General features: G+C 44.7%; 8 protein-coding genes and 1 non-coding gene across 11 annotated transcripts in view; 5 read left to right on the top strand and 4 right to left on the bottom strand.

The window, feature by feature from the left end:
* The window catches only part of LOC139584270 (calcium/calmodulin-dependent protein kinase type 1D-like), a 58,914-nt gene extending 33,074 nt beyond the window's left edge, over window positions 1-25,840 (top strand). The window contains exons 3-11 of the mRNA XM_071415908.1: window positions 4,595-4,669; window positions 8,445-8,583; window positions 8,842-8,968; window positions 11,172-11,247; window positions 13,332-13,444; window positions 15,972-16,050; window positions 20,100-20,187; window positions 20,347-20,512; window positions 20,685-25,840. Coding sequence (XP_071272009.1) covers window positions 4,595-4,669; window positions 8,445-8,583; window positions 8,842-8,968; window positions 11,172-11,247; window positions 13,332-13,444; window positions 15,972-16,050; window positions 20,100-20,187; window positions 20,347-20,512; window positions 20,685-20,866 — 1,045 coding nt within the window. The 3' untranslated portion in view covers window positions 20,867-25,840. The remainder of the gene's footprint in view (window positions 1-4,594; window positions 4,670-8,444; window positions 8,584-8,841; window positions 8,969-11,171; window positions 11,248-13,331; window positions 13,445-15,971; window positions 16,051-20,099; window positions 20,188-20,346; window positions 20,513-20,684) is intronic.
* Window positions 25,841-46,892: 21,052 nt separating this feature from the next.
* On the top strand, window positions 46,893-99,872 carry LOC139584268 (cyclin-dependent kinase 17-like). Of its 3 annotated transcripts, none has more exons than XM_071415904.1 (16): window positions 46,893-47,373; window positions 72,465-72,619; window positions 74,761-74,934; window positions 75,732-75,865; window positions 88,760-88,885; window positions 89,297-89,353; window positions 90,051-90,260; window positions 90,977-91,039; window positions 92,096-92,219; window positions 92,485-92,605; window positions 93,297-93,394; window positions 93,725-93,830; window positions 94,550-94,592; window positions 95,202-95,292; window positions 95,429-95,506; window positions 95,785-99,872. In XM_071415904.1, the coding sequence occupies exons 2-16, from the start codon at window positions 72,487-72,489 to the stop codon at window positions 95,820-95,822; spliced, it is 1,596 nt and encodes a 531-aa protein (XP_071272005.1). In that variant the 5' UTR covers window positions 46,893-47,373; window positions 72,465-72,486; the 3' UTR covers window positions 95,823-99,872. The 3 variants fall into 3 exon arrangements, with proteins under 3 accessions (XP_071272005.1, XP_071272007.1, XP_071272006.1); XM_071415905.1 differs by having other exon boundaries at window positions 46,895-47,373; window positions 72,465-72,613; XM_071415906.1 differs by lacking the exon at window positions 95,785-99,872 and having other exon boundaries at window positions 95,429-95,511.
* Window positions 99,873-99,995: 123 nt separating this feature from the next.
* Window positions 99,996-113,264, bottom strand: LOC139584269 (ETS domain-containing protein Elk-3-like). The gene is made up of 5 exons (XM_071415907.1): window positions 113,050-113,264; window positions 105,882-106,090; window positions 104,432-105,319; window positions 102,446-102,568; window positions 99,996-100,690 (listed from the first exon to the last, which is right to left on the bottom strand). Exons 2-5 carry the CDS (start codon window positions 106,086-106,088, stop codon window positions 100,628-100,630), a joined length of 1,281 nt encoding a protein of 426 aa, XP_071272008.1. The 5' UTR covers window positions 106,089-106,090; window positions 113,050-113,264; the 3' UTR covers window positions 99,996-100,627.
* Window positions 113,265-117,107: 3,843 nt separating this feature from the next.
* Window positions 117,108-144,206, top strand: hal (histidine ammonia-lyase). The gene is made up of 20 exons (XM_071415900.1): window positions 117,108-117,407; window positions 117,611-117,671; window positions 117,976-118,003; window positions 118,094-118,168; window positions 118,448-118,520; window positions 119,002-119,068; window positions 119,160-119,197; window positions 119,446-119,571; window positions 124,079-124,218; window positions 124,511-124,558; window positions 124,923-125,070; window positions 125,641-125,736; window positions 125,872-125,930; window positions 126,038-126,118; window positions 126,234-126,299; window positions 131,009-131,174; window positions 139,339-139,473; window positions 142,945-143,053; window positions 143,632-143,701; window positions 143,808-144,206. The coding sequence occupies exons 1-20, from the start codon at window positions 117,161-117,163 to the stop codon at window positions 143,937-143,939; spliced, it is 1,965 nt and encodes a 654-aa protein (XP_071272001.1). The 5' UTR covers window positions 117,108-117,160; the 3' UTR covers window positions 143,940-144,206.
* Window positions 144,207-146,578: 2,372 nt separating this feature from the next.
* Window positions 146,579-179,988, top strand: LOC139584266 (cilia- and flagella-associated protein 100-like). Its single transcript, XM_071415901.1, has 15 exons — window positions 146,579-147,124; window positions 147,381-147,446; window positions 147,778-147,869; window positions 172,827-172,989; window positions 173,263-173,330; window positions 173,542-173,705; window positions 174,210-174,290; window positions 174,758-174,936; window positions 175,144-175,225; window positions 175,350-175,443; window positions 175,780-175,931; window positions 176,206-176,341; window positions 177,128-177,330; window positions 177,773-177,866; window positions 178,126-179,988. Exons 1-15 carry the CDS (start codon window positions 146,995-146,997, stop codon window positions 178,234-178,236), a joined length of 1,815 nt encoding a protein of 604 aa, XP_071272002.1. The 5' UTR covers window positions 146,579-146,994; the 3' UTR covers window positions 178,237-179,988.
* On the bottom strand, window positions 174,340-174,429 carry trnay-gua (transfer RNA tyrosine (anticodon GUA)). The gene is given in 2 exon segments: window positions 174,340-174,375; window positions 174,393-174,429. It is a non-coding gene; the product is annotated as a tRNA-Tyr (tRNA).
* Window positions 179,989-180,071: 83 nt separating the features above from the next.
* Window positions 180,072-184,690, bottom strand: LOC139584267 (small nuclear ribonucleoprotein F-like). Its single transcript, XM_071415903.1, has 4 exons — window positions 184,573-184,690; window positions 182,564-182,689; window positions 182,187-182,251; window positions 180,072-180,342 (listed from the first exon to the last, which is right to left on the bottom strand). Exons 1-4 carry the CDS (start codon window positions 184,573-184,575, stop codon window positions 180,273-180,275), a joined length of 264 nt encoding a protein of 87 aa, XP_071272004.1. The 5' UTR covers window positions 184,576-184,690; the 3' UTR covers window positions 180,072-180,272.
* A 30,497-nt stretch (window positions 184,691-215,187) lies between these two features.
* On the top strand, window positions 215,188-255,540 carry LOC139584264 (netrin-4-like). The gene is made up of 11 exons (XM_071415899.1): window positions 215,188-215,773; window positions 216,145-216,604; window positions 216,706-216,832; window positions 229,134-229,406; window positions 231,591-231,717; window positions 232,646-232,834; window positions 235,205-235,421; window positions 241,846-241,964; window positions 242,268-242,336; window positions 251,423-251,596; window positions 251,952-255,540. The coding sequence occupies exons 1-11, from the start codon at window positions 215,704-215,706 to the stop codon at window positions 252,170-252,172; spliced, it is 2,046 nt and encodes a 681-aa protein (XP_071272000.1). The 5' UTR covers window positions 215,188-215,703; the 3' UTR covers window positions 252,173-255,540.
* A 250-nt stretch (window positions 255,541-255,790) lies between these two features.
* LOC139584262 (methionine aminopeptidase 2-like) overlaps window positions 255,791-262,500 on the bottom strand; it is a 22,609-nt gene continuing 15,899 nt past the window's right edge. The window contains exons 9-11 of the mRNA XM_071415898.1: window positions 260,710-260,813; window positions 257,158-257,273; window positions 255,791-256,753 (exon numbers count right to left, since the gene is read on the bottom strand). Of these exons, the coding sequence (XP_071271999.1) occupies window positions 256,501-256,753; window positions 257,158-257,273; window positions 260,710-260,813 (473 nt within the window). The 3' untranslated portion in view covers window positions 255,791-256,500. The remainder of the gene's footprint in view (window positions 256,754-257,157; window positions 257,274-260,709; window positions 260,814-262,500) is intronic.

Here is a 262,500-nt window from a genome sequence, read left to right as displayed (position 1 = left end):
TCACTGCTTTATCCCACCACCCTGAAGCAGCAACATTGTGTGCAGGTTTCACACACACACACACACACACACACACACACACACACACACACACACACACACACACACACACACACACACACACACACACACACACACACACCCCTCCTCCTCCTCCCCCTCCTTCACCCACCTGTCTCTCTAAACAAGGCCCGTCATTAGTTACGTCCTCGTTTCCATGGCGTTTTAGTGTTCACCCACACCCTGTTGCTTGGACACCAGCTCTCTCCCACCTCACTCTTTGTTTCAAGCGTTTGCTTCAGGGTCATGTTCATGAAAGCATACTGTAGCAAAATGATTTGCAACGGAAAACCCACTGATATCCATTGTTTCTTATTGGACAAGTTCAAATAGTACCTCCCTGTTTCATTCCATTCCATGGACCGTTTTCTTCTGTTTACGTGCCTACTGAACAGGACCCTGGTGCTTGTTGTGCTGGTTAACCACGACAGGGCTACCATTACACTGCATGAGTCACTCACTGATGATTAGTATGAACGTTGAGTGGGTTTCTTTGGCCGCCTATGGCCCATAGGGAAAAGGGTGCCAACTAACAATGACTCAGTAATTCCTTCCTTCTGGGAGTGCTATAAAGTCCAAAAGTTATGGGAAAAGTTAGAAAGCTGGCTGTCAGAAGTTTTACAAGGGATGTTTACTTTTAATCCATCTGTCTGCATATTTCAAGACATGGTATATGAGGGTGCAGGGAGATACCCGACGGGTCGGACAATATTATTTTTCGTCACTTATATTGAAGAAGTTATTACTTAAATAGTGGAAGTCAAATAATACTCCAACGTTAAGAGAATGGAAGAATCAAATGCTTTATTATTTAAATATTGAAAAAAGACAGACAAACAACATAATACAATCTGAAGTCATATGGGTCAGAGTCCTACAAGCATTAGCAACAACTGTCATGATGTGACCTTCGGGGGGGGGGGGGGGGCACGTCTCTCTCCACAGTGTTATGAGGGGGGGCACGCCTCTCCACAGTGTTATGAGGGGGGCACGTCTCCACAGTGTTATGAGGGGGGGCACGTCTCTCTCCACAGTGTTATGAGGGGGGGCACGTCTCTCCACAGTGTTATGAGGGGGGCACGTCTCTCCACAGTGTTATGAGGGGGGCACGTCTCTCCACAGTGTTATGAGGGGGGGCACGTCTCTCCACAGTGTTATGAGGGGGGGCACGTCTCTCCACAGTGTTATGAGGGGGGGCACGTCTCTCCACAGTGTTATGAGGGGGGGGCACGTCTCTCCACAGTGTTATGGGGGGGGGCACGTCTCTCCACAGTGTTATGAGGGGGGGCACGTCTCTCTCCACAGTGTTATGAGGGGGGGCACGTCTCTCTCCACAGTGTTATGAGGGGGGGCACGTCTCTCCACAGTGTTATGAGGGGGGGCACGTCTCCACAGTGTTATGAGGGGGGGGCATGTCTCCACAGTGTTATGAGGGGGGGCACGTCTCTCCACAGTGTTATGAGGGGGGCCACGTCTCTCCACAGTGTTATGAGGGGGGGCACGTCTCCACAGTGTTATGAGGGGGGGGCACGTCTCTCCACAGTGTTATGAGGGGGGGCACGTCTCTCCACAGTGTTATGAGGGGGGGGGGCACGTCTCTCCACAGTGTTATGAGGGGGGGCACGTCTCTCTCCACAGTGTTATGAGGGGGGGCACGTCTCTCCACAGTGTTATGAGGGGGGGCACGTCTCTCTCCACAGTGTTATGAGGGGGGGCACGTCTCTCCACAGTGTTATGAGGGGGGGCACGTCTCTCTCCACAGTGTTATGAGGGGGGGCACGTCTCTCCACAGTGTTATGAGGGGGGGCACGTCTCTCCACAGTGTTATGAGGGGGGGGGCACGTCTCTCTCCACAGTGTTATGAGGGGGGGCACGTCTCTCCACAGTGTTATGAGGGGGGGCACGTCTCTCCACAGTGTTATGAGGGGGGCAACAGTCTCTCTCCACAGTGTTATGAGGGGGGGCACGTCTCTCTCCACAGTGTTATGAGGGGGGGCACGTCTCCACAGTGTTATGAGGGGGGGCACGTCTCCACAGTGTTATGAGGGGGGGCACGTCTCCACAGTGTTATGAGGGGGGGCACGTCTCTCTCCACAGTGTTATGAGGGGGGGCAAGTCTCTCTCCACAGTGTTATGAGGGGGGGCACGTCTCTCCACAGTGTTATGAGGGGGGGTACGTCTCTCTCCACAGTGTTATGAGGGGGGGCACGTCTCTCCACAGTGTTATGAGGGGGGGCACGTCTCTCTCCACAGTGTTATGAGGGGGGGCACGTCTCTCCACAGTGTTATGAGGGGGGGCACGTCTCTCTCCACAGTGTTATGAGGGGGGGCACGTCTCTCTCCACAGTGTTATGAGGGGGGGCACGTCTCCACAGTGTTATGAGGGGGGGCACGTCTCTCCACAGTGTTATGAGGGGGGGCACGTCTCTCTCCACAGTGTTATGAGGGGGGGCACGTCTCTCTCCACAGTGTTATGAGGGGGGGCACGTCTCCACAGTGTTATGAGGGGGGGCACGTCTCTCCACAGTGTTATGAGGGGGGGGCAAATACTCAGCTTCTGGGTCTGTAGTATTGGGATGTGTGACTGTAGGAGACAGAGAGAGACTTGGCCACAACTTTAACACATCAAAAGGTTGAATGATGAAACAGTATTTCTGTAAATCCGGACAGTTGGGAAATCAAAGAACAACCCTGTGTAATTTGTTAATAATTTGTGATGTAACTAAAGACGGTAGGACAACATAACTGTATCTCTTAATGTATATATCTCCCAGTTGTCAGGGTCACATCCAAATGTGGGGGAACATATATGATTAAATATTAAACTATTTGTGAGAAGATGTAATGTGATGTTAGCCTTCTAAATTAGATCATTGTTTTTCATATGAAGTCTTGGCCACGACCTCGTGAGCACAGACATTTACTTCGGCTTCATGGAACGCCCCTTCGTTACTCCACTCACGACGAATTATACATTTAGACCAAAACATGCCGGGTTGCTGCCGGTGTGTGAAGTGGTTCTAGCTGTGACGTGAATAATCAACCATTGAAACCGAGAGCATGGAACGGTAGCTACATGTTGAAATGGTTGGCAATTTAAATAAAGACCAGTTACGAGCAGCGCCAGCTGAATACGTTACAAACTGTTGAGATATCTACCACTCTATAGACCAAGCAGACTTAAGGCGTGAACCGGATGTTGCAAAATGGTTTAAAACCACAACTCTACCGAAGGACAAGACCAGAGAACGTGGGGATCATCCCCACGCTGAAATGGTTAAGAAATCTACAAACTAAAGACCAATTATTCAGTCTGCAGCTGTTTAAGTACTTCAGTCTGGTAAACGCAACCGAACGAACGACCGAATGGTACTCTGAAAGATCCATTCTGGAGAACATTTCCCTGTCAAACGACCATTGGTACGTCTGACGTAGCCATTATAACAGACACTATCCAGAGCCCGCTGAACAAGTTAAATAACCACAAAAGACCTTCTGACTTCTGGGAAACGCAACCAGAGACTTTCTGTCGACTCCAGCAGATGGATCGGAGTTCACAGAGAGAGACAACAAAGGCATACACTCGTAAATATGTAAATTACTGTTTATTTTTGAATGACTGGCTGTTCATGTTCAAAGTATTAGCATTTCCATGAGTGTAATAATCAACTGTATGTACGTGGGTCCACTCTGAGTTTCCCGCTCTTGAGCTGTCCCCACCCCTTTCCTTTGTCTACCAAGCTGTCATATCGGTTCCATCCACAAGGGACTTTTCTTTGTATCATGTTAGTAACCAATGTATAACCTATCGTGTGTGTGTTTATGTAATTCTGTGGGATTATTTAGTTAGTTAGTCAATAAATAAGTAATCCAATTTGTGTATCACTGATTCATAATTTATGCTAGGGTTCGTGCAGATATCCAAGGGTTTGCGACATTCAGAATATGACTGATGAGGTAATAATACATTAATAAGCGACTGTAATCGATAAGATATGAAAATATCTGAAGAGAGTTAAATTTTGGGAAATAGCAACTCTTTAAACAACATTTTCCTGTGGTGCCCCGACTTCCTAGTTAATGAATGTTTACATGATTAGTTTAATCACGTAATGATAATTACACAGAGAATTTAGGAATAGGGGCCATTTGACCCTCAGCCTCTGTCTCTCCTCAAGGCTGGAGAAACATTGAAGTAGAGGTTCCAAAAGGTTCACTGTCTGCCTTGTCTTCACACACATCTACTCACAATCACTTTGTAACACACACACACACACACACACACACACACACACACACACACACACACACACACACACACACACACACACACACACACACACACACACACACAACCACTAATGAACTCACACACAAACACTCACTCACTCACTTTGTATCACACACACACACACACTTAATTCATTGTAATGAACAAAGTCATCTTGTGAAGAAATTGTGCTTTATTGTGCTGGGGATTAAAATGATGAGGTTAATAGTGAGTGAATTAAATCCACTGTTTTTCTCTCTTCAGGATAAAACATGAGAACATTGTGGCTTTGGAGGACATCTATGAGAGCCCCAACCACCTATACCTCATCATGCAGTTGTGAGTAGTACCGTCTGTCTGTCTGTCTGTCTGTCTGTCTGTCTGTCTGTCTGTCTGTCTGTCTGTCTGTCTGTCTGTCTGTCTGTCTGTCTCTGTATGTGTCTGTCTGTCTGTCTCTGTATGTGTCTGTCTGTCTGTCTCTGTATGTGTCTGTCTGTCTGTCTGTCTGTCTGTCTCTGTATGTCTGTCTGTCTGTCTGTCTGTCTGTCTGTCTGTCTGTCTGTCTGTCTGTCTGTCTGTCTGTCTGTCTGTCTGTCTGTCTGTCTGTCTGTCTCTGTGTCATATTTCTAGAAGAGGTGCCAGTTCTCAAGCTGTAGTAAATAAGATGTGCCGGTACTCTGTATCAGTTTGTGCACTGGAGCAATGTATGGTCATATCCGACATCTGCAGTGGCCGTTCAGCATTTACAGCGACGGATGTGGCCTCCGCAGAAGTCCGAACATTCATACTTGTTGCGCATCGGGGAGCTGTCATTCACATCCAACATATTGTTGTGCACTGCACAACACGTAGTGATTCAGGGCTAATCTCTACAGCCATCCAGCTAATTACGAGAAACTGGCTAAACTAAAACACCTCACCTCTTCTAAGATGTTGGAGTCCGTTTCCCGGTGCTTGACACAGTAGCTCGAGCCAAGATGGCACGAAGTAAAAAGGCTGCACCGTTTTTTCCAAGCTGCATCTCCGTCCCGAATCTCCTCATTGCCCTCCAGCCAAATGATCCTACATTTAGGCTGTTGTTTACATGTGTATTCCACACTATGTTGAGGTAAAAATCTGAGTATGATGCTTGTATAGATGTCAACCCCCATACATGTTGATGTCATCGTCATCAATCAACTGCATTACAAGTTAAAAAACAACTTTGACTACCACCACTGTAGTGGTATGCTAGCTGTATGCTAGCTGTATGCTAGCTGTATGCTAGCTGTGTGCTAGCTATGCTACCAGCTTACACAAACAGGAGTTAGCATTTAGCAGTCACTTCTTCTAAACCTGAAAAGGGACAACTTCTACATGTTATGAGGTGAAAACAGCCAAATATATCCACATCAGATTTGAGTAACCACATTGTGGGCCCGTTACAATACATCATGACGGATTTGACAAATATCCATTTTGTTCGATCATATTTGTTGAATGTCCACCAGTCCAGCTTCCTTCAATCCCCCACGGTCTGCGTTCTATTGACGTCTTTACCGCCTCGATCCCCATTAGATCCCCGATCTCTTTCCAGGAGTTCAAACTAATTTTAGTGTCTTTGAAATCCCTACATCAGGTATCATAAAGATGTATTTTATTTGTGAACTTGTTCTGATAGCCTCTCGTCAAAGTTCTCCATGTTTGTTGTCAAGGAAGTTAGTTGTCAAGGAAGTGAGTTTGTGTTTATACAGGATGTACCGCCTCCACCTACCGTCAACCAATCATGTCAATGCGGATCTATGCAGAGCCTTCCGCATTGTTAAAACATTTGGGAGGCGCACATCATCGCCGTACAGAGCTCGTTTTGGCCTCTGAGGCTCCTGGCTCCTGAGGCTACGCAAGTTGTTCTCCCCTGGTTGGACTGCATCATAAATAAGGGTTAGGGTTGAACTGGGATGTGGACATGAAGCTAGGGTTAGGGTTGAACTGGGATGTGGACATGAAGCTAGGGTTAGGGTTGAGGCTAGGGTTAGGCTTGATGCTAGGGTTAGGGTTGAACTGGGATGTGGACATGAAGCTAGGGTTAGGGTTGAACTGGGATGTGGACATGAAGCTAGGGTTAGGCTTGAGGCTAGGGTTAGGCTTGATGCTAGGGTTAGGGTTGAACTGGGATGTGGACATGAAGCTAGGATTAGGGTTGAGGTTGAGTCTAGGATTAGGGTTGAGGTTGAGACTATGGTTAGGGTTGAGGTTGAGACTAGGGTTAGGGTTGAGACTAGGGTTAGGGTTGAGGCTAGGGTTGGGGTTGAACTGGGATGTGGACATGAAGCTAGTATTAGGGTTGAGGTTGAGGCTAGGATTAGGTTGGAGGTTGAGGCTAGGGTTAGGGTTGAACTGGGATGTGGACATGAAGCTAGTATTAGGGTTGAGGTTGAGGCTAGGATTAGGTTGGAGGTTGAGACTAGGGTTAGGGTTAAGGCTAGGAATGGGGTTGAACTGGGATGTGGACATGAAGCTAGTATTAGGGTTGAGGTTGAGGCTAGGATTAGGTTGGAGGTTGAGACTAGGGTTAGGGTTGAGACTAGGGTTAGGGTTGAACTGGGATGTAGACATGAAGCTAGGGTTAGGGTTGAGGCTAGGGTTAGGGTTGAACTGGGATGTGGACATGAAGCTAGGGTTAGGCTTGAACTGGGATGTGGACATGAAGCTAGGGTTAGGGTTGAACTGGGATGTGGACATGAAGCTAGGGTTAGGGTTGAACTGGGATGTGGACATGAAGCTAGGGTTAGGGTTGAACTGGGATGTGGACATGAAGCTAGGGTTAGGGTTGAGGCTAGGGTTAGGGTTGAACTGGGATGTGGACATGAAGCTAGTATTAGGGTTGAGGTTGAGGCTAGGATTAGGTTGGAGGTTGAGACTAGGGTTAGGGTTGAGACTAGGGTTAGGGTTGAACTGGGATGTGGACATGAAGCTAGGGTTAGGGTTGAGGCTAGGGTTAGGGTTGAACTGGGATGTGGACATGAAGCTAGGGTTAGGGTTGAACTGGGATGTGGACATGAAGCTAGGGTTAGGGTTGAACTGGGATGTGGACATGAAGCTAGGGTTAGGGTTGAACTGGGATGTGGACATGAAGCTAGGGTTAGGGTTGAACTGGGATGTGGACATGAAGCTAGGGTTAGGGTTGAACTGGGATGTGGACATGAAGCTAGGGTTAGGGTTGAACTGGGATGTGGACATGAAGCTAGGGTTAGGGTTGAACTGGGATGTGGACATGAAGCTAGGGTTAGGGTTGAACTGGGATGTGGACATGAAGCTAGAGTTAAGGTTGAGGTTGAGGATAGGATTAGGTTGGAGGTTGAGGCTAGGATTAGGTTGGAGGTTGAGGCTAGGGTTAGGGTTGAGGTTGAGGCTAGGATTAGGTTGTGGTTGAGGGTTAGGGTTGAGGCTAGGGCAGGGTTAGGGTTGAGGCTAGGGTTAGGGTTAGGGTTGAGGTTGAGGCTAGGATTAGGTTGTGGTTGAGGGTTAGGGTTGAGGCTAGGGCAAGGGTTGCGGTTGAGGCTAGAGTTGTGGTTGAGGCTAGGGTTAGGTTTGAGGTTGAGGCTAGGGTTAGGATTTGAGATTGAGGCTAGGGTTAGGGTTGTGTTTGAGGCTAGGGTTAGGGTTGTGATTGAGGTTAGGGTTGAGGTTGAGGCTAGGGTTGTGGTTGAGGCTAGGGTTAGGGTTGTGTTTGAGGCTAGGGTTAGGGTTGTGGTTGAGGTTAGGGTTGAGGTTGAGGTTAGGGTTGTGGTTGAGGCTAGGGTTGTGGTTGAGGCTAGGGTTGTGATTGAGGTTAGGGTTGAGGTTGAGGCTAGGGTTGTGATTGAGGCTAGGGTTGTGGTTGAGGCTAGGGTTGTGATTGAGGCTAGGTTTGTGGTTGAGGTTAGGGTTGTGGTTGAGGTTAGGGTTGTGGTTGAGGTTAGGGTTGTGGTTGAGGTTAGGGTTGTGGTTGAGGTTAGGGTTGTGGTTGAGGTTAGGGTTGTGGTTGAGGCTAGGGTTGTGGTTGAGGCTAGGGTTGTGGTTGAGGCTAGGGTTGTGATTGAGGCTAGGGTTACAGTTGGTTAGGGTTGATTCAGTTCTTGTGTCTCTGTCTCAGGGTGTCTGGGGGTGAGTTGTTTGACCGCATCGTAGAGAAGGGCTTCTACACAGAGATGGACGCCAGCAGACTCATTACACAGGTGCTGAATGCTGTCAACTACCTCCACGACATGGGCATCGTACACAGAGACCTCAAGGTACGGATACACACGTACACACACACACACACGCGCACGCACACACAATCTCTCTCTCTCTCTCTCTCTCTCTCTCTCTCTCTCTCTCTCTCTCTCTCTCTCTCTCTCTCTCTCTCTCTCTCTCTCTCTCTCTCTCTCTCTCTCTCTCTCTCTCTCTCTCTCTCTCTCTCTCTCTCTCTCTCACAAACAGGAATACTTATGAAGTGTTTAATATTTTTTTCCCATACATGTGTTGTTGATGTGTCCTTCCACTGTCAGCCAGAGAACCTTCTCTACTACAACCCCCATGATGAGGCTAAGATCATGATCAGTGACTTTGGTCTGTCTAAGATGGAGGGGACAGGAGACGTGATGGCTACAGCCTGTGGGACGCCAGGATATGTGGGTGAGGAGGCTCTCTGGTTGCAAGGGTGTAACTTTGTGTTGTAAATTGTGGGGTGCCCCCCCCCCCCCCCGGGATATTTTATTTTGAAGAAATAGCTGTGAAATTGTTGTTTCTGGTGAATTTTGGACCACAACTGAATAATGACTGTATTACTTTAAACTGTGAGTTTATCCCTAACAGTTCAGATAGTAGCCATGCTTGGCAATTATTTTGTAGAACGTCTATGAGAATGTCAGTTCTGGGGTGCGTTCAGTTCGATCAAACTTTTGCTACGTTGTGTACCGAATGACACGTTTCCCCAAAATGTTCTTCAACGTTCTTGAACAGACTTTGAAGTAGCCTACGTTTGCCTTGAAGCAATGAGTGACATATTTAAATGAAAGCGTTTTATTTTGCGCCCCTCATCGATCTTCAACTAGTCATTCAGAACAGCACCGTTTAATTGAACGATGCATTACGTTTTTTTCTACTCCAAAAATGTATGAAAATAAAATGATGGTTACGCCATTAAAATATAATTTTTCCCCCGTCCAAAAAATGTGCATAACAACAAATTGTTTCCTATTATCAGGCTGGTATGTTTTATTAACGAATAAGCATGAACTGTCGTCTAACTGATGCAGCATAGTGGCTATAAATAAATAGGCTGAAGCATACCCATCTGTATTTGAGCTAATCATTATCTAAATCAGTGCTTCCCCAACCGGTTTCAGTCATGGCCCCCTTTCATCATGGGAGAACATCCTCCCCCCCTCCCTTCACCTTCCCCAATTGAATTAACTGCTGTTGTTACACAAAAAATATGGTGTACCTTGAGGTCTCTGGTTTTCCTTCCATATTGAAATCAAAATGAATAAATGAGATATAAACCTGCTTACTTCTGTGCAATGGCACATTTTTTTATTTCACCTTTATTTTCCTAGGCAAGTCAGTTAAGAACAAATTCTTATTTACAATGACGGCCTACCCCGGCCAAACCTGGATGGCGCTGGGCCAGTTGTGCACCGCCCTATGGGACTCCCAATTATGGCCGGTTGTGATACAGCCTGGAATCAAACCAGGGTCTGTAGTGACGCCTCTAGCACTGAGATGCAGTGCCTGCGCCGCTCAGGAGCCTTGTATTTGGGACAAATCATTCACTAAACCCTAAACCGCAACTACATCTTGTAATAAATCATTTGGAAATTGAGGAAGTTGAGGTGACTAAACTGCTTGGAGTAACCCTGGATTGTAAACTGTCATGGTCAAAACATATTGATGCAGTAGTAGCTAAGATGGGGAGAAGTCTGTCCATAATAAAGCGATGCTCTACCTTCTTAACAACACCATCAACAAGGCAGGTCCTACAGGCCCTAGTTTTGTCGCACCTGGACTACTGTTCAGTCGTGTGGTCAGTTGCCACAAAGAGGGATTTAAGAAAATTGCAATTGGCTCAGTTGTGAAATACTTATTTATTTATTACAAGTTAGCTCACAGAATGAAGGGTTTGAGAGAGAGAGACAGAGAGAGAGAGAGAGAGAGAGAGAGGGAGTATTGCTCCGTTCTCCTTACAAGCCTTGCAAAACTTTTTTCCCTTCACAAACCAAGACCTCTGAAGACCGGACCAAACCAAAAGCATAATTGGCAGCGGGGGGGTCCAATCATAAAATAAGGAATTGAGTAGTACTGCTTAGTCTAAAGCCACAGAAAGTCGGTAGCTATGGTGGGAAAATAATTTACTATCCATCAAATTCATCCTGGTATATTATAGGGAGGGTTATGACCCCCCTGTCCACCCTGCAAGTTACGTGCCTGTCTGGTTGTGTCCCAATTCCCCCCAGTGTACTCCTTTTGAACTCCTCCCCACGCATTTAGAAGTTTTGGATTGGTGTAAGACATTCCACAGGCTAGAGAGAGTTTCCACCATATTTCTTACAACTGCCCTTCCCTCTTAAATCAATGAATAGAAGTGAACAAGTGCACACTACTTAGAGCAGAAGGGTACAACATGTGGACACAAACTTCTTCGTCGTTAGACAGACAGGAAGACGAACAGCTATGACGTTAGGAAGTCTGCAGTAGTAGTAGTAACCCAACATTGACCTCATCTAGTCGTATCTCTTTAACTCTGGCTAACCTAAACTTATTTGACCTAATTTAACCTCAGGAAACATCACCCACACAATGTTCTATATCAATCTCTACCTTATGATGTTCTCCACAGCCCCAGAGGTTCTGGCTCAGAAGCCCTACAGCAAAGCAGTGGACTGCTGGTCTATCGGAGTCATCGCTTACATTCTGTAAGTATCTTATACTGTAATCTGTAGGGTGTTCAATAAAAAAAACGCATATTTTTGTGTCATGCAAAGTTAGCTTTTTGCAACCCGCGGAAACAACTTTGAAGATGACAAGCACAACATGTAAAACCCTCAAAGTTGATGCAAGAAAGCTGCGTTGCTCTGTCAATCAATCAAATGTATTTATAAAGCCCTTTTTACATCAGCCGATGTCACAAAGTGCTGTACAGAAACCCAGCCTAAAACCCCAAACAGCAAGCAATGCAGGTGTAGAAGCACGGTGGCTAGGAAAAACTCCCTAGAAAGGCAGGAACCTAGGAAGAAACCTAGAGAGGAACCAGGCTCTGAGGGGTGGCCAGTCCTCTTCTGGCTGTGCTGGGTGGAGATTATAACAGTACAAGGCCAAAATGTTCAAATGTTCATAGATGACCAGCAGGGTCAGATAATAATAATCACAGTGGTTGTAGAGGGTGCAACAGGTCAGTACCTCAGGAGTAAATGTCAGTTGGCTTTTCATAGCCGATCATTCAGAGTTAGAGACAGCAGGTGCGGGAGAGAGAGAGAGTCGAAAACAGCAGGTCCCTGACAACAGAGCTCAATGCTTATTATGGGATGTATTAGGTTACGAAATCCAACCTTTTTGGGTATACTGTTAATGAAATGTTAGCGAAACACCCCAATGAAAGATTCAGAACATGAATAATCATATTTGTCTTGGTAAAATGTATTTTATAACACAAGGAAGTGAAAGCTCGTTTTCACCCACTCTGACAGAGTGGATGGACACCCTATAATGTAGAATTTAAGTAGGCTTTACATAGGGCTTATGAAGGCTTCATTTAGCCTCTAAGATATAATTTGTTTAAAATGTGGCGATGTAACAGGATTAGATCATCTTATATGCTGTATGTTGAGAATTCCCCTTGTGGAGGACGGCAACAGGAAGTTGTTTTGTGTTGTTTATGTTTGGCTCAGCTGAGCTTGGCTCTCCACGTGAGGAGATATCAATCAGTCTACAGCTCCTGGTCACAGCCAATCAGCTGGTGCCCACTTGCCCCACACTCTGATCATGCACCTTCTGATGGCTAAGGACATCTAGCTGATCCTGCGCTGGCTAGCCAGGCCCTATGCATTCTCTTCCATCCCTATTTAACCTTTATTTAACTAGGCAAGTCAGTTAAGAGCAAATTATTCTTTACAATGACGGCCTACCCCCGGCCAAACCCGGAAGATGCTGGGCCAATTGTGCACCGCCCTATGGGACTCCCAATCACGGCCGGATGTGATGCAGCCTGGATTCGAACTAGGGACTGCAGCCTCTTGCACTGAGATGCAGCGCCTTATACCGCTGTGTCACTCAGGAGCAAATGTCCTATAAATAGGACATATTGCCAATGGCCGTTGCCTTCCAGTGCAGATCAGAGGTAGATATGTTAGTATGTTCATGGAGTGTTTGGGTAAAAACCATATGTCAATACCACTGTTTGTCAATAAAGTTTACTGTGTATGTTAACTGTCTGTGAGCTCCTCTGACTGGGAAATGTTTTTGTTGTTGTTGTGAGTCACAGACCAGTCAAATAAGAGGGTATTTCCTCACACTGTACACATTCTCTGTATGATATTCTCTTCTGAAAGCTTTTAGTTAAAACTGACAGGATAAATGCACCTGGATTAAGCCGCCCAATCAATTCAATTTAGTGGAAACGCTTGTTAGTTTGAATAGAACCCTCTAGCCTCATTAACCACTCCTGGTTAGGTGTGAAGGCTGTTAAGGTAATTAGGTGGAATAGTTTCCTAGTCTCACCAATTAGAAAGTTGTTGCAGTAGTTAATTAGAAAACATGGCACCACTAATGTGATACTATAGCTCCGATCATTTGTTTGATTTGGATCATCTCCATGTAACAAGCGTTGTGATCAGAAGATGTGCCAAAGACACAACAAAGGCAAGATAAGGCAATATCAAATAGATTCAGTTTTCTGTCCAAATAAGGAGTAGGGTTTCCCTTGGCATTCTACTTTTAAGTTAGATGATGGCACTAACATAAAGCATCCGTATCGTTGTGTAATTAATGATCTGTCCCCTAGGTTGTGTGGCTACCCTCCGTTCTATGATGAAAATGACTCCAAGCTCTTTGAGCAGATACTCAAGGCCGACTATGAGTTTGATGCACCGTATTGGGATGATATATCTGACTCAGGTGAGTTGTGTGTGTGTGTGTGTGTGTGTGTGTGTGTGTGTGTGTGTGTGTGTGTGTGTGTGTGTGTGTGTGTGTGTGTGTGTGTGTGTGTGTGTGTGTGTGTGTGTGTGTGTGTGTGTGTGTGTGTGTGTGTGTGTGTGTGTGTGTGTGTGTGTGTGTGCCTGGTCGTATATATGGGTCTTTCTATAAACTAGGGAACCAGTGAGTATTTCCTACACAGGACAACTTGTTACAGCTGCTGACAAGTCATTGATAATAATCTGCCATGTCATTACGTTAAGATATAAGGGGGATCATAGCTATATTTAATATAATTCACGAGTTGATTTAAAACCTGTTTAACCCTTTATCATGGTTGGTGTCTTGAATGATTTGTCCAAAATCGTGTGACATAAAACATACCTTTTCTGTCCTTGCATTAATGGCAGTGTAATATAATATTTTAAGCATTAATCAGTTAAATTAAACATTGAACTTGAATCCTGTAAGAATCCTGGATCTAGCTGTTGGACTGTTTTTTTTTTTATAGCAGCCTGGACTTAGAGACAGCCGCAACATAGTAAAAGTAAATCCGGGACAATTAAATTAGTATGATATGTTACGTTTCATATGGTATTTATTCATTTGTGGATGTCCATCATCCATTTCTTATGATATGTTATGAATTTCAATTTGAATGATATGTTACAAATTCTAGGTGGTTCTATCTATGTGGTTAGGTGGTTAACGCTAATGTTAGCTAGGTGGCTAACGCTAATGTTAGCTAGGTGGCTAACATTAGCTAGGCTAGGGGTTAAGGTTAGGGCTAAGGTTAGGGTTAGTAGTTGAGTTAAAGGGTTAGGGGAATGGTTAGCTAACATGCTAAGTAGTTGAAAAGTAGCTAAAAAGTAGTAAGTAGTTGCTAATTAGCAAAATTTGTCCATCATGAGATTCGAACACGCAACCTTTGGGTTGCGAGACGTTCGCATTGTAGTCCCACCTATCCACTACGACCAACCACCCTACTTTTGTTTTTGCCTTAAGTAAGGCATTCGGGCTCCCGAGTGGCACAGCGGTCTAAGACACTGTATCTCTGAGCAAGAGGTGTCACTGCAGTCCCTGGTTCAAATCCAGGCTGCATCACATCCGGCTGTAATTGGGAGTCCCATAGGGCGGCGCACAATTCATCCAGGTTTGGCCGGGGTAGTCCGTCATTGTAAAATAAGAATTTGTTCTTAACTGACTTGCCAAGTTAAAACCTTCTGTCTTATGTAACCATACGTAACATATCATACTAACATCAGTGTACTGGATTAATATTCACTATTTTTTATTTATTGTGATATTTCAGTTATTTTTTTTTCATACATTTTTTTTTTTTTTTTTAAACCTGTTTTTCACTTTGTCATTATGGGGTTTGGCGTGTAGATTGCTGCGGGGGGAAAAACTGTTTAATCCATTTCAGAATAAGGCTGTAACATAACAAAATGTGGAAAAAGTCAAGGGGTCTGAATACTTTCTGAAGTCACTGTATCTATACTTTACTACACTAGACAATGTGTACTTTTTACTCCCATACACTACCAGTCAAAAGTTTAGAACACTTACTTATTCAAGGGTTTTTCTTTATTTTTACTATTTTCTACATTGTAGAATAATAGTGAAGACATCAAAATATATTTTGATTTGTTAAACACTTTTTTTGGTTACTACATGATTCCATATGTGTTATTTCATAGTTTTGATGTCTTGTAAAAAATGTTAAAAAATTTAAAAATAAAGAAAAACCCTTGAATAAGTAGGTGTTCTAAAACGTTTGACTGGTAGTGTACATTTTCCCTGACATTCAAAAGTACTGTTTACATTTCAAAAGTTCAGGCAGGACAGCAATATAGTCCATTTCACGCACCTATCAATATAACACGTTGTCATCCCTACTGCCTCTTATCTGGCGGACTCACTAAACACAAATGCTGTGTTTGTAAATTATGTCTGAGTATTGGAGTGTGCTCCTGTCTGTCCGTTTGCTTAATATAAGGAATTTGATGTATAGTATTTACTTTTACATTGTACTTTTACTCAAGTATGGCAATTGAGTACTTTTTCCACCACTGTACTTAAGGACATTTACTGTAAAACCAAATACTTTTAGATTTTTACTCAAGTAGTATTTTCCTGGGTGACTTTCACTTTTACAATGAAAGTCCTTGAATTTGACTTGCCAATGTCCGTATTAACCCTGATTTAATGGATGTATAGTCCTATGGTGTTGTATAGGTGGAGTTATGGCGATTTGCATATATTCACTTTTGTTCCTCATGTGGAACTGCATAAACTTTTTTATTTTTGTTTCAAATGTTTTGTTGTTTCAAACCATTTTTTTTTATCCCAATGCCACATTATTTATAGAAAGACCCAGATGTACAGTATGTGTGTGTGTTTGTGTGTGTGTGTGTTTGTGTGCGTGTGCCCAATTGTTTGCATGTAATGCTATCTTGAATGGATGGAACATGGTGATATTGTGTGTCTTCCTCTGTTCCACATACAGCCAAACAGTTCATCAGCTCTCTGATGGAGAAGGATCCAGAGAAGAGATTCACCTGTGACCAGGCTCTAGCTCACCCCTGGTGAATGTCTATCTACCACCACACCATACCCCACCACACCATACCGCACCATACCACACCATACCCCACCACACCATACTATACTATACCACACCATACTATACCATACTATACCACACCATACTATACCATACTATACCACACCATACCCCACCACACCATGCTATACTATACTATACCACACCATACTATACCATACTATACCACACCATACCCCACCACACCATACTATACTATACCACACCATACTATACCATACTATATCACACCATACTATACCATACTATACCACACCATACCCCACCACACCATGCTATACTATACTATATCACACCATACTATACCATACTATACCACACCATACCCCACCACACCATGCTATACTATACTATACCACACCATACTATACCATACTATACCACACCATACCCCACCACACCATGCTATACTATACTATACCAAACCATACTATACCATACTATACCACACCATACCCCACCACACCATGCTATACCATACTATATCACACCATGCTATACTATACTATACCACACCATACTATACCACACCATGCTATACCATACTATACCACACCATACCCCACCACACCATACCACACAATACAATACCATACCCCACCACATCACACCACACCATACCATACCCCACCACACCATACCACACAATACCATACCCCACCACACCATGTCATAACACACAACACCATACCCCACCACATCACACCACACCATACCACACTATACCATACCCCACCACACCATGCCACACCCACCACACCATACCACACCATACCATACCCCACCACACCATGCCACACCCACCATACCACACCATACCCCACCACACCATGCCACACCCAATACACAATACCACACCATACCACACAATACCATACCATACCACACCATACCCCACCACACAATACCACACAATACCATACCATACCACACCATACCCCACCACACAATACCACACAATACCACACAATACCATACCACACAACACCATACCACACAATACCATACCACACAATACCATACCACACAATACCATACCACACAATACCATATCACACAATACCCCACCACACAATACCATACCACACAATACCATACCACACAATACCATACCACACAATACCATACCACACAATACCATACCACACAATACCATACCACACAATACCATACCACACAATACCATACCACACAATACCATACCATACCACACAATACCATACCACACAATACCATAACACACAACACCATACCACACAATACCATACCACACAATACCCCACCACACAATACCATACCACACAATACCATACCACACCATGTCATAACACACAATACCATACCACACAATACCATACCACACTATACCATACCCCACCACACCATGCCACACCCACCATACCACACCATACCATACCCTATCACACCATGCCACACCATACCATACCACACCATACCCCACCACACAATACCACACAATACCATACCACACAATACCATACCACACAATACCACACCATACCACACAATACCACACCCCACCACACCATACCACACCACACCATACCACACAATACCACACCCCACCACACCATACCATACCACACCATACCCCACCACATCAATCAGGCTCTAGCCCACCCCTGGTGAGTGAAGGTAGAGTCCGTTTAGTGATGAGGCCTCCACCGTGTCTCTTCCACCTTACAGATCTGAAGAATCTGGGTAGGTAGAGTCTGTTTAGTGATGAAGCCTCCACCGTATCTCTTCCACCTGCAAACATCAGAGGGTTAGGAACAATGGGAAGGGCTAGGGAATGGATTGGGACCACACAATCAGAGAACCACTCGCCGTGCCCGAAAGCTGACATGAATATGACACAGATAGTGGATGTCTGAATGATGCAGTGCACCATGTCTTCCTTCCTGCCCGCCTCCTAAAATATCTGCTCCACTGGTCTGAGAAGGGGAGATAGAGAGAGGGGAGATGGGAGATGGAGAGAGACAGAAAGAGAAAAAGAGGGAGGGAGAGAGAGAGAGCGAGAGAGAGAGCAAGAGAGAGAGATCAAATCTGCTGAATGAATGGGTGCCAATTAGCAGGCTGCGTCCTGAAGGATGCTTGGAGAATGCAGAGGCAGTGGCTACGTTCCAAAAGGCACCCTATTACCTGTAAAGGCCCTATGTGCCCTGGTCAAAGTAGTACACTATATAAGGAATAGGGTGCCATTTGGGACGCAGACTAATGAACCGTTATCATGTCTCTCCCTGGCCCGGGCCAGACCTAATACTACTGTCTGCGGTTTGGGAATCTATTCAATGTTCATCAAGTGGTGGGGCTGCCATTTAGCTGCACAACGAATCCCTGATTCTAGCTTTAATGACAGAGACAATATGTGGGTGGTTGGCAAATGGAGAATAGGAATAGGTCTGTTAGGCATCTAATCATTGGCCTGTTACGTCTTGGCCCTGTTATGTCTTGGCCCTGTTGTGTCTTGGCCCTGTTATGTCTTGGCCCTGTTACGTCTTGCTGTTGTGTCTTGGCCCTGTTACGTCTTGTTGTTGTGTCTTGGCCCTGTTATGTCTTGGCCCTGTTATGTCTTGGCCCTGTTGTGTCTTGCTGTTGTGTCTTGGCCCTGTTACGTCTTGTTGTTGTGTCTTGGCCCTGTTATGTCTTGGCCCTGTTGCGTCTTGGCCCTGTTATGTCTTGGCCCTGTTACGTCTTGCTGTTGTGTCTTGGCCCTGTTACGTCTTGCTGTTATGGCTTGGCCCTGTTATGTCTTGGCCCTGTTACGTCTTGCTGTTACGTCTTGTTGTTATGTCTTGGCCCTGTTACGTCTTGCTGTTGTGTCTTGGCCCTGTTACGTCTTGCTGTTATGTCTTGGCCCTGTTATGTCTTGGCCCTGTTATGTCTTGGCCCTGTTGCGTCTTGGCCCTGTTATGTCTTGGCCCTGTTATGTCTTGGCCCTGTTGCGTCTTGGCCCTGTTACGTCTTGGCCCTGTTACGTCTTGCTGTTGTGTCTTGGCCCTGTTATGTCTTGGCCCTGTTACGTCTTGCTGTTGTGTCTTGGCCCTGTTACGTCTTGTTGTTATGTCTTGGCCCTGTTATGTCTTGGCCCTGTTGTGTCTTGGCCCTGTTATGTCTTGGCCCTGTTACGTCTTGTTGTTATGTCTTGGCCCTGTTACGTCTTGTTGTTATGTCTTGGCCCTGTTACGTCTTGTTGTTATGTCTTGGCCCTGTTATGTCTTGTTGTTATGTCTTGTTGTTATGTCTTGGCCCTGTTATGTCTTGGCCCTGTTACGTCTTGGCCCTGTTATGTCTTGGCCCTGTTATGTCTTGGCCCTGTTATGTCTTGGCCCTGTTACGTCTTGTTGTTATGTCTTGGCCCTGTTACGTCTTGCTGTTGTGTCTTGGCCCTGTTACGTCTTGCTGTTATGTCTTGGCCCTGTTATGTCTTGGCCCTGTTATGTCTTGGCCCTGTTACGTCTTGTTGTTATGTCTTGGCCCTGTTACGTCTTGCTGTTGTGTCTTGGCCCTGTTACGTCTTGCTGTTGTGTCTTGGCCCTGTTACGTCTTGCTGTTATGTCTTGGCCCTGTTATGTCTTGGCCCTGTTATGTCTTGGCCCTGTTATGTCTTGGCCCTGTTGTGTCTTGGCCCTGTTGTGTCTTGGCCCTGTTACGTCTTTGGCAGGTGGTTTGATAGCGTTTAAATAGACTCACAATGGTTTGGTTGTGACAGGTGTGTTGCGACAGGTGTGTTGTGACAGGTGTGTTGTGACAGGTGTGTTGCGACAGGTGTGTTGTGACAGGTGTGTTGTGACAGGTGTGTTGCGACAGGTGTGTTGTGACAGGTGTGTTGTAACAGGTGTGTTGTAACAGATGTGTATTATAGAATATGAGACATCCAGTAGCTCAGAGCCGGTGCTTGATAGATATCCAGGCCAGGAACTGACCACTAACTGTGTCAAAAGAAAACAATCATCTACTTGTGCTTTATGGTGTGTGTTTGTATCTCAGGATTGCTGGGGACACGGCTCTCTGCAAGAACATCCATGAATCAGTCAGTCGGCAGATGAGGAAAAATTTTGCCAAAAGCAAATGGAGGGTAGGTTCTCTCCGTACAATGATCGGTTTTTGTGTATGATTATTGTATTTGTCAACCTCCTCTATTTGCATATGCCAACCCTCTCTCTCTCTCCCTGCCTCCTCTCCCTCTCTGCCTCCTCTCCCTCACTCCTTCTGTCTCTCGCCGTCTCCTCCACAGCAAGCGTTTAACGCCACAGCAGTGATCCGTCATATGAGGCGTCTCCAGTTGGGCAGTAGTCTGGGCAGCAGCTTTGGAAGCAGTATGAGTATGGACCAACCAGGACAGAATTCTATGCCAGCCAAGAGCATGTCTGTAGACTGTGCCTCTCTCTCACGCAAAGACCGTGAGTGAATGACTCCTTTTACTTTAAGATGTTGGGGGAGCAGGCCGTGTCACGTTGGCTCTGTTGGGGTCTATTAAAGGATTTTTGTTCCGTCATTGATTGGTTTCCACTAAGACTTTAGTGATTGTGCTCGTCTAGTCATTGAGGTTATCGTCTCTGGTTCTCCCCTTAGGTCCTCTACAACCTCTGTCCACTCTCCCTCCTCTGCCATCCTCCCCTGCAGCCTGCAACGCCCCCGTTAGCATTGGAGTGGAACCACATGTAGAACCACAGGCGGTGGCTCCAGCGGCAGTGGTGGAGGCGCCCCGGCCACGCCCCTCCACGGTCACCACCATCCACACGGGGACTAAATGACATCAGGTTCCACGGGAGGTCAGCTGGGAGACCACAGAGCTTTGAGTCGGGATTCCATGATTACAATTCCGCCCCTCAGAATTCCACAATTGGTCTCTCTTAGTCTGCCCACCACGCCCATTCTCAGCTGCTGGGACTGAGAACCTGAGGAGCTGTTCAAGGCTCCATTTACCATGGATCAGCACTGACTGCAGTCTCAGTGCAGCACTCTGATGTCCGTATAAACCACAGGAGGTGTATTCAGTGATGTGAAATAGAATGACGAGAACTGACAGGATTTCCTATTCTATCTAACTTATCTGTTCTACACCATACTTATTCCTATTTGAACATTCTGCCTGCTAACGGGCCACAGGTCTGGTGGAGAAGAGATGAGGACCACTGACTGTCTCGTTCTGTCCTCCTGACCAGAGGGTGGCCAGTGGGGTCAGTCTCCCAGTCCTTGAATTGGGTCGGTACGGAGGAATTGCAACCTTAAATGTTCACCTCTTTTTGAATATTCACTCTAAACATTGTATAATTTTAGCCAGTAGTTGTGAAAGTAGTGCTCACCCCCCCCACACCCCCCACCCCAGGCGCATTTATTGTTGTTTTTGTTTTGAGGAAATGAGCATCCGGCAACGTAGTAAAAACTGTTGGTTGTTTTGAAGTAACGTCTTTGTTGTGTTAATATCGCTGTTTCACCGCTATGGATTGCAGCTTTAAGATCCTATTCCATCTCTTTAAAATATGGTACTGTAAAATTAAAATGACCACCTGAAATCTTTGTCATAGCACTGCCGTGTTGTAAGACTGTCCACCGAGAGACAAAAAGAAGACCTGTTTGTATGGTGGTGTTAGGAGGCTACACTATGGGAACTCACCAGGTTTTTATTATTAGTCTTAATTATTGAGACTGCTGTAACTCTGTGACTGTGAGACTGCTGTAACTCTGTGACTGTGAGACTGCTGTAACTCTGTGACTGTGAGACTGCTGTAACTCTGAGACTGTCAGACTGCTGTAACTATGTGACTGTGAGACTGCTGTAACTATGTGACTGTGAGACTGCTGTAACTCTGTGACTGTGAGACTGCTGTGACTGTGAGACTGCTGTGACTGTGAGACTGCTGTAAGTCTGTGACTGTGAGACTGCTGTAACTCTGTGACTGTGAGACTGCTGTAACTCTGTGACTGTGAGACTGCTGTAACTCTGAGACTGTGAGACTGTGAGACTGCTGTAACTCTGTGACTGTGAGACTGCTGTAACTATGTGACTGTGAGACTGTGAGACTGCTGTAACTCTGACTGTGAGACTGCTGTGACTGTGAGACTGCTGTAACTCTGTGACTGTGAGACTGCTGTAACTCTGTGACTGTGAGACTGCTGTAACTCTGTGACTGTGAGACTGCTGTAACTCTGAGACTGTGAGACTGCTGTAACTCTGTGACTGTGAGACTGCTGTAACTCTGTGACTGTGAGACTGCTGTAACTCTGTGACTGTGAGACTGCTGTGACTGTGAGACTGCTGTAACTCTGACTGTGAGACTGCTGTAACTCTGTGACTGTGAGACTGCTGTAACTCTGACTGTGAGACTGCTGTAACTCTGAGACTGTGAGACTGCTGTAACTCTGTGACTGTGAGACTGCTGTAACTCTGACTGTGAGACTGCTGTAACTCTGTGACTGTGAGACTGCTGTAACTCTGTGACTGTGAGACTGCTGTGACTGAGACTGCTGTAACTCTGTGACTGTGAGACTGCTGTAACTCTGTGACTGTGAGACTGCTGTAACTCTGTGACTGTGAGACTGCTGTAACTCTGTGACTGTAAGACTGCTGTAACACTGAGACTGTGAGACTGCTGTAACTCTGTGACTGTGAGACTGCTGTAACTCTGTGACTGTGAGACTGCTGTAACTCTGAGACTGTGAGACTGCTGTAACTCTGTGACAGTGAGACTGCTGTAACTCTGTGACAGTGAGACTGCTGTAACTCTGTGACAGTGAGACTGCTGTGACTGTGAGACTGCTGTAACTCTGTGACTGTGAGACTGCTGTAACTCTGTGACTGTGAGACTGCTGTAACTCTGTGACTGTGAGACTGCTGTAACTCTGTGACTGTGAGACTGCTGTAACTCTGAGACTGTGAGACTGCTGTAACTCTGTGACTGTGAGACTGCTGTAACTCTGTGACAGTGAGACTGCTGTAACTCTGTGACTGTGAGACTGCTGTAACTCTGTGACTGTGAGACTGCTGTGACTGAGACTGCTGTAACTCTGTGACTGTGAGACTGCTGTAACTCTGTGACTGTGAGACTGCTGTAACTATGTGACTGTGAGACTGCTGTAACTCTGAGACTGTGAGACTTCTGTGACTGTGAGACTGCTGTAACTCTGTGACTGTGAGACTGCTGTAACTCTGTGACTGTGAGACTGCTGTGACTGTGAGACTGCTGTAACTCTGTGACTGTGAGACTGCTGTAACTCTGTGACTGTGAGACTGCTGTAACTCTGTGACTGTGAGACTGCTGTAACTCTGAGACTGTGAGACTGCTGTAACTCTGTGACTGTGAGACTGCTGTAACTCTGACTGTGAGACTGCTGTAACTCTGTGACTGTGAGACTGCTGTAACTCTGTGACTGTGAGACTGCTGTGACTGTGAGACTGCTGTAACTGTGAGACTGCTGTAACTCTGTGACTGTGAGACTGCTGTAACTCTGTGACTGTGAGACTGTTGTAACTCTGTGACTGTGAGACTGCTGTAACTCTGTGACTGTGAGACTGCTGTGACTGTAAGACTGCTGTAACTCTGAGACTGTGAGACTGCTGTAACTCTGTGACTGTGAGACTGCTGTAACTCTGTGACTGTGAGACTGCTGTAACTCTGAGACTGTGAGACTGCTGTAACTCTGTGACAGTGAGACAGCTGTAACTCTGTGACAGTGAGACTGCTGTAACTCTGTGACAGTGAGACTGCTGTGACTGTGAGACTGCTGTAACTCTGTGACTGTGAGACTGCTGTAACTCTGTGACTGTGAGACTGCTGTAACTCTGTGACTGTGAGACTGCTGTAACTCTGTGACTGTGAGACTGCTGTAACTCAGTGACAGTGAGACTGCTGTAACTCTGTGACTGTGAGACTGCTGTAACTCTGTGACTGTGAGACTGCTGTGACTGAGACTGCTGTAACTGTGACTGTGAGACTGCTGTAACTCTGAGACTGTGAGACTGCTGTAACTCTGTGACTGTGAGACTGCTGTAACTCTGACTGTGAGACTGCTGTAACTCTGTGACTGTGAGACTGCTGTAACTCTGTGACTGTGAGACTGCTGTGACTGTGAGACTGCTGTAACTGTGAGACTGCTGTAAATCTGTGACTGTGAGACTGCTGTAACTCTGTGACTGTGAGACTGCTGTAACTCTGTGACTGTGAGACTGCTGTAACTCTGTGACTGTGAGACTGCTGTGACTGTAAGACTGCTGTAACTCTGAGACTGTGAGACTGCTGTAACTCTGTGACTGTGAGACTGCTGTAACTCTGTGACTGTGAGACTGCTGTAACTCTGAGACTGTGAGACTGCTGTAACTCTGTGACAGTGAGACTGCTGTAACTCTGTGACAGTGAGACTGCTGTAACTCTGTGACAGTGAGACTGCTGTGACTGTGAGACTGCTGTAACTCTGTGACTGTGAGACTGCTGTAACTCTGTGACTGTGAGACTGCTGTAACTCTGTGACTGTGAGACTGCTGTAACTCTGTGACTGTGAGACTGCTGTAACTCTGAGACTGTGAGACTGCTGTAACTCTGTGACTGTGAGACTGCTGTAACTCTGTGACAGTGAGACTGCTGTAACTCTGTGACTGTGAGACTGCTGTAACTCTGTGACTGTGAGACTGCTGTGACTGAGACTGCTGTAACTCTGTGACTGTGAGACTGCTGTAACTCTGTGACTGTGAGACTGCTGTGACTGAGACTGCTGTAACTCTGAGACTGTGAGTGTTGGGCACAGAACACCCTCTATGCCTTGTGTTTAACATCGCACATGGAAACCATGGGAAACCGTTGAGTGGAGTTAGCGTTTCATGCAACTGAAACAGAGCATTCAAGGCTAAAATAGTAATTCCATATTATTCTCAATCATAGTTTCTAATTGTTTTAAAAGCTTGAATGTTTTGCTGCAGTTGTTGTTACGGTTGAGGACGTCACTGTTTCATTGTTCCCAACTGTAGGAAAGAGCTGTTGTATATTTTCTTTTGCGTTTTCTGGATATAGAATGTCAGTGAAATAAATATCTACCTATCTGCAGAGTCATGCACCCACACACACATCTGTGAATGAAGTGCTTTACTAGTGTGAGATGATCAAATCAGTTTTGATATTACTGTAGTGACAGTTCTGATTTGATTGTACGCTTTTCCTAATGGAAAGGTAATGTATTATGTATTGTCTTATATTTAATGACGTCTGTAAGAACAGTACTTACATGTACGTGGGTCACTAGACTTTTATGTTGAAATATATAAATGTTATGTTAATAAGATAAAGGTATAGTTATTGCTTTTGTCGTTTAGTATTTTATTTGACGGACGTTTTTGGATTCATTGCGATGCAACTGTGAAGCCATGCTTAGCATAAGGATGCAGCGTTTGAACACGTTCTCAGGGAAATTCTTTGAGGAACATTTGAGGACATGAAACCCCAGTTATGGTGATGGAGCTAATGTTGAAGTTGATGACGATGATGATGAAGATGATACATGTATTGACTGAAGCACACGTTGCATATTATTACGTGCCATCAGGACAGTTGGGCTCATACTTCATAGCCTTGTGAGGGCAGTTTGATATATCCCATAGTTGGGGGTTTGTTTTAGATTTGTATAATACAAGGCTAAGAATGAAAGAAGGCTTATGATATCTATTACCACTGTACTGTAGTTTTATTTAAACACTGAAAATGACAAACTACGAAATAAAGATTGAAGTAATTTGATAATCATTGTTCCGTTGCAGAAAGTCTGTAGCATGTAGTGTACTTTAGTTAGCTGTTCTCCCCCTCCGCAGGCTCTGGCTGTTCCCAGAACTGTGCTGCTGTGCTCCCCCTGCTCAGGCTCTGGCTGTTCCCAGAACTGTGCTGCTGTGCTCCCCCTCCGCAGGCTCTGGCTGTTCCCAGAACTGTGCTGCTGTGCTCCCCCTGCTCAGGCTCTGGCTGTTCCCAGAACTGTGCTGCTGTGCTCCCCCTGCTCAGGCTCTGGCTGTTCCCAGAACTGTGCTGCTGTGCTCCCCCTCCGCAGGCTCTGGCTGTTCCCAGAACTGTGCTGCTGTGCTCCCCCTGCTCAGGCTCTGGCTGTTCCCAGAACTGTGCTGCTGTGGTCCCCCTGCTCAGGCTCTGGCTGTTCCTAGAACTGTGCTGCTGTACTCCCCCTGCTCAGGCTTTGGCTGTTCCCAGAACTGTGCTGCTGTGCTCCCCCTGCTCAGGCTCTGGCTGTTCCCAGAACTGTGCTGCTGTGCTCCCCCTGCTCAGGCTCTGTTTGGTTACTGTGCTTTGAATTTAACAGCCAGTTGATGTCTCCCTCTCTTCTCCTCCTCTCTCTCTCTGTCTTCTATCTCTTCTCGCCTTGCTACTCTCTCCCAAAGTTGATGGTTTTAAGTTCACACACAACAGGGAGAAGGAGAATATATTGTGCAAAAGTTTTAACTGTCACTAAAGAACAATGAGTATAGATATATATGTTCGTAAGAAAGTAGGTCCTCTCCTTCCTGTGTAAATATAAATCTCATGAACCAGATTTGCTTGGGTAGGAATGTTTATTATTGATTTTCTACGTTTATTTATTTGGATCTCCATTAGCTTTTGCAGAAGCAGCAGATACTCTTCCTGGGGGTCCACAAAAATAACATGACAAGTAACAAAACACTGATACACTGACAGACAAGGACAGTCACACAAATGTAAATATACAACGATATACAAACAATACAACAACAAAAATGATGTGTGTGTTAGTGTGTCTGCGTGTGTTTGTGTCCCCTCACAGTCACCACCGTTCCATGAGATGTCGGTTTTGGACTTGGGAACTGTGAAGAGACCCCTGGTGGTGTCTCTTGTGGGGTATGTATGGGTGTCTGAGCTGAATGGTACTATATTATTTGATGAAAACTAGAAGAGAAGCAGTTAATCTCTTGTCAACCCTCAACCAGGAAGGACTGGCATGTTGTTGATGTTAGTTCTGTGTGTGCAGTAAAGGGCAAGGCCTGCTGCACTGTTTTGAGCCAGCTGCAGCTTTGCTAGGTCTTTCTTTGCTGCACTTGACCGTATTACCGGACAGTAATCAAGATGAGACAAGAGTACAGTCGATTACTGTGTAAAGAAAATGCAGAACATCTTTTTAAAACAGACATGCTCCTCCTCATCTTCACATCAACTTTGTCAGTATGACTTGACCATGATAATTGACCATCCAATGTTACACTTAGGAGTTCATCTTCCTCAACAACTCAACCTCAATGGTCACACCATTTATACACAACTCCTGTTGAGGTTTACGTCTTAGAGAATGTTCTGAACCCAACACAATGCTTTTAGTTGAAGATGTATTTAAGACCAGTTTATTATGAATCACCCATTAGGATACTGACTGTAACTCCTTATTTAGATTTTTTGTGAGCTCACTGGCTTTGGGTGCTGACATGTACAGTGTGGGAATCATCATTAAAATATCTTCTCTTCAAAAACAGCATAATACAAAACATGATACAAAGCTTTACAAAGCAGACATGAAAATCACTTTGAGATGTACTACTGTTTATAAGTTGTAGACTACAAAATGACTGCCTTGAAAAATACCTCAAACTTCAGGAAACTTGCTGTGGAGTACTATTGCAAAGGAGTGAATATAAAACAGAAATATTACACCTGCATACAGTTGAAGTCGGAAGTTTACATACACTTAGGTTGGAGTCATTAAAACTAGTTTTTCAACCACTCCACAAATGTCTTGTTAACCAACTATAGTTTTGGGAAGTTGGTTAGGACATCTTCTTGTGCATGTGTCACGGGCGTCATCTAGGTGGAAATTACCGGACCCAGGTGCAGTGTGGTAAGCGTACATTTTCCCTTTTATTTCAAATGTCGCCAACAAAAATGACCGTGAAGCTTACTAGGGCTATACAGGCCACTAACAAAGTCAACTACCCACAAACACCAAAGGAAAAAAGGCTGCCTAAGTATGATTCCCAATCAGAGACAACGATAGACAGCTGTCCCTGATTGAGAACCATACCCGGCCAAAACATAGAAATAAAGAAACTAGAATGCCCACCCTAGTCACAGCATAACAAGTAATTTTTCCAACAATTGTTTATAGACAGATAATTTCACTGTATCACAATTCCAGTGGGTCAGAAGTTGACATACACTAATTTGACTGTGCCTTTAGACTGTGCCTTTAAACAGCTTGGACAATTCCAGAAAAATATGTCATGGCTTTAAAAGCTTCTGATAGGCTAATTGACATAATTTGAGTCAATTGGAGGTGTACCTGTGGATGTATTTCAAGGTCTACCTTCAAACTCAGTGCCTCTTTGCTTGACATCATGGGAAAATCTAAAGAAATCAGCCAAGACCTCAGAAAAAAAATTGTAGACCTCCACAAGTCTGGTTCATCCTTTGGAGCAATTTCCAAACGCCTGAAGGTACCGCGTTCATCTGGACAAACAATAATATGCAAGTATAAACACCATGGGACCACGCAGCCATCATACCTGTTACGTCGGTCGTTGAATGAATGGCACCAAAGCGCAGCGTGGAAAGTGGTCATCTTATTTTATTTTATTCAGAATGAACATCAAAAACAACAACGTTAAAACAAACGTAAAGTTCTGCAGGGCTAAACAGCTACTGTGCAAAAACAACATCCCACAAACTAGGGTGGAAAACAGGCTGCCTAAGTATGATTCCCAATCAGAGATAACGATAGACAGCTGCCTCTGATTGGGAACCATACCTGGCCAACAAAGAAATAGAAAACTAGAATGCCCACCCAAATCACACCCTGACCTAACCAAATAGAGAAATAAAAAGGCTCTCTAAGGTCAGGGCGTGACAATACCACTCAGGAAGGAGACGCGTTCTGTCTCCTAGAGATGAACGTACTTTGGTGTGAAAAGTGCAAATCAACCCCAGAACAACAGCAAAGGACCTTGTGAAGATGCTGGAGGAAACAGGTACAAAAGTGTCTATATCCACAGTAAAACAAGTCCTATATTGACATAACCTGAAAGGCCGCTCAGCAAGGAAAAAGCCACTGCTCCAAAACCGCCATAAAAAAGCCAGACTACGGTTTACAACTGCACATGGGGACAAAGATCGTTATTTTTGGAGAAATGTCCTCTGGTCTGATGAAACAAAAATGGAACTGTTTGGCCATAATGACCATCGTTATGTTTGGAGGAAAAAGGGGGACGCTTGCAAGCCGAAGAACACCATCCCAACCGTGAAGCATGGGGGTGACAGAATCATGATGTTGGGGTCCTTTGCTGCAGGAGGGACTGGTGCACTTCACAAAATAGTTGGCATCATGAGGCAGGAAAATTATGTGGATATATTGAAGCAACATCTCAAGACATCAGTCAGTATATTTATTTAACTAGACAAGTCAGTTAAGAAAAAAAATATTTTACAATGACCGCCTACCAAAAGGCAAAAGGCCTCCTGCGGGGACGGATGCTGGGATTAAAAAGAAATTAAATAAAAATATAGGACAAAACAAACATTACGACAAAAGAGACAACACAACACTACATGAAGAGAGACCTATGACAACAACACTCGTACTCGTAGTGGAACTCTAGCCACTGCTTGGTGCTCTCGGGTCCTCTCGTCTTGCTTTGAGTGGTCAGAGGTTAGAGGTCGGGGGTCAGGGATGGGATGAATGAGGATAGACTGGTCGATCAAGTTACTGGATCCTCAATTGACTGATTACACACAGGCTACCATCCACATTGTGCTGTGATTATACCCCCAATCTATAGAGACTGTTACAGGAGTAAAATAAAAAATAACCTGGAATCATTGCATATACTGTATATTATCATATTATTATATATCATATACAGTATATTATTATATACTGCATATTATTATATACTGTATATTATCATATATCATATTATTATATACTGTATATTATTATATAATTATACTGTTTCTCATGGTATCCTTTCTTTCTCTGTTCTGCCTCCAGCACCTGCCTCTGTTCATCTATAAGAGAGGATAAAAAGAAAAAGGAAGAAGATGAAATTGTCTCACTTGCAGTCAAACTGCACCAACAACATTAGGGATTTGTATTTATTAAGGATCTCCATTAGTTGTTGCCAAGGCAGCAGCTACTCTTCCTGGTAAAACAGTACATCATATAACATTATCACACCACTACATATCTACAATACAAAATGTATAATACCACCATACAACAATATTACAATGTACGTGTGTGTAGAGTGTGTGTGCTAGCGCTTGTGTCTGTATCAGGGTGTCAAATCAGATCAAACTTTATTTGCCACATGCGCCGAATACAACAAGTGTAGACTTTACCGTGAAATGCTTACTTACAAGCCCTTAACCAACAGTGCAGTTCAAGAAGAATAAAATATTTACCAAGTAGACTAAAATAAAAAGTAATAATAAGAAGTAATACAATAAGAATAACGAGGCTATGTACAGGGGGCACCGGTACGCAGGGGTACAGGCTAATTGAAGTAATCTGTACATGTAGGTGGGGGTGAAGTGACTATGCATAGGTAACAAACAAACAGGGTACTTAGACAAAGTTGTCCTACGGGTAATGTATGTTCTCTTTCTTTTTCTGCCTCAAGTTTACACATTTCCAACTGGAGATTTTCTCGCATAATTTGGGCTCTCTCTTCCGCCTCCATTGGAGCCGTGTCGCACGGACATCCCTCATGGCATCACCGTTTGGCAGTGGGGAGAGTGGATCAAAACGGAGCAATGTGGCTGGAGCTTTAGCCTCGCCCTCGTTCTCAGACACCAACGGGTTTACAGGAGCAGCAACTTCCCCTACATGGGTAGTAGGCTCAGGCAGCGGTAACACAAGCACTTGCTCTTCCAACAAAACATTTAACACCAGGTGTTTAACCTCTGCTTTAACTAAACTCTGCGGAATAGATACAGAACAATGGTCAGCCAAGGTCAGTAAATCAACTCTACGACATTTGTCAAAAACCTCTCACGTAGGGTTATCCAAAAAGGATTTCAAATCAAAAGTAGCCATTTTGAACTACCACTAAAACACAAGAGCCAACAAATAGCAAACACTAATGCTACATCAGCTATTCCCAGCTGTGACGCTCAACACTGAACTAGACCACCACCATAATTTGCACGAGCGGCATGGGTGTCAGTAAAGACATATCCCGGATGAGCCCCCACTTATGTTACGAATCCCTTTGGCCCTGCAGTCTAGGGGGGATGGAAACGAGACCCGTAACATATCTCAGGCAAATCATAACAGTGAAAAGGAACAGTAGGAACTAAAAACAACAGACAACCTAAATCTACCGTCAAACACACGGTAATGGGGGAGGGGCTGAGCTGGACCCAAGGAAAGAAATAATACATCTTTTTTTTTAAACCTAAGCTAGTCTAGCCTGCTTCATGAACAGCTAGCTAACTAACCAATAAAATACAGTGGGTGGTCCGCCCAGCTCTAACTAGGGTACTTAGACAAAGTTTTCCTACGGGTAATGTATGCCCAAGGGCAACTTGGCTTTGTATCCCCTTTTCCCACCAACAAACAAACAGTCATATGTAAGAAATTGTATAAGATACTGGTAACTTGTTTTAACCACTTCTCAACATAAGCTATAACTTGGCACAACATCCACCCATCCCCCACTATACCCCCACATTTTGTACCTTGTTAAGTAACCACAGACCCACATACTCAACCCTCCCCCATGAATAGGACTCTGTTAAAACAGATGCACATGCATTCTGCTCAAGGATGAGACTTTAAGACAATGAACTGTGGGAAGGGCCAATGGAAACGTCGACATCAGGCCGAACAGGATTACCCACGACCCAGATCGACCAATCGGAAGGCCAGACGACAAGATCAACCTACTTTGCTTGTTGCCTATATAATCTGTATGTACTGTGTAGAGGGCCTCTTTCCCAGACGATTCCATACGAATCAGACAGAAAGGAGCCGTGCTGCACGCTTTGCCTAATATTTTTACACTTGAATAAACCTGCCTTATTATACAATTATCCACCTCGTCCTATGTCTCCACTTGTTCTCTTGTCTCCAGTAAACGTTTTATCAACACATACACCACAACAATACATACATAATAACGGACAAATGTGACATGTAGGCGCAAAAACAAAAGAGAGATAGCTCCAGAGACAACTGATTGGGTTTCATTTAAACCAAGGGAAAGGGGATGTGATTGGGTAAGGGAAAAGGAGCAGGCGTGTCTTCAGATTGGCAACTGATTGGCGACTGATTGGCGACTGATGACTGCCACCTGTGACTAGGGCAGAAAGAGAGAAAACAAATACACACAGGATACATGTAACCGTAACAGGGGTAGATGCTGTTGAGGAGCCTTTTGGTCCTAGACTTGGCGCTCTGGTACCGCTTGCCGTGCGGTAGCAGAGAAAACAGTTTATAACTTGGGTGACTGGAGTCTCTGACAATTTTCTGGGCTTTCCTCTGACACTGCCTATTATGTAGGTCCTGGATGGCAGGAAGCTTGGCCCCAGTGATGTATTGGGCCGTTCGTACTACAATCTGTAGTGCCTTACGGTCAGATGCCGAGCAGTTGCCATACCAGGCGGTGATGCAACTGGTCAGGATGCTCTCGATGGTGCAGCTGTAGAACCTTTTGAGTGGGTCTAGGGTGTCCGGGAGGATGCTGTTGATTTGAGCCATGACCAGCCTTTCAAAGCACTTCATGGCTACCGACGTGAGTGCCACGGGGCGGTAATCGTTTAGGCAGGTTACCTTTGTTCCTTGGGCACAGGGACTATGGTGGTCTGCTTGAAACATGTAGGTATTACAGACTCGGTCAGGGAGAGGTTGAAAATGTCAGTGAAGACACTTGACAGTTAGTCAGGACATGCTTTGAGTACACGTCCAGGTAATCCGTCTGGCCCAGTGGCTTTGTGAATGTTGACCTGTTTAAAGGTTTTGTTCACATTGGCTACCGAGAGCGTTATCACACAGTCATCCAGAACAGCTGGTGCTTTCGTGCATGCATCAATGCTGCTTGCCTCGAAGCGAGCATAAAAAGGCATTTAGCTCGTCTGGTAGGCTCGCGTCACTGGGCAGCTGGCGTCTGGGTTTCCCTTTGTAGTCCGTAATAGTTTTCAAGCCCTGCCACATCCGACGAGCATCAGAGCCGGTGTGGTAGGATTCAATCTTAATCCTGTATTGACGCTTTGCTTGTTTGATATTTCGTCTGAGGGCATAGTGGGATTTCTTATAAGCGTCCGGATTAGTCTCCTGCTCCTTGAAAGCGGCAGCTCTAGCCTTTAGCTCGATGCGGATGTTTCCTGTAATCCATGGCTTCTGGTTGGGATATGTACGTATAGTCACTGTGGGTACGACGTCATCGATGCACTTATTGATGAAGCCGATGACTGAGGTGGTGTATTCCTCAATGGCATTGGATGTATCCCGGAACATATTCCAGTCTGTGCTAGCAAAACAGTTCTGTAGTGTAGCATCCGCGTCATCTGACCACTTCCGTATTGAGCGAGTCACTGGTACTTCCTGCTTTAGTTATTGCTTGTTAGGAGGATAGAATTATGGTCAGATTTGCCAAATGGAGGGTGGGGGAGAGCTTTGTATGCATCTCTGTGTGTGGAGTAAAGGTGGTCTAGGATTTTATTTTCCTGGTTGCACATGCTGGTAAAAATATTGTAAAACTGATTTAAGTTTGCCTGCATTAAAGTCCCCGGCCACTAGGTGCACCGCTTCTGGGTGAGCATTTTCTTCTTTGCTCATGGCCTTATAGAGTTGGTTGAGAGCAGACTTAGTGCCAGCTTCGCTTTGTGATGGTAAATAGACGGCTATGAATAATACAGATGAGAACTCTCTTGGTAGATAGTGCGGTCGACTAAGATACTCTACCTCAGGAGAGCAATACCTCTAGACTTCTTTAATGTTAGACATCGCGCACCAGCTGTTATTGACAAAAAGACACACACACCCCCACCCCTCGTCTTACCAGAGGTAGCGTCTCTGTTCTGCCGGTGCATGGAAAATCCCGCCAGCTCTATATTGTCCGTTTCTTCGTTCAGCCACGTCTCGGTGAAACATAAGATTGTTGCAGTTTTTAATGTCCCGTTGTTAGGATAATCTTAATATTAGGTCATACATTTTATTTTCTAATGATTGCACGTTTAGCAAGAAGAATGGAAGGCATTTGGAGTTTACTCGCTCGCCTCCGGCTTCTCAGAAGGATCCCCGATCTGCGTCCCCTTTTCCGGCGTCTTTTCTTCACGCAAAAGGCGTGGATCTGGGCCTGTTCCAGTGAAAGCAGGATATCCTTCTCGTCGGATTCATTAAAGAAAAAAGTTTCTTCCAGTCCGCGGTGAGTAATCGCTTTTCTGATGTCCAGAAGTTATTTTCGGTCATAAGAGACAGTAGCAGCAACATTAAATAAACAATAAGTTACACAAAACGCTAAAAGAATTGCACAATTGGTTGGGAGAATGTAAAACGTCAGCCATGGTCTTCGGCGCCATCTTTTTTTCATCTGTACCTTTTGTGTGTCTCTTCACAGTCCCCACTGTTCCATAAGGTGTATTTTTCCCCGTTTTATTTATTTATCTGATTCTGTCACACACTGATCTGTTTCACCTGTCTAGTGATTGTCTCCAACCGCCAGCAGGTGTCTCCAATTACCTCATGTGTATTTATACCTGCGTTTTCTATTTGTCTGTTGCCAATTCGTCTTGTCCTGTTAAGTCCTACCAGCGTGTTCACTGTGCTACCAGCGTGTTCACTTATTTTAGTTTTTTTGTCTTCCCAGTTCTGACCTTTTTGCCTGTCCTGATCCTGCCTGCCGTCCTGTACCTGCCTGTTACGGATACAGGTATCCTGGGGGTATTTGTATTTCTCCTCTGTCCTAGTAACAGGTGGCAGTCATCAGTCATCAGTCGCATTAATCTGAAGACACACCTCCTCCTGTTTCCCTTACCCAATCACATCCCCTTTCCCTTGGTTTAAAAACCCAGTCAGTTGTTTTCCGAAAGAGTCTCTCTCTCTCTCTCTCTCTCTCTCTCTCTCTCTCTCTCTCTCTCTCTCCCTCTCCCTCTCCCTCTCTCTCTCTCTCTCTCTCTCTCTTTGGATTTGCTGAAGACCACATATTCTTTCATACCCCACAGTTAGGTTTGTTTGTGCGGATACATCTCACGTTGTCTGTTATCATGTGAGTATGTACTGCTGTGGTGTATTATTGTTGGTTTGTTGGTGGGAAAAGGGGATAACCAGCCAAGTTGCCCTTGGGCATACGTTACCCGTAGGAAAACTTTGTCTAGATACCCTAGTTAGAACTGGGCGGACCACCCACTGTATGTTATTGGTTAGTTAGCTAGCTGTTCTTTAACCAGTAAGACTAGCTTAGGGTTTTTTGAATATTTATTATTTCTTTCCTTGGGTCCAGCTCAGACCCTTTTTCCCACACCCCATTACCGTATGTTTGACAATACACCTAAAGTGTTTGACGGTAGGTTTAGGTTGTCTGTGGATTTCTTTAAGTTCTCACTGTTCCTTTTCACTGTTATTATTTGCATGAGATATGTTACGGGTCTCGTTTCCCTGCCCCCTAGACTTCTGGGAAAAGGGGGTTCGTAACACTGCCTGGTTTGGATTATGACTCTTTGCCTGGCTACTATCCGCCTCCCGTGTCTGCATCTGGGTCTTAGCCTGAGCCGTGATAGATTCTACTGCTTGCATCAGTTACCTGATGTGGAATAGAGTTCCATGTTATCATGGCTCTATGTAGTACAATGTGCCTCCCATAGTCTGTTCTGGACTTGGGGATTGTGAAGAGACCTCTGGTGGCATGTCTTGTGGGGTATGCATGGCTGTCCGAGCTGTGTGCTAGTCGTTTTAAACAGACAGCTCGGTACATTCAGCTTGTCACACTTCTTACACAAACAAGTAGTGATGAAGTCGATCTCTCTTCCACTTTGAGCCATGAGAGATTGACATGCATATTATTAATGTTAGCTCCCTGTGTACTTTTAAGGGCCAGCTGTGCTGCCCTGTTCTGAGCCAACTGCAAAGTCCCTCTTTGTGGCACCTGACCACACTAATGAACAGTAGTTCAGGTGCGACAAAATTAGGGCCTGTAGGACCTGCCTTGTTGATAATGTTGTTAAGAAGGCAGAGCAACGCTTTATTATGGATAGACTTCTCATCTTAGCTACTGTTGCGTCAACATGTTTTGGCCATGACAGTTTACAACCCAGGGTTACTCCAAGCAGTTTAGTCACCTCAACTTGCTCTATTTCCACATTATTCATTACAAGATTTAGTTGAGGTTTTGGGTTTAGTGAGTGTTTTGTTCCAAATACAATCTTTTAGTTTTTGAAATATTTAGGACTAACTTATTCCTTGCTATCCATTCTGAAACTAACTGCAGCTCTTTGTTAAGTGTTGCAGTCATTTCAGTCGCTATAGTAGCTGACGTGTTGAGTCATCCGCATACATAGACACAGTAGCTTTACCCAAAGCTAGAGGCATGTCGCTAATAAAGATTGAAAAAAGTAAGGGACCAAAACAGCTGCCCTGGGGAATTCCTGAATTTACCTGGATTATGTTAGAGAGTCTTCCATTAAAGAACACCCTCTGTGTTCTGTTAGACAGGTAACTCTTTATCCCAAATATAGCAGGGGGTGTAAATCCATAACACATACGTTTTTCCAGCAGTAGGCTATGATCGATAATGTCAAAAGCCGCAATGAAGTCTAACACAATTAGGGCTGCAGGTAGCCTAGTGGCTTAGATCGTTGGGCCAGTAACTGAAAGGTTGCTGGATCGAATCACCGAGCTGACAAGGTAAAAATCTGTCGTTCTGCCCCTGAACAAGGAAGTTAACCCACTGTTCCCCAGTAGGCCGTCATTGTAAATAAGAATTTGTTCTTAACTGACTTGCCTAGTTAAATAAGATCAAATAAAAAAAACAGGTAGGATTGGATCTCTGCAGAGGGTTAGGGCCATGCAATCCTCTCATAGTCCTGACCCTGACCTTCTCTTCATTGTAGTTCCTGACCTTCCCTTTGTTGTAGTTACTAACCTCTGACCTTCTATTCGTTGTAGTTCCTAACCTCTGACCTCTTAGTTGTAGTTCCTAACCTCTGACCTTCTCTTTGTTGTAGTTCCTAACCTCTGACCTTCTCTTTGTTGTAGTTCCATGGGACAGATATTTGCCTGCATAACAAACGACTCCAACTCCCTCTGGAATTCACTTTTGGAATTCATGTCAGTCAGTTAGTTGTGAATAACAACTAAATGGAAAATGTAGAAGATGTACAGTTAAAATTGTGAATTCTGCAGTGTTTGCAGATGAGTGGCCAGGGAGTTGTGAATGCAGGATATTAAAGTAATGACCCTGTGTGACTAAAATTCAAAAAGGTGACCGCTAACAACATCAATAAATGGTTATGTCGATCATCAGGATAATGCACTGTATGCACGTAACATCTTTTCACATTGAGAGGATAATGTGACACACAGACGAAGACATTCCTCTGTTTGTTTGCTCGTTTTTCTTCTCACAGCAGGAGACACGAGTGAAATTCTCCTTAATCCTATTTGACCCCATGTAAAGTAATTCTATTTATACGCTTGACCCACCCACTTCTGTCTGGCATAACCTTGACACCTAAAAGCCCAAAGTCAAACAGGTTCATCCATTTGAATTCAGGTGAAAGTCACATTGATGTTGATTCTCTACTGTCCAGAGGCTTAGCCCTACCTGCAACAGAGCCCAACCTCACTGTTACCACTGGCCATTCAGAAACACACACACAATTTTCTCCATGTCTCATATGACTTACAGTGAGACTGTGGTTTAGTAGTGTCAACATGAGGCTGCCAAAGTGGCTTTAAAAAAAAGTAAACATCAATTTTTCTCTCTCGGTCCATCCATTTTCTCTCTGACACCCTCCCTCTCTCTCACATTTCCACACTCCTAACCGCTCTCTCTCTCTCCATATCTAGGCTGAATACTCAGACACCCCATCTCCCTTTCTCTTCTCTATTTCTCGCTAACACCTCAATTTACATGTACTGTATCTGTGGTTTCGCGTAACTCACTTCCCAAGTCATTACATTTCTCCAGCTAAACTCTCACTTGGCTGTCGACTGAGTGGTTAAATAGAACAATCAAACATCTCACTTATGGGAATTTTCACGAGGTCTCCTCTCATGTCCTGAATACATAACACGTGTATTTTACACACAAGTGAAACACAAGTGGAGAGAAAAAACTTCAGAGTTTTAGCTTACTGAGTAGGGCTATGAGGAACAAAAGGGTTAGGGTTAGGGTTAGGCTCCATCCTACCCTGTGATTCCTGCAACAGCCTCTATGCTCTCCTGTCGTTCCTGCAACAGCCTCCATACTACCCCGTGGTCCCTGCAACAGTCTCCATGCTACCCCGTGGACCCTGCAACAGCCTCCATGCTCTCCTGTGGTCCCTGCAACAGCCTCAATGCTCTCCTGTGGTTCCTGCAACAGCCTCCATGCTCTCCTGTGGTTCCTGCAACAGCCTCAATGCTCTCCTGTGGTCCCTGCAACAGCCTCCATGCTCTCCTGTGGTTCCTGCAACAGCCTCAATGCTCTCCTGTGGTTCCTGCAACAGCCTCAATGCTACCCCGTGGTTCCTGCAACAGCCTCAATGCTACCCCGTGGACCCTGCAACAGCCTCCATGCTCTCCTGTGGTCCCTGCAACAGCCTCCATGCTCTCCTGTGGTTCCTGCAACAGCCTCAATGCTACCCCGTGGTCCCTGCAACAGCCTCCATGCTACCCCGTGGTTCCTGCAACAGCCTCCAATAGGCTACTGTAAGTAGAACGCTGTTCAGCCGGTGTGAGGTGGTCTGGCCGTCTAGAACCCCTGAGGCCTTCCTGCCCGTTGCCAGAAGGTCCTTCCCACAGTCAAAACAGTATGCTCCGTCCAGCCATAACAGTATCCAGTCTGTATCCACTCACTGTCATAACATGACCTATTTAGCTGAATTATTACATATATAGGTCCAACACTGGGATGTTAGCCAGAGCAGCAATATAAACTCTGGCCCGGTGCAATAGTACCTCTGCATTGCATTCAGCTGACTTTAAAAGCATTGATCTACTCTTGTGGACGAAACCACCGATTTACACATCTACCAGCAAGCCCATCTATAAACACACGCATTGATTCATCCAGGCATTACCACAGACCCACATCACACCATCCCGGTTCACCACAGACCATCTGTCAACTACAACCACAAAAATACACGAGCAACAAGAGATTAAAAACAAACAAAGAAACAAACACCGTCGATCTCGTCCTGAGACTTTGTAGCTTTTCTGCTGCGGCGTCTGAAGAAGTTTGCAGAGTCGACTTCTGGCAAGAAGAGCCTCCTGAGAAGACCTGAGCGGAGAAGATTACTTTAAGTTGTGTTGAGGTGGTGTGCTGCAGAAGGCTGTGAGTTTGTGTTGAGGTGGTGTGCTGCAGAAGGCTGTGAGTTTGTGTTGAGGTGGTGTGCTGCAGAAGGCTGTGAGTTTGTGTTGAGGTGGTGTGCTGCAGAAGGCTCTGAGTTTGTGTTGAGGTGGTGTGCTGCAGAAGGCTGTGAGTTGTGTTGAGGTGGTGTGCTGCAGAAGGCTCTGAGTTTGTGTTGAGGTGGTGTGCTGCAGAAGGCTGTGAGTTTGTGTTGAGGTGGTGTGCTGCAGAAGGCTGTGAGTTGTGTTGAGGTGGTGTGCTGCAGAAGGCTGTGAGTTTGTGTTGAGGTGGTGTGCTGCAGAAGGCTGTGAGTTTGTGTTGAGGTGTTGTGCTGCAGAAGGCTGTGAGTTTGGTCGGGGACTCGGGGTAAGACAAAGGACAACATTTCCATTCTGTTGCAATCGCATGAGAGGAGGAAATATATGATATATTGTAGCTAGCAGAAGATGAAGAGTTCAGTAAGGTCTGGAGGTGAGTGAGAGAGAGAGGGAGAGAGGGGGGGCAGAGAGAGGGAAGAGGAGGAGAGAGGGGGGGCAGAGAGAAGGAAGAGGAGGAGAGAGAGAGGGCAGAGAGAGGGGGGGCACTGAGAAGGAAGAGGAGGAGAGAGAGGGGGGGGGCAGAGAGAGGGAAGAGGAGGAGAGAGAGAGAGGGGGGGGGGGCAGAGAGGGAAGAGGAGGAGAGAGAGAGAGGGGTGGGGCAGAGAGAGGGAAGAGGAGGAGGAGAGAGAGAGAGAGAGAGAGAGAGAGAGAGAGAGAGGGGGGGGGCAGAGAGAGGGAAGAGGAGGAGAGAGGGGGAAGAGGAGGAGGAGAGGGGGGGGGCAGAGAGAGGGAAGAGGAGGAGGAGAGAGGGGGGCAGAGAGAGGGAAGAGGAGGAGAGAGAGAGAGAGGGGGGGGGGGCAGAGAGAGGGAAGAGGAGGAGAGAGGGGGGGCAGAGAGAGGGAAGAGGAGGATGAGAGAGAGAGAGTTCGTACATTTCCTCAGTGAAAGCAATGTACTGAGCAAATGTCAAACTGGCTTTTTACCAAATTATCGAACGACAGACCACATATTCACCCTGCACACCCTAATTGACAAACAAACAAACCAAAACAAAGGTAAAGTCTTCTCATGCTTTGTTGATAAAAAAAACAACTTTGACTCAATTTGGCATGAGGATCTGCTATACAAATTGATGGAAAGTGGTGTTGGGGGAAAAACATACGACATTATAAAATCCATGTACACAAACAAGTATGTGGTTAAAATTGGCAAAAAAACACACACATTTCTTTCCACAGGGCCGTGGGGTGAGACAGGGATGCAGCTTAAGCCCCACCTTCTTCAACATATATATCAACAAATTGGTGAGGGCACTAGAACAGTCTGCAGCACCCGGCCTCACCCTACTAGAATCTGAAGTCAAATGTCTACTGTTTGCTGTTTGCTGATGATCTGGTGCTTCTGTCACCAACCAAGGAGGGCCTACAGTAGCACCTAGATCTTCTGCACAGAGTCTGTCAGACCTGGGCCCTGACAGTAAATCTCAGTAAGTGTAACGAACGTCGTCGGGAGAAGGAGAGGAGGACCAAGGTGCAGCGTGGTAAGTGTTCATTATTTTAATAAACAACTGAACACTGAACAAAACAACAAAAACGACAAACGAACAGTTCTGACAGGTGCAACAAACACTAACCAGAAAATAACCACCCACAAAAAAACAGGCTACCTAAGTATGGCTCTCAATCAGAGACAACGATAGACAGCTGCCTCTGATTGAGACCCATACCAGGCCAAACACATAGAAATAGAAAACCTAGACCTACAACATAGAATACCCACCCACATCACACCCTGACCAAACTAAAAATAGAAACATACAAAGCAATCTACGGTCAGGGCGTGACAGTAAGACCAAAAAAGGTCCAGTTGCCAGGACCCCAAAAACAAATTCCATCTAGCCCTAGAGCACACAAAACACTATACATATCTCCGCCTAAACATCAGCGCCACAGGTAACTTACACAAAGCTGGGAACGATCTGAGAGACAAGGCAAGACGGTCCTTCTATGCCATCAAAAGGAACATAAAATTCTAAATACCAATTAGGATCTGGCTAAAAATACTTGAATCAGTTATAGAACCCATTGCCCTTTATGGTTGTGAGGTTTGGGGTCCACTCACCAACCAAGAAAACAGCAAATAATGCAGAGCAGAATTAGGCCGATACCCGCTAATGATCAAAATCCAGTAAAGAGACGTTAAATTCTACAACCACCTAAAAGGAAGCAATTCCCCAAACCTTCCAGAACAAAGCCATCACCTACAGAGAGATGAACCTGAAAAAGAGTCCCCTAAGCAAGCTGGTCCTGGGGCTCTGTTCACAAACACAAACAGAGCCCCAGGACAGCAACACAATTAGACCCAACCAAATAATGAGAAAACAAAAAGATAATTACTTGACACATTGGAAAAAATTCACAAAAAAAACAGAGCAAACTAGAATGCTATTTGGCCCTAAACAGAGAGTGCACAATGGCAGAATACCTGACCCCTGTGACTGACTCAAACTTAAGGAAAGTTTTGACTATGTACAGACTCAGTGAGCATAGCCTTGCTATTGAGAAAGGCCGCCGTAGGCAGACCTGGCTCTCAAGAGAAGACAGGCTATGTGCACACTGCCCACAAAATGAGGTGGAAACTGAGCTGCACTTCCCAACCTCCTGCCAAATGTATGACCATATTAGAGGCACATATTTCCCTCAGATTACACAGATCCACAAAGAATTAGAAAACAAACCCAATTTTGATAAACTAACATATCTGCTGGGTGAAATACCACAATGTGCCATCACAGCAGCATGATTTGTGACCTGTTGCCACAAGAAAAGGGCAACCAGTGAAGAACAAACACCATTGTAAATACAACCCATATTTATGTTTATTTATTTTCCCTTTTGTAACTTCAACCATTTGTACATCATTACAATGCTGTATATATACATAATATGACATTTGAAATGTCTTTATTCTTTTGGAGTGTATTGTTTACTGTTCATTTTTATTTTTCATTTCACTTTTGTTTATTATCTACTTCACTTGCTTTGGCAATGTTAACATATGTTTCCTATGCCAATAAAGGCCCTTGAATTGAATTGAATTGTGTGAGGGGGGGCAAAGGAGGAGAGAGGGAGAGAGAGAGAGAGAGAGGGGGGCAGAGAGAGAAAGAGAGGGAGAGAGAGGGGCAGAGAGAGAAAGAGAGGGAGAGAGGGGGCAGAGAGAGAGAGAGAGGGGGGCAGAGAGAGAGAGAGAGGGGGCAGAGAGAGAGGGGGGGGGCAGAGAGAGAGAGAGAGGGGGGGGCAGAGAGAGAGAGAGGGGGGGGCAGAGAGAGAGGGGGGGGGCAGAGAGAGAGAGAGAGGGGGCAGAGAGAGAGAGAGAGGGGGGCAGAGAGAGAGAGGGGGGGCAGAGAGAGAGAGAGAGAGAGAGAGAGAGGGGGGCAGAGAGAGAGAGAGATAGGGGGGGGGCAGAGAGAGAGAGAGGGGGGGGCAGAGAGAGAGAGAGAGGGGGGGGCAGAGAGAAAGAGAGAGAGGGGGGCAGAGAGAGGGGGGGGGGCAGAGAGAGAGAGAGAGAGAGGGGGGCAGAGAGAGAGGGGGGGGGCAGAGAGAGAGAGAGAGAGGGAGAGAGGGGGGCAGAGAGAGAGAGAGATTAGCTGGAATTTTGGAGGCTTTGACCATTGGGTCAGCCGAGTCCATTAGAGAGGATTTGAGAAACGTCTTTGTGGATACCATAGAAACAGTGCAGCAAAAACGACAACAACGTTTCACTCTTACACACACATAAACCACATGATTTCAGTTTAAACAGTTTGATCTGAGAACTCAAAAAAAAAGTATGTACTTACCTAGTATTTACATAGCAGCATCATAGCAATAAGGTTATACAATAGTAATAAACTAAGCAGATGACACCTGACCCTTGGACTGACACCATATATGGTAATGTTCAGATTTGACCTCTCATCTTCTTGTAGGACAGGCTTGTGAGCACGAGGAGATTTGGGCATTTACAAGGGGAGGGAAGGACTCTTGACAGATGCTCAATGTAATTATTTATCTTCACACAATGCCGATAACATCTTAGAGGTAGAGCTGTATGTCTTTGACAAATGTGTTATTTTTGTCATCATAACTGCCACGTGTGAAGATTTGTTGCTGGACACAGAGCTTCAGTTCCAAGATTCAGCTGTACACCAGGGAGTTTACCGACATTTATATATGACATCTGTATGTTTAATGTTTACACCTATCTGACACGGAAGCAATGGATGACTTGCAACTACTACAACACTGTCTGCAAGTCCAAGTCCTGGAATGACAGAACTGATTTTGAGAGCACAGACTTGCCTGTGTTGCCTCCCGCAAATCTCTCTGTCCAGGCAGAACCGAACACACACACACACACACACACACACACACACACACACACACACACACACACACACACACACACACACACACACACACACACACACACACACACACACACACACACACACACACACACACACACACACACACCACCAGATCTCTCCATCCAGATGGAACTTAGCTGGGCCCCTTCAACAAGGCTGTCCTCTCTGCTCGGTAGAAACTCTGACAGGAAAGTATGTAGGCTTCTGTTTGCTGAATATTTCCCCACCTGAATAGCTGGCCCCGACCCAGAACGGAGTGAATGTGGACATTGTCAAGAGAGAGAAGTAGACTAGGCTATCCAGGGTGGAGGTACTTGATGGATTGTTGATCAGGTGGCCAAAGTAGGTTGGAGGAAGGATTGTGTGTGTGTGTGTGTGTGTGTGTGTGTGTGTGTGTGTGTGTGTGTGTGTGTGTGTGTGTGTGTGTGTGTGTGTGTGTGTGTGTGTGTGTGTGTGTGTGTGTGTGTGTGTGTCTCCTGTGGTGAGAATGAACAGCAGCATAGTGGTGAAGAGATTCATACTAACATCAACATGGAACGTTAAAAACATCCCTCTCCATCTCACACACAAGATGGACTGCTATTTTCCTACAACATCAGTGTTATTTGATTATATTAAGCTTTTCAAAAAAGCAACAAATATATATTGCGACAAATAGATATTGTCCGAATAAATAAATATTGTCTCAAGAAATTCCTAAAATACATGGTTGCAGAGTACATTCCCAATTCATTTTTCAATAGAGAGGAACAATCTTCAGTAAATCAAACCAGTGGGGATTATATGACACAGATTCATACAGTATCTAAATGTGATTTCAATGGGTCCATGGAACCAACCTACACCAGAGGCCACTGTGGGGCGACATTACACTGGCTGTCCTGCAGTTTTGTGTTCGAGACCACCTAAAGCGAGACCGATTCAAGACCAAGACCAAAAGGAGGAGGAGGGGGGGGGTGAGACCGAGGCAAGACAGAGACCAAAAGGAGGAGGAGGGGGGGGGGGGGGGTGAGACCGAGTCAAGACAGAGACCAAAAGGAGGAGGAGGAGGAGGGGGGTGAGACCGAGTCAAGACAGAGACCAAAAGGAGGAGGGGGGGGGGGGGGGTGAGACCAATTCTAGACAGAGACCAGAAAAATGCAAGTCCGATTCAAGTCCAAGATCGGTACTAATCGAGTCTGAGTCAAGACCAAGATTGTAATAATGTCAAATCGCCACCATAATTACAGTTAAAAATTTCCAGTATTTTGGGTTCATATTTCAGGAAAAAAAATGGATTCTTTAAACGTTCAGAATGGTGAAGAAATGCATGCTGAGGGAAAATAGAGAGCCACTTTAAAAAGAACTAGTAAGAGCAACTTTCAAACAATATCCACCACTGCTCCCTACCAGCGACTTCAAATCTAATCACATTTTATTGGTCGCATACACATATTTATCAGATGTTATTTCTGGTGTAGCGAAATGCTTGTGTTCCTAGCTCCAACAGTAGAGTAATAACCAACAATAGACAACAATACACACGTATCTAACAAGTAAAATAATGGAATCAAGAAATATTGAAATATTAGGACGAGCAATGTCGGAGTCTGGAGTATATATACACTACCAGTCAAAAGTTAGGACACACCTACTCATTCAAGGGTTTTTCTTTATTTGTACTATTTTCTACATTGTAGAATAAGAGTGAAGACATCAAAACTATGAAATAACACATATGGAGTCATAAAGTAACCATAAAAGTGTTAAACAAATCAAAATATATAATATAGACTCTTCAAAGTAGCCACTCTTTGTCTTGAGTTGGACCGCAGAGTGAAGGAAAAGCAGCCAACAAGTGCTCAGCATATGTGGGAATTTCTTCAAGACTGTTTGAAAAACATTCCAGATGAAGCTGGTTGAGAGAATGCCATGAGTGTGCAAATTTGTCATCAAGACAAATATTTGAAGAATCTCAAATATAAAATATATTTTGATTTGTTTAACACTTTTTTGGTTACTAAATGATTCCATATGTGTTATTTCATAGTTTTGATGTCTTCACTATAATTCTACAATGTAGAAAATAGTACAAATAAAGAAAAACCCTTGAATGTGTAAGTGTTTCCAAACTTTTGATTGGTAATGAAACAGGCAGGGAGCAGGCTCCGAACCCTAGCCCGAGGTCCAGCGCGCTATCGACTGTGCCCCTAAAGCATACTCAAACGGCAGAGTCGATATCCGCTTTTATAAACCCAGGGTCGTTACACTATATAAATATGTGATGGGATGTATAGACAATATGTATATGGTTATGGTTAGAATAAGTAGTATATCAGAAGAATATTATATGTACAGGAATAGTTAAATAGGACAGGCTTTGACTAGAATACAGTATATACATATGAAATGGATAAAACAGATTTAAAGACATTCTGATGAGCGCAACAAAGTTTGAGGATATTTTATCAACGAAAGTAGAAATAGCAAAAGTAGCAAGCCCGGGATTCAATAGGCGATAAGAAATGAATGTGTCATGAAAGAAGCGTGGATATTTGACCTGGCAAAGCGGTTTTATGCGCTGACTGAATGGGAGCTGATAATCAGGCTACGAGTTTTTTTTGTAATGAGCTGGTCTCGGAAATAAATTACGAGTCCTCACTTTCTTAGATCGAGTCAAGATCGAGTAAAAATGTATCCGACACCAAGACAATACACTCAATGTGGTCTCAAGACCGAACAGTACAACACTGCTGTCCTGTCCGGTGTGTGTGGTAGCCGGTAGCGATCACAGCGAAGGGTGGCGCTATTTCACCTAGTGACCATGGTTGAAATTCTTCTGTCTGAAAATGTTTTTTTGATGACACTGCGGTGGTAGTAGTTAGTAAGCAGCAGCAGTGCTGTGTTCAACTACTTGTGGAAACTTGGAAACTCGGAAATTTCCGACTTGCTAACTGGTTATAGTTATACACGTGCCGTGTTGAACGACTCATCAAGTCGGACATTTCTAAGTGTCATAGTTCCGACTAGCATTTTAACGCGGCCTAAGCAGGCAAGCACCCCTCACGAGCGATCTATTGTGATCATCGGTTCGCACAACTGGTATGTTCTCCTACCGAAAAGGGAACGGAACACTCGCTACTGCTTCTTTTCTACCAGGGTTATAACTTCGAATCCTCAATAGTCATGCTGGAAGCGACACCTTCGCAGATTTAGGCGACATTATCGGAGATAATAAACTAGTACACGCAGACAACAAATTATTCCTCTTTTTACGGCGTGTGGAAAGACTGCATCCGGCCTGAAAAGAAACTCCGGGGACGGGGACACTGGTCGGAACAACGCACATCGTTTCTGGTGAGCGCTATAGTTACATGTTCTTATGGGTCCGATATTGCAACAAATGTTAGCCTAATGTACAAGTGGCTTGGTGATAACGGCTTGCGGTGGCTACATTCATAGAACAACAACGACAAGACACATTCTACCCTGCATTGTCACAAAATGGGGTAACAATGTAACAATGTTTTCTTCACTGCTGTGTGTTTGTCCATGCATTTCAATTTGTTATTGTGGGGGACAGGCTGTTTTCTATTGGAGTTATCCGGTCCTGCCTACTAGGCTTTGGGATGTAAACTGGATACCCTCTCCACTGAGAATAATTACACGTCTAAAAGGCACGCCGCTACTATCATGTGATAGATAAGTGTGCACTATTTGGTGCTGAATTCGCAGAAATATGTTCTTGTTTGATAAGGAAAGGTACAATTATTTCCCAAAACAGGGTTTAAGAGGAACCAAAATAAAATATTAATTGAAAACATATTTGGCAAAAAAAACACCACATTATCCCTACTTGTTTAGAATGTAGGCTTATGTGGGCTTGTATTGGGTAAATCCATTTAAATTCAAACACTTTTTGACAGCATCCCTTTTGATATAAACAACATTCCATACGGTTGCCCATGGAAGAAGTGGTCAGAAAGTTAAAGTTTTGGACCTGAATGCCAAAACATTCAAGAGATAAAGCTGCTCAAAGTTGTCACATTTTGCATTCCCCCCCAAACCATGAGACATGAGACAAGTCTTCATCACTGTAAAATATACATTGTTGTTTGATATCATTTATAAGCTTACAAACTATTTTATCTATTTTATTATTTATTGAAAATGTAAAAAAAAATGTTTTGGGTAATTTTTAAACAATGCCAAATATTAAAATGTGTAAGCCACAATTTTTCCCCTCATATTATTATAATAATTAATTTAATTTGTAAAGCGCTTCTCACACCCAAGCCCCCCCCCCCCCAAAAATAACTATCCAAAACACACAACATATATAGCTTTGTTTGTGGTCTAATGGTGTCGTCTGATCCGAGGGACAAGAGAACATAATTAGCAGAGGTCCTTGAAAGCTTTTCTTAAGCTGTGCCTTAAGGGAGGACAGAGACTCTGCATTATGTTGTTGCTTACACCCTATTTCACATAATCTGAGGATTTTGTGTTGTGTCTGTCATCGGTTGAGACACAACATGCTCTTGAATACAGGATGAGTGTCATTTCAGTCATAGAAATATAATTAATAGAATGGACCTATCCCTTCCTACCATAAAAATGACCGCTGGTCCACCCACCGTTGAATGCCAACTTAAATGGTCACGTCTATTCTATTATCTATATTTCTATGATTACAATAGGTTTCCTATGGATGATTTGACAGTATAATTTAAAACAACTGATATTCCCATTCAAGTCAACATTATCTGATGTGTGGACCTCCAACCATCTTTATACCATTTGAATGTTGACGATAATATCTGATTACCATTTTATTCAAGAGCCTGCTGTCTCAACCGAGGGCAGCACAACACAAACCGTAGACGATGTCAAATAGGAACTAAGCTACAACATCTGTAAATATATTTAAAAAATCGCAGTCTACACGTTTTTTGATAATTGCCGTTAAATGTCAATTTTTATTATGAAGAAAAAAAATCTGAAACCCTGTTCGTAAACGAATTTTTTTTAAATCAATGTAAACCATTTGTCTTTTCCAGTGATGAAGATGTGCAGGGCTCTACAGTGCGACCATTTTACTCGCGTACGTGTAAATAGTTTTCTGTGCGACCTGGAATTAAAATTTAGGACCACCAGTACACCTAGAAAAATGATGGATTCGAGCTTCAATACCTCAAATATTTTTCATTGTGCGCCTACATTTTTCAACTTAGGCACACCTGTGCTCCTTGTATTTTTTTATTTTTTTTTAAGTTCAGTGTGAAGCTATGACATGGATGTCTTATGGTTTCGTGGGGTATGCAACATGGGGCCATTTTGAGCACCTGTATCTCTTGAATGTGTTGGTTTTCAGGTCCAAGAAGTCACTTTCTGAGCACTTCTATAATGGGCTAATATGTATGTAAGGTTTCGTTCAAATCAAAAAGGGGTGCTGTCAAAAAGTGACTGAATTCAAATGAATTGACCGTATTATTGTGAAGTGATGATACACAACATTAATTTACTGACCCATATTTTATGTTTTATGTTGACCCCTAGGAAGAGGCGCTGCTGTTTTATGTTGACCCCTAGGAAGAGGCGCTGCTGTTTTATGTTGACCCCTAGGAGGCGCTGCTGTTTTATGTTGACCCCTAGGAAGAGGCGCTGCTGCATGTAGTTCATGGGGATCCTAATCATTTAAACTTGTTTGTTTTCCTAAATATTTCTAGAACAAAATCATTTTTGAATGAAATCCTTAAAAATGAAATCCTTCGTATATATGCCAATCCTCTCCCAAAAGGCTTTAGTCTACCTCTATGTAAAACCTACATTCTGTACATTATATTTAACTCACATTAATAGAGAATGGATTGCATCCAAGATCCCCAAAAAATATTAGTGATTATCTTCACTTTTCTTTTGAATTTGTGTCGTGTGGAGAATGGAGATCAAATCAAATGTTATTTGTCACATGCGCCAAATACAACAGGTGTACCTTACTGTGAAATGCTTACTTACAAGCACTTAACCAACAATGCATTTCAAGAAATAGAGTTAAGAAAATATTTACAAAATAAAGTAAAAAAATCAAAGTAACACAATACATTTACTACATTTACATAACAATAACACGGCATACAGGGGGTACCGAGTCAATGTGCGGGGGTACAGGTTAGTCGAGGTAATTTGTAAAGTGACTATGCATAGATAATAGACAGCGAGTTGCAGCAGCGTAAAAACAAAGGGAGGGGGGGGGGTGTCAATGTAAATAGACCGGGTGGCCATTTGATTAATTGTTCAGCAGTCTTACGGCTTGGGGGTAGAAGCTGTTAAGGAGCCTTTTGGTCTGAGACTTGGCGCTCCGGTACTGCTTGCCAAGCGGTAGCAGAGAGAACAGTCTATGACTTGGCTGACTGGAGTCTTTGACAATTTTTGGGGTCTAGTATATAGGTCCTGGATGTTAGGAAGCTTGGCCCCAGTGATGTACTGTACCGTCAGATGCCGAGCAGTTGCCATACCAGGCGGTGATGCAACCAGTCAGGATGATCTCGATGGTGCAGCTGTAGAACGTTTTGAGGATCTGGGGACCCATGCTTAATCTTTTCAGTCTCATGGTGTAGAGAAGGTGGTGTTGTGCCCTCTTCACGACTTTCTTGGTGTGTTTGGATACAAGGGCGGGGACGATACTAAACTCAGCAAGAAAAGAAACGTCCCTTTTTCAGGACCCTGTCTTTCAAAGATAATTTGTAAAAATCCAAATATCTTCATTGTAAAGGGTTTAAACACTGTTTCCCATGCTTTTTCAATGAACCATAATCAATTAATGAACATGCACCTGTGAAACGGTTGTTAAGACACCAACAGCTTACAGACAATAGGCAATTAAGGTCACAGTTATGAAAACTTAGGACACTAAAGAGGCCTTTATACTGACTCTGAAAAACACCAAAAGAAAGATGCCCAGGGTCCCTGCTCATCTGCGTGAATGTGCCTTAGGCATGCTGCAAGGAGGCATGAGGACTGCAGATGTGACCAGGGCAATATATTGCAATGTCCGTACTGTGAGACGCCTAAGACAGCGCTACAGGGAGACAGGACGGACAGCTGATCGTCCTCGCAGTGGCAGACCACGTGTAACAACACCTACACACGATCGGTACATCCGAACACCACACCTGCGGGACAGGTACAGGAAGGCAACAACAACTGCCCGAGTTACACCAGGAATGCACAATCTGTCCATCAGTTCTCAGACTGTCCGCAATAGGCTGAGAGAGGCTGGACTGGGGGCTTGTAGGCCTGTTGTAAGGCAGGTCCTCACCAGACATCACTGGCAACAACGTCTCCTATGGGCACAAACCCACTGTCGCTGGACCAGACAGGACTGGCAAAAAGTGCTCTTCACTGACGAGCCGCGGTTTTGTCTCACCAGGGTTTTGTCTCACCCCCCCCCCCCCCCCCCCGTTCAGGGACACATTATTCCATTTCTGTTAGTCACATGTCTGTGGAACTTATTCTGTTTATTTCTCAGTTGTTGAATCTTGTTATGTTCATACAAATATTTACACATGTTAAGTTTGCTGAAAATAAACGCAGTTGACAGTGAGAGGACGTTTCTTTTTTTTTTGCTGAGTTGAGTTCACAATATTTTTCCATGGAAAAAATGAAAACATGAAGCAGAAAACTCTTTGGTCCTCTGTTGTATGTAAAATATTGTTTGTTTATAGCTTGGAAAATAAATCAATGTGACTCTGGATGATAACATAATGATGTTAGTTGCCAACATTAGGGCAGTTTTCCTAAAGAAGTTAAATCTGCTTTGTTTTGTTTCCTTGTCACGATACAGGTATTGTCCCGGCCCTATGAGATACATGGTGATACATTAGTTGACATGACGAGCCTTGCTACTTGGCAGACAGAACCCCGTAGAGCAGCTTTACAGTACAGACTGCAGGAGGGTGTTTCTCTGGGTTCACTTCAAGGATGACTCGAGTGGTAGTCAGTCGTTTTCATGGCATTCCGTGTGTGTGTGGCAGGATGTCCTGAAGGAAGACGTCATTGTTCTGAATGTGATCTCACTCAGCCTGAGGGACAGTGTACACACACACAGGGGAGTTCTGGCCCAGCGCAGGCACTAGCTTTACAAAAGAAGTGTAGTCTATAGTGTATCTAGCCTGGAGCTGGTTGTTATAGTGTATTGATTACCGGTATTGTAAAGTTGGAATAACCAGTGTGTGTATATATTGTTACTCCTATGTTGGAGTCAAGACCAGTTGGAAAGTATGTCAAACTGAGTTCATGTTTAGACCTGGTTGTGGGACTGTTATTTTTTGTTTTTGGTGTCAAATGTCAAGCTGTTGTGCCTAAAGGCGTCCGTCTGCTTCCTGGCCGAAGCGGTTTGGAAGAGTTTGTGCATATGACAACATTTTGTGACGTTTTTGTTTGTTTTTGGACTTTGGTGAGGTTTTTTTTCGGCTGTTTGGGCACACATTTCTTTCATTGACAAATACTGCACGAAACCTCTGTTAGATGTAAAATTGCGCGACTAAGATTTCTTCTGCAAAAACATCAAATTAATGACAGATTTCTTGAGTTATCTGAGATTAATTCAGACTATTTTGAGTTAGCCAGTATTTACTATGGCGTCTCAAAATGGACAAACAGTACTATGACAGATTGAACAATGAGACAGATATTTCACTGGATGTTTAAATGTGAAGTATCTGCTTGGCGTTTCCACTCACTACCAAATATGGTAGTGAGAGAAAGCCCACTGGCGGGCAGTGGGAGAGATGGAACGAGATGGATTGAGCACATTTTCTCATCAATGAAACATTTGATCGCAATACAGTTTTCTGTTCCCAAAACTAGAATCTGTTATGAACAGGTTTGTATGATGATGCTAGAATGTGCCAATAGGATCTCTCTAGCTCATGCTTGGCTCTGACTCCCTCCTTGCTTGTTCTACCCACTATGGCTCATTTGTTCCCATAGACCACAGCCTGTCGTTTCCTATCTTGGGTTAGTTAAAATAATCTATTGCCGCTTTTTAAAAGTTTTTTATGCGAAGGAATTATGCGAGCACATTCGTTCGGCTAGCAGAGTTGGGCTAGGTGCCAGCCGAACTGAACCATGCTGACACCTTAAAGACCCCGGTTCTACAGCTGCACAATCTCGAGCTCCATCACCGCCTGGTACGGCAACTGCACCGCCCTCAACCGAAAGGCCCTACAGACGTTGGTGCGGCAGGCCCAATATATCACTGGGGGCCAGCTCCCTGCCCTCCAGGACATCTACACCAGGAGATGTCTGAGGAAGGCCAGAAAGATCATCAAGAACTCCAGTCACCTGAACCACAGACTTAACTCTATTATCATCTGGCAAGCGGTACCAGAGTATCAGGTTTCGCACCAACAGGCTCCAAGACAGCCTTTACCACCAGGCCATCAGACTGCTGAAAAGCTAAACCTAGCTGTCTCCCTGAACAGTCCTGCACCTTAGTGACTATATGCACCTTAGTGACTATATGCACCTTAGTGACTATATGCACCTTAGTGACTATATGCACTGACTACTTACTCTCACTCACAGAATGTAATTGACCCCAGCTGCTGTTCTAATATATACTATTGATTCCACTACACACTTTATATTTGTAAATACAGTCCATTGCTACTATGCGTAGCTGAAAATCTGTCCACGATCATTTAGCCCACGTTGTTAATAATGTTTGTATGGAGGTCAATGAGTGTTGAGTTTGGTCAACAAAATATGTAATTGCTAATTTGGTACGTGAGGCTTATTTGATAGAATAAAATATTTTTTATTTATTTAACCAGGCAAGTCAGTTAAGAACAAATTCTTATTTACAATGACGGCCAAGGAACAGTGGGTTAACTGCCTTGTTCAGGGGCAGAACGACCGATTTTTACCTTATCAGCTCGGGGATTCGATCTAGCAACCTTTCGGTTATTGGCCCAACGCTCTAACCACTAGGCTACCTGCCGCCCCAGTAATGGTTAGGTTGCTACGAATGCACTGATATAAGTGGATGCGCGTGGCATTTCGGAAACTTTGGGGGGGGAGACAGACAATCTGAGTTGTGCCTGGTGTCATAGAGATAGATGACTCATCATGGATATAACCCATTTTTGCATGGACTTTGCCATTGAGGGTTCCACCATTTTAAAGTAGTCAACTGGGTAGGGATTCCTATGAGTTGGGAGAAATCAGCCAATGAAGAATAAAATTGACTACATTAAAATGGAGATAGCTTTGATGCTATCACAGATGCTATAATGGCACAGATACAAAGATGAGTCGATCTCTCTCATTGGCTAGAATGGTCCCACCTGATCTTGGTTCCCCCTGCATGCCTTCATCTTTAAGGACATGTATTTCCATTGTTAGAGCAGTCACATGTCTATCTTGTCACTATAGAACATCTTTGGTAAAGCGGTGGTTGGAAAATGTGTAAATTGTCTTTGATAATCTGATTGGTTAGAGATGATACTCTGATTGGTTAGAGATGATCCTATCGCTGATGACTTTGTTTTGTACAACACCTCTCGTGCCCCTCATCACCACAAACGATTTCACTGATGGCAGTCTCAGACTAAAGTATGTAGTGAACAACAGAGTAACAAAGAATTTAGTGTGAGTCGTCAGGCTATGCCAAAACTCCAACCCACACAAAACAGGCTGAAATTACAAGCTGTCTTTTTAAACAGCTCTTACACTGAAAGGGTATTATCATCAGTTTCACAATTTTTGAGTATTATTTCAATCTCAGTGTGGAATTATTTCTATAAAACATAGGAAAATCACATTTGTTACTGCACTGGGCCTTTAAGCAGACAGACCAATGACAACTAGCTGAAGGTTAGTGTCGCCTCTCACTTGTCCCCAACAGAGCAGCTGCCATGACACACGCGCGCGCACACACGGAACCTACACCACACACTCCCCATTCCTGTAACTCTGGTCTATAAATAACCATTCATAGTCCAAGTCTTCCTCTTTCTCTGCTGCATTAACATAATAGAATTCTGCCACCCAGGCTCCCAATGCAGCCCCTCCTGAAATGCAGTTGCCATAGACAACAAATCTTAGTGAACAAATTTAGCTCCCAGGCCTGTCACCCAACTCTCTCAATTTACGGTCAGCCTGAAAAACAGACACACACACACATCTCGCTCCGTACCGCATCGCCATGCACCTCCCAAATGTTGTAACAATGTGGAGGGCTCTGTATAGCTCCGCATTGACATGATTGATTGACGGTAGGTGGGGGCGGGACATCCTGTATAAACACAAACTCACTTCCTTGACAACAGCTCTGCGCTGCTCCGCGAAGCGCAAGAAGTATGAATGACCTGACTTCTGCTGAGGCCGTATCACCGAAAATGCTGCACGGTCAATGCAGACGTCAGATTGACCATGCGCCCACATACACAAAGCACTTCTCCTCAAAATGCGCTCTCTCCTGCCAGTTTGTGCACTTTCATTGTTTTAATAACTTCATTGTGTGAATTGTTTGATTTGTTAGTGTATGTCAATTCCCCATTGCATATATCACCCGAGTACATTTAATGTCATGCTCTGATCCAGAGGAATTGTCATAAAATAGGCCTACTTCTTATCAGTACTTGACTTACACTGAAATAGGTTCCAGTACTCATTTTGGTTGCTGGTACTGTTTATATTTAGGTGCAGGAACTCCACAATACTTTTGAGCTAATATTCTATAAGAGGAACAGGAGCTCAAGCAGTTGAACATTTGGGGCGACAGGTAGCCTTGTGGTTAGAACGTTGGGCCAGTAATGAAAAGGTTGCAAGATCGAATCCCCGAGCTGACAAGGTTGACTAGAAATCTGTCGTTCTGCCCCTGAACAAGGCAGTTAACCCACTGCTCCCTAGTAGGCCGCCATTGAAAATACACATTTCTTCTTACCTGACTTGCCTAGTTAAATTAAAAAAAATATTGTTATTCTATTTTAAGTTCCTTGCAGACAGGCCATGTATAGCCAGGATATTTTCTAACTGCAGGCTGCAATGTTTTTATTTGTTGGCTTTATGTAGGCAATTTTTTACATATTTACACACATACACATGAGAAAGGTTGCCGACTCCTCGTGTAGCCTATTACCTGGCAACTTTAGAGTAATGGCAGAATCTGTGAAATCCAGCAGGCAGGAGCGTAGTCCAGCAGGCAGGAGCGTAGTCCAGCAGGCAGGAGCGTAGTCCAGCAGGCAGGAGCGTAGTCCAGCAGGCAGGAGCGTAGTCCAGCTTGCAGGAGCGTAGTCCAGCTTGCAGGAGCGCGTAGTCCAGCAGGCAGGAGCGCGTAGTCCAGCAGGCAGGAGCGCGTAGTCCAGCAGGCAGGAGAGCGTAGTCCAGCAGGCAGGAGAGCGTAGTCCAGCAGGCAGGAGAGCGTAGTCCAGCAGGCAGGAGCGCGTAGTCCAGCAGGCAGGAGCGCGTAGTCCAGCAGGCAGGAGCGCGTAGTCCAGCAGGCAGGAGCGCGTAGTCCAGCAGGCAGGAGCGCGTAGTCCAGCAGGCAGGAGCGCGTAGTCCAGCAGGCAGGAGAGTGTAGTCCAGCAGGCAGGAGCGCGTAGTCCAGCAGGCAGGAGCGTAGTTGGCATACGCTTGAATCTTATTTCATCAAACCGTAAGTTTGAAAAATTAGACAAGCTCAATGCATATAGTTGATTGTATGAAAACACATAGGGTGTGTCGGTCTATATATGGAAAAATACACTTAAAAAATATATATATTCTATTGGTCGAAAGAGCAGACGACTTTCGGTCAAACAATTTTTTTTTTTTAGTCTGGGACAGCCTCACAGTACAGGCAACTTTACTCCAGCAGGAGAAGGCTGGGTCTATGGTAAAAACAGCCTCTCTAAAGCTATTAGTGTATATCCCAAATGGCACTTTGTTCCCTATATAGTGCACTACTTTTGACCAGAACATCTAAAGCGGCTTCCTATTCCCTACATAGTTGGATTAGGGTGTACTTTGTGAGTCAACCCTAAAGGCCTACAGAGAACAATGTCTGTGTTTTGAGCCTCTGATATTCTGGCTCCCACCTGCCCTTGCTGTCGATAAGGAAGCTCACACACCTTTGTGTGTGTGACTGACGGCTGTGAAACAGGAGCTGTTATGTGGACGAGAGGGGGAGAGAAAGGCTGATAATTGGTGGCCTCTGTGATGATAATGTCGTTGCCTTTTGTCTCGTGTGTGTGTGTGTGTGTGTGTGTGTGTGTGTGTGTGTGTGTGTGTGTGTGTGTGTGTGTGTGTGTGTGTGTGTGTGTGTGTGTGTGTGTGTGTGTGTGTGTGTGTGTGTGAGTTGCTGGCTGTTGTGCTTTGTGACTCTCCACAAGGCCAGGGTCTTTGATGAAACCACTCCTGAGTGATTATCTCATTATGAACAAAGCGAAGGCCAGATTACCAAACAGATTTCTCTGGTTATGTCTTAAATAGCACCCTGTTCCCTATTTAGGGCACTACTTTAGACCAGAGCCCTGTGGGACTAGGGAGCCATTTGGGATGTAGGCTATCTCTCGCTTGATCTCCATTATGAACAAAGGAACACGGATGTTGCCTCCTGCTTTCCTTTCTGTTTATATGTTGAGCTGGTACACAGCTGTCTAGTGAACAGACAGATCCCATCAGTCCTAGGATTCAGCTGTGTATTTAAGCAATAAGACACGAGGGGTGTGGCCAAATCAAATTCTATTGGTCACATGCACATATTTAGCAAATGGTATTGGTCACATGCACATATTTAGCAGATGGTATTGGTCACATGCACATATTTAGCAGATGGTATTGGTCACATGCACATATTTAGCAGATGGTTTTGGTCACATGCACATATTTAGCAGACGGTATTGGTCACATGCACATATTTAGCAGACGGTATTGGTCACATGCACATATTTAGCAGACGGTATTGGTCACATGCACATATTTAGCAGACGGTATTGGTCACATGCACATATTTAGCAGACGGTATTGGTCACATGCACATATTTAGCAGACGGTATTGGTCACATGCACATATTTAGCAGACGGTATTCGTGACATGCACATATTTAGCAGATGGTATTGCGTGTGTAGGGGAAGGCCTTGTGTTCCTAGCTCCAACAGTGCAGTAATATCTAATAATACACAACAATACACACAAATCTAAAAGTAAAATAATGGAATTAAGAAATATAGAAATATTAGGACGAGGAATGTCGGAGTCCGTGTTGTGTGTGTGCACTGCTGAGTATTTCTGTTTGCAATAAAGCCCTATTGTGGGGTTGGGGATAATTCTGATTGGATGGGCCTGGCTGCCAAGTGGGTGGGCCTGTGCCCTCCCAGGCCCACCCATGGCTGCATCCCTGCCCAATCATGTGAAATGTATTTATTTCAGTTGACTAATGTCCTTATGTGTACTGTACCTCAGAGTTCTCTCCTACTATTCAGGTCTGTACCCAAACAATTTGAATTTCTACTTTTAAAAATCCACCTCTCTAAAAACAAATCTCTTACCGTTGCTGCCTGCTATAGACCACCCTCTGCCCCAGCTGTGCTCTGGACACCATATGTGAACTGATTGCCCCCCATCTATCTTCAGAGCTCGTGCTGCTAGGTGACCTAAACTGGGACATGCTTAACACCCCAGCCATCCTACAATCTAAGCTTGATGCCCTCAATCTCACACAAATTATCAATGAACCTACCAGGTACCACCGCAAAGCCGTAAACACGGGCACCCTCATAGATATCATCCTAACCAACTTGCCCTCTAAATACACCTCTGCTGTTTTCAACCAAGATCTTAGCGATCACTGCCTCATTGCCTGCATCCGTAATGGGTCAGCGGTCAAACGACCTCCACTCATCACTGTCAAACGCTCCCTGAAACACGCTCCCTCATCCCGTCAGTAAAGGATGCCTGGTTATTTAAAAAAATGCCTTCCTCACCATCTTAAATAAGCATGCCCCATTCAAGAAATTTAGAACCAGGAACAGATATAGCTCTTGGTTCTCTCCAGACCTGACTGCCCTTAACCAACACAAAAACATCCTGTGGCGTTCTGCATTAGCATCAAACAGCCCCCGTGATATGCAACTTTTCAGGGAAGTTAGAAACCAATATACACAGGCAGTTTGAAAAGCCATGGCTAGCTTTTTCAAGCAGAAATTTGCTTCCTGCAACACAAACTCAAAAAAGTTCTGGGACACTGTAAAGTCCATGGAGAATAAGAGCACCTCCTCCCAGCTGCCCACTGCACGGAGGATAGGGAACACTGTCACCACCGATAAATCCACTATAATTGAGAATTTCAATAAGCATTTTTCTACGGCTGGCCATGCTTTCCACCTGGCTACCCCTATCCCGGTCAACAGCACTGCACCCCCCCACAGAAACTCGCCCAAGCCGCCCCCATTTCTCCTTCTCCCAAATCCAGTCGGCTGATGTTCTGAAAGAGCTGCAAAATCTGGACTCCTACAAATCAGCCGGGCTAGACAATCTGGACCCTTTCTTTCTAAAATTATCTGCTGAAATTGTTGCAACCCCTATTACTAGCCTGTTCAACCTCTCTTTCGTGTTGTCTGAGATTCCCAAAGTTTGGAAAGCAGCTGCGGTCATCCCCCTCTTCAAAGGGGGGGGGCACTCTTGACCCAAACTGCTACAGACCTATATCTATCCTACCCTGCCTTTCTAAGGACTTCGAAAGCCATGTCAACAAACAGATTACCGACCATTTTGAATCCCACCGCACTGTCTCCCCTATGCAATCTGGTTTCAGAGCTGGTCATGGGTGCACCTCAGCCACGCTCAAGGTCCTAAACGATATCTTAACCGCCATCGATAAGAAACAATACTGTGCAGCCGTATTCATTGACTTGGCCAAGGCTTTCGACTCTGTCAATCACCACATCCTCATCGGCAGACTCAATAGCCTTGGTTTCTCAAATGATTGCCTTGTCTGGTTCACCAACTACTTCTCTGATAGAGTTCAGTGTGTCAAATCAGAGGGCCTGTTGTCCGGGCATCTGGCAGTCTCTATGGGGGTGCCACAGGGTTCAATTCTTGGGCCGACTCTCTTCTCTGTATACATCAATGATGTCGCTCTTGCTGCTGGTGAGTCTCTGATCCATCTATACGCAGATGACACCATTCTGTATACTTCTGGCCCTTCTTTGGACACTGTGTTAACCTCTCTTGGGTACGTGAGACGTTAGCGTCCCACCTCTTCAACAGCCAGTGAAACTGCTGGGCGCCAAATTCAAATACAGAAATACTCATTATAAAAATTCAGAAAACAAAACATATTTTACATAATCTTTAAACCTAACTTCTTGCGAATCCAACCACGATGTCTGATTTAAAAAATGCTTTACGGCGAAAGCATACCTTACGATTATTTGAGAACATAGCCCACTAGACAAATCATTACAAACAGTATCCAGCCAAGTAGAACAGTTACACAAGTCAGAAATAGAGATAAAATGAATCCCTTACCTTTGATCTTCATATGGTTGCACTCAGCAGACATTCATTTACTCAATAAATGTTCATTTTGTTCGATAAAGTCTCTTTGTATACAAAAACCTCCATTTTGTTTGCGCATTTTCTACAGTAATCCACAGCCTCAAACGCAGTCAAAACAGGAAGACAAAAAAATCCAAATTGTATCCGTAAAGTTCATAGAATCGATGTTTATATTCAATCCTCAGGTTGTTTTTAGTCTAAATAATCGATAATATTTCAACCGCACAATAACGTCGTCAATTTAAAAGGTAAACAAGAAACGCACTCTCTCGGTCTCGCGCATTAAAAAGCTCTGTGACACTTTAGGGTCCACTCATTCAGACTGCTCTTACTTCCACATTTTTCAGAATACAAGCCTGAATCAATTTCTAAAGACGGTTGACATCTAGTGGAAGGCATAGAAACTGCAATTTGATTCCTAAGTCAATGGATACTGTAATGGCATTGAAGAGAAAACTACAAACCCCCCCCAAAAAACTACATTCTGAATGGATTTTTCTCAGGTCTTTGCCTGCAAAATCAGTTCTGTTATACTCACAGACACTATTTTAACAGTTTTGGAAACTTTAGAGTGTTTTCTATCCAAATCTACCAGTTATATGCATATCATATCTTCTGGGCCCGAGAAGCAGGCAGTTTAATTTGGGCATGCATTTCATCCAAAATTCCGAATGCTGCCCCCTACCCTAGAGAAGTTAACAACCCTCCAGACGAGCTTCAATGCCATACAACTCTCCTTCCGTGGCCTCCAACTGCTCTTAAGTACAAGTAAAACTAAATGCATGCTCTTCAACCGATCGCTGCCTGTACCTGTCCGCCCGTCCAGCATCACTACTCTGGACGGTTCTGACTTAGAATATGTGGGCAACTACAAATACCTAGGTGTCTGGTTAGACTGTAAACTCTCCTTCCAGACTCACATCAAACATCTCCAATCCAAAGTTAAATCTAGAATTGGCTTCCTATTTCGCAACAAAGCATCCTTCACTCATGCTGCCAAACATACCCTCGTAAAACTGACCATCCTACCGATCCTCGACTTCGGCGATGTCATTTACAAAATATCCTCCAATACCCTACGCAATAAATTGGATGCAGTCTATCACAGTGCCATCTGTTTTGTCACCAAAGCCCCCACCACTGCGACCTGTACGCTCTCATTGGCTGGCCTCGCTTCATACTCGTCGCCAAACCCACTGGCTCCAGGTCATCTACAAGACCCTGCTAGGTAAAGTCCCCCCTTATCTCAGCTCGCTGGTCACCATAGCAGCACCCACCTGTAGCACACGCTCCAGCAGGTATATTTCTCTGGTCACGCCCAAAGCCAATTCCTCCTTTGGCCGCCTCTCCTTCCAGTTCTCTGCTGCCAATGACTGGAACGAACTACAAAAATCTCTGAAACTGGAAACACTTATCTCCCTCACTAGCTTTAAGCACCAGCTGTCAGAGCAGCTCACAGATTACTGCACCTGTACATAGCCCATCTATAATTTAGCCCAAACAACTACCTCTTCCCCTACTATATTTATTTATTTATTTATTTATTTAGCTCCTTTGCACCCCATTATTTCTACTTTGCACATTCTTCCACTGCAAATCTATCATTCCAGTGTTTTACTTGCTATATTGTATTTACTTTGCCACCATGGCCTTTTTTTGCCTTTACCTCTCTTCTCACCTCATTTGCTCTCATTGTATATAGACTTATTTTTCTACTGTATTATTGACTGTATGTTTGTTTTACTCCATGTGTAACTCTGTTGTTGTATGTGTCGAACTGCTTTGCTTTATCTTGGCCAGGTCGCAATTGTAAATGAGAACTTGTTCTCAACTTCCCTATCTGGTTAAATAAAGGTGAAATAAATAAATAAACCTCAGACAAATCTTTGAAATTCGTGTGTGTGTGGTGGACAGTGTTTATATAATATTTAGTATATCTGTAGGATAGAATAGTATATGTACAGCAATAGTTGAGTAGGATGGACTTGACTAGAATACAGTATATACATATGAAGTGGGTAAAACAGTATGTAAACATTTAGAGAGAGGAGTTGGGGGGGGGGGCAGCCTCCGGGACAGCTGATGAAACTGTGGGTTTGCGCAACCAAAGAAGTTCTGCATGCTCGTCATCCTCACCGGGGTCTTGACCTGACTGCATTTCTGCGTCGTAACCAATTTCAGTGGGCAAATGCTCACCTTCGGTGACCACTGGAGAAGTGTGCTCTTCACAGATGAATCCCAGTTTCAATTGTACCAGGCGTCGTGTGGGCGTGTGGTTTGCTGATGTCAACGTTGAGAACAGAGTGTCCCATGGTGGGGTTATGGTATGGGCAGGCATAAGCTATGGACAATGAACACAACTGCATTTTATCAATGGAAATTTGAATGCAGAGATACCGTGACAAGATCCTGAGTCACATTGTCGTGCCATTCATCCACCGCCATCACCTCATGTTTCAGCATGATAATGCATTGCTCCATGTCGCAAGGATCTGTACACAATTCCTGGAAGCTGAAAATGTCCCAGTTCTTCCATGGCCTGCATACTCACCAGACATGTCACACATTAAGTATGTTTGGGATGCTCTGGGATCAATGTGTATGACAGCATGTTCCAGGTCCCGCCAATATACAGTAACTTCCCACGGCCATTGAAGAGGAGTGAGACAACATTCCACAGGCCACAATCAACAGCCTGATCAACTCTATGCGAAGGAGATGTGTCGCACTGCATGAGGCAAATGGTGGTCACCCCAGATACTGACTGGTTTTCTGATCCACGCGCCCACCTTTTATCTGCATCTGTGACCAACGGATGCAAATCTGTATTCCCAGTCATGTGAAATACATAGATTAGAGCCTAATGAATTTATTTCAATTGACTGATTTCCATATATGAACTGTAACTCAGTAAAAGCTTAGAAATTGTTTCATGTTGCATTGACAATATATTGTTCAATGTAGATCTAAACATTGGGTTAGGGGGAAGGGAAGGAGTGAATTGGAAGCGGTTGAGAGACACGTGGTTTATCTAGGAGTTTGTCTGGAGTTGAACAACTACCTGTACTGCTACAGTGTCAAAATACAGAATGAGCGTCAAGGGACACGACTATCTCTGTAAATGGTACTTGGTCTAAGGCTTTCTCTTTCCCGTGCTCTCGTCTGTCAAGTCGCTGCCCCCTAGTCTCTTCTTCTGCCTCCTCCCCTCCCCACCACTCCTCTCTAGCTCGGTCGTCACCCGTGTCAGAGGGTCTGAGTGGCGCTGGCACCAGAGTGCTGATGTGTTGGCAGAAATGTGATGACAGTAGTCACCTTTGACAGACTGTGTGTGTGGACTAATGATAACAGGGTCTTATCTGTGTCCCCCCCCCGCTCTCTCTCTCTCGCTCTGTCCCCCACCCGCTCTCTCTCTCTCGCTCTGTCCCCCACCCGCTCTCTCTCTCTCGCTCTGTCCCCCACCCGCTCTCTCTCTCGCTCTGTCCCCCACCCGCTCTCTCTCTCGCTCTGTCCCCCACCCGCTCTCTCTCTCGCTCTGTCCCCCACCCACTCTCTCTCTCTCGCTCTGTTCCCCCCCCCCCGCTCTCTCTCTCGCTCTGTCCCCCACCCGCTCTCTCTATCGCTCTGTCGTCCCCCCACCCGCTCTCTCTCTCGCTCTGTCGTCCCCCCACCCGCTCTCTCTCTCTCGCTCTGTCGTCCCCCCACCCGCTCTCTCGCTCTTTTATTTCAGGTCATGAAACATGGGACCAAAACTTTACATGTTGCGTTTATATTTTTGTTCAGGTCTATAAGGTGGACACTGTCTAGACCCTTCAAATATGCAAATTCAGGAAGTGGATTTAGGGGTGCGTTAAGCAGAGCACTGTCAGATACTGTATGTTATATTAAAATATGTTATAGAGAACAAACATGTCACTATGTAAAACAACAAATCATGACAGCTCTATTCATGACATTTCTATCTACAACGTTTGCCTATACTGAACGTGGCCCCATTCTCTCTGTATGGTAGACGACATGTTCTGTTGCCATGCTCAAATAATCTTTCCTCTACTCCTGCCTGTTCTGTGTCTCCAGCTCAGCTCTCCTCTACTCCTGCCTGTTCTGTGTCTCCAGCTCAGCTCTCCTCTACTCCTGCCTGTTCTGTGTCTTCAGCTCAGCTCTCCTCTACTCCTGCCTGTTCTGTGTCTCCAGCTCAGCTCTCCTCTACTCCTGCCTGTTCTGTGTCTCCAGCTCAGCTCTCCTCTACTCCTGCCTGTTCTGTGTCTCCAGCTCAGCTCTCCTCTACTCCTGCCTGTTCTGTGTCTCCAGCTCAGCTTTCATCTACTCCTGCCTGTTCTGTGTCTCCAGCTCAGCTCTCCTCTACTCCTGCCTGTTCTGTGTCTCCAGCTCAGCTCTCCTCAAAACTCCTTCCTGTTCTGTCTCCAGTGGCCCAGTGTGGTGTAAGAGCATGTTCCTGGTAACTCCTGTCTGTGCCCTTGCAGCAGGAAGCCCCACTTCTCTCCTCACAATGAGGGCCTTACATAAGTGTGCTATATTGGAGCCAGCGGCCCAGCAGACCTTTCCTTCACTCTTGTTGTCATTGTCTTCTCTGAGTGATAGAGAAGGCTGCTCTTTACAGGGCCAAGGCTGACTATGACCTGAGCGAGCTCACTCGTGGTACTGGATCGTACCTGCACAATAGACACAAGTCAGTAGGTCAAATCTAGTGACTTCTCTCTCTTCCACTTCCTGTGGTTGGCCCTGCTTCCCGGTCGCCGGTTGGCCCTGTGGCAGTCGCTTGGTCACATGACAGTGTGCTTATGGTGGCGACCACCTTGTTTCCCCCTGCCAGGGCCTGTGTGCCCTCCAACCGGACTCTCACCCCCCCCCCCCCCTCCTCTCCCATGCATTAACAGTTACAGGATGCTCAGTGCTACAGTAGTAAAAGGACAGTGCTGGTGGTTAGCTTGTGTACTATCCTATATGGAGCCTAGAGCTGTCGTAAGGCCTAGAGCTGTCGTAAGGCCTAGAGCTGTCGTCGTAAGGCCTAGAGCTGTCGTCGTAAGGCCTAGAGCTGTCGTCGTAAGGCCTAGAGCTGTCGTCGTAAGGCCTAGAGCTGTCGTCGTAAGGCCTAGAGCTGTCGTCGTAAGGCCTAGAGCTGTCGTCGTAAGGCCTAGAGCTGTCGTAAGGCCTAGACTTTTTTGGTTACTAGATGATTTCATATGTGTTATTTCATAGTTTGGATGTCGTCACTATTATTCTGCAATGTAGAAAATAGTAAAAATAAAGAAAAACCCTTGAATGAGTAGGTGTATGTATATGTATGAAGTCAGAAGTTTACATACACTTAGGATGGAGTCATTAACTCGTTTTTCAACAACTCCACAAATTACTTAAAAATCATACAATGTGATTTTCTGGATTTTTGTTTTAGATTCCGTCTCTCACAGTTGACGTGTACCTATGATAAAAAATTACAGACCTCTACATGCTTTGTAAGTAGGAAAACCTGCAAAATCGGCAGTGTATGGTCCCGTGTGGCTCAGTTGGTAGAGCATGGCGCTTGCAACGCCAGGGTTGTGGGTTCATTCCCCACGGGGGGACCAGGATGAATATGTATGAACTTTCCAATTTGTAAGTCGCTCTGGATAAGAGCGTCTGCTAAATGACTTAAATGTAAATGTATCAAATACTTGTTCTCCCCACTGTATATACATAGTACTGTGTAAAAATGTTTAGGCAGGTGTGAACAAATGCTGTAAAATAAGAATGCTTTCAAAATAGACATGTTAATATTTTATATTTATCAATTAACAAAATGCAAAGTGAGTGAACACAAGAAAAAATCTACATCAAATCAATATTTGTGTGACTACCCTTTTGCCTCCAAAACAGCAACAATTCTTCTAGGTACACTAGGAACTCAGCACGTAGGTTGGCCCAGACATCTTGGAGAACTAACCATATTTCTTCTGTGGATTTAGGCAGCCTCAGGTGCTTCTCTCTCTACATGTAATCCCAGACAGACTCAATGATGTTGAGATCAGGGCTCTGTGGGGGCCATACCATCACTTCCAGGACTCCTTGTTCTTCTTTACGCTGAAGATAGTTCTTAATGACTTTCGCTGTAAGTTTGGTGTCGTTGTCATGCTGCAGAATACATTTGGGGCTAATCGGATGCCTCCCTGATGGTATTGCATGATGGATAAATATCTGCCTGTACTTCTCAGCATTGAGGAGACCATTAATTCTGACCAAATCCCCAATTCCATTTGCAGAAATGCAGCCCCAAACTTGCAAGGAACCTCCACCATGCTTCACTGTTGCCTGCAGTCACTCATTTGTGTACTGTTCTCCAGCCTTTTGGCGAACAAATTGCCTTCTGCTACAGCCAAATATTTCAAATTGGAGCACCTGCTGCCATTTTTCTGCACCCCAGTTCCTGTGTTTTCCTGCATAGTTGAGTCGCTTGGTCTTGTTTCCACGTCGGAGGTGTGGCTTTTTGGCCGCAAGTCTTCCATGAAGGCCACTTCTGACCAGACTACCCCGGACAGTAGATGGGTGTACCAAGGTCCCACTGTTTTCTGCCAATTTTGAGCTGATGGCACCGCTGGACATCTTCCAATTGCGAAGGGAAGTAAGCATGATGTGTCTTTCATCTGCTGCAGTTAGTTTCCTTGGCCGACCACTGCGTCTACGGTCCTCAACGTTGTCGGATCCTTTGTGCTTCTTCAAAAGAGCTTGGACAGCACATCTGGAAACTCCTGTCTGCCTTGACATGTCTGCCTGGGAGAGACCTTGCTGATGCAGTAGAACTACCTTGTGTCTTGTTGCTGTGCTCAGTCTTGCTGTGGTGTATGACTTTTGACAGTAAACTGTCTTCAGCAATCTCACCTTGTTAGCTGTGTTTGGCTGTTCCTCACCCAGTTTTATTCCTCCTACACAGCAGTTTCTGTTTCAAGTAATGATTTTGTGTTTCAACCTACATATTGAATTGATGATCATTAGCACGTGTTTGGTGTAATTGTTTAATCATACACCTAACTATATGCCTACAAAATCCCTGACTTTGTGCAAGTGTACCTACAAGAATTGATGCTGTTTTGAAGGCAAAGGGTGGTCACACCAAATATGGATTTGATGTAGATTTTTCTTCTGTTCACTCACTTTTCATTTTGTTAATTGATAAATATAATCTATTAACATGTCTATTATTGAAAGCATTCTTACTTTACAGCATTTGTTCACACTTGCCTAAAACTTATGCACAATAATTGTGTGTGTGTGTACACACACTACCGTTGAAAAGTTTGGGGTCACTTGGAAATGTCCTTGTTTTTGAAAGAAAATCACATTTTTTTTGTCCATAAAAAAAAACATTAAATTGATCAGAAATACAGTGTAGACATTGTTAATGTTGTAAATAACTATTATAGCTGAAAACGTGTGATTTATTTTTATGGAATATCTACATTGGCGTACAGAGGCCCATTTATCAGCAAACATCACTCCTGTGTTCCAATGGCACGTTGTGTTAGCTAATCCAAGTTTATAATTTAAAAGGCTAATTGATCATTAGAAAACCCTTTTGCAATTATGTTAGCAGCTGAAAACTGTTGTTCTGATTTTAAAGAAGCAATAAAACTGTCCTTTTACACTAGTTGAGTATCTGGAGCATCAGCGTTTGTGGTTATGATTACAGGCTCAAAATGGCCAGAAACAAAGGACTTTCTTCTGAAACTTGTAAGTCTATTGTTGTTCTGAGAAATGAAGGCCATTACATGCGAGAAATGTTTTCTCGTTTTTCAAGCGAAGGTCTTTTAAGGGAGTATGCGAGCACACTCGTTCAGTTCACTTAGCCAACTTCGGCTAGCCGCCAGCCAACTTGATGCATGCTGACTCCTTTTATTGAGCAGCTTCTCCTCAGCCTACTTCTACTTTCTCCTCACATCCTCTCTCTCTCTCCTCACAGCCTCTCTCTCTCTCCTCACATTCACTCTCTCTCTCTCTCTCTCCTCACATTCACTCTCTCTCTCTCTCTCTCCTCACATTCTCTCTCTCTCTCTCCTTACATTCTCTCTCTCTCTCCTCACTTTCTCTCTCTCCTCACATCCTCTCTCTCTCTCTCTCCTCACATCCTCTCTCTCTCTCCTCACATCCTCTCTCTCTCTCCTCACATCCTCTCTCTCTCTCATCTCTCTCTCTCTCCTCACATCCTCTCTCTCTCTCTCTCTCTCTCTCTCTCTCTCTCTCCTCACACCCTCTCTCCTCCCCCTTCCCCCTGCTCCTCTTAGTCTTTTCCCTACCCCCTCCAATCCTCACTGTCCTCCATGCCAGGCAAACTGATGTGGAAAATACAATTTTGCATATAGCTGCTGGAAAGCTGAGTTTGTCCATGTAGGGAAATCATGGTTAGCCGTGGTGAAATGCGTGTGTACTGTAGGGTGTTTGATGAAAGAAGACAGAACAGAATATAATTTTAGTCTCCTGCTGGGGGCTTTGCATTTAGACATTGGGGGGGCACAGTGTGTTGCCATGGCAACAAATTCTAATTAGTCCGTATGGGACTACTTCTCTGAATGGGACTACTTCTCTGGCCGTGGCCCAGTGTTATCTGTAGCTCAGTCCTCTGGTCGGCCTACTTACTCATGGGAGCAGGGATACACTGGGATCACATCCAGGGCTTCAGACTAGACCACACGCCAAGCTACAGGGACAAGGACCGGATGGGTGAGACACTGTCGTCAATAACTCCAGTCAAATGTATTCATTCATTTTTACGCCATGGAACACAGTGTGCACTGAGGCTGCGCTGGAGCCCCCGCGGCGAGGAGGCTGCGCTGGAGCCCCCGCGGCGAGGAGGCTGCGCTGGAGCCCCCGCGGCGAGAAATTAGAAGTCTATGAGCTATTCCTTTATCAGTGATAACTCCTGAGTCCACACACACATACACACCATCTCTCTCTCACATTGAATGGGGATGGAATGCAACGTGAAAGGGCTGTAGCCCACACTAGGCCTGTTCTCCTTTTTCTCAGAAATCCCCTGCTTTACCATCTGCTAGCAGTTCAAATGGCACACTATCCCCTACATCGTGCTGCACACCTTTAGGGAATATGGTTCCATTCGGGACGCAGAACCATGAGTTTCATCCATCTCTCCCAATACAAAATGTTTTTCCAGTGTGGGAAATTAATTGGCCTATTTTAATAACGTCTAAATTCTTTTCTTTTTTTTTCTCCCCTGACTGTTGACAGGTAGTTTCTGGTTTCCTCCAGTCAGTTCATATTAGTTTCCATCCCCCGAATCTCTCCTGATAAATCATGTTTGCTACTTTTCTCAATGTAATTACTGCTACTGTTCTATTACTCACATCTGATGCGTTTTAAGTTTTAATAGCTTGGTTCTTCTTCACATTAGATTCATTCCATCCCATAGCGACATGAATCATTATCTCTCCCAATACGTCATGTTTTTCAAGTGTTGGAAAGTAATTAGGGTCTATTACTAACGTCTACCTTAAGCCTGTGTCGTTTAGTGTTGACGGGTTTCTGTGTTCGCTCCAGTCAGGAGCTATAAATCAATGCAATGTCTACATTTCACAACAGATGTGGGATTACTTGGATATTTAGCTTGAGGATCTTGAGGCGTGTTTTGACGCTTGTGTTCTTTCTCATAAACCCATTTTACTATAGATGTGGTATTGGTGTATATTGCTTGAGGTGTGTTTGATGCTTGTATTCCTTGTGAACTCTTTGAAAGCAGAGTTGATTTATTAGGGAAGTTCCCAGAACATGTTGCGTCTTGCTGGGGCTGGGCGATATGGCCTAACTTATGGGTGATTCATGATATACAATACCAGTCAAAAGTTTGGACACTTACTCATTCAAGGGTTTTTCTTTATTTGTACTATTTTCTACGTTGTAGAGAAATAGTGAAGACATCAAAACCTATGACATAACACATATGGAATCATGTAGTAACCAAAAAAGTGTTAATCAAATCAAAATATATTTGAATACTTCAAAGTAGCCACCCTTTGCCTTGATGACAGCTTTGCACACTCTTGGCTTTCTCTCAACCAGCTTCATGAGGTAGTCACCTGGAATGCATTTCAATTAACAGGTGTGCCTTGTTAAAAGTTAATTTGTGGAATTTCTTTCCTTAATGTGTTTGAGCCAATTAGTTGTGACAAGGTAGGGGTGGTATACAGAAGATAACCCTATTTGGTAAAAGACCAAGTCCATATTATGAAAAGAGCAGCTCAATTAAGCAAAGTGAAATGACAGTCCATAAATACTTTAAGACATGGAGGTCAGTCAATATGAAAAATTTGAACGTTTCTTCAAGTGCAGTCGCAAAAACCATCAAGCGCTATGATGAAACTGGCTCTCATGAGGACCGCAACAGGAATGGAAGACCCAGAGTTACCTCTGCTGCAGAGGATAAGTTCATCAACCATTAGACCCGGCCTTTCACAACCATAAGACTCACTAATAATTTAATAATTTAATCAAAATAGTCTAGCCTGCTTTTTTTGTGTGCGATAATCACTGATCTGGCTTTCAAGTCAATGAACATGCCCTTTTTTGTTACAAAGGTAACTAGAACCATGCAAAATGCACATTCACTAATAATAATCACTTCTTGTTGAAAATTAACACAGGTCTCATCAACACAGGTCTCAAGCCCACGCGCTAATGATTAGTCAGCTGATCTTTATATTTCAAGTTTAGCCAACAAGGATCTATCTGCTAGCTAACAAGGATCTATCTGCTAGCTAACAAGGATCTATCTGCTAGCTAACAAGGATCTATCTGCTAGCTAACAAGGATCTATCTGCTAGCTAACAAGGATCTATCTGCTAGCTAACAAGGATCTATCTGCTAGCTAACAAGGATCTATCTGCTAGCTAACAAGGATCTATCTGCTAGCTAACAAGGATCTATCTGCTAGCTAACAAGGATCTATCTGCTAGCTAACAAGGATCTATCTGCTAGCTAACAAGGATCTATCTGCTAGCTAACAAGGATCTATCTGCTAGCTAACAAGGATCTATCTGCTCTGCTCTCCCCAGGACCTATAGTGACTAGTCTAACCAGGATCCTCTCTCCTAGCTCCCCAGGACCTTAGCTGACTAGTCCAACAAGGCTCCTCTCTCCTAGCTCCCCAGGACCTATACTGACTAGTCTACCCAGGCTCTCTCCTGCTCCCCAGACCTTAGTGATCTATCTGCTAGCTAACAAGGATCTATCTGCTAGCTAACAAGGATCTATCTGCTCTGCTCTCCCCAGACCTTACTGACTGTCCCCCCCTCTCTCCTCTCCCCAGACCTTACTGACTGTCCCCTCTTCTCTCCTCTCCCCAGACCTTACTGACTGTCCCCCCCTCTCTCTTCTCCCCAGACCTTAGTGACTGTCCCCTCCTCTCTCCTCTCCCCAGACCTTAGTGACTGTCCCCTCCTCTCTCCTCTCCCCAGACCTTACTGACTGTCCCCCCCCCCTCCTCTCCCCAGACCTTACTGACTGTCCCCTCCTCTCTCCTCTCCCCAGACCTTACTGACTGTCCCCCCCTCTCTCCTCTCCCCAGACCTTACTGACTGTCCCCTCCTCTCTCCTCTCCCCAGACCTTACTGACTGTCCCCTCCTCTCTCCTCTCCCCAGACCTTACTGACTGTCCCCTCCTCTCTCCTCTCCCCAGACCCTTACTGACTGTCCCCTCCTCTCTCCTCTCCCCAGACCCTTACTGACTGTCCCCTCCTCTCTCCTCTCCCCAGACCCTTACTGACTGTCCCCTCCTCTCTCCTCTCCCCAGACCTTACTGACTGTCCCCTCCTCTCTCCTCTCCCCAGACCTTACTGACTGTCCCCTCCTCTCTCCTCTCCCCAGACCTTACTGACTGTCCTCTCCTCTCTCCTCTCCCCAGACCTCCTCTGCCAGAGAGCTCCATGGAGAAGATGAAGCGGTTTAGAAGGAGGCTGTCCCAGACTCTGAGAGGGAGTCAGACCATCGATGAGTCTCTGTCTGAACTGGCTGAACAGATGACTATAGAGGAGAACGGCGTCAAGCACAGCGGTGAGGGTGTGTGTCTGCAGGTGTGTGGGGGAGCACGGGTGTGTGGGGGGGGGGCTTAGGTGTGTGTGTGTGTGGGGGGGGGGCTGTATGTAGAAGGTTGTATGTAGCCTGCGAGGCATCAAAACAAAGATAATTAACCAGAAATGTCACACTATCTCTCAGCTGGTATTAAGCCTTCCAGGCATAGTCTGGTGTTGTCGTTGGCTGCCGTGGCGTTGCTATGGTGCTGGCTTGTCAGGGTCTCGAACGTTCTAGAGTTTCCATGACATTGCCACAGTGACTTAGAGGACTCTGTGAAAGCAGCTGTTCATCTTGAAACACATTTCTCTCCTCGTTCTCTGTTCTGTCTCTCTCCCTCTCTTTCATCACCAGGCTTTATCAATGTTTTTCCCAGCTCCCCTCTCCTTTTCTTCAACAGCTATTCTCTCCTTCTACCCAGTTCCCCTCTCCTTCCCTCTCTTCTTTTCTCCTTTTAACCAGCTCCCCTCTCTTCTTTTCTCCTTTTAACCAGCTCCCCTCTCCTCCCCTCTCTTCTTCTCTCCTTTTAACCAGCTCCCCTCTCCTTCCCTCTCTTCTTCTCTCCTTTTAACCAGCTCCCCTCTCCTTCCCTCTCTTCTTCTCTCCTTTTAACCAGCTCCCCTCTCTTCTTTTCTCCTTTTAACCAGCTCCCCTCTCCTTCCCTCTCTTCTTCGCTCCTTTTAACCAGCTCCCCTCTTCTTCGCTCCTTTTAACCAGCTCCCCTCTCCTCCCCTCTCTTCTTCTCTCCTTTTAACCAGCTCCCCTCCTCTCCTCTCTTCTTCTCTCCTTTTTTCCAGCTCCCCTCTCCTCCCCTCTCTTCTTCTCTCCTTTTAACCAGCTTCCCTCTCCTTCCCTCTCTTCTTCTCTCCTTTTAACCAGCTTCCCTCTCCTTCCCTCTCTTTTTCTCTCCTTTTAACCAGCTCCCCTCTCCTTCCCTCTCTTCTTCTCTCCTTTTAACCAGCTCCCCTCTCCTTCCCTCTCTTCTTCTCTCCTTTTAACCAGCTCCCCTCTCCTCCCCTCTCTTCTTCTCTCCTTTTAACCAGCTCCCCTCTCCTTCCCTCTCTTCTTCTCTCCTTTTAACCAGCTCCCCTCTCCTCCCCTCTCTTCTTCTCTGTTGGTATTCAGGTATTCTGGGCGGCAGGTAGCCTAGTGGTTAGAGCATTGGACTAGTAACTGAAAGGTTGCTAGATTGAATCCCCGAGCTGACAAGATAAAACATCTGTCATTCTGCCCCTGAACAAGGCAGTTAACCAACTAAGAATTTGTTCTTAACTGACTTGCCTAGTTAAAAAAAGGTACAATTAAAAAAAAATCACTCAATCAGCTCATCCATGTTTTTTAAAGAGCTTTTAAACTCCAGATCTGCCCTGACTGTTCCCTGCTCCTGAATAGGGACAGATTAGGTGTGTGTGTGTGGTGTGATGTTAAAGGTGTGTGTGTAGGAGGAGGATTTACGTGTGTGTTCTTCTGTAGAGGGGATTGTGTTGCGGCAGACTGCTGTGTGTTTGCCAGTATAAATCCAGGAGACAGAATGGAATGGTCACATGAGTAGAGATGGTGTGATGGGGAGGAGTCCTAATACCATAGCCTTAATCTGATTTATATAACACAACAACACTGCAGTAGTAGTGGAATAAGACATTGTGTGTGAGTGTGTGTGTGTGTTATCTAGTAACGATGTAGGAAGGAGTGTGTTAGTCAACTGTTGTTTTGAGAGACTGTCTGTTTTCTCTCTGATATTCTTCTTTGATCTTAATCCTGTTAGTTTTCTCTACATCCCTCTTTCTCTCTGTATTGATGTATTATCTGTCCACACACAAGGCCGAAGAATCACTATTTGACTACACCTAACAGTGTTTCCCCTAAGAGGTTTTTTCCCAGCAGGACTAGTTTTTTTAGTGGCAGCCAAGTTTTAGCAGCGGTGGTGCGCCACAGTTAAATGCATATAGGGGATTGCATTTCCTGACTATGCCTTGTTTTAGGCCTTGGGTTTTCCCTGGTCAGGTTACTTGGTTGGGGACGAACTCCTGGTTCCATCTATGCTAAACAGTGTAATACAGTACAGGCTAACAGTATTCTAATCTAAGGTACTCGTATTGATTCACAGTTCTGTCTCTTCCCACCAACAGGGACCATGGTGCATAACGGTCACGAACTCCCCCCTTCAGCCCACAGTGTTCACTCCTTCCTGCACCAGTACACTAGTTCCTTCAAGAAGCCCCCTCTGCGGAGACCCCAGAGCGTCATAGGTGGAGGAGGGCTAGGGTCTTTCATGGCCGTGCAACGCAACGGCAGCCGTCTGGGTGAGACAACACACACACACACGGGGGCACGGACACACACACAGGGTCAGCTGAGAGAGGGTAGGACAGTGGAAACTGACCAGGGAGTGGTTGTTGCTATAGTTCCCAGCAGCAGTGGATGACGTTGAGTTGATGGAAAGAATAACATTTAGTCATGTGTTTATGGGCCCTCTGCTCTTATCAAGTAGTGATTATACCGTCCTTGTCAGGGCGGGCATTTTTTTGCCATATTGACCTCATCCTGTAAAAATGGCTCATCTCTCTCTCCTCTCTCTGTTTCATCCCTCTCGTCCCACTCTCCCCCTCCTCTCTCTCTGTTTCATCCCTCTCGTCCCACTCTCCCCCTCCTCTCTCCTCTCTCTCTGTTTCATCCCTCTCGTCCCACTCTCCCCCCCCTCTCTCTCTGTTTCATCCCTCTCGTCCCACTCTCCCCCTCCTCTCTCTGTTTCATCCCTCTCGTCCCACTCTCCCCCTCCTCTCTCTCTGTTTCATCCCTCTCGTCCCACTCTCCCCCTCCTCTCTCCTCTCTCTCTGTTTCATCCCTCTCGTCCCGCTCTCCCCCTCCTCTCTCCTCTCTCTCTGTTTCATCCCTCTCGTCCCGCTCTCCCCCTCCTCTTTCTCTGTTTCATCCCTCTTGTCCCGCTCTCCCCCTCCTCTTTCTCTGTTTCATCCCTCTCGTCCCGCTCTCCCCCTCCTCTCTCTCTGTTTCATCCCTCTCGTCCCGCTCTCCCCCTCCTCTCTCCTCTCTCTGTTTCATCCCTCTCGTCCCACTCTCCCCCTCCTCTCTCCTCTCTTAGACATCGTCCATGAGAATATGAAGATGGGTTCTGATGGAGAGAGTGATCAGGCATCAGGGACCAGCTCAGACGAGGTTCAGTCACCCACAGGGGTGTGTCTGAGGAACAGGGGTAACCGACGCATCTCTGCAGAGGTACGTCTAGCTCACGGTCTGACCCACCTTCATCCCTCCATCCCTTCACCGCCCGCTCCAGGGTGGAGAAGGATCGGAAGGGGTTTTTGTCAGAGGCGTTCAACTACTTTTGGAGGACAATGGAAGTTTAGGGGGGAGATCCTTTTTTATTAAACCAGGTCAAAAATTGTTTTGGCGTGTAACATAGATTTCTATTCTACTTCCAATGTCCTCCATGAGTGACTCATTATCTCTCTCACACACATTTCATTCCTCACCTCACGTACCCTTGGTCATATACACTCACTGGCCAGTTTATTAGATACACCACCCCGTTCTCGGGAATTGATGGCTCCTACAGACAGTGAGTCATGTGACAGTGGTTTGCTATATAAAGCAGGAAGACGGACATGGAGACATTCAGTTACTGGAATGGGCAAAATGAGGGACCGGAGTGACTTTGAGAGTGGGATAATCGTTGGTGCCAGGCACGCCGGATCCAGTGTCTCAGAAACGTCCGCTCTCCTGGGCTTTTCACACACAACAGTGTCTAGTGTTTCCTGAGAATGGTGCGACAAACAAAAACGATCCAGTCAGCGGCAGTCCTGTGAGAGAGAAAACAGTTTGTTGATGAGACAGGTTGAAGGAGAAGGGCAAGAATTGTGCAAGCTAGTAGGCGATCCACAAACAGATCGCCTATTAGGCTATTCTAGAGGCAAAGGGGGGGTCTGACCCAGTACTAGCTGTGTGTACCTAATAAACTGTCCGGTGAAGAGGCGACTCCAAGATGCTGGCCTTCTAGGCAGAGTTGCAAAGAAAAAGCCATATTTCAGACTGGCCAATAAAAATAAAAGATTAAGATAGGCAAAAGAACACAGACACTGGACAGAGGAACTCGGAGTCCGGAGTCGCCTCTTCATTGTTGACGTTGAGACTGGTGTTTTGCGGGTACTATTTAATGAAGCTTCCAGTTGAGGACTTGTGAGGCGTCTGTTTCTCAAACTTGACATTCTAATGTACTTGTCCTCTTGCTCCGTTGTGCACCGGGGCCTCCCACTCCTCTTTTTATTCTAGTTAGAGCAACTTTGCGCTGTTCTGTGAAGGGATTAGTACACAGCGTTGTACGAGGTCTTCAGTTTCTTGACAATTTCTCACATGGAATAGCCTTCATTTCTCAGAACAAGAATAGACGGATGAGTTTCAGAATAAAGTTCTTTGTTTCTGGCCATTTTGAGCCTGTAATCAAACCCACAAATGCTGATGCTCAACTAGTCTAAAGGACAGTTTTATTGCTTCTTTAATCAGCACTACAGTTTTCAGCTGTGCTAATATAATTGCAAAAGGGTTTTCTACAATTAGCCTTTTAAAATGACGAACTTGGATTAGCTAACACAACGTGCCATTGGAACACATGAGTCATGTTTGCTGAAAATGGGCCTCTGTACGTCAATGTAGATATTCCATTAAAAATCATCCGTTTCCAGCTACAATAGTCATTTACAACATTAACAATGTCTACACTGTATTTCTGATCAATTCAATGTTATTTTAATGGACAAATTTGCTTTTCTTTCAAAAACAAGAACATTTCTAAGTGACCCCAAACTTTTGAACGGTTTTGTGTGTGTGTGTGTATGTGTGTGTATGTGTGTGTGCGCGTGCACACTCTACCGGTCAAAGGTTTTAGAACACCTACTTAATCAAAGGGTTTAATTTATTTTTACTATTTTCTACATTGTAGAATAATAGTGAAGACATCAAAACTATGAAATAACACATATGGCATCATGTAGTAACCAAAAAAGTGTTAAACAAATCAAAATATATTTTATATATGAGATTCTTCAAATAGCCACCCTTTGCCCTGATGACAGCTTTGCACAAAAAAATGTTTTTCCAACTGTCTTGAAGGAGTTCCCACATATACTGAGAAATTGTTGGCTGCTTTTCCTTCACTCTGCGGTCCGAATCTTTACCGTGAAATGCTTACTTACAAGCCCTTAACCAACAGTGCAGTTCAAGAAGAAGAAAATATTTACCAAGTAGACTAAAATAAAAAGTAATAATAAAAAGTAACACAATAAGAATAACAATAACAAGGCTATATACAGGGGGCACCATTACAGAGTCAGTGTGCGGGGTACAGGCTAGTTGAGGTAATCTGTATATGTAGGTGGAGGCGAAGTGACTATGCATGGATAGCAAACAAACATCGAGTAGCAGCAGTGTACAAAAGGGAGTCAATGTAAATTGTGTGGTGGCAATTTTATGAATTGTTCAGCAGTCTTATGGCTTGATGGTAGAATCTGTTGAGGAGCCTTTTGGTCCTAGACTTGGCGCAGTCTGGAGTGACTGGAGTCTCTGACAATGTTATGGGCTTTCCTCTGACACCGCCTATTATATAGGTCCTGGATGGCAGGAAGCTTGGCCCCAGTGATGTACTGGGCCGTTCACACTACCCTCTATAGCGCCTTTCGGTTAGATGCCGAGCAGTTGCCATACCAGGCGGGGTTGCAACCGACCAGGATGCTCTCGATGGTGCAGCTGTAAAACCTTTTGAGGATCTGGGAACCCATGCCAAATCTTTTCAGTCTCCTGAGGGGGAAAAGGTTTTGTCATGCCCTCTTTACGACTGTCTTGGTATGTTTGGAACGGGATAGTTCGTTGATGATGTGGACACCAAGGAACTTGAAGCTCTCAACCCGCTCCACTACAGCCCCGTCGATGTTAACGGGGGCCTGTTAAGCTTGCCTTTTCCTGTAGTCCACGATCAGCTCCTTAGTCTTGCTCACATTGAGGGGGAGATGTTGTTGTCCTGGCACCACACTTCCAGTTCTCTGACCTCCTCCCTATAGGCTGTCTCATAGTTGTCGGTGATCAGGCCTACCACTGTTGTGTTGTCACCAAACTTAATGATGATGTTGAAGTCGTGTTTGGCCGTGCAGTCGTGGGCGAACAGGGAATACAAGAGGGGACTAAGTACACACCCCTGAGGGGCCCCAGTGTTAAGGATCATAGTGGCAGACATGTTGTTACCTATCTTCACCACCTGGGGGCGGCGCGTCAGGATGTCCAGGATCCAGTTGCAGAGGGAGTTGTTTTATTCCAAAGTCCTTAGCTTAGTGATGAGCTTCGTGGGCATTAGGGTGTTGAACGCTGAGCTGTAGTCAATGAACAGCATTCTCTCATAGGTGTTTCTTTTGTCCAGGTGAGAAAGGGCAGTGTAGAGTGCGATTTGAGATTGTGTCATCTGTGGATCTGTTGGGGCGGTATGCGAATTAGTGGGTCTAGGGTGTCCGGGAGGATGCTGTTGATGTGAGCCATGACCAGCCTTTCAAAGCACTTCATGGCTACTGACATGAGTGCTACGGGGCGGTAATCATTTAGGCAGGTTACCTTCGCTTCCTTGGGCACAGGGACTATGGTGGTCTGTTTGAAACATGTAGGTATTACAGACTCGGTCAGGGAGAGGTTAAAAATGTCAGTGAAGACACTTGACAGTTGGTCCGCGCATGCGATGAGTACACGTCCTGGTATTCCGTCTGGCCCAGTGATTTTGTGAATGTTGACCTGTTTAAAGTCACCACTCGGGAGGCCCCACAAACGTGATCTTATCACATACGTAATCTTACCTTGTGTCTCACACACACCACCTGCATATCCTCATCAACCTATTAGTGTGTGTGTGTGTGTGACAGAACAGACAAAGATCCAACAGCAACATTGTTTATCATCAAACTAATATCCTGAATCTAAATCGTACTACTGTAAATCTAGCTTTGGAAGACAAACTGTGAAGGGCATATGATGAGTGATGTCCACTGGGGAAAGGGATTGGTTGTTTTCCAGAAAAGTACCGAGCAACGAGGCCTGCCTTGGGAACAACAAAACAGAAGAGAAAAACCAATGGGTGTTTTTTTCCCACAATTGGCATTCACAACATAAAAAACCTGATGTAAAACTTGCCACATGTATATGCTTTCATACTGTACATATTGACACAGACCACTGTATTATCTACAGAGAGGTTTGAGTCTGCTAGAAACCTACATGTTCCTTACTGTACATATTGACAGAGCATTTTCTTGTTTTAACATTTTATATGTATTAATATCAAAACATCAAACAATATGACGATACAGACGGAGTATCTATATGCCTTACAGAGAGGTTTGAGTCTGGTTGTGCAGCGCGGTGGTTAAACTCTCGGACAGGGAAACACATTGTATGTTCATTACGACCTGCTGAGCCATCATCACCAGGGAGAAGGCCGAGGGGGAGCGTCTGATTGGACAACAGAGGTCCACTCCAACTGTGTTTATTGGTTGTTTTGACCACAGGCCCTCTGGGGATTTGCCAGGGGCTCCTGTCGCTGCGTTCAAAAGACCAAGTATGCGTCCCAAATGGCACCCTATTCCCTATGTAGTGCACTACTTTAGACCAGGACCCTATAGCACCCTATTCCCTATGTAGTGCACTACTTTAGACCAGGACCCTATGACACCCTATTCCCTATATAGTGCACTACTTTTGAACTAGGGCGACAGATGAGGCGCAGACCAAGTTCTTCGGCCGGATTAAAAACAACCAAACCAAAAAACATTTAGCAGTTTATTTCAGGGGGGGGGGGCTACACAGGAACGTGAAACCCCACAAACACCTCTCTTCCTCTCTGGTTTTCTCTTTTCTCATTCACCCTCTTTTTCTCTCTCTTTATTTCTCTCTTCCTCCCTCCCTCCCTCCCCCCTTCTCTCTGACTCTGCTAGCTAGATAGCTCTCCCCACGCTGCCTCCTGTAGGCGATCCACAATTAGCTAGCTAGCTCCTGTTCAGAGCCACTCCCTACAGAGTCCTGCTTTGTGTGTTTTGGAACGAGATGTTTGATTGACCCCCCTCTAGGCAGCACAGCTTCAGCCCAGAGCACCACAACACATCCCATCACATGCCTGATGAGTATTGACACATTGCCTTAAGCACACAGGGAGAGGAAAGGAGCTCCACACGCTAGTAGCCAGAGGTGTGACCAAGTCATTGTTTTACAAGTCACAAGTAAGTCTCAAGTCTTAGCACTCACGTCCCAAGTCAAGACAGGCAAGTCCCAAGTCAAGACAGGCAAGTCCCAAGTCAAGACAGGCAAGTCCCAAGTCAAGACAGGCAAGTCCCAAGTCAAGACAGGCAAGTCCCAAGTCAAGACAGGCAAGTCCCAAGTCAAGACAGGCAAGTCCGAGTTAAGACCGTCAAGTCTCAAGTCCTAAACTTTGAGTTTCGAGTCCTAAACAAGTCATAATGTGCTCTTCACCAAATGTAATACCATTTTATATTTTTAACAAGAGTAATAGTTATTAGTACATGACATTTACGCAAATCATGAATGCTTTAAAAAAAAAATCGATATATTTATTACTTTCCAAATAAACGTTATATTTCCATGTAAATACATGGGTATCCATGAGAAAGACCCCCCCCCCCCCCCAATAGTGATCGACTATCGAGGATCGCTATGGGGCACAATCGGGCGATGTGGGCTTGTTCACAATCGCCCAACCTTAACACACACACACACTCTCTGTGTGGTTACAGTAGGCTAACATATGTCAATGGTTTTAGGAACAGCAGTAACATCAGGCAGGATTTAGGTTTCCAACTGCCTAGCCAGTTGTAGCTCAATCTTGGGTGCAATGATCACGTTCCCGCACTGACTGACTGTGTGGAGGCTCATTGATTTAATGTTACTGTAGCCTACATGATACACCAGTAAAGTAATAAAATATATAGCTGTCGGCTATATTAGCCATGATTTACCGTTCTTTGTGCAGCTTCAAATGTCAAACAAAGTTGAAAGTTGTTGCGCCTCCGTCTGTAATTTTCTTCCCGCATGTTTTGCAAGTTGCAATCCTATTTTTGTTGATACAGCCTAGTCTTTATATCCGAAAATAATAATTTTGGGTATCATCTTTTCAAGGGCTCCATCTGAATTCACCCGCCAACGTTCCTCTGCACTGCCACGCACAACTTTTTCTCAGCTGGCACAATTTGATTGGCTGCTGTCTGATTCAAACTGTAATCCGTTAAATGAAGAGTTGATGCACTGCACACTTTTTTAATAGCATCATTTTTATATTTCAGTTTGAGGAGGGTATCAAGTCAGTTTGGGGAGGGTATCAAGTCAGGTCGAGTCAAAAGGCTCAAGTCCAAGTCAAGTCACGAGTCATTGGTGTCAAAGGCGAGTTGCAAGTCATCGTATTTGTGACTTGAGTCTGACTCGAGTCCAAGTCATGTGACTCGAGTCCACATCACTGCTAGTAGCTGTTCTGGCCCACTGCTCCGTCAATAACTGTCAATACAGTAGACACTGCTGTACTGGGGCCTTTTCGCCAGCATGCCTGGGCCCTATCACACGGTCCATATACCAGCGCTCCTGGGCCCTATCACACGGTCCATATACCAGCGAGCCTGGGCCCTATCACACGGTCCATATACCAGCGTTCCTGGAACCTGGGGCCTATCACACGGTCCATATACCAGCGCTCCTGGGCCCTATCACACAGTCCATATACCAGCGCTCCTGGGCCCTATCACACGGTCCATATACCAGCGTTCCTGGAACCTGGGGCCTATCACACGGTCCATATACCAGCGCTCCTGGAGCCTGGGGCCTATCACACGGTCCATATACCAGCGCTCCTGGAGCCTGGGGCCTATCACACGGTCCATATACCAGCGCTCCTGGGGCCTGGAGCCTATCACACGGTCCATATACCAGCGAGCCTGGGCCCTATCACACGGTCCATATACCAGCGCTCCTGGAACCTGGGGCCTATCACACGGTCCATATACCAGCGCTCCTGGGGCCTATCACACGGTCCGTATACCAGCGCTCCTGGACCTGGGGCCTATCACACGGTCCGTATACCAGCGCTCCTGGTGCCTATCACACGGTCCGTATACCAGCGCTCCTGGACCTGGGGCCTATCACACGGTCCGTATACCAGCGCACCTGGAGCCTGGAGCCTATCACACGGTCCATATACCACCGCTCCTGGGGCCTATCACACGGTCCGTATACCAGCGCTCCTGGACCTGGGGCCTATCACACGGTCCGTATACCAGCGCTCCTGGACCTGGGGCCTATCACACGGTCCGTATACCAGCGCTCCTGGACCTGGGGCCTATCACACGGTCCGTATACCAGCGCTCCTGGGCCCTATCACACGGTCCATATACCAGCTCCTCCTGGGGCCTATCACACGGTCCATATACCAGCGCTCCTGGGCCCTATCACACGGTCCATATACCAGCGCTCCTGGGCCCTATCACACGGTCCATATACCAGCGAGCCTGGGCCCTATCACACGGTCCATATACCAGCGAGCCTGGGGCCTATCACACGGTCCATATACCAGCGCTCCTGGAACCTGGGGCCTATCACACGGTCCATATACCAGCGCTCCTGGAACCTGGGGCCTATCACACGGTCCATATACCAGCGCTCCTGGGCCCTATCACACGGTCCATATACCAGCGAGCCTGGGCCCTATCACACGGTCCATATACCAGCGCTCCTGGGCCCTATCACACGGTCCATATACCAGCGCTCCTGGGGCCTGGGGCCTATCACACGGTCCATATACCAGCGAGCCTGGGCCCTATCACACGGTCCATATACCAGCGCTCCTGGGCCCTATCACACGGTCCATATACCAGCGTTCCTGGAACCTGGGCCCTATCACACGGTCCATATACCAGCGCTCCTGGAACCTGGGGCCTATCACACGGTCCAAATACCAGCGCTCCTGGGCCTGGGGTCTATCACACGGTCCATATACCAGCGCTCCTGGGCCCTATCACACGGTCCGTATACCAGCGCTCCTGGGCCCTATCACACGGTCCGTATACCAGCGCTCCTGGGCCCTATCACACGGTCCGTATACCAGCGCTCCTGGGCCCTATCACACGGTCCATATACCAGCGCTCCTGGAACCTGGGGCCTATCACACGGTCCAAATACCAGCGCTCCTGGGCCTGGGGTCTATCACACGGTCCATATACCAGCGCTCCTGGTGAAGTTGCCCGTAAAGTTCAGAGGAGAATAGAACTGTATCGTCCATTCTGAATATGTATATTTTCCATTGGCATTACCATACAATAATGATTACAACATTATACCCACTATAACATGTAAACAGTGGACCTGACATACTGTATGAAGGGATTCCCCGACCTCTCTGACTGAGCCTCCTCTGTGTCTGCGGTCAGTCAGGTACAGTAGTATTATATAGTCCTGTAGTCTACAGAGGAAACGTGGCTGTTCTGTTGTCAGTAGTATTATATTGTCCTGTAGTCTACAGAGGAAACGTGGCTGTTCTGTTGTCAGTAGTATTATATTGTCCTGTAGTCTACAGAGGAAACATGGCTGTTCTGTTGTCAGTAGTATTATATTGTCCTGTAGTCTACAGAGGAAACATGGCTGTTCTGTTGTCAGTAGTATTATATTGTCCTGTAGTCTAGAGAGGAAACATGGCTGTTCTCTTGTCAGTAGTATTATATTGTCCTGTAGTCTACAGAGGAAACATGGCTGTTCTGTTGTCAGTAGTATTATATTGTCCTGTAGTCTAGAGAGGAAACATGGCTGTTCTGTTGTCAGTAGTATTATATTGTCCTGTAGTCTACAGAGGAAACGTGGCTGTTCTGTTGTCAGTAGTATTATATTGTCCTGTAGTCTACAGAGGAAACATGGCTGTTCTGTTGTCAGTAGTATTATATTGTCCTGTAGTCTACAGAGGAAACGTGGCTGTTCTGTTGTCAGTAGTATTATATAGTCCTGTAGTCTACAGAGGAAACATGGCTGTTCTGTTGTCAGTAGTGGTAAGTAGTCCTGTAGTGGTAAGTAGACTAGAGGATACATGGCTGTTCTGGGATTACATCACTGTATGGGATTACACAATGTAATACGTTCCAGATGGGCCCCGTTGTAAGGGATTAGGACCGGTTGATTGGACAACTGGAGAGGGGGAAGGGGTTCAGAGGTCAGCTGACGGATAACATCCCCCCCCCTGCCTCCAATATCGCCAATCCTGGCACTGGAGGGACATGGACCAATAGGATTTCGTCATTTAAACAAAGGAAACACCAATCCAGCAATAACAGTTACCTGTACTGCTACTCTATGAACATACTGTATAAAGCATGATTCAACATCCCCCTAGTTACAGCCTACAACTACACAACCAAAAGGCAGATGAGGCCATAGTCACGTTCCAGACAGAAACAGCAGGGGTAGAAGCCAGCAGGGGGTAGTAGAGTCAGCAGGGGGTAGTAGAGTCAGCAGGGGGTAGTAGAGTCAGCAGGGGGTAGTAGAGTCAGCAGGGGGTAGTAGAGTCAGCAGGGGGTAGTAGAGTCAGCAGGGGGCAGCAGAGTCAGCAGGGGGCAGCAGAGTCAGCAGGGGGCAGCAGAGTCAGCAGGGGGCAGTAGAGTCAGCAGGGGGCAGTAGAGTCAGCAGGGGGCAGTAGAGTCAGCAGGGGGCAGTAGAGTCAGCAGGGGGCAGTAGAGTCAGCAGGGGGCAGTAGAGTCAGCAGGGGGCAGTAGAGTCAGCAGGGGGCAGTAGAGTCAGCAGGGGGCAGTAGAGCCAGCAGGGGGTAGTAGAGTCAGCAGGGGGTAGTAGAGCCAGCAAGGTCGATACTAGATAGTTGTTGGTTCTTTCAGCACTAGAAAGATAATATACAACTGACTGGCTTTTATATGTGCTGCCTGGAGGGGGTCAATCATATATTTAGACACTGGAGAAAACCATTTGACAGTTCAGTGTTGCATAAACCCAGTTCAGTGTTTCCCATTGTTACTTCAGCATTGCCTCAGAAAGGGTGGGAGAGGATTTTAAACAGCCAGAGAGATTAACATCCAGTAATCTAACCAACAGAGGAAATGCATTAAGAAAAGTGTGTGTGTTTCTCTATAACAAGCCATCAGGCTCATGTTTTGGGACAGTTCTCCTCGGGGGATAACGTCATGATCCCATGTCTGTTACACAGCCTCAGGGACACCGTTTATAATGTGTACACACACACACTGTTAGATAATGGAGTCTAAGAATCTTACAGAACTCAGCATGCAGGGCAGAATCTTACAGAACTCAGCATGCAGGGCAGAATCTTACAGAACTCAGCATGCAGGGCAGAATCTTACAGAACTCAGCATGCAGGGCAGAATCTTACAGAACTCAGCATGCAGGGCAGAATCTTACAGAACTCAGCATGCAGGGCAGAATCTTACAGAACTCAGCATGCAGGGCAGAATCTTACAGAACTCCGCATGCAGGGCAGAATCTTACAGAACTCAGCATGCAGGGCAGAATCTTACAGAACTCAGCATGCAGGGCAGAATCTTACAGAACTCCGCATGCAGGGCAGAATCTTACAGAACTCCGCATGCAGGGCAGAATCTTACAGAACTCAGCATGCAGGGCAGAATCTTACAGAACTCAGCATGCAGGGCAGAATCTTACAGAACTCAGCATGCAGGGCAGAATCTTACAGAACTCAGCATGCAGGGCAGAATCTTACAGAACTCAGCATGCAGGGCAGAATCTTACAGAACTCCGCATGCAGGGCAGAATCTTACAGAACTCAGCATGCAGGGCAGAATCTTACAGAACTCAGCATGCAGGGCAGATTCTTACAGAACTCAGCATGCAGGGCAGAATCTTACAGAACTCCGCATGCAGGGCAGAATCTTACAGAACTCAGCATGCAGGGCAGAATCTTACAGAACTCCGCATGCAGGGCAGAATCTTACAGAACTCCGCATGCAGGGCAGAATCTTACAGAACTCAGCATGCAGGGCAGAATCTTACAGAACTCAGCATGCAGGGCAGAATCTTACAGAACTCAGCATGCAGGGCAGAATCTTACAGAACTCAGCATGCAGGGCAGAATCTTACAGAACTCAGCATGCAGGGCAGAATCTTACAGAACTCAGCATGCAGGGCAGAATCTTACAGAACTCCGCATGCAGGGCAGAATCTTACAGAACTCAGCATGCAGGGCAGAATCTTACAGAACTCCGCATGCAGGGCAGAATCTTACAGAACTCCGCATGCAGGGCAGAATCTTACAGAACTCCGCATGCAGGGCAGAATCTTACAGAACTCAGCATGCAGGGCAGAATCTTACAGAACTCAGCATGCAGGGCAGAATCTTACAGAACTCAGCATGCAGGGCAGAATCTTACAGAACTCAGCATGCAGGGCAGAATCTTACAGAACTCAGCATGCAGGGCAGAATCTTACAGAACTCAGCATGCAGGGCAGAATCTTACAGAACTCCGCATGCAGGGCAGAATCTTACAGAACTCAGCATGCAGGGCAGAATCTTACAGAACTCCGCATGCAGGGCAGAATCTTACAGAACTCAGCATGCAGGGCAGAATCTTACAGAACTCAGCATGCAGGGCAGAATCTTACAGAACTCAGCATGCAGGGCAGAATCTTACAGAACTCAGCATGCAGGGCAGAATCTTACAGAACTCAGCATGCAGGGCAGAATCTTACAGAACTCAGCATGCAGGGTTTCAATGGGGTGTTTGTCCCATTTGATAAAATCTTGTTTTGCAAGTGGACCCCACACCTCGCTGCCATAAAGTGCAATTGGTTCAATGACACATTCAATTAGTTTTTGCCAAATTTTAATAGGTATTTCAATTTGAATTCGTTTTTTAATGGCGTAGAATGCCCTGCGTGCTTTTTCTCAGTTCATTCACTGCCTCATTTAGGTGTCCAGTTGAGCTTATTTTTAAACCTAAGTAATTGTAGTGTGTGCAGTACTCTATATATTTTGTACCAATTGAGAACTTTGGTCGAATTCCCTGAGATCTGGATCTTCTCTGGAAAATCATTATTTTAGTATTTTTGGGGTTTACTGTCAGGGCCCAGGTCTGGCAGTACTGCACTAGCAGGTCCAGGCTCTACTGTAGGCCATGTGCTGTGGGTAACAGCAGGCATAGGTCATCTGCGAAGAGTAGGCATTTAACCTCTGAATTGTGGAAACTAACACCAGGGGCTGAGGATTTTTCTAGAATAGTGGCCAATTCGTTGATGTAAATATTGAAGAGTGCAGGGCTCAGATTGCAACTCTGGCGAAGGCCCCGCCCCTGGTTAAAGAATTTTGTTATTTTCTTGCCAACTTTAATGCTGCACGTATTGCCAGTATACATTGATTTAATTATGTCATGTTTTACACCCTACACCACTTTCAATAACTTTGTAGAACAGATGCCAAATAGAATCAAATGCTTTTTGGAAGTCGATAAAGCAAGCGTATATATTTTGGTATTATTTTGGTGGACATGTTTATCTATCAGGGTGTGTAGGGTGTAAATATGATCAGTCGGGCGACGTTTTGGTATAAATCAAGACATTGTGCTTATTAAGGAAGTTTGAACTCTTACATTTATAATAGTACAGAAAACCTTCCCCAGGTTACTGTTCACACAAATGCCTCTGTAATTGTTAGGGTCAAATTTGACTCTGTTTTTAAAGATTGGCGTTATGAGTCCTTGATTCCAGATGTCAGGGAAATAACCTACACTCAGGATCAAATTAAACAGTTTTAATATAGCCAATTGAAATGTTGCACTAGTGAGTTTCAGCATCTCATTTAGGATGCCATCAGGTCTGCATGCTTTTTTAAATTTGAGGGCTTGAAGTTTCTTTTAGAAACTGGTCAGTAATTGGGGAGTCCAGGAGTTTCTATCGCTCTCTCACGCCCTCTCTCTCTCTCTCTGTGTGTGTGTGTGTGTGTGTGTGTGTGTGTGTGTGTGTGTGTGTGTGTGTGTGTGTGTGTGTGTGTGTGTGTGTGTGTGTGTGTGTGTGTGTGTGTGTGTGTGTGTGTGTGTGTGTGTGTGTGTGTGTGTGTGTGTGTAGGACCTGAACAAGCGTCTGTCCTTACCTGCTGACATCCGTATTCCAGATGGTTACCTGGAGAAACTACAGCTCACCAGCCCCTCCTTCGACCAGCCCCTCAGCCGCCGCTCCCGAAGAGCATCATTGGTGAGGGGGAGGGAGAGAGGGGGAGGGAGAGAGAGAGAGGGGGAGGGAGAGAGAGAGAGGGGGAGGGAGAGGGAGAGTGTGTTTATGCTGCTGCCTGTCAGGATGAGAATAGAGGAACGGTATGGTTCACTGTTCTGTTAAGCGAATCACATGCTTCCACTCACATGCACCAAACTGCCTCCTCCCTTTCACAACATCAAAGCCAATGTCAGATGAAATTACACACAGTGGGACCATATAGTACACACACACACACACACACACACACACACACACACACACACACACACACACACACACACACACACAACAGGCCGCCAGAAGGTTTTGTGTAAAGTGTGTGTATAAGTCGGTCATTGTTAACAAGGACATGAACCTCATTAACACTTGTTTATTCATCTTTTCTTTCAGTCTGAAATTGGATTCGGCAAGCTTGAGACATACATCAAACTGGACAAGTTAGGAGAGGTGTGTGTGTGTGTGTGTGGCTTCTTTCTCTCTATGCTCATACACATACCGATTTGGCTTCCTCCTCTCCCTGATATCCCACTAGCTCACCATGTCTGAAAGGCCACAGCTGCCTGTTTTTCTCATGGCCATTTGATTATTAAACACTCAGTCATTCTACCTTAGAGTTCATGGAGACCTTGACCCCTCACCTCTGCTGATCATCGATGTGTTTTAGAGGGGATCAGTTTGGGCAAGGAGAGGTGCAGAAACACTAATCTGGGTCACATAGTGACTAGTTATTATAATAATAACTCTGGATTTGGATCTGTTAGTCCACCCTCTCTCACCCCCCCTCCCCTCACCCCCCCCCACCCCCCCCCCCCCCCCCCTCCCCTCTCACCGCCCCTCCCCTCTCTCACCGCCCCTCCCCTCTCTCACCCCCCTCCCCTCTCTCACCCCCCTCCCCTCTCTCACCCCCCTCCCCTCTCTCACCCCCCCTCCCCTCTCTCATCTCTCTCACCTCTCTCTCATCTCTCTCACCTCTCTCTCATCTCCCTTTCTCATCTCTCTCTCCCTTTCTCATCTCTCTCATCTCCCTCTTTCATCCCTCTCTCATCCCTCTCTCCCTTTCTCATCCCTCTCTCCCTCTCCCTTTCTCATCTCTCTCATCTCCCTCTTCCATCCCTCTCTCTCTCTCTCCCCTCGCTCCCTCCAGGGAACATATGCTACAGTGTTTAAAGGAAGGAGTAAACTGACAGACAACCTGGTGGCTCTGAAGGAGATCAGACTGGAGCACGAGGAGGGAGCACCTTGCACTGCTATCAGAGAGGTGTCCTTACTGAAGGACCTGAAACATGCCAACATAGTGACGCTCCACGACATCATCCACACAGACAAGTCCCTGACGCTAGTCTTCGAGTACCTGGTGAGAGGCACAAAAACCTTCCCTTCTGTTACAACTTCTAGCCTACGGTGGAAAGACTAGATAATAGCCTACGGTGGAAAGACTAGATAATAGAATGTGAAATTAAAGGGATAGTTTGACAAATACAATGATCTTATTTTTCGCTCGTGCTGTTGGTTGATCCTTAAAGTATTTTTAAGTTCATATCATTTATTTTTTATTTTTTTTGCAAGTCCCAGTAGGTTGTCTCTAGTGGATGCTGTGTTGGGTGTTTTGTGTTGCTGCCGTATTCTGTGCCCCTTCCTGTTTGACTGAATGTCTGCCCCTTCCTGTTTGACTGAATGTCTGCCCCTTCCTGTTTGACTGAATGTCTGCCCCTTCCTGTTTGACTGAATGTCTGCCCCTTCCTGTTTGACTGAATGTCTGCCCCTTTCTGGTTGACTGAATGTCTGCCCCTTCCTGGTTGACTGAATGTCTGCCCCTTCCTGGTTGACTGAATGTCTGCCCCTTCCTGTTTGACTGAATGTCTGCCCCTTCCTGTTTGACTGAATGTCTGCCCCTTCCTGGTTGACTGAATGTCTGCCCCTTCCTGGTTGACTGAATGTCTGCCCCTTCCTGTTTGACTGAATGTCTGCCCCTTCCTGGTTGACTGAATGTCTGCCCCTTCCTGGTTGACTGAATGTCTGCCCCTTCCTGGTTGACTGAATGTCTGCCTCTTCCTCTCCACTCACTTGTAGGACAAGGACCTGAAGCAGTACATGGACGACTGTGGGAACATCCTGAGCATGCAGAACGTCAAGGTGAGTGTAGTGTCTACAAATCGCCTGCCAGGTCTCGGTATCTCTGTAGAGACGCAAGGTTCCTCCAGTGCTAGAAACCTATTCTGGTGACTAGTGGAAAATCAACTCAATTACTTGAACGTGTCAAGCTCAATTCCAACAAAAGTGGCTTTTTTAAAGCGTACGAACGAGCGTTGTATGAGTCAGTGAGAGAAAACAGACGGGCCGCGAGCATCTACGGCATCATAGCACGTCAAATTAAAATGCGAGAAAATGAGTCTATTTTTCTTACGTCTAAGCAGAGTAATGCTGGTAAAGTAAGCAGATCAATTACGTGGGTCGTTTGTAGAAAAGGAATTTGGGGAATCATTATGATCTTCCCTATGCTAAGTAGACTAAAGATGTAGTTTAAAATGTATCGGGCTTGAGACTAAGGTTTATCAGTCAAATAGGCTCCATATTTGAAAACAATTGCAGCCTGCCTGTGGTGATTTCCATCATATAGTCTAGGCAGACTACAGCTGGACTCCAGGACTCTGATTTCAAGAGGGAATACTGTAGAAAGAACGAGATGTAGTTGTTTATAAATGGCTTGGGTTTATTAGAAACAACATCCTCATAAGCTAGCAAATCAACAACTAGTCCAGGTACGGTGGCTCCCGTAGGACATTTAAGGTCAAAAGGAACTCCCGACAATACCTCCCGGTGGCTGAATAGCGAACAGATACAACTGTTTTATTATGGATTTTCATGCCAATTCTGTTGACATACGCTACACAGAGTTTGTGAATTGACGCTCGCTACTCTCACGCGCAAATTTCACACTGTTGACGGGTGTCTCTGTGTGATTTTGGTTTCACAACACAAATTTAAGTTCTCTCTGGAAAAAGGAAAAATTGTTATTCTAATCGAATGGAGATATTAGGAAAACGAATAAGCCTTTGTTCCTACCCATGCACAGTAGCTGAAGATAATTATCATTTTGCTGATTACACTACATGATTTATATTTACACAGAAGTGTCCAGACTACCAGCAGAGGTCTGACATCATCATCATCTTTGTTGTTTTGTCTCAGATATTCTTGTTTCAGATCCTGCGAGGTTTGTCCTACTGTCACAGACGGAAGGTTCTACACAGAGATCTGAAGCCTCAGAACCTGCTCATCAACGAACGAGGAGAACTCAAACTGGCCGACTTCGGTAAGAGACATGTTCTCATTCTGCCCTGGGTTCTCGGGGGGTTTACAACGCTCTTCACACTTTTCTGCAGACCTGAACCGTACTCAGCTGGCTCCGATATTTCCTTTTCACTTAGTCTGATTTCTGCAACTATGGTGGAGGCGCAACCAGGCCAGCACAGTACAGGTCAGCTTGGTTCAGTTCGGCATGATTGCTGACAATGAGCCGGTCTATTCAGTAAAGACAGTAATGTTCCATTGTGTAACTCCTTGTTATTTTGTCCCAGGTCTGGCCCGGGCCAAGTCAGTCCCCACTAAGACGTACTCCAACGAGGTGGTGACGCTCTGGTACCGACCTCCTGACGTTCTACTGGGATCCTCGGAGTACTCCACACAGATAGACATGTGGTGAGTGAGCTGAGGTGACGTAGAACCATGAGAGAACCAACGTAGAACCATGAGAGAACCAACGTAGAACCATGAGAGAACCAACGTAGAACCATGAGAGAACCATGAGAGAAGCAACGTAGAACCATGAGAGAAGCAACGTAGAACCATGAGAGAAGCAACGTAGAACCATGAGAGAAGCAACGTAGAACCATGAGAGAAGCAACGTAGAACCATGAGAGAAGCAACGTAGAACCATGAGAGAAGCAACGTAGAACCATGAGAGAAGCAACGTAGAACCATGAGAGAAGCAACGTAGAACCATGAGAGAAGCACCGTAGAACCATGAGAGAAGCAACGTAGAACCATGAGAGAACCAACGTAGAACCATGAGAGAACCAACGTAGAACCATGAGAGAACCATGAGAGAACCAACGTAGAATCATGAGCATTTCTTGAGCATGGGTTATCAGGAGCCATGATCTTCTAATCTGAATTATATATGCAAAACTGAAATCCATCCTGACCCCTATATCGACCTCTGTATCTACCACGCTCTGACGTCCTTATGTTCCCTTGAATAATGAGAATAGCCATGCATCTAATTAACAGGGGAGGGCAGGAAAAGTTAAGTGAATGGTAGGTACAGACTCCCCCTATGAAGACATGTATTGACTCTATTTGACCCCTAACCTCATCTTTTCAACCCCAGGGGTGTGGGCTGTATATTTTATGAGATGGCTGCCGGGAGGCCTCTGTTCCCTGGCTCTACTGTGGAGGACGAACTGCACCTCATCTTCAGACTGCTGGGTGAGTGCTGCCACCTGGTGGTGGGAAAACAACATGACATGGTGATATTAAATATATTTGCTCACTGTAATGTAATTGATTGTTGTGAGACTGTTTTGTGTGTTTTAATTGTTGTGTGTGTGTCATTTGAATTTGCTTGTATATGCCACGGCACCACGCATAAAATTATACTGTTAACATTTTATTTATTTTATTTAACATTTTATTTATTTATTTTATTTAACATTTTATTTATTTATTTTATTTAACATTTTATTGAGCCTACATCTTTGTAGACAGTCAGCTGCTATGCTAAAGCCCCTGTGAATTGCCCTCTCCCCCCTCTAACAGGAACACCCTCAGAGGACAGCTGGCCTGGCATCTCCTCCATGGAGGAGTTCAAGTCCTACAAGTTCCCCAAGTACAAGACACAGCCCCTCATCAACCATGCTCCCAGGTATGTAGGGCTGCAGGCCTGGGTACGGATCTGTTGGAGTGGTTACATCATATTAAAGGGACATTTCACTCATAATTAAATGTTTGTCAGATGTTTTCAGACCTACAACAGTAGGACACTAGTAGACCACTTTAGACTTCTGTAGAGGTCTAAAAACATCTGACCATCTTTGATTTGAAACATGGTCATTTAGCAGACGCCTTTTAGCAACATGTCCTTCAATCAGCTAGTGTCAAGGGAAATGAACATGAGCTAGTGTCTAGGGAAATGAACATGAGCTAGTGTCTAGGGAAATGTACATGAGCTAGTGTCAAGGGAAATGAACATGTTGAACTGGGTGTTTCTTTTTACTGAAGTGGTATTACTGGCCCTTCTGCTTTCAAAAAGGGTTTTGTAAAAGAAAAGTTTTCTTTGTTTGTGTGTGTGCGCGCGAACGCCTCCCTTCCTGTGGAGGAAATCCTGTGGAAGAGTTTACTCTGCTTCTTTCCTAGAGTTCACTACACCACCATGAGTCACTCCCACTGATCTAACACCTTTCCCACTGCGCTTTCGCTCTTTCTCTCGCTCTTTCTCGCTCTTTCTCTCGCTTCTTCTTTCGCTCTTTCTCGGTCTCTTTCTCGGTCTTTCTCTTGCTCTTTCTCGGTCTCTTGCTCACTCTCTTGCGCACTCTTTCTCGCACTCACTCTTTCCCTCCCTCCCTCCCTTTCTGTGCTTCTCAGGTTGGATACTGATGGCATTGAACTGCTGCTGTCCTTTCTCAAAGTGAGTCCCACTACAGATACAAACACATTGACTCATTGAATAAACAATCCTCTGAGTTGCACCACTGTTCCAACACCTGTATCTGATAAACAGCAGCATGTTGTTGTTATATTGGGACAGTGTACTTGGGAGAATTTCATAGGAAAACTTAGTGTACATATGGCTTTGACACAGCCGTAATAACTTCACCAGAATGCAGATGTTTACAGTGCTGCAGAAGTAACATCGTGTATTTATTTAGCTTCCTGGAGTTGTATTGTGGCATATTTAACATAGCATAGTTATTTAGCTTCCTGGTGTTGTATTGTGGCATATTTAACATAGCATAGTTATTTAGCTTCCTGGAGTTGTATTGTGGCATATTTAACATAGCATAGTTATTTAGCTTCCTGGTGTTGTATTGTGGCATATTTAACATAGCATAGTTATTTAGCTTCCTGGTGTTGTATTGTGGTATATTTAACATAGCATAGTTATTTAGCTTCCTGGAGGCAGGAATTGATTTGCAGAGTGTGGATGTTTCTCTGTCATGGCTTTCCTGTCCAAGAACACACACATGCGCGTAAACAAACACACACACACACTGTTTCTCTGTCATTGCTTTCTCAGTACGAGTCCAAGCAGAGGATGTCTGCAGATGAGTCGATGAGACAGCCCTACTTCAGGAGCCTGGGGACACATGCAAACACACTGCCAGAGAGTGAGTGATACACACACATATATATATATATATATATATACACAAAGAGAGAGGTCTAAGTGTTCTGTGTGGTGTGTTCCTTATCTTTCTCTTTTTAACTTTCTCTCTATTTCTGACACGTGTGTTTGTGTGACAGGCATATCCATATTCACCCTGAAGGAGGTTCAGCTGCAGAGAGATCCAGGCTATAGGAACTCGAACTATCCTGAGTCAGGTTAGTGGAGTCCCTCAGGGATCCACATTAGTACCACTTTTATTTTTATATATATATATAAATATATATATATATTTTTTTTTACTAACACTCAAAAACACACCGGTCCCTGAAAAGGTATTTTACAGCGCCTCTAAATAGTCTCCATTGACCTACTTTATTAACATTCTATTCAGTTGACTTAGCCCTCTAATACGCTACTGGTTTAACATAACACAATAGTAGTCTTGTAATTATTCATTTCTACTTTCATTTTTTCTTGTTTTTGCTACTCTCAGGCAACGGCAAGAACAGAAGGCAGAGCATGCTCTTCTAAAGACTCCGAACAGTGGTGTGTTCAACAGAGGAGGATGTCCTACCTACCTGAAGAGTTATACAGACAGAGGTGGTTCAGTCCCAGAGATGGTTGTCCACAAGGGGCCACAGGGGGGGTAGGAGGACCAGCCCTCTGTGCAGCCACCCTTTCTGCCAGGGGCCCCTATCTACAGTACTGTTGGACCCCTGGGGGCCCAAGCCAATGTGAAACTGGCTAAAAATAGAGATGTTTATACATTTTATATTTATTGGGGATAAGAGAGAATTTGCTGCTACAAATCCAACTACTGTCTAGAAGATTCTAACTGGCTCAGTCACTTTAAAAGAAAACATGCACTGTGTACAGATGTTTTATTATTTGGAAGAGGTGGCATTTGTTTTGCTTGTTGTGGTTTTGTCCGTTGATTTCCATTATTTCCACCTCAACACTCCAACTGTGACAGACAGACAAACAGAAATCTTTGCTGTAGCAGAGTCTTGACGTTTTGGGATTTTCTCTTTTCTGTTGCTGTACGTGGTGCTGTATTCAAACACCAACCTCCATATTTCTGGACCATTTGATACATATCACAAGATACTGTTGAGGCCAGTACAGCCCTAGTGGATGGTGACGATCGTAGCGATTGTTCTATCTCTATGGTGACCATATCCACCTGCTGCCAACGTGAAAGACTGTACCTCAATTTTGATAGAAGGTATGGGAGTAGTGATCGGCTCGGTGAATAATGGTTCACATAGTTATTAGTAGGTACAGTTGAAGTCGGGAGTTTACATACACCTTAGCCAAATACATTTAAACTCAGTTTGTCACAATTCATGACATTTAATCCTAGTTAAAATGCCCTGTCTTAGGTCAGTTAGGATCACCACTTTATTGTCAGAATAATAGTAGAGAGAATGATTTATTTCAGCTTTTATTTCTTTCATCACATTCCCAGTGGGTCAGAAGTTTACATACACTCAATTAGTATTTGGTAGCATTGCCTTTAAATTGTTTAACGTGGGTAAAATGTTTTGGGTAGCCTTCCACAAGCTTCCCACAATAATTTGGGTGAATTTTGTCCCATTCCTCCTGACAGAGCTGGTGTTACTGTCAGGTTTGTAGGCCTCCTTGCTCGCACACACTTTTTCAGTTCTGCCCACAAATGTTCTATAGGGTTGAGGTCAGGGCTTTGTGATGGCCACTCCAATACCTTGACTTTGTTGTCCTTAAGCCATTTTGCCACAACTTTGGAAGTATGTTTGGGACCATTGTCCATTTGGAAGACTATTTGTGACCAAGCTTTACCTTCCTGACTGATGTTTTGAGATGTTGCTTCAATATATCCACATAATTTTCCTCCCTCATGATGCCATCTATTTTGTGAAGTGCACCAGTCCCTCCTGCAGCAAAGCACCCCCACAACATGATGCTGCCACCCCCATGCTTCACGGTTGAGATGGTGTTCTTCAGCTTGTAAGCATCTCCCTTTTTCCTCCAAACATAACGATGGTCATTATGGCCAAACAGTTCTATTTTTGTTTCATCAGACCAGAGGACATTGCTCCAAAAAGTATGATCTTTGTCCCCATGTGCAGTTGCAAACCATAGTCTGGCTTTTTTATGGCCGTTTTGGAGCAGTGGCTTCTTCCTTGCTGAGCGGCCTTTCAGGTTATGTCGATATAGGACTCATTTTACTGTGGATATAGATACTTTTCTACCTGTTTCCTCCAGCATCTTCACAAGGTCCTTTGCTGTTGTTCTGGGATTGATTTGCACTTTTCGCACCAAAGTACGTTCATCTCTAGGAGACAGAATGTGTCTCCCGAGCAGTATGATGGCTGCGTGGTCACATGGTGTTTATACTTGCGTACTATTGCTTGTACAGATGAACGTGGTACCTTCAGGCGTTTGGAAATTGCTCCCAAGGATGAACCAGACTTGTGGAGGTCTACAATTTTTTCTGAGGTCTTGGCTGATTTCTTTTGATTTTCCCATGATGTCAAGCAAAGAGGCACTGAGTTTGAAGGTAGGCCTTGAAATACATCCACAGGTACACCTCCAATTGACTCAGGTTAATTGACATCATTTATCAGAAGCATCTAAAGGCATGACATAATTTTTTGTAATTTTCCAAGCTGTTTAAAGGCACAGTCAATTTAGTGTATGTAAACTTCTGACTCACTGGAATTGTGATACAGTGAAATAATCTGTAAACAATGGTTGGAAAAATGACTTGTGTCATGCACAGAGTAGATGTCCTAAGCGACTTGCCAAAACTATAGTTTGTTAACAAGAAATTTGTGGAGTGGTTGAAAAACGAGTTTGAATGACTCCAACCTTAGTGTATGTAAACTTCCCACTTCCAACTGTATATGTAATGTAGTAGTGGAGCTTCTACCCTAATGCTCCCAACCAAGATTTAGAAACCCGTACTGGTTAGATCCAGAGGGAAGCCGTTAAGGAGAACATTGAGACTGTCTAGATGATTCCTTTGTGACGTCATATCATTCCAGAATGATGTGGCCTCTTGTCATCATGACTCATGACCAATGAATGAACAAAAGCAGTATGCCAGAGATTTGGCTGTGGAATTTATGATATGGGCATTACAGGACGATGTCAAATATCTGACTTTTAATTTTTATTCTTCAGAACACCCAGAGGTATTGGCCATGTTCCAGGTCACCTACATTGCGGTTGAGTTGCTCAGGTTGTTAGATTAATAATTTGTATTGATGAGGGTTCCTGCAATATGAAATACTACGTACTCATTTGCAGAGAACAGATCCAACTGGTCATAGATAAGGAAGTAGTATATATATATATATTTTTTAATTGCAGTATATCTATAACTGAACAATCTGATTATCTGTGCAACAGGACTGCACTGTAGGTGACCTGGAACATGGCCACTACCACCACATGATGACAGTGTCCTCTTCTCCGCTCCTCTCTAAGCTTCCTGTGTCTGTCGTGAAGGGTATGTGAGCGGAGGTAACATCTCACTGTCAAACCAGGCCAGATGGACTGAAGAGGTGTGAATTACCGACAGTTATGTTTCTACTATGCCATCCATTCTCCTACCTACTTCTCCTATCCTACCTTCAAACAACCAACTGGAAATCGGTTCCTTGTTTTGGATAGCTTTTATTGTTGTGTTGGTTGCCTGCTCTGCATGGGAAAAGAGGAACATACAGTCACTGAACCCCTCGGTCCGTAATAGCGCCCTATTCCTTATATCATTCCAGGAAATGAGTCCCTTCTGGGTAGTGTAACTTATAAAAAAATAAACATTTTATTTCACCTAATTTTAACATTTTGTAATGAAGAGCACATGTTCAATTTAATATTATATATATTTTTTAAATCCTATCTGAAAAAATACTTTTAAGTGCTAAATAAAGTAACAGGGCTGACTGTAACAGGGTTGATGATTTCAACTTAAATCAGCCAGAAACCCCCTGTGACAGGAGGAATGGAAGCTTTTGTTGCATCAAAAAATATTTTATTGTTAAAACACTTCTAGCCTATCTACGGATAATGACAGGGTTGACGTGTTATCCCCGACCCGCTTAGTTTTCCACCACAAAACACCAGAAAAATGGAGGGTTGACCTTTAAATGAATCACTAGTCTCATTAAATATATAAATAATCTCCAGAAATGATTGTCGAAGCAACAAAATAACTAGTACTTTACAACCTGATCCTAGACCTGCACTCCTACTCTGAGCTGCCTCATGATGCTGTAGCAGTGCTGATCTTGGATCAGTTTTACCTTTTCAGATAATATTCAATGAGATTACGTGGAATGGGTGGACGTGGTCCTAGACCTGCACTCCTGCTCTGAGATGCTTCGTGAACACGGGGCTCAGCTCTCCTAGTGGACACAGTACGGAGTCTACTGCGGTCTATTTAACAGTGTTTACATACCAGATGTTTGGTATGATATTAATACTTTAACGTTATTTGTGGATAATTATTATTAGTGTGGCATGTCGTGAAGGGATGCCCTCCTTTATATTTGAGATTTTTTCAGAGAAGGAAAATTAAACTGAAGATTAATAATATGTAAATGTCTGGTCTGTTAGGCTCCTGTTCCCTTACTTCCTCTAGTGTGAGTACACACACACACACACACACGATACTTTGGGTGGTTTAGACCTCTACTGTTTGAAGACCAGGAGGCAGCGTTACAGCATTCAATGCTTCGGTTTTATTCAAAACAAGACTTTTCACCAATATAACATTATACAGAATATATACTGTATAGGTCCTCTCCAGTATAAAACAAAGAACATTACAAAGTGTTACAAAGCTTTTTCATTGATTTTGGAATCTCGTCTTCATATATATATTTTTTTTTTTGGGGGGGGGGGAACACTTCAATAGTCTTTCATTTTCAAAAGGCACAGCCGGTGCTATTTTCAAAGCATAGTGCATTCAATACAATTCAATATCATACAAGGAAAACAACAATGTTTCACATTCTGTGGTGATGATCACAAACACAATTATACTTCTAGAGATGGGGGGGGGTTGAGATGGATGGGGGGGGGTTGAGATGGATGGGGGGGGGTTGGGATGGATGGGGGGGGTGAGATGGATGAGGGGGGTGAGATGGAGGGGGGAGGGGTGGGTTGAGATGGATGGGGGATGAGGGGGGGGGTTGAGATGGGAGATGGGGGGGGGGGGGGTTGAGACTCCAAATCATAAGCAAATTTGGAAGAAAATCAAGTGAAGGCTGATGGGAATTCATAATGAAGAGTTGCTGATGCAGGTGGCAGTTGGTCCAATGGGCTGGATTGGGTTTTGAGAGCCTGAATCATGACTTGTGATTGGCAGGGGACAGGAGCAGGGGGAGGTGTCCATTCATTAGGCTGGGGAACTGTGGACAGAGAGAGAGGTGTGGAGGTTAAGGCCAATGCTGAACTTTCTAAATCTAGTGCTGGGCAATGAAGAAGAGGCCTACACACTGCATATAATGCTGTCCCATAGTGTTTCAATCCTTGCAACAAATTCACAATGTTTCCAATTCACAGAAGCCTTGTCCAGGGGTGTATTCATTAGTCGGATTCTGTTGTAAAACATTTTGTCTGTTTTCAAAACGTTTTGCAACGGAAACCATTTACTGTTTTCTTTAGGAAGCAAACTGAAGGAAATGGGAAGGGACCTACCTGAAAAAGGTTTTAAGTTTGGAGTAAATGGTTCCCGTTGCAAAACGTGTTGCAACCACCAAAAGGTTTTGCAGCAGAATCAAATCAAATTTGATTTACACCCCAGGTCTCTGCTTCTATCACCAGAGGCACTGTAATCCTGGTTTCCTGTTGTTCTATGCACTGGGCCTCTTCCCTCACTCCTTCTCTCCCTCCCTCCCGATCATTTCTACCACCCTAACAGGCTCTATAGAGGGTGAAGTGAGTGAACTATGCATTGTACACAAAGAGGCTGCTTAGGTGTGTGTGATGCTGGGAGGGGAGGAGGAGGAGGGCTGGATAGTTGCACAAATGACGAGCAGGTCTGTGTCCCACACTACACCCTTTTTCCTACATAATGCACTAGTCAAAAGTAGTGCACTATATAGAGGATAGGGTGCCATTTGGGATGCGGACCAGGATCAGCCCTCGACGAAACCAGTTCAGACCGGCTCGGCTCCCCTGGGCTCAAACAGGAAGTATTCACAGGATATCTATCCCTCTCTGCCTATGTTAACGCTGAAACTGGAGGTATACTGACTTTGAGACGAAAGAGCTTCTCCTAATGTAACAAACCCAGCCAGGTCGGTCTCTGTTATTGCAGTCAAACTCACTTCATTCACACACTGAGCGTATAGAACATCTAAAAAAAAAAAGACCTGGAATGTAGAATTACAGGTAAGTGTACTTGAGATCAAATTGATAGAGAGGGATGTGAAAAAAGTTGTCAATTTTACCAGGGCAGGTCAGGAGGTTGGAGAACGGAAGACATGGAGAGAAATGCTAACATTGATTCTGCCTGACACACATTAGCATACATGTGAACTGTATGCTCATCGTTACAGCTGAGTGGAATTCAACAGGCTAAGAACTCCCTCACCTTTCCATCCTCGGGGAAACAAACAGGATTCGGAGATCAACCCAACAAATACTGTCCATTCAGCACTTCTCTGTTCTTTAAGCAAATCTGTCTCTTCCTCCCTCTCTCCTTCACTCCCTCCTCTCTCGCTCTCTCTCTCCATCCCTCTTTCTCTCCCTCCCTGAACTCCCTCCTCTCTCGCTCTCTCTCTCCATCCCTCTTTCTCTCCCTCCCTGAACTCCCTCCTCTCTCGCTCTCTCTCTCCATCCCTCTTTCTCTCCCTCCCTGAACTCCCTCCTCTCTCGCTCTCTCTCTCCATCCCTCTTTCTCTCCCTCCCTGAACTCCCTCCTCTCTCGCTCTCTCTCTCCACATCCCTCTTTCTCCCTCCCTGAACTCCCTCCTCTCTCGCTCTCTCTCTCCACATCCCTCTTTCTCTCCCTCCCTGAACTCCCTCCTCTCTCGCTCTCTCTCTCCATCCCTCTTTCTCTCCCTCCCTGAACTCCCTCCTCAACCACCCATCTTTGGGGAGTAAACAAAAAAAACACAGTCCATTCAGCACTTCTGTCTTTCACTCCCTCCGGTTTCTACCTGAAACAGTGATCCGTGTCCTTGAAGCCTGGCCGGACTCAGAGGGGCTGCTGGACTTAGGCTGCTCCAGAAGTGAACACCTGATAACAGAGAGCTGTGGCCCAGCAGCAGACCAGATGGAGTCTAGGGAGGGACAATGAAAAAAGGTAGAGAGAGAGCAGGGGGCAGAGAGAGAGAGGGGGAGGGCAGGGAGAGTAAAGAGTATGTGAGTTTTGTATCTCAACTTGGTGTTCTTATGAACAACTCAAACAGAAGGACGTCTGGTTCCTCCTTTCGATACAGGGGTGAGGTAGGGTGTAGAGGTAGGGTCGTCAGGGGGGTGGAGAGGGGGGTGATTGTTGTTAAGGTTTCACTCCTAGGCATCATATCCCGTTGAACACCTGTAGAGGCTAGAGAGCAACTTATGAAATCAATGTATCTCCCCCTCTGTCTCTCCCTTGTCAACTCCAGATGGAGACGTAAGCCAGTGTTGTGGAGGGACCCAGCCCTGCATGACTGGTCTGCCTGCCTTTCCCTTCATATTAATGGAATGATTGGAGCATATGGTATCACTTAGCCCCCCCACCTCATACCCTCTCTCTCATACCCTCTCTCCCTCTCTCTCATACCCTCTCTCTCTCTCATACACTCTCTCCCTCTCTCATACCATCTCTCTCTATCTCATACCATCTCTCTCTCTCATACCCTCTCTCTCTCATACCCTCTCTCTCTCATACCCTCTCTCCCTCTCTCTCATACCATCTCTCTCTCTCATACCCTCTCTCTCTCTCTCTCTCTCTCTCTCTCTCTCTCTCTCTCATACCCTCTCTCTCATACCCTCTCTCTCTCTCTCTCTCTCTCTCTCTCTCATACCCTCTCTCTCTCCCTCTCTCTCATACCATCTCTCTCTCTCTCATACCATCTCTCTCTGTCTCTCTCTCATACCCTCTCTCCCTCTCTCTCATACCATCTCTCTTCTCTCTCTCATACCCTCTCTCATACCATCTCTCTCTCTCTCATACCATCTCTCTCTCTCTCATACCCTCTCTCTCATACCATCTCTCTCTCTCTCTATCATACCATCTCTCTCTCTCTCTCATACCATCTCTCTCTCTCTCTCTCTCTCTCTCTCTCTCTCTCTCTCTCATACCCTCTCTCTCTCTCTCTCTCTCTCTCTCATACCCTCTCTCTCTCTCTCTCTCTCTCTCTCTCTCCCTCTCTCTCATACTCTCTCTCTCTCTCTCTCTCTCTCTCCCTCTCTCTCTCTCTATCTCTCTCTCATACCATCTCGCTCTCGCTGTAAAGCTCTTGTTTTTCTTCTGATTTTCATTTGCACCGCTATAAACAGTGTTTCAGTTGTTGTTTCTGTACCACTGTCCGTGCAGAAGTCAATGTCTTCTTTCTAATGATGAAAATGGGGTTCAGCGAAGCCTCATGATTTTTTTACAAGACAAAAAAAACACACAAACTAAAATACACGCTGAAAAATCTGTATTTGGATGTGAATTTTTGAATACTGCTTGAGTTTGGATCGTGTGCTCCGTAACATAGTACTGTAAAAAGACCCAAATCATCTAGAAGACTGGGTCAGATGTGGCTGAGCGGTCTGGGCCTGTGGCACGGCAGTGCCTTGCTGCTCTAGCTGGGCTTTGGGGACACTGACGTAATGGTCTGTAACTCTGGATAGACTCCAGCCCCCATCTCCTTGTAACCAGGCAGGCCTCAGTGCAGATGGGAAGGAAAGATCTCCTTGTAACCAGGCAGGCCTCAGTGCAGATGGGAAGGAAAGATCACTGCAACACTATTCTCTATCTTAGAGAAGATTAACTAGCATCACTCACCAGTGAGATGTGAGTGGGCAAGTCTTTCCCCAACAACAACAACCTGATATGGAGTGGAATCAGTTTACCTGACTTTTTAATGTTGTAAATAGGGTTTATTAATGATGCTAGTGTTAAGTATTCACTGGTGCTGCATCATGTCAAGTAGCAGTATAGTTCACCATACCTGTGCAGTGAAGAAGGCGTGGGTGAGGGATCCGGACGGTAGGGCGGGGCTATTGAGGGCTATCGAGCCGATATCACTTCCTGTCAAGAGCAGGGAGGGGGCGGAGATCTCTAGGGCTTTGGGCTTATTGGTTTTGGGTGGGAGTCCATGACAACTGTCTCCATGACTACTACCACTAACCCTACTACCACCACTGGTCCTCTTCTCCGGAGGCTGCAGGGCCTGCTCTCTCTCTCTATGCCCAGAAGAGAGATTCAGAGGCTGGGCTCCCTGGTCAGAGTCCTCCCCCTCCTCCTCTTCAGCCTCTGGGCTCCAGCCTCCTCGGCCTAGCCCTGGCTGGGGGTTAGGGCTGTGGGGGGAGGAGGAGGGCGGGGAGTGGCGCTGGTGTTGGTGGTGGGTGTAATGGTGGAGAGCGGAGGGTTTGGATGGCCTGTGGGTGCTGAAGGATTGTGATGAAGGCTCTCGCTTGATGAGGGACGGTGAGGGTGGAGTCCTCTCGGTGGTACCCGTCCCAAATCGGATGACTCCAGAGCGGGCCTCGTCCTGCTGTCTCTCCCTCAGGGCCCGGAGCAGCTCCTCTGGAGGAGAATGGAGGGCGTTGATGCTGAAGGAGGAGTAGAGGCCAGAGCCGAAGTACTTGTTATGACACGCAGCCTGCTGGGCCGCCGCAGCCGCCCCCAACGCTGCCTCCAGGGCCCTCCTCTGCTGCTGCGCCTCCTCCTCCTCTTCCTCCTCTACATCCAGGTCCTGGATGTCCTGGTCCTCGTGGAGCGTCACCCGGCCGGAAGCCAAGCCCATCTCTACTGCTGCTGGGTCCATCTTTAAGATTTCCGGGAACGAGACAAACTTGTAGACAAACTTCTGTCCGATCACCTTCTTGATAATGTTCTGGGATACATGGAACAATATTATGAGATTAGTGTGCAGGTTGAACCGAAAAATGTTTTTGTAAATTCCCTAATATTTTATTCATGGATATAATTACACACAAAAGATTCAAATACACATTTATGAGCTGATAAGAAGACAACATATATTTTCATTTTCTATTGTCAATAAATAACAGAACTCTAAATGATCAATGTTGACGCAACCATTTTGATTTCAACATTTCATACATAGAAAAATGAATTCCTACCAAAGCCGTGTAAAAATGATGACAAAATGTCTGAAATTCTACAGTGTGTGGGTATGTGATGCATCATCGTCTCTGGGCTATGCTGTTTGTTAGGTGAAACAAGAGGAAGTGGAACTATCTGCCAGTGGGGATCTTCGAGTTGAAAAAGAAGAACAACTAACAATATGAAGTTACCGTGAAATGTCACATAACCCGAAATGTCAAATAAACAGTGCAGAGATAATTGTCCGTGGGAGTATTCTAATACAAGAGCGCTGTACCTTGAGTGGAGTAATATCAAAACCAAATGTCAAACAAACAAGAGGGCTGTACCTTGTCATAGTAGTATCTCAGGGCTCTGCTCAGCTTGTCGTAGTTCATATTAGTCTTGTTCTTGCGGAGCCCCCATAGCTTGGCCACCTCCTCAGACTTGAGCAGTTTAAACTCCCCGTCAGTGGACGTCCAGCAGATCAGATGCTTGTGACTCTGGTCCAACAGCAGCTGCAACAGGAACTGCCACAATGTGATGGCACTTTCCATACCTAGAGGGTCGTAGACCATTAATGGCATCAACATGGAACCAGTGCAGTGGTGTAAAGTACTTAAGTATAAACTATTTAAAGTACTACTGAAGTAGTTTATTTTTGTATCTGTACTTTACTATTTATATTTTTGAAAACTTTTACTTCGCTACATTCCTAAAGAAAATATTGTACTTTTTACTCTGTACATTTTCCCGGATACCCAGAAGTACTCGTTACATTTTAAATGCTTAGCAGGATAGGAAAATTGTCAAATTCACGCACTTATCAAGAGAACATCCCTGGTCATCCCTACTGCCTCTGATCTGTCAGACTCACTAAACAGAGAACACCCCTGGTCATCCCTACTGCCTCTGATCTGTCAGACTCACTAAACAGAGAACACCCCTGGTCATCCCTACTGCCTCTGATCTGTCAGACTCACTAAACAGAGAACACCCCTGGTCATCCCTACTGCCTCTGATCTGTCAGACTCACTAAACAGAGAACACCCCTGGTCATCCCTACTGCCTCTGATCTGTCAGACTCACTAAACAGAGAACATCCCTGGTCATCCCTACTGCCTCTGATCTGGTGGACTCACTAAACAGAGAACACCCCTGGTCATCCCTACTGCCTCTGATCTGTCAGACTCACTAAACAGAGAACACCCCTGGTCATCCCTACTGCCTCTGATCTGGTGGACTCACTAAACAGAGAACACCCCTGGTCATCCCTACTGCCTCTGATCTGGTGGACTCACTAAACAGAGAACACCCCTGGTCATCCCTACTGCCTCTGATCTGTCAGACTCACTAAACAGAGAACACCCCTGGTCATCCCTACTGCCTCTGATCTGTCAGACTCACTAAACAGAGAACACCCCTGGTCATCCCTACTGCCTCTGATCTGTCAGACTCACTAAACAGAGAACATCCCTGGTCATCCCTACTGCCTCTGATCTGGTGGACTCACTAAACAGAGAACACCCCTGGTCATCCCTACTGCCTCTGATCTGTCAGACTCACTAAACAGAGAACACCCCTGGTCATCCCTACTGCCTCTGATCTGTCAGACTCACTAAACAGAGAACACCCCTGGTCATCCCTACTGCCTCTGATCTGGTGGACTCACTAAACAGAGAACACACCCCTGGTCATCCCTACTGCCTCTGATCTGGTGGACTCACTAAACAGAGAACACCCCTGGTCATCCCTACTGCCTCTGATCTGTCAGACTCACTAAACAGAGAACACCCCTGGTCAACCCTACTGCCTCTGATCTGTCAGACTCACTAAACACAAATGCTTTGTTTATAAATGATGTCTGGGTGTGCCGCTGGCTATCCATAAATAAAAATGTAAAAAAATAAAATCGGGCCATCTGGTTTGCTTAATATAAGGAATTTGAAATGATTTATACTTTAATATTTGAGCAATTACATTTACTTTTAATACTTAAGTATATTTAAAACCAAATACTTTTAAACTTTTACTCAAGTAGTATATTACTGGGTGACTTTCACTTTTACATGAGTAACTTTCTATTAAGGTATCTTTTACTTTTACTCAAGTGTGAAAATTGTGTACTTTTCCCACCACTGAACCAGGGTTGTTGTACTGTCCAGGAGCAGGCGGTAGGTAGCCTGGAGGATGGAGAACAGGCCAGCCACCGGAGGGTGACCCTGGGCTGTTCCTAGCCTGTTGCCTGTGTTGTATGGTGTCTACTTACAATAGACAATGTTTCTATAATGGATCAATCAAAATGTATTGTATACCTAGTATAACACCGTAGTAGCCTACACTGTGACGTGTGAAGACAAGTCACAGTGTGAACTAGAACAGTGCAGACTAGTATGTGTAATGTAAAGTAACAGAGGAGATATGGGGGGGGGGGGAGTAGGAACAACAGCTCAAGCCAGAAGTATGCTGCGGTCCAACCTGGCTGAGGCTACAGGAAGTATGACGGGCCGAGCGAGAGAGGGAAGACGAGGAGGAGCGACCAGGGTGGGTTTTGTCGTTTAATGGAGGAATGTGCAGTCCTATGAGTTCCTGTCTGCCTGGTTAATCACAGTCTACACACTAGCACACAGGCTGACTAGTCTTGTCTAAAGTAGTGCACTTCATAGGGAATAGTCTTATCTAAAGTAGTGCACTTCATAGGGAATAGTCTTATCTAAAGTAGTGCACTTCATAGGGAATAGTCTTGTCTGAAGTAGTGCACTTCATAGGGAATAGTCTTGTCTAAAGTAGTGCACTTCATAGGGAATAGTCTTGTCTAAAGTAGTGCACTTCATAGGGAATAGTCTTGTCTAAAGTAGTGCACTTCATAGGGAATAGTTTTATCTAAAGTAGTGCACTTCATAGGGAATAGTCTTGTCTGAAGTAGTGCACTTCATAGGGAATAGTCTTGTCTGAAGTAGTGCACTTCATAGGGAATAGTCTTGTCTGAAGTAGTGCACTTCATAGGGAGTAGTCTTGTCTAAAGTAGTGCACTTCATAGGGAATAGTCTTGTCTAAAGTAGTGCACTTCATAGGGAATAGTTTTATCTGAAGTAGTGCACTTCATAGGGAATAGTCTTGTCTAAAGTAGTGCACTTCATAGGGAATAGTTTTATCTGAAGTAGTGCACTTCATAGAGAATAGTCTTGTCTAAAGTAGTGCACTTCATAGGGAGTAGTCTTATCTAAAGTAGTGCACTTCATAGGGAGTAGTCTTGTCTAAAGTAGTGCACTTCATAGGGAATAGTCTTGTCTAAAGTAGTGCACTTCATAGAGAATAGTCTTGTCTAAAGTAGTGCACTTCATAGGGAGTAGTCTTATCTAAAGTAGTGCACTTCATAGGGAATAGTCTTGTCTAAAGTAGTGCACTTCATAGGGAATAGTCTTGTCTAAAGTAGTGCACTTCATAGGGAATAGTCTTGTCTAAAGTAGTGCACTTCATAGGGAGTAGTCTTATCTAAAGTAGTGCACTTCATAGGGAATAGTCTTGTCTAAAGTAGTGCACTTCATAGGGAATAGTCTTGTCTAAAGTAGTGCACTTCATAGGGAATAGTCTTGTCTAAAGTAGTGCACTTCATAGGGAATAGTCTTATCTGAAGTAGTGCACTTCATAGGGAATAGTCTTGTCTAAAGTAGTGCACTTCATAGGGAATAGTCTTGTCTAAAGTAGTGCACTTCATAGGGAATAGTCTTGTCTAAAGTAGTGCACTTCATAGAGAATAGTCTTGTCTAAAGTAGTGCACTTCATAGGGAATAGTCTTGTCTAAAGTAGTGCACTTCATAGGGAATAGTCTTGTCTAAAGTAGTGCACTTCATAGAGAATAGTCTTGTCTAAAGTAGTGCACTTCATAGGGAATAGTCTTGGAAACTGTTCGGTTCTCTGGCTCTGGTTTAATATGAGACACTGGGACAAACTCAATGATCGGTGTTCTGATGAGGAAAGTGAAATATTATTGACCCTGATCAATGAATACATTATCAAACCTACACACACATGCACCCACACGTACGTACACACACACACACACACATACGTACACACACGTACGGACACACGCTTACGTAGTACACACACACATGTACACACCTAGACACATACGCACAAACATACACACACACATCGCCAGAACACATTTCCGGCACAAAGTATCCCTAGAGTTTTCTATCTGTTATGTCAAACCACAAAACTGTCAAAGTCAGGACTTCCTCCTATTCTACTGTCAAGGACACATTGGTAGGGAGAGGGGGGATCCAACACTATGGGGCGCATTTCCCCAATCCTGTTCCACTTCCGACTCACTGCCTGCCTGGGTCATGAGATCAAGTCAAACTGTCCCTCTCACACTCCACCCCTTGGACATATACTTGGACAAAACAAATGACTGTTTTGAGAGGGAATTCTATGTTTAGGGTTCCTAGTGGCCAGGGGACTTTTTAATGCAGCGAAACTTAAATCAGATTTACCTAATTTCAATCAGCATGTTAAATGTGCAACCAGAGGGGAATTTCTTTTTACAACACCTTTACTCCACACACAGAGACGCGTACAAAGCTCTCCTTCACCCTCCATTTGGAAAATCTGACCATAATTCTATCCTCCTGATTCCTGCTTACAAGCAAAAATTAAAGCAGGAAGCACCAGTGACTCGGCCTATAAAAATGTGTTCAGAAGAAGCAGATGCAAAACTACAGGACTGTTTTGCTAGCACAGACTGGAATATGTTCCGGGATTCTTCCCGGAGGAATCAAGGACGTCGTCCCCACAGTGACTGTATGTACATACCCCAACCAGAGACCATGGGTTACAGGCAACATTTACACTGAGCTAAACCCGGAAGCTGCCCTCCGACCATCAAACAGGCAAGCGTCAATACAAGACTAAGATCGAATCGTACTACACCGGCTCTGACGCTCGTCAGATGTGGCAGGGCATGCAAACTATTACAGACTACAAAGGGAAGTACAGCAAGAGCTGCCTAGTGGCATGAGTCAACCAGACGAGTTAAATAACTTCTATGCTCGCTTCGAGGCAAGTAACACTGAAACATGCATGAGAGCATCAGCTGTTCCTGACGACTGTGTGATCACGCTCTCTGCAGCCAATGTGATTAAGACCTTGAAAAAGGTTCACAACATTCACAAGGCTGCAGGGCCAGATGGATTACCAGAACGTGTACTCCGAGCATGTGCTGACCAACTGGCAAGTGTCTTCACTGACATTTTCAACCTCTCCCTGTCTGAGTTTGTAATACCAACATGTTTCAAGCAGACCACCATAGTCTCTGTGCCCAAGAACACCAAGGTAACTTGCCTAAATGACTACCAACCCGTAGCACTCACTTCTGTAGCCATGAAATGCTTTGAAAGCCTGGACATGGCTCACATCAACACCATCATCCCAGAAACCCCAGACCCACTCCAATTTGCATACCGCACCAACAGATCCACAGATGACGCAATCTCTATTGCACTCCACACTGCCCTTTCCCACCTGGACAAAAGGAACACCTATGTGAGACTGCTATTCATTGACTACTGCTCAGCGTTCAACACCATAGTGCCCTCAAAGCTCATCGCTAAGCTAAGGACCCTGGGACTAAACACCTCCCTCTGCAACTGGATCCTGGACATCCTGATGGGCCGCCCCTAGGTGGTAAGAGTAGGTAACAACACATCCGCCACACTGATCCTCAACACGGGGGCCCCTCAGGGGTGCGTGCTCAGCCCCCTCCTGTACTCCCTGTTCACTCATGAACAGCAAGCACGACTCCAAGCACGACTCCAACACCATCATTAAGTTTTCTGATGACACTGTGGTAGACCTGATCACCGACAACGCTGAGACAGCTATAGGGAGGAGGTCAGAGACTTGACCGTGTGGTGCAAGGAAAACAACCTCTCCCTCAAAGTGATCAAGACTAAGGAGATGATTGTGGACTACAGGGAAAGGAGGACCGAGCATGCCACCATTTTCATCGACGGGGCTGTAGGTTGAGAGCTTCAAGTTCCTTGGCATCCACATCACCAATAAACTAACATGGTCCAAGCACACCAAGACAGTCGTGAAGAGGGCACGACAAAACCTATTCCCCCTCAGGAGACTGAAAAGATTTGACATGGGTCCTCAGATCCTCAAAAGGTTTTACAGATGCACCATCGAGAGCATCCTGACGGGTTGCATCCCTGCCTGGTATGGCAACTGCTTGGCCTCTGACTGCAAGGCACTATAGAGGGTAGTGCGTACAGCCCAGTACATCACCGGGGCCAAGCTTCCTGACATCCAGGCCCTTTATACCAGACGGTGTCAGAGGAAGACCCTAAAAATTGTCAAAGACTCCAGCCACCCTAGTCATAGAGTGTTCTCTCTGCTACCGCATGGAAGCGGTACCGGAATGCCAAGTCTAGGTCCAAGAGGCTTCAAAATAGCTTCTACCCCCAAGCCATAAGACTCCTGAACAGCTAATCAAATGGCTAGGTATTTTCTTATAACTGCATTGTTGGTTAAGGGCTTGTAAGTAAGCATTCACTGTAAGGTCTACTACAACTGTTGTATTCGGCGCATGTGACAAATAAAATTTGATTTGATTTAATTAAGTTCAACTTTCCACGTCATCTCAGCAATCATTTAAACACAGTTTTGTGCGAAAACATTTGTCACCTTTGTAATATGAACCATGATCTTCCTGGTTATTTCAGAGTTCACACAAAGCCATCCAGTGTTTTGGGGAACGGAAACTCCTAATGTGATTAGGTGCTGTGTGTGGAGACAACTTAACCATGACTAAATCTGCTCTCTTCCTGTTCACATTCACAGTCCGTCGCTCGCTGGAAAATCCATCCACCGATTGCAAGTGAACCCCATAGTCGTTACATACGGCCAGCTTCAGAATGATAAAGGGGTGTTTTGAGTTGAATCTCGGTAGCTCTGTATAATACCCATCTTCTTTTTTTATGATCTATTTATCTAACTGTCTCGTTCTCTTACTTTTGAATAGAATAGTATGACTAAAACATAATTCACACGGGAGATTAGACAGAGTTGAAATAGACAGACTCCAATACTGTCTATTTATTTTTCTGTCTCACTGACACAGTTTGAAGATGTTTTCACTACCAGACCGATGCAAACCGGAAGCTCGTAGAAGTGTTGTGTAGTCTACTCCAGACCAGACAAACTAGAAACTCTCTTGCTGGAAAGATCCTATTCTATTCCTCTGTTACACTGAGTTTACAGTAAAACATGTGAATAAACAGCAACAAGACATATAGCTTTATGTCTGTTGAACTTTGGTATAGAGTAGAAACAAAACAACATGTCCACCTGTGGCCTACTCAGACATATCATCTACAATAATTGAGATCAGTTTACCTAATTCATCAACCTACCTTTCAAAATCCATGTTGACTTTTCACTATCAAAGAAACAATGAAAAACCATAATAACTTAACATAAAAACACATTCACTTGTTTTCACATTACCTGCGATCTTTTGTTTGCCTTTCCTTCCACTCCTTGAAAACGTTTATGATTAAATTTGTATGACCCCTTGTTTTTCCATGCTGACTGATTGCCGTCTAGCTAGGCTACACGGCTCTGCTGGACTGAAATAGGATCCTGGCTTCTTTTTCTTTTTCTGAGCAGGAAGTTAGAGCAGGCAGACAGAGAGCCGGCTGGCTTCCTCTTCCCTACGATTCCCCAGGCGTGTTGACGTCTATGTAAACACGCCTTTCCTCTCTCTCTCTCTCTCTCTCTCTCTCTCTCTCTCTCTCTCTCTCTCTCTCTCTCTCTCTCTCTCTCTCTCTCGCTCTACGCGCCGATGGCCAACATTGCTCTCAATTATAACACACATGGTAATATTGTAACTCTCCAACTTACTCAACAGTTAAGCTGACATCAAATAAAATACAATTGTATTTGTCACATGTTTCGTAAACAACAAGTGTAGACTAACAGTAGCTAGGTTTCCATTAATTAAGTTCAGTTGTTTTTCTGTGGACATTTAGAAAGTTCGGATAGTTTAATGTGTTTCCGTTAAACTATCTTGTGTCGATTAAAAACAGCTGTAAAAACTGAAAGTGTCCAATAGAAATGTAGCGGTTGAAGTGTTTCCATTACCCATTTAGACAAATTACACATGAATAACTTGGCCAACCTGTATGCCCTCCCATCTATCTATTTAATGTCTCAGGTATACATAGTCGCAGGAAGTAGGTGTGCTGATGGTGCTGCAGCACGCCCTGAAAAATCGGAATTAAAAATATCTATTTTTAAAAAATGGAGGAGAAAAAAAATGAAAATAAGAATTTCTCACAAAAGTGGTGCACAGAGCCTTTAATAGCTCTGTATTAGTGGATGATATAGCAGGCTGCAGCACCAGCATGGGAAAAAAGGATTTGTACATTGTGCCCTGCGTCCCTTCAAAAATGATTCTGCAATCATCATTCATTCAACAAAAACAAAAAAACATTTACCACATCATTTGTCGCATTAGATAAAGTCCAACAAAATAAAAATTCACTCTTATCGAACCGATTAAAAAATGTTTTGTCGATCTTTAGAAAGTTTCTCCTATAGCTGCTGTTTCCATTACACATGTCGCAAGGATTTTTGTTGTTGTTTCAACATTGCTTTTGTCTATTTAACCTTGTTCAATGGAAATCTAGTGAAAGGCTTATGGGCCCTTCCAACAATACAGACAGGAAGAAAGAGAAATAATAGAAAAATAATAACACGAGGAATAAATAAGGAACACAAGGAGTAACGATAACTTGGCTATATGGCTATATCAGTACCAAGACGATGTGCAGGGGTAAGAGGTGATTGAGATAGATGTGTACATATAGGTAGGGATAGAGTGACTAGGCAACAGGATAGATAAACAGTCGCTGCAGCGTGTGTGACGAGTTAGTGCAAAAAGGGTCAATGCAGATAGTCCGGGTGAGCTTAACTATTTAACTAACTATTTCGCAATCTTATGGCTTTGGGGGCAAAAGCTGTTCAGGGTCCTGGTGGGTCCAGATTTGGTGCATCTGTACCGCTTGCCAAGTCAATGACTTGACTTGGGTGACTGGAGTGTTTTTAGGGCCTTCCTCTGACACCGCCTGGTATAGAGGTCCTTGATGGCAGGGAGCTCGGCCTCAGTGATGTACTGGGCCCTATGCACTACCTCTGTAGCCGTACATAGTCATAGAACATAGAACATACAGTATAGAACATACAGTATAGAACACAGAACATACAGTATAGAGCATAGTCAAAGTCATGGCTTATTCTAAAGTACTGCTAAATGGTACGTTTTATAGGTCTGTACTCTTGTTGCGCACCAAAGGCACAGGGTGTGGGGAGGGGGGGGGGTGAGAGCGAGAGAGAGAGAGAGTTATTTAGCCAAAATAGGATAGTATCTAGTGAATAGATATTCTAGGTAACTCTTTACATAGTCCAGTTTAATTACATTTACATTGATATCAAAGGGGACACTAAAAGACATTGACCACTGCTCAAGGTTGTGTGCGTTATGGTGTGTCATTGTCGGGGCCAGGGACATTGATTTTGGAACTAGCCTAAACCAGAGTGGGTACATGAGGGCAAATGTAAATTTGACCTCTGTGCCAAACATCAATTTTAATACGGTGAAAGCAAACCTATTGAACACGATAGCCAACTTTTGACAAGGTATTTATTTAGAGATCAAACAAATCAAATGTTATTGGTCACATACACGTGTTTAGCACATGTTATTGCTTGTGTAGCCACAAAGTTGGAAGCACAGAATCGTTTACTGGTAAAATGAGGTTTGAAGTCAAAGACATAACAAATTGCCTGCAGGCTACTTTTCACAAACAGGACCTGTGTGTAAATAACTGGAATAGGAATGAGATAACCCTCATCCAGACAGGATATGTTAATTTAAATCTAGCAAGGATGTATTAATTAAAGAACATGATTTCAAAATCATTAGGTGTCATTTAGGCACAAAAAGAGACAAATGCCTGCAGTGCCTACAATTTCAACTGGCCTGTTGATAAAATGCCCATGGTGGTTTTGTTATAACACAAAGCCTTTAGTATTGACAGCACCATCCCACTGGGCACACACTGATTGAATCAATGTTGTTTGTGAAGTTGAACCAACGTGGAATAGACGATGAAATGACGTCGGTGCCCAGTGAGGTACACTGCGTGACCAAAAGTATGTGGGTACCTGCTCGTTGCACATCTCATTCCAAAATCATGGGTATTAATATGGAGTTGATCCCCCCCTTTGCTGCTATAACAGCCTCCACTCTTCTGGGAAGGCTTTCCACTAGATGTTGGAACATTGCTGCGGGGACTTGCTTCCATTCAGCCACAAGAGCATTAGTGAGGTCGGGCACTGATGTTGGGTGATTAGGCCTGGCTCGAAGTTGGCGTTCCAATTTATCGTAAAGGTGTTCGATGGGGTTGAGATCAGGGCTCTGTGCAGGCCAGTCAAGTTCTTCAATACCGATCTCTACAAACCATTTCTGTATGGACCTTGCTTTGTGCACGGGGGCATTGTCATGCTGAACCAGGAAAGGGCCTTCCCAAACTGTTGCCACAAAGTTGGAAGCACAGAATCATCTAGAATGTCATTGTATGCTGTAGTGTTAATATTTCCCTTCACTGGAACTAAGGGGCCTAGCCTGAACCATGAAAAACAGCTCCAGACCATTATCCCTCCTCCTCCTAACTGTACAGTTGGCACTATGCATTCGTACAGGTAGTGTTCTCCTGGCACCCGCCAAACACAGATTTGTCTGTCAGACTGCCAGATGGTGAAGCATGATTCATCCCTCCAAAGAACGCATTTCCACTGCTCCAGAGTCCAATGTCGGCGATCTTTACACCACTCCAGCCGACGCTTGTCATTGCGCATGGTGATCTTAGGCTTGTGTGGTGCTGCTCGGCCATGGAAACCCATTTCAGGAAGCTCCCGACGAACAGTTATTGTGCTGACTTTGCTTCCAGAGGCAGTTTGGAACTCGGTAGTGAGTGTTGCAACTGAGGACAGACGTTTTTTCCGCACTTCAGCACTCGGAGGTCCCATTCTGTGAGCTTGTGTGGCCTACCACTTTGTGGCTGAGCCGTTGTTGCTCCTAGACGTTTCCACTTCACAATAACAGCACTTACAGTTGACCCGGGCAGCTCTAGCAGGGCAGAAATTTGACAAACTGACTTGTTGGAAAGGTGGCATCCTATGACTGTGCCATGTTGAAAGTCACTGAGCTCTTCAGTAAGGCCATTCTACTGCCAATGTTTGTACATGGAGATTGCATGGCTGTGTGCTTGATTTTATACACCTGTCAGCAACAGGTGTGGTTGAAATAGCCAAATCCATTCATTTTAGGGGTTATGGACTATATGGACTGTAGGACCTACACGCACCAAGGTTTTCCATGAATCCAGTAAATTCCACTGCACCTTGGAACAAGCTAAACAATGAGGCGTGGTTCCCGTGCGCACCACTGATTGGCTGTTGCCTGTTTGGCCCCTGAACCTGGTACCTTGGATAGCGAAAGACGCCCAAGAGTCATTTTAGTACACTACACTAACCTAATCCTAACTGACGCGCCATGCCTCGCTATACGGTTCACATTCGGGACGAGTGGCTGGCTGTTCCCTGCCGCGACCCGACCTACACCATCCAGTGGCTGGGCTACGAGGCGCTCAAACGCTACACCAAGAACAAGCCCGACAACGGAGGTATCAACGCGGTGAAAGACATTCGGTTTGTCGCGAGGAGGTGCCAGGGACAGGGGCTGTTGGATGGTGATGACACCATAGAGGATGTCCTCGAGGACAATGACTTCGTCGAAATTGGTAATTAGTCTACATTCAATTTATTTTTATTTGGTATCACTTAGAAGGTAGACAGAATAACTTATTTTCTCCCTTGGAAAACTTCAGGAAACAGGGAATTGTCTACAATAGAATAGGATTTGAGTGCACAATACAATAGAAAGTCTATGTGTTTTTTTGGTAGAATGTCTATTAATATATTGATTTATATAATCGATTTGTAGCCATCGAAGGGGATACCATGTCTCCAGACTTCATTCCATACCAGCCTGGAGTTTCACACCTGTATCCTTCTTGTGTCACATTGAACTGCTCATGTCAATGTTGGAATGGAATGTATTAACCAGATACGCATTTGGATTATGAGTATAATTTGACTGCAAATGTGTGTCATGATTTTTTTATAAATCTCATATTAGCTAGTCATAAATGGAAGATAGGTAGTCATTATACCCATGTCAGAATATGTCCTAGTAGCCTGCTTATGCCAGGTGAGTACTTAAGTTATTGATTGAGACATTATGCTGTAGGCATTTGAGGGTTAATATAGCGTAATTTCTGGTCCATATCCCTAACCATTATCAAACAGGACAGCTGCATACAGAGAATCCGACGATGTGAGTATTACTGACGTAAAACACTGCCTCACGTGCTATTTTATTCATATCTAATCAGTTCATAAGCAACACGTGCTTTCTTCTCTTCAGAACCTTTTCCTAGATGGCAACAGCCTGACTTCGACAGACCTGGTGAATTTAGGACGGGGTCTGTACAAGATTAAGGTAATTATTTATTTCAGATTTTTCCCTGGTTATTAGATATATATATATTAATTTTGAGGCATTTCTTGGAAAAAGTAAGTTGTCTGTATTTGCCCTTTTTGTAACTGTTTCAACAACAACAAAAAACTTATAAACAGTTGATCACCAAAAACAGATTTAAGGTAATGATCAACAAGCTTGTAGTCTAGTTGTGCTATCATGTCCATGATGTGCTGATCCTATCATTACCCAATCTTTCTCTTCCTGTCCTCTCCTTTCCTCCTGTACCTAACCTTTCAGCTGACCTCAGAGGCAGAGAACGGAGTTGTGAAATCCAGAGAGCTTCTGGACACCATCGTCAAGGAGAACAAAGGTGAGAGAAGTTAGAATCCTTAGAATCCAAGTTAGAATCCTTAGAATCCAAGTTAGAATCCTTAGAATCCAAGTTAGAATCCGAGTTAGAATCCAAGTTAGAATCCTTAGAATCTAAGTTAGAATCCTAGTTAGAATCCAATTTAGAATCCTTAGAATCCAAGTTAGAATCCTGTCATGATGATTATGGAACTATTCATGTACCCATAACAGAAGAAGGTCAATTGAAAAAGAAACATATAACACTGAATAACCGTATAACACACATATGTCAAATTGGTTACAGAATAGCATATATTATCTTGAAACCATACTGTTGACAATCCACCCCATTATAATGACATTTGCACTAATTTTAACATAATATGCAATAGACTGTGATGGTAACACCTGATTAAAGCTATCCTGGGTGCGAGAGTGCAACAAATTGTTCACTGTCATCAGAGAATTGACCTACATGCAACCGTCTTTCGTCTCTCTAGTTGTCTATGGAATCACTACAGGGTTTGGTAAATTTGCCCGGACTGTCATTCCTGTCCACAAGCTCAAGTACAGTACTTTCTCTTTTTTCTCTGAATATTGTCTGACAAGATTGATGCATTGTTTGCTTACAATGTGTCCATGTGTTGTATTCCCTTAGGGAGCTACAGGAAAATCTGGTGCGATCACACTCTGCAGGTTAGTGACCTAATGTATAACCGAGCTACAGGTACTAATATCTAACTGGCCCATGTGTTCCACTACCTAAAGCATATACCTAAAAAAACAGGTTTTAATTCATGCAAGTCTGTCTTTTTGTCATACTTGTATATTCGCTATGAATATATCCATTATTTTATATTCACTGGTCTTGTTTTGGGGCTCATATTATACCATAGATAGGACCGCATTCATTTGAAACTTTCCCATTCCACTCTGGTGTTTAGGTGTGGGCAACCCACTGAGCCCAGAAAGGACCAGGATGTTGTTGGCTCTGAGGATCAATGTCCTGGCTAAAGGATACAGTGGAATCTCCCTGGAAACCCTGCACAGAATGATCCAGGCCTTCAACGGTAAACTCTTTAACCCTGACTTTCACCTCAGCTTCACCCAGGGATAGCCTACATTCCATTGATTCCATTGGTGCTATTGGTTCTGTTGGTTCCATTAGTTATTTTGGTTCCATTGGTTCCGTTGATTCCATTAGTTATTTTGGTTTCATTGGTACAGCTGGTTCCATTAGTTATTTTGGTTCCATTGGTTCCGTTGATTCCATTAGTTATTTTGGTTCCATTTAGTTTAGTTTATTAGGATCCCCATTAGCTACTACACATGCAGCAGCTACGCTTCCTGGGGTCCACTTAAAATGTGTAAATACATAAAGTACAGAACAGTAATAGACAAGAACAACATAAGATAACATTACATTTAAAATAAAATGTTAAACTGTATATAGGAAAGAAACCAAGAAACAACAAAAATACTATTTACACACGATTCATATTCTTATGTACAGTACAGTTAAATTAGATCTTTAGAAAAAGGAGAGACGCTGTGATACAATTTGTTTTTTAAAAATGTATCTGTTTTTAAAGCTAAGCTTGCTTTTTGCCTTTGTAACCTCTAGTGGCAGAGCATTCCACGATACGTTCCATTCTCTATAGATGTGACGAGTGCACTGAGAGCTGAGAGCAAGTCCCGGGAGGGAGTGTTTTAATAAATAAACGAAACACAAAAAAAGCATCGACATGAAAACAGAGTCAATAACACCTGAGGAAAGAACCAAGGGGAGGGACAGATATAGGGAAGGTAATCAAGGAGGTGATGGAGTCCAGGTGAGTGTCACGATGGTGACAGGTGTGCGGGATAATCAGCAGCCTGATGACCTAGAGGCCGGAGAGGAAGTATACGTGAGACTAGATAACTGAGCAAAGCATTAAATCTGTTTTTGGATTGGGTACAGTGAAGAAACCCATAGTGGCGTATCTGGTACACAGGAGGTTGGTGGCTCCTTAATTTGTGAAGACGGGCTCATGGTAATACCTGGAGTGGAATTAGTGGAATGGTATGAAATACATCAAACACATGGTTTCTAGGTATTTGATGCCATTCCATTCGTCCCGTTCCATCCATTATTATGAGCCGTCCTCTCCCCTCAGCAGCCTCCACTGGTCTGCTGGGGTATGTATGTTTGTCGTAAGTTAATGCAAATAGATTATACAAGTGGTTCGGGCATTTTCAGCACATAAATGTTTCTTCAAAAGACTAGAAGAGAAGTAGTCAATTTCTCGTCATCCCTCAACCATGGAAGACTATCATGCATATTGTTGATGTTAGTGGTGTGTGTGCAGTTCAGGGCCAGGTGTGCTGCTTTGTTTGGGACCAGCTGCAGCTTTGCTAGGTCTTTGTTGGCTGCAACTGACCATGTTACCGGACAGTAATCAAGATGGGACAAGATCAAAGCCTGAACAAGTAGTACCAGAAGATATTTGTGTCAAAAATGGCTGAACATATTTTTGTAACAGACATACAGTGTATTCGGGAAAGTATTCAGATCCCTTGACTTTTTCCACGTTTTGTTACATTACAGTCTTATTCTAAAATGGATGAAATATTTTTTTGTCTTTTCATCAATCTTCAAACAATACCTCATAATGACATCACAATACCCCATAATGACATCACAATACCCCATAATGACAAAGCTCAAACAGGTTTTTAGAAATGTTTACAAATGTATTTAAAAAAAACAACAACAGAAATATCACATTTACATAAGTATTCAGACCTTTTCCTATGAGACTCGAAATTGAGCTCAGGTGCATCATGTTTCCATTGATCATCCTTGATATGTTTCTATAACTTGATTGGAGTCCAACTGTAGTAATTTCAATTGATTGGACATGATTTGGAAAGGCACACAGCTGTCTATATAAGGTCCCACAGTTGACAGTGCATGTCAGAGCAAAAACCAAGCCATGAGGTCGAAGGAATTGTCCGTAGAGCTCCGAGACAGGATTGTGTCGAGGTACCAAAAAATGTCTGCAGCATTGAAGTTCCTCAAGAACACAGTGGCCTCCATCATTCTTAAATGGAAGAAGTTTGGAACCACCAAGACTCTTCCTATAGCTGGCCGCCCGGCCAAACTGAGCAATGGGGGGAGAAGGGCCTTGGTCAGGAAGGTGACCAAGAACCCGATGGTCACTGACAGAGTTCCAGAGTTTCTTTGTGGAGATGGGAGATCCTTTCAGAAGGACAACCATCTCTGTAGCACTCCACCAATCAGGCCTTTATGGTAGTGGCCAGACGTAACCAACCCTCAGTAAAAGGCATATGACAGCCCGCTTGGAGTTGCCAAAACGCACCTAAAGGACTCTCAGACAACGAGAAACAAGATTCTCTGGTCTGATGAAACCAAGATTGTACTTGAATGCCAAGCGTCACGTCTGGAGGAAACCTGGCACCATCCCTAAGGTGAAGCATGGTGGTGGCAGCATCATGCTGTGGAGATGTTTCTCAGTGGCAAGGACTGGAATATTCCTCAGGATCGAGGGAAAGATGAACGGCGCAAAGTATAGAGAGATCCTTGATGAAAATCTGCTCCAGAGCGCTCAGGACCTCAGGCTGGGGTGAAGGTTCACCTTCCAACAGGACAACGACCCGAAGCACACAGCCAAGACAACGCAGGAATTGCTTCGGGCCTGATCACCAACAATGACGAGACAGCCTAAAGGGAGGAAGTCAGAGACCTGGCCGGGTGGTGCCAGAATAACAACCTATCCCTCAACGTAACCAAGACTAAGGAGATGATTGTGGACTACAGGAAAAGGAGGACCGAGCACGCCCCCATTCTCATCGACATCGATTAATATTTCCCTTCACTAGAACTAAAGAACCTAGCCCGTACCATGAAAACAGCTCTAGACCATTATTCCTCCTCCACCAAACTTTACAGTTGGCACTATGCATTTTCTTTCTTTCTTTTATTTTTAATTTAACCTTTATTTAACTAGGCAAGTAATTTAAGATCCAGAGTGGGGCAGTGGTCTAAGGCACTGCATCTCAGTGCAAGAGGTGTCACTTGTTCAAATCCAGGCTGAATCACATCTGGCCGTGATTGGGAGTCCCATAGGGCGACGCACAATTGTCCCAGCATCGTCCGGGTTTGGCTGGGGTAGGTCGTCATTCTAAATAAGAATTTGTTCTTAACTGACTTGTCTAGTTAAATAAAGGTAATTCAATTTTTTAATTTTTTTTTTAAAAAATATGATGGCCTACCAAAAGGCCTCCTGCTGGGACGGGGAATTAAAAATATAAAAATATAGGACAAAACATACATCACGACAAGAGAGACACCACAACACTGCATAAAGAGAGACCTAAGACAACAACATAGCAAGGCAGCAACACATGACAACACAACATGGTAGTAACACAACATGACAACAACATGGCAGCAGCACAACATGGTAGCAGCACAAAACATGGTCCAAATATTGTTGGGCACAGACAACAGCACAAAGGGCAAAAAGGTAGAGACAACAATACATCACGCGAAGCAGCCACAACTGTCAGTAAGAGTGTCCATGATTGAGTCTTTGAATGAAGAGAAGGAGATTGGGGCAGGTAGCGTTCTCCTGGCATCCGCCAAACCCAGATTCATCCGTTCGGACTGCCAGATGGTGAAGCGTGAATTCATCACTCCAGAGAACGCGTTTCCACTGCTCCAGAGTCCAATGGTGACGAGCTTTACACCACTCCAACCGATGCTTGGCATTGCGCATGGTGATCTTAGGCTTGTGTGCGGCTGCTCTGCCATGGAAACCCATTTCATGAAGCTCCCGACGAACAGTTGTGCTGACTTTGCTTCCAGAGACAGTTTGGAACTCGGTAGTGAGTGTTGCAACCGAGGACAGGCGATTTTAACGCACTACGCGCTTCAACACTTGGCGGTCTCGTTCTATGAGCTTGTGTGGCCTACCACTTTGCGGCTGAGCTGTTGTTGCTCCTAGACGTTTCCACGTCACAATAACAGCACTTAAAGTTGACCGGGGCAGCTCTAGCAGGGCAGAAATTTGACGAACTGACTTCAGTGCCACGTTGAAATTAACTGAGCTCTTCAGTAAGGCCATTCTACTGCCAATGTTTGTCTATGGAGATTGCATGGCTATGTGCTCGATTTTATAGACCTGTCAGCAACAAGTGTGGCTGAAATAGCCGAATCCACTCATTTGAAGGGTTGTCCACATACTTTTGTATATATAGTGTACTTCTCCCCATCTTCACAGCAACTTTGTCAATATGACTTGACCATGATAACTGACCATCCAATGTTACTCCTAGGAGTAACCATTGGTTCCATATGTTCTTTTGGTTCCGTTGGTTCCGTAAGTTATTTTCTTACATTGCTTCCATTGGTTCTTTTGGTTCCATTACTTATTTTGCTCCCATTACTTCCATTGAAGGGGCCACTTCAGAGAGTCTTTCATTGAAAAAACAACAACAACGTTAAACAAACAGAAACAGGGAAACGTTGACTGGGGTCTATCTCTCACATCTCTGATTGTCTTCTCCTCATAGCGTCCTGCCTGTCCTTCGTCCCTGAGAAGGGGACAGTAGGTGCCAGCGGAGACCTGGCCCCTCTCTCCCACCTGGCTCTGGGGCTGATGGGAGAAGGCAAGATGTGGTCGCCCAAGAGTGGATGGGCCGACGCCAAATACGTAAGACATGTCACTGCATTTATTTAATGTTCTATTTTACCAGGACAAATTCTTATTTATAACGACATCGTGTAACTGTAAAACTAACAAACCGATGTCACTGGAACTTCTAAATGAGCCTGGATGATTGGGACATTGCACAATATCCCCAGTGAAAATGTTGACATTGGGATCAACACAGTGGTAGACTGACTACTGAGAGGTCAGATGAGAAAACATGTTTGTTTTTCTACAACCCTTGACCTTTTACATTTGTTTTCCACCTCTTTTCCCCTTTCATCCCTCTGCCCAGGTACTAGAGGCTCATGGACTCAAGCCAATATCACTGAAGCCCAAGGAGGTAAAGCGAACACACTCATCTATTCTTTTGTTGTTCTTTGTTACTCTATGGAGCGGTTGATTTGAGTTCACACTGTGTATTTGTGTACCATTTACAACAAACCAACTTCAATCAGTTTGCAAATGGCTGCTGATAAAACAGAATGTTCTCTGATTTTCCACAACAAAGGTGTTTAACTCCAGTCCTTGAGATAGGTGTTTTGATGAGATGAGACTCCAATATTTGGCATGTCACTGGGCTCGTGTTGGATCAACTCTTCTTCAGTTCAGCTCTCTGGACCACAGTTGTTCGGGCTAACCCTGGTTTCCAAGGGGATGTCTGTGTGGGGATTGGGTTAAAAGCCATCTCTCTCCCCTGCCCATAGGGCCTGGCGTTAATTAATGGTACCCAGATGATCACGTCTCTGGGGGCAGAGGCGGTGGAGAGAGCCCAGGCCATCGCCAGGCAGGCGGACATCATCGCTGCTATCACCCTGGAGGTGCTTAAGGGGACCTCCAAGGCCTTCGACAGTGGTGAGACGAGACGGAGGGATGCGTGTGTATGTGTGTGCTTTCACCCAATCACCCTGGATTGGGTTTTCAAGGGGACTTTCCAAGCCTTTGAGCATGGAGGGTTAGTGTTCACTCTAAAGTTAGCGTTAGTTAACCCTGCTGAGGCGCTCAAGGGGATCAGTAAGTGCATATAAAGACTCCCGAGTGGCACAGCGGTCTAAGGCACTGCATCTCAGTGCTTGAGGCGTCACTACAGACACCCTGGTTCGAATCCAGGCTGTATCGCAACCGGCCGTGATTGGGAGTCCTATAGGGCAGCGCACAATTGGCCCAGCGTCATCCGGGCTTGGCTGGCGTAGGCCGTCATTGTAATTAAGAATTTGTTCTTAACTGACTTGCCTAGTTAAATAAAGGTTAAATAAAAAAGTTATATACTTTTAGTGTGTGTAGGTGATCACTGAGGGACATACAACCACACCTTTGGAATTTTCTAGCACTTTTGCCAACTGCCGACCACAACGACCGATCTAAAACATCATGATTGAGACTGATTTAGCTACGCTATGCTAACTCAGTCCTCCATCATTCTAGATATCCACGCTCTGCGGCCCCATCCAGGACAGATAGAAGTGGCCATGAGGTTCCGCGCCTTACTGGACTCAGACCACCACCCCTCAGAGATCGCAGGTGAGTGAATGGATCAGGGTGTGTGTGTGTGGGTGTGTGTGTGTGTGTGTGTGTGTGTGTGTGTGCCTGTCTTTTGGAGGAGTTGGGGTAAAGTATAAATTGGACAATAAAAGTAATGTTCTTGTTCCTCTACAGAGAGCCATCGGTTCTGTGACAGAGTCCAGGATGCCTACACCATGCGTTGCTGTCCTCAGGTGACTTAACACAGGGGTCAGAGGTCACAGAGTTTCATATTTAGTTCACAGAGTTTCCCCTCCAGGTCAGGACTCAACTCAGCCTGGTCTTTTCTTTTCATCCACAGGTCCACGGTATTGTGAACGACACAATAGATTTTACCCAGAAAATCATCAACACCGAGATCAACAGCGCCACCGACAACCCTGTATCTTTCACTGTGTGTGGTGTGTGTGACCAAACTATTCACCAACTATACCCTCTGACCAAATTTGACAATTTCTACCTTCTGTGCCAGTTTTATCCTTAAATGTCTGAAACAGATGGTGTTCGCAGAGAGAGGAGAGACCATCTCAGGAGGAAACTTCCATGGAGAATACCCAGCAAAGGTATCAAAAGCTTCTGGTGAACTGAGTATTCCTGAGTTTTAGAACTATGTGAGATGATAAAATACATAGTATAACTAGATTCAGCCGAGGGATGATTGTTTTCTGGAGCAGATGTTTGGGGGGCCGCAACATAATTACAAATCGTTTATAGACTGCATATTGATATAATGTTTATAGACTGCAAATTTATATAATGTTTGACTAAAACATAATCATTTCAAACCTTGTTTACATTTTGTATACGATCACGTATCATCTATTATGGGTGGGAATACTTGGGAAAGTTTGTGGTCATACGCACATCCTTAAAAACATACAGTAGATGCTGGGCTAATAAAGAATATTAATAAAGAACAAGGAGACACTGTTAAAGCTCCCAATTCACCGATTTATTGACAGGTCAAACAAACAAACTGAGTGCTCACATCTCAAAACGTACACATTTCACCTCACATGACCGTTACGCACGTGACGCACGGTGGGTGTGGAAACAATTCACTTTTATGCACAATCAATCAGAATTAATCACAGAGGTACATATGGTTTTTAAGAATTATATGCATACAAATGGGGCCAAGTTAAAACCTAGGCAACAGTAAAAAAGATTATGTTGGAAACTGTTGGAATACCCGGCCATATGACCATTACGCCCAGGTGAACGTAAACATAATTCCAGTGACCCCAAAAACGATTTGTGTATCTCTATCAATGACATGGGCACATGTAGTAGTTACAGAATCTAATATACATGTACAAAATGACCAAGTTGAGACCTGGATGGCAGGACAAGTCAGCGTGACATATTAATATTAGAAATGGCATCAAACTCTTGGTTCAGAACTTTATGAGACGTGGGGCACAAACGGTGAATCCAATACAATTCTCTTCTCAATAATAGATGATCAGTATCTCCTCACTCCTAGGAGTCTTAACATGCTCGATACCAATGTATTTCAGAGAGCTGATGTTGTGACGAGCCTCCACTTGGGAAGAGATTTCTAAAGTTAAGCTGAACACAAATATAAATGCAATATGCAACAATTTAAACAATTTTACTGAGTTACAAGTTCACATATGGAAATTAGTCAATTGAAATAAATTTGACCCTAATCTATGGATTTCACATGACTGGGCAGGGGTGCCAGGTAGAGCATAGGCCCACCCACAGGAGTCAGGCCCAGTCAATCAGAATTTGTTTTTCCCTACAAAAGGGCTTTATTAGAGACACAAATACTCCTCAGCTTCATCAGCTGTCCGGGTGGCTGGTCTCAGACGATCCTGCAGGTGAAGAAGCTGAATGTGGAGGTCCTGGGCTGGCGTAGTCTGTAGTCTGCTGGTTGGATGTACTGTCAAATTTTCAAAAATTACATTTGAGGTGGCTTATGGTAGAGAAATGAACATTCAATGCTCTGGAAACCGCTCTGATGGACATTCCTGCAGTCAGCATGCCAATTGCACGCTCCCTCAAAATTTGACAAATCTGTGGCATTGTGTTGTGTGATAAAACTTCACATTTTACAGTGGCCTTTTATAGTCCCCAGCACAAGGTGCATCTCTGTAATGATCATGCTGTTTAATCAGCTTCTTGATATGCCAAACCTGTCAGGTGTATGGATTATCTTGTCAAAGAGGAATGCTCAATTACATGGATGTAAACAAATTTGTGCACAAAATTGGAGAGAAATAATATTTTTGTGAAAATGTGTTACGTCCGGCATTAGATGAATGAGACCAAAGTGCAGCGTGGAAAGTGTTCATGATTTTTAATACTGAACTCCGACAAAACAACAAAATACAAAACCGAACATAACGTTCTGCAGGGCTAGACAGCAACTATGCAAAAACAAGATCCCACAAACTCAGGTGGAAAACAGGCTGCCTAAATATGATCCCCAATCAGGACCAACGATAGACACCCGGCCAACAAAGAATTAGAACACATAGATTGCCCACCCTAGTCACACCCTGACCTAACCAAAATAGAGAATAAAAAAGATCTCTAAGGTCAGGGCGTGACAGTACCCCCCCCCCCCCCCCCAAAGGTGCGGACTCCGGCCGCAAAACCTGACTCTATAGGGGAGGATCCGGGTGGGCATCTAGCCTCGGTGGCGGCTTCGGTGCGGGACGTAGACCCCGCTCCGCTCGCGGATCCGCCATCTTCAGTGGCGACTCTGGTGCGGGGATCGTCGCAGGAGGAACCGGACTGTGGATTGTTGCCAGACGAACCAGACCGTGGATCGTTGCGGACTCCGGGACCGTAGATCGTCGTCGCGGACTCCGGACCGGGAACCGTCTCTGGAAGCTCCGGACCGGGGACCGTCGCTGGGGGCTCCGGACTGTGGACCGTCGCTGGGGGCTCAGGACTGCGGACCGTCGCTGGGGGCTCAGGACTGCGGACCGTCGCTGGAGACTTCGGGCCATGAATCCTCACTGGAGGCTTCGAACCATGGATCATCACTGGAGGCTTCGGGCCATGGATCATCACTGGAGGCTTCGGGCCATGGATCATCACTGGAGGCTTCGGGCCATGGATCATCACTGGAGGCCGGGTGCGTGGAGCTGGCACAGGATATACTGGGCTGTGGAGGCGCACTGGAGGTCTGAAGCATAGAGCTGGCACAACCCGTCCTAGCTGGATGCTCACTATAGCCCGGCAAGTGCGGGGCGCTGGCACAGGACGCACTGGGCTGTGAAGGCGCACTGGAGGCATAGTGCGTAGAGCCGGCGCAGGATATACTGGGCCGTGGAGGCGCACTGGAGGTCTGGAGCGTAGAGATGGCACAACGCGTCCTGGCTGAATACCCCCTGTAGCACGGCAAGTGCGGGGAGCTGGCACAGGCCGCACTGGGTTGTGCTGGCGAACTGGGGAGACCGTGCGTAGAGCTGTTGCAGGATATCCTGGGCCGAGGAGACGCACTGGAGACCAGGACCGCTAAACTGGCACAATCCGTCCTGGACAGATGCTCACCTAAGCACGGCAAGTACAAAAAGCAGGCACAGAAAGCACCGGACTAAGGGTGCGCACTGGAGGCACGGTGCGCAGAACCGGAAAACATGGTATCTGAACCGTGACCAACTCCTCATCGTAATTACAGGGAGTTGGTTCTTGTTCCCACCTTTGCTCCGCTCGCCACCCTGTGTACCCGCCCCAAAAAATGTTTGAGGCTGCCTCTCGGGCTTCCATCGTTTCCTTGATTCCTGGTTTCGTCGCCGTTCCTCTCTCGCTGCCTCCGCCTGCTTCCATGGCAGGGTCTTGTCCCCTGCCATAACCTCCTCCCATGTCCATGATGTCCTCCACTCACTTTTCTCCCGCCCCCAGGATCCCTGTTCCTCCTGGCCACGCTGCTTGGTCCTTTGGTGGTGGGATCTTCTGTTACGTCCGTCTTTAGATGAATGAGACCAAAGCGCAGCGTGGAAAGTGTTCATGATTTTTAATACTGAACTCCGACAAAACAACAAAATACAAAACCGAACATAACGTTCTGCAGGGCTAGACAGCAACTATGCAAAAACAAGATCCCACAAACTCAGGTGGAAAACAGGCTGCCTAAGTATGATCCCCAATCAGAGACAACGATAGACAGCTGCCTCTGATTGGGAACCATACCCGGCCAACAAAGAAATAGAACACATAGATTGCCCACCCTAGTCACACCCTGACCTAACCAAATAGAGAATAAAAAGGATCTCTAAGGTCAGGGCGTGACAATATGGAACGTTTTTGGGATCTTTTATTTCAGCTCATGAAACAAACACTTTACTGGTTGCATTTATATTTTTGCATAAAATCACTTGGAGTTGATTTCCTGTTATTTTTACAGTCTTTTATGTCCAACAATGAAAATTCCACCCCAAAAAAGTGTTGGGGGGCGGGGGGGGGGGGGGGGCAAATAAAACCACCCGCGGGCCAAATTCAAAGTGACGTATTCATGTAAGAAATGGTCTGATATCAAACTCTTGGTTCAGGCCTTTAGGAGACATGGTGCACAAATTCGCAGCCAGTTGGGTAACCCTGGTATAAGCCTTTCTTTTTAATCACACAGCTGTCAAAGTTAAAGATGCAATATGTAACTTTTTGGTGACTCGACCAAATTCACAGAGAAATGTATAGACATTTAATTATCATTGAAAGCAAGTCTAAGAAGAGGTAGATCTGTTCTATGTGGCACTATTTCTATGCTTCCTGTTCTTAAGTTTTGTTTTTTGCATATTTTTTTTCCGGTTTTGTACACCAGCTTCAAACAGATGAAAATACAATATTTGGGGTTATGGAAAATATATTTCCAAATATATACCAAATACTAATTGAGTGTATGTAAACTTCTGACCCACTGGGAATGTGATGAAAGAAGTAAAAGCTGGAATAAATTATTCTCTCTACTATTATTCTGACATTTCACATTCTTAAAAGAAACTGGTGATACTAACTGACCTAAGACAGGGAATTTTTACTAGGATTAAATGTCAGGAATTGTGAAAAACTGAGTTTAAATGTATTTGGCTAAGGTGTATGTAAACTTTCGACTTCAACTGTGTATATATATATATATATATATATATATATATATATATATATATATATATATATATATATATATATATATATATATATATATATATATATATATAAATCTGTGTACGCGACCAATAAACTTTGATTTGATATGAGTCCTATACCTCTATTGTTCTCTCTCTCTTTCTGTCTCTAGGCCCTGGACTTCTTGGCTATAGGTGTCCATGAGCTGGCAGCCATCAGTGAGAGGAGGATTGAGCGTCTGTGTAACCCGTCTCTCAGTGAGCTGCCAGCCTTCCTAGTCAACGAGGGAGGGCTCAACTCTGGATTCATGATCGCACACTGTACAGCTGCCTCCCTGGGTTAGTAAAGGATCAGCTCTTACTAACGTATGTAATTATATCTTTGGGTGCCCAGTAGTAAACCCCATTGTGTGATAAAGAAGGCTATCACTGAGAAATAAAGTATTACTTAGATGTAAACACACCCATCAACATGTATTGATCACATCTTTACTAATGCTGCAGAAGTTAGCTTGAAAGCAGTATCCAGATCCATCAGATGTAGTGATCACAATAGCTATATCTAAGCCAAAATTCCAAAGGCTGGGTCTAATATAGTGTATAAGAGGTCATACAATAGGTTTTGTATGGGGATGAGGTAGTTGGATAGGCTAATTACAGATGGGCTATGTACAGGTACAGTGATCTATGAGCTGCTCTGACTGGTGCTTAAAGCTAGTGAGGGAGATATGAGTCTCCAGCTTCAGTGATTTTTGCAGTTCGTTCCAGTCATTGGCAGTAGAGAACTGGAAGGAGAGGCGGCCGAAGGAGGAATTGGCTTTGGGGGTGACCAGTGAAATATACCTGCTGGAGCGCGTGCTACGGGTGGGTGCTGCTATGGTGACCATAGCAACGACTTATAGATGACCTGGAGCCAGTGGGTTTGGCGACGAATATGAAGCGAGGGCCGGATGGCACTGTGATAGACTGCATCAATTTGCTGAGTAGAGTGTTGGAGGCTATTTTGTGAATGACATTGCCGAAGTCAAGGATCGGTAGGATAGTCAGTTTTACGAGGGTATGTTTGGCAGCATGAGTGAAGGATGCTTTGTTGCGAAATAGGAAGCTGATTCTAGATTTAATTTTGGATTGGAGATGCTTAATGTAAGTCTGGAAGTAGAGTTTACAGTCTAACCAGACACCTAGGTATTTGTAGTTGTCCACATATTCTAAGTTAGAACCGTCCAGAGTAGTGATGAATGAATAAGAATATGTACATATAAATATATGGATGAGTGATGGCCGTAGGCGAGATGCAGTAGATGGTATAGAGTACAGTATATACATATGAGATGAGTAATGTAGGGTATATAAACCTTACATAAAGTGGCATTGTTTAAAGTGACTAGTGATACATTTATTACATCAAATTTTTTATTATTAAAGTGACTAGAGATTGAGTCAGTATGTTGGCAGCAGCCACTCAATGTTTGTGATGGCTGTTTAACAGTCTGATGGCCTTGAGATAGAAGCTGTTTTTCAGTCTCTTGGTCCCAGCTTTGATGCACCTGTACTGACCTCGCCTTCTGGATGGTAACGGGGTGAACAGGCCGTGGCTCAGGTGGTTGTTGTCCTTGATTATCTATTTGGCCTTCCTGTGACTTCGGGTGCTGTAGGTGTCCTGGAGGGCAGGTAGTTTGACCCCAGTGATGCGTTGTGCTGACCTCACTACCCTCTGGAGACAGGATGCTCTCGATTGTGCATCTGTAAAAGTTTGTGAGTGTTTTAGGTGACAAGCCAAATTTCTTCAGCCTCCTGAGTTTGAAGTTGCGCCTTCTTCACCACACTGTCTGCGTGGGTGGGACCATTTCAGCTTGTCCGTGATGGGTACGCCGAGGAACTTAAAACTTTCCATCTTCTCCGCTACTGTCCTGTCGATGTGGATAGGGGGGTGCTCCCTCTGCTGTTTCCTGAAGTCCACGATCATCTCCTTTGTTTTGTTGACATTGAGTGTGAGGTTATTTTCCTGACACCACACTCCGAGGGCCATCACCTCCTCCCTGTAGGCCGTCTCGTCGTTGTTGGTAATCAAGCCTACCACTGTAGTGTCGTCTGCAAACTTGATGATTGAGTTGGAGACGTGCATGGCCACGCAGTCATGGTTGAACAGGGAGGACAGGAGAGGGCTGAGAACACACCCTTGTGGGTCCCCAGTGTTGAGGATCAGCGGGGTGGAGATGTTTCCTACCCTCACCACCTGGGAACAGCCAGTCAGAAAGTCCAGGACCCAGTTGCACAGGGCGGGGTCGAGACCCAGGGTGTCGAGCTTAATGACGAGTTTTGAGGGGTACTATGGTGTTAAGCATGCACCCATTAAGAAAAGGACTGTAAAAACTGTTAAATCCACGTGAATTGATGAGGAATTTAAAAATGGTATGGTTGAGAGGGATGAGGCAAAAGGAATGGTAAATAAGTGTCACGACTTCCACCGAAGTTGGTTCCTCTCCTTGTTCGTTCGGCGGTCGACGTCACCGGTTTTCTAGTCGCCACCGATCCACGTTTCATTTTCCATTTGTTTTGTCTTCATTGTACACACCTGGTTTCCATTCCATAATTATTGTTCCCTATTTAACCCTCTGGTTTCCCCCTTGGTTTTGTGCATGTTTGTTCATGTCAAGTTGTCTCGTTTATGTGAACTGGATTATTTGTCTCCTTAGTGGAATATTGTTTTTGAGTAAAGTTACGGTTATTACTCATCTCTGTGTCCTGACTCCGCCTTACCTGCATCACCTAGACATTTGACAGAAACCCGCATGAAAACCAATGGAGTCAGCAGGTGCACACAGCCCTCCTCTACCTGTGGAGGAGCGCGTCCAGCAGCACTATGTTGCAAAGTCTCGGCACAGCCATGGATCGCGTGCTGCAAACCATGGAGCGATGGGAGAGGGGGGGTTTTCCAGCAACCCCATCATCATCACCCCAGCTCCCACAACAACCCACACCGCTGTCCACCCCACCTTCACCTGGACCCAGTGGGATTCGACTCTCGCTCCCGAGGGAATATGATGGGACGGCTGCCGGGTGCCAGGGGTTCCTACTCCAGCTGGAGCTCTACCTAGCGACCGTCCACCCGGCTCCTTCGGGACGCGAGAGTGTGAACGCCCTCATCTCCTGTCTGTCTGGGAAAGCACTTGAGCCAACGCCATCTGGGGAAGGGAAGGAGCGGCGTTGGACAACTATGAGCTTCCGGGCGGTTTTCGATCAACCACCTGAAGGGAGAGCGGCGGGGAAACGCTTGTTTCATCTTAGACAGGGGATGAGGAGCGCACAAGACTTTGCACTGGGCTTCCGAACTCTGGCCGCCGGCGCAGGAAGGAATGAGCGGGCCCTGTTCGACCACTACAGGTGTAGTCTACGTTCGTCGGGAGCTAGCCTGCAAAGACACCACCCTTACATTTGACCAGCTGGTGGACCTATCCATCCGGCTGGATAACCTGTTGGCCTCCCGCGGACGTCCGGATCGGGGTCCGTCCGTTCCATCCGCCAGCACCTCCGATCCAACACCTATGACGCTAGGAGGTGCTGCTCTGAGGGGGACCGGGGGGGGGGGGGGCATTCCCTGCACCACCTGTGGCCGCAGAGGGCCCACTGCTGGTCAGTGCTGGGGAGGTTCCCCAGGGAGTCGAGGTAGCAGGCAGGGCACTGTTGGATCATCCCAGGTGAGTAGGCACCCGACTCACCCAGAGCTTCCTGTTGCTCACATGTTTGTGTTCATAGAATTTCCTGAGTTTTCCCCACATTCCCAGCATAAGGCGCTAGTAGATTCAGGCGCAGCTGGGAACTTTATTGATCATTAATTTGCACATAGTTTAGGGATCCCTATTGTTCCTGTTGATATGCCCTTCCCTGTGCACGCCTTAGATAGTCGACCATTAGGGTCAGGGCTGATTAGGGAGGCCACCGTTCCCCTATACATGATAACGCAGGAGGGTCATGAGGAGAGAATTAATCTCTTCCTTATTGATTCTCCTGCGTTTCCCGTGGTGCTGGGCCTACCCTGGTTGGCCTATAATGACCCCACTATTTCGTGGCAACAGAGGGCTCTCAAGGGATGGTCACGTAAGTGCTCGGGGAGGTGTGTAGGTGTTTCCATAGGTGCAACTACGGTGGAAAGTCCAAACCAGGTCTCCACCGTGCACATCCCCTCTGAATATGCCGATTTGGCTCTCGCCTTCTGTAAGAAGAAGGCGACTCAACTACCACCCCATCGACGGGGGGATTGTGCGATAAATCTCCTGGTAGACGCAGCACTTCCCAGGAGTCACGTGTATCCTCCGTCACAGGAGGAGACGGCGGCTATGGAAACATATGTCTCCGAATCTCTGGGGCAGGGATACATTCAGCCTTCCACTTCACCTGCCTCCTCAAGTTTCTTTTTTGTGAAGAAGAAGGACGGAGGTTTACATGCGTGTATTGACTATCGAGGTATCAATCAGATCACTGTGAGGTACAGTTACCCGCTGCCTCTCATAGCCAGTGCGATAGAGTCAATGCACGGGGCGCGCTTCTTCACAATATTGGATCTCAGGAGCGCTTATAATCTGGTGCGCATCCGAGAGGGTGATGAGTGGAAGACAGCATTTAGTACCACCTCTGGGCACTATGAGTACCTCGTCATGCCGTACGGGTTGATGAATGCTCCATCAGTCTTCCAATCCTTTGTAGACAGATTTTCAGGGACCTGCACGGGCAGGGTGTAGGCGAGGAGACTGAACCCTCGCCAGGCAAGGTGGGCCATGTTTTTCACCCGTTTTGTTTTCACCCTATCCTACAGACCAGGTTCCCAGAACGCTAAGGCAGACGCACTTTCCCGGATGTATGACACAGAGGAGCGGTCCACGGATCCCACTCCCATACTTCCGGATTCTTGCCTGGTGGCACCGGTGGTGTGGGAGGTGGACGCGGACATTGAGCGGGCGTTACGTACAGAGCCCACTCCCACCCAGTGTCCAGTTGGACGTCTGTACATTCCGTCTGCTGTCCGCGACCGTTTGATCTGTTGGGCCCACACGTCACCCTCCTCTGGTCATCCTGGCATCGGTCGGACAGTGCGTTGTCTTAGTGGGAAGTACTGGTGGTCTACCCTGGCTAAGGACGTGAGGGTTTATGTTTCCTCCTGCTCGGTGTGCGCCCAGTGCAAGGCACCTAGAAACCTTCCACTCCGCCTGCCCTGCCGGAAGCTGGCTCCGCGGTTTGTGGGGCCATTTAAAGTCCTGAGGAGACTGAACGAGGTTTGTTATAGATTACAGCTCCCCCCTGATTACCGTATTAACTCCTCGTTCCATGTGTCTCTCCTCAGGCCGGTGGTGGCTGGTCCGCTCCAGGAATCTGAGGTGCGGGAGGTTCCTCCGTCCCCTCTGGACATTGAGGGGGCCCCGGCGTATGCTGTTCGAGCCATCATGGACTCAAGGCGTTTGGCGAGGGGCCTTCAGTACCTCGTGGAGTAGGAGGGGTACGGACCGGAGGAGAGATGCTGGGTGCCGGTGGAGGACATTCTGGACCTTTCTATGCTGCGGGAGTTTCACCGTCTCCACCCGGATCGTCCTGCGCCTCGTCCTCCGGGTCATCCCCGAGGCCTTTGTCGGCGCGCTGCTGGAGCCGCGCATCAAGGGGGGGGTACTGTCACGACTTCCGCCGAAGTTGGTCCCTCTCCTTGTTCGGGCGGCGTTTGGCGGTCGACGTCACCGGTTTTCTAGTAGCCACCGATCCACGTTTCATTTTCCATTTGTTTTGTCTTCATTGTACACACCTGGTTTCCATTCCATAATTATTGTTCCCTATTTAACCCTCTGGTTTCCCCCTTGGTTTTGTGCGTGTTTGTTCATGTCAAGTTGTCTCGTTTATGTGAACTGGATTATTTGTCTCCTTAGTGGAATATTGTATTTGAGTAAAGTTACGGTTATTACTCATCTCTGTGTCCTGACTCCGCCTTACCTGCATCACCTAGACATTTGACAATAAGTCTGGCTGCACAACCGGATTGGCAAACGTATTGCAAATTGAGAAATCATGTGACTAAACTACCTAAAAAGAGAGCTAATATTAATAATATTTATGTCAATCTCTCCTGGCTCAAAGTGGAGGAGAGATTGACTTCATCACTACTATTTATGAGAGGTATTGACATGTTGAATGCACCGCGCTGTCTGTCTGAATTACTGGCACACAGCTCGGACACCTATGCATACCCTACAAGACATGCCACAAGAGGTCTCTTCACAGTCCCCAAGTCCAGAACAGACTATGGGAGGCGAACAGTACTACATAGAGCCATGACTACATGGAACTCTATTCCACATCAAGTAACTGGCGCAAGCAGTAAAATTAGATTTAAAAAAACAGATACAAATACACCTTAACAACTTCTTGTCAGTAGGGGGGCGCCATTTCGACTTTGTAAAAATTCGTTCCCAAATTAAACTGCCTCGTACTCAATTCTTGCTCGTACAATATGCATATTATTATTACTATTGGATAGAAAACACTCTCTAGTTTCTAAAACCGTTTGAATTATATCTGTGAGTAAAACAGAACTCAAGTTGCAGCTAACTTCCTGTAAGGAAGTGAGAAATCTGAAATCGATGCTCTGTTCCAGGGTCAGTTTATTAAATTGCATGTGATCTATGAGTCGACATGCACTGCATACGATTTCCCCTGGATGTCAGTAAGCAGTGAGAATTGGAATTGTGTTGCTAGGCAGATCTGAGGCCATATAAAGGCTCATGGAACCGGGGGTGCGCTCTTTTCAACGTTCGTCATGGCGCAGAGGAGGACCTCAGGATGGCATTCTGAAAGCTCTCGTTATAGGCCTTAGATATATCCGGCTCTGATTTTATTCGATATAGGTGTTAAAGACATCATAATGTAGTTATTTTAAACCGAGTTATATCAGTTTATATCAGTATATTGCGATTGTCGGATATTTCTTTGTCCTGCGTTATGGTGAGTTGGACACGTCTTCGCCACATGGCTAATGTTTGCTGCTAATTCCTAAGTTGAAGACGGCAATCTACAACCGAGCAACGATGATTCTGGACAAAGGACCACTTGCACAAGATTCTGATGGAAGCTCATCAAAAAGTAAGAACTATTTATGATGTTAATTCGTTGTTCTGTTGAAAAATGTAAAACTATTATTCGGCCATTAATTTCGGTGCGGTCTCGCTTTAGCGCACGCTGTATGTCGTAGTAACGTTAATTTTAAAAATCTAACACAGCGGTTGCATTAAGAACTAATGTATCTTTCATTTGCTGTCCAACCTGTATTTTTTAGTCAAGTTTATGATTAGTTATTGATTAGATTAGGTGCCTCTCCCAAGATTTCTCCCGACATTTTGTTGGCAGCTTGGCTACTATTCTCATTGTATAACCACGATTTGTGCCGCTAAATATGCACATTTTCGAACAAACAATATATGTATTGTGTAATATGATGTTATAGGACTGTCATCTGAAGAAGTTTGAGAAGGTTAGTGAAAAAATTAATATCTTTTGCTGGTTTATTCGTTATCGCTACTGTTGGCTTGAATCAATGCTGTTGTGTGGTTGGCTATTGTAGTAAGCTAATATAATGCTAAATTGTGTTTTCGCTGTAAAACACTTAAAGAATCTGAAATATTGGCTGGATTCACAAGATCTTTGTCTTTCATTTGCTGTAGGCTGTGTATTTTTCATAAATGTTTTATGATGAGTATTTAGGTAATTCACGTTTGCTCTCTGTAGTTATTCTAGTTGCATTGGTGAGAGTTGTGATGGTGGCTGCAATGTAAAACTATGATTTATACCTGAAATATGCACATTTTCCGAACAAAACATATGCTATACAATAAATATGTTATCAGACTGTCATCTGATGAAGTTGTTTCTTGGTTAGTGACTATTTATATCTTTATTTGGTCGAATTTATGATAGCTACCTATGCAGGAAAAAAATGGTGGGAAAAAAAAGTTGTGTTTTTTGCTATGGTGGTTAGCTAATAGAAATACATATTGTGTCTTCCCTGTAAAACATTTTAAAAATCAGAAATGATCGCTGGATTCACAAGATGTGTATCTTTCATTTGGTGTCTTGGACTTGTGATTTCATGAACATTTTATTATATGATATCCCTGTGGCTTTAGGCTAGGCTATGCTAGTCAGCTTTTTTGATGGGGGGGATCCCGGATCCGGGTTTGTGACTCGTTTTAAGGAACAGCGGGGACTGTGAAGCAACACAAACATAGGCACAGACACATGCATACACACACACAAGATAACATACACACTATACACACACATACACATGGATTTTGTACTGTAGATATGTGGTAGTGGTGGAGTAGGGGCCTGAGGGCACACAGTGTGTTGTGAATGTATTGTAATGTTTTTAAAATTGTCTACAAAGGCTTGATGGCTGAAACGTGTCCGAAACGTTACTCCTAAATTCATTTTTTTTTAATCGTTATATCCTGTTTCACTTGTGTAGTATCAGAGAACAAGGTGCTGTGCCACCCGTCTTCAGTGGACTCCCTGTCCACCAGCGCAGCCACAGAGGACCACGTCTCCATGGGAGGCTGGGCCGCCAGGAAAGCCCTGAGGGTGGTGGAACATGTGGAACAAGGTGGGAAACTAAACCATTGATTTGGATTTGATACAGTAGATATTCGTCTTGATTATTTGTTACAGTTGAAAAGAAGCAATATTTTGACCTGTCAAGATTTCTTTCTGTGAAATTCACACAGTAATATTTTTTGGGCTGGGTTCACACACAAAGTGGCAAAAACAACAAAATAATTTAATTGGTTCTAGCCTGGGGTGGGAATTGTCTGCGCAAGGTCGCAATTCATTGGTGAATAGTTTTTCTGACACGAGCTGTGTACTATATTGGTCACTAAACCTCAAAGTTATCTGCTTTTGAGCATTTAATGTAAATAGAGAGTAGCAAACAAACAGAAGTAAATGATGTATACTGATGTACAGTGCATTCGGGAAAGTATTCAGACCCCTTGACATTTTCCACATTTAGTACATTACAGCCTTATTCTAAAATTAATGAAATCGTTTTTTCCCCTCATCAATCTATACACAATGCCCCATAATGACAAAGCAAAAATATAGTTCAAAAAAATATATATAAAAAAATATCCTGAAATATCACCTCTGTTGAACTTTGTTGAAGCACCTTCGGCAGCGATTACATCCTGGAGTCTTCTTGGGTATGACTCTACAAGCTTGGCACAAGCTGCCCAGTGACACGAGTCTATCAGACGAGCTAAGTAACTTCTATGCTCGCTTCGAGGAAAGTAAAAGTGAAATATGCATGAGAGTATCAGCTGTACCGGACAACTGTGTGTGATCACGCTCTCCGCAGCTGGTGTGAGTAAGACCTTCAAACAGGTCAACATTCACAAGGCCGCAGTGCCAGACGGATTACCAGGACATGTACTCTGAGCATGTGCTGTTCAACTGGCAAGTGTCTTCACTGACATTTTTAATCTCTCCCTGTCTGAGTCTGTAATACCAACATGTTTCAAGCAGACCACCCTGTGCCCAAGAACACTAAGGTAACCTGCCTAAATGACTACCGACCCGTAGCACTCACGTCTGTAGGCATGAAATGCTTTGAAAGGCTGGTCATGGCTCACATCAACACCATCAACACCATTATCCCAGAAACCCTAGACCCACTCAAATTTGCATACCGCACCAACAGATCCACAGACGATGCAATCTCTATTGCACTCCACACTGCCCTTTCACACCTGGACAAAAGGAACACCTATGTGAGAATGCTATTCATTGACTACAGCTCAGCGTTCAACACCATAGTGCCCACAAAGCTCATCACTAAGCTAAGGACACTGGGACTAAACACCTCCCTCTGCAACTGGATCCTGGACCTCCTGATGTGCCGCCCCTAGGTGGTAAGGGTAGGTAACAACACATCCGCTACGCTAATCCTCAACACGGGGGCCCGTCAGGGGTGTGTGCTCAGCCCCCTCCTGTACTCCCTGTTCACTCATGAGGTACAACTCCAACACCATCATTAAGTTTGCTGATGACACAACAGTGGAATACCTGATCACCGACAACGATGATGCAGCCTATAGGGAAGAGGTCAGAGAACTGATCATGTGGTGGAAGGACAACAACCTCTCCCTCAACGTGATCAAGACAAAGGAGATGATTGTGGACTACAGGGAAAGGAGGACCGAGCACGCCCCCATTCTCATCGACGGGGCTGTAGTGGAGCAGGTTGAGAGCTTCAAGTTCCTTGGTGTCCACATCACCAACAAACTAACATCGTTCTAGCACACCAAGACAGTTGTGAAGAGGGCACGACAAAACCTATTCCCCCTCAGGAGACTGAAAAAATTTGGCATGGGTCCTCAGATCCTCAAAAGGTTTTACAGATGCACCATCGAGAGCATCCTGACAGGTTACATCACTGCCTGGTATGGCAACTGCTCGGCCTGCGACCGCAAGGCACTACAGAGGGTAGTGCATACGGCCCAGTACATCACCGGGGCCAAGCTTCCTGCCATCCATGACCTCTATACCATGCGGTGTCAGAGGAAGGCCCTGAAAATTGTTTAAGGCTCCAGCCACCCTAGTCATAGAGTGTTCTTTCTGCTACCGCACAGCAAGTGGTGCCAGAGCGCCAAGTCTAGTTCCAAGAGGCTCCTAAAAAGCTTCTACACCCAAGCCTTAAGACTGCTGAACAGCTAATCAAATGACTATTTGCATTGCGCCCCCCCCCTTCTACACTGCTGCTACTCTCTGTTATTATCTATGCATAGTCACTTTAATAACTCTACCTACATGTACATATTACGTCAATTACCTCGACACGGGTGACCCCGCACATTGACATTGACTCTGTACCGGTACCCCTGTATATAACCCCGCTATTGTTATTTACTGCTGCTCTATAATTATTTGTTATTCTTATCTCTTACTTTTGGGGGGGGGGGGGTGGTATTTTCTTAAAACTGCATTGTTGGTTAAGGGCTTGTAAGTAAGCATTTCACTGTAAGGTCTACACCTGTTGTAATCAGGGTTGTTCTTCTTAATCTGAATTCGGAAACATTTACCCAGTTACTATGAAAATGTCCTACTTCTACTGACTGTGGGTATTCTGGGTAATATGTAACTTCACGGTGATACTGACAACTGCAGTAGTGGAGTTCAAGCAAACACAGAAAAACAAGAAGTCAGCGATATTTAAAAGACACCCCCAGAGGAAGTTGCTGCCTCTATTTCAACGTATTGGCTTGTCCTAGAGATGAAATGCACGTTGACTTAAATCATTGTGCAACATCATGTGTAAACTCTGGCCATCGTCTTTCAGCTAAATAAAAGTGGATTTCTACCAGTGTGGCCGTTTTAAAAACTAGCCCACATTTAGAGAGCTCAACCAGTGTTAAAAATATAATGTAATATCAGATCATTTCTGGGTAACAATTAAGTACCGTACTGTGATTGCTTTCAATTAAAATTGTCAAAAAGAAAAAAAAATAGCTTCTTAGCAAAGAGATATTTCTCAAGCAAGAATGTTGCTAGGTTTTGGGAGTGGTCTGAATTGGGAGGGGAAAACTGAAATCGAGCTATTATTGGTCTATAAACTAATTTACCGACTGGTGATGTCACCAGGCCGGTCAAAACTCCATCCCACCAAAACAGGCTGAAATTTCAGGCGATCTTTTACAAACAGCTCTTACACTAAAAGGACATTATCATCCTTTTCACAATTGCATAGTATTAGTCCAACCTCATACTGTGGAAATATATATACAACACAGGAAAATCATGTTTTTTTTGACTGCACTGGACATTTAAAATACGTTTTACCTCTGTCAAAAAGGAACTTTTGGCTTTTTTGGTCTCTATTTTGGTATATTTCTATGCATTGAACATTACTAAGAAATACAAGAAAAATTGTATTAGATTTTATCCTATATAATAACTTGTATAATACTGTTGTTGATGATACTTTTCCAATCAAAAAAATGTGTTTATTTATGTGAATAAAGTGTTATTCTGAGGGTCCACAATTGGTCCATAACCTGTCCCTTCCTCTCCCCCTCGTCAGTCCTAGCAATCGAGCTGCTAGCTGCCTGCCAGGGAATTGAGTTCCTCCGCCCCCTGCGTACTACAACACCACTGGAGAAGGTCTATGACCTTGTACGCAGCGTAGTCAAGTAAGTCAAACAGATCCGGGCAGTGTGTACACAATGTAACGCACACAACACATGTCTCATTCCCCTGAAATGATTGACAAAGTTGGTTAATATTTATCCAATGTCCCTCTTCTTTCTGTGCCTCCTCTTCCCCTCATTATGTGCCTCCCACCGATTCGCTTCCCTTCTCTGCCTCCCCCTCTTCTCCTCACCTTCTTTTGCCTACCTCTCTTCTCCTCACCCTCTCTGCCTACCCCTTTTCTCCTCACCCTCTCTGCCTCCCCTTCTTCTCCTCACTTTCTCTGCCTCCCCCTCTTCTCCTCACCCTCTCTGCCTACCCCTCTTCTCCTCACCCTCTCTGCCATCCCCTCTTCTCCTCCCCCTATCTCCCTCCTACCGATTCGCTCCCCTTCTCTGCCTCCCCCTCTTCTCCTCACCTTCTCTGCCTACCTCTTCTCCTCACCTTCTCTGCCTCCCCCTCTTCTCCTCACCCTCTCTGCCTACCCCTCTTCTCCTCACCCTCTCTGCCTACCCCTCTTCTTCTCACCCTCTCTGCCTCCCCCTCTTCACCTCACCCTCTCTGCCTCCCCTCTTCTCAGGCCCTGGATCAAGGATAGGTTCATGTCTCCAGACATTGAGGCGGTCCATCGTCTTCTTCTAGATCAGAAGGCAAGTGTGGGGTCATAACTCTGAGCCTCTATTCATTTAAATAAATGAAATTGTTAATTTAGCACACGCTTTTGTCCAAGTTTGTGTATTTTGTGTGGTTATTCAGGTGTGGAACGTGGCTCAGCCATACATTGAGAAGTATAACATGGAGCTTCTTCCTGAGTCCCGCCCCATCTCTCCTACTGCCTTCTCATTGGATCCCCCAGCATCACCACGGAAACGCATCCGACTTGAGTGAAATCATCATCTGTCTAAATGTATACTTTTTGTCTTCCTGTTTTTCAGACAAATGTTTTCTTCCTTCCGCAACCCCAGCCGCTTCAATAATTATCATGTATTCCATGCTAGTTTTGAACAAAGAGTTGTCGGATAACATTGATTGAGGCTAGACAGTAGATTTGTAATCTTATTCGTCACAGAAACTAGATAAAGCTTGATTTAATGTATTAAACTTTATTCACAAAAGCAATGTGAATTTATTTTTCAATAAACTACAATAATTTTATGCCTTATTATTACCTTAGTTATTTCATATATACATACTTTATTTAATAGTAATTTGGGGAACTTATTGTACACAGAAATTACTATGTACGTAGAGTGATTTAAAACTACAATGTCCACCTGAATAATCTAAACAGTAAATACAGTCAGTCAATCTAAGGCAGTGGTTTTATGTGTTTTTACTGGAATTTACCAACACCTGAAGATTTTTCTAAACAAATGTAATTTATACAACATAAGGCCTCCATGTGCACACTGTATTCTGCATGTTTATGCAAAATAGTTTTGCATCCTTTACATTTTAGCACTGAATAAAGTGCTAATAACATGATCATAATTATTGTGGAATATGCATTAAACTGTTCCCTTTGAAATTCTACAATGAATTTCCAACAACTGAATTTTTACCACGCCCTCGCTAAAGTGGATTTGGGAGTTGGTGGTAGAACAAGCTAGCCTGGGTACCAGTCTCTTTACCTAATCCACTCCCTGTACCCATGTGATGTGCCAGGGGACGGGTCTTAGTTTCTGCCATCTTCAAATATAAACGTTATATCATTAATGAGCTCGATGAGAACAGAGGATTTGATCCTGATTCGATCACTCACACAGCTATCGTCCTATCACAACGATTATGTAAATAATGAAACTCATTTTTTCTCCACAGAACATGTTGTTAAAACCAGTCTGTCAAAATTTGCTAGCTCACTTCTAAATTCTCAAACTAAATACATACTGCAATTCCAACCACAAAACGTCTTTAGTCTCAAAATACAACAACGTGCCTAGCTAACAGCTAAATGGTTGTTTTTGACTTTGTTATAAATTGCAATTATATTTTCGAGGCTCCACATGTTGTCATGGAAAATATTCACGTTATTTACAACAACCAATGAGCAACTCCGCCGTAAATCCAGCGCGTTGAGATTGCTGAAAGGTCAGTCTCTTTGGCATTGACAAGGAAGTGATAAGGAGTGAAACGTTAGCTAAAGAGACTGGCATTCAGACTAAGAACATATAGGCCTACTTCAAAAGAAACGTTAGGGGCCAACTGTCAAACACAGAGGCTATGTAATGCATTTTCTGAGAAATGCAAAGGAACAAATTGTAAGAAATTGAAATAGATACTGGAGACTAGTATAACAACATTCCAACATAGGCTATCCTTTGTACAAAATGAACCCACCCTCTCTTTGTCCTTAGGCACATGCCGATCTCATTAGATACTAACCTCAGACACACACACACCCCACTCAGGACAGGCCCCTGAAACATCATTTAGACATACACATTCTTTCCAAGGGTGTGACTCAAGACAAAGAACTATGTCAAGAGCCAATGGAACGTCGACACCTGGTCCGAACAGGACCACTCACGACCAAGATTGACCAAGAGGAAGGCCAGACGACAAGACCACCTACTTTGCTAGTTGCCTATATAATTTGAATGTACTGTTTAGAGCGGTCTCTTCTCCGACGATTTCATAAGAATCTGACAGAAAGGGGCCGTGCACGCTTTTGCCTGATATCTTTACACTTGAATAAAACGGCCTTATTATAAAATTATCCACCTCGTCCTATGTCTCCACTTGTTCTCCTGTCTCAAGTAAACGTTTTATCAACAAAATCGATAAGTTCCTGTATGCTGCTACTGTACAAGAAAATGCGGTGCCAAGCCATTTCATTGGGGCAGGGAGAGAAACTACCCCCCCCCCCCCCTCCCATTTCACCCCATTGAGCGTGATCACATTCCGATTGTGTATTTACATGAAAGGAGGTAATGTAACCACACTGGTAAATTGCCACTGGATTTAATTTAATGAGGCGTACATAAAATGTAGGCGTACTGTTGTAACGATGGACTTAACTGTGTTTTTCTTTCTGATAGAATCTAATACAAGACTATGCCATTAGACGATTTGCGTACATAGTGTAACGACCCTGGGTTTGTAAGCGCGGAAATCGATTCTGCCGCACGAACATGCTTTTGCGGCACAGTCGATAGCGCACCGGACCTCGGGCTAGAAGGTCGAGGGTTCGAGACCTGCTGCCTGCAGTTTCATTACAATACATTTTACTTATGGGTGGTCCATTTTGCCATGAACCCAACTGAGCTACAAAGGACTTAGTGTATTGTTGAGGAAAAGCGTGCAAGTGAGCATTTCACTGCACTGTTTACACCTGCTGTATCCTGTGTACTTGACATATACACTTCAATTGATGGTGGCGATAGACGATTCAGTTGAAGTTAAACAATTCTGTAGACATTAAAAAAAAAATTGTATCTGTAAATAATCAAACATTATATAGGCCTATGTATGTATCTATAAATAAACGAATGGATTTAAATATTTTACATCGAAAATGTTGAAAGAAGCCATGAGCGAACTCGTGCTTCAGTGAATGGAATCAATATTTCCCTGACATTCTTTTGTAATGACCTACATAACTACAGTGCGCAATATTGCGTGAGTTGTTTACATTTGAAACGCGCACCGCTCATTTTAGCCTCATTTGCCCAGAGATTGGAACAAATGAGACATTAGACATTTCACCCCAGAAAGCTATTGAGAAAACATTTCAGGCAAGTGGACAGAGATAAAACCAGGGATTCACGCTTTAGACCCCATTCTGTAAACAACAATATCCTGCACAGAACATTTGTTTCTTAACACTGTGATCTGAATAGAAACATCAGATTCACATTCTAACAAATGCAAAACTATAAGATGTAGGCTATTGATTATTTAGACGATAAAAGTAGTCACTATTTTTGACTGCAAACTCAAAATGATTTGTTATATTTCATTCCCTCAGATATTAATTATTGTAAGTTATAGTACCTATTCTGAACACAAACTAGGAATGGACATTCACTCCCCTCTTCGCTCCCCTTTGAGCATGCCTGATATAAAGAAAGGTAAGCCAACATTTAAACAGATGTTAGTTTTTCTATATATAAGCTTTATTTGTCGACATGTTATGATAGCATTTATGTTCTTCCAGTGAAGATAAGTTCTCCCAAACACACTCCTGATGCTGAATACCTCTCAAGGAGAAGGTGTGGAATGGCAGCTATTTAATTTGAGGACAAATATACAATTTATGGGTGATTTTAACTGTGACTAAAACGTTTATTATGAATAACAAACAAATAAACATCTAACTTCTTACAGAAAGTCTTGAGGAGACTGCAAAGCCAACATTGGATACAGTCTGGCTGAAATCAAGAAATAGTACAGGTAACACTTAACATATGCATGCAAATAATTGAACAATGGCAAATGTCATTGTTCTTACTTTCATGATAATGTTATTATTGCATGTTTCTCAAAACTCTCTTTGAGGACCCCCAGACATTTAACCATTTTGTTGTGGCCCTGAACTAGCTCACCTGATTGCCCTAGTCAAAGGGCATGATTATTAGTTGACCAATTGAATCAGGTGTGCTAGCTCTGGAATAGATCCAATACATGGAATGGTTGGGTATCCCCGAGGAGAGGTTTGAGAACCAATGGTTTAATGAATACACACCCGCGACGGAGACATGTTTTTCTTATCTCTGATATGCAGATGACGACAGAAAAGCTAACAACCCGTTTGTGCTTCCAATGGATCGTAACATCTTCAAAAAGAGAGAGATGGACTCTGTAATCAAACAACAAGTACGTAGGCTACTGTAATACCCTCGGGGACTTTTATGCATCCATCGCTAGACTATAATAGAAAATAATAAAAATAGAATCTGAGCCATGATTACCACAGTATGGTAATCAGATCGAGGCCTGTGAGCCTATCAAGTGATTACAGGAATACCATTTTGCAAATCTCTCTCTCTCTCTCTCTCTCTCTCTCTCTCTCTCTCTCTCTCTCTCTCTCTCTCTCTCTCTCTCTCTCTCTCTCTCTCTCTCTCTCTCTCTCTCTCTCTCTCTCTCTCTCTCTCTCTCTCTCTCTCTCTCTCTCTGTCTCTCTCTCTCTCTGTCTCTCTCTCTCTCTCTCTCTCTCTCTCTCGTCTCTCTCTCTCTCTCTCTCTCTCTCTCTCTCTCTCTCTCTCTCTCTCTCTCTCTCTCTGTCTCTCTCTCTCTCTCTCTCTCTCTCTCTCTCTCTCTCTCTCTCTCTCTCTCTCTCTCTCTCTCTCTCTCTCTCTCTCTCTCTCTCTCTCTCTCTCTCTCTCTGTCTCTCTCTCTCTCTGTCTCTCTCTCTCTCTCTCTCTCTCTCTCTCTCTCTCTCTCTCTCTCTCTCTCTGTCTCTCTCTCTCTCTGTCTCTCTCTCTCTCTCTCTCAATTCAATTCAATTCAATTCAATTCAAGGGGCTTTATTGGCATGGGAAACATGTGTTAACATTGCCAAAGCAAGTGAGGTAGATAATATACAAAAGTGAAATAAACAATAAAAATGAACAGTAAACATTACACATACAGAAGTTTCAAAACAATAAAGACATGACAAATGTCATATTATATATATGCAGTGTTGTAACAATGTACAAATGGTTAAAGCACACAAGTTAAAATAAATAAACATAAATATGGGTTGTATTTACAATGTTGTTTGTTCTTCACTGGTTGCCCTTTTCTTGTGGCAACAGGTCACAAATCTTGCTGCTGTGATGGCACACTGTGGAATTTCACCCAGTAGATATGGGAGTTTATCATAATTGGATTTGGTTTCGAATTCTTTGTGGATCTGTGTAATCTGAGGGAAATATGTGCCTCTAATATGGTCATACATTGGGCAGGAGGTTAGGAAGTGCAGCTCAGTTTCCACCTCATTTTGTGGGCAGTGTGCACATAGCCTGTCTTCTCTTGAGAGCCATGTCTGCCTACGGCGGCCTTTCTCAATAGCAAGGCTATGCTCACTGAGTCTGTACATAGTCAAAGCTTTCCTTAAGTTTGGGTCAGTCACAGTGGTCAGGTATTCTGCCACTGTGTACTCTCTGTTTAGGGCCAAATAGCATTCTAGTTTGCTCTGTTTTTTTGTTAATTCTTTCCAATGTGTCAAGTAATTATCTTTTTGTTTTCTCATGATTTGGTTGGGTCTAATTGTGCTGCTGTCCTGGGGCTCTGTGGGGTGTGTTTGTGTTTGTGAACAGAGCCCTAGGACCAGCTTGCTTAGGGGACTCTTCTCCAGGTTCATCTCTCTGTAGGTGATGGCTTTGTTATGGAAGGTTTGGGAATCGCTTCCTTTTAGGTGGTTGTAGAATTTAACGGCTCTTTTCTGGATTTTGATAATTAGTGGGTATCGGCCTAATTCTGCTCTGCATGCATTATTTGGTGTTCTACGTTGTACACGGAGGATATTTTTGCAGAATTCTGCATGCAGAGTCTCAATTTGGTGTTTGTCCCATTTTGTGAAATCTTGGTTGGTGAGCGGACCCCAGACCTCACAACCATAAAGGGCAATGGGCTCTATGACTGATTCAAGTATTTTTAGCCAGATCCTAATTGGTATGTTGAAATTTATGTTCCTTTTGATGGCATAGAATGCCCTTCTTGCCTTGTCTCTCAGATCGTTCACAGCTCTGTGGAAGCTACCTGTGGTGCTGATGTTTAGGCCGAGGTATGTATAGTTTTTTGTGTGCTCTAGGGCAACGGTGTCTAGATGGAATTTGTGGTCCTGGCGACTGGACCTTTTTTGGAACACCATTATTTTGGTCTTACTGAGATTTACTGTCAGGGCCCAGGTCTGACAGAATCTGTGCAGAAGATCTAGGTGCTGCTGTAGGCCCTCCTTGGTTGGTGACAGAAGCACCAGATCATCAGCAAACAGTAGACATTTGACTTCGGATTCTAGTAGGGTGAGACCGGGTGCTGCAGACTGTTCTAGTGCCCGCGCCAATTCGTTGATATATATGTTGAAGAGGGTGGGGCTTAAGCTGCATCCCTGTCTCACCCCACGACCCTGTGTGAAGAAATGTGTGTGTTTTTTGCCAATTTTAACCGCACACTTGTTGTTTGTGTACATGGATTTTATAATGTCGTATGTTTTACCCCCAACACCACTTTCCATCAATTTGTATAGCAGACCCTCATGCCAAATCTCTCTCTCTCTCTCTCTCTCTCTCTCTCTCTCTCTCTCTCTCTCTCTCTCTGTCTCTCTCTCTCTCTCTCTCTCTCTCTCTCTCTCTCTCTCTCTCTGTCTCTCTCTCTCTCTCTCTCTGTCTCTCTCTCTCTCTCTCTCTCTCTCTCTCTCTCTCTCTCTCTCTCTCTCTCTCTCTCTCTCTCTCTCTCTCTCTCTCTCTCTCTCTCTCTCTCTCTCTCTCTCTCTCTCTGTCTCTCTCTCTCTCTCTCTCTCTCTCTCTCTCTCTCTCTCAAATTCAAATTCAAGCTGCTTTATTGGCATGAAAAACATTGTGTCAATATTGCCAAAGCAACAATGTATACAATATACATTGTAATACAATTAAAACAATGACAAATAATAATATAGAATGGCAGTAAATAATAATACAAAATTAAATATAAAAATAGTAACAATAAAATGGTAACAGTCAATAGTCGAATGTTATGTATGGTGTAATGCACCACTACCACCACCACCATCATTAAACTGCTATCATTACCATTACCACCCATACCATTACTATTTGGAATGATAAACAACAATAATAATACTAATAACAATAACAGTAAAAACAATAACAGTCATAATAAGTAAGTTACTGCTTACTATGCAGATGTTATTATTCAGTGTCCCTCAGGCTATGGCAGGCAAATACATATTTGGCTGCAAGAGGAGCCATTGCTCCTTCGCCCATGAGTATTTTTAGTTTTTCCTCTGGGTTTAATAAGTTAAAATTTGGAATAAATGTAGTCATTTCTGTGAATAATGAATCTCTTGGTGAGGAATATTTATCACAGTAAAGGAGAAAGTGCATCTCTGTTTCTACCTCCCCTGTCGTGCAGTGACCACATACACGCTCCTCTTTGGGTAGCCATGTCTTTTTATGTCTGCCGGTTTCTATTGCCAATCGGTGGTCACTCAGCCTGTACTTGGTAAGGATCTGTCTCTGCTTCGAATCTCTGACAGAGTAGAGATATTCAGCCAATTCATATTCTCTGTTTAGGGTCAGATAGCAATTTAGTCGGCTTTGGGATTTGGTTTCGTTTTTCCAATGTTGTATATACAGTGGGGAGAACAAGTATTTGATACACTGCCGATTTTGCAGGTTTTCCTACTTACAAAGCATGTAGAGGTCTGTAATTTTTATCATAGGTACACTTCAACTGTGAGAGACGGAATCTAAAACAAAAATCCAGAAAATCACATTGTATGATTTTTAACTAATTCCTTTGCATTTTATTGCATGACATAAGTATTTGATACATCAGAAAAGCAGAACTTAATATTTGGTACAGAAACCTTTGTTTGCAATTACAGAGATCATACGTTTCCTGTAGTTCTTGACCAGGTTTGCACACACTGCAGCAGGGATTTTGGCCCACTCCTCCATACAGACCTTCTCCAGATCCTTCAGGTTTCGGGGCTGTCGCTGGGCAATACGGAATTTCAGCTCCCTCCAAAGATTTTCTATTGGATTCAGGTCTGGAGACTGGCTAGACCACTCCAGGACCTTGAGATGCTTCTTACGGAGCCACTCCTTAGTTGCCCTGGCTGTGTGTTTCGGGTCGTTGTCATGCTGGAAGACCCAGCCACGACCCATCTTCAATGCTCTTACTGAGGGAAGGAGGTTGTTGGCCAAGATCTTGCGATACATGGCCCCATCCATCCTCCCCTCAATACGGTGCAGTCGTCCTGTCCCCTTTGCAGAAAAGCAGCCCCAAAGAATGATGTTTCCACCTCCATGCTTCACGTTTGGGATGGGTTCTTGGGGTTGTACTCATCCTTCTTCTTCCTCCAAACACAGCGAGTGGAGTTTAGACCAAAAAGTTATATTTTTGTCTCATCAGACCACATGACCTTCTCCCATTCCTCCTCTGGATCATCCAGATGGTCATTGGCAAACTTCAGACGGGCCTGGACATGCGCTGGCTTGAGCAGGGGGACCTTGCGTGCGCTGCAGGATTTTAATCCATGACGGCGTAGTGTGTTACTAATGGTTTTCTTTGAGACTGTGGTCCCAGCTCTCTTCAGGTCATTGACCAGGTCCTGCCGTGTAGTTCTGGGCTGATCCCTCACCTTCCTCATGATCATTGATGCCCCACGAGGTGATATCTTGCATGGAGCCCCAGACCGAGGGTGATTGACCGTCATCTTGAACTTCTTCCATTTTCTAATAATTGCGCCAACAGTTGTTGCCTTCTCACCAAGCTGCTTGCCTATTGTCCTGTAGCCCATCCCAGCCTTGTGCAGGTCTACAATTTTATCCCTGATGTCCTTACACAGCTCTCTGGTCTTGGCCATTGTGGAGAGGTTGGAGTCTGTTTGATTGAGCGTGTGGACAGGTGTCTTTTATACAGGTAACGAGTTCAAACAGGTGCAGTTAATACAGGTAATGAGTGGAGAACAGGAGGGCTTCTTAAAGAAAAACTAACAGGTCTGTGAGAGCCGGAATTCTTACTGGTTGGTAGGTGATCAAATACTTATGTCATGCAATAAAATGCTAATTAATTACTTAAAAATCATACAATGTGATTTTCTGGATTTTTGTTTTAGATTCCGTCTCTCACAGTTGAAGTGTACCTATGATAAAAATTACAGACCTCTACATGCTTTGTAAGTAGGAAAACCTGCAAAATCGGCAGTGTATCAAATACTTGTTCTCCCCACTGTATGAGTCCTTTGATTGGTTCATGATTTTGTTTATTGGAATTCTTTCTTTTGAAGCAGTGCTGGTGTCAGCTTGGTTGGTTAGGTCCAACACCAGCTGACTGAGAGGGCTCGTTTCTGGGCTCAGTTCTTGGGTTTGAAGTGCTTTAAATTGCAGACTCGAATTTGGACTTGAATTTAGATGTAGCCAAAATTTTAATGATCTTTTCTGTATTTTCATTATTACTGGAAAGCGGCCCAATTCTGCCCTACATGCATTAGTTGGTGTATTTCTCTGGACTTGTAGGATTTTCCGACAGAATTCTGCATGTAGGGTTTCAATTGGATGTTTGTCCCACATTTTAAAGTCCAGTTTATTGAGTGGCCCCCAAACCTCACTTCCGTAAAGAGCTATTGGTAGGATTACACTGTCAAATATTTTGGTCCAAATTCTAATTGGGATGTTGATTTTGAATAATTTCATTTTTATTGCATACAATGCTCTGCGGGCTTTTTCTTTGAGTGCATTCACTGCCATATTAAAGTTTCCCGATGCAGATATGGTCAGACCAAGGTAGGTGTAATTTTTTGTGTGTTCAATTATGGTGTTGTTCAGGGTGAATTTATATTTGTGTTTCTGACATCTGTTTTGTTTTTGGAAAATCATGATTTTAGTTTTTGGGAAATTTACTGCCAGGGCCCAATTATGGCAATATTGCTCTAGAATATTAATGTTCTGTTGAAGACCTTCTTTGGTTGGTGATAGAAGTACCAAGTCATCAGCATATAGCAGGTATTTCACCTCTGTGTCAAATAGTGTGAGTCCTGGGGCTGGAGAATGGTCCAACATGTCTGCTAATTCATTGATATAAATGTTGAAAAGATTTGGACTCAAACTACAGCCTTGTCTCACACCTCGACATTGTGAAAAGAATTCTGTTCTTTGGTTTTTGATTTTTATTGCACACTTGTTTTCTGTGTACATACATTTTATTAAGTCATACACCTTACCACCAAGCCCACTTTGTAGAATTTTGTAGAATAGCCCTTCGTGCCAAATAGAATCAAATGCTTTTTTAAAGTCAATAAAGCAAGCAAAGATTTTGCCCTCTTTTTTTTGGTGGACGTGTTTATTAATTAGTGTGTGTAAGGTGTATATATGGTCAGTAGTGCGATGGTTAGGGAGAAAGCCAATTTGACATTTAGTTATTACATTTTTTTCTTGAAGAAAGGTTTGGATTCTTGAATTCAAAATGCTACAGAAAACCTTTCCCAAGTTACTGTTTACACAAATTCCCCTGTAATTATTGGGGTCTGATTTGTCTCCACTTTTGTGGATAGGGGAGATGAGCCCCTGGTTCCAGACATCAGGGAAGCAGCCAGAAGTTAAAACCATGTTGAACAATTTAAGCACAGCATTTTGCAACTCAGGTGTGCTGTTTTTCAGCATTTCATTTCTGATGTTGTCTAGACCACAAGCCTTCTTTGATTTAATAGATTTGAGCTTTTCATTTAGTTCTTGTTGGGTTATTGGGTAATCTAATGGATTTTGGTTATTTTTAATGACTGATTCAAGGATGTTCAATTTTTCTTTAATTTCTAATTGGTTCTGTTTTAAGTCTTTTTGTGGGATGTTTTTGTATAGATTATCAAAATAAGTTTTCCAAATTCCTACATCTTGTATGGCTAATTCTTGTGGCTTTGTTGTGCTTAAATTGTTCCACATGTCCCAGAACTGATTTTGGTCAATTGCGTTTTCAATTTCATCAAGTGTCTTGTTGGTATAATTCAGTTTCTTGCGTTTCAGTGTATGTTTATACTGTTTCAGAGTTTCAAAGTATTCATATCGTAGCTCTGGGTTGTTTTGCTGCTTATGTTTTTTGTTTGACATTTGTCTTAGGTGTTTTCTAATTGTTTTACATTCATTATCAAACCATTTGTCAGAAACATTTTGTTTTTTGTTTCTGATGTTGCATTTCTTTGGTTTTCTCAAATTTGCTTTCGATGCTGCTTTTTGGAATATGCAGTTGATGTTTAGAGTAGCCGAATTGACACCATCTTTATTGTTTTGGTATTGTGAGTTATTGAAAAACTGTATAGAGTTCATCATTTCTTTTGAGTTCAATGTTTCAATGAATCCCTCTGCACTGTTTGGAGCCCATCTGTATGATTGGTTTATGTTGAAGAGTTTATTGGGCAGTTTTTTTGAATGAATATTGCCGGTTAATTTCTTCAAAAACACGTTGATCTGACTGTGATCTGACAATGGTGTCTGTGGTCTGACAGTGAATGCACTAATGGAGGAGGGGTCAATGTCCGTGATGGCATAATCGACTACACTTGTCCCAAGAGCTGAGCAGTAAGTAAACTGACCTAAAGAGTCCCCTCTGATTCTACCATTAAGCATGTACAGGCCTAAGGCTCGACAGAGATGCACTAACTCCTTCCCATTTTTGTTCAGTATTTGGTCAGGACTGTTTCTATTATTTATAATAGGGCTGCTGTACAAGGAGGGGTGACCAAATATGTGGTGGTTACCTCCCGCATCAGTGTAGTCAGGCTCAGAACCTGTTCTTGCATTGAAATCTCCACAAAGAAGCACTTTACCCTCTGCCTGAAATGTAATGATTTCTGTATGGAGATTGTCAAAAAACTGATCATCATAATATGGTGAATCTGAAGGAGGAGCATAAGCTGCACATATGTACACATCATTGTCACAATAGATTGTACCTTTGTTAAGTTTTAGCCAAATGTGACTGGTACCTTTTTTCATTTCATTCAGTGCCAAGTCCTGCTTATGCCAAATGATGATTCCACCTGAGTCTCGGCCCCGTTTAACATTTTTATGTTTGATTGATGGTAGTAAACTTTCCCTATAGCCCGAGGGACACTGAGTATCTATGTCTCCACGACACCATGTTTCCAGTAGGATTATGATGTCCTGTCCTTTGATGTTTTTAATCAATTCTGGATTTGTTGTTTTATAACCAAAATGTGAAGAGTAAAGTCCCTGGATATTCCAAGAGCTGATAGTTAATGATCTCATTTATAATAAGTGATATTCACTGGTTTGAGTAAAGTACATTGAAAACAATACAAAATAATATATATATATATATATATACATATACATACATATATATATACATATACATACACACACACACACACACACACACACACACACACACACACACACACACACACACACATACATACATACATACATACATACATACATACATACATACATACATACATACATACATACATACATACATACATACATACATACATACATACACACACACACCATTATATATAAATATTATTATTATACCGGTGCCAATAAAAAATTAAGAATAGTTGTAAACAAATGAATAAGAATGGAATAAGACTGCATAAAAAATAAGTACAATGCAATCTGCAACCCTGTGTGTGTGTGTGTGCGCGTGCGTGTGTGTGCGTGCCCGTCTAGCCCAGTAGTCTGCATATTAGTTGCAGTAGTTGGCGCACCTCTCCTATCTCTGATTGTTCTAGGTGTCTTTTGCCAGAGGTTACCTCAGCATATGTAGGCTGATGATCTGAATGATACATGGTGTGGACTGCATCATGTGGTGTACTTCTCTGAAGGACAGTGTTCTGTCCGACCCTGGAGTAGTGGTCAGAGCTGTGTTGTGATGGGCCAGGTCCAGTAGAGATGTGTTGTGACGGGCCAGGTCCAGTAGAGCTGTGTTGTGATGGGCCAGGTCTAGTAGAGATGTGTTGTGATGGGCCTGGTCCAGTAGAGCTGTGTTCTGATGGGCCTGGTCCAGTAGAGCTGTGTTGTGATGGGCCTGGTCCAGTAGAGCTGTGTTGTGATGGGCCTGGTCTAGTAGAGCTGTGTTGTGAAGGCCCTGGTCTAGTAGAGCTGTGTTGTGATGGGCCGGGTCTAGTCGTGCTGTCCTGAGACGGGTCTGGTCTCGTAAATCTGTGTTGTGATGGGCCTGGTCTAGTAGAGCTGTGTTGTGATGGGCCTGGTCTAGTAGAGCTGTGTTGTGTTGGGCCTGGTCTAGTCGTGTTGTCCTGATGCGGGTCTGGTCTCGTAAATCTGTGTTGTGATGGGCCTGGTCTAGTAGAGCTGTGTTGTGAAGGCCCTGGTCTCGTAAATCTGTGTTGTGTTGGGCCTGGTCTAGTAGAGCTGTGCTGTAATAAGCCGTGTCTGGCTCTTTTCTCCTGGGGATGGTGGAGGTACTGTTGTTTCAGAAGGTGGGGCGGGGGACCTCTGTTGCTGGGGTGATGGGTGTGTGGGTCCCTGCCAAGTGTTGCATCTTTTAGGTCCTTGGCAAAGGTTCTGACACTGTCCTGATCAAGATGTACATCATCGTATAAGTGTTGACATGTCAGAGTGGGGTGGTGAGCCGTTCTGACGTTGAGTAGTGAGGCACAGTCCACAGTGATCTGTTGATTTATTTTGTCGATCAACTGTCCTGGGAAGTCTTTTCTTGGTAGGAGGGTGGACACAACTATATTGGTTGTTGGGAACACAGCCTGTGCCCGTTCTGCCACTCTTCTCACTGCCCCAGATACATCTTCACCTTTGGCATGAAGGTCGTTTGTGCCAGTGTGGATGATGATGTTGTCGAGGGTGTCAATCCTGGTCTGACTGAGTAGCTGCATTGCACTGTCAGTTGTAGGACACCAGAACTTATACACCTGGTGTCTAGGGAATAATCTTTCCTGGACTAAGAACTTCCCATTTGAATCAATAAGGATTGCAGTTGTGGGTGACTGTCTGGCTGGAGCAAACTGGGAGGATGGTATTCTGACCTTGGCTGGAGCACACTGTGTTGGAGCAGACTGAGAGGCTGGTTGGCTGACCTGGGCTGGAGCAGACTGAGAGGCTGGTTGGCTGACCTGGGCTGGAGCAGACTGAGAGGCTGGTAGGTTGACTTGTGCTGGAGCACACTGTGCTGGAGCAGACTGGGAGGATGGTATTCTGACCTTGGCTGGAGCACACTGTGTTGGAGCAGACTGAGAGGCAGACTGAGAGGCTGGTAGGTTGACCTGGGCTGGAGCACACTGTGCTGGAGCAGACTGGGAGACTGGTATTCTGACCTGTGCTGGAGCAGACTGGGAGACTGGTATTCTGACCTGTGCTGGAGCAGACTGAGAGGCTGGTTGGCTGACCTGGGCTGGAGCAGACTGGTAGGCTGGTGCAGTGTCATCAGGCTGTGTGGTGGAGGCCATGCTGGTCTCGGGTTCTGCTTGTGTTATGCCAAGCTGGTGGACATGTTCTCCAGATGCAGAGGACATAATGACTCGCTGCTGGTTGAGGAGGTCATTGTATCTCTCTCTCTGCTCTAGCTGCTTTCTTGTTGTGCTCAGATGGTCTCTGAGGTCATCATTTGTCTGACTCAGTTTGTCCATTCTGCTTTCTAGTTTAGCAATAGATGCTCTGCTCTCCTCCTTGAACTGTTTCATCTCTTCTTTAAGTTTCTGGACAGTGTCCTCCTCTTGAAGCATGTTCTCTCGGAGTTCTATGACCTCTGCTTCAACTAGAGAGAGGGTGTTGTGGAAACGTTGCATAGCAGGTGTTCTTGGTGTTGTAGGCATGTCCTTGGCTCTGTCTGCTGCAGGTGAGGTAGGTAGAGGGACACTGAGGGCTTCTTGCTGGGTCACAGAGACCGCTGGGGCCTGCTTTTCACCGTCATCTCCCTCCTTGACTTTTTCCTCAGTTTCTGAGATGATTTCAGCTTCTGCTTTTAGGGTAGTAAACCTATTCTCAAAAGCCTGGAGGCTTGAATCATTGCCTTGTATCAATACAGTTCCATTATTATATACGTTTACTGTTTGATATGTGTTGCTATGGTCAGCTTCTTCAAAAATGCTGATCTGACATCCTTGGCTGATGCCTCTCTTTTTTGAGAAAGGGAAATGGTTGCAAATAACCCTTTTCCATATGTGCCCTCGTTTGGTATTAAAAATTAAATTTGCTCTTGTTTTGCAACTGGTAAGATCTGCAAACAGGCATTCATGGTTCTGTCCCATCAACAAACCTTTGAAACTTTTCTTAGCTTTCTCTGTTTTGATGTCTGGTGGGTAAACAATTTCCATAGCAATGCTGGTGATGTTGGCTACAATGTTGCAATAGAAGTGTTGTTTCTTGTTTAATTGTCTTTTGTGTCTTTAGAGGACTGCTTCACCTTGATGTCCCCTTTCCCTTTTCTTCTGTCCTTATTTTGTCCCACTTTGTCCCTTCTTCTCTTCTGTCAACTAGACACTCCTTGTTAGCTAGCTAGCTTCTTTCAGGAGAGTCCCTAGCAACTGCCTAGCAACAGGTAAACAACTTAGCTAGCTAAGAAAACTGTATCATTTTATGAAAAATTGTTACTTTTTCAGAATCCTTTCTTCTTTGTTTGCTGCTTGTTTGGTCTCCTATTCTGTCTAGCAGTTTTCTTTTGTTTTTTTCGATGTACTTTACTCTAAAAACCATATAAATCTCAATATTTTTAGGAGCTCATCTTTTCAGCTGCTGCTGCTTAATTTGGAACTCCGGTCTCTCTCTCTCTCTCTCTCTCTCTCTCTCTCTCTCTCTCTCTCTCTCTCTCTCTCTCTCTCTCTCTCTCTCTCTCTCTCTCTCTCTCTCTCTCTCTCTCTCTCTCTCTCTCTCTCTCTGTCTCTCTCTCTCTCTCTCTCTCTCTCTCTCTCTCTCTCTCTCTCTCTGTCTCTCTCTCTCTCTCAATTTTCAATTCAATTCAATTCAAGGGGCTTTATTGGCATGGGAAACATGTGTTAACATTGCCAAAGCAAGTGAGGTAGGTAATATACAAAAGTCAAATAAACAATAAAAATGAACAGTAAACATTACACATACAGAAGTTTCAAAACAATAAAGACATTACAAATGTCATATTATATATATGCAGTGTTGTAACAATGTACAAATGGTTAAAGCACACAAGTTAAAATAAATAAACATAAATATGGGTTGTATTTACAGTGGTGTTTGTTCTTCACTGGTTGCCCTTTTCTTGTGGCAACAGGTCACAAATCTTGCTGCTGTGATGGCACACTGTGGAATTTAACCCAGTAGATATGGGAGTTTATCAAAATTGGATTTGTTTTCGAATTCTTTGTGGATCTGTGTAATCTGAGGGAAATATGTCTCTCTAATATGGTCATACATTGGGCAGGAGGTTAGGAAGTGCAGCTCAGTTTCCACCTCATTTTGTGGGCAGTGTGCACATAGCCTGTCTTCTCTTGAGAGCCATGTCTGCCTACGGCGGCCTTTCTCAATAGCAAGGCTATGCTCACTGAGTCTGTACATAGTCAAAGCTTTCCTTAAGTTTGGGTCAGTCACAGTGGTCAGGTATTCTGCCACTGTGTACTCTCTGTTTAGGGCCAAATAGCATTCTAGTTTGCTCTGTTTTTTTGTTAATTCTTTCCAATGTGTCAAGTAATTATCTTTTTGTTTTCTCATGATTTGGTTGGGTCTAATTGTGCTGTTGTCCTGGGGCTCTGTGGGGTGTGTTTGTGTTTGTGAACAGAGCCCTAGGACCAGCTTGCTTAGGGGACTCTTCTCCAGGTTCATCTCTCTGTAGGTGATGGCTTTGTTATGGAAGGTTTGGGAATCGCTTCCTTTTAGGTGGTTGTAGAATTTAACGGCTCTTTTCTGGATTTTGATAATTAGTGGGTATCGGCCTAATTCTGCTCTGCATGCATTATTTGGTGTTCTACGTTGTACACGGAGGATATTTTTGCAGAATTCTGCATGCAGAGTCTCAATTTGGTGTTTGTCCCATTTTGTGAAATCTTGGTTGGTGAGCGGACCCCAGACCTCACAACCATAAAGGGCAATGGGCTCTATGACTGATTCAAGTATTTTTAGCCAGATCCTAATTGGTATGTTGAAATTTATGTTCCTTTTGATGGCATAGAAGGCCCTTCTTGCCTTGTCTCTCAGATCGTTCACAGCTTTGTGGAAGTTACCTGTGGTGCTGATGTTTAGGCCGAGGTATGTATAGTTTTTTGTGTGCTCTAGGGCAACGGTGTCTAGATGGAATTTGTGGTCCTGGTGACTGGACCTTTTTTGGAACACCATTATTTTGGTCTTACTGAGATTTACTGTCAGGGCCCAGGTCTGACAGAATCTGTGCAGAAGATCTAGGTGCTGCTGTAGGCCCTCCTTGGTTGGTGACAGAAGCACCAGATCATCAGCAAACAGTAGACATTTGACTTCGGATTCTAGTAGGGTGAGACCGGGTGCTGCAGACTGTTCTAGTGCCCGCGCCAATTCGTTGATATATATGTTGAAGAGGGTGGGGCTTAAGCTGCATCCCTGTCTCACCCCACGACCCTGTGTGAAGAAATGTGTGTGTTTTTTGCCAATTTTAACCGCACACTTGTTGTTTGTGTACATGGATTTTATAATGTCGTATGTTTTACCCCCAACACCACTTTCCATCAATTTGTATAGCAGACCCTCATGCCAAATTGAGTCGAAGGCTTTTTTGAAATCAACAAAGCATGAGAAGACTTTGCCTTTGTTTTGGTTTGTTTGGTTGTCAATTAGGGTGTGTAGGGTGAATACATGGTCTGTTGTACGGTAATTTGGTAAAAAGCCAATTTGACATTTGCTCAGTACATTGTTTTCATTGAGGAAATGTACGAGTCTGCTGTTAATGATAATGCAGAGTATTTTCCCAAGGTTACTGTTGACGCATATTCCACGGTAGTTATTGGGGTCAAATTTGTCTCCACTTTTGTGGATTGGGGTGATCAGTCCTTGGTTCCAAATATTGGGGAAGATGCCAGAGCTAAGGACGATGTTAAAGAGTTTTAGTATAGCCAATTGGAATTTGTTGTCTGTATATTTGATCATTTCATTAAGGATACCATCAACACCACAGGCCTTTTTGGGTTTGAGGGTTTTTATTTTGTCCTGTAACTCATTCAAGGTAATTGGAGAATCCAATGGGTTCTGGTAGTCTTTAATAGTTGATTCTAGGATTTGTATTTGATCATGTATATGTTTTTGTTCTTTATTCTTTGTTATAGAGCCAAAAAGATTGGAGAAGTGGTTTACCCATACATCTCCATTTTGGATAGATAATTCTTCGTGTTGTTGTTTGTTTAGTGTTTTCCAATTTTCCCAGAATTGGTTAGAGTCTATGGAGTCTTCAATTACATTGAGCTGATTTCTGACGTGCTGTTCCTTCTTTTTCCGTAGTGTATTTCTGTATTGTTTTAGTGATTCGCCATAGTGAAGGCGTAGACTCAGGTTTTCCGGGTCTCTATGTTTTTGGTTGGACAGGTTCCTCAATTTATTTCTTAGATTTTTGCATTCTTTATCAAACCATTTGTCATTGTTGTTCATTTTCTTCGGTTTTCTATTTGAGATTTTTAGATTTGATAGGGAAGCTGAGAGGTCAAATATACTGTTAAGATTTTCTACTGCCAAGTTTACACCTTCACTATTGCAGTGGAACATTTTACCCAGGAAGTTGTCTAAAAGGGATTGAATTTGCTGTTGCCTAATTGTTTTTTGGTAGGTTTCCAAACTGCATTCCTTCCATCTATAGCATTTCTTAATGTTACTCAGTTCCTTTGGCTTTGATGCCTCATGATTGAGTATTGCTCTGTTCAAGTAGACTGTGATTTTGCTGTGGTCTGATAGGGGTGTCAGTGGGCTGACTGTGAACGCTCTGAGAGACTCTGGGTTGAGGTCAGTGATAAAGTAGTCTACAGTGCTACTGCCAAGAGATGAGCTATAGGTGAACCTACCATAGGAGTCCCCTCGAAGCCTACCATTGACTATGTACATACCCAGCGTGCGACAGAGCTGCAGGAGTTGTGACCGGTTTTTGTTGGTTATGTTGTCATAGTTGTGCCTAGGGGGGCATATGGGGGAGGGAATGCTGTCACCTGCAGGCAGGTGTTTGTCCCCCTGTGTGCTGAGGGTGTCAGGGTGTCTCTCTCTCTCTCTCTCTCTCTGTCTCTCTCTCTCTCTCTCTCTCTCTCTCTCTCTGTCTCTCTCTCTCTCTCTCTCTCTCTCTCTCTCTCTCTCTCTCTCTCTCTCTCTCTCTCTCTCTCTCTCTCTCTCTCTCTCTCTCTCTCTCTCTCTCTTTCTCTCAATTCAATTCAATTCAATTCAAGGGGCTTTATTGGCATGGGAAACATGTGTTAACATTGCCAAAGCAAGTGAGGTAGATAATATACAAAAGTGAAATAAACAATAAAAATGAACAGTAAACATTACACATACAGAAGTTTCAAAACAATAAAGACATGACAAATGTCATATTATATATATGCAGTGTTGTAACAATGTACAAATGGTTAAAGCACACAAGTTAAAATAAATAAACATAAATATGGGTTGTATTTACAATGGTGTTTGTTCTTCACTGGTTGCCCTTTTCTTGTGGCAACAGGTCACAAATCTTGCTGCTGTGATGGCACACTGTGGAATTTCACCCAGTAGATATGGGAGTTTATCAAAATTGGATTTGTTTTCGAATTCTTTGTGGATCTGTGTAATCTGAGGGAAATATGTCTCTCTAATATGGTCATACATTGGGCAGGAGGTTAGGAAGTGCAGCTCAGTTTCCACCTCATTTTGTGGGCAGTGAACACATAGCCTGTCTTCTCTTGAGAGCCATGTCTGCCTACGGCGGCCTTTCTCAATAGCAAGGCTATGCTCACTGAGTCTGTACATAGTCAAAGCTTTCCTTAAGTTTGGGTCAGTCACAGTGGTCAGGTATTCTGCCACTGTATACTCTCTGTTTAGGGCCAAATAGCATTCTAGTTTGCTCTGTTTTTTTGTTAATTCTTTCCAATGTGTCAAGTAATTATCTTTTTGTTTTCTCATGATTTGGTTGGGTCTAATTGTGCTGTTGTCCTGGGGCTCTGTGGGGTGTGTTTGTGTTTGTGAACAGAGCCCTAGGACCAGCTTGCTTAGGGGACTCTTCTCCAGGTTCATCTCTCTGTAGGTGATGGCTTTGTTATGGAAGGTTTGGGAATCGCTTCCTTTTAGGTGGTTGTAGAATTTAACGGCTCTTTTCTGGATTTTGATAATTAGTGGGTATCGGCCTAATTCTGCTCTGCATGCATTATTTGGTGTTCTACGTTGTACACGGAGGATATTTTTGCAGAATTCTGCATGCAGAGTCTCAATTTGGTGTTTGTCCCATTTTGTGAAATCTTGGTTGGTGAGCGGACCCCAGACCTCACAACCATAAAGGGCAATGGGCTCTATGACTGATTCAAGTATTTTTAGCCAGATCCTAATTGGTATGTTGAAATTTATGTTCCTTTTGATGGCATAGAATGCCCTTCTTGCCTTGTCTCTCAGATCGTTCACAGCTCTGTGGAAGCTACCTGTGGTGCTGATGTTTAGGCCGAGGTATGTATAGTTTTTTGTGTGCTCTAGGGCAACGGTGTCTAGATGGAATTTGTGGTCCTGGCGACTGGACCTTTTTTGGAACACCATTATTTTGGTCTTACTGAGATTTACTGTCAGGGCCCAGGTCTGACAGAATCTGTGCAGAAGATCTAGGTGCTGCTGTAGGCCCTCCTTGGTTGGTGACAGAAGCACCAGATCATCAGCAAACAGTAGACATTTGACTTCGGATTCTAGTAGGGTGAGACCGGGTGCTGCAGACTGTTCTAGTGCCCGCGCCAATTCGTTGATATATATGTTGAAGAGGGTGGGGCTTAAGCTGCATCCCTGTCTCACCCCACGACCCTGTGTGAAGAAATGTGTGTGTTTTTTGCCAATTTTAACCGCACACTTGTTGTTTGTGTACATGGATTTTATGATGTCGTATGTTTTACCCCCAACACCACTTTCCATCAATTTGTATAGCAGACCCTCATGCCAAATTGAGTCGAAGGCTTTTTTGAAATCAACAAAGCATGAGAAGACTTTGCCTTTGTTTTGGTTTGTTTGGTTGTCAATTAGGGTGTGTAGGGTGAATACATGGTCTGTTGTACGGTAATTTGGTAAAAAGCCAATTTGACATTTGCTCAGTACATTGTTTTCATTGAGGAAATGTACGAGTCTGCTGTTAATGATAATGCAGAGTATTTTCCCAAGGTTACTGTTGACGCATATTCCACGGTAGTTATTGGGGTCAAATTTGTCTCCACTTTTGTGGATTGGGGTGATCAGTCCTTGGTTCCAAATATTGGGGAAGATGCCAGAGCTAAGGACGATGTTAAAGAGTTTTAGTATAGCCAATTGGAATTTGTTGTCTGTATATTTGATCATTTCATTAAGGATACCATCAACACCACAGGCCTTTTTGGGTTTGAGGGTTTTTATTTTGTCCTGTAACTCATTCAAGGTAATTGGAGAATCCAATGGGTTCTGGTAGTCTTTAATAGTTGATTCTAGGATTTGTATTTGATCATGTATATGTTTTTGTTCTTTATTCTTTGTTATAGAGCCAAAAAGATTGGAGAAGTGGTTTACCCATACATCTCCATTTTGGATAGATAATTCTTCGTGTTGTTGTTTGTTTAGTGTTTTCCAATTTTCCCAGAATTGGTTAGAGTCTATGGAGTCTTCAATTACATTGAGCTGATTTCTGACGTGCTGTTCCTTCTTTTTCCGTAGTGTATTTCTGTATTGTTTTAGTGATTCGCCATAGTGAAGGCGTAGACTCAGGTTTTCCGGGTCTCTATGTTTTTGGTTGGACAGGTTCCTCAATTTATTTCTTAGATTTTTGCATTCTTTATCAAACTCTCTCTCTCTCTCTCTCTCGCTCTCTCTCTCTCTCTCTCTCTCTCTCTCTCTCTCTCTCTCTCTCTCTCTCTCTCTCCTCTCTCTCTCGTCTCTCTGTCTCTCTCTCTCTCTCTCTCTCTCTCTCTCTCTCTCTCTCTCTCTCTCTCTCTGTCTCTCTCTCTCTCTCTCTCTCTCTCTCTCTCTGTCTCTCTCTCTCTCTCTCTCTCTCTCTCTCTCTCTCTCTCTCTCTCTCTCTCTCTCTCTCTCTCTCTCTCTCTCTCTCTCTCTCTCTCTGTCTCTCTCTCTCTCTCTCTCTCTCTCTCTTTCTCTCTCTCTCTCTCTGTCTCTCTCTCTCTCTGTCTCTCTCTCTCTCTCTCTCTCTCTCTCTCTCTCTCTCTCTCTCTGTCTCTCTCTCTCTCTCTCTCTCTCTCTCTCTCTCTCTCTCTCTCTCTCTCTCTCTGTCTCTCTCTCTCTCTCTCTCTCTCTCTCTCTCTCTCTCTCTCTCTCTCTCTCTCTCTCTCTCTCTCTCTCTCTCTCTCTCTCTCTCTCTCTCTCTCTGTCTCTCTCTCTCTCTCTCTCTCAATTCAATTCAATTCAATGGACTTTATTGACATGGCAAGTTATTATTACTTACATTGTCAAAGTATACATATCGAAAAATTTAAATAAAATATATATGTATATATATACACAAAATATATATATATTTATATATAAATAAATGGTGGGACTAACAGTAATAATAATGGTAGTAGTGGACATGGGATTACCATTAATAACAGCTACAACAACAATATTAATCAGAACAACAATACATTAAAGCAACAGTAGTAGACCAGTGTCAACATGACTGAGAAGACACATGACCTGGTACGAAAGACAAAACAAAACTAAGCTAAACTAAGCTAAACAAAACTAAGCTAAGCTCTCTCTCTCTCTCTCTCTGTCTCTCTCTCTCTCTCTCTCTCTCTCTCTCTCTCTCTCTCTCTCTCTCTTTCTCTCTCTCTCTCTCTCTCTCTCTCTCTCTCTCTCTCTCTCTCTCTCTCTCTCTCTCTCTCTCTCTCTCTCTCTCTCTCTCTCTCTCTCTCTCTCTCTCTCTCTCTCTCTCTGTCTCTCTCTCTTTCTCTCTCTCTCTCTCTCTCTCTCTCAATTTCAATTCAATTCAATTCAAGGGGCTTTATTGGCATGGGAAACATGTGTTAACATTGCCAAAGCAAGTGAGGTAGATAATATACAAAAGTGAAATAAACAATAAAAATGAACAGTAAACATTACACATACAGAAGTTTCAAAACAATAAAGACATGACAAATGTCATATTATATATATGCAGTGTTGTAACAATGTACAAATGGTTAAAGCACACAAGTTAAAATAAATAAACATAAATATGGGTTGTATTTACAATGGTGTTTGTTCTTCACTGGTTGCCCTTTTCTTGTGGCAACAGGTCACAAATCTTGCTGCTGTGATGGCACACTGTGGAATTTCACCCAGTAGATATGGGAGTTTATCAAAATTGGATTTGTTTTCGAATTCTTTGTGGATCTGTGTAATCTGAGGGAAATATGTCTCTCTAATATGGTCATACATTGGGCAGGAGGTTAGGAAGTGCAGCTCAGTTTCCACCTCATTTTGTGGGCAGTGTGCACATAGCCTGTCTTCTCTTGAGAGCCATGTCTGCCTACGGCGGCCTTTCTCAATAGCAAGGCTATGCTCACTGAGTCTGTACATAGTCAAAGCTTTCCTTAAGTTTGGGTCAGTCACAGTGGTCAGGTATTCTGCCACTGTGTACTCTCTGTTTAGGGCCAAATAGCATTCTAGTTTGCTCTGTTTTTTTGTTAATTCTTTCCAATGTGTCAAGTAATTATCTTTTTGTTTTCTCATGATTTGGTTGGGTCTAATTGTGCTGTTGTCCTGGGGCTCTGTGGGGTGTGTTTGTGTTTGTGAACAGAGCCCTAGGACCAGCTTGCTTAGGGGACTCTTCTCCAGGTTCATCTCTCTGTAGGTGATGGCTTTGTTATGGAAGGTTTGGGAATCGCTTCCTTTTAGGTGGTTGTAGAATTTAACGGCTCTTTTCTGGATTTTGATAATTAGTGGGTATCGGCCTAATTCTGCTCTGCATGCATTATTTGGTGTTCTACGTTGTACACGGAGGATATTTTTGCAGAATTCTGCATGCAGAGTCTCAATTTGGTGTTTGTCCCATTTTGTGAAATCTTGGTTGGTGAGCGGACCCCAGACCTCACAACCATAAAGGGCAATGGGCTCTATGACTGATTCAAGTATTTTTAGCCAGATCCTAATTGGTATGTTGAAATTTATGTTCCTTTTGATGGCATAGAAGGCCCTTCTTGCCTTGTCTCTCAGATCGTTCACAGCTTTGTGGAAGTTACCTGTGGTGCTGATGTTTTCTCTCTCTCTCTCTCTCTCTCTCTCTCTCTCTCTCTCTCTCTCTCTCTCTCTCTCTCTCTCTCTCTCTGTCTCTCTCTCTCTCTGTCTCTCTCTCTCTCTCTCTCTCTCTGTCTCTCTCTCTCTCTCTGTCTCTCTCTCTCTCTCTCTCTCTCTGTCTCTCTCTCTCTCTCTGTCTCTCTCTCTCTCTCTCTCTGTCTCTCTCTCTCTCTCTCTCTCTCTCTCTCTCTCTCTCTCTCTCTCTGTCTCTCTCTCTCTCTGTCTCTCTCTCTCTCTCTCTCTCTCTCTCTCTCTCTCTCTCTCTCTCTCTCTCTCTCTCTGTCTCTCTCTCTCTCTCTCTCTCTCTCTCTCTCTCTCTCTCTCTCTCTCTCTCTCTCTCTCTCTCTCTCTCTCTCTCTCTCTCTCTCAATTCAATTCAATTCAATTCAAGGGGCTTTATTGGCATGGGAAACATGTGTTAACATTGCCAAAGCAAGTGAGGTAGATATTATACAAAAGTGAAATAAACAATACAAATTAACAGTAAACATTACACATACAGAAGTTTCAAAACAATAAAGACATTACAAATGTTATATTATAAATATACAGTGTTGTAACAATGTACAAATGGATAAAGCACACAAGTTAAAATAAATAAGCATAAATATGGGTTGTATTTACAATGGTGTTTGTTCTTCACTGGTTGCCCTTTTCTTGTGGCAACAGGTCACAAATCTTGCTGCTGTGATGGCACACTGTGGAATTTCTCCCAGTAGATATGGGAGTTTATCAAACTTGGATTTGTTTTCAAATTCTTTGTGGATCTGTGTAATCTGAGGGAAATATGTCTCTCTAATATGGTCATACATTGGGCAGGAGGTTAGGAAGTGCAGCTCAGTTTCCACCTCATTTTGTGGGCAGTGTGCACATAGCCTGTCTTCTCTTGAGAGCCATGTCTGCCTACGGCGGCCTTTCTCAATAGCAAGGCTATGCTCACTGAGTCTGTACATAGTCAAAGCTTTCCTTAAGTTTGGGTCAGTCACAGTGGTCAGGTATTCTGCCACTGTGTACTCTCTGTTTAGGGCCAAATAGCATTCTAGTTTGCTCTGTTTTTTTGTTAATTCTTTCCAATGTGTCAAGTAATTATCTTTTTGTTTTCTCATGATTTGGTTGGGTCTAATTGTGCTGTTGTCCTGGGGCTCTGTGGGGTGTGTTTGTGTTTGTGAACAGAGCCCTAGGACCAGCTTGCTTAGGGGACTCTTCTCCAAGTTCATCTCTCTGTAGGTGATGGCTTTGTTATGGAAGGTTTGGGAATCGCTTCCTTTTAGGTGGTTGTAGAATTTAACGGCTCTTTTCTGGATTTTGATAATTAGTGGGTATCGGCCTAATTCTGCTCTGCATGCATTATTTGGTGTTCTACGTTGTACACGGAGGATATTTTTGCAGAATTCTGCATGCAGAGTCTCAATTTGGTGTTTGTCCCATTTTGTGAAATCTTGGTTGGTGAGCGGACCCCAGACCTCACAACCATAAAGGGCAATGGGCTCTATGACTGATTCAAGTATTTTTAGCCAGATCCTAATTGGTATGTTGAAATTTATGTTCCTTTTGATGGCATAGAAGGCCCTTCTTGCCTTGTCTCTCAGATCGTTTACAGCTTTGTGGAAGTTACCTGTGGTGCTGATGTTTAGGCCGAGGTATGTATAGTTTTTTGTGTGCTCTAGGGCAACGGTGTCTAGATGGAATTTGTGGTCCTGGTGACTGGACCTTTTTTGGAACACCATTATTTTGGTCTTACTGAGATTTACTGTCAGGGCCCAGGTCTGACAGAATCTGTGCAGAAGATCTAGGTGCTGCTGTAGGCCCTCCTTGGTTGGTGACAGAAGCACCAGATCATCAGCAAACAGTAGACATTTGACTTCGGATTCTAGTAGGGTGAGACCGGGTGCTGCAGACTGTTCTAGTGCCCGCGCCAATTCGTTGATATATATGTTGAAGAGGGTGGGGCTTAAGCTGCATCCCTGTCTCACCCCACGACCCTGTGTGAAGAAATGTGTGTGTTTTTTGCCAATTTTAACCGCACACTTGTTGTTTGTGTACATGGATTTTATAATGTCGTATGTTTTACCCCCAACACCACTTTCCATCAATTTGTATAGCAGACCCTCATGCCAAATTGAGTCGAAGGCTTTTTTGAAATCAACAAAGCATGAGAAGACTTTGCCTTTGTTTTGGTTTGTTTGGTTGTCAATTAGGGTGTGTAGGGTGAATACATGGTCTGTTGTACGGTAATTTGGTAAAAAGCCAATTTGACATTTGCTCAGTACATTGTTTTCATTGAGGAAATGTACGAGTCTGCTGTTAATGATAATGCAGAGGATTTTCCCAAGGTTACTGTTGACGCATATTCCACGGTAGTTATTGGGGTCAAATTTGTCTCCACTTTTGTGGATTGGGGTGATCAGTCCTTGGTTCCAAATATTGGGGAAGATGCCAGAGCTAAGGACGATGTTAAAGAGTTTTAGTATAGCCAATTGGAATTTGTTGTCTGTATATTTGATCATTTCATTAAGGATACCATCTCTCTCTCTCTCTCTCTCTCTCTCTCTCTCTCTCTCTCTCTCTCTCTCTCTCTCTCTCTCTCTCTCTCTCTCTCTCTCTCTCTCTCTCTCTCTCTCTCTCTCTCTCTCTCTCTCTCTCTCTCTCTCTCTCTCTCTCTCTCTCTCTCTCTCTCTCGCTCTGTCTCTCTCTCTCTCTCTCTCTCTCTCTCTCTCTCTCTCTCTCTCTCTCTCTCTGTCTCTCTCTCTCTGTCTCTCTCTCTCCCTCTCTCTGCTCTCTCTCTCTCTCTGTCTCTCTCTCTCTCTCTCTCTCTCTCTCTCTCTCTCTCTCTCTCTCTCTCTCTCTCTCGTCTCTCTCTCTCTCTCTCTCTCTCTGTCTCTCTCTCTCTCTCTCTCTCTCTCTCTCTCTCTCTCTCTCTCTCTCTCTCTCTCTCTCTCTCTCTCTCTCTCTCTCTCTCTCTCTCTCTCTCTCTCTCAATTCAATTCAATTCAATTCAATTCAAGGGGCTTTATTGGCATGGGAAACATGTGTTAACATTGCCAAAGCAAGTGAGGTAGGTAATATACAAAAGTCAAATAAACAATAAAAATGAACAGTAAACATTACACATACAGAAGTTTCAAAACAATAAAGACATTACAAATGTCATATTATATATATGCAGTGTTGTAACAATGTACAAATGGTTAAAGCACACAAGTTAAAATAAATAAACATAAATATGGGTTGTATTTACAGTGGTGTTTGTTCTTCACTGGTTGCCCTTTTCTTGTGGCAACAGGTCACAAATCTTGCTGCTGTGATGGCACACTGTGGAATTTCACCCAGTAGATATGGGAGTTTATCAAAATTGGATTTGTTTTCGAATTCTTTGTGGATCTGTGTAATCTGAGGGAAATATGTCTCTCTAATATGGTCATACATTGGGCAGGAGGTTAGGAAGTGCAGCTCAGTTTCCACCTCATTTTGTGGGCAGTGTGCACATAGCCTGTCTTCTCTTGAGAGCCATGTCTGCCTACGGCGGCCTTTCTCAATAGCAAGGCTATGCTCACTGAGTCTGTACATAGTCAAAGCTTTCCTTAAGTTTGGGTCAGTCACAGTGGTCAGGTATTCTGCCACTGTGTACTCTCTGTTTAGGGCCAAATAGCATTCTAGTTTGCTCTGTTTTTTTGTTAATTCTTTCCAATGTGTCAAGTAATTATCTTTTTGTTTTCTCATGATTTGGTTGGGTCTAATTGTGCTGTTGTCCTGGGGCTCTGTGGGGTGTGTTTGTGTTTGTGAACAGAGCCCTAGGACCAGCTTGCTTAGGGGACTCTTCTCCAGGTTCATCTCTCTGTAGGTGATGGCTTTGTTATGGAAGGTTTGGGAATCGCTTCCTTTTAGGTGGTTGTAGAATTTAACGGCTCTTTTCTGGATTTTGATAATTAGTGGGTATCGGCCTAATTCTGCTCTGCATATCTCTCTCTCTCTCTCTCTGTCTCTCTCTCTCTGTCTCTCTCTCTCTGTCTCTCTCTCTCTGTCTCTCTCTCTCCCTCTCTCTGTCTCTCTCTCTCTCTCTGTCTGTCTCTCTCTCTCTCTCTCTCTCTCTCTCTCTCTCTCTCTCTCTCTCTCTCTCTCTCTCTCTCTCTCTCTCTCTCTGTCTCTCTCTCTCTCTCTCTCTCTCTCTCTCTCTCTCTCTCTCTCTCTCTCTCTCTCTGCTCTCTCTCTCTCTCTCTCTCTCTCTCTCTCTCTCTCTCTCTCTCTCTCTCTGTCTCTCTCTCTCTCTCTCTCTCTCTCTCTCTCTCTCTCTCTCTCTCTCTCTCTCTCTCTCTCTCTCTCTCTCTCTCTCTCTCAATTCAATTCAATTCAATTCAATTCAAGGGGCTTTATTGGCATGGGAAACATGTGTTAACATTGCCAAAGCAAGTGAGGTAGGTAATATACAAAAGTCAAATAAACAATAAAAATGAACAGTAAACATTACACATACAGAAGTTTCAAAACAATAAAGACATTACAAATGTCATATTATATATATGCAGTGTTGTAACAATGTACAAATGGTTAAAGCACACAAGTTAAAATAAATAAACATAAATATGGGTTGTATTTACAGTGGTGTTTGTTCTTCACTGGTTGCCCTTTTCTTGTGGCAACAGGTCACAAATCTTGCTGCTGCTCTCTCTCTCTCTCTCTGTCTCTCTCTGTCTCTCTCTCTCTCTCTCTCTCTCTCTCTCTCTCTCTCTCTCTCTCTCTCTCTCTCTCTCAGGAGAAGAAGTTCTTCAGCAGCCTGCCGACCCAGATGAAGAGTACCTACCTGTCCCGACTCAGGTGCCGCTCCGCCCCTATGAGGAGTGCTGTGGAAGACACAATCCCCGAACCAGAGAAATGCAGACGGGAAAAAACAACATGGGCCACTGTGGTCACTAAAAGTACTGTATATGACAGACAACAGTCTAGAATCAAAATGTACATTTTAATTATCTAAATATGAATGTATTTGCATTGCTGTCTGGGTCCTATAATTAAGATGATTGTATAATAGGTACACCTATGATAAAACTATAGTCTACTATATATTTTATTATAGGAGTATCTATCATTATTTCATTTAAATTATTGGACTTAGACAGCAGTCACAATAAAGGAACATACATCAATGTTTTAACAGAGTGTTGACCAGATTATCTCTTGTCGTTTTGCAGGTTGTAGTCAAGAGAGGGAGAACATTAGGGACTACTTGTCTAAACAGCGAGAAAAGTTTATGCAGCAGGTAAAACAATTATGGTCTAAAATGTAACATAAGCTGTGGCTAGGTGTAATGAATTCAATCAAACCTGCAGTGCCGTAGTTATGCAAAGCCAATTTCATTTCAATTCAATATGAATTTTTAAAAATGCCCTCATTTCTGATGTAGAAGAGACATCACCTCTACAGTAGGTTTTAAGGAATTCCAGGCTCTCTCTCTATCCATGTCTCTATAGTACTCTCTGTCAGTGAAGCAAGACACCATCAAGAAGCTGGAGAAGGACACGGTGATAGAGCTTCAGTTGATCAGACATGCTGAGAAACATCTGGAACAGGACTCGGCCGCCTTTGAAAAGTTCATCAAGGAAAACGACCAGAGCTCAGTGGAAGCTGTCAAGTTGTTAGTAGGACTATCATTATTATTACCAATAAATAGTAGCCTACACATGATTTTGTATTAGCTTTTAAAATATCTCTAGCTACCCGATTGAGAAATAACCAGTAGTTTACAGTAATAGTTACAGTAGTTAGTTAATTTTTTCATGATAGGTCCACCACAGGTAGATCATGGTAAATGCACAATGTTACAATAAGTTAATCATTACCATCTCGTATGTATATACTGTATTATATACTATTCTACTGTATCTTAGTCTATGCCGCTCTGACATTGCTTGTCCAAATATTTATATATTCTTAATTACATTCCTTTACTTAGATTTGTGTGTATTGAGTATATGTTGTGGAATTGTTAGATATTACTGCACTGTCAAGGGATAGAAACACAAGCATTATGCTACATCCGCAATAACGTCTGCTAAACACGTGTATGTGAACAATACATTTATTTTTATTTTATTTAAATAAAAACATCACATGTATATTCTGTTATATTTATTTCCAGGGCAGAGAAAGAGACTATGATGAAAATGGAGAAAACAGCAGAAATTAAAAAAGTAACAGTACAAATGATGGCGATGAAAAGGTACTGTATCATGTACGCTATACTAGAAATGAAAATATTAAAATGTGTCTCCTTCGAGCCGGATTTGAACCAGCGACCTAAGGATTTCAGCTTTGATACCAACTACAGTCCTCCGCTCTACCAACTGAGCTATCGAAGGGACGCTGAATGATATGGGAAAAATAGGGAATTTAAAGATGCCGTTGGAGGAACTCGACAGTTGTGAAATGTTTCATATTTTCCCCCCTAGTAACGCTGCTCGGTTTTAACATATTTGACTAATGTAGTAGTGAAAACTACCTAACCACGTGAAGTTTTTTCAGAATGGATGAGCTAGCATGCGCGTTAGCTAGGCTAGTGTTTAGAGAACACGCCGCCATCGCGCTGAACTCATTCATTTCCATTGGGGGCTGGGGTGGAGTCGACATGTGTTTTTTTTTCAGTGGTAGTAAATGTCATCCCACATAATGCAAGCATATCCCCTTTAGCGACATCTCAAAGTATCAAGAAATCCTGAAGGAGTACCAGACCTACAAAACGTTCCTCATGGCCGTCGGACCCTTGGAGTGGCGCGAGGAACAGAAGCGCAAGAGGGAGGACAGGAGAGCAACCAAGCAGAGGGAGAGAGAGAATACAAACATTTTCTGTCTTCCTTCATCGGTCAAAGGTATGGGAGTTTAAATACTTTCCTTTGATTTATTTGAGAATGATATAAATGTGTGCAATAGGAAATATGCAATAGTAGGCTAAAAGGGTGGGTTGCAGCAAAATGGTTTAAATTAAATCTAGGATTAGAGTTAATCCACGTTGGTGCAACGCACCCGAAATCTATTGACAGAAGTCTGACATTTTGTATTATTTTCCTGATTCCAAGACGAAAATAAAAAAGGTCCGGCGTATGCCAGACGCAATTCAAGAGTCACAAAATATTCTCAGATTAAACATCAAAGCAAAAGGTAAGAGGATGGGGAACATATATGTTTGTGTGTGGATTATATCATAAAATCAATCAATGTCATTGATCAAGTAAAATTGAAAATAGTTCAGTGCTACTGTGTGCATTTGATTGTCCCCTGTCAGTGGCAAAGTCAGCAGCATACTTCACCACCAGGAGAGACAGGGGTCCACCATCCCTGAGGTGCCAGAGACAGCAGAGACCTCAGACAGTGACGAGGTATGGATTAAACGTTCCTGTTTTTTATTAATGAACCATCTTGAGTTTTGGTGTGTTTGATGACATAATGTATGTAACCAACCAGGGTACTGGTTAAAAATTTTGGGTAAACCGGAGGTATATTTAGCAAACCCCCTAATGCAAAAAAACACACATAAATAACGTATCTAACTACCGTAATAAGTGGGTAAACCCTATTCATAAATGAAGACAAGGAAACTGGGTTTACTTGGGTTGACCCCCCAAGACAGCACAAACCGATTTGACTGGGACCAGACATATGCGTTATCATGAACTCTTCCATTTTGTTCTCTGCTGTGGCTCCTCTCCTCCAAGGAGCCAGAGTTCTGTTACTCCAACCCCAGGGACATGCTGAATTTGCTGACTGATCTGGAGGAGCAGAACCTGTCCTACATCCAGAACTTCCAGGAAACAGAGGAGGTCATGGATGAGATCAGCAAAACCATCCAGTTGACACAGGAAAGAATGTAAGGAAGGGCACATAATCTATGCTGTTATACTCCCTATTTGAATCAAGTCCTCTCCCCGGAATACAACAGCGCTGTGTTCCTCAGAGCAACAGAAACGAAGATGGGTGTTTCTTATCGACGAGTCCATGGTCTCCTTGGGCAACTCCACCTTTTTTAATTCAGTTAATTTCATGCCTAATAAACACGAGCCAGGTGTCATCCCTAGCTGGTGTGTGTGTGTGTGTGTGCTAACAGCATGTGGTGTGTGTTTATTTACGTGTGTAATGTACAGGAACAGTGAGGCACGGATCTTGCTGCAGCAGGTAGACATCCTGAAGAACACCATCCAGAGGGAGGAGGAGAAGACCTCTGAGCTGGAGCTCAAGTCCAGGATCTTCTCCTATGGAGAGTACAGAGCTGACAAACAGGTTAGTACTATTGTCCACGTCGTTGCTGCAGGCCCAATGGATGAGCGCGTTTGATGATCGGCATCACTCTCGGTGACGAAATTGCAACAGCAGGTTACATGGACGCCTTTGATTGGCTGATTGATTCATTGGTCTACTTCTTAAAATGCATCAGAGAAGAAGATCCAAAGGTACCTCAATCTCCCCAGGCCTTTTCCTCCCACTGCATTTTGAGAGGGAGACTAGGAAAGAGGATGCAAGAATTCAAAGGAAATACATGTTGTGTTGTAAATTCAATCTGGAGTGCCAGAGTGTGCTCAGAATGCGCTCTGGGCGTTCGTAAACTCAGGTTGTTGTCAGATTGTCTATTAGTAAATTCAGAGCGTTCAGAGCGCACACACTGGAAGCTCTGGCCTGAGGAGTAGGGTTGGTCCGAGCGTTCTGACCTCACAACGGCACCCAAGCTAACTGGCTAACGTTGGCTAGCTTTCTAGCTACTTCCAGACACAAATGAGAGAACACCTCACTCTGACCATTTTACTCTCCCTAGCAGAGCTGGTTAGGCTGTTTTCATGTTATCCAAAGCGTTGGTGACTGTAACTGTGCTGCTGGCAACATTTTCATTGTGCTTTTTTACTGACAACTGCCATATTCAACGGGTGTTGAGCGTTCGTAAATGAATCTGTTATTCTGTGCTCTGGCACACTGACGAGTGCTCTGAAATCGGCGTAGAGTGAATTTACGAATACACCCCAAAATTGAGATTAAACCATTTCGTAGTCAATTTCACCTCTTCCTTTATCACAGGATGTGATGCTCAATGTGCTGCACAAGAAGGTGAAGGAAGTGTACAGGGTGTGTGTGGGAGAGGTGGACTCCAATATCAGCACTCTTCACATGCTGGCCAACATCGAGAGCAGAATGCAGGAAGTTATGGACCGACTGGAGACGCTGCCCCCGGACAACATTGACACCGTCCGCACCCAGAGGGAGAAGGAGAAGAGGGTCAAGTGTGTGTCCTTCCTCACAGCTCTTTGCGGTCATACACCACCGAGTAACCGTAAAGCTCTTTGGCTGCGTTTACACAGGCAGTCCAATTCTGGTATTTTCCCCCATACTAATTGTTCTTTTGACCAATCAGATCATCTATTTTGCCAATAATTGGGTAAAACATCAGAATTGGTCTGCCTGAGTAAACGCAACCTTTGTGACAACTTCTGGTGTAAAAAAGGTCTTTATAAAATAAATGTGATTGATTAATTAATAGTTGCCAACAACATACCACACTGTAATGCACATTCAGGATGAATGCTCTCAATTGTGCGGCCAGCGGTAGAAGTTGACCAGAGTATTCATCATCCCAAACTTCCTCAGCAATCTCAGGAAGAAGGCTATAAAAGGCTGTTGTGCCGTCTTGACAATAATGCTCCCAACCCTCTAATCTCCTTTCAGGATGCGTGAGGAGAAGCGGTTGATGAAGAAACACCACCAAGAGGAGAGACTCCGAATGGCTCTGGAGAGAGCCACCTCGGACAGCAAGAAGAGGGTTAGTGTAGTCAGTGTGTCAAACTGTGCAACAAACAGGACACATATCAATTGCTATAATACAGTTTGAGTAAATATAGACTGTTTATAGACTGGTGGGCATAGAGAATCAACCTAGAATACAGTATCTACCTTTGCATTGATGAAACATGCTTCTCCAGGACCAAATGCCTTTGCAATGACACCTAATATTACAGAACTGTAACAGACAGTTTGATACACAGCCAGTCTCCATTTATCCTGTTTTCTCTGGCTTGTAGACGGGCAGAAGGCTGATGCCACGATCGGAGCCATCAGAGATCAAGAAGAAGGACAAGACGCACGCGTTGACCACTAGAGAGCAAGAAGACGCCTTGTACTTCTTTGCCTGATTATTTTAAACCATCAGTATTCACAGACAATATAAGACAGTGACTGATTTTAAATGAGCTTTTGTATACAGTACCATTCAAAAGTTTGGACACGCCTACTCATTCAAGGGTTTTTCTTATTTAAAAAAAAATATATATATATTTTCTGAAGACATCAAAACGATGAAATAACACATATGGAATCATGTAGTAACCCAAAAAGTGTTAAACAAATCTATATTTTAGATTCTTCAAAGTAGCCACCCTTTGCCTTGATGAAAGCTTTGCACACTCTTGGCATTCTCTCAACCAGCTTCACCTGGAATGCTTATCAAACAATCTTGAAGGAGTTTCCACATATGCTAAGCATTTGTTGGCTGCTTTTCCTTCTCTCTGCGGTCCAACTAATCTGAAACCATCTCAATTGGGTTGAGGTCGGGTGATTGTGGAGGCCAAGTCATCTGATGCAGCACTCCATCACTCTCTATTCTTGGTCAAATAGCCCTTACACAGCCTAGAGGTGTGTTGGGTCATTGTCCTGTTGAAAAACAAATGATAGTCCCACTAAGCGCAAATCAGATGGGAAGGCGTATCGCTGCAGAATGCTGTGGTAGCCATGATGGTTAAGTGCCTTGAATTCTAAATAAATCACTGACAGTTGCACTAGCAAAGCAACATCACACCACCTCCATGCTTCACAGTGGGAACCACCCATGTGGAGATCATCCGTTCACCTACTCTGCTTCTCACAAAGACACAGCGGTTGGAACCAAAAATCTAAAATTTGGACTCATCACACCAAAGGAGATTTCCACCGGTCTAATGTCCATTGCTCGTGTTTCTTGGCCCAAGCAAGTCTCTTCTTCTTATTGGTGTCCTTTAGTAGTGGTTTCTTTGCAGCAATTCGACCATGAAGGCCTGATTCACGCAGTCTCCTCTGAACAGTTGATGTTGAAATGTGTGTTACTTGAACTCTGAAGCATTTATTTGGGCTGCAATTTCTGAGGCTGGTAACTCTAATGAGCTTATCCTCTGCAGCAGAGGAAACTCTGGGTCTTCCTTTCCTGTGGCAGTCAGTTTTTTCATAGCGCTTGTTGGTTTTTGCAACTGCACTTGAAGAAACTTTCAAAGTTCTTGAAATGTTCTGTATTGACTGACCTTCATGTCTTAAAGTAATGGACTGTCGTTTCTCTTTGCTTATTTGAGCTGTTCTTGACATAATATGGACTTGGTCTTTTACCAAATAGGGCTATCTTCTGTCTACCACCCCTACCTTGTCACAACAGAACAGAATGGCTCAAATGCATTAAGGAAAGACATTTCACAAATTAACACGGCACACCTGTTAATTGAAATGCATTCCAGGTGACTACCTCATGAAACTGGTTGAGAGAATGCCAAGAGTGTGCAAAGCTGTCAAGGCAAAGGGTGGCTACTTTGAAGAATCTAAAATATATTTTGATTTGTTTAACACTTTTTTGGGGTTACTATATGATTCCATATGTGTTATTTCATAGTTGATGTCTTCATTATTAATCTACAATGTAGAAAATATTTTAAAAAAAAAACCCTGGAAGGAGTGGGTGTCCAAACTTTTGACTGGTACTGTACATTAGGTCTATATTTCAGTTAGCCCAGGTCACCAAGGAGCATTTAGATTCACTCACTGATTTGGCCTATACAATATTATCTAATGCTATACAACAGTTAGATTGTTAATGAAATGTACTGTATACTTTGATTATAAATAAAATTCAGTTATTTTTTACCTTAGTATATTCTGTTATTGTTTCCTAAATATGATCATTTACAGATAGAAAGTAGGTAAATTGCACAAAATAATGCCATACAAGATATTACTGAAAAGTGCAATATGCACAATTTTATTATCCTTGTGCTCAAAAGGGGCACAACAACGTGCTTCAACATCATATAAAAAAAACAACTGCTTCTCAGATGTTTTCAAAACGAGACATTTTCATAAAACACGGCAACAAAATCAGCAAACAAGATTAGCAACCAGACACCAAAAAGAAGCTTTTAGTAGCATGCATCTTTCAAACGTCTTTCATTTCACCATCCTCCTCCTCCTCTTCTACCCCTCTAATGAACAAGACATTGTTGCATCTGTGTTGGAGGGGGGAAAAAAATAGGGTACTGTTAGCTCACCGTGGGCTGGTATGTCAGAAAGGAAATGATTAAACATTGTGCTAATTCTGCAATTAAAAATTGGAGATACCGTGCTATCAGAAAGTATTCACAACCTTTGACTTATTCCACATTTTGTTTTGTTACAGCCTGAATTCAAAATATATTTTGTTCCCCTTCACCCATCTACACACACTACCCCCATGATGACAAAGTGAAAACATGTTTAGAGAATTTTTTTTGCTAATTTATTGAAAATGAAATCTCTAATTTACATAAGTATTCACACCGAGGAGTCAATGCATGTTAGAATCACCTTTGGCAGCAATTACAGCTGTGAGTCTTTCTGGGTAAGTCTAAGAGCTTTGCACACCAGGATTGTACAATATTTGCATTTTATTTTTTTAATTCTTCAAGTTCTGTCAAGTTGGTTGTTGATCATTGCTAGAGAGCCATTTTCAAGTCTTACCATAGATTTTCAAGACGGTTTAAGTCAAAACTGTAACTAGGCCACCCAGGAACATTCACTGTTGTCTTGGTAAGCAACTCCAGTGTATATTTTGACCTTGTGTTTTAGGTTATTGTCCTGCTGAAAGGTGAATTGGTCTCCCAGTGTCTGTTGGAAAGCGGACTGAACCAGGTTTTCCTCTAGGATTTTTCCTGTGCTTCGCTCTATTCCGTATATTTTATCCTAAAAAAACTCCCTAGTCCTTGTCAATGACGAGCATACCCATAACATGATGCAGCTACCACCATGCTTGAAAATATGAAGAGTGGTACTCAGTAATGTGTTGTATTGGATTAGCCCCAAACATAAGTCTTTGTATTCAGGACATAAAGTGCATTTCTTTGTCACATTTTTAGCAGTTTTATTTGAGTTCCTTATTGCAAACAGGATGCATGTTTTGGAATAGTTTTATTATGTACAGGCTTCCTTCTTTTCACTGTCATTTAGGTTATTATTGTGGAGCAACTTCAATGTTTTCTCCTATTACAGCATTTAAACTTGGTAACAGTTTTAGTCACCATTGGCCTCATGGTGAAATCCCTGAGCAGTTTCCTTCCTCTCCAGCAACTGAGTTAGGAAGGATGCCTGTATCTTTGTAGTGACTGGGTGTATGGATATACCACCCAAAGTGTAATTAATAACTTCACCATGCTCAAAAAGACCTTCAATGTCTGCTTTTTTTGTTTTTACCCATATACCAAGAGATGCCCTTCTTTGCGAGGCATTGGAAAACCTCTGTGGTCTTTGTGGTTGAGTCGTTGTTTGAAATTCACTAATCGACTTACAAATAATTGTATGTGTGGGGTACAGAGATGAGGTAGTCTTTCAAAGTCATGTTTAACACTATTATTACAACTTTTTATGTGACTTGTTAAGCACATGTTTATCCCTGAACTAATTTAGGCGTTTCCATAACAAAGAAGTTGAATACTTATTGACTCAAGACATTTCAGCTTTTCATTTTTACATTTGTAAAAAAAAAAGTCTACAAACATAATTCCACTTTGACATCACGGAGTATCGTGTGCAAGCCAGTGACATCATCTCAATGTAATACATGTTTAATTCAGGCTGGAAAAACAAAATGTGGAAAAAAGTCAAGGGGTTGTGAAATACTTTCTCAAAGCCCTTTATGTGTGTAAACTGGTCCCAGATCTGTTTGTGCGGTCTTGCAACTCATATGATTATCGTTACTCCAATCCATGACCATAGGAGTTGTCAAGACAGCACAAAACAGATCTGAGACCAGGCTAATGTGTTTAATCATGAACTCTGCGAAGTACAAGTAAACAAAAGAGTATTCCACTGAACTTACCTGACGAGCACTTCTCCTAGGTGACCAGCCAATGCTCCATCCACATACTCTTCAGTGTTGGCCAACTATAAAATCAGAGACAATATATTGTTAGATGTTATAAATTGATATGAATGCTGTACAAAATGTACACCTGTTTTAATCAAACTAAATGAATGGCTCACAGTGATGCATCCAGAGCCATATAGCTAGAGATTCAGATGGGCAAGCTCTCTCTAGATGCAACTGTTTGCACATGAGGGATTCCAGCTGTAGGGAATTATGCATTGATGAGATGTTTTCACATATTTTACTGTATGCATCTTTCTGGTCCACACACACACACACACACACACACACACACACACACACACACACACACACACACACACACCTACCTGCATGTTCATGTAGCTGTCCACGGACACCAGGTATCCTTTGTATTCCATGCCCCACTTCAGCTTCACCATCACGGGCTTGCCAGTCAGACCGTTCAGGAACGGTTTGGGATTCAGTGGTAAACTCTGAAATGACATTATTCACATGTTATTGGTCACATACATATATTTAGCAGATATTATTGGACAAAAGGAACACCTACATGAGAGTGTTGTTCATTGACTACAGCTCAGCGTTCAACACCATAGTGCCCACGAAGCTCATCACTAAGCAAAGGACCCTGGGACTGAACACCTCTCTCTGCAACTGGATCCTGGACTTACTGATGTGCCGCCCCCAGGTGGTAAGGGTAGGCAAAAACACGTCTGCCACGCTGATCCTCAACACTGGTGCCCCTCAGGGGTGTGTGCTTAGTCCCCTCTTGTGTTCCTTGTTCACCCCACGACTGCGTGGCCAAACACGACTCCAACACCATCATTAAGTTCGCTGACGACACAACAGTGGTAGGCCTGATCACCGACAACGATGAGACAGCATATAGGGAGGTGGTCAGATACTTGGCAGTGTGGTACCAGGACAACAACCTCTCCCTCAAGAGTTTCAAGTTCCTTGGTGTCCACATCACCAATGAACTATCATGGTCCAAACACACCAAGACAGTCGTGAATAGTGTACAACAACAGGAGACTGAAAAGATTTGGCATGGGTCCCCAGATCCTCAAAAAGTTCTACAGCTGCACCATCGAGAGCATCCTGACCGGTTGCATCACCACCTGGTATGGCAACTGGTATGGCAAGCGGTACCGGAGTGCCAAGTCTAGGACCAAAAGGCTCCTTAACAGCTTCTACCTCCAAGCCATAACACTGCTGAACAATTAATCAAATGGCCACCCAAACTATTTACATTCGTTTTTACACTGCTGCTACTTGCTGTTATGTACGCATCATGGACATTCTTACTGACAGTTGTGGCTGCAAATTACCTCTACTAACCTGTACATCGCAAATTGACTCTGTACTGGTACCCCACGTATATAGCCTTTAATATTTTTTTTAACTTTAGTTTATTTGGTAAATATTTTCTTAACTCTTTCGTGAACTACACTGTTGGTTAAGGACTTGTAAGTAAGCATTTCTACACCTGTTGTATTCAGCGCATGTGACAAAGTTCTTTGATTTGGTATATTGGCAATATATCACACCTCCTCGGGCCTTATTGCTTAATTATATTATAGTCATAATATTAACGATAATTAAGTGGTTATATTTCAGCAATAATGCACGAGGGGATGTGGACACAGCCCTTAGCCGTGGTATATTGGCCATATATCACAAACCCCAGAGATGCCTTATTGCTATTATAAACTGGTTACCAATGTAATTAGAGCATTAAATACACATTTTTGTCATACCCATGGTATATGGTCTATTATAAACTGGGTGGTTCGAGCCCTGAATGCTGATTGGCTGACAGCCATTGTATATCAGACTGTATACCACGGGTATGACAAAACGTTTATTTTTACTTCTCTAATTCCATTGGTAACCAGTTTATAATAGCAATAAGGCACCTCTGGGGTTTGTGATATATGGCCAATATACCACGGCTAAGGGCTGTGTCCAGGCACTCCTCGTTGCGTCGTGCAGAGAACAACCCTTAGCCGTGGTATATTGATCATATGCCACACCCCCTCGGGCCTTATTGCTTAAATATCCCATGGCTTTCAGACAACCAGCATCCAGGACCCAAACACACTACAGCTGTATCTCACAGCTAGCTACTTAGATAATCAAACTAGCCTTTCACATACAGTGCAAAGCACAACAAAGTACATCTTACCACTCTAACTAGCTACCGTAGCTAGCTAGTTGGATAATCACAACAAAGGCGCATAATGCGAATTTATGAAAACTTGAATTTGAGTAGTTAGCTATGATAGCCTGGACGTTCACTACATATATTACCAATCCTCATCAAACACCTCATAATATAGTCTAGAATATTTACCATTTTGATTCTGTATGAGCTTCAACGACGATTGCACGCCGTTATTGGATACAGGAAGTAGTGGTGAACTCTGAACTCTGTTCCGTACAAAACAGCACTGTGATTGGTTCAGTTTTTGTAATTGTTCATCCTGATTGGCCACAGAACCGGAGAGAAGAACAGACGGGAATTTTCTACTCCAGTCAAGTCTCTTCTCCGTGCGGAGCACAAATTTGCGGGAAAGATTCGATGTAGCCAAAATATTTATCGCCGAACTTGTTACATTGTTGCAATTTTAATGAAACAGTTTCAGTCACAGTGTTACAATCAGATACTTGATACAATATAGTCTCTCTTGCTCGCCGGGCTAGACAACAGCAGTTGCAGATCCAGTTGTGACCACTAGGAGGTAATGTTCTCAAATGGATTGAAGTAGCCAACACTCCCAACCATTGTCAGTGATTTGCATAACATAAGATAAACTTTTATGGAACCTTGTATCTCCTTTTAAAGATGTAACTTACATTATGATAATCGATATTGGCAGCCACATAGTAGCCTAAAGAATGTTGGTTATTTTGGAATGTTTATTTAAATGTAAATTGAAATTCACCGCAGAGTATTGCTTGTGTTATTGCTGTACTGTAGTTCATTGTGAATGTCATGTAATTTTTGACACAAGATAGATCAAATTCTCTCTCTATGTCTCTGGCCGTGTTCTAGCGGATCACTTTTGTCAATCTCCAGCTTTCAAAGTGTGTTGCATTATGGGGATAGAAATTGTCCGAATTACGCCTACATGTCTACCTGCATGAACTTGATAAAAATCAAGAGATCAAAGGTAATGAAGTTTTGACTGCAGTCGAAGGCAAGTTTCTGCAGTTGCTCTACACCAACTTCCTCCGGCAGCCATGGCCTGCATTGTGGAAGGCTCTATTGTATTTATTTAACCTTTATTTAACTAGGCAAATCAGTTAAGAACAAATTCTTATTTACAATGACGGCCTACCAAAAGTCTAAAGGCCTCCTGACGGGGCTGGGATTAAAAATAAAAATATAGGACAAAACACACATCATGAGAAAGACAACAGCATAACATGGCAGCAACACATGACAACACAGCATGGTAGCAACACCACATGACAACAACATGGTAGCAACACAACATGGCAGCAGCACAAAACACGGTACAAACATTATTGGGCACAGACAAGAGCACAAAGGCAAGAAGGTAGAGACAACAATACATCATGCGAAGAAGCCACAATTGTCAGTAAGAGTGTCCATGATTGAGTCTTTGAATGAAGAGATGGAGATATAACTGTCCAGTTTGAGTGTTTTTTGCAGCTCGTTCCAGTCGCTAGATGCAGCGAACTGAAAAGAGGAGTGACCCAGGGATGTGTGTGCTTTGGGGACCTTTAATAGAATGTGACTGGCAGAACGGGTGTTGTATGTGGAGGATGAGTGCTGCAGTAGGTATCTCAGATAGGGCGGGAATGAGGCCTTGGAGGGTTTTATAAATAAGCATCAACCAGTGGGTCTTGCGACGGGGTTACAGAGAAGAGAAGTATAGAGTGCAGTGATGTGTCCTATAAGGAGCATTGGTTGCCAATCTGATGGCCGAATGATAAAGAACATCTAGCTGCTTGAGAGCACCCTTGATGGTTAGGGTGTTTTTGTTTGTCCCATGCAAACGTGACCAAAGACGGGACTGAAACAGGAACCAACTTTACCGCAATTCATGTATACAGTAGATATGTACAAATTAATGGGATATTTGAGGCCCTCTCTCACCAGGGGCGAACTGGGACAAAAATTCAGCCCTGGCATTTTATCCACACCAGCCCCCTCTGAATCAGAGAGGTGCCCATGGAGCAGTTGTTGGAGGTTAACTGCCTTGCTCTATGGCAGAACAGCAGTAAGTCTCTCTCTTTCTCTCTGTCTCTCCCTCTTTCTCTATTTTCTCTCCATGTCCACTACACTTGACTGCTGCAGCAGCAGCTGATATGTCTGTGCTGCTAAGCCTAGCATCACTGGGACCAGAAGACCACGGGGACCACACTGCCCAGAAGACCAGGGGGACCACACTGCCCAGAAGACCAGGGGGACCACACTGCCCAGAAGACCAGGCGGACCACACTGCCCAGAAGATCAGGGGGACCACACTGCCCAGAAGACCAGGGGGACCACACTGCCCAGAAGACCAGGGGGACCACACTACCCAGAAGACCAGGGGGACCACACTGCCCAGAAGACCAGGGGGACCACACTGCCCAGAAGACCAGGGGGACCACACTGCCTGTACAGGGCCCAGCAACATCCTAGGGTAACACTTTATTTTAAGGGTCAATAATAAACACTTTATAAAGTATAAATAGCACTCACTTTAGATTAGGGACCGAAAAAATACTTTACTAATAATTAGTAAATGGTTTGTTAATGTGGGAGTAATGATTCATAAATGGTGAACGCACAATTTATAAATGCCTTATAAATGGTTTATTATGGACCCATAAAATAAAGTGTTACCTGTCCTAGTTGTGAATGAATTAACACATATATTAGACAAATAAGAACATCACTGAATGAATGCCTTATACAGGACCATTGGCTTATAACAGGGCTACTCCAGTACTATTTGAGAAGATCCATGTAATGAACACGATGGCAGACAGAGAGCTGGTTTCAAGTGCAGGGCACAGCAGGGGTTTATTTGTAAAAGACCACAGGAGGTGGCAGGTAGCTGGGTCCAGGCGCAGGCAGAAGGTCATACACAGGGGGTACAAAAAGGCAACAGTACAGGCAGGGAAAAGGCTAGTAACGTTGTCCGGGAGATCAGGCAATAGGTTGATAACAGGAAATCCGATACGCTAAAGTACAGGCAGGGAATAGGCAAAAGGCGTTGTTAGTTTTTGCCTGCCTCACTATCATACACAGGAGGATTAAATTACGGGAAAAACAGCACTCCGAATAGAATTGTGTCACAAAACAAACAATACCTCACAATGATGGGGTGCAAAGAATTGAACTAAATAGTGTGTGATAATGACATACAGGTGTGTGAACAGGTGATCCGAGTGTGAGCTGGAAAGTGAGCTGCATTCAGGGGATCTACGTGTTTCAGAGTGTGAGTTGGAAGCAGACGTTACGGTCCGGTCACACAAATTTCCTAGGTCCAGATAGATATTGTCATTTGTCGACGTAGTAGCAAACCCCCACCTCACAACCCCTGCGACACCAAACTGTTCACACCACTCTTGAATGTGGAGTGAAAATGTTTTAGTTTTTAAGCTAACTTCCCATAATTCTACACATTTTTCATGGGGCAGAGAATTTGTTTCCTCTTTTAAAGTTAATTTCCTGCAACTCTACGAATTTTTCCATGTCTTATGTGTGTTTATATCCTACCAGTGGTCGAAGAGCGTTTGTTTTTTTGTAGTTGGGACCCGCTGTCCGTATTGACCCTGTTCTGGACTGTGGTCTGCCAGTTGAGTATAGGGGCTTATATAATACCTACATGTTTCATGTGTTCCTCCTACCCACTTAGCTGAGTGTTTAAATATTAGGCTACATATAATTCAATAGAATAAAACAGAGAGAGGAGAGCGACTGCCTGTTCCCTAATGTTTTGGCTGTATAATACAGTCAATGGCTACATTAAGGAACTGGCATTCTCTCTGTCTTCCTCTCTCTCTGTTTTCTTCTATTTAATTCAATATACAGCCTTCTGTTTTTGTCAAAGAACGATGGCGGGACTAGTTTATGTGGATGCGGATGGATATCCAGCGTTGTGCTTCGTTTGACATTGCCCCACGCATATGCATATCTTTCTGCCAAGAAGGGACGGGCCTTTCGGTGAATTAAATAAGCTGTAGATAGGCGGGACTTTCCAGCCTTCAGTGGTAGTAGCTATGTAATGTAATAAGATACCAGAGTCACTCCTTAATTCAGCTCATAAACTCATGGGCTGGGCTGAAGAGACTGAGATTCAGAGGCGAATAAACATTGATAAAACAATTAAAATACACAGACAGTCCCTGAATTGACCTTTATTGTAATACATATTGACTTTTGTTTATTAAAAAGCTTTGCATAAATGTCTAGTAGATGGCTATTGCCTTACATATGTTTTATAAAAGCCAATCTAATGACTTGTTAGGCTATATTACAAGTAGCCTAGTGTCTAAATGTTTGCGTACTTTTAAAAATGTTTTTTATGTTTTATGTACGTATATTATTTATGTATTTTTTCGACCAGCCCACCACAATAAAAGGCATGTGCCAGAATGGCCAGACTGCCAATCCGTCCAGGTCTCTCTGTCACGCCCTGACCATAGAGAGCCCTTGGTTCTCTATGGTGTTGTAGATCAGAGCGTGACTAGGGGGGTGTTCTAGTTTTCCAATTTCTATGTTTGTGTGCTTGACATGGTTCCCAATTAGAGGCAGCTGATTATCGTTGTCTCTAATTGGGGATCATACTTAAGTTCTCCATTGTTCCCACCTGGGTTGTGGGATATTGTTTTGTGTATGTGCATGTAGCACCACTGATGTCACGTTTTGTTTGGAAGTTTCGCTTTATTAAAAGATGTGGAACTTTAATCACGCTGCGCCTTGGTCCGTCTCTCCTCACGACCGTGACACTCTCACCAATTGATTGTACAATGCACACACATACACTACCAGTCAGTAGTTTGGACACACCTACTCATTCAAGGGTTTTTCTTTATTTTACTATTTTCTACATTGTAGAATAATAGTGAAGACATCAAAACTATGAAATATGTATGTGATATGGGTGTTGGAGACATGTATATTTCGACATTATAAAGACATTTTTTTGTTACCAATGGAAAAACTGTTATGTTGCACTGAGACTTGCTGTTGGAAAACCACATCGGTGTCCACATTTTGTCTATCGCAGATGCACCGAAAGTTGAGGAGTAAAGTCAGGGGAGTTGCATCTACGACAGCCGAAAGTCGGACACTAATGTGATTTTCCAACAGCAATGCTCACGTCAACATGGCAGTGATTCCATTGTTTATAAAAGTTTTTCTTTATAATGCCCGAAATAAACATGGCTTCAACCCCCATATCAAACACTCTCAGACTGAAATCATATGTGTGTACATTGTACAATCCATCAATGAGAGAGAGCATCAAATATCACATTCATTTGTATATATCCACTGTATACACGAATCGTCACAAAGTTGGTTCCCTAATGATTGGCTGGTAATAGATCCTCCCCATAGAGAATGAGATAGGCCTCTAGTTGCCAAAAGGCTGTTTTTAGCATGGGCAGCGCCATTGAGGGCTTCCACCATGCTTTCGCCATTTTAAAGTAGTCAAGTGGGTGTAGATTTGTATGGGTTGTAGCCTTAATGTCACTGTCCATGCTGTCACAGACGCTATAATGGCACAGATATAAAGATGAGTCCTCTATCTATCTCTATGAGTCTCCAACAAGGCAGGCCATGGCTGCAGTCCTCTATCTATCTCTATGATCCTCCCCAGGATGAAGCTGGTAAAGAGCAACTGCGGTCAAAACTTTGTCACCTTTTGATCACATGATTTTTGTAAAAGTCCATGCAGTCGACATGTAGGCGCAAGTCACACAATTTTTTATCCCACCAACAGGCATTGAAAGGCAGTGGCCAACGATGGTCACCGACCAAAAAAAAAATAAAAAAATATCCTGAGCGTGCAATAGCCATCGATCACGTGACACCATTCATTCCTATGTGAAGACTCAGCGCATTGAAGTCAAATGAAGTCGGTTAAGATGGCATCTTATTGAAAGGTAACATGTGCAGTTTGAGCTACTCCAGCAGTGACGTTGCAAGCTAGATCAGTGCCTACCTCTTTCATTGAGTAACTCAATTTGAAAGCCGCCCGAGCTACTTCTCCTGTGTGCGATTTTTAAATAATCAGTTCAAGGACATACATCTGGTGTATAAGAAGCAATTATTGGTACCATGATTGTCTTTGAAACATGTTTTTATTTATTTACACGTTTTATTTTATTTATTTAAGATTGACCACAGCGATTGCCATCTTTCCATTAGCTGTTTTCTGCTAACAATGGCTTCGTTCTCCCCTGGATGGGGCAGTCGGAGGCAGTCGTTCTCCCCTGGATGGGGCAGTCGGAGGCAGTCGTTCTCCCCTGGATGGGGCAGTTGTTCTCCCCTGGATGGGGCAGTCGGGGGCAGTCGTTCTCCCCTGGATGGGGCAGTTGTTCTCCCCTGGATGGGGCAGTCGGGGGCAGTCGTTCTCCCCTGGATGGGGCAGTCGTTCTCCCCTGGATGGGGCAGTCGTTCTCCCCTGGATGGGGCAGTCGTACTCCCCTGGATGGGGCAGTCGGAGGCAGTCGTTCTCCCCTGGATGGGGCAGTCGTTCTCCCCTGGATGGGGCAGTCGGAGGCAGTCGTTCTCCCCTGGATGGGGCAGTCGTTCTCCCCTGGATGGGGCAGTCGGGGGGCATTTGTTCTCCCCTGGATGGGGCAGTCGTTCTCCCCTGGATGGGGCAGTCGTTCTCCCCTGGATGGGGCAGTCGGAGGCAGTCGTTCTCCCCTGGATGGGGCAGTCGTTCTCCCCTGGATGGGGCAGTCGGAGGCAGTCGTTCTCCCCTGGATGGGGCAGTCGTTCTCCCCTGGATGGGGCAGTCGGAGGCAGTCGTTCTCCCCTGGATGGGGCAGTCGGAGGCAGTCGTTCTCCCCTGGATGGGGCAGTCGTTCTCCCCTGGATGGGGCAGTCGGGGGCATTTGTTCTCCCCTGGATGGGGCAGTCGTTCTCCCCTGGATGGGGCAGTCGTTCTCCCCTGGATGGGGCAGTCGGAGGCAGTCGTTCTCCCCTGGATGGGGCAGTCGTTCTCCCCTGGATGGGGCAGTCGGAGGCAGTCGTTCTCCCCTGGATGGGGCAGTCGGAGGCAGTCGTTCTCCCCTGGATGGGGCAGTCGTTCTCCCCTGGATGGGGCAGTCGGAGGCAGTCGTTCTCCCCTGGATGGGGCAGTCGGAGGCAGTCGTTCTCCCCTGGATGGGGCAGTCGGAGGCAGTCGTTCTCCCCTGGATGGGGCAGCGCTCGGAGGCAGTCGGGGCATCGTCTCCCCTGGATGGGGCAGTCGTACTCCCCTGGATGGGGCAGTCGGAGGCAGTCGTTCTCCCCTGGATGGGGCAGTCGTACTCCCCTGGATGGGGCAGTCAGAGGCAGTCGTTCTCCCCTGGATGGGGCAGTCGTTCTCCCCTGGATGGGGCAGTCAGAGGCAGTCGTTCTCCCCTGGATGGGGCAGTCGATCTCCCCTGGATGGGGCAGTCAGGGGCAGTTGTTCTCCCCTGGATGGGGCAGTCGGGGGCAGTCGTTCTCCCCTGGATGGGGCAGTCGTTCTCCCCTGGATGGGGCAGTCGTTCTCCCCTGGATGGGGCAGTCGTTCTCCCCTGGATGGGGCAGTCGGGGGGCATTTGTTCTCCGCTGGATGGGGCAGTCGTTCTCCCCTGGATGGGGCAGTCGGAGGCAGTCGTTCTCCCCTGGATGGGGCAGTCGTTCTCCCCTGGATGGGGCAGTCGGAGGCAGTCGTTCTCCCCTGGATGGGGCAGTCGGAGGCAGTCGTTCTCCCCTGGATGGGGCAGTCGTTCTCCCCTGGATGGGGCAGTCGGGGGGCATTTGTTCTCCCCTGGATGGGGCAGTCGTTCTCCCCTGGATGGGGCAGTCGTTCTCCCCTGGATGGGGCAGTCGGAGGCAGTCGTTCTCCCCTGGATGGGGCAGTCGTTCTCCCCTGGATGGGGCAGTCGGAGGCAGTCGTTCTCCGCTGGATGGGGCAGTCATTCTCCCCTGGATGGGGCAGTCGGAGGCAGTCGTTCTCCCCTGGATGGGGCAGTCGGGGGCAGTCGTTCTCCCCTGGATGGGGCAGTCGGAGGCAGTCGTTCTCCCCTGGATGGGGCAGTCGGAGGCAGTCGTTCTCCCCTGGATGGGGCAGTCGGAGGCAGTCGTTCTCCCCTGGATGGGGCAGTCGTTCTCCCCTGGATGGGGCAGTCGGGGGGCATTTGTTCTCCCCTGGATGGGGCAGTCGTTCTCCCCTGGATGGGGCAGTCGTTCTCCCCTGGATGGGGCAGTCGGAGGCAGTCGTTCTCCCCTGGATGGGGCAGTCGTTCTCCCCTGGATGGGGCAGTCGGAGGCAGTCGTTCTCCCCTGGATGGGGCAGTCATTCTCCCCTGGATGGGGCAGTCGGAGGCAGTCGTTCTCCCCTGGATGGGGCAGTCGGGGGCAGTCGTTCTCCCCTGGATGGGGCAGTCGGAGGCAGTCGTTCTCCCCTGGATGGGGCAGTTCTCCCCTGGATGGGGCAGTCGGAGGCGTCGTTCTCCCCTGGATGGGGCAGTCGGAGGCAGTCGTTCTCCCCTGGATGGGGCAGTCGTTCTCCCCTGGATGGGGCAGTCGGAGGCAGTCGTTCTTCCCTGGATGGGGCAGTCGGAGGCAGTCGTTCTCCCCTGGATGGGGCAGTCAGGGGCAGTCGTTCTCCCCTGAATGGAGCAGTCGTTCTCCCCTGGATGGGGCAGTCGGGGGCAGTCGTTCTCCCCTGGATGGGGCAGTCGGAGGCAGTCGTTCTCCCCTGGATGGGGCAGTCGGGGGCAGTCGTTCTCCCCTGGATGGGGCAGTCGGATGCAGTCGTTCTCCCCTGGATGGGGCAGTCGGGGGCAGTCGTTCTCCCCTGGATGGGGCAGTCGTTCTCCCCTGGATGGGGCAGTCGGAGGCAGTCGTTCTCCCCTGGATGGGGCAGTCGTTCTCCCCTGGATGGGGCAGTCGGAGGCAGTCGTTCTCCCCTGGATGGGGCAGTCGGGGGCAGTTGTTCTCCCCTGGATGGGGCAGTCGTTTTCCCCTGGATGGGGCAGTCGTTCTCCCCTGGATGGGGCAGTCGGGGGCAGTCGTTGTCCCTTGGATGGGGCAGTCGTTCTCCCCTGGATGGGGCAGTCGGAGGCAGTCGTTCTCCCCTGGATGGGGCAGTCGGAGGCAGTCGTTCTCCCCTGGATGGGGCAGTCGTTCTCCCCTGGATGGGGCAGTCGATCTCCCCTGGATGGGGCAGTCGGGGGCAGTCGTTCTCCCCTGGATGGGGCAGTCGGGGGCAGTCGTTCTCCCCTGGATGGGGCAGTCGTTCTCCCCTGGATGGGGCAGTCGTTCTCCCCTGGATGGGGCAGTCGGAGGCAGTCGTTCTCCCCTGGACGGGGCAGTCGGGGGCAGTCGTTCTCCCCTGGATGGGGCAGTCGTTTTCCCCTGGATGGGGCAGTCGTTCTCCCCTGGATGGGGCAGTCGGGGGCAGTCGTTCTCCCTTGGATGGGGCAGTCGTTCTCCCCTGGATGGGGCAGTCGGAGGCAGTCGTTCTCCCCTGGATGGGGCAGTCGGAGGCAGTCGTTCTCCCCTGGATGGGGCAGTCGTTCTCCCCTGGATGGGGCAGTCGATCTCCCCTGGATGGGGCAGTCGGGGGCAGTCGTTCTCCCCTGGATGGGGCAGTCGGGGGCAGTCGTTCTCCCCTGGATGGGGCAGTCGTTCTCCCCTGGATGGGGCAGTCGGGGGCAGTCGTTCTCCCCTGGATGGGGCAGTCGGGGACAGTCGTTCTCCCCTGGATGGGGCAGTCGGAGGCAGTAGTTCTCCCCTGGATGGGGCAGTCAGAGGCAGTCGTTCTCCCCTGGATGGGGCAGTCGGGGGCAGTCGTTCTCCCCTGGATGGGGCAGTCAGGGGCAGTCGTTCTCCCCTGGATGGGGCAGTCGTTCTCCCCTGGATGGGGCAGTCGTTCTCCCCTGGATGGGGCAGTCGGGGGCAGTCGTTCTCCCCTGGATGGGGCAGTCGGGGGCAGTCGTTCTCCCCTGGATGGGGCAGTCGTTCTCCCCTGGATGGGGCAGTCGGGGGCAGTCGTTCTCCCCTGGATGGGGCAGTCAGAGGCAGTCGTTCTCCCCTGGATGGGGCAGTCGGAGGCAGTCGTTCTCCCCTGGACGGGGCAGTCGGGGGCAGTCGTTCTCCCCTGGATGGGGCAGTCGTTTTCCCCTGGATGGGGCAGTCGTTCTCCCCTGGATGGGGCAGTCGTTCTCCCCTGGATGGGGCAGTCGGGGGCAGTCGTTCTCCCTTGGATGGGGCAGTCGGAGGCAGTCGTTCTCCCCTGGATGGGGCAGTCGGAGGCAGTCGTTCTCCCCTGGATGGGGCAGTCGTTCTCCCCTGGATGGGGCAGTCGATCTCCCCTGGATGGGGCAGTCGGGGGCAGTCGTTCTCCCCTGGATGGGGCAGTCGGGGGCAGTCGTTCTCCCCTGGATGGGGCAGTCGTTCTCCTCTGGATGGGGCAGTCGGGGGCAGTCGTTCTCCCCTGGATGGGGCAGTCGGGGACAGTCGTTCTCCCCTGGATGGGGCAGTCGGAGGCAGTAGTTCTCCCCTGGATGGGGCAGTCAGAGGCAGTCGTTCTCCCCTGGATGGGGCAGTCGGGGGCAGTCGTTCTCCCCTGGATGGGGCAGTCAGGGGCAGTCGTTCTCCCCTGGATGGGGCAGTCGTTCTCCCCTGGATGGGGCAGTCGTTCTCCCCTGGATGGGGCAGTCGGGGGCAGTCGTTCTCCCCTGGATGGGGCAGTCGGGGGCAGTCGTTCTCCCCTGGATGGGGCAGTCGTTCTCCCCTGGATGGGGCAGTCGGGGGCAGTCGTTCTCCCCTGGATGGGGCAGTCAGAGGCAGTCGTTCTCCCCTGGATGGGGCAGTCGGGGGCAGTCGTTCTCCCCTGGATGGGGCAGTCGGGGGCAGTTGTTCTCCCCTGGATGGGGCAGTCGGGGGCAGTCGTTCTCCCCTGGATGGGGCAGTCGGGGGCAGTCGTTCTCCCCTGGATGGGGCAGTCAGAGGCAGTCGTTCTCCCCTGGATGGGGCAGTCGGGGGCAGTCGTTCTCCCCTGGATGGGGCAGTCGTTCTCCCCTGGATGGGGCAGTCGTTCTCCCCTGGATGGGGCAGTCGTTCTCCCCTGGATGGGGCAGTCGTTCTCCCCTGGATGGGGCAGTCGGGGCATTCGTTCTCCCCTGGATGGGGCAGTCGTTCTCCCCTGGATGTAACCTAGGCTATATATCTTTGGCTGTGACACAAAATCATACCTGTGTTAGGATCCAAGATATGGGTACGGACAATTATTGGATAGTCTCAATGCTCCACTGGGTGGGTTGTTGATTACATTTTTTAACCTATCAAAGGATGTGCCTGAGGACCAGGAATCTAACAAATGGACCGCAACTTCAAGTCAAACAAACCACAAACACACTACACAGACAGGGTGATGAGTGGTGGGATTTACAAGTTGATAAACAGCCAGGGCAAGGACATGGAATAGGGTAGAATTCCTGTATAAGGAGTCTAAAAACCCAGTTACTACAATTATAGACCATCTCTGGTGTCTATGCTTTGGACAGAAACCAATCCGTTTTCAGTTACAATGAAGGAAGGTCCATTATAAGAGACATAGCCAAAGGCTTGGGTCGTGGTATTTCATTGCAATGATGTTTTCCTCCAGCTGCTGTTGATGGTATTATTGTCTGTGTATGTCTATTGTTCATCAGATGTAAACCATATGAACTATATGAAATGTGTGAACCATATGAACCATATGAACCATGTGAACCATATGAACCGTGTGAACCATATGAACCATATGAACCGTTTGAACCGTGTGAACCATATGAACCGTGTGAACCATATGAACCGTGTGAACCGTTTGAGCCGCATGAACCGTATGAACCGTGTGAACCATATGAACCGTGTAAACCGTTTGAACCGTATGAACCGTGTGAACCGTGTGAACCATATTAACCGTTTGAACCGTATGAACCGTGTGAACCATATGAACCGTGTGAACCATATGAACCGTGTGAACCATATGAACCGTGTGAACCGTGTGAACCGTGTGAACCATATGAACCGTGTGAACCGTATGAACCGTGTTGCTAATGTGTGCTTATACAGGTTCAGGAGTAATGCTGGGAAAGGTACTGTCTACTATACAGGTGCCTCAGAGTGGAATGAGTTTCTTCTGACCATAAAAACGACATCCTCTCTGGGCAGCTTCAAAATTAAAGTAAAAAACTGTTTGATGTCTGCCGTGCCCATATCAATGACCCCTACGATGTAACTCCAATGATGAGATAGATGTTCTTCTTCTTTTAAATATTTTATTATCTCGCTGTCGTACTGTGTTCAACCGTGCTGGATCTTGCCTAGCCATCTTGTTTCAAGAGGACCACAATGGAAATAAGTCCCAGACTGTATTGTGTGTTATCCTCCATGATTCAACAATGGAAATAAGTCCCAGACTTTATTGGGAGTTATCCTCCATGATTCAAAAATGTAAATAAGTCCCAGACTGTATTGTGTGTTATCCTCTATGATTCAACAATGGAAATAAGTCCCAGACTTGATTGTGTGTTATCCTCTATGATTCAACAATGGAAATAAGTCCCAGACTTGATTGTGTGTTATCCTCTATGATTCAACAATGGAAATAAGTCCCAGACTTGATTGTGTGTTATCCTCTATGATTCAACAATGGAAATAAGTCCCAGACTTGATTGTGTGTTATCCTCTATGATTCAACAATGGAAATAAGTCCCAGACTTGATTGTGTGTTATCCTCTATGATTCAACAATGGAAATAAGTCCCAGACTTGATTGTGTGTTATCCTCTATGATTCAACAATGGAAATAAGTCCCAGACTTGATTGTGTGTTATCCTCTATGATTCAACAATGGAAATAAGTCCCAGACTTGATTGTGTGTTATCCTCTATGATTCTGCTGATGTGCATGTATGGGTTTTGCAAGTTTTGTGTGGCTTGTGTGGCTTGTTTTTTTAAATGGTCGAATTAATAAACTAAACTGAACCGTGTGAACCGTCACAAACTCCTTGAATATAAGTAACGTGATAGATCCTAGTTGACTTATAAAGACTCAAAAAAACATTTACTGTGTTCAAATTCCCCTAGGCAACAGATTCAGTTACAGTACACGCAATCTCAGCTATGACAAGCTTGGCTGCAGTCCTGCAATACTTGACAATTCCCACCAGACCACCAGGCTCAAATACTTTTCAAATCTTTACAATTCTTTGAGAGTTTTCTCTAGCCTGCCTGGAGTGATAGAGTGAAAGGGTTTGTACTTCTGAGACTTTTCTAGTGGTTCAATTAAAGCAGGCAACATGAATAAATCACAGATAACGCATTTTGAATTGATTTAAAATAGCATTTGAACCCAGGTCTGATTCCCACCCAAACAGAGGATATGTCTCAGCAGCATTGATCCTCATTGTTAGGACATGTTTCTACTACAGTCAGTAATCCTATTGTACATTCATCATCTACCAGGGGAAAGTACAATCTGAGAAATGAGCTGTATCATTAAAGAGCTATGTAGTAAAGATACAGTAACATACTGAAACCCATCCCCGAACTGCACCTGTTGTTGATGGAGAGACCAATCTGTTAAGACAACACTCTGCTCTGCTGGAACAGTCTGGCAGCATCCCAGGAGAACTCTGCCAGAGGCAGCCTGGTGCACACAGACCAGTGAGCAAGATTTACTTTCAGCAATAATTAACACTTAACTTACCTCAGCAAGATTTAACACTTTAAAAAGAACTCCCTAAATGTTTTCATACAGCCTCGATTCTGGACTACTCAGTGGGTGCTGCAGGTGTTGACTTTCCAAGTATAGTGGTTGTACCAATGAACAAGATATGAGGTAGTGATCTAGTGTCCACTTTCTTCACAGAAGGCCAGCATGTAATTAGCAGTCAAAATATGTAATAAAACATGTTTAGTGTCTGAGACATGTCCCCCCCCCCCCCCCCACACACACACAGCACCCAGGTGTTACTCTACTCTACACACTACCTCACACAGACACACACACATGCAGACATGCAGACATGCAGACAGACAGACAGACAGACAGACAGACAGACAGACAGACAGACGTCGGGGCAGTAGACATTCCGATCATAACACACGCTCCAATCCCAGCTCCTTCCCCATCCTTAACCGAGATTATCCTTCTGTTTGGTCCTTCGTGTCCCCTGTGCAGGGTCCAAGAGAAGCTCTGATTACCCCCTGTCCTGTCTGCCTGAGGGTAGGGTGGGGGGACGAGACGGGAGGTGATGGTATGGGGTCTGAGACATCATTCATCAAACAAACAGATGCCCTCAACGTGCTAGAGTACAGTTAGTTACTGTCACGTCAACATTACATATCAGCAGTTTTTTGTTGTTGTCGTGTTTCCATCAGTAACTGCCAGCAGCCAATCACTTACAATCTTTTTATTTTATTTTTTATTTTTATTTTATTTTGATACTCCAGCATCCTGGAGTCGCCTCTTCATTGTTGATGTTGAGACTGGTGTTTTGCGGGTACTACTTAATGAAGCTGCCAGTTGAGGAATTGTGAGGCGTCTGTTTCTCAAACTAGACACTCTAATGTCCTTGTCCTCTTGCTCAGTTGTGCACCGGGGCCTCCCACTCCTCTTTCTATTCTGGTTACAGCCAGTTTGTGCTGTTCTGTGAAGGGAGTAGTACACAGCGTTGTTCGAGATCTTCAGTTTCTTGGCAATTTCTAGTATGGAATAGCCTTAATTTCTCAGAACAAGAATAGACTGACGAGTTTCAGAAGACAGTTCTTTGTTTTGAACCCACAAATGATGATGCCCCAGATACTCAACTAGTCTAAAGGACAGTTTTATTGCTTCTTTAATCAGGACAACAATTTTCAGCTGTGCAAACATAATTGCAAAAGGGTTTTCTAATGATCAATTAGCCTTTTAAAATGATAAACCTGGATTAGCTAACACAACGTGCCATTGGAACACAGGAGTGATGGTTGCTGATAATGGGCCTCTGTACGCCTATGTAGATATTCCATTAAAAAAATCTGCTGTTTCCAGCTACAATAGTCATTTACAACATTAACAAAAGTTTGGGGTCACTTAGAAACGTCCTTGTTTTTGAAAGAAAAGCACATTTATTGTCCATTAAAATAACATCAAATTGATCAGAAATACAGTGTAGACAACTGTATTTCTGATCAATTTGATGTTATTTTAATGGACAATAAATGTGCTTTTCTTTCAAAAACAAGGACGTTTCTAAGTGACCCCAAACTTTTGAACGGTAGTGTATATATATTTTTTTATCACTTACCATCTCTATACCTAAATATTAGCATTATGATTTTCAGTTACATACCTTGTTTTTTGCTCTACAAGGTTACTAGCTCCGTCACATCCGCATGCTGTGTGGCCTTGGCCCGTCGGAAGAGAGACACACCCTGAAGTACAGTTCTGGGTAAATATCCGCTGTACTGAAAAGTCCACTTGACTTTTTTCTACCTGCCTGCAGACTTCTCTCTCTCTCTTTCTCGCTCTCTCACGTGACCCTTTCACCTTGTAATTGGTTCTTAATTCAGTGATACTGTACGTTCATTTATTCACTCTGTTTTCAAGTTCCCTCATTAACAATCAATACTCCCCTTTAACCCACAGACTGCCACAGTGCTCCTTCTACGACGTTAGTAATGATTTCTGTCCTCATTAAGAAACGTTACAGACACTGAGGATCGAAGAAAGTGGCTGGGAAAAAAAGTGAGTTCGGTAAGAGAAAGACAGAGATGTTCTGCCTGTCTGCTGCTCCTACAGTCTAGAGGTGAGTGTCTGACAAACTGTGCCCATAAAAAGCCAAGGCCTCTGGGCAGAGGCAAAATAAAACACTCACATACGTCATGCTACACTGGAAACCTGATTCAACCTTCTCATTCCAACTCCAAAAATACAATATACTTCTTTGGGGACCAAAAGCTGTGTTCTGTAGCTTTTGATGAAGTGTCTCATATTAAGTCTATCTGATACAAAAGGGAGGAAACTATGAAGATCATTTATACAATAAAGTGTCTATGAAAAGAAGCAGACCATTCTCTCTGTCCCCCATATCCTCTCTTAATAATCCTGTATAATATACCATTCTCTCTGTCCCCCATATCCTCTCTTTAATAATCCTGTATAATATACCATTCTCTCTGTCCCCCATATCCTCTCTTTAATAATCCTACATAATATACTATACTATCTTTAATAATCCTGTATAATATACTGTCCTCTCTTTAATAATCCTGTACAAAATACTATACTATCTTTAATAATCCTGTATAATATACTATACTATCTTTAATAATCCTGTATAATATACTATACTATCTTTAATAATCCTGTATAATATACTATACTATCTTTAATAATCCTGTATAATATACTATACTATCTTTAATAATCCTGTATAATATACCATTCTCTCTGTCCCCCATATCCTCTCTTTAATAGTCCTGTATAATATACTATACTATCTTTAATAATCCTGTATAATATACTATCCTCTCTTTAATAATCCTGTATAATATACTATACTATCTTTAATAATCCTGTATAATATACTATACTATCTTTAATAATCCTGTATAATTTACTATCCTCTCTTTAATAATCCTGTATAATATACCATTCTCTCTGTCCCCCATATCCTCTCTTAATAATCCTGTATAATATACTATACTATCTTTAATAATCCTGTATAATATACCATTCTCTCTGTCCCCCATATCCTCTCTTAATAATCCTGTATAATATACTATACTATCTTTAATAATCCTGTATAATATACTATACTATCTTTAATAATCCTGTATAATATACCATTCTCTCTGTCCCCCATATCCTCTCTTTAATAATCCTGTATAATATACTATACTATCTTTAATAATCCTGTATAATATACTATACTATCTTTAATAATCCTGTATAATATACCATTCTCTCCTTAATAATCCTGCTATAATATACTATCTTCTCTTTAATTATCCTGTATAATATACTATACTATCTTTAATAATCCTGTATAATATACTATACTATCTTTAATAATCCTGTATAATATACTATCCTATCTTTAATAATCCTGTATAATATACTATCCTCTCTTTAATAATCCTGTATAATATACTATACTATCTTTAATAATCCTGTATAATATACTATACTATCTTTAATAATCCTGTATAATTTACTATCCTCTCTTTAATAATCCTGTATAATATACCATTCTCTCTGTCCCCCATATCCTCTCTTAATAATCCTGTATAATATACTATACTATCTTTAATAATCCTGTATAATATACCATTCTCTCTGTCCCCCATATCCTCTCTTTAATAATCCTGTATAATATACTATACTATCTTTAATAATCCTGTATAATATACTATACTATCTTTAATAATCCTGTATAATATACCATTCTCTCCTTAATAATCCTGTATAATATACTATCTTCTCTTTAATTATCCTGTATAATATACTATACTATCTTTAATAATCCTGTATAATATACTATCCTATCTTTAATAATCCTGTATAATATACTATCCTCTCTTTAATAATCCTGTATAATATACTATACTATCTTTAATAATCCTGTATAATATACTATACTTTGTTTAATAATCCTGTATAATATACTATCCTATCTTTAATAATCCTGTATAATATACTATCCTATCTTTAATAATCCTGTATAATATACTATCCTATCTTTAATAATCCTGTATAATATACTATACTATCTTTAATAATCCTGTATAATATACTATCTTCTCTTTAATAATCCTGTATAATATACTATACTATCTTTAATAATCCTGTATAATATACTATCTTCTCTTTAATAATCCTGTATAATATACTATACTATCTTTAATAATCCTGTATAATATACTGTCTTCTCTTTAATAATCCTGTATAATATACTGTCCTCTCTTTAATAATCCTGTATAATATACTATACTATCTTTAATAATCCAAAATATGGGACAGATCTGTGCCGCGGGTCTGGCTTTCTTGAAGGTGAAACTCTTTACTACTATTCCCTTGTCTCTACCTCGCTCGCTTGTTGCTAATTTAGGCCAGCGCTCAGTCATGTGAACGGCCAATCTTTCCTGGGCATCAAGAGAGGAAGTCACAAGGTGAAGAGAATTTTTTTTTTAGCCTAAACATCCAGAACTGTCGGTACTGTTCCATGGAATGCCTGTTTGAAATATTATTCAGAAGAGAAGGTGACTAGGAGCGATACAGGCCAGAGGGGTAAGAGGAAAGACAGGAAAATGGAAAAAGAGAGGTGAGGGATGACGGATAGAAGGATACAGCAGGGGCATATGGTCAGTGGTGTAAAGTACTTAAGTAAAAATACTTTAAAGAACTGGTTAAGTAGTTTTTTGGGGTATCTGTACTTTCAAGTAAAAGTGAAAGTCACCCAGTAAAATACTACTTGAGTAAAAGTCTAAAAGTATTTACTTTTACTCAAGTATGACAATTGGGTACTTTTTCCACCACTGCATATGGGGGTCATTTCAAGTTCCCTGTAGCATTCGTCTTATATTTATAGCATTACAGAGGGATATACATCCCAGCCTAGCCTCCTAGCATGTCTGGCTGTAGGTCTGGTTTCTACAAGGAGGTAGACAGATGCCCTCCAAGGGTCTCTCCCGTTCAGTAAGCATGAGGTACTAGGTGACATGTACTGCATGGGGGGGAGGGGGGATGGAGGGAAAGGGGAGGGAGGGGAGGGAGGGGAGGGAGGGGATGGAGGGAAAGGGGGAGCGATATCCTTTTACAGTCTGGAAATAAAGCAAACCAGTGATGGTGGAGGAACTGTCTGTCTGTCCCATCTGTCCCGTCTGTCTGTCTGCCTGTCTGTCCCGTCTGTCTGTCTGCCAGTTTTACATGCTTTGGGAAGGGGAGGGAGGGAAAGGGGAGGGAGGGGAGGGAGGGGATGGAGGGAAAGGGGGAGCGATATCCTTTTACAGTTTGGAAATAAAGCGAACCAGTGGTGGTGGAGGAACTGTCTCTCTGTCCCGTCTGTCTGTCATGTCTGCCTGCCTGTCTGTCCCGTCTGTCTGTCTGCCGGTTTTACATGCTTTGGGAATTTGCTCTTGGGATTTGTGGATTGAAAACATGTTACTGATGCATAGAGTCAAAGGTTAAAGGTGCATCACCCCTGACCTGTCTAATCATTAGAGGTGCATCACCCCTGACCTGTCTAATCATTAAAGGTGCATCACCCCTGCCCTGTCTAATCATTAAAGGTGCATCACCCCTAACCTGTCTAATCATTAAAGGTGCATCACCCCTGACCTGTCTAATCATTAAAGGTGCATCCCCACTGCCCTGACCTGTCTAATCATAAGAGGACTCTGAAAGTAACACAGACATAAACCCTGTTCCCCCGAGACATCAAACAGAAGCCTGTCAGTCACAAGAGTCACAACATTCTAAGAATGTTCTGATCCTGATCTGCTTGGGATGGGATTCCTAGGGGAGAGACAGCGAATGCTCCTGCCAACACACACATATACACACACCAACATCGGATAGACAATATCGTTGACTTTCGTAACAAAACAAATCGTGGATGGAGACGAGCATGGAGACGAGACAGGCACGGTGTTACATAGCCTACACACAAGGGGAGGAAACAGAGAAGCAGAGAATGATTCAGTGTGACAGTGACAGGTCGTGCTCACAGAGTGAATCATTCACTGATACACACACACACACTACTCCCTACAACACACACACTACCGTTCAAAAGTTTGGGGTCACTTAGAAATGTCCTTGTTTTTGAAAGAAAAAATAACATCAAATTGATCAAAAACACAGTGTAGACATTGTTAATGTTGTAAATGACTATTGTAGCTGGAAACGGCTGATTTTAAATGGAATATCTACATTGGCGTACAGAGGCCCATTATCAGCAACCATCACTCCTGTGTTCCAATGGCACGTTGTGTTAGCTAATCCAAGTTTATAATTTTAAAAGGCTAATTGATCATTAGAAAACCCTTTTCCAATTATGTTTGCACAGCTGAAAATTGTTGTTCTGATTAAAGAAGCAATAAAACGGTCCTTCTTTAGACTAGTTGAGTATCTGGAGCATCAGCATTTGTGGGTTCGATTACAGGCTCAAAATGGCCAGAAACAAATAACTTTCTTCAGAAACTCGTCAGTCTATTCTTGTTCTAAGAAATTAAGGCTATTCCATGTGAGAAATTGACAAGAAACTGAAGATCTCGTAGTTTGAGAAACAGACACCTCACAAGTCCTCAACTGGCAGCTTCATTAAATAGTACCCGCAAAACACCAGTCTCAACGTCAACAGTGAAGAGGCGACTCCGGGATGCTGGCCTTCTAGGCAGAGTTGCAAAGAAAACGCCATATCTCCGACTGGCCAATAAAAAGAAAAGATTAAGATGGGCAAAACAACACAGACACTGGACAGAGGAATTCTGTCTAGAAGGCCAGCATACCGGAGTCGCCTCTTCACTGTTGACGTTGTGTCATTTACAACATTAACAATGTCTACACTGTATTTCTGATCAATTTGATGCTATTTTAATGGACAAAAACAAGGACATTTCTAAGCGACTCCAAACTTTTGAACGGTAGTGTATGTACTAACTACACATGCCAAACAGTCAGGCAAGAGTGAGAGAACAGAGAAACAGAGAGAGAGAATGATTCAGTAAGGTTGTGTTCACAGTGAGAAGTGACTACACCTAATGTGCTGCATTTACAGCATGAACTGACCTTTCAGACAACCTCACCTGTTCATCTTGTCACCCAGTAACCACTGCTCCTTTCTTTCTTTCTTTCCCTCTAACTCTGTCATTCTCTCTCTAACTCTCTCTTTTCTTTCTTTCTTTCTTTCTTTCTTTCTTTCTTTCTTTCTTTCTTTCTCTTCTCTCTATCTTTCTTTCTTTCTTTCTCTCTCTCTCTCTCTCTCTCTCTTCTTTCTCTCTCTCTCTCTTCCTCTTTCTCTCTCTAACCCTCACCTATTCATTTTAGCCCATCAGGCACCCATCAGGCACTCTCATCATAATTTTGATTTAATTTGTTTTGATTTATTAGGATCCCCATTAGCCAACACCAATGGCGACAACTAGTCTTACTGGGGATCCCCATTAGCCAACACCAATGGCGACAACTAGTCTTACTGGGGATCCCCATTAGCCAACACCAATGGTGACAACTAGTCTTACTGGGGATCCCCATTAGCCAACACCAATGGTGACAACTAGTCTTACTGGGGATCCCCTTTAGCCAACACCAATGGTGACAACTAGTCTTACTGGGGATCCCCTTTAGCCAACACCAATGGCGACAGCTAGTCTTACTGGGGTCCGACACATAACAAAATATTAATTCCAGACAAAATAATGTACAATTTACATACATTTAAAAACATTAACATGTAGTGTGTTTGTGTACATCTATCAGTTACACATACATGTCAGTACATACACACAACAAGTAGGTCACATGGGGGAGAGGCGTTGTGCCGTGAGGCTTTGCTTTATTAGTTTAAACCAGGTTTGCTGTTCACTTGCTCTATATAAGATAACACTAGAGCCTACAGGGCTTGCTTTGTGGAGTGTGGTGTCAAAAAAGCAGAGCATCTCTTTAATACGGACAGACCTCTCCCCAACTTTACAACCGTTTAATCTTTATGTTTTGACCATGACAGTTTACAATCTAAGATAACACCAAGTCATTTAGTCTCCTCAACTTGTTCAACAGCCACACTGTTCATTCATTACCAGATTGAGCTGATACAAATACAATGCTCTTAATTTTGGCTCCCGAGTGGCGCAGCGGTCTAAGGCACTGCATCTCAGTGTTAGAGGTGTCACTACAAACACCATGGTTCAAATCCAGGCTGGTTCACAACCGGCTGTGATTGGGAGTCCCATTGGGCGGCGCACAATTGGCCCAGCGTCGTCTGTGTTTGGCCGGTGTAGGCCGTCATTGTAAATAAGAATTTGTTCTTAACTGACTTCTCTAGTTAAATTGTTTTAGAGATGTTCTGGACCAGTTTATTACGGGCCACCCGTTCCAAAAGAGACTGCAACTCTTTGTTAAGGGTTTCAGTGACGTCATTAGCTGTGGATGCTGATGCGTATATGGTTGAATGATCAGCATACATGGACACACAAGAGTAGAGGGCCTTGAGATCGGATGGGGACATAGTGTCTCCTGACCCCTCCTCTCTCAGCCTACAGTATTTAATTTATGCAAACACACACAGTGTATCTATCAACTCTTGCTGAAATCTCAATTTTTCTCTATTTCTTCCCCTCTCTCTGGTGATGTCATTACGAGGTAAAGAACTGGCTCACAAAAGGCTGATTATTGGGGTCAAGGGTCAGATGACTCCAGGTCCAGGGTTGTATACCTGACAACTGGCAGGTGTGTGTGTGTGTGTGTGTGTGTGTGTGTGTGTGTGTGTGTGTGTGTGTGTGTGTGTGTGTGTGTGTGTGTGTGTGTGTGTGTGTGTGTGTGTGTGTGTGTGTGTGTGTGTGTGTGTGTGTCTTAAATGAGTGACAGTTGGTAATAAGCGGTGACAGGAATGCACTAGAAAGACACGCTGGCCTGTTAGTAAAATGCCCACCGACTCACTGGCTGCGGTCCAAACACTTAAAAGACACACCCTATCCCGTCAGCCCTCAAATTAAGTGGACACTTCTGATGACGTATCATGACGTCTGACGAGTATACACTTGCAGGGCGAGGGGCGAGGGAGGCAGGAACGATTTTTAAATGAACCACCCTTGGCTGGAAATTCGTCACTCATTCATCCCGCGATGATTGTATTTTCAGCCACCGGTGGCTTGTGGGTGCTTTATATGCGCTACAGTCAATTATGATTGCATGTCTACTTATATTAAATATATCATTATTAATATACGCCTACTGTATGATAGCTAGCAAATTAATTAGCTAACTAACGTTAGCATGCCTACTGTATGATAGCTAGCAAATGAATTAGCTAACTAACGTTAGCATACCTACTGTATAATAGCTAGCAAATTAATTAGCTAACTAACGTTCGCATGCCTACTGTATGATAGCTAGCAAATTAATTAGCTAACTAACGTTAGCATGCCTACTGTATGATAGCTAGCAAATTAATTAGCTAACTAACGTTAGCATGCCTAGCTGGAACTTCTGAAGAAAGGAAATGTTTTATTTCTACAATTTCCAACAGATATCCAAACAGAAACATATTGACTTTTTACATAGTAGCAAAATGTCTAACTTATTTGCATTCGTTTTTGCTTACACTTGTATGTTGACTTCTCCATTGATGTCGTTTTAAAGTTTTCGCTGACTTTTCTTAGCGGATGTACAATCGTCGCAAATTGAATTATGGGGAGTTTCAGACCCGGAGTGAACATAATTGTACACTCGCTGTCACGCCCTGACCATAGAGAGCCCTTGTTTCTCTATGGTGTAGTAGGTCAGGGCGTGACTAGGGGTTATTCTAGTTTAAAATTTCTATGTTATGTTCTAGTTTATATTTTCTTTGTTGGTGTTTTGTATGGTTCCCAATTAGAGGTAGCTGGTAATCGTTGTCTCTAATTGGGGATCATATTTAAGTAGATATTTTTCCCAACTGTGTTTGTGGGATATTGTTTTGTGTTTGTGCATGTGCACCACGTAGTCACGTTTAGTTGTTCGTTTATTGGTATATTTTTGTTTTGCTGAAGTTTCACTTGGAAATAAATATGTGGAACTCATATTGCTGCGCCTTGATCCCGTTCTTACGACAACCGTGACAGAATATCCCACCAAACAAGGACCAAGCAGCGTGCAATGATGGGTAAAGTAAGTTGGACCTGGGAGGAGATCATGGAAGGACACGAGATCCTTCCTTGGCAGGAGTCGCAGAGGACGCAAGAAGGAAGGCGACGACGCCGGGGACCGCGGCCACAGAAACCCCAAGATTTTTTTTTTGGGGGGGGGGGGGGCACATGGACCTGGCGGCTGAGCAGAGGGAAGAGCCAGAGACTGTCAGGGAAGCGATAGATAAGTGGTCGGTCAACCCAAGGAGAGTGCCAGAGCCCGCCTGGGAGTCGATGGAACAGTGTGAGGAGGGATACCGGAGAATGGATTTGGCAAACGCAGGCGTTTGGAGGAGTGTGTCATCAGTCCGGTGAAACCTGGGCCGGCTCCACGCATCTGGCCTCCAGTGTGCTTCCCCAGTCCGGTACGTCCTGTGTCTCCTCCTCGCACTCTCCCTGAAGTGCGTGTCCCCAGCCCGGTACGTCCTGTGCCTGCTCCCTGCACTCGCCCTGAAGAGCCAGAGACCGTCAGGGAGGCAATGAAGAAGTTGAGAGAGAGAGAGAGGAGAGATGTTGGTTGGGTGTGTTCGGCACCGCATTGGCCCTGAAGAGCGTGTTACCAGTTTGGTACAACCTGTACCGGCTCCTCGCACCAGCTCCCCAGTCCGGTACGTCCTGTGCCAGCTTCCCGCACTCTCCCTGAAGTGCGTGTAACCAGTCCGGGTCCACCTGTGCCGGATCCACGCATCAGGCCTCCAGTGCGTCTCCCCAGCCCGGGTACGTCCGGTGCCAGCTCCCCGCACGCGCCCTGAAGTGCGTGTCACCAGTCCGGTGCCACCTGTGCCGGCTCCCTGCAACAGGCCTCCAGTGCGCCTACCCAGCCCTGTACGTCCGGTGCCAGCTCTCCGAACCTGCCCTGAAGTGCGTGTCACCAGTCCGGTGCCACCTGTGCCGGCCCCACGCACTAGGCCTCCAGTGCGCCTCCCCAGTCCGGTACGTCCTGTGCCCGCTCCCCGCACTCTCCCTGAAGTGCGTGTCACCAGTCCGGTGCCACCTGTACCGGCTCCACGCACTAGGCCTCCAGTACGCATTCACAGTCCAGAGCTTCCGGCGACGGTTCCCAGTCCAGAGTTTCCGGCGACCCACAGTCTGGAACCTCCCATGACGGTCCACAGTCTGGAACCTCCCATGACGGTCCACAGTCCGGAACCTCCCGCGACGGTCAACGGTCTGGAGCTTCCAGGCAAGGCGTCCAGTCCTGCTCCAGGGCAGGAGCCTTCCTCTGCGCCGGTGCCCAGTCCAGGCACGGTGTCCAGTCTAGCTCCAAGGCCGGAGCCTTCCTCTGCGCCGGGGCCCAGTCCAGGCACGGTGTCCAGTCCCGCTCCAGAGCAGGAGCCTTCCTCTGCGCCGATGCCCAGTCCAGGCACGGTGTCCAGTTCCGCTCCAGGGCAGGAACCTTCCTCTGCGCCGGTGCCTAGTCCAGGCACGGCGTCCAACCCAGCTCCAGGGCCGGGGCCCTCCCCTGCGCCGGTGCCCAGTCCAGGCACGGCGTTTAGCCCGGCGCCATGGTCGGATCAGGGGTCTGGGGGGGCTATGACCCGCACCGGAACCGACACTAGTCACCCCCCCTAACCCCCCCATTTGGTTTCATGTTTTGCGGGCAGAGTCCGCACCTTTGGGGGGGGGGTACTGTCACGCCCTGACCATAGAGAGCCCTTGTTTCTCTGTGGTGTAGTAGGTCAGGGCGTGACTAGGGGATATTCTAGTTTAAAATTTCTATGTTATGTTCTAGTTTATATTTTCTTTTTTGGTGTTTTCTATGGTTCCCAATTAGAGGCAGCTGGTAATCGTTGTCTCTAATTGGGGATCATATTTAAGTAGATATTTTTCCCACATGTGTTTGTGGGATATTGTTTTGTGTTTGTGCATGTGCCCCACGTAGTCATGTTTAGTTGTTCATTTATTGGTATATTTTTATATACACTGCTCAAAAAAATAAAGGGAACACTTAAACAACACAATGTAACTCCAAGTCAATCACACTTCTGTGAAATCAAATCCACTTAGGAAGCAACACTGATTGACAATAAATTTCACATGCTGTTGTGCAAATGGAATAGATAAAAGGTGGAAATTATAGGCAATTAGCAAGACACCCCCAATAAAGGAGTGGATCTGCAGGTGGTGGCCACAGACCACTTCTCAGTTCCTATGCTTCCTGGCTGATGTTTTGGTCACTTTTGAATGCTGGCGGTGCTTTCACTCTAGTGGTAGCATGAGGCGGAGTCTACAACCCACACAAGTGGCTCAGGTAGTGCAGCTCATCCAGGATGGCACATCAATGCGAGCTGTGGCAAGAAGGTTTGCTGTGTCTGTCAGCGTAGTGTCCAGAGCATGGAGGCGCTACCAAGAGACAGGCCAGTACATCAGGAGACGTGGAGGAGGCCGTAAGAGGGCAACAACCCAGCAGCAGGACCGCTACCTCCGCCTTTGTGCAAGGAGGAGCACTGCCAGAGCCCTGCAAAATGACCTCCAGCAGGCCACAAATGTGCATGTGTCTGCTCAAACGGTCAGAAACAGACTCCATGAGGGTGGTATGAGGGCCCGACGTCCACAGGTGGGGGTCACATGCGCTGAATACAACGGGTGTAAACCTTACATTGAAATACTTACTTACGAGCCCCTAACAAACAATGCAGTTAAAAAAAACAGATAAGAATAACAAATAAAAGTAACAAGTAATTAAAGAGCAGCAGTAAAATAACAATAGCAAGACTATATACAGTGGGGAGAACAAGTATTTGATACACTGCCGATTTTGCAGGTTTTCCTACTTGCAAAGCATGTAGAGGTCTGTAATTTTTATCATAGGTACACTCCAACTGTGAGAGACGGAATCTAAAACAAAAATCCAGAAAATCACATTGTATGATTTTTAAGTAATTAATTTGCATTTTATTGCATGACATAAGTATTTGAACACCTACCAACCAGTAAGAATTCCGGCTCTCACAGGCCTGTTAGTTTTTCTTTAGGAAGCCCTCCTGTTCTCCACCCATTACCTGTATTAACTGCACATGTTTGAACTCGTTACCTGTATAAAAGACACCTGTCCACACACTCAATCAAACAGACTCCAACCTCTCCACAATGGCCACGACCAGAGAGCTGTGTAAGGACATCAGGGATAAAATTATAGACCTGCACAAGGCTAGGATGGGCTACAGGAAAATAGGCAAGCAGCTTGGTGAGAAGGCAACAACTGTTGGCGCAATTATTAGAAAATGGAAGAAGTTCAAGATGACGGTCAATCATCCTCGGTCTGGGGCTCCATGCAAAATCTCACCTCGTGGGGCATCAATGATCATGAGGAAGGTGAGGGATCAGCCCAGAACTACACGGCAGGACCTAGTCAATGACCAGAAGAGAGCTGGGACCACAGTCTCAAAGAAAACCATTAGTACCACACTACGCCGTCATGGATTAAAATCCTGCAGCGCACGCAAGGTCCCCCTGCTCAAGCCAGCGCATGTCCAGGCCCGTCTGAAGTTTGCCAATGACCATCTGGATGATCCAGAGGAGGAATGGGAGAAGGTCATGTGGTCTGATGAGACAAAAATAGAGCTTTTTGGTCTAAACTCCACTCGCTGTGTTTGGAGGAAGAAGAAGGATGAGTACAACCCCAAGAACACCATCCCAACCGTGAAGCATGGAGGTGGAAACATCATTCTTTGGGGATGCTTTTCTGCAAAGGGGACAGGACGACTGCACCGTATTGAGGGGAGGATGGATGGGGCCATGTATCGCGAGATCTTGGCCAACAACCTCCTTCCCTCAGTAAGAGCATTGAAGATGGGTCGTGGCTGGGTCTTCCAGCATGGCAACGACCCGAAACACACAGGCAGGGCAACTAAGCAGTGGCTCCGTAAGAAGCATCTCAAGGTCCTGGAGTGGCCTAGCCAGTCTCCAGACCTGAACCCAATAGAAAATCTTTGGAGGGAGCTGAAAGTCCGTATTGCCCAGCGACAGCCCCGAAACCTGAAGGATCTGGAGAAGGTCTGTATAGAGGAGTGGGCCAAAATCCCTGCTGCAGTGTGTGCAAACCTGGTCAAGAACTACAGGAAACGTATGATCTCTGTAATTGCAAACAAAGGTTTCTGTACCAAATATTAAGTTCTGCTTTTCTGATGTATCAAATACTTATGTCATGCAATAAAATGCAAATTAATTACTTAAAAATCATACAATGTGATTTTCTGTATTTTTGTTTTAGATTCCGTCTCTCACAGTTGAAGTGTACCTATGATAAAAATGACAGACCTCTACATGCTTTGTAAGTAGGAAAACCTGCAAAATCGGCAGTGTATCAAATACTTGTTCTCCCCACTCTACAGGGGGTACTGGTACAGAATCAATGTGCGGGGGCACCGGTTAGTTGAGGTAATATGTACATGAAGGTAGAGTTATTAAAGTGACTATGCATAGATATTAACAACAGAGAGTAGCAGCAGTGTAAAAGAGAGGAGGGGCAACAAAAATAGTTTGGGTAGCCATTTGATTAGCTGTTCAGGAGTCTTATGGGGGTAGAAGCTGTTTAGAAGCCTCTTGGACCTAGACTTGGCGCTCCGGTACTGCTTCCCGTGCGGTAGCAGAGATAACAGTCTATGACTAGGGTTGACTACCGCCTGAGCTGCCCGTCTGCCCAGCGCCGCCTGAGCTGCCCGTCTGTCCTGAGCCGTCAGAGCCGCCCATCTGTCCTGAGCTGTCAGAGCCGCCCGTCTGTCCTGAGCCACTAGAGCCGCCCGTCAGTCAGGAGCCTCTAGAGCCGTCCGTCAGTCAGGAGCCGCCAGAGCCGCCCGCCAGTCAGGAGCCGCCAGAGCCGCCCGCCAGTCAGGAGCCGCCAGAGCCGCCCGCCAGTCAGGAGCTGCCAGAGCCGCCCGCCAGTCAGGAGCTGCCAGAGCTGCCCTTCAGTCCGGAGCTGCCCTTCAGTCCGGAGCTACCCCTCAGTCCTGAGCTACCCCTCAGTCATGAGCTACCCCTCAGTCATGAGCTACCCTTCAGTCATGAGCTGCCCTTCAGTCATGAGCTGCCCTTCAGTCATGAGCTGCCCTTCAGTCCGTAGCTGCCCTTCAGTCCTGAGCTGCCCCTCAGTCCTGAGCTGCCCCTCAGTCCTGAGCTGCCCCTCAGTCCTGAGCTGCCCCTCAGTCCAGAGCTTCCCCTCAGTCCAGAGGCGCCCCTCAGTCCAGTGGGGTCATTTAGGAGGGTCGCCGATCCTAGGAGGCCACAGAAGCGGACTAAAACTATGGTGGAGTGGGGTCCACGTCCAGCGCCAGAGCCGCCACCGCGGACAGATGCCCACCCAGACCCTCCCCTATAGGTTCAGGTTTTGCGGCCGAAGTCCGCACCTTGGGGGGGGGGGGGGGGGTACTGTCACGTTCTGACCTTTATTTCCTTTGTTTTGTCTTTATTTAGTATGGTCAGGGTTTGTATTTCTTTGTTTTGCTATTTCTGTGTTTGGCCTGATATAGTTCTCAATCAGAGGCAGCGGTCAATCGTTGTCCCTGATTGGGAACCATATTTAGGTAGCCTGTTTTGTGTTGGGTTTTGTGGGTGGTTGTTTTCAGTCTTTCTGTGTCTGCACCAGATAGAACTGTTTCGGTTGTCACTTTTGTTGTTTTGTATTTTGAGTGTTCACCTTTATTAAAGTAAGATGAACAATTACCGCGCTGCGCATTGGTCCTCCGATCCTTCTAACTCATCCTCCTCAGACGAGGAAGACGACAGCCGTTACAATCATTCTTAAATTGAAGAAGTTTGGAACCACCAAGACTCTTCCTAGAGCTGGCCTCCCGGCCAAACTGAGCAATCGGGGGAAAAGGGCCTTGGTCAGGGAGGTGACCGCTGGTCACTCTGACAGAGCTCTAGAATTCCTCTGTTGAGATGGGATAAACTATCAGAAGTACAACCCTCTCTGCAGCACTCCACCAATTAGGCCTTTATGGTAGAGTGGACAGACGGAAGCCACTACTCAGTAAAAGGCACATGACAGCCCGCTTGGAGTGCCAAAAGGCACCCAAAGACTCTCAGAGGATGATAAACAAGATTCTCTGGTCTGATGAAACCAAGATTGAACTCTTTGGCCTGAATGCCAAGCGTCACGTCTGGAGGAAACCTGGCACCATCCCTAAGGTGAAGCATGGCGGTGGCAGCATCAGGCTGTGGGGATGTTTTTCAGCGGCAGGCTACTGGGAGTCCAGTCAGGATCAAGAGAAAGATGAACGGAGCAAAGCACAGAGAAATCCTTGATGAAAACCTGCTGTAGAGTGCTCAGGACCTCAGACTGGGGCTAAAGTTCACCTTCCAACAGGACAACAACCCTAAGCTCACAGCCAAGACAACACAGGAGTGGCTTCGGGACAAGTCTCTGAATGTCCTTGAGTGGCTAAGCCAGAGCCTGGACTTGAACCCGATCGAACATCTCTGGAGAGACCTGAAAATAGCTGTGCAGCGACGCTCCCCATCCAACCTGACAGAGCTTGAGAGGATCTGCTGAGAATATTGGGAGAAACTCCCCAAATACAGGTGTGCCAAGCTTGTAGCGTCATACCCAAAAAGACTCAAGACTGTAATTGCTACCAAAAGTGCTTCAACAAAGTACTGATTAAAGGGTCTGAATACTAATGTATATGTCATATTTTATTTTTAATAAATTAGCAAAAAAAAAATACTTTGTCATTATGGGGTATTGTGTGTAGATCGATGAAGGAAAATAATAATTGAATCAATTTTAGGATAAGGTTGTAACGTAACAAAATGTGGAACAAGTCAAGGGGTCTAAAAAACCCTATTCCCTATAGTGCGCTATACTTTTGACAAGAGAGAATAGGGTGCTATTTGAGATTGAACCCTATGTAGAGGGCTGAGGGAGGGGATAAGGTTAGCATTTGTAAAAGAACCATACAGTTGTTGGGAAAGACTATTAAATGCCTAGGCTTTCAACCTTTCCACATGTATATTTTATTTTTCAAACATCGATGATGTATTTGAGTACTCAGGAATGCTCAACCTTTTACAAACGATATTGGACACTTTAACAAGCCTGAAGACGGTGACGCGTACCTGTTAGCCTAGATTAATGCACAGTGATGACTTATTTATAACTGAATGATATTCGATAGGTAGCAGACATCGTTTATGATCGACATCCAATCGATAGTGAGTGTTTTATTCTTCAATAGGACTAATTATCGTTTCGGTTTGTTAATATTGGAAGCGTCGTGCCGCTTCGGGGAGACAGCTCACTTGGCTAAAGTCAATCGTCTTGAGGAAACGTGCCTTCACTTGTTGCCACTATAAAAACAGACCTTCATCGCTGTTCTCTCTCAACTGTTCACACAAGAAGCAGCTAGGCTACCTGACTGTCTCAATATGTTCTAGAACAGTCTTCAAGGATGTTCAAGATGAGACGATGGTCTTTACTTGTCGTGATTGCTCTTTGTGCGTCTCCGCTTCTATTGGCTGGTAAGTAAAGGAATAGTAAAGTTTATTTTTTTCTCATCCTTGTGCGGTCTTGGATTGAGATGGTACTCGCAAACTTTAGCGCGAGTCTGTCCAAGTGCAGATGCAGGCATTGAGGATGATTTTGATTATAGCGTAGAGTATGTTGCTTTGAAATGTTTGTTGGCTATCTTGCATCTCTCCCATCTAAAAAACGATTTAATGTCTGTCCAATAGATCATTTTAAAATGGCAATGTAATATTGGGTATTGTTTTGGCTAATTAAGCTGGTATCGTAATCTGTGAAGATTCATTTAAATTGGAACAGTGAATTTTGTGTTAAATACAAATACGGTTATCCCCCCAAAATATATTCTCTCTCTCTATCCCCCCAGGTCCTTCCAGCTCTTCAGGTCCAGTCTCAGAGACCCAGAGCCGCTGTGCTGGCCGGGCCTGTAACCCTCCCATGGGGAACCTCGCCTTGAGCCGAGGACTACTCACCCAGTCTGTGTGTGGAGCCAACTCCACTGAGCCCTTCTGCTCCTACCAGCAGATGTTTAGTTCTACCCCTTCCTTCCACAGAGACACTTCCTGTCCAGCAGCACCCAAATGCAGCAAGTGCAACGCAGCTCTCCCCCACCAGGCTCACCTGGCCTCTGCCATGACCGATTCCTCATTCCGATACCCAGATACCTGGTGGCAGTCTGCCGAGGGGGCGGAGACAGAAACCCTCCAACTAAACCTGGAGACAGAGTTCTACTTGACGCATCTGATCCTGGTGTTCCGCTCCCCCCGGCCCGCCGCTATGTTGCTGGAGCGTTCTCAGGACCACGGGAGGACCTGGAAGACCCTCAGGTACCATCGAGGACCACTTTGGAAATGACTGTTTTAATTGATGTATTAACCTCTGGGGTCAAATACACATCTTATTGATGGATGTATTGTTTTCTACCCAGGTACTTTGCGAGGGACTGTGAGGGCACCTTCGGCCTGGCAGAGGAGGCTCGTGTGAAGGAGAAAGGAGAGAGCGGGGCGGCCTGCACCTCCAAATACTCAGGAGCCTTCCCATGTACCCGAGGAGAGGTTAGAGTTGTGTATTGTGGGGTCTCTGATTGCACTTACCTATCCTCTTCATGCCCGGCTGACACATAAGGCAGAGACCTATACCACTTCTGACTGTCTAACGCCTGTTTTGAAGCTTAGCTTAAGTTCCTTGTGGCTACTAAGATTGTTGAGAGCCCAGACACACAGCCTTTGGACACAGGTGAAGGCAACATCCAGCTGGACGTTGTGGTTGCAGGTGTAACAGTATAACTTTAAACCGTCCCCTCGCCCCGACACGGGCGCGAACCAGGGACCCTCTGCACACATCAACAACAGTCACCCACGAAGCATCGTTACCCATCGCTCCACAAAAGTGTTGCACCTTGCAGAGCAAGGTGCAACACTACTTCTAGGTTTCAGAGCAAGTGACGTAACTGATTGAAACGCTAGTAGCGCGTACCCGCTAACTAGCTAGCCATTTCACATCCGTTACACTCACCCCCCTTTCAACCTCCTCCTTTTCCGCAGCAACCAGTGATCCGGGTCACGGCACCAATGTAACAGTATAACTTTAAACCGTCCCCTCGCCCCGACACGGGCGCGAACCAGGGACCTTCTGCACACATCAACAACGGTCGCCCACAAAGCATCGTTACCCATCGCTCCACAAAGGCCACGGCCCTTGCAGAGCAAGGTGCAACACTACTTCTAGGTTTCAGAGCAAGTGACGTAACTGATTGAAATGCTAGTAGCGCGTACCCACTAACTAGCTAGCCATTTCACATCCGTTACACAGGGAAGATGGAGGACAGGACACAGGGGGTTGAATAGAACAGAGCTGAGACAGATTTCAAAGTGGCCCGTTCAAAACAACCTGTCAAACAATCTCAATGTTTCACAGCGGTAATGCATAACATCTGTGGTATCTAATTGTTTGCTGTGGTGCTCAAATACATCATTGCTGTTGTGTGTGTGGGTGTGTGTGTGGGTGTGGGACAAGCGTTGAACAAACACACTAAGCTGTGTGTTTAAAGTAAACAGATCTGAACTGAGGCTTTTCAGATCGCATTTCTCAGCTGCACAAAGCCCATGACGACATCCATGCATCAATAGAATATCAATGTTCACCTTATTCCTCTGATGTTGCTCCCTGAGGCCTTTTTAGACGTGCTGTGTCATCAGACAGAGGAAAGTTTGAGCCAGAGAGCAACAGGCATTGTTGGTTTATTCATGAGCATCATGATTTTCATTCCTCATCAGTCCTAGGGACTCCCAGCAAAAAATCTGCGTTTTAATTTTGACTACTTCAATGTATCTGCATGTCCAGCTGTTATATTTTGCCTCACAATGAAGTGTTTTACCATTTTATTTTCAGGCCAGCCAGGGCTACAAGTAGAACACAAAACTATTTGACATAAACAGTTGTATTGATGAGTTTTATTAACAAATGTCAATAATAGAACAAGGTCTGCCAAGAAAAACCTAATAACAAATGTTTTTATGAGAATGCTGTAAGTACAGAAATGGTTTGTTCAGTGGGATAATGAAGATCCAACTAGTCAGTGACAACTGTTTGGAGTCTGTGACAATAACTATGTGAGTTTATTACAGTATTATAGACACTATGTCCTGGGATTTCCTATGGTCTTCTATGTAGAAGAACCCCTTACAGTATTATAGACACTATGTCCTGGGATTTCCTATGGTCTTCTATGTAGAAGAACCCCTTACAGTATTATAGACACTATGTCCTGGGATTTCCTATGGTCTTCTATGTAGAAGAACCCCTTACAGTATTATAGACACTATGTCCTGGGATTTTCTATGATGTTCTGTTGAATAACCCCTTACAGTATTATAGACACTATGTCCTGGGATTTAGTGTGGGCCTGTGAGTGTCATAGAGCAAAACAGATTACATGTGCACATTCGTGGGGTCATAATAGTTTGTAGCTCAAACCATTCAGACTTTACATTACTTTTTATGAGAAGAACCGTTTTCACGATCCGCCCGTGTCTCACAAACACCGCTCTAGCTCAGCGGACGTTAATTTTGCACAAAAATATGTAGCTCAAACACACAATGTTTAAAAGGGGTTGGAAGCCCTAAATCATGTTGGCCTGATTGTGGGACTCAAATAGATGAGATGATAAGAGAGAGAGAGAGGAGAAAGAAAGGTAGAGAGAGTGAGAGGAGAAAGAAAGGTAGAGCGAGATGAGGAGAGAGAGGAGAAAGAAAGGTAGAGAGAGATGAGGAGAGAGGGGAGAAAGAAAGGTAGAGAGAGATGAGGAGAGAGAGAGAGGGGAAAGAAAGGTAGAGAGAGATGGCAGAGAGAGTGAGAGGAGAAAGAAAGGTAGAGCGAGATGAGGAGAGAGAGGAGAAAGAAAGGTAGAGAGAGATGAGGGAGGGGAAAGAAAGGTAGAGAGAGATGGCAGAGAGAGTGAGAGGGGAGAAAGAAAGGTAGAGAGAGATGAGGAGAGAGAGAGAGGGGAAAGAAAGGTAGAGAGAGATGGCAGAGAGAGTGAGAGGGGAGAAAGAAAGGTAGAGAGAGATGAGGAGAGAGAGGGGAAAGAAAGGTAGAGAGAGAGAGAGAGAGAGGAGAAAGAAAGGTAGAGAGAGATGGCAGAGAGAGAGAGAGAGGAGAAAGAAAGGTAGAGAGAGATGGCAGAGAGAGTGAGAGGGGAGAAAGAAAGGTAGAGAGAGATGGCAGAGAGAGTGAGAGGGGAGAAAGAAAGGTAGAGAGAGATGAGGAGAGAGAGAGAGGGGAAAGAAAGGTAGAGAGAGATGGCAGAGAGAGTGAGAGGGGAGAAAGAAAGGTAGAGAGAGATGAGGAGAGAGAGAGAGGGGAAAGAAAGGTAGAGAGAGATGGCAGAGAGAGTGAGAGGGGAGAAAGAAAGGTAGAGAGAGATGAGGAGAGAGAGAGAGGGGAAAGAAAGGTAGAGAGAGTGAGAGGGGAGAAAGAAAGGTAGAGAGAGATGAGGAGAGAGAGAGAGGGGAAAGAAAGGTAGAGAGAGATGGCAGAGAGAGTGAGAGGGGAGAAAGAAAGGTAGAGAGAGATGGCAGAGAGAGAGAGAGGAGAAAGAAAGGTAGAGAGAGATGGCAGAGAGAGAGAGAGGAGAAAGAAAGGTAGAGCGAGATGAGGAGAGAGAGGAGAAAGAAAGGTAGAGAGAGATGAGGAGAGAGGGGAGAAAGAAAGGTAGAGAGATGAGGAGAGAGGGGAGAAAGAAAGGTAGAGAGAGATGAGGAGAGAGGGGAGAAAGAAAGGTAGAGAGAGATGAGGAGAGAGGGGAGAAAGAAAGGTGGGGAGAAAGAAAGGTAGGTCATGTGTCAGGTCATGCTGTGTCAGGTCATGCTGTGTGTTGGGCCGTGTCAGGTTATGCTGTGTGTTGGGCTGTGTCAGGTTATGCTGTGTGTTGGGCTGTGTCAGGTTATGCTGTGTGTTGGGCTGTGTCAGGTTATGCTGTGTGTTGGGCTGTGTCAGGTTATGCTGTGTGTTGCGCTGTGTCAGGTCATGCTGTGTGTTGGGCTGTGTCAGGTTATGCTGTGTGTTGGGCTGTGTCAGGTTATGCTGTGTGTTGGGCTGTGTCAGGTTATGCTGTGTGTTGCGCTGTGTCAGGTCATGCTGTGTGTTGGGCTGTGTCAGGTCATGCTGTGTGTTGGGCTGTGTCAGGTTATGCTGTGTGTTGGGCTGTGTCAGGTCATGCTGTGTGTTGGGCTGTGTCAGGTCATGCTGTGTGTTGGGCCGTGTCAGGTCATGCTGAGTGTTGGGCTGTGTGTTAGGCTGTGTCAGGTCATGCTGTGTCAGGTCATGCTGTGTGTTGGGCCGTGTCAGGTCATGCTGTGTGTTGGGCTGTGTCAGGTTATGCTGTGTGTTGGGCTGTGTCAGGTTATGCTGAGTGTTGGGCTGTGTCAGGTCATGCTGTGTGTTGGGCTGTGTCAGGTTATGCTGTGTGTTATGCTGTGTCAGGTCATGCTGTGTGTTGGGCCGTGTCAGGTCATGCTGTGTGTTGGGCTGTGTCAGGTTATGCTGTGTGTTGGGCTGTTTCAGGTTATGCTGAGTGTTGGGCTGTGTCAGGTCATGCTGTGTGTTGGGCTGTGTCAGGTCATGCTGTGTGTTATGCTGTGTCAGGTCATGCTGTGTGTTGGGCCGTGTCAGGTCATGCTGTGTGTTGGGCTGTGTCAGGTCATGCTGAGTGTTGGGCTGTGTCAGGTCATGCTGTGTGTTGGGCTGTGTCAGGTTATGCTGTGTGTTATGCTGTGTCAGGTCATGCTGTGTGTTGGGCTGTGTCAGGTCATGCTGTGTGTTGGGCTGTGTCAGGTCATGCTGTGTGTTGGGCTGTGTCAGGTTATGCTGTGTGTTATGCTGTGTCAGGTCATGCTGTGTGTTGGGCTGTGTCAGGTCATGCTGTGTGTTGGGCTGTGTCAGGTCATGCTGTGTGTTGGGCTGTGTCAGGTCATGCTGTGTGTTGGGCTGTGTCAGGTCATGCTGTGTGTTGGGCTGTGTCAGGTCATGCTGTGTGTTGGGCTGTGTCAGGTCATGCTGTGTGTTGGGCTGTGTCAGGTCATGCTGTGTGTTGGGCTGTGTCAGGTTATGCTGTGTCAGGTCATGCTGTGTGTTGGGCTGTGTCAGGTCATGCTGTGTGTTGGGCTGTGTCAGGTTATGCTGTGTGTTGGGCTGTGTCAGGTTATGCTGTGTGTTGGGCTGTGTCAGGTCATGCTGTGTGTTGGGCTGTGTCAGGTCATGCTGTATGTTGGGCTGTGTCAGGTCATGCTGTGTGTTGGGCTGTGTCAGGTTATGCTGTGTGTTGGGCTGTGTCAGGTCATGCTGTGTGTTGGGCTGTGTCAGGTTATGCTATGTGTTGGGCTGTGTCAGGTCATGCTGTGTGTTGGGCTGTGTCAGGTCATGCTGTGTGTTGGGCTGTGTCAGGTCATGCCCCCCTCAAAATATTTTATCATGAGATATATATACTGAACAAAAATATATAAATGCAAAATACTACAATTTCAACGATTTTACTGAGTTACAGTTCATATAAGGAAAATAGGTAAATTAAAATAAATAAATTAGTACCTAATCTATGGATTTCACATGACTGGGCAGGGGCAAAGGCCCACCCACTGGGGGGCCAGGTCCAGCCGTTCGGGTGGCTGGTCTCAGGCGATCCCGCAGATGAAGAATCCGGATGTGGAGGTCCAGGGCTGGAGTGGTTACATGCTTATGGCAGAGAAATTAACATGAAATTATCTGGCAACAGCTCTGGTGGACATTCCTGCAGTCAGCATGCCAGTTGCACGCTCCTTCAAAACTTGAGACGTGGCATTGTGTTGTGTGACAAAACTGCACATTTTAGGCTGTCCTTTTATTGTCCCCAGCACAAGGTGCACCTCTGTAATGATCATGCTGTTTAATCAGCTTCTTGATATGCCACACCTGTCAGGTGGCTGGATTGTTTTGCAAAGGAGAAATGCTCACTAACAGGGATTAGAGAGAGAGAGAGCGAGACCGTACCTGTCCTAGATTTCACACGCGGACTTGATTTAACTAATTATATGTCTTCTGAAGGTAATTGGTTGCACCAGATCTTTTATTAGGGGCTTCATAGCAAAGGGGATGAATACATATGCACGCACCACTTAAACATTTTTTTTCCCATTTCACTTCACCAAGATGGACTATTTTGTGTTTGTCCATTACATGAAATCCAAACAAATATCAATTTAAATTACAGGTTGTAATGCAACGTAATAGGAAAAACGCCAAGCGGGATGAATACTTTTGCCAGGCACTGTACCACCACAGACTGATGCTGGCACTAAGACCGCACTCAACCAAATCTATAAGGCCATAAGCAAACAAGAAAATGTTCACCCAGAACCAGCGCTCCTAGTGGCCGGGGACTTTAATGCAGGCAAACTTAAATCAGTTTTACCAAATTTTTACCAGCATGTCACATGTGCAACCAGAGGGAAAAAAACTATAGACCACATTTACTCCACACACAGAGATGCATACAAAGCTCTCCCCTGCCCTCCATTTGGCAAATCTGACCATAATTCTATCCTCCTGATTGCTGCTTACAAGCAATTAAAGCAGGACGTACCAGTGACTCGCTCAATACGGAAGTGGTCAGATGAAGCGGATGCTACGTTACAGGAATGTTTTGCTAGCACAGATTGGAATATGTTCTGAGATTCATCCAATGGCGTTGAGGAGTATACCACCTCAGTCATCGGCTTCATCAATAAGTGCATTGATGACGTCGTCCCCACAGTGACCGTACGTACATACCCCAAACAGGAGCCATGGATTAGAGGCAACATCCACATCAAGCTAAAGACTAGAGTTGCCGCTTTCAAGGAGCGGGACACTAATCGGGACGCCTATAAGAAATCCCGCTATGCCCTCGAACAATCAAACAAGCAAAGCGTCAATACAGGATTAAGATGGAATCATACTGCACCGGTTCTGATGCTTGTTGGATTATCCATTGCTTGAAAACTATTACGGACCCCAAAGGGAAACCCAGACGTGAGCTGCCCAGTGACACGAAGCTACCAGATGAGCTAAATGCCTTTTTATGCTTGCTTCGAGGCAAGCAACACTGAAGCATGCATGAGAGGACCAGCTGTTCTGGATCACTGTGTGATAACGCTCCCGGTAGCCGATGTGAGCAAGGCCTTTAAACAGGTCAACATTCACAAAGCCAAGGGGCCAGATGGATTACCAGGACATGTACTCAAAGCATGCGCAAATCAGCTGGCAAGTGTCTTTTCAACTTCTCCCTGACTGAGTCTGTAATACCTACATATGTCAAGCAGACCACCATAGTCCCTGTGCCCAAGGAAGCGAAGGTAACCTGCCTAAATGATTACCTCCCTGTAGCACTTACGTCGGTAGCCATGAAGTGCTTTGAAAGGCTGATCATGGCTCACATCAACAGCATCCTCCCAGATACCCTACACCCACTCCAATTCGCATACTGCCCCAACAGATCCACAGATGACACAATCTCAATCGCACTCCACACTGCCCTTTCCCACCTGAACAAAAGCAACACCTATGTTAGAATGCTGTTCACTGACTACAGCTCAGCGTTCAACACCATAGTGCCCACGAAGCTCATCACTAAGCCAAGGACCCTGGGACTAAACACCTCCCTCTGCAACTGGATCCTGGACTTCCTGATGGGCCGCCTCAGGTGGTAAGAGTAGGCAACAAAACATCTGCCATGCTGATCCTCAACACTGGGGCCCCTCAGGGGTGTGTACTTACTCCCCTCTTGTACTCCCTGTTCACCCACGACTGCATGGCCAAACACGACTCCAACACCATGATTAAGTTTGCAGACGACACAACAGTGGTAGGCCTGATCACTGACAACGATGAGACAGCCTATAGAGAGGAGGTCAGAGAACTGGCAGTGTGGTGCCAGGACAACAACCTCTCCCGTAATGTGAGCAAGACAAAGGAGATGATCGTGGACTACAGGAAAAGGCGTGTCGAACAGGCCCCCATTAACATCAACGGGGCCGTAGTGGAGCGAGTCGAGAGTTTCAAGTTCCTTGGTGTCCACATCACCAACAATCTATCATGGTCCGAACACACCAAGACAGTCGTGAAGAGGGCACGACAAAACCTATTCCCCCTCAGGAGACTGAAAAGATTTGGCATGGGTCCCCCGATCCTCAAAGTTCTACAGCTGCACCATCGAGAGCATCCTGACCGGTTGCTTCACCGCCTGGCATGGCAACTGCTTGGCATCTGACCATAAGGCATTACAGAGGGTAGTGCGTACGGCCCAGTACATCACTAGGGCCAAGCTTCCTGCAATCCGTAGCAGTCAGACATTGTCCCGTCCGGTCCCATGTATATATCTTTTTCTTCGTATATCTTTTTTATTATTATTTTTTATCTCAATTCCCATCTACGGATTGAACATACTCTCCTGCAACCCGCCTCACCCAATGTGGTACGGATCTGCTATTTTTTTTTACACTTTAGAACCGGAACCCCCATCAGAAGCTAGCCAGCTAACTAGCTACTTGGTAGTAGTCAGTTAGCCACTGCTAGCGGTCATCAATGTTAACTTGGACATCAGCCAGCCTCAGCCCGGTCAATTCCTGCCAGTCTGCACAGTGCGATATCAACCCAGAGCATTTCGGACTGCTTTTTCTCTACCACATCTCAGGATTCCTACCGCAAGCTCTGAACCTTTACACTGGATAATCGCAGCTAGCTAGCTGCTATCCGAGTGGCTACTCCTGGCTAACATCTCTGTCCCGAAACAAGCACCACTTAGCCAGGAGCTAGCCTCGAGCTAGGCCCGTCTCCCGGCTAGCTGAAGAGGTCCATCAGCCTTGGGCTACAATACCTATTTTGCCAATTGGCCTGGACCCTTTTACTGCCGACATGGAGCCCCGCCGATCCATCACGACTGGTCTGCCAACGTAACCGTCCGAGGGGGTCTAAACAGGCTCTTCCGTCGTGACATCCCCCGAAGGCCCTTGTGCTAGCCCTTGCCCGCTAGCTGTCTGAATCGCAGTGTCTCCAGCTCACTTGGCTACGCATGCCTCTCCCTAACGTCAATATGCCTTGTCCATTGCTGTTTTGGCTAGTGATTGTCTTATTTCACTGTAGAGCCTTCAGCCCTGCTCAATATGCCTTAGCTAGCCCTTTTGTTCCACCCCCAACTCATGTGGTGACCTCACCTAGCCTAAATAGTGCCTCTAGAGACAATATCTCTCTCATCGTCACTCAATGCCTAGGTTTTACCTCCACTGTATTCACATCCTACCATACCCTTGTCTGTACATTATGGCTTGAATCCGGGCCCAGAAATCTGCTCCTTTTTCTCTCTGTTCCGAACGCACTAGACTACCAGTTCTTATAGCCTTTAGCCGTACCCTTATCCTATTCCTCCTCTGTTCCTCTGGTGATGTAGAGGTTAACCTAGGCCCTGCAGCGCCTAGCTCCACTCCCATTCCCCAGGCGCTCTCATTTGTTGACTTCTATAACCGTAAAAGCCTTGGTTTCATGCATGTTAACATTAGAAGCCTCCTCCCTAAGTTTGTTTTATTCACTGCTTTAGTAAATTCCGCCAACCCGGATGTCCTAGCCGTGTCTGAATCCTGGCTTAGGAAGGCCGCCAAAAATCCAGAAATTTCCATCCCTAACTATAACAATCTAAGATAGATGCCCTCAATCTCACACAAATTATCAAGGAACATACCATGTACAACCCTAAATCCGTAACCATGGGCACCCTCTTAGATATCATCCTGACCAACTTGCCCTCTAAATACCCCTCTGCTGTCTCCAACCAGGATCTCAGCGATCATTGCCTCATTGCCTGCGTGTGTAATGGGTCTGCGGTCAAACGACCACCCCTCATCACTGTCAAACACTCCCTAAAACACTTCAGCAAGCAGGCCTTTCTAATCTACCTGGCCCGAGTATCCTGGAAGGATATTGACCACATCCCGTCAGTAGAGGATGCCTGGTTTCTCTTTAAAAGTGATTTCCTCTCCATCTTAAATAAGCATGCCCCAATCAAAAAATGTAGAACTAAGAACATATATTGCCCTTGGTTCACCCCAGACTGTCCTTGACCAGCACAAAAACATCCTGTGGCATTCTGCATTAGCATCGAATAGCCCCCGCGATAGGCAACTTTTCAGGGAAGTCAGGAACCAATATACTCAGTCAGTTAGGAAAGCTAAGCCTAGCTTTTTCAAACAGAAATTTGCATCCTGTAGCACTAATTCCAAAAAGTTTTGGGACACTGAAGTCCATGGAGAATAAGAGCACCTCCTCCCAGCTGCGCACTGCACTGAGGATAGGAAACACTGTCACCACTGATAAATACACGATAATCGATCATTTCAATAAACATTTTTCTACGGCTGGCCATGCTTTCCACCTGGCTACAACTACCGCGGCCAACATCTCAGCACCCACTGCAGCAACTTGCCCAAGCCCCCTGCTTCTCCTTCACCCAAATCCAGACAGCTGATGTTCTGAAAGAACTGCAAAATCTGGATCCTTACAAATCAGCTGGGCTAGACAATCTGGACCCTCTCTTTCTAAAATGATCTGCCGAAATTGTTGCAACCCCAATTACTAGCCTATTCAACCACTCTTTCGTATAGTCTGAGATCCCCAAAGATTGGAAAGCTGCCGCGGTCATCCCCCTCTTCAAATGGGGAGACACTCTAGACCCAAACTGTTATAGACCTATATCCATCCTGCCCTGCCTTTCTAAAATCTTCGAATGCCAAGTTAACAAATAGATCACTGACCATTTCGAAACCCATCGTTTCTTCTCCACTATGCAATCTGGTTTCCGAGGTGGTCATGGGTGCACCTCAGCTACGCTCAAGGTCCTAAACGATATCATAACCGCCATCGATAATAGACAGTACTGTGTAGCCGTCTTCATCGACCTGGTCAAGGCTTTCGACTCTGTCAATCACCGCATTCTTATCGGCAGACTCAATAGCCTTGGCTTCTGAAATGACTGCCTCGCCTGGTTCACCAACTACTTCTCAGATAGAGTTCAGTGTGTCAAATCAGAGGGCCTGTTGTCTGGACCTCTGGCAGTCTCTATTGTGGTGCCACAGGGTTCAATTCCCGGGCCGACTCTCTTCTCTGTATATATAAATGATGTCGCTCTTGCTGCTGGGGATTCTACGGAGACGACCTCTACACAGACGACACCATTCTGTATACTTCTGGCCCTTCTTTGGACATTGTGCTAACAAACCTCCAAACGAGCTTCAATGCCATTACAACACTCCTTCCGAAGCCTCCAACTGCTTTTAAATGCAAGTAAAACTAATTGCATGCTCTTCAACTGATTGCCGCCCTCACTAGCATTAATACTCTGGACGGTACTGACTTAAAATATGGGGACAACTACAAAAACCTAGGTGTCTGGTTAGACTGTAAACTCTCCTTCCAGACTCACATTAAGCATCTCCAATCCAAAATAAAATCTAGAATTGGCTACCTATTTCGCAACAAATTTTCCTTCACTCATGCTGCCAAACATACCTTCGTAAAACTGACTCTCCTATCGATTCTTGACTTCGGCGATGTCATTTACAAAATAACCTCCAACACTCTACTCAGCAAACTGGATATAGTCTATCACAGTGCCATCCGTTTTGTCACCAAAGCCCCATATACTACCCACCACTGCGACCTGCATGCTCTCGTTGGCAGGCCCTCACTACATATTCATCACCAAACCCACTGGCTCCAGGTCATCTAAAAGTCGTTGCTAGGTAAAGCACCGCCTTATCTCAGCTCACTGGTCACCATAGCATCACCCACCCGTAGCACGCACTCCAGCAGGTATATTTCACTGGTCACTCCCAAAGCCAACACTTAATTTGGCCGCCTTTCCTTCCAGTTCTCTGCTGCCAATGACTGGAACGAATTGCAAAAATCACTGAAGCTGGAGTCTTATATCTCCCTCACTAACTTTAAGCATCAGCTGTCAGAGTAGCTTTCCGATCACTGTACCTGTACACAGCCCATCTGTAAATAGCCCACCCAACTACCTCATCCCCATATTGTTACTTATCCTCTTGCTCTTTTGCACCCCAGTATCTCTACTTGCACATCATCATCTGCACATCTATCACTCCAGTGTTAATGCTAAATTTGTATTATTTCGCCTCCATGGCCTATTTATTGCCTTACCTCCCTACTCTTTTACATTTGCACATAGATTTTTCTATTGTGTTATTGACTGTACGTTTGTTTATGTATAACTCCGTGTTGTTGTTTTTGTCGCACTGCTTTGCTTTATCTTGGCCAGGTCGCAGTTGTAAATGAGAACTTGTTCTCAACTGGCCTACCTGGTTAAATAAAGGTGAAAAATAAAAATCCAAGACCAATATACTAGGCGGTGTCAGAGGAAAGCCCATAAAATTGTCAGAGACACCAGTCACCCAAGTCATAGACTGTTTTCTCTGCTACTGCACGGCAAGCGGTACCGGAGCGCCAAGTCTAGGACCAAAAGGCTCCCTAACAGCTTCTACCCCCAAGCCATAACACTGCTGAACAATTAATCAAATGGCCACCAGACTATTTACATTGACCCCCCCCCCTCCATTTGTTTTGTACGCTGCTGTTATTGTGTTACTTTTTATTAGTTTTTACTTTAGTTTATTTGGTAAATATTTTCTTAACTCTTCTTGAACTGCACTGTTGGTTAAGGGCATGTAAGTAGGCATTTCACGGTAAGGTCTACACATGTGACAAATAAAGTTTGATTTGATCTGCCAGATTTTGTTACTGGGAACTCTGACCCACTCTTCTCCCCTCTGTAGGTGATCTATCGCGCCCTGTCCCCCTGGCACTCACTGGACCCCTACGGTCCAGCAGCCCAGACTCAGTTGATGGTCACCAACCTGCGGGTGCGTCTGCTGCAGCGCCAGCCTTGCCCCTGCCAGGCTAAAGACCCAGATACCCAGGCACTGCCAACGAACCATTATGCCATCTATGACTTCATCGTCAAGGGCAGCTGCCTCTGCAACGGGCACGCCGAGCACTGTGTTCCAGCCAATGGGTACCGCCCCGCCAGGCAGAGGATCAATCACGTGGTGAGTAAGGGTGAAGAGCAGCACGAACAACCAATCACAACTGACCACTTATCTCTCTGTCTATTAGCGCTTCTCCTAAAGACTGCAATCATCACATCACACTCTGTTAACAAAAACAGTCAGGGATGTCGTGTATTTGTGTGTTTGTGCTGCCGAATGTTTGTGGTAATGGAGCGGCTTGTGTTTATTCCTGTGTGTGTGTGTGTGTGTATCTGTGATTGTGTCAGGGTGTGTGTAAATGTGTTATTGTTTCTGCCACTCTCCATTCCCACCACCCCTTGGATTCTACATCTGTGTAGTGGTGTTTTAATGCGGAGCCTCTAGGCTTTACTGAAGACTATATTTACCCACAGATTTACCTTCCATTACGAGATTATGACTATGAGGAAACCTTAATTATAGTGTAAAACGCCATATAGTAGCTTAAACATATTTTTCCCACTAAGAATAGAAACTACCAGTGGAATAACATCAGCATTTCACATATAGTAAACATTGGAGGCTTTAGTCAAACAGTGGTGGGAAGATAATTAAGGGTGTTCCACATTTCACTGTGCAATCCACATTTACTGCAAAGTAGAAAATACACTGCTACACTGGCGATTTTAGCATGTCAATCTTGGTGGGGCAAACTCAACCAACATTTTTTTTTAGATGCATGCCAGCAAAGCCACTACACAACACTAAACAATACATTAATTGCACTATAACGGCGACAAGCAGTGCCCACAAATGTTTAGGGCCTACATAAAGCTGTCCCAACAGCAGTCCCAACATCTTACCACCTCTACACCTGGCTATCAGCGGAGCCTTGTCTGGCAGCAAAAAAATGAATTCAGCCTCGTTTACTGCCTCTTTAAAAAAACATAGCTGATATAGCTGACCATATCTCCCTATCATTTATGCAGCAGCATATAAGACATTTTTGGACTCACCTTGTTGTGCGCGGCGGTCCTTCGTCGGCAAATGTTGTCATCAAAGAAAAAGATTTACAATTCTGAGTTGGATGACCGTTCAAAATGTATTTTCCCAGTCTGACTTCCCAGTTGCAATATTTGCGGTTAGCCCCTGTCACCCATTCCTTCCAAACAACTCATTGTTGAATTTGCGATTTCGAACTTGTTGTGTAATGTTTATGTCCAATGGCCGATGAGCACCGATACATTTATCTATAATTTCTCTTCATTATTTCTCTTCATATGACAAGGATTAAAAAGGATTTGCCAGTATATTGTCTACTTTGTTTTTGACGATGACTGCTAGCTAAGACTTTGAAAGTATGATGTTGACAGTCCAATCAAAGCTACGTCATTTGACGTCATTTTATCGGACCTTGAGCCTTCTTGGAAGGGAACTTCTAATGCAACTCTATGGCAGCAGCCAAAGGGCTCACATTCTTGATGTCTACCCACACTAAAGGCTGGTGACAGTGTCCCCATGAGTGACAGAACACTGAACCAATCACGGTGAAATGCTGAGCCAATCACGGTGCAATGCTCCTATTTTCTGCTGGCCTGCCCCATCACCACAGAAAGCACTGAGCTAGGCTGAAACACCTGCGTTTTGGAGCTGCCTGTTTGTATGCAGGTTTATTAGCTCAATGATATATATATATATATTTTGTTACATTGTTTGCAAACTAATATGTGACACGTATTAATGCCAAAATAACATGCAAAACAGGCAAGCCCCCCCACATTTTTTTTAATTATATTTTTTTTTGGGGGGGGGCTTGCCTGTTTTGCATGTTATTTTGGCATTGATACGTGTCACATATCAATTTGCAAACAATATATATATATATATATATATATATATATATATATAGATATATATAGATATATATATAAATAAAGAAATTTGGGGTGCAAAATATTTGTGGGGCTCAAAACAGGTGGGGCTCTTTCCTGAATGACGGGTCACCACTGCACTACTACTGTGTGTGGCTTGTCTATTACAATGAACCATGTTTTCAGTCTCTCCCCTCTGCTCTCTCCCCTGCGGCAGGTCCATGGGAAATGTGTGTGTGTTTACTGCATGTGTGTCTATATCTGTGTTCCCTATTACAGTAAACATCGCTTTCTCTCTCGCCTGCGGCAGGTCCATGGGAAATGTGTGTGTAACCGTCTGTAACCGTAATTCAGTAATACATACATAATTACACTGCTCTCTCGCCTGCGGCAGGTCCATGGGAAATGTGCTTGTAAACACAACACTGCCGGCGACCACTGTGAGCACTGTGTCCCCCTCTACAATGACCAACCCTGGCAAGCTGCCAACGGCATCATAGGAGCACCTCATGAATGCAAGAGTGAGTTCTTACAAGGCCAGGAAGGTCAACCAGCAGAACCACGTACACAACAAGTACATTACCTGATACACACAGCCAGATGTCTTTTTTTTAGTAGTAGTAGTTGTAGTACTCATGTAGAATTCAGTAGGTGTATCTTCTTTCACCTATTCAATGCTCTCAAAGGGATCTGTCTTTTTGTTGTTGTTTAAACATTCACATTCAGAAATGACCCCTTGATGCAAATGTCAATGAAACCTAGTATCTTTACTTTACCTTTGAAAGAAAGGAAGCAATGGGAAAACAGAAATGCTTCTTTTTTTTTTCTTAAATTGTTTTTTTTTTTTTTTTACCCCCTTTTCATGGTATCCAATTGCTAGTAATTACTATCTTGTCTCATCGCTACAACTCCCGTACGGGCTCGGGAGAGACGAAGGTCGAAAGCCATGCGTCCTCCGAAACACGACCCAACCAAGCCGCACTGCTTCTTAACACAGCGCTCCTCCAACCCGGAAGCCAGCCGCACCAATGTGTCGGAGGAAACACCGTGCACCTGGCGACCTGGTCAGCGCGCACTGCGCCCGGCCCGCCACAGGAGTCGCTGGTGTGCGATGAGACAAGGATATCCCTACCGGCCAAACCCTCCCTAACCCGGACGACGCTAGGCCAATTGTGCGTCGCCCCACGGACCTCCCGGTCGCGGCCGGCTGCGATAGAGCCTGGGCGCGAACCCAGAGTCTCTGGTAGCGCAGCTAGCGCTGCGATGCAGTGCCCTAGACCACTGCGCCACCCGGGAGGCCCAGAAATGCTTCTAAGGTGGTATTCTGACCTGAGATCTTTGCACTTAACTCAAATGTGTTGTACAAGTCTCCCATTGACGTCAATAATGATTTACACGAAAGTCAGAGTTTTGCACGCTTATCTTAGGCGCTTCCTCTTTCTTTTACAGAGTGCAAGTGTAACGGCCATGCAGATAGCTGTCACTTTGACCGTGGTGTGTGGCTGGCATCGGGACGGCGTAGTGGGAGTGTGTGTGACGTCTGCCGCCACAACACAGAGGGCAGACACTGCCAGAGCTGCCGTAGAGGGTTCTACAGACACGCCAGCAGAACTAGCTCTGCCGCTGACTCCTGCACACGTAAGAGAACAGAACATACCCTCTGCCTCTGCCTGTGTTTTTGGTTGTTGAATCAATTAGACCATGCCCATCTGATTTTGGCCAACTTCCTGATCCTGCTTTGTAGTATACCCCTCAGACCATAGCAACAACATGGTAACAACATAGTAACTACACGCTAGCAACGTAGTAACAACATAGTAACAACGTAGTAACAACAAAGTAAAAACATAGTAGTAACGTAGTAACAACATAGTAGCAACATAGTAACAACATAGTAGCAACATAGTAACAACAAAGTAACGTAGTAACAACATAGTAACAACAAACTAACAATGTAGTAACAATAAAGTAAAAACATAGTAGTAACGTAGTAACAACATAGTAACAACAAACTAACAATGTAGTAACAACAAAGTAAAAACATAGTAGTAACGTAGTAACAATATAGTAGCAACATAGTAACAACATAGTAACGTAGTAACAACATAGTAACAGCTAACTAGCAATGTAGTAACAATAAACTAGCAATGTAGTAACAACAAACTAATAATGTACTAACAACAAACTAACAACGTAGTAACAACAAAGCAACGTAGTAACAACAAAGTAAAACCATAGTAACAACATAGTAATAACATAGTAACAAAAAAGCAACGTAGTAACAAAGTAAAAACATAGTAACAAACTAGCAATGTAGTAACAACGTAGTAACAACAAAGTAATAACATAGTAACAAAAAACTAACACCGTAGTAGCAACAAACTAACGTAGTAATAACATAGTACCAACGTAGTAACAACAAGTCAGACATGGGTTGTCTACAGCAGTGATAGTCAGTAATGCTCTTGAGGAGGTGCAGTAGCGCAGGTCTAAACTCCAGCTCAGCAGTGAACCATCTGATTCAGCTCATCAAGGTGTTGAAGAGCAGTTGGTTAGTTGAATCAGGTGTGATGACGGCACTAAGCTGGAACAAAAACCTGCAGTAGTGGAAGGTTAGTGGCAGGTAGCCTAGCGGTTAGAGCGTTGAGGGCCAGCCACCGAAAGGTCGCTAGTTCGAAACAGTCGTTGTTAATGGCTGACCCTGGCCGTGACCCTGGCCGTGACCCCACTCTCAGAGTGAATCTCAGGGGGAGTTGGGATATGCAACAACAACAACAGAAAAATATAGGAGAAATATAAGCAGCCACCAAGGTTAGTTGTGCCCGGCAGGTAGCCTAGTGGTTAGATCAATGGACTTGTAACCGAAAGGTTGCAAGGTCGAATCCCTAAACTGACAAGGTAATAATCTGTCTTTCCGCCCTTGAACAAGGCAGTTAACCCACTGTTCCTAGGCCGTCATTGTAAATAAGAATTTATTCTTAACCGACTTGCCTAGTTAAGTAATATAGAACCACTGCGATCACATTGCCAACTTATACAATACTGATTCCTTGAGTACTTTTCAGTGCAGGACTAGAAGATCAACCACATCTTTGAGGAATGTGACAGTAATTGAAAACAATAGATGAGTTTCCCATGCTCCATGCGAGGCGCATTTTTCCCATTCCTGTCCTTTTCCCCAGGCATGCTCTTTCGCTTCGGCCTTTTAAAGAACAAACAATCTGTGTTTGAGAGAAAGAGAAACTCAAGTGTGCTCACACACAGGCACGCATACACACATAGATACTGTACACACACACACAGGCACGCACAAACAGACATACACACACACATACATGCACGCATACACACACAGATACTGTACACACACACACACATGCATACATACACACACAGATACTGTACACACACACATACATGCACAAACAGACATACATACAAACACACAAACATACACACACACACATACACAAACATACATACATACACATACACACACACACACACACACACACACACTAAAAGCCTATCCTTCATCAGGGGAGTCCATCAACCAGAAAAATGACAGTGTGGAGAATTATTTACTTTTTGCTTTTACAGTAGTGTGTTTTTACAGTTGTGTGTGTGTGTGTGATATATCCTCAGGGTTAAATACATACTCCCTCCCGTCCTGTCGCTGTCCCGCCACTTAGGGAGTTTGTTTTTCTAGTTTATAGGGAGTGTACAATATGTGTGTGTTCGTGTGTGTGTTTGTGTGTGTGTTCATGTGAGTGTGTGTGTGTGTTCATGTGTGTGTGTGTGTGTATGAGTTTGTATTTGTGTGTGTGTGTGTGTTGTTGTTTTGTCTGGGACGTATGGTATGGAGTATTGTTTTTTCTGAATAAAGTCAGGAAACCTTTCCCGAAGGTGACACTATTAAAGACATGAATAAATGAGATACAATGGTAGGAATGTGCTAAACTCTCCCTCTCTGTTCTGTTTGTCCCTCCTCTTACCCCATACCAACAGCATGCGCCTGCCACCCTGCAGGGTCTAGACCCATGATCTCAGGTGGCCAGGACCTCTGTAACCCTAGCAACGGGGCATGCACCTGCAGATCGGGCGTGGGCGGTCCTCTCTGTGACAGATGCATTGTAGGGTTCTGGGGCTTCCATGGTTACGGGTGCAGACCGTGTGACTGTACAGGGGGGGACTGTGACCCCTACACTGGGGACTGCTTGTCTGGGTAAGTGTCTATGGATTCATATAGTAGGCTGCGTTCCAAATAGCACCCTATATTCTCTATTGGCCCTGTATAGTGAACAGGGAGCCATTTGAGACACAGCCTATGCATATTCACTAGTGCTTTTAGTATTCTGTAACTCACCTGAAAGTCTCTCATTGACATCAATGAATAATTAATCAGACGCTTATCCCGAACCTGAATCAGACCCTTAATGAAGTAGTCTCCTCTACCTACACGGCTCTCTCTGTGGTGTAGTCTCCTCTCTCTGTGGTGTAGTCTCCTCTCTCTGTGGAGTAGTCTCCTCTTTCTGTGGTGTAGTCTCCTCTCTCTGTGGTGTAGTCTCCTCTACCTACACGGCTCTCTCTGTGGTGTAGTCTCCTCTCTCTGTGGTGTAGTCTCCTCTCTCTGTGGTGTAGTCTCTCTCTGTGGTGTAGTCTCCTCTACCTAGACGGCTCTCTCTGTGGAGTAGTCTCCTCTACCTACACGGCTCTCTCTGTGGTGTAGTCTCCTCTCTCTGTGGTGTAGTCTCCTCTCTCTGTGGTGTAGTCTCCTCTCTCTGTGGTGTAGTCTCCTCTACCTACACGGCTCTCTCTGTGGTGTAGTCTCCTCTCTCTGTGGTGTAGTCTCTCTCTGTGGTGTAGTCTCCTCTACCTAGACGGCTCTCTCTGTGGAGTAGTCTCCTCTCTCTGTGGTGTAGTCTCCTCTCTCTGTGGAGTAGTCTCCTCTACCTACACGGCTCTCTCTGTGGTGTAGTCTCCTCTCTCTGTGGTGTAGTCTCCTCTACCTACACGGCTCTCTCTGTGGTGTAGTCTCCTCTACCTACACGGCTCTCTCTGTGGAGTAGTCTCTCTCTGTGGTGTAGTCTCCTCTACCTACACGGCTCTCTCTGTGGTGTAGTCTCCTCTACCTACACGGCTCTCTCTGTGGTGTAGTCTCCTCTCTCTGTGGTGTAGTCTCCTCTACCTACACGGCTCTCTCTGTGGTGTAGTCTCCTCTCTCTGTGGTGTAGTCTCCTCTACCTACACGGCTCTCTCTGTGGTGTAGTCTCTCTCTGTGGTGTAGTCTCCTCTACCTACACGGCTCTCTCTGTGGAGTAGTCTCCTCTCTCTGTGGTGTAGTCTCCTCTACCTACACGGCTCTCTCTGTGGTGTAGTCTCCTCTCTCTGTGGTGTAGTCTCCTCTCTCTGTGGTGTAGTCTCCTCTCTCTGTGGTGTAGTCTCCTCTCTCTGTGGTGTAGTCTCCTCTACCTAGACGGCTCTCTCTGTGGTGTAGTCTCCTCTCTCTGTGGTGTAGTCTCCTCTCTCTGTGGTGTAGTCTCCTCTACCTACACGTCTCTCTCTGTGGTGTAGTCTCTCTCTGTGGTGTAGTCTCCTCTCTCTGTGGTGTAGTCTCCTCTCTCTGTGGTGTAGTCTCCTCTACCTAGACGGCTCTCTCTGTGGTGTAGTCTCCTCTCTCTGTGGTGTAGTCTCCTCTCTCTGTGGAGTAGTCTCCTCTACCTAGACGGCTCTCTCTGTGGTGTAGTCTCCTCTCTCTGTGGTGTAGTCTCCTCTCTCTGTGGTGTAGTCTCCTCTACCTAGACGGCTCTCTCTGTGGTGTAGTCTCCTCTCTCTGTGGTGTAGTCTCCTCTCTCTGTGGTGTAGTCTCCTCTACCTAGACGGATCTCTCTGTGGCGTAGTCTCCTCTCTGTGGTGTAGTCTCCTCTCTCTGTGGTGTAGTCTCCTCTCTCTGTGGTGTAGTCTCTCTCTGTGGTGTAGTCTCCTCTCTCTGTGGAGTAGTCTCCTCTACCTAGACGGCTCTCTCTGTGGTGTAGTCTCCTCTCTCTGTGGTGTAGTCTCCTCTCTCTGTGGTGTAGTCTCCTCTCTCTGTGGTGTAGTCTCCTCTCTCTGTGGTGTAGTCTCCTCTCTCTGTGGTGTAGTCTCCTCTCTCTGTGGTGTAGTCTCCTCTCTCTGTGGTGTAGTCTCCTCTCTCTGTGGTGTAGTCTCCTCTACCTAGACGGCTCTCTCTGTGGAGTAGTCTCCTCTCTCTGTGGTGTAGTCTCCTCTACCTACACGGCTCTCTCTGTGGTGTAGTCTCCTCTACCTACACGGCTCTCTCTGTGGTGTAGTCTCCTCTCTCTGTGGTGTAGTCTCCTCTCTCTGTGGTGTAGTCTCCTCTCTCTGTGGTGTAGTCTCCTCTACCTAGACGGCTCTCTCTGTGGTGTAGTCTCCTCTCTCTGTGGTGTAGTCTCCTCTCTCTGTGGTGTAGTCTCCTCTACCTACACGTCTCTCTCTGTGGTGTAGTCTCTCTCTGTGGTGTAGTCTCCTCTCTCTGTGGTGTAGTCTCCTCTACCTACACGGCTCTCTCTGTGGTGTAGTCTCCTCTCTCTGTGGAGTAGTCTCCTCTCTCTGTGGAGTAGTCTCCTCTACCTAGACGGCTCTCTCTGTGGTGTAGTCTCCTCTCTCTGTGGTGTAGTCTCCTCTCTCTGTGGTGTATTCTCTCTCTGTGGTGTAGTCTCCTCTCTCTGTGGTGTAGTCTCCTCTCTCTGTGGTGTAGTCTCCTCTCTCTGTGGTGTAGTCTCCTCTCTCTGTGGTGTACTCTCCTCTCTCTGTGGTGTAGTCTCCTCTCTCTGTGGTGTAGTCTCCTCTCTCTGTGGTGTAGTCTCCTCTCTCTGTGGTGTAGTCTCCTCTCTCTGTGGTGTAGTCTCCTCTCTCTGTGGTGTAGTCTCCTCTCTCTGTGGTGTAGTCTCCTCTCTCTGTGGTGTAGTCTCCTCTCTCTGTGGAGTAGTCTCCTCTACCTAGACGGCTCTCTCTGTGGTGTAGTCTCCTCTCTCTGTGGTGTAGTCTCCTCTCTCTGTGGTGTAGTCTCTCTCTGTGGTGTAGTCTCCTCTCTCTGTGGAGTAGTCTCCTCTCTCTGTGGAGTAGTCTCCTCTACCTAGACGGCTCTCTCTGTGGTGTAGTCTCCTCTCTCTGTGGTGTAGTCTCCTCTCTCTGTGGTGTAGTCTCTCTCTGTGGTGTAGTCTCCTCTCTCTGTGGTGTAGTCTCCACTTTATGTGGTGTAGTCTCCTCTCTCTGTGGTGTAGTCTCCTCTCTCTGTGGTGTAGTCTCCTCTCTCTGTGGTGTAGTTTCCTCTCTCTGTGGTGTAGTCTCCTCTCTCTGTGGTGTAGTCTCCTCTCTCTGTGGTGTAGTCTCCTCTCTCTGTGGTGTAGTCTCCTCTCTCTGTGGTGTAGTCTCCTCTCTCTGTGGTGTAGTCTCCTCTCTCTGTGGTGTAGTCTCCTCTCTCTGTGGTGTAGTCTCCTCTCTCTGTGGTGTAGTCTCCTCTACCTAGACGGCTCTCTCTGTGGTGTAGTCTCCTCTCTCTGTGGTGTAGTCTCCTCTCTCTGTGGTGTAGTCTCTCTCTGTGGTGTAGTCTCCTCTCTCTGTGGAGTAGTCTCCTCTCTCTGTGGAGTAGTCTCCTCTACCTAGACGGCTCTCTCTGTGGTGTAGTCTCCTCTCTCTGTGGTGTAGTCTCCTCTCTCTGTGGTGTAGTCTCTCTCTGTGGTGTAGTCTCCTCTCTCTGTGGTGTAGTCTCCACTTTATGTGGTGTAGTCTCCTCTCTCTGTGGTGTAGTCTCCTCTCTCTGTGGTGTAGTCTCCTCTCTCTGTGGTGTAGTCTCCTCTCTCTGTGGAGTAGTCTCCTCTACCTAGACGGCTCTCTCTGTGGTGTAGTCTCCTCTCTCTGTGGTGTATTCTCCCCTCTCTGTGGTGTAGTCTCTCTCTGTGGTGTAGTCTCCTCTCTCTGTGGAGTAGTCTCCTCTCTCTGTGGAGTAGTCTCCTCTACCTAGACGGCTCTCTCTGTGGTGTAGTCTCCTCTCTCTGTGGTGTAGTCTCCTCTCTCTGTGGTGTAGTCTCTCTCTGTGGTGTAGTCTCCTCTCTCTGTGGTGTAGTCTCCACTTTATGTGGTGTAGTCTCCTCTCTCTGTGGTGTAGTCTCCTCTCTCTGTGGTGTAGTCTCCTCTCTCTGTGGTGTAGTTTCCTCTCTCTGTGGTGTAGTCTCCTCTCTCTGTGGTGTAGTCTCCTCTCTCTGTGGTGTAGTCTCCTCTCTCTGTGGTGTAGTCTCCTCTCTCTGTGGTGTAGTCTCCTCTCTCTGTGGTGTAGTCTCCTCTCTCTGTGGTGTAGTCTCCTCTCTCTGTGGTGTAGTCTCCTCTCTCTGTGGTGTAGTCTCCTCTACCTAGACGGCTCTCTCTGTGGTGTAGTCTCCTCTCTCTGTGGTGTAGTCTCCTCTCTCTGTGGTGTAGTCTCTCTCTGTGGTGTAGTCTCCTCTCTCTGTGGAGTAGTCTCCTCTCTCTGTGGAGTAGTCTCCTCTACCTAGACGGCTCTCTCTGTGGTGTAGTCTCCTCTCTCTGTGGTGTAGTCTCCTCTCTCTGTGGTGTAGTCTCTCTCTGTGGTGTAGTCTCCTCTCTCTGTGGTGTAGTCTCCACTTTATGTGGTGTAGTCTCCTCTCTCTGTGGTGTAGTCTCCTCTCTCTGTGGTGTAGTCTCCTCTCTCTGTGGTGTAGTCTCCTCTCTCTGTGGTGTAGTCTCCTCTCTCTGTGGTGTAGTCTCCTCTCTCTGTGGTGTAGTCTCCTCTCTCTGTGGTGTAGTCTCCTCTCTCTGTGGTGTAGTCTCCTCTCTCTGTGGTGTAGTCTTCTCTCTCTTTGGTGTAGTCTCCTCTCTCTGTGGTGTAGTCTCCTCTCTCGGTGTAGTCTCCTCTACCTAGACGGCTCTCTCTGTGGTGTAGTCTCCTCTCTCTGTGGTGTAGTCTCCTCTCTCTGTGGTGTAGTCTCCTCTCTCTGTGGTGTAGTCTCCTCTACCTAGACGGTTCTCTCTGTGGTGTAGTCTCCTCTCTCTGTGGTGTAGTCTCCTCTCTCTGTGGTGTAGTCTCCTCTACCTACACGTCTTTCTCTGTGGTGTAGTTTCTCTCTGTGGTGTAGTCTCCTCTCTCTGTGGTGTAGTCTCCTCTACCTACACGGCTCTCTCTGTGGTGTAGTCTCCTCTCTCTGTGGAGTAGTCTCCTCTCTCTGTGGAGTAGTCTCCTCTACCTAGACGGCTCTCTCTGTGGTGTAGTCTCCTCTCTCTGTGGTGTAGTCTCCTCTCTCTGTGGTGTATTCTCTCTCTGTGGTGTAGTCTCCTCTCTCTGTGGTGTAGTCTCCTCTCTCTGTGGTGTAGTCTCCTCTCTCTGTGGTGTAGTCTCCTCTCTCTGTGGTGTAGTCTCCTCTCTCTGTGGTGTAGTCTCCTCTCTCTGTGGTGTAGTCTCCTCTCTCTGTGGTGTAGTCTCCTCTCTCTGTGGTGTAGTCTCCTCTCTCTGTGGTGTAGTCTCCTCTCTCTGTGGTGTAGTCTCCTCTCTCTGTGGTGTAGTCTCCTCTCTCTGTGGAGTAGTCTCCTCTACCTAGACGGCTCTCTCTGTGGTGTAGTCTCCTCTCTCTGTGGTGTAGTCTCCTCTCTCTGTGGTGTAGTCTCTCTCTGTGGTGTAGTCTCCTCTCTCTGTGGAGTAGTCTCCTCTCTCTGTGGAGTAGTCTCCTCTACCTAGACGGCTCTCTCTGTGGTGTAGTCTCCTCTCTCTGTGGTGTAGTCTCCTCTCTCTGTGGTGTAGTCTCTCTCTGTGGTGTAGTCTCCTCTCTCTGTGGTGTAGTTTCCACTTTCTGTGGTGTAGTCTCCTCTCTCTGTGGTGTAGTCTCCTCTCTCTGTGGTGTAGTCTCCTCTCTCTGTGGTGTAGTCTCCTCTCTCTGTGGTGTAGTCTCCTCTCTCTGTGGTGTAGTCTCCTCTCTCTGTGGTGTAGTCTCCTCTCTCTGTGGTGTAGTCTCCTCTCTCTGTGGTGTAGTCTCCTCTCTCTGTGGTGTAGTCTCCTCTCTCTGTGGTGTAGTCTCCTCTCTCTGTGGTGTAGTCTCCTCTCTCTGTGGTGTAGTCTCCTCTCTCTGTGGTGTAGTCTCCTCTCTCTGTGGTGTAGTCTCCTCTCTCTTTGGTGTAGTCTCCTCTCTCTGTGGTGTAGTCTCCTCTCTCGGTGTAGTCTCCTCTACCTAGACGGCTCTCTCTGTGGTGTAGTCTCCTCTCTCTGTGGTGTAGTCTCCTCTCCCTAGACGGCTCTCTCTGTGGTGTAGTCTCCTCTCTCTGTGGTGTAGTCTCCTCTCTCTGTGGTGTAGTCTCCTCTCTCTGTGGTGTAGTCTCCTCTCTCTGTGGTGTAGTCTCCTCTACCTAGACGGCTCTCTCTGTGGTGTAGTCTCCTCTCTCTGTGGTGTAGTCTCCTCTCTCTGTGGTGTAGTCTCCTCTCTCTGTGGTTGAAATTGAACCTGGGGATGACGTTATTAATGGAGTAGTCTTTATCTTAATGCAAGGTAAGTATGTAGAGGTGTATTCATCGATTGTATGGCTAGCAGTGCTACGTTTGACCAGAGTTTTCTCTGTGATGAGTTGTGATGTGATGTGTTGTATTACAGCTCAGATCTGGACGTGTACTATACAGGAGGTGACAGCCACATACACAGAGGACCTAGCAGTAGTGAGCTAGCAACACTGTTTAGGGTGGAGGAGCTGTTCTCTGCACTGCACCACTCTGGTGAGTCATGGGTTATACACAAAGCATGGGTACGCATGTAGGCACGAACACACACATCTATACACACACACACACATCTATACACACACACACACACACATCTATACACACACACACACATCTATACACACACACACACATCTATATACACACACACACATCTATACACACACACACACATCTATACACATACACACACATCTATACACACACACACACATCTATACACACACACACATCTATACACACACACGGATATATAATATATAAGCGTAATGTACATGTTTTTCCCTGTCGTTCCAGAGAAATGTCAGTGTAAGGTGATGACTATAGGCAGCCCCAAACTCTTCTGTGCCAACGAGTATGACTACGGTAGGTGGGACATACAGTAATATTAAGAAAGATACACGTGGTAAAAGTTCCTGGGAAAACAATAATATTAATCTTTGCATTATCCATGCATGCTAAAAAGCCAAATGTCTTAATTTGTCTCCTGTGGATCCACCTGGTGTTGTACTCTTCTTTGTCTGAGAACTTTACAAGATATGAAAAGACTTAAACAATAGGAGAACATAAAGCAGAGTTGGTTTGTAGATGAAAAGGATGTGTTTGAGGTTAACCACTCCTATGTTAGCCAACTCCTATGGGCCTGCAATGCATAACAACGACCATAGAAGTTGGCTATAAAGCACAAACAAATCTGGGACCAGACTGTAGTGAATGATGCCAGCAGAATTGAAAAGGGAATCCCCCCCCACCTGTTTGCACTGGCAATTAAACCGCTTTCAGAAAGAATTAGACAGGACTCAAACGTAACAGGTATCAGTATTGGTAAACATGAATATCAATTGTACTTATTTGCCGATGATCTACTGGCAAGATGGCGGTGACAGACATGGCAGCTCTGCTTCTAACTCTTAAGCAACTTTGTATTTTTTGGGGGGGGCTGTTATTTCTTACATTATTAGCCCAGAATGTTTTTTTGTGTTATTACATACAGCCGGAAATAACATTTGGATATCAGAGCGGCGGCATTACGACCAGGAACACGACTTTCCCGAATTGGATCCTTTGTTCGTACCCCCCAGGGCAATTGAACTTATCCCAGAGGCTGCTCCAAGACGCCGCCGGTGGAGAAGAGGTATTCTGAGTGGACTTCTAGTCCGACTCAGGAGGCGGGCACACCATCCACGGCTTCCTAGTATATTACTTGCTGATGTTCTGTCTCTGGACAATAAAGTGGACAAGCTCAGGGCGAGGATCTCCTTCCAGAGAGACATCAGGGACTGTAACATACTCTGTTTCATGGAATAATGGCTCTCTCTGGAAATACTGTCCCCGTCCATACAGCCAGCTGGGTTCTCAGTGCATCGCACAGACAGGAATAAAGAACTCTCCGGGAAGAGGAAGGGCGGTGGTGTATGTTTCATGATTAACCACTCAGGGTGTGATTGTGATAACGTACAGAAACTCAAGTCCTTTTGTTCACCCGACCTAGAATACCTAGCAATCAAATGCTGACCGTATTACTTCCAAGAGAATTATCTTCGGTTATAGTCACAGCCGTGTACACTACTGTTCAAAAGTTTGGGGTCACTTAGAAATGTCCTTGTTTTCCATGAAAACATACTTGAAATTAGTTGCAAAATGGATAGGAAATATAGTCAAGATGTTGACAAGGTTATAATAATGATTTTTAACTCAAATAATTATTGTGTCCTTCAAACTTTGCTTTCGTCAAAGAATCCTCCATTTGCAGCAATTACAGCCTTGCAGACCTTTGGCATTCTAGTTGTCAGTTTGTTGAGGTAATCTGAAGAGATTTCACCCCATGCTTCCTGAAGCACATCCCACAAGTTCGATTGGCTTGATGGGCACTTCTACCATACGGTCAAGCTGCTCCCACAACAGCTCAATAGGGTTGAGATCCAGTGACTGTGCTGGCCACTACATTATAGACAGAATACCAGCTGACTGCTTCTTCCCTAGTTATTGCATAGTTTGGAGCTGTGCTTTGGGTCATTGTCCTGTTGCAGGTGGAAATTGGCTCCAATTAAACGCCGTCCACAGGGTATGGCATGGCGTTGCAAAATGGAGTGATAGCCTTCCTTCTTCAAGATCCCTTTTACCATGTACAAATCTCCCACTTTACCACCACTAAAGCCCCCCCCAGAACATCACATTATCTCCAACATGCCCCCCCAGAACATCACATTATCTCCAACATGCCCCCCCCAGAACATCACATTATCTCCAACATGCCCCCCCCAGAACATCACATTATCTCCAACATGCCCCCCCCAGAACATCACATTATCTCCAACATGCCCCCCCCAGAACATCACATTATCTCCAACATGCCCCCCCCAGAACATCACATTATCTCCAACATGCCCCCCGCAGAACATCACATTATCTCCAACATGCCCCCCCCAGAACATCACATTATCTCCAACATGCCCCCCCCAGAACATCACATTATCTCCAACATGCCCCCCCCAGAACATCACATTATCTCCAACATGCCCCCCCCAGAACATCACATTATCTCCAACATGCCCCCCCCAGAACATCACATTATCTCCAACATGCCCCCCCAGAACATCACATTATCTCCACCAGATGGTTCACTCCTTTATCATCTTTTCATGTTTTCTGTGTCTCACGAATGTTCTTCTTTGATCCGAACACCTCAAACTTAGATTTCGTCTGTCCATAACACTTTTTCCAATCTTCCTCTGTCCAGTGTCTGTGTTCTTTTGCCCATCTTAATCTTTTATTTTTATTGGCCAGACTGAGATATGGCTTTTTCTTTGCAACTCTGCCTAGAAGGCCAGCATCCCGGAGTCGCCTCTTCACTGTTGACGTTGAGACTGGTGTTTTGAGGGTACTATTTAATGAAGCTGCCAGTTGAGGACTTGTGAGGCGTCTGTTTCTCATACTAGACACTCTAATGTACTTGTCCTCTTGTTCAGTTGTGCACCGGGATCTCCTCTTTCTATTCTGGTTAGAGCCAGTTTGTGTGGTTTCTTAACATGTTGACGAGACCGGACACGTCGCGTGCGCGAGCGTTGCAAAATACATTTAGAAATCCATGTTATTCAATTATTGCACCCACACTGCTTGCGCGCGCCAACGAGCGTCTGCGTTGCTAAAATATCATTCCTATTTCTGACGCAGACCCCGCTGCAAGTCCTGCCTCTCCCATCTCCTCATTGGTTTATAGAAGCAGGTACCCACGTGCCATCTCCTCATTGGTTATACCCACGTGGGTGATTGAAAGACGAACTGTTTTGCAGGTTGTGTGGTAATACTATGAAAGTGTGGATGCCAATCACCATATAAGTTCAAAGATGAAAAAGCCTGGAAGGAGGAGAGATGACTAGAAACGATTCGGTTGACCGTTTTGTGTGGATTAATTGTCGGAGTAGAGGACCTTGTGCATTTCAGGTAAAATAACAACTCAATGTTTATATCCCAGGACAAATTAGCTAGCAACAGCAAGCTAACTAGCTAAATTGCCATACATGTTTAATGCTTTTCGACTGTCCACAAATTAATGTCATTGGTTCAGAGTTTGTTTTGATATTTTAACCTGCGTGTCGTGATCGTGTTTGGTGTAGGGGGACAAAATAAATTTATGCACTATAGCGCACGATGGCGCACGTGCGCAGCTGGTTTGGGTTCCTTGTAAGGGAGTAGTTTCTTGGCAATTTCTCACATGGAATAGTCTTCACTTCTCAGAACAAGAATAGACTGAATAGACTTAATCAGAACAACAGTTTTCAGCTGTGCTAACATAATTGCAAAATGGTTTTCTAATGATCAATTAGCCTTTTAAAATTATAAACTTGGATTAGCTAACACAACGTGCCATTGGAACACAGGAGTGATAGTTGCTGATAATGGGCCTCTGTACGCATATGTAGATACTCCATAAAAAATCTGTCGTTTTCAGCTACAATAGTCATTTCCAACATTAACAATGTCTAAACTGTATTTCTGATCCAATTGATGTTATTTTAAAATAGATTTTCTTTCAGAAACAAGGAAATTTGTAAGTGACCCCAAACTTTTGAACGCTAGTGTATATTCCCCCTCAAGCCTGTACCACGACGACCCTCAAGGAACTACACTGGACTTTGTGCAAACTGGACACCGCATATCCTGAGGCCACATTTATTGTAGCTAGAGAATTTAACAAAGCAAATTTGAGGAAAAGGCTGCTGAAGTTCTATCAACACATTGACTGTAGTACCAACGCTGCTAAAATGGTCGACCGTTGCTACTCCCCCTTCCGGGATGCCTACAAGGCCCTCCCCCGCCCTTCGGCAAATCAGATCACAGCTCCATTTTGCTCCTCCCTTCCTATAGGCAAAACTCATACAGGAAGTACCCGTGCTAAGGTCTATTCAATGCTGTTCTGACCAATCGGAATGCATGCTTCAAGATTGTTTTGATCACTCGGACTGGGATATGTTCCGCGTAGCCTCTGAGAATAACATTGACGTATACATGGACACGATGACTGAGTTCATCAGGAAATGTATAGGGGATGTTCCCACTGTGACTATTAAAACCTACGCAAACCAGAAACCGTGGATAGATGGCAGCATTCGTGCAAAACTAATATCGAGAACCACCTCATTTAACCATGGCAAGGTGACTAGGAACATGGTTGAATACAAACAGTGTAGATATTCCATCCGTAAGGCAATCAAACAAGCAAAACATCAGTACAGAGAAAAAGTGGAGTTGCAATTCAACGGCTCAGACACAAGACATATGTGGCAGGGTCTTCAGACAATCACGGATTACAAAAGGAAAACCAGCCACATGGAGGACACCGAAGTCTTGCTCCTGGACAATTCGAACACCTTCTTCGCCCCTTTTAAGAATAACACAGTGCCTCCGACGCGGCCCACTCTCAAGGACTGTGGGCTATTGTTCTCTGTGACCGACGTAAGATATTTAAGTGTGTTAACCCTCGCAAGGGTGCCGGCCCAGATGGCCTCCCTAGCTGCATCCTCAGAGCATGCGGAGATCAGCTGGCTGGAGTGTTTACCGACATATTCAATCATTAAGCTCGGGGCACTGGGTCTGAACCCCGCCCTGTGCAACTGGGTCCTGGACTTCCTGACGGGCCGCCCCCAGGTGGTAAAGGTAGGAAACAACACCTCCACTTTACTGATCCACAACACAGGGGCCCCACAAGGGTGCGTGCTCAGCCCCCTCCTGTACTCCCTGTTCACCCATGACTGCGTGGCCACGCACTCCTCCAACTCTATCAAGTTTGCAGACGACAACAGTAGTAAGCCTGATTACCAACAATGACGAGACAGCCTACAGGGAGGAGATGGGAGATAATTTCTCCCTCAAGGTCAACACAATGAAGGAGCTGATCGTGGACTTCAGGAAACACATCAACGGGACTGCGGTGGAGAAGGTGAAATGCTTCAAGTTCCTCGGCGTACACATCACAGACAATCAGATATTGTCCACCCACAGAGACAGTGTGGTGAAAAATGTGCAACAGCCATGGCCTGTTCACCCCACAACAGCTTTTATAGATGCACAATTGAGGGCATCTTGTCGGGCTGTATCACCGCCTAGTATAGCAACTGCACCGCCCGCAACCGCAAAGCTCTCCAGAGAGTGGTGTGGTCTGCCTAATGCATCACCGGTGGCACACTGCCTGCCCTCCAGGACACCTACAGCACCCGATGTCACAGGAAGGCCAAAAAGATCATCAAGGACATCAACCACCCGAGCTATCATCCAGAAGGCGAGGTCAGTACAGGTGCATTAAAGCTGCGACAGAAGCTGTTTTTCAGTCTTTCGATCTCAATGCTATCAGACTGTTAAATAGCCATCACTAGCCAACTACCACCCAGTTACTCAACCCTGCACCTTCGAGGCTGCTGCCCTATATACATAGACATGGAATCACTGGTCACTTTAATAATGTCTACATACTGCTTTACTCATCTCATATGTATATACTGTATTCTATTCTACTGTATTTTAGTCAATGCCACACCGACATCGCTCAATCTAATATTTATACATCTCTTAATTCCATTCTTTTACTTTTAGATGTGTGTTTATTGTTGTGTATTGTTAGATTCTACTGCACTGTTGGAGCTAGGAACACAAGCGTTTCTCTTCACCCGCCATAACATCTGCTAAACATGTGTATGCGACCAATAAAATGTGATTTGATTTGATATACCTGACCAATATCGATAACTCAATGACCACTTTGCTAAAAATATTTTCTGAATTCTCCAAAATCTTAGGATATATAATTAACGTGGAAACCACCCCTGAAATAATGTCAATTTGAATAAGAAAAAAATTAATCACCATTTACAGCAATCCTTTAAAGTGGACCATAAAAAATATGAAATATTTAGGATGCTTAATAAGTGACAACAAATATATAAAGATAACTTTATTTCATTACTCAACAATATGAAAGCAGATCTAATTAAATTGAATAGTCTTACAGGTAGAATAAAAATGTTTGGAATGGCATGGCTGCTAAAGGTTTTTAAATATTTATTCTAGGTGATACCAATTACCCCACCGGAGACATTCTTTAAAAAAGTATACTCGGTCATAACAGATTTTATTTGGCCAAATAAAATGTATATAATAAAAAGGAACGTTTTACATCTTCCGAAGTCTATGGTTGGTTTAAACCTTCCAGACTTGGAATTGTATCAACTCGCCACTCAAGGCTTTTACTTGAGGCAAGTAGTTTAATGCTCTAAAGAGGAACAATGGCTACATATTTAAAGATGTGCATACTCATCCCCAGAGTCTTTTTGTGTCTGTTTTCAAAGAACAAATCTAAAAACATTAACAACTTCATCGTTAAGAACCCTATAACAATATGGAAGAAAATTAAACGTATTCTACAACAACCAATATCACTTCATAAATCACAACCTTATGAAACAATCCTTAGATAGCTTTTCAGAATTCACTGATAAAATGGTCCACATGGAAAACTAAAGGCATAGAAACCGTAATTGACTTGGTAACAGGAAATACATTTATTTCCATGACAGATTTAAAAATTAATTTTGGAATGACCAATGTCCAAAATACTTTTTCTAAATCAGAGAAACCTTAAGGGCATCTTATTTGAGTCAGAAAAGAATATCCATGATAGGTAAGATATACAATACCCTGCAGAGAGTCTATCCAACTGATAGGTAAGATATACAATACCCTGCAGAGAGTCTATCCAACTGATAGGTAAGATATACAATACCCTGCAGAGAGTCTATCCAACTGATAGGTAAGATATACAATACCCTGCAGAGAGTCTATCCAACTGATAGGTAAGATATACAATACCCTGCAGAGAGTCTATCCAACTGATAGGTAAGATATACAATACCCTGCAGAGAGTCTATCCAACTGATAGGTAAGATATACAATACCCTGCAGAGAGTCTATCCAACTGATAGGTAAGATATACAATACCCTGCATAGAGTCTATCCAACTGATAGGTAAGATATACAATACCCTGCATAGAGTCTATCCAACTGATAGGTAAGATATACAATACCCTGCAGAGAGTCTATCCAACTGATAGGTAAGATATACAATACCCTGCAGAGAGTCTATCCAACTGATAGGTAAGATATACAATACCCTGCAGAGAGTCTATCCAACTGATAGGTAAGATATACAATACCCTGCAGAGAGTCTATCCAACTGATAGGTAAGATATACAATACCCTGCAGAGAGTCTATCCAACTGATAGGTAAGATATACAATACCCTGCATAGAGTCTATCCAACTGATAGGTAAGATATACAATACCCTGCATAGAGTCTATCCAACTGATAGGTAAGATATACAATACCCTGCAGAGAGTCTATCCAACTGATAGGTAAGATATACAATACCCTGCAGAGAGTCTATCCAACTGATACGTAAGATATACAATACCCTGCAGAGAGTCTATCCAACTGATAGGTAAGATATACAATACCCTGCATAGAGTCTATCCAACTGATAGGTAAGATATACAATACCCTGCAGAGAGTCTATCCAACTGATAGGTAAGATATACAATACCCTGCAGAGAGTCTATCCAACTGATAGGTAAGATATACAATACCCTGCAGAGAGTCTATCCAACTGATAGGTAAGATATACAATACCCTGCAGAGAGTCTATCCAACTGATAGGTAAGATATACAATACCCTGCAGAGAGTCTATCCAACTGATAGGTAAGATATACAATACCCTGCAGAGAGTCTATCCAACTGATAGGTAAGATATACAATACCCTGCAGAGAGTCTATCCAACTGATAGGTAAGATATACAATACCCTGCAGAGAGTCTATCCAACTGATAGGTAAGATATACAATACCCTGCAGAGAGTCTATCCAACTGATAGGTAAGATATACAATACCCTGCAGAGAGTCTATCCAACTGATAGGTAAGATATACAATACCCTGCAGAGAGTCTATCCAACTGATAGGTAAGATATACAATACCCTGCAGAGAGTCTATCCAACTGACAATCTCTTAGAAAAAAATATAAACAATTGGAACCAAGACTTAAAAAGAACTGATGTTGGCTCAAGATGGAAGGAAAGTTGAAGCATAACTAACAAAATTACAGTTAACTAAAATGTACACTTCATCCAGTATAAACTAATGTATAGAATATATATTATACAAGAGACAAAATTCACTAATTCTACAGCACAATGGCAGAGTGATGTGTAAAACTAACAATGACTCAATAATTCATGACTTCTGGGAGTGATATAAAGTCCAAAAGTGATGGGTGGAGCTAGAAAGTTGGCTGTCAGAAGTATTACTTTAATCCGTCTGTCTGCATATTTCAAGACATGGCATATGAGGGTGCAGTGAGATACCCAATTGGTTGGACGATTCTCTTGTCAATCATCTGTAATAAAAACGTATATACTAAAAACTTGGAAATCAATCAATCCTCCATCGTTAACACAATGGAAAAATCTAAAGATGTATACAAAATGTTGCAGTTTGAGTGCATGTGGCGGGAAATGATGTGGACGCTGGAGATAACAGTGTGGGTCTGGGCAGGGTTGATGTAGTTGATGTTTGTATGACGTTGTCGTTTGTATGTGTATGTTTTGCATTGTTCATCAAATATAAAATAAAATCTTACAAAAAAATTGATAATAATACAGAATTGAAGAGGAAATGCTAACAGGAAATGCTAACAGGAAATGCTAACTCACTGCATGTTTCAGTAGTAGATGGTGCCAGCAGAATTGAGAAGGGGTTGACGCCAACAGTATTGAGATTGATTGATCAGATGGTGTGTGTGTGTGTGTGTGTGTGTGTGTGTGTGTGTGTGTGTGTGTGTGTGTGTGTGTGTGTGTGTGTGTGTGTGTGTGTGTGTGTGTGTGTGTGTGTGTGTGTGTGTTCACAGTGCTGATGGTGAGGATCATGGCGGCCCGTGATCAGGGCTCCCATGCTGAGGTGGAGGTCAAGGTAAAGAAGGTCCTGTACCACGGCAGCCAGGTGAACATCAAGAAAGGTCACATCACCCTCTACCCAGAATCCTGGACCACCCGAGGGTGCACCTGCCCCCTCCTTAACCCAGGTGAGCTCTTACGTTTTGGCCAGGCAACTGGACCTCGACTGCTTCTTGCCCCAATAGTTATTTTCTCTGACGTCTCTGGATGCATACCTGCCTTGTAGGTAGGTATGCAAACTCTGAACACCTTAAACAGATGGGTAACCCCATATATGGGTAAATAGGCCTCACACTAGACACTTGTACATTAGATACCTCACTAAAACCTTGATCTGTTTCACTATAGCGTTCTATGATTTTTTAAAACATTATGCCGATTTAAAGCCGGGCTAATACCCCTCTCTATCAGTGTCCATTAAAAGTAAATTGACTGAATAGAAAATGGAATTGACCCTGCTCTCTCTCTATTCTACTCCCCCAGGATCAGAGTATCTGGTGGGGGGCCACGAGGACCGGAGGTCGGGTCGTCTGCTGGTGAACACCAAGAGCCTGGTCAAACCCTGGAGGCCCAGCCTGGGACGCAAGCTCCTGCACCTCCTCAACAAACACTGTAGCTCCTCCTCCTCCTCTTCCTCTTCAAGGAAGACTGCAGCAGAGAGACTGCAGAATGCAAACGTCTTTAGTCTGCAGAAGAAAGACTAGAGCCATGGAACAAGATGAAGAGAGGGATAGAGAGAGGGGTGGAGAGTTAAAAGTTATCCATGTTTTGGTGGATTGCATGAGAAGGACGATGAGTCGACTATAAAGACGTGTGAGAGTGTATTTTTGGACGAATGTGGGCTGGACATGGGGATACAGCCACAGCTCGGGTAATATGGGGAAAGCAGAACTCTTTTGCCATTCAGGGCCTCATTTGCCTGTTTCATCCACAGACCCACGGAACACATTTCTGAAACGATGACCTACACGGCAGGACCATGATGGATGGTGTTCTGTGCTGAATGGCGCTGTGTGGCTCAGTTGGAAATAGCATGGCGCTGTGTGACTCAGTTGGAAATAGCATGGCGCTGGCAAAACTGAGGTTGTGGGTTCAATTCCTGCAGGGATCATAAACAAAAACATATGCAAAAAAATGTATGCTCTCACTGTATTGCAAGTCACTTTGGTTAAACGCGTGAGTCTGCTTAGTGGTATATATTGGATTATATAATATGATGACAGGCAGCTGCACAGAGACAGAGTACAGACTGTCATCTCCTTTTTTACAGGAAGAGGAAAATAAGTTTCCAAAGGGAAGACCAGATATCCTGAGTGAAGGTTTACTGTATGAGGGAGATTGATTGATTGATCTGACTTCACATTCGGACCTTGGATTGTTCCAGTCCCAAAGACATAAGCGCTACTGGGCTGGTGTTTAAATCCACTTTAGATTTGTCTCAGACTATAGTTGAAACGAAGCCAAATATATAGAACCAAAAGGATTTTATTAATGAATGTTTTATCATACTGTCTATCAAATGACCGAGATCTCTATGTTCTATGATTAACCTTCTGATCTAGCCAAGGTTTCATTTTGGAGTCCTGATGTTTGTATCCTCAGTTGTTCCTGGAGTTATTGGCAGTAAACCTGCAGAAGCATCATCGTGTGTGTGTGTGTGTGCGTGTGCGCACAAACTTGCTGTCCTTGGCTCGAAGGGACTGAGCAGGCCTTAACAGGTAGTATCTCCTGGAGCGGAAGAAGAGTAGAGAGAGAACAGAAAAGAGAATGTCTGTCTGTCTGTCTAGACCCCTCTGGTACTAAAGCACTGAAGACGCTCTCAGTTAGAATTGAACTGATTTCACGTCTTCCCTCACTCTCAGTCTGATTTCAATGGCTCTTTGTCAGGTTTGTTATGTCAAAACATGACACAATGATGTTGTCTACTTACTCACATGGGTTGGTGTCCTCACTTCTATTGCACTCAGGGATGTAGTGGTAAAGAAAAACTAAAATAAGTAGGCAACCTGAACACCTTAAACAGACGGGTTACCCCATATAAGGGGTAAATAGGACTCTATTTATTGGGTGTGATCTAATCACATGGTTCACTGCAGCACAAGGAATGAATCCTACAGATCATGTGGCAAAGTCAGGAGATGTCCATGTACTCACATTTAGAATGGTGAACTGAGTTTGCTTTTATTTATTTAAACGGGCAAGTCAGTTAAGAACAAATTCTTATTTACAATGACAGCCTACCCCAAACAACACTGTGCCAATTGTGCACCACCCTATGGTACTCCCAATCACAGCCAGATGTGATTCAGCCTGGATTTGAACCAGGGACTGTAGTGACACCTCTTGCACTGAGATGCAGTGCTTTAGACCGCTGCACCACTCAGGAGCACAAGTTTATCCTTCACTGTGTAAACACGAGTTTATCCTTCACTGTGTAAACATGAGTTTATCCTTCACTGTGTAAACACGAGTTTATACTTCACTGTGTAAACACGAGTTTATACTTCACTGTGTAAACACGAGTTTATCCATCACTGTGTAAACACGAGTTTATCCTTCACTGTGTAAACACGAGTTTATCCTTTACTGTGTAAACATGAGTTTATCCTTCACTATGTAAACACGAGTTTATCCTTCAATGTGTAAACACGAGTTTATCCTTCACTATGTAAACACGAGTTTATCCTTTACTGTGTAAACACGAGTTTATCCTTCACTGTGTAAACACGAGTTTATCCTTCACTGTGTAAACACGAGTTTATCCTTTACTATGTAAACACGAGTTTATCCTTTACTATGTAAACACGAGTTTATCCTTCACTGTGTAAACACGAGTTTATCCTTCACTGTGTAAACACAAGTTTATCCTTCACTGTGTAAACACGAGTTTATCCTTTACTATGTAAACACGAGTTTATCCTTCACTGTGTAAACACGAGTTTATCCTTCACTGTGTAAACACGAGTTTATCCTTCACTGTGTAAACACGAGTTTATCCTTCACTGTGTAAACACGAGTTTATCCTTCACTGTGTAAACACGAGTTTATCCTTCACTGTGTAAACACGAGTTTATCCTTCACTGCAGCGCCGATTCCACTCTGTATCAGGTTGTTAAGGAAGACAGAAAATAACCTCATGTGTGTTTCTCTCATTAGTAAACGACCCAACCATCCATGAATCCCAAAATAAACATGGCGCTACTTAGCTAAGAAAGGAAGGGATGAATTGACGTCACTCTGTCTGATCTGGATCTGAAGCGGCTCAGTACATATTTGACCCAGACCTAGCTTGCTTCCCAAATGGCACCCTATTCCCTACATAGTGCACTACTTTTAACCAGAGCCCTGGTTAAGAATAGGTCTGTGTTGCTGTCTCTAAGGCTGCGTTTACACAGGCAGACCAATTCTAATATTGTTTTTCAGATTTGCTCTGAAAAAGGTCAGCATAGTGGGCTGCCTGTGTCAACGCTGCCTAAGGATTAGCTAGGTCAGTAGCTGCTGTCCTGGCTGAAGAGACACGATGCATTCCTGCACTGTGACATCATCCCAATGCTTCGCCCTTGTCCCAAAGACTTTATTAAAGGAGTTTGCAAGTGGTGAATGGAGCAGAGGTATGAGATCATGAATGAAAGGGGACATATCATCACAATCATATCACCTGTATGTCCTACGTAGCTACATACTGTAAGTATTAGTTGTTATAAAAAAAAATACATATTTTTTTATTTAACTAGGCAAGTCATTTAAGAACATATTCTTATTTTACAATGACGGCCTAAGAACAGTGGGTTAACTGCCTTGTTCAGGGGCAGAACAACAGATTTTTACCTTGTCAGCTCTGGGATTCTGAGTTACCTGCCCAACGCTCTAATCACTAGGCTACCTGATTAGTTTACGTCTTACATTTTCATTAGATTTACATAAATGAGCTACAATTTGCATTTGATGGCGAATGCACAGATATCATGTGGAATCCACGAACTCCACCTTTTAAAGGGACATCTGTGTGTCTGTCTATATGTGATACCTGACATGCATGTATGCATTACGTTTAATAAATAAGTGAATGGTTTATGTCCTACGTGTTGTTAGGAATTTGTTTCTGACATGGTTCACTACATCTTTGAAGCTCAATTTGAATGTGCTTTCCTGTTAGTCGTCTTGCCACTGAAACCACTGGAGGCCGTACTTTATGTATGTAATAATATCGCCCTCCTTTGGTTAAAAGTGAGAACAGAACACTTCTACTCAGGAATTTGAATCGTTGGCTTTGGCGCGATCACTTTACATTCAAACGTGATGACAATATACAAAAAAACAGGTTTAAGATGTGCAACAATTCAATTTATTTATTTTTGAAAAAAATCACCTCAAAATAAATAAGGACAGAGAAACAAAATATAGAAATATAAATAATTTCATAGCATTATTATAGTCATATCACAGGTTATTTTCAAGGCATTGAATATGCTTTGAATTATTAAATAATACATTGAGGTGTCCACCCAAAACATAGGGAGTCATTTTGCATATTTCATTTAATTCTAAATAAGCAATACAGGAATCAAGTAAGTATAATAAAGAAAATGACGATTATATTTCTTGCTTTTTATATGCCCTTATTTATTGGCTTGATCCTTTGAAATAATACTTATATTAATACATAAGTTAAGTAATAATTAACGGTCTCTTGCTAAAACACTTGACGGTAGGTGCAGAAGGTAGGATTCAAGCAACTTAAAATTACATCACAATAATAACGTTGCATAAATGTTATCATCAGTCGAGGACATATTTCAGGGATCGTGTTCATTAGGCACCAAACTGAAAGAAAACGCACGGAAACACAGAAGGACTACGTAGACTTGTCCAATAACAAATGCTATTAAAGGGACATAAACGGAGTGGAATTTGCATGTGGTGAATAGATCAGTGTTATGGCATCCAATGAACATGACCCTGATTTATCTTCTCTCATTCTTCGTCTTCCTGTTCTTCCTGGTTCGAGGCCAGCTGGCCCACGGGAACGTACTCAGTAGTCATCACCCCTGCTCACCACTTCCTTACAGGTGGGCCTGAGAAGGATGGTGTGTTCGTATTGGGCAGTGTAGGAGCCCTTGGTGTCACAGAGCGGCGGGTACGGGTCTATGATGCCCAGGTCACACAGGTTCTTCAGGGCCATCAGGTACTTGCTCTCTCCCTGCCGGTCCAACCAGCGGCGGCAGAACGCCAACGTTCCGAAGTTCTCGTTGATCACGTTGAGCAGATGCTTGGCTCTGGGGAGCCTGTGACAGGGACAGACACAGCACAATGGGAGGAGGCGGGGCCACAGAGGGGAGGAGGGGAGAGAGATAAGGATTATGAGAGCAGTGCAGTGGGATAATCCACATTGATCAACATTTATGTAAATATGCCAGATTTAGCCAGCTGGCTAATTTTTGTCTGTAGTTTATGGGTTCACTGTTATATTGGTACAGTAGTATTCAGTTCAGGTGTTTACTGTAAGAATCAGCACGTTGGAAGGGATCGGACTGAACAGGGTCATTCGCCCTCGATCGTCCTCGATGGTGAACAGAATGACATCTACAGTATAGATTTCTACTTAGCATCGATGTTCAGTCTTATCATTCAGCATTAAAATGAGGTGAGGCTCGCACTCAGTGAGCGCCGACCGAACTGAGCGACCGACCTTATTGGCACGTGTCCAACGTTGAAGTTTTTCATGTAATGCGAGCAGTCCATGTCACCATGAACAGCTCCCCTCCCAGTGCTGCCAAACGTCTCGATTGCGTACACCTCACCTTCCTGTGGAGCAGAAGGGTAGAGGAGGACACCGAAAACTCAGCAGATCCTAGAAACAACTGATTGACCGTAATCCCATCTGCAACTTACATAAGACCAAAGTCCTTGAAACTGAAAGCCTTTTATTGGCAGAAGGAAAAAGGGAGAGAAACTCACAGCACTTTTTATGTCATTGAAATCCTTCTGGTAACGAATGTAGATGTTTCGAGATTATATTTTTCCTTTGTACAAGAATAAACATCATAGATGAGCAATTGGTTTTCCAGACGATTCAATAAATGCTGATGTCATTACAGTAACTTCATATCTTATAGTGTTCATTACAGTAACTTCATCTCTTATAGTGTTTATTACAGTAACTTCATCTCTTATAGTGTTCATTACAGTAACTTCATCTCTTATAGTGTTTATTACAGTAACTTCATCTCTTATAGTGTTCATTACAGTAACTTCATCTCTTATAGTGTTTATTACAGTAACTTAATCTCTTATAGTGTTTATTACAGTAACTTCATCTCTTATAGTGTTTATTACAGTAACTTCATCTCTTATAGTGTTTATTACAGTAACTCATCTCTTATAGTGTTTATTACAGTAACTCCTCTTATAGTGTTTATTACAGTAACTCATCTCTTATACTGTTCATTACAGTAACTCCTCTTATAGTGTTCATTACAGTAACTCATCTTATAGTGTTCATTACAGTAACTTCATCTCTTATAGTGTTCATTACAGTAACTCATCTCTTATAGTGTTCATTACAGTAACTCCTCTTATAGTGTTCATTACAGTAACTCCTCTTATAGTGTTTATTACAGTAACTTCATCTCTTATAGTGTTCATTACAGTAACTCCTCTTATAGTGTTCATTACAGTAACTCCTCTTATAGTGTTCATTACAGTAACTCATCTCTTATAGTGTTCATTACAGTAACTCATCTCTTATAGTGTTCATTACAGTAACTCCTCTTATAGTGTTTATTACAGTAACTCATCTCTTATAGTGTTCATTACAGTAACTCTCATCTCTTATAGTGTTCATTACAGTAACTCATCTTATAGTGTTCTTTACAGTAACTTCTTCATCTCTTATAGTGTTCATTACAGTAACTTCATCTCTTATAGTGTTCATTACAGTAACTCCTCTTATAGTGTTCATTACAGTAACTCATCTCTTATAGTGTTCTTATAGTGTACCATTAAGTAGTGGTAAGTCCGACCCGACCCGAAGTCTCAATGGAAAAGCACCATATCAGGTGGTGGGGATTCAAGGCCCTGTGGTATTAGCTGATAACACTGACACCCTTCCTCTCTGCTCAGATAATCACTCAGTGAGAGCAGCCTCACAGCACACCCTGCTGACACTCTACTCCAGTGAGAGCAGCCTCACAGCACACCCTGCTGACACTCTACTCCAGTGAGAGCAGCCTCGCAGCACACCCTGTTGACACTCTACTCCAGTGAGAGCGGCCTCGCAGCACACCCTGCTGACACTCCAGCAGAACAGAGAGCACTATGATCACACACACACACATGCTGGCAAGCAAGCCTGCACACACACACACACAAAGACACACACGCACACACAAAGAGGGTAATGGCCCTAACCCAACACCACTCACTCCAGCTAAATATAAAACCTTCTAACCTGGCACATTAGCAACTCCATCCATCGCTTCCTGGCTTAGCTGAAAACCTCAGGAAAACGTACCACTCAGCAGCCCGCCAATTAAAATGTTCAGTTCTGTCCAAACGGAGTTAAGCATTGCAGCTGTGTGTGTCAGGGTGGGTGGTTAAAGCCTGAAACCCCGGATCTGTTTGTGTTGTCTTACCAACTCATGTGGTCATTCTCACACCTTAGGAGTTGGCAAAACAGCACAGACAAATCTGGTACCAGGCTAATTGACCTCTGTGACCTCACCAATATGGTCCTTACCTGGGCAATATACTTAGATCCTCAGGTATCTAGGTATCTCTAAAGATATGTGGCAGGTATCTAGCTGATATCTCCTTTAGTGAGTTAACTGGTCATTAATTGACTTTGAGTGGTGAGAACTCGATGTGTTTAGAGATGTAATTGCTACTTGATTCTTCCGGCTGGTAATGTGCTTATAAGTGTAATAATGTGATTTTAAAGGTGCAATAATGTGGCTAAAAGTGTAATTAAAGAACTGAAGGAGGTGACTAAGGAGTGTGTGTGTGTGTGTGTGTGTGTGTGTGTGTGTGTGTGTGTGTGTGTGTGTGTGTGTGTGTGTGTGTGTGTGTGTGTGTGTGTGTGTGTGTGTGTGTGTGTGTGTGTGTGTGTGTGTGTGTGTGTGTGTGTGTGTGTGTGTGTGTGAGATATTAATCTGAGCTGATCTCGACATCTTGTAACTCTATAGAGATATTACACTTCCTTAAGGGTTTTATTTATACTCTAGGATTTTATTACTTGTATATATAATTAGGATTTTATTACTTGTATATATAATTTCACTTGAACAGAATGAACCTGCAAGAGAGGAGATGTGTACCTTGAGTATGTTGTCGCAGACGTGATGTAAAAAAAAGAAGAAAAGAAGAAGTTTAACTACATGGTACTGAGGTAACATCTGAAAAGGCCTCTGTTCAAATGAGCGAAAGAAGCCACCAGTCAGTACTCAGTCTTTTTTTTTTACCTTTAATTAACTAGGCAAGTCAGTTAAGAACAAATTCTTATTTACAATGACGGCCGACCCCTGGCCAAACCAGGACGACACTGGGTCAATTGTGCGCTGCACTATGGGACTCCCAATCATGATCGGATGTGATGCAGCCTGGATTCAAACCAGGTACTGCAGTGACACCTCCTACATTGAGATGCATTGTCTTAGACCACTGCGTCACTCAGGAGCCCTAATCATCAGTCAGTCTCCAGTCAGTCTCCAGTCAGTCTCCAGTCAGTCTCCAGTCAATCGTCAGATGGTACCCAGACAGTACCCAGACAGTACCCAGTCAGAACCCAGACAGTACCCAGACAGTACCCAGACAGTACCCAGACAGTACCCAGTCAGTATCCAGACAGTACCCAGACAGTATCCAGACAGAACCCAGACAGTACCCAGACAGTACCCAGTCAGAACCCAGACAGTACCCAGTCAGAACCCAGACAGAACCCAGACAGTACCCAGTCAGAACCCAGTCAGAACCCAGACAGAACCCAGACAGAACCCAGACAGTACCCAGTCAGAACCCAGACAGTACCCAGACAGTACCCAGTCAGAACCCAGACAGTACCCAGTCAGAACCCAGACAGAACCCAGACAGAACCCAGACAGTACCCAGTCAGAACCCAGACAGTACCCAGACAGTACCCAGTCAGAACCCAGTCAGTACTCAGTCAGTACTCAGTCACCAGACAGTACTCAGTCAGTCACCAGTTACTCAGTCAGTCACCAGTCAGTCACCAGTCAGTACCCACCTCCATTCTGGTAGCTTCTCCTCCCTTGACGATGGGGACAGTCTTGCCTGCGTGTATCCTGTACTGGCCGATGGAGTGGCCATTGAGGTTCCTGATTGGCTTTACTACATAGGAAGAAAAAAATACATATATATATATATACAGTGAGGGAAAAAAGTATTTGATCCCCTGCTGATTTTGTACGTTTGCCCACTGACAAAGAAATTATCAGTCTATAATTTTAATGGTAGGTTTATTTGAACAGTGAGAGACAGAATAACAACAAAAATATCCAGAAAAATGCATGTCAAAAATGTTATAAATTGATTTGCATTTTAATGAGGGAAATAAGTATTTGACCCCTTCTCAATCAAAAAGATTTCTGGCTCCCAGGTGTCTTTCATACAGGTAACGAACGGAGATTAGGAGCACACTCTTAAAGGGAGTGCTCCTAATCTCAGTTTCTTACCTGTATAAAAGATACCTGTCCACAGAAGCAATCAATCAATCAGATTCCAAACTCTCCACCATGGCCAAGACCAAAGAGCTCTCCAAGGATGTCAGGGACAAGATTGTAGACCTACACAAGGCTGGAATGGGCTACAAGACCATCGCCAAGCAGCTTGGTGAGAAGGTGACAACAGTTTCTGTGATTATTCGCAAATGGAAGAAACACAAAAGAACTGTCAATCTCCCTCAGCCTGGGGCTCCATGCAAGATCTCACCTCGTGGAGTTGCAATGATCATGAGAACGGTGAGGAATCAGCCCAGAACTACACAGGAGGATCTTGTCAATGATCTCAAGGCAGCTGGGACCATAGTCATCAAGAAAACAATTGGTAACACACTATGCCGTGAAGGACTGAAATCCTGCAGCGCCCGCAAGGTCCCCCTGCTCAAGAAAGCACATATACATGCCCGTCTGAAGTTTGCCAATGAACATCTGAATGATTCAGAGGACAACTGGGTGAACGTGTTGTGGTCAGATGAGACCAAAATGGAGTTCTTTGGCATCAACCCAACTTGCCGTGTTTGGAGGAGGAGGAATGCTGCCTATGACCCCAAGAAACCATCCCCACCGTCAAACATGGAGGTGGAAACATTATGCTTTGGGGGTGTTTTTCTGCTAAAGGGACAGGACAACTTCACCGCATCAAAGGGACGATGGACGGGGCCATGTACCGTCAAATCTTGGGTGAAAACCTCCTTCCCTCAGCCAGGGTATTGAAAATGGGTCGTGGATGGGTATTCCAGCATGACAATGACCCAAAACACACGGCCAAGGCAACAAAGGAGTGGCTCAAGAAGAAGCACATTAAGGTCCTGGAGTGGCCTAGCCAGTCTCCAGACCTTAATCCCATAGAAAATCTGTGGAGGGAGCTGAAGGTTCGAGTTGCCAAACGTCAGCCTCGAAACCTTAATGACTTGAAGAAGATCTGCAAAGAGGAGTGGGACAAAATCCCTCCTGAGATGTGTGCAAACCTGGTGGCCAACTACAAGAAACGTCTGACCTCTGTGATTGCCAACAAGGGTTTTGCCACCAAGTACTAAGTCATGTTTTGCAGAGGGGTCAAATACTTATTTCCCTCATTAAAATGCAAATCAATTCATAACATTTTTGACATGCGTTTTTCTGGATTTTTTTGTTGATATTCTGTCTCTCACTGTTCAAATAAACCTACCATTAAAATTATAGACTGATCATTTCTTTGTCAGTGGGCAAACGTACAAAATCAGCAGGGGATCAAATACTTTTTTCCCTCACTGTATACAGTTGAAGTCAGAAGTTTACATACACCTTAGCCAAATACA

Source organism: Salvelinus alpinus, chromosome 9 (assembly GCF_045679555.1).
Source record: "Salvelinus alpinus chromosome 9, SLU_Salpinus.1, whole genome shotgun sequence".
Taxonomy (NCBI): Eukaryota; Metazoa; Chordata; class Actinopteri; order Salmoniformes; family Salmonidae; genus Salvelinus; species Salvelinus alpinus.
This window is presented reverse-complemented; position numbering and strand designations above follow the sequence as displayed.

What these genes read in the sequence shown, in the direction of transcription:
- LOC139584268 (XM_071415904.1), top strand. Translation starts at nt 72,487, where the DNA reads ATGGAGAAGATGAAGCGGTTTAGAAGGAGGCTGTCCCAGACTCTGAGA. An exon ending in TCCACACAGATAGACATGTG is followed by an intron (nt 92,606 to 93,296) that starts GTGAGTGAGCTG and finishes TTTCAACCCCAG; the next exon opens with GGGTGTGGGCTGTATATTTT. An exon ending in TGCAAACACACTGCCAGAGA is followed by an intron (nt 95,293 to 95,428) that starts GTGAGTGATACA and finishes TTTGTGTGACAG; the next exon opens with GCATATCCATATTCACCCTG.
- LOC139584269 (XM_071415907.1), bottom strand. Translation starts at nt 106,088, where the DNA reads ATGGAAAGTGCCATCACATTGTGGCAGTTCCTGTTGCAGCTGCTGTTG. An exon ending in ACGCCTTCTTCACTGCACAG is followed by an intron (nt 102,569 to 104,431) that starts GTATGGTGAACT and finishes GTCCCTCCCTAG; the next exon opens with ACTCCATCTGGTCTGCTGCT. An exon ending in GACACGGATCACTGTTTCAG is followed by an intron (nt 100,691 to 102,445) that starts GTAGAAACCGGA and finishes CTCTGTCCACAG; the next exon opens with TTCCCCAGCCTAATGAATGG.
- hal (XM_071415900.1), top strand. Translation starts at nt 117,161, where the DNA reads ATGCCTCGCTATACGGTTCACATTCGGGACGAGTGGCTGGCTGTTCCC. An exon ending in CATCGTCAAGGAGAACAAAG is followed by an intron (nt 118,521 to 119,001) that starts GTGAGAGAAGTT and finishes TCGTCTCTCTAG; the next exon opens with TTGTCTATGGAATCACTACA. An exon ending in TATCACTGAAGCCCAAGGAG is followed by an intron (nt 124,559 to 124,922) that starts GTAAAGCGAACA and finishes CCCTGCCCATAG; the next exon opens with GGCCTGGCGTTAATTAATGG.
- LOC139584266 (XM_071415901.1), top strand. Translation starts at nt 146,995, where the DNA reads ATGATTTGTTATATTTCATTCCCTCAGATATTAATTATTGTAAGTTAT. An exon ending in TCTTCCTTCATCGGTCAAAG is followed by an intron (nt 174,937 to 175,143) that starts GTATGGGAGTTT and finishes CCTGATTCCAAG; the next exon opens with ACGAAAATAAAAAAGGTCCG. An exon ending in GAGAAGGAGAAGAGGGTCAA is followed by an intron (nt 177,331 to 177,772) that starts GTGTGTGTCCTT and finishes ATCTCCTTTCAG; the next exon opens with GATGCGTGAGGAGAAGCGGT.
- LOC139584267 (XM_071415903.1), bottom strand. An exon ending in ACAGCTACATGAACATGCAG is followed by an intron (nt 182,252 to 182,563) that starts GTAGGTGTGTGT and finishes CTGATTTTATAG; the next exon opens with TTGGCCAACACTGAAGAGTA. An exon ending in CTAGGAGAAGTGCTCGTCAG is followed by an intron (nt 180,343 to 182,186) that starts GTAAGTTCAGTG and finishes CCTCCAACACAG; the next exon opens with ATGCAACAATGTCTTGTTCA.
- LOC139584264 (XM_071415899.1), top strand. Translation starts at nt 215,704, where the DNA reads ATGTTCAAGATGAGACGATGGTCTTTACTTGTCGTGATTGCTCTTTGT. An exon ending in AGGACCTGGAAGACCCTCAG is followed by an intron (nt 216,605 to 216,705) that starts GTACCATCGAGG and finishes TTTTCTACCCAG; the next exon opens with GTACTTTGCGAGGGACTGTG. An exon ending in AGCACCTCATGAATGCAAGA is followed by an intron (nt 231,718 to 232,645) that starts GTGAGTTCTTAC and finishes TTTCTTTTACAG; the next exon opens with AGTGCAAGTGTAACGGCCAT.